We start from the raw sequence: 288,358 nt of genomic DNA, 5'->3' as shown, positions 1-288,358 counted from the left end.
CTTGCGCAAGCGGCAGAGGATAGAACCCATTGATTTCAATGGGTTTCCTCACATGCTGCGCAGATTCATGCGTGCGATAGCATATGATAGCACTCCCTTCATAGCGTATTATGTCAAGTTATCCTGAGTGTATCTATGCATACACTCGACTGCAGGAGCCCTTACACTCCGAAAAAAAAACGCAGCATGCTGTATCTTGGCACATATTACGCGTACATAAATGCCAAGATAGTGCATAGGGATTAATGGCACACATCTGCGCACTTACTGCTTGCCGGCACACAAGACTCTCGCGCGTGGCTCACTCATTCATGTGCACCGGGCCTTCGTCTACTTTTTGCATATCTTTTGAGAGAAGAAAACAGAATTTGTGCAGAATGGCAGAAAGGAAATACTGATATGGCTGGCAAAACAAATCAAATCGTATTTTCTTGTTTCACACGGTCTCACAACACGGCACTTCAATATGGTGCTCGTAGTTTTATAAAAGTTATTACAATAATAAGATGAAAAAGTTGCAAATGGTACCACGAACAAATGTTCTACTAAGGGCTCCTGTCTTCGGGTCTCCCTGCAGCGTTTTACCAATCTGTAAACACCAGCTCTGCCGGTAGAGATCGCGTATGGCTGCGAGTGCGCTGCTCATGCCTGCGTATCACATGGCCGAGGATATGCGCAGTGTCACTTTTTCTTTTAAATTCCCCACTCTATTTTAGAGCGGGGATGCATATGAAAATGCTGCTCATATACATTGTATTGTATTTTATACGCTGCCTATATCAATGTATAGGGCTGACGCTGCATGGCACGCATAGAAATAGAGCATGCTGCAATCTATTTATTGTGCATATTGATACGCAGTCTTTACACCCCTATGTGCATGGATCAATGAAAGTCCATTGACTTTCATTGAGTCCATTCAGTGCAAATCCCGCAGCAGTGCAATGCACGCATAATACGCGGTGAAAGCAAGGTCGTGGACACGAGCCCTGAAGCAAACATCTAGTGATCAACTTTAAAACTCTGTATGGAAATTCAAGTTTCATGTATCGACAGTATAATTAAAAAGTAACTAATATATGTTGCATATTAGATGAATTCACTTGCAGGCTGCACACTTGTACTTCTGCAGCCCTTTACTTCCTCATTGGTCACAGTGCATAGTCTTTGGTTGGGTCACACATTGCAATCAACCAATCTACAAATTAACACAAAAATCTATTCAAAATCTGTATGTATTACATGGGAATTTTGTTTCAGATTTTAGAGCAGACATAACCTCTGATTTCATGCAAAGCATTTGTGCAACAAATACAGCATGCTGCAAATATGACATTCTAGCACATCTAGAATCCACTGCAGATTATGTATGCTGTAAGCAAATTGGGTTTATTAAAAGAGTCTTCCGACTTCTGGCTATTCTCATGATAGGTCATCAATAGCAGATCATTGGGAGTCTTGCTTTCGGACGGATTACCAACAAATCTAGAGGTTTGACTGTATAAGGAATTAACTCTGCAGAACATTCTGCTTGCAGATATAGTCATCATTAGACTGAAATACAAAACTAAATCATACACAATATAATTTCTCTCACAGAACACACACGAATTACATATGTTGTATGCAATCTTTTTTTCTGTGGCATTTTTTTTGTACACATGTCTCAAGTAAGTTGCAGACACACTGGACTTACACTGAACTCTGTCATGAAAATGTTGCTTGCAATTTATGATCTGCAACCAAAAATCAAGCGGGTCTGTATTTTTTGCAGCTGGTGTGTTATGGTTGAATCAACTCAAAGTTGCCGTACAGCTTTAGACTAAAATGTACACCCTGGTTCAAGCTGTATGCAAATCACTATTCTCTAGCCTTTCTTTTAATCATGATTAGAGATGAGCGAGCACCAAAATGCTCAGGTGCTCATTGCTCGAGTCGAACTTTCCGCGATGCTCGAGAGTTCGTTTCGAGTAACGAACCCCATTGAAGTCAATGGGCGACTCGAGCATTTTTGTATATCACCCATGCTCCGCTAAGGTTTTCATTTGTAAAAATCTGGAAAACCCAAGAAAGTGATGGAAACGACACAAACGGATAGGGCAGGCGAGGGGCAACATCCTGGGCTGCATCTCAGGTTCCCAGGTCCCACTATTAAGCCACAATAGCGGCAACAGTGGGCACCTTCCCCCCTAACAATTTTTACTTCGGACAAACCCTCATTAGCAAGGCACACCTTAGCTAAGCACCACACTACCTCCAACCAAGCACAATCACTGCCTGCGGGTCACACCGCTGCCTCTTCTCCAGGGTTACATGCTGCCCAACCCCCCCCCCCCCCACACACGACCCTGCGTCCGCAGCGCACACAAAAGTGTCCCTGCGCAGCCTTCAGCTGCCCTCATGCCACATGATCACTTCATAGCCACACTAAGCTCCCGCCCCCTCTCCGCCCCTTGCCACTATTTGCAATAGGAGGGGGCGAAACTGGGGCAGAGCTAAGTCCCGAAGCTTAGCTCCGCCCCTCCAATTGCAAATAGTGGGGCGGGGCGGGGAAGGGGTGGGAGCTCAGTTCTTGCTCCTGCCTCTTCCATCCTTCCCCCCCTGAAGACAAGGACACTGGATATCAGCTCGGCGTGAATATCGAGCCGATATACAGTCGTCTGAATTCACCCTCATGTCTATTTATAAGTGCGTCTGCGATGAGGAGGAACCGGAGGCATACACTGCAGAGCGTTAGCAGGGCCAGGTAGCGACCCTCTTTAAAAGGAGCGGGGCGATAGCCCACAATGCAGTTGAGAATCAATGAGAAATTGACGTTCGATCTTCATTCCAATCCTGTGCCACCTCCGTCAAGAGCTACAAACGTGGGCATGAGTTACGTAGTGATGGGGAATCCATGTGCCCACTCAGTTTTCATTCTGTCTAGGTATCGGATAGCTCAATTGACACCACAAGGGGAAAGCCATCTGCACTCTGCCCCCTACCCAAGTCAGTCGGTGTCTTTGTGGCAGACAGGTGAAGCACCGCGATGGGAACCAAGTGTGCAACCACAGCAGGGGTGGGTCCCAGGAAGCCCCCGACGGTACATAAATAAATCTCATTGCAGTGCCCCTCATAGCTGAGGTAACGTGAGATGAAATACAGGTTAGCTTCGGCCCACACTGTATGCCCCAGTCATTATGGGTAATTTACATTGTCACAGGTAGGTAGAACTCCACTATGGGAAGTCTGTGTGCACCCACAGCATGGGTGGCTCCCTGGAACCCACCAACGGTACATAAAATTATCCCATTGCAGTGCCTCCCTTAAAGATGAGGTAACGCGATAAGAAATGCAGGTTGGCTTCCGCCCACACTGCATGCTCCAGTCAGTCTGGGTAATTAACATTGTCACAGGTCGGTACAACTCCGCTATGGGAAGTCTGTGTGCACCCACAGCAGGGGTGGGCCCCAGGAAGCCACCGACGGTACATAAAAATATCCCATTGCAGTGCCTCCCTTTAAGGTGAGGTAACGTGAGAAGAAATGCAGGTTGGCTTTGGCCCACACTGCATGCTCCAGTCAGTATGGGTAATTTACATTGTCACAGGTACGTAGAACTCTGCTATGGGAAGTCTGTGTGCACCCACAGTATGGGTGGCTCCCTGGAACCCACCGACAGGGTGGGTTGACTGAGTGACAGCATATTAGCCTGCCATGGACAAGTTTGTCCTCCACAGCATTGTCTGGCTGCCGGCATATTTGTAATGCTTATGGCGGTTGCGCCTGTCCTACTGCGATTTTGCCGATGGCGATTGCGCCTGCCTTGTGGCGATACTGCCTATGGCGACCGTGTCTGCTTTGAAGAGTAAGGGGTATTGGATTTTTGGCTTTTTCTGTGAATTATTCATAACATTGCAGTGCCCCGAATAGCTAAGGTAACGTGAGATAAAATGCATGTAGGCTTCGGCCCACACTGCAGGCCCTAGTCAGTCTGGGTTATTTTTTGGGGGGCCATGTACGTTGAACACCGCAATGGGAACACTTAGTGCACCCATAGTATGCACAGAACCCTGTAATACTCCTGTAGCAAAGGTATAAGCTGACCCCACTAACAGTTATGTTACAGAAGTCTAGGGAGACCCTAGTAACACTTCTGTAGTAACAGTATAGACGGACCCCAGTAACATTTCAGTAGCTGCAGTATAGGCAGAGCCCAGTATCAGTTACATTTCAGTAGTAACAGTATCGACAGACCCCTGTAACATTTCCTTAACAGCAGTTTAGGCAGAGCCCAGTATTAGTGGGATTTCAGTAGTAACAGTATAGACAGATAGACAACACCTATGTGGAAAAGCTAGTATTTTCTGAGACAAGAGAGGGGCATTTCATTGCAATGAAAAGGATACTCAAGGTACTGAAAGTCTGCACTCCTCATCTCAAGCTGAAATATGGAAAGGCTTCATTCATATGTTTTCTGTTGTCCATTTCAAAGTGTTAACAAATAGCAATCCAAGTTTCCGGCTACTACCACGCATCTTTCTTACCAAAGATGATCACAAGTAAAGGCCTCATCATCAGTCAGTCCAAAATCATTCAGGTAGTATGTGGTTCTCAACTGGCCTGCTTCCACCAAGGATTGGTGCCTGCTGCTATTATGTCCCTTGCCCTGCAGGGATGCTGTGTTCCATAGTCACCTGTATTCCGACCTCAGCTGTACGCTTATCTTTAGACTTAGCAGTACCAACAAGTTGGAAGCCACCATTGCTCTACCAGTCGGCTGAAAGCTTCAGCTTGGGATAACGGAATACTACCGCGGTTTTATTTAGTTGGTTTTCGAAATGTGGCCAGGATTAAGTGGACCGTGGCGGGGGGTGGGGGTGGGGCTTTCTTATTGTGTCGTTTTAGGTGAAATTCTTGGACCGCTGCCAGACGGACCACTACGAAAGCATTTGCCAAGAATGTTTTCATTGTTGGAAGAGGAGGAGGGGGATGTTTTTGAGGCAGTACGTGTCCTGTCCACGTGTCCGTGGTTATATGCACCTTCCCAGTAACTGCGTTGGTGGAAAAATTGTCGCGACTGTGGACCTAGTAGAGCAGTTTTATTTAGTTGGTTTTCGGAATGTGGCCAGGATTAAGTTGTGGAGTCTGGACCTAGTAGCGTGGTTTTATTTAATTGGTTTTCGGAATGTGGCTAGGATTAAGTTGTGGAGCATGGACCTAGTAGCGTGGTTTTATTTAGTTGGTTTTCGGAATGTGGCCAGGATGAAGTTGTGGAGTGTGGACCTAGTAGCGCGGTTTTATTTAGTTGGTTTTCGGAATGTGGCCATGATTAAGTGGGCCGTGGCGGGGAGGGTGGTAGGGGGCTTTTTTATTGTGTCGTTTTAGGTGAAATTCTTGGACGGCCGCCAGACGGACCACTGCGAAAGCATTTGCCAAGAATGTTTTCATTGTTGGAGGAGGAGGAGGGGGATGTTTTTGAGGCAGTACGTGTTCTGTCCACGTGTCCGTGGTTATATGCACCTTCCCAGTAACCGCGTTGGTGAAAAATTGTCGCAACTGTGGACCTAGTAGTACGGCCTCACTGCCATCATGTCTTTGGAAAGCCTCCGTTTCCACAAGCCTGTAACACTGCAGTAGCAGCAGTATAGGCAGAGCCCAGAATTAGTAACATTTCAGTGGTAAGAGTATAGACAGACCACAGTAACATTTCCGTAGCGGCAGTATAGGCAGAGCAGCATATTAACATTTTCGTAGCAGCAGTGTAGGGAGAGCACAGTATTTGTAACATTTCAGTAGTAGCAGTACAGACAGACCCCAGTAGCATTTCCGTAGCAGCGGTATAGGCAGAGCAGCACATTAACATTTCCGTTGCAGCAGTATAGGGAGAGCACAGTATTTGTAACATTTCAGTAGTAAGTAGCAGTATAGACAGACCCCAGTAACATTTCCGTAGCAGCAGTATAGGGAGAGCCCAGTATTAGTAATATTTCAGTAGTAGCAGTATAGACAGGCCCCAGTAACATTTCCGTAGCAGCAGTATAGACACAGCCCAGTATTAGTAACATTTCAGTAGTAGCAGTATAGACAGACCCCAGTAACATTTCCGTAGCAGCAGTATAGGGAGAGCCCAGTATTAGTAACATTTCAGTAGTAGCAGTATAGCCAGACCCCAGTAACATTTCTGTAGCAGCAGTATAGGGACAGCAAGGTATTTGTAACATTTCAGTAGTAGCAGTATAGACATACCCCAGTAACATTTCCGTAGCAGCAGTATGGGCAGAGCCCAGTATTAGTAACATTTCAGTAGTAGCAGTACAGACAGACCCCAGTAACATTTCCGTAGCAGCAGTATAGGGAGAGCACAGTATTTGTAACATTTCAGTAGTAGCAGTAAAGACAGGCCCAAGTAACATTTCCGTAGCAGCAGTATGGACAGAGCCCAGTATTTGTTACATTTCAGTAGTAGCAGTATAGACAGGCCCCAGTAACATTTCTGTAGCAGCAGTATGGGCAGAGCCCAGTATTAGTAACATTTCAGTAGTAGCAGTATAGACAGACCCCAGTAACATTTCCATAGCAGCAGTATAGGCGGAGGCCAGTTATAGTAACATTACAGTAGTAACAGTATACCCAAACCAAGGTAACATTTCAGGAGCAGAAGTATCGGCAGACCGAAGTTACATTTCTGTTGCAGAAGTATAGGCAGACCCCTCTAGCATTACTGTGGCAGAAGTATAGGTAGGCAGAACAGAGTTACATTTCTGTAGCAAAAGTGTAGGCCAACCGCAGACACATTGGTGTACCATGAGTGCACGCGAAGCCCATAAAAATTACTTGGATTACATTGTAGGCGAGGGCCCAAAAAATTGGTGTACCAACAATACAAATGTACCCCAGAAAAATTGCCCATGCCCAACCCAGAGGGCAGGTGAAACCCATTAATCGCTTAGCTTACTGTGGCTTAATTTGTAACTAGGCCTGGAGGCAGCCCAGTTAAAATAAAATTTGGTTCAGGTGGAAGTTTCAATGCTTTAATGAAAATTGAAACGTATAAATATTGTTTACAAAAGTTATATGAGCCTTTTGGGCCACCGAAAAATTGCCCATTCAAGGTGATTACGTGAGGTTTCAGGAGAAGGAGCAGGAGGAGGAGGACGAATATCATACACAGATTGACAAAGGTAAAGGTACCCATTTTTTTAGGTGATAGAAAACAATGCTTCCATCCGCGGGTGCAGCCTACGTATTGCTTAGGTATCGCTGCTGTCCGCTGGTGGAGAAGAGAGGTCTGGGGAAATCCAGGCTTTGTTCATCTTTATGAGTGTAAGCCTGTTGGCACTGTCAGTTGACAGGCGGGTACGCTTATCCGTGATGATTCCCCCAGTTGCACTAAACACCCTCTCTGACAAGACGCTAGCCGCAGGGCAAGCCAACACCTCCAGGGCATACATCTGGATTGCGAGGCATGGGTTGTTCCCGAAGAGGAAAGGGGTTCGAGAGTGATGCAATACCACAGGGCCCTGGTGGACAAACTGATGGTAAACTTCCCATCCGACAGCGCTAGTGGCAGAAGGCGCAGTTCCGAGGGGCAAGTAGCAGGGGAGGCACGGAGATCAGGCAGCATGTTCAGCGCAGGCAGGGGAACACTCTCCAAGGCCTTTGCCAGCTTTATGGCTCCCCAGCAAGACTGTGTCACCACTCCCCAGTCAAGGCTGAGTCGGAGAGAGCACTGTAAAAGGATGGTGAGGGAGTACATAGCCGATCGTACGACCATCCTCCGTGACGCCTCTGCTCCGTACAACTACTGGGTGTCAAAGCTGGACACGTGGCACGAACTCGCGCTGTATGCCCTGGAGGTGTTGGCTTGCCCTGCGGCTAGCGCCTTGTCAGAGAGGGTGTTTAGTGCAACTGGGGGAATCATCACGGATAAGCGTACCCGCCTGTCAACTGACAGTGCCAACAGGCTTACACTCATAAAGATGAACAAAGCCTGGATTTCCCCAGACTTCTCTTCTCCACCAGCGGACAGCGGCGGTACCTAAAGATTATTTTCGCTGCAACCGCGGATGCAAGCATTGTTCTCTATCACCTAAAAAAATGGGTACCTTTACCTTTGTCAATCTGTGTATGATATTCGTCCTCCTCCTCCTGCTCCTTCTTCTGAAACCTCACGTAATCACCCCGAACGGGCAATTTTTCGGTGGCCCAAAAGGCTCATATAACTTTTGTAAACAATATTAATACGTTTCAATTTTCATTAAAGCATTGAAACTTCCACCTGAACCAAATTTTATTTTAACTAGGCTGCCTCCAGGCCTAGTTACAAATTAAGCCACAGTAAGCTAAGCGATTAATGGGTTTCACCTGCCCTCTCGGTTGGGCATGGGCAATTTTTCTGGGGTACATTTGTATTGTTGGTACACCAATTTTTGGGCCCTCGCCTACAATGTAATCCAAGTAATTTTTATGGGCTTCGCGTGCACTCATGGTACACCAATGTGTCTGTGGTTGGCCTACACTTTTGCTACATAAATGTAACTCTGTTCTGCCTACCTATACTTCTGCCACAGTAATGCTAGAGGGGTCTGCCTATACTTCTGCAACAGAAATGTAACTTCAGTCTGCCGATACTTCTGCTCCTGAAATGTTAACTTGGTTTGTGTATACTGTTACTACTGTAATGTTACTATAACTGGCCTCCGCCTATACTGCTGCTATGGAAATGTTACTGGGGTCTGTCTATACTGCTACTACTGAAATGTTACTAATACTGGGCTCTGCCCATACTGCTACAGAAATGTTACTGGGGCCTGTCTATACTGCTACTACTGAAATGTTACTTGGGCCTGTCTTTACTGCTACTACTGAAATGTTACAAATACTGTGCTCTCGCTATACTGCTGCTACGGAAATGTTACTGGGGTTTGTCTGTACTGCTACTACTGAAATGTTACAAAAACTGTGCTCTCCCTATACTGCTGCTACGGAAATGTTACTGGGGCCTGTCTATACTGCTACTACTGAAATGTTACTAATACTGGGCTCTGCCCATACTGCTGCTACGGAAATGTTACTGGCGTATGTCTATACTGCTACTACTGAAATGTTACAAATACCTTGCTGTCCCTATACTGCTGCTACAGAAATGTTACTGGGGTCTGGCTATACTGCTACTACTGAAATGTTACTAATACTGGGCTCTCCCTATACTGCTGCTACGGAAATGTTACTGGGGTCTGTCTATACTGCTACTACTGAAATGTTACTAATACTGGGCTGTGTCTATACTGCTGCTACGGAAATGTTACTAGGGCCTGTCTATACTGCTACTACTGAAATATTACTAATACTGGGCTCTCCCTATACTGCTGCTACGGAAATGTTACATGGGGTCTGTCTATACTGCTACTTACTACTGAAATGTTACAAATACTGTGCTCTCCCTATACTGCTGCTACGGAAATGTTACTGGGGTCTTTCTATACTGCTACTACTGAAATGTTACTAATACTGTGATCTCCCTATACTGCTGCTACGGAAATGTTACTGGGGTCTATCTGTACTGCTACTACTGAAATGTTGCAAATACTGTGCTCTCCCTATACTGCTGCTGCGGAAATGTTACTGGGGTCTGTCTATACTGCTGCTACTGAAATGTTACTAATACGGGGCTCTGCCCTTACTGCTGCTACGGATATGCTACTGGGGTCTGTCTATACTGCTACTACTGAAATGTTACTAATACTGTGCTCTCCCTACACTGCTGCTACGAAAATGTTAATATGCTGCTCTGCCTATACTGCCGCTACGGAAATGTTACTGTGGTCTGTCTATACTCTTACCACTGAAATGTTACTAATTCTGGGCTCTGCCTATACTGCTGCTACTGCAGTGTTACAGGCTTGTGAAAACGGAGGCTTTCCAAAGACATGATGGCGGTGAGGTCGCGCTACTAGGTCCACAGTTGCGACAATTTTTCACCAACGCGGTTACTGGGAAGGTGCATATAACCACGGACACGTGGACAGGACACGTACTGCCTCAAAAACATCCCCCTCCTCCTCCTCCAACAATGAAAACATTCTTGGCAAATGCTTTCGCAGTGGTCCGTCTGGCGGCCGTCCAAGAATTTCACCTAAAACGACACAATAAAAAAGCCCCCTGCCACCCTCCCTGCCACGGCCCACTTAATCATGGCCACATTCCGAAAACCAACTAAATAAAACCGCGCTACTAGGTCCACACTCCACAACTTCATCCTGGCCACATTCCGAAAACCAACTAAATAAAACCACGCTACTAGGTCCATGCTCCACAACTTAATCCTGGCCACATTCTGAAAACCAATTAAATAAAACCATGCTACTAGGTCCACACTCCACAACTTAATCCTGGCCACATTCCGAAAACCAACTAAATAAAACCGCGCTACTAGGTCCACAGTCGCGACAATTTTTCCACCAACGCAGTTACTGGGAAGGTGCATATAACCACGGACACGTGGACAGGACACGTACTGCCTCAAAAACATCCCCCTCCTCCTCCTCCAACAATGAAAACATTCTTGGCAAATGCTTTCGCAGTGGTCCGTCTGGCGGCCGTCCAAGAATTTCACCTAAAACGACACAATAAAAAAGCCCCCTACCACCCTCCCTGCCACGGCCCACTTAATCATGGCCACATTCCGAAAACCAACTAAATAAAACCGCGCTACTAGGTCCACACTCCACAACTTCATCCTGGCCATATTCCGAAAACCAACTAAATAAAACCACGCTACTTGGTCCATGCTCCACAACTTAATCCTGGCCACATTCTGAAAACCAATTAAATAAAACCATGCTACTAGGTCCACACTCCACAACTTAATCCTGGCCACATTCCGAAAACCAACTAAATAAAACCGCGCTACTAGGTCCACAGTCGCGACAATTTTTCCACCAACGCAGTTACTGGGAAGGTGCATATAACCACGGACACGTGGACAGGACACGTACTGCCTCAAAAACATCCCCCTCCTCCTCTTCCAACAATGAAAACATTCTTGGCAAATGCTTTCGTAGTGGTCCGTCTGGCGGCGGTCCAAGAATTTCACCTAAAATGACACAATAAGAAAGCCCCACCCCCACCCCCCGCCACGGTCCACTTAATCCTGGCCACATTTCGAAAACCAACTAAATAAAACCACGGTACTAGTCAGTCATCCTTAGCTGAAGCTTTCAGCCGACTGGTAGAGCAATGGTGGCTTCCAACTTGTTGGTACTGCTAAGTCCAAAGATAAGCGTACAGCTGAGGTCGGAATACAGGTGACTATGGAACACAGCATCCCTGCAGGGCAAGGGACAGAGTAGCAGCAGGCACCATTCCTTGGTGGAAGCAGGCCAGCTGAGAACCACATACTACCTGAATGATTTTGGACTGACTGATGATGAGGCCTTTACTTGTGATCATCTTTGGTAATTCCTAAGAAAGATGCGTGGTAGTAGCCGGAAACTTGGATTGCTATTTGTTAACACTTTGAAATGGACAACAGAAAACATATGAATGAAGCCTTTCCATATTTCAGCTTGAGATGAGGAGGAGTGCAGACTTTCAGTACCTTGAGTATCCTTTTCATTGCAATGAAATGCCCCTCTCTTGTCTCAGAAAATACTAGCTTTTCCACATAGGTGTTGTCTATCTGTCTATACTGTTACTACTGAAATCCCACTAATACTGGGCTCTGCCTAAACTGCTGTTAAGGAAATGTTACAGGGGTCTGTCGATACTGTTACTACTGAAATGTAACTGATACTGGGCTCTGCCTATACTGCAGCTACTGAAATGTTACTGGGGTCCGTCTATACTGTTACTACAGAAGTGTTACTAGGGTCTCCCTAGACTTCTGTAACATAACTGTTAGTGGGGTCAGCTTATACCTTTGCTACAGGAGTATTACAGGGTTCTGTGCATACTATGGGTGCACTAAGTGTTCCCATTGCGGTGTTCAACGTACATGGCCCCCCAAAAAATAACCCAGACTGACTAGGGCCTGCAGTGTGGGCCGAAGCCTACCTGCATTTTATCTCACGTTACCTTAGCTATTCGAGGCACTGCAATGTTATGAATAATTCACAGAAAAAGCCAAAAATCCAATACCCCTTACTCTTCAAAGCAGACACGGTCGCCATAGGCAGTATCGCCACAAGGCAGGCGCAATCGCCATTGGCAAAATCGCAGTAGGACAGGCGCAACCGCCATAAGCATTACAAATATGCCGACACCCAGACAATGCTGTGGAGGACAAACTTGTCCATGGCAGGCTAATATGCTGTCACTCAGTCAACCCACCCTGTCGGTGGGTTCCAGGGAGCCACCCATACTGTGGGTGCACACAGACTTCCCATAGCAGAGTTCTACGTACCTGTGACAATGTAAATTACCCATACTGACTGGAGCATGCAGTGTGGGCCAAAGCCAACCTGCATTTCTTCTCACGTTACCTCACCTTAAAGGGAGGCACTGCAATGGGATATTTTTATGTACCGTCGGTGGCTTCCTGTGGCCCACCCCTGCTGTGGGTGCACACAGACTTCCCATAGCGGAGTTGTACCGACCTGTGACAATGTTAATTACCCAGACTGACTGGAGCATGCAGTGTGGGCCGAAGCCAACCTGCATTTCTTATCACGTTACCTCATCTTTAAGGGAGGCACTGCAATGGGATAATTTTATGTACCGTCGGTGGGTTCCAGGGAGCCACCCATGCTGTGGGTGCACACAGACTTCCCATAGTGGAGTTCTACCTACCTGTGACAATGTAAATTACCCATAATGACTGTAGCATACAGTGTGGGCCGAAGCCAACCTGTATTTCATCTCACGTTACCTCAGCTATGAGGGGCACTGCAATGAGATTTATTTATGTACCGTCGGGGGCTTCCTGGGACCCACCCCTGCTGTGGTTGCACACTTGGTTCCCATCGCGGTGCTTCACCTGTCTGCCACAAAGACACCGACTGACTTGGGTAGGGGGCAGAGTGCAGATGGCTTTCCCCTTGTGGTGTCAATTGAGCTATCCGATACCTAGACAGAATGAAAACTGAGTGGGCACATGGATTCCCCATCACTACGTAACTCATGCCCACGTTTGTAGCTCTTGACGGAGGTGGCACAGGATTGGAATGAAGATCGAACGTCAATTTCTCATTGATTCTCAACTGCATTGTGGGCTATCGCCCCGCTCCTTTTAAAGAGGGTCGCTACCTGGCCCTGCTAACGCTCTGCAGTGTGTGCCTCCGGTTCCTCCTCATTGCAGACGCACTTATAAATAGACATGAGGGTGAATTCAGACGACTGTATATCGGCTCGATATTCACGCCGAGCTGATATCCAGTGTCCTTGTCTTCAGGGGGGAAGGATGGAAGAGGCAGGAGCAGGAACTGAGCTCCCACCCCTTCCCCGCCCCACCCCACTATTTGCAATTGGAGGGGCGGAGCTAAGCTTCGGGACTTAGCTCTGCCCCAGTTTCGCCCCCTCCTATTGCAAATAGTGGCAAGGGGCGGAGAGGGGGCGGGAGCTCAGTGTGGCTATGAAGTGATCATGTGGCATGAGGGCAGCTGAAGGCTGCGCAGGGACACTTTTGTGTGCACTGCGGACGCAGGGTCGTGTGTGTGTGTGTGTGGGGGGGTTGGGCAGCATGTAACCCTGGAGAAGAGGCAGCGGTGTGACCCGCAGGCAGTGATTGTGCTTGGTTGGAGGTAGTGTGGTGCTTAGCTAAGGTGTGCCTTGCTAATGAGGGTTTGTCCGAAGTAAAAATTGTTAGGGGGGAAGGTGCCCACTGTTGCCGCTATTGTGGCTTAATAGTGGGACCTGGGAACCTGAGATGCAGCCCAGGATGTTGCCCCTCGCCTGCCCTATCCGTTTCTGTGTCGTTTCCATCACTTTCTTGGGTTTTCCAGATTTTCACAAATGAAAACCTTAGCGGAGCATGGGTGATATACAAAAATGCTCGAGTCGCCCATTGACTTCAATGGGGTTCGTTACTCAAAACGAACTCTCGAGCATCGCGGAAAGTTCGACTCGAGCAATGAGCACCTGAGCATTTTGGTGCTCGCTCATCTCTAATCATGATTAAAAGAAAGGCTAGAGAATAGGACTGGGGGCATCCTAAACCTAAATGTACGCTCACTTACCATATAATAAACATATCCTATAATAACACATACTTACAACTTCTTGCTGAAAACGTGGGTTGGCCACAGCTTTATTAACATTTTTAAACATTTGATAACCTTTAATTTAACCTAAATTCCTCAGTCTAAATTCCTAACGCTTTCCCATGCCGTAAACTGTTGAACTTTTTTAACGCCGTAACGGCCACAGGACGTTCGTAAGCCCCTTTTTTCCTAGGGCTTGCAAACCCTCCTCAAAGCCGTATCCCGCATGGGAAGCTCCCGGACAGCTGTGACAACTTCCGTAACAGTCCTTATACCACCTTGCATCCTTGCACCCTACCCCTTACCAGGGCGGGTGGGTGGGCGTCTGCTTAATCCTTAACGTTCTTCTTCTCTTCCTAGACTGCTTGTGGCATTTTTCCCACTCTTACTCCTTCTACTTCCTGTCCTAGCTCCTCCCCCCTTCACTAACTCTGCTCGCTCTTGAATAACCCCACACCTTCCTGCCCCCAGTCCCACGCCGCATCGTTACTCACTTTGCGGCATACAAGACTGGGGGCATCCTAAACCTAAATGTACGCTCACTTACCATATAATAAACATATCCTATAATAACACATACTTACAACTTCTTGCTGAAAACGTGGGTTGGCCACAGCTTTATTAACATTTTTAAACATATTTTATAACCTTTAATTTAACCTAAATTCCTCAGTCTAAATTCCTAACGCTTTCCCATGCCGTAAACTGTTGAACTTTTTTAACGCCGTAACGGCCACAGGACGTTCGTAAGCCCCTTTTTTCCTAGGGCTTGCAAACCCTCCTCAAAGCCGTATCCCGCATGGGAAGCTCCCGGCACGCGGCATGCGCCGTATTGCTAGCCAACGCCATCTCCACACCGTCTTCAAGTCCTGACAAAAAAAAAAAAAGTGTCCAAACCGACATCATTAAGGTGCACTCCATCATCCCCAAGTGCTCCTTTTTCCTGGTCCTCGAGTTCCCAATGGTGAACTGCCACTCCACCCAATGATTGCACGAATCTGGACATCCTCAGATTTATCAATCTTCTCACTCGTTCAATCGCATCCCCGTCTCTGGCACCCCTCCAGCATCTCCTGGCCACGATATCCGACCATACAAGCACACAATCCTGGAAACAGTCTCGAAACCTCATCATGTCTTGTTTCCTTAGCACTAGTAATTCGTTCATTTTAGTTCTTCCTAAGTCGTTCCCCCCGGCGTGAACGACCAGTATCACTCTCCGGGGGGTCCACCTGCTGATCTTTAGCACAAATTGTAAAATCCTAGGCCATTGAAGCCCCCGCACTCCAATCCAGTTTACGAGTGCTCCTCTCATACCCAGATTCCTTCCCATAGGTCGAGTGGCCGCTCTTCTCTCCGCCCAATAGATAAACGAGTGGCCGACGATCCAAACATGCCATGGCTCAGATGCTGAAACAAAATAACATAGCAAATACCCCCAAACTGTAATAAACACACCTTCGTAACACTAAGCTTTAACCCGTGCAAAAGCGACTTCTACCGTACAGTCCGGTCGTACGTATGACTTGTACGCTTGCGATTTCCATCGCCCCAGCCGCTTCAAGCCGTCTACCGACATACCATGTGCTTCCGCTGTCGTCGCAGCCCCAATCCTAAATGAATGTGTCCCGAATTCTGCCGGCTCCAAACCACACCTCTTCAGTGCCGAACGTAAAACCGCCGAAAATTGGAAACGTGTGGGCGGGGACCCCGATGCATGCACTAAAAATTGTCCGCTCTAGTGGCGCTGTTTTATGTACTCTCCAGTTACCTCCACCGGGCACCATTGTGCCCCTAATTGGTTAATGGTGAGCCAATCACCTCTCCCATAAACATCCGTCTTAAACTTTCTTATACCTATCCGTATGGCCGATCCCGTAGTAATAACGTCGTTTTCCCGTAAGCCACCCGACTTAACTCTACTTGCCAGGACCATCTCGCCGATCCGGGGGCCGCAAAAATGCCAACGAAAAAACCGTTCTGAACAATAGCGTTTCGAATTCATCCGCACATACCGGCTCCAAAACTGACAACAAACCCATCAGTGCTGTAAATGTAATTGGTCGTCGCGTATCCGTCTGGACCCTTTCTTTTTTCCAACCGCGAATTATCTGTTGGAACACGAATTCCAGACCGGCCGAGAGGCCCGACGCGGGACAGACCGGCCGAGAGGCCCGACGCGGGACAGACCGGCCGAGAGGCCCGACGCGGGACAGACCGGCCGAGAGGCCCGACGCGGGACAGACCGGCCGAGAGGCCCGACGCGGGACAGACCGGCCGAGAGGCCCGACGCGGGACAGACCGGCCGAGAGGCCCGACGCGGGACAGACCGGCCGAGAGGCCCGACGCGGGACAGACCGGCCGAGAGGCCCGACGTTGGACAGACCGGCCGAGAGGCCCGACGTCGGACAGACCGAAAGATAATTTACTATATTCACTTATCTTTCTTTTTCCCCAGATGCTGGACAGCCTGGTACCCAAGAAAGAGGCCTGGCCCCCACTCCACCCAAGAAAGAGGCCTGGCCCCCGCTCCACCCAAGAAAGAGGCCTGGCCCCCGCTCCACCCAAGACAGAGGCCTGGCCCCCGCTCCACCCAAGACAGAGGCCTGGCCCCCGCTCCACCCAAGACAGAGGCCTGGCCCCCGCTCCACCCAAGACAGAGGCCTGGCCCCCGCTCCACCCAAGACAGAGGCCTGGCCCCCGCTCCACCCAAGACAGAAAGACTATTTGTACCTACAAAGCCTGGCTGGCAGGCAGAGACAGTGTTGCCAAATAGAAAAGCAAGCAGTACCAAATTATTTGAAAGTGTGCCAAGTTTATGACTAACGTTAATGCAGCTGCTAAGTAAAGACATTGTTTTCTTCAATGTGTGCTGTTTTTGAATCCATTTCCACGTGAGGTACACATACTTTCAGTAGGAGCCGGTCATCTGGCCCTTACCTTGAGCTAGGAGCCCTCTAGACTTAGAGGCTACTTACATACGGGCGAGAAAAATGTCAGGCCAGGAAGCTCGGCCAGATGTTGCGCTTGTGAACATGTGATTTACACATGGATGTGAGGCAATTTTCAGGCAAAACTGCATGACATCTGTGAAATTCTGATCGTCTTGCTTGAGTTTCATGTGCGATAGAGAATTGAAAGTCTTTCTTATTGATTTCAAGGGGGAAACTGCATTGCACTCACATGTGAGAGCCATGCAATGCATTAAAGGTCCCTTTGCGATCAATGGGCTATGAAATCTGAGGAATACTCAAAGATAGGATATGCCCAACGGGGTTTATAGTCACACAAGATTTGTGCGACTCAACGCACAAATCGTGCATGAATTTCTTAGCTGTGTGAAACCGTCCAGAGCTAAAAACCACTGCCATGGCTGGTGGCCACCCATCCAGAGCATACAAATAGAGTCGAGAGCTTAGCACAGTGCTGTTTTCATAGCTTTCATTAAAGTGAAATAGCGTAACGCAGCGCCCTATGCCGCTTTCTTAACTCGTACGCTAATCTCTTTTCAACTGGAACAAAGTTTCTATGTTTTCACATCATCGCCGTGAAAAGCAGAGATGGGAATATTATTTTTTGGAAGCTGTCTGGAACTTTTACTGCTGATGGCCTATCCTCAGAATAGGTCTTCAATACTTCAGTGGTGGGGATCTGCTTTTTCGGATCCCTGCTGACAAGTTGGTTGTCGGGCCTCAGTTGAAGGGGTTAAGTCTACTGCAGATCTGCATCAAAATGTGAGTGTTGCAAAAGTTGTCACAAATTTTCTGCAATGTCAAGTCTGCATAATTCAGTTATGTGTGAATGTACCCCTAATGGTACGTTCACATTTAACTGATTTGCTGCAGATTTTTGTACACATGTTCAGTAGATTCCACGCTTTCAATTGATTTCCACCTGTAAAACCACAGCAGAAATCCGTAACTATTTTGCCATTGTTTTTGCAGCAGATCTACATGCAGGTTTAACCTAGTCAGTTGGCAAAACCTGCATGTAGAACTGCCCTGCAATACTGCACGGATTCCCATGAAGTACATGTCCCTTTTCCCCCGGGGTTGGCAGAGTTTTGTGTTGGTTTCTTTTAATTCTAGCTCACCATGCCCAAAAAAGTAAGATCAAACACTCCCTTCTCCACAGGGTCTGTGCTGACAGTCTGCATTCAGCCCGTTCACACGACGCGAGACTGCTGCAGCCAATCAGAGACCTCAGAGCTCGAACGCTGAGTTCTTAATTGGCTGCAGCTGCCTGTGACATCCCATACACAGGCCGACTGCAGCTTGTCAGCTCTATATTAGAGGGAAGACTGTAGGATGCGATGCTGGAGCTGCACGAACCTGGGAGAGAGGAGTATATGATACTTTTGTATGAATTATTTTTTGCATGGCGAGCAAGAATATAACAGGGAACCCGTGCTGTCCCCAACAAACCATAAACTAAGTTATGGCGCTGTTAGGGAATGTGACAAGGAGTCGGGTGATTTATTTTTTATACTCACCGGTTCCCACGGTCCACTGATGTCACCCAGTGAATTATTTTCAGAGTCCTGTGCTCTCCGACTTGTATGGGAGCGTGCATTCACGGGACTCTGAGAAGTCATTTCATGCCATGCTTAGTTTTCAGAGGGGGCATCATGGGAACGTGTATAAATACATCACCTGTTGTGTGTCATAACAGTGCCATAACCTAGTTTATGGTGCTGTGGGACCAAGACAAGTACCTTTTTAAAAAAAAGCCCCTGACAAGCCCTGCAAATATGTTATTGCGCAAAAGTAGAACAAAGAAAAGCCTTCTAGATTTGGCAGCACCGTAATAGTACTGAGCCATAGAATACAGTTACACATTATTGCCACATGGTACTGTAGGATTTAAAATGCAAAAGAGCGACAGTTATGGCTGGCTGAAAAAAGTGGCAAAATTGGCCTGGTCAGAAGTAGGAGGAAAGTGTTAATTGAGGAGTTTGGGCTCATTCTCACCAGCGGTTGTCTCATTTTTGGAGTACAACAAAATTCCAACTGAACTAAATGGATCTTTTCAGCAGAAGAATAAATAGATCGAAGGCAAATAAAGGCTTCCGTTCACTTATCTGCAGAGTGGCTCCAGGAAAAACTGCCCCCCCTATCCCCCTCAGTTTTTTAAAATCCCATTGAAAACAAAGCGGTGGGGGAGGGGTGTGGATCCATTTAATTCCATCTTAATTCAGTTACTCCGATCTAGTAACAGAACCACAGAAAGCCTGACAAACTCTAGCATCACTGAGCCTTTAAAGTGGTTGTCCAGTTGTAAATTATTCATGACTTGTCCTTAGGTTAGATCAACAGTAGATTGGTGGGGGTTCTGAATGACTGACTCTTGCAATCAGCTATTTGCCAAGCAGGCACACTTATCTACTGACCATATTTCTGTAGCAAGCAGAGCGCTCCATTTTCACTGTAGTGGTCTGGCTTGGTATTGCAAGTTCTTATTTATTTTAAGAGAACGGAGCTGTCTGCTTCCTGCATAAATTAGCTAAGCGAACAAGCACATCAGTCTAGTGAACAGATGATTGGAAGGAGTCCTGGGTGATAGGGTGACTCCTATTGACGATCTATGTGGAGGATAATCCATTGATAGTTTACAAGTGGCGAAACCCTTTAAATTTAACATAAAAACTATGTGGTAGAGTACTCATAACCTGCAGAATAATCTTAAAAATAAACACTAGAAAATTAAAAGAAAGATTGCAACTGCTGTTTTCACTACTAACTCATTCCAAGCAAAGCCATAAAGCCTCCACATCACACAGCAATGTCGCTAGGGTAAAGTTTTGGTTGGAGAATTTACTAATACTGTAATTTGTTACAAACCTTGGCACAAGATGCTCCACATTTATTAAGAGGCCCATTTATAGATATGCCACAACTTTGTGTGCCCATCCATTTCAGTTTTACACCATAAATTATGCCAATTACTGGCGTAAAATAAAATCAATTCACTGCGCCGCCACGGCCAGTTCTGCAGCATTTCCACTGTATGTAAACATGCCTTAAGTCAGCTTGCAGTATGCTGCCATCTGCAGAGTGGCTTCAGGAAAAACTGACCCCCCTGTCCCCCTCCTGCCTCATGGTGCCCTCGGTAGTAACCGTGACCCTGCCCAGTGATCTCCCCCAGTGGCCTCAGTAACAACAGCGACCCCTCCCCCAATGTCCTCAGTAACAACAGCGCCCCCCCCCCCAGTGGCCTCGGTAACAACAGCGACCCCTCCCCCTACCCAGGTGGCCTCGGTAACAACAGCGACCCCATCCCCCTCACCCCAGTGGCCTCGGTAACAACAGCGACCCCCCCCCCCTCACCCCAGTGGCCTCGGTAACAACAGCGACCTCCCCCCTCACCCCAGTGGCCTCGGTAACAACAGCGACCTCCCCCTCACCCCAGCGGCCTCGGTAACAACAGCGACCCCCCCTCACCCCAGTGGCCTCGGTAACAACAGCGACCCCCCCTCACCCCAGTGGCCTCGGTAACAACAGCGACCCCCCCTCACCCCAGTGGCCTCGGTAACAACAGCGACCCCCCCTCACCCCAGTGGCCTCGGTAACAACAGCGACCCCCCCTCACCCCAGTGGCCTCGGTAACAACAGCGACCCCCCCTCTCCCCAGTGGCCTCGGTAAAAACGGCGACCGCCCCTCCCCCCAGTGGCCTCGGTAACAACGGCGACTGACCCTCCCCCCAGTGGCCTCGGTAACAGCGACCCCCCCTCCCCCCAGTGGCCTCGGTAACAACAGCGACCCCCCACCTCCCCCAGTGGCCTCGGTAACAACAGCGACCCCCCACCTCCCCCAGTGGCCTCGGTAACAACAGCGACCCCCCACCTCCCCCAGTGGCCTCGGTAACAACAGCAACCCCCCACCTCCCCCAGTGGCCTCGGTAACAACAGCGACCCCCCACCTCCCCCAGTGGCCTCGGTAACAACAGCGACCCCCCACCTCCCCCAGTGGCCTCGGTAACAACAGCGACCCCCCAGCTCCCCCAGTGGCCTCGGTAACAACAGCGACCCCCCAGCTCCCCCAGTGGCCTCGGTAACAACAGCGACCCCCCAGCTCCCCCAGTGGCCTCGGTAACAACAGCGACCCCCCACCTCCCCCAGTGGCCTCGGTAACAACAGCGACCCCCCAGCTCCCCCAGTGGCCTCGGTAACAACAGCGACCCCCCACCTCCCCCAGTGGCCTCGGTAACAACAGCGACCCCCCACCTCCCCCAGTGGCCTCGGTAACAACAGCGACCCCCCACCTCCCCCAGTGGCCTCGGTAACAACAGCGACCCCCCCACCTCCCCCAGTGGCCTCGGTAACAACAGCGACCCCCCACCTCCCCCAGTGGCCTCGGTAACAACAGCGACCCCCCACCTCCCCCAGTGGCCTCGGTAACAACAGCGACCCCCCACCTCCCCCAGTGGCCTCGGTAACAACAGCGACCCCCCCTCCCCCAGTGGCCTCGGTAACAACAGCGACCCCCCCTCCCCCAGTGGCCTCGGTAACAACAGCGACCCCCCCTCCCCCAGTGGCCTCGGTAACAACAGCGACTCCCCCCTCCCCCAGTGGCCTCGGTAACTACAGCGACCCCCCACCTCCCCCAGTGGCCTCGGTAACAACAGCGACCCCCCCCTCCCCTAGTGGCCTCAGTAACAACAGCGACCCCCCCCCCCCAGTGGCCTCGGTAACAACAGTGACTCCTACCCTCCCCCAGTGGCCTCGGTAACAACAGCGACCCCCCCCCTCCCCCAGCGGCCTTAGTAACAACAGTGACCCCTACCCTCCCCCAGTGGTCTCGGTAACAACAGTGACCCCTACCCTCCCCCAGTAACAACAGTGACCCACAGTGGTCCCAGTAGTAATAGTGTCTCTTACAGCAGCCCCCCAGCTGGTAATCACTTTCATGGTGACCAAACATCGGTGCATTTGCCCCAAAAAGAGGGCTCCGATTGCCACCTCTGGCACACATACCATAGGTTCACCACCACAACAGTACATTATCTAGCTGTATGGAGGGAACATTTCTCACAGCAACCCAAATACCTCCTCAGTGCTAGCAGGGTCATACTGGCAGCACAGCCCCACCAGCAGTCTCTGCCTGTTCTTACCCCTCTTGTCTGCTCCCGTCTTACAGCCATCGCTTCCTAGTACTCCTATATAAAGAGTCAGCTCTTCTCACCTGGTCAATCAGAGCCGCAGGTGTAATTCCCCAAATGGCTCCAGGACCCTCTCCATGCTTGACTCGGCCAGAACACGTTTTTCTTCTATGTTCAAACACAATGGGATGATTGGTAGTGGCCCAGAACAATAGGGCCCTTCCATAATAGTGTGCATGCGTTTGTCTACTGTATTGTCAGTGCCTTCTGTGTTGCATGAATAATGTGTATTGCATAGCTTCAGCACTGTGAGGGCGCATTCAGACGACCATATATCGGCCGGGTATTCACGCCAGCCGATATACGGCGTCTCTCTCTGCAGGGGGAGGAGGCTGGAAGAGCCGGGAGCTGTGCTCTGAGCTCCCGCCCCCTCTCCGCCCCCTCTGCACTATTTGCAATGAGGAGGCGGGACAGGGGTGGAGCTAATTCTCAACACTTAGCCCCACCCCTGTCCTGCCTCTCCTCATTGAAAATAGTGCAGGGGGGTGGAGAGGAGGCAGAGAGGGGGCGGGAGGTCAGAGCACTGCTCCCCGCTCTTCCAGGGTCCTCTCCCTGCAGAGAGAGATGCCGTATATCGGCTGGGCGTGAATATCCAGCCGATATACGGTCGTCTGAATGCACCCTAAGAGTGGCTTCACACTGGCGAGGGAATCTACGATTTCCCTGCGCTGCAAGGCTGCAAGAAATCGCAAAATTATGAAGCCAATGGCTTCAAATGGCTCCATGCATATGTGCGATGTGTTAACACTTGCGATGCAGCGTTAAAATAAAATCGCAGCATCTCCATTCTTTTTGCGATCTCACCAATTCATTTCAATGGGGGCCGGCGACAGCAGCGCCAGCCTCATTGAAATGAATGGGAGATGCTAGCGGTCCTTTGGCACTGCTGTGACAGGCGAGGATTTTCATAGGGAGGGGGGGAGGGTTCACATATAAGTTCCCCCCTCCCGAAAATAATACATGACTGTTGAAAAAAAAACAAAAAAACGAATACATCACCATAGCATCTTCTTGCAGTTTCCTGCACTCTTCTTCTCCTTGTCTTCCGGCCAGGGATTTAAAAATCCACGCCCCCTGAAAGTGCTGCCTCTGATTGGCTGAGCGCTGTGACTAAACAGAGTCAGTGCACAGCTGTCATTCATTGACAGAGGACACTGAGCATCTCCCATTCATTTCAATGGGGCTGGCGCTGGCCCCATTAAAATGCATGGGAAAAGATTACTATCTCCTGGGGCGGCTGTCACAGCCACAGCAGGAGGTTCCTTCACCCCTGCTGGGATGAGAGGCTGTTTCCCTGTGGAAACGCCTCGCATCCAGGGCTTCAAGAAGAATTGCGAGAGCGATATCAGGGCGTCAATCACATCCCGATATCGCTCTCACCAGTGTGCAGGAGCCCTAAGAGTTAACTGTCTGGTATGTGAGCTGACTGTCTGGAAAATGTATCTGTTTGTTTGACATGTGACCTCGTGATATATATGTGGAAACAACGTGCATGAAAGGGAGTGGAGAGTTGAGCTCTGTTGAGTTCTATTCTGTTCTGGATCTGGATCTGCAAGAGGACCACATAGGCACCTTCAACCTGTGTGGCCCGTAATGGAAGAGGCTAAAGGAATCTACAGCCTGCTCTGGGCTTGCTGCACCCAGGAGATGTGAAAGTACTCATTTAATGCTAAGAGAGCGAGAGAATGAGGAGTTGCCATGCAGCGTGCCTTTTCATAAATGTGAGTGTTGACCAGTAAAGAGTTAGAGAAGAGAATAGTGTCACTGGGATCAGGACCTACAGATAACAGGAGTGTGGTTTCTCCTGACCTCCCGTGATTCCTCCCTGTCACACCATCTTGAGTTTTTGCACTGTTCTGCTGCTGGCATGTATTGATGGATTGTAACCAAGTTGTTTTCAAGTAAACGAGCTTTACCGACCGTTCCCAGTTTGGCTCAGAAAGTTAAATCCCTGTGTGTGGACTCTTTATTACCAACAACTGGATTCACTGCAGAGGATGGAACAATGGTGTCACGCGTGACACAAAGGACTAAGGTAATCCATCATTGAGTTCCCCTGTTTAATAGCCCGCCCGCAGCTCCTTGGACATGTCACTAGTTACCCTCCAGGTGGGAGGCGTAGAGCCACTTTGACAGGACCCAAGGGCCCAAACTCTACCCCGCTGTCTCCTAGGCTGGGGCTCGCTCCTCGGACGCTGCAGATTTATTAGTATCAGCAACTGTCACCAGTACTGTAACTGTACATCCTGTGGCATTAAGGGGTTAAGAGGTGTATGCTACTTACTACTAATAAGTGTATTGGGCTGCTCCTGTGCCAGAAGGGGAAATCTTTACCAGCTATGAGGCAGTTCTCTGGTGTAAATTATACTAATGTAGTGGGTTGCGACTTCTCTAAAAGTGTGGAGTGGTGTGCAAAAAACCCAAAAGTTACAAATCTTAGTGCAGGCTATATTTGTGAAAAAAACACTTGCTATTTATCTTTATTCACCACTTGTCCAAGTTAGGCCTCCTGCACATGTGCGAGTTTGACCCCGCATGCAAGATTCTCGCAATGGAGTTCAACGCAGTGCCCGGCCGGTGACCCCTGCGTACCTGTCCGGCATCTTGTGCATGCGCAGTAGGCGCTGACTCTCTGCAATAACGCGTATCCCACGATACTTCTGCAGTGTTCATTGCAGAAGTGCCGCGAGACAGATGGCTTCCTAGACTTCAATGGTAGTCGGCCGTGCGTATCCTGCAGAAAATCGCAGCACGTTGCAATTTCTCAACTGTGAGCAGAAAATCGCAATCGATTTCCACTTGTGGGCAGGAAAATGCCTTTTGCCATAGCATGCTATGGGCTGGATTTGCTAGATGGAGTGCCTCCATAAATAGCATCAGATAGAGTACCCCCCATAAATAGTGTCAGAATCCTCCTATAATGTAAACTGTCAGCAAGCATGTCCAGTGTCCGGCAAAGAATGACCTGCGAAAGAGCAACCCCATAACCAGTGCCTGACAGTGACCCAGTAAACAGTTGGAGCCCAACAGCAACCTGTTCACAATATCAGAATGCTGCACAGTGCCAGCCACGGAGTGCCCACATTAACAGTGCCATATAACAGACCTGGAGGCAGGTTCACATGGATGATATAGTGATAGAATATCTCATCATTGTCTGATTAGGGAGGGGTCTGCTGTTGGGACCCCCTACAACCCCCACACCTTGCTGTAAAGGAAGGGCAGCTGCATTCACCAGTATTATTGTGAGGAAAGAGCTAAAGGGGCAGTTGGGCCATTACCCGGGGGAGGTGGAAGACATCCATGGATATCACATAGTATTAGACATCACATAACATTCCATCAATGACATTATGTGTAGGGTAGGATTATCCCTTTAAATGCAGTTTATTAAGCAGACACCAGAGGGAGGCACTGAGCCAACATAGTTACTCCATACTCTACATGGCTGTGCCATCTATAGACATCAATGTCCTCCTCGTCTGCATTCTTGCACAGTCCAGCGGTGGCACATGTAGATGATAGTGAGCCTCATCCATATGTAAAGGGATGATTTAAGAGACCTTCCTTAACCCCTTAGTGACCAAGCCTGTTTGCGCCTTAATGACCAGGCCAAATTTTGCAAATCTGACATGTATCACTTTAACATGGAAAAACACCAGAAAGGTTTTGCATATCCAAGCGATTCTGACATTGTTTTTTCGCCACATGTTGTACTTCATTTAGGCGGAAAAACTAGACCGATAGAATTTGTGTTTATTTATTAAAAGCGCCAAAATTGGGAAAATTTTGAAAAAATTGTCATTTTTTCACATTTCCAACTGCAATATCTTAAATATGTGCAAACATAATATAGAAATTTTTGCTAAGATTTATATTTCCACCCGTTTACTTTATTTTGGGTGCACATTGGAAAAACTTTCGTTTTTTTTTACCCATTTAGGAGACGTACAAATTTAACATTACTTTTTAGCATTTTGAGAAACACTTTGTTTTCCTACACCAAGCCAAGATTGGAAAGGCTCGAGAGTGTCAAAATAATAGATACCCCCACAAATGATCCCATTTTAAAAACTACACACCTTAGTTTATTCACTGAGGGGTGTCATGAGTATTTTGACCCCACAGTTTTTTTTCAGGAATTAATTCAATTTAGAGGAGAAAAAGTAAAATTTCATATTTTTGCAAATCTATCATTTTAAAGACATATTTTTTTCCTATAGTTTACATGAAAATGAGGATTTACACCCCAAAATGGATACCCCTGTTTCTCCCGTGTTCAGTAATATAGCCATTGTGGCCCTAATATTATATCTGAGTCCACAACGGGGCCCAAAACGAAAGGAGTAGTCAGTGTCTTTCAGAACAGAAATTTTGTTTGAAGTCCTTTTAGACCCCATAGCACACATGTAGAGTTCTTGAGCGCCCAAAACCGTAGAAAACCCCCACAAATGACCCCATTTTGAAAACTAGACCCCTTAAGGAATTTATCTAGGGGTGTACTGCATATTTTGACCCCACAGTTATTGAATGAATTTAAGCCAAGCAAAAGGAAAAAATTAGAATTTTTGTTTTTTTGGCAATTCTGTCATTTTAAAAACAGCTTTTTTTGTACAGCACACATATGAAGGAAGACTTGCACCCCAAAATGGATACCCCTGTTTGTGCTGTTTTCAGTAATATACCCATTGTGGCCCTAATCTTATGTCCGCATGCACAACGGGGCCCAAAATGAAAGGAGTAATCGGTGGCTTTCAGAACATAGATTTTGCTTGAAGTCCTTTTAGGCCCCATTGCCCACTTGTAGAGTTGTTGAGCGCCCAAAACCATATAGAACCCCCACAAATGACCCCATTTTGAAAACTAGACTCCCTAACGAATTTATCTAGGGGTGTACTGTGTATTTTGACCCCACAGTTTTTGAATAAATTCAAGCAAAGCAAAAGGAAAACATTAGAATTTTTGTTTTTTTGGCAATTCTGTCATTTTAAAAACAGCTTTTTTTGTACAGCACACATATGAAGGAAGACTTGCCCCCTAAAATGGATACCCCTGTTTGTGCTGTTTTCAGTAATATACCCATTGTGGCCCTAATCTTATGTCCGCATGCACAACGGGGCCCAAAATGAAAGGAGTAATCGGTGGCTTTCAGAACATAGATTTTGCTTGAAGTCCTTTTAGGCCCCATTGCCCACTTGTAGAGTTGTTGAGCGCCCAAAACCATATAGAACCCCCACAAATGACCCCATTTTGAAAACTAGACTCCTTAACGAATTTATCTAGGGGTGTACTGTGTATTTTGACCCCACAGTTTTTGAATAAATTCAAGCAAAGCAAAAGGAAAAAATTACGATTTTTGTTTTTTTGGCAATTCTGTCATTTTAAAAACAGCTTTTTTTGTACAGCACACATATGAAGGAAGACTTGCACCCCAAAATGGATACCCCTGTTTGTGCTGTTTTCAGAAATATACCCATTGTGGCCCTAATCTTATGTCCGCATGCACAACGGGGCCCAAAATGAAAGGAGTAATTGGTGGCTTTCAGAACATAGATTTTGCTTGAAGTCCTATTAGGCCCCATTGCCCACTTGTAGAGTTCTTGAGCGCCCAAAACCATAGAGAACCCGCACAAATTACCCCATTTTGAAAACTAGACCCCTTAACGAATTTATCTAGAGGTGTACTGTGTATTTTAACCCTACAATTTTTGAATAGATCTAAGCAAAGCAGTAAGAAAAAAATTACAATTTTCCTTTTTTGGGCTATTGCGTCAATTTAAAAACAGGTTTTTTTGTACAGCACACATATAAATGACGACTTTTACCCCAAAACGGATACCCCTGTTTGTTCCGTGTTCAGAAACATAGCCATTGTGGCCCTAATAGACTTACAGGACACATGGCTAGGCCTACAATAAAAGGAATACCCGTTAGATTTCAGGGTACAACTGAATAAATTCCAGGCCCCATTGCCCACTTATAGAGCCATTGAGCGGCCAAAACAATAAAGAACCCCCACAAATGACCCCATTTTGAAAACTAGACCCCTTAACAAATTCATCTAGGGGTGTACTGCGTATTTTGACCCCACAGTATTTGAATGAATCTAAGCAAAGCAGAAGGAAAAAGTTACGATTTTCAATTTTTTTGGCAATTTTTTCTACTTAAAAACAGTTTTTTTGTACAGTATACACAGGAATGAAGACGTTCACCCCAAAATTGATACCCCCATTTGTCCCGTGTTCAGAAACATACCCATTGTGGCCCTCATCTACTTACAGGTCCCATGGCAAGGCCTATAAAGGAGGGAACACCCGTTGGATTTCAGGGCACAACTGAATAAATCCCAGGCCCTATTGCTTATTTGAATGGAATAAAAATTGACCCCCTAAAATTTCCCCCCGCGCCCACACACACTCCGCGCCCTTTTTGGCGTTCGCAAATCTTAGATAAAAGTAATAATGTGAATTGTGTGGTATTTCCGAAGACAGGGGTAATTACGGAGGCTGGTTGGAATGGGCCTATGGGGCAATAAAACCGGTATCCCCCCTCCTCTCATGCTTTTTGGGGGTCATTTCTTGACCTCAGTAGCGGGGATGGGGTGTAAAAAGTGGCGTTCCGTGAGTCTCCGTAAGCTTGATGAGGTGTGGCGGTCTCACATAGAAGGCACTCAACAAGCTGCTCCTGGAACTGCAGGAAGGCTAACGTTCTTGTAAAATACGTATCACAGGTAGCGGTCTGAATAACGCCGGGCTCACACAGCCGTGGGTGGAATCCGCTTGCGGAGGCCCGCAGCGGATCCCATCTGTGAGCCGGCTGTGATCCTGCATACGACCGCATAATGTACTGCGCATAACTGCCTACTCACACAGGCGGTCATGCGCAGTACTTTTTTTTTGTTTGCATTTCCCGCACCGTTGCTTAGCGATGACGCGGGTACCCGCAGCCCGTATACAACGTAGTTGCGTATGGGCTGCAGGTATATCCGCGACCATGGAGCACAATGGGCTCTATGCTGCGGATAGCCGCGGTAAAATAGAACCTGCTGCGTTCTCTTTTCTGCGAGTGGATTACACAATTCCGACCCGCTAATGTGAGCGGAATTGGGTAATCCAATGCGATTGATCTGCGTATTTCCACAGATCAGACGCATGCGGAATCCGTAATTCCTATCCGGTCATGTGAGACCGGCCAGAGGTAGATCGCTACCTTTTTATCATGTGACCGGGGACAGCTCAACGAGGCCACCCGTCACTGCTTCAGGCTCTCGGCGACCGTTGGTCGCTGGGAGCAAGGAGACTTTAAGTTTCCTGGGCTCCCCGACTCCTGCGCATGTGTCCGGTGTTTTGCCGGCGGTCGCATGCACAGAATCCGGGTAAGTTCACGGATGAGGATTGCATCGGGGTTCAAAAACAGAGGCCTCCGGTAAAAAGTTTCATCTCCTCTCACCGATCGCATCGGTGAGGGGAGATGAAACTTCAAATTTTTTTTTTAACTTTTATGTGATCGCCATTATCCATTGGATAACGGCGAACACATGATCAGGAACCGCTCACCGCGGCCCGCCGTGAAATCTCCGGGCCCCTGTCTCAGTTTTGTAGCCAGGAGCAGGGAGATTTTCAATTATCCTGGCAATCCACAGCTTTTGCGCATGCGTCCGTTATTTTGGCGACGGGCGTGTGCGCAGAAGCTGGGGTAAGGTCCGCGGATAAATCTGGGGGCCTTATGTGCGTACTTTGATCCTCCCTCACGGATATGATCCGTGAGGGGAGATGAAACGTACACTTTTTAAACTTTTTTAACTTTTTTTTTTACTTTTTCACACTTTTTTTTACTATACATGATCACTGTCATCCATTGGATGACAGTGATCATGTCTCCAATGACATCCCTCTGTTCCAGGCTACACATGGCAGCTTGGAGCAGAGAAATTTTAAATTTCCCGGGGCTCGAGCCCCTCTGTGCACGCGCCCGATGGCAATCATCGGGCGCGCATGCGCAGACGGGGATTCGGGCACCGGGGACGACTTAGGTGAGTATTTTCACCTCCCCTCATGGATCGGATCCATGAGGGGAGGTGAAACTAGCACTTTTTTTTAACTTTTCAAACTTTTTCGCGATCGTCGCTATCCGATGAATAGCCGTGATCGCGGGCCCGGGGACCGCTCACCGCAGTCCCCGGTAACACCTCCTGGTTCCCGACTACCTTCAGGAGCCGGGAGCCAGGAGGTTTTGAATTTGCCGGGGGCTCCCGGGCTTCTGCGCATGCGCGTGACGTAATCATCTGGCGCGCATGCGCAGAAGGCCGCCGGCGGGGACGGGAGGACCAGATCTCCGGGGGACACCGCCGACAAGACAGGTGAGAATTTTCAGCTCCCCTGATGGTTCCGATCCATCAGGGGAGCTGAATATCTAACTTTTGGGGCACTTTTATTTACTTTTTTGCGATCCGCGCTATCGCAATGCCGGGGGGGGGGGGGTTTGACCAGCCCGGGATGACAGCTCGATGCTGTTGGCTACCTGCGGGCACGACAGCATGGAGCTGTCACGTTCTCAGCCCACCGGGCTCTATTCTCTGCAGGACACATGTTTTTACGTCCTCAGAGAATAAAGCGCACTTGCTGAGGACGTAAAAACACTATGGCCCGGTCGTTAAGGGGATAAGACCCTTATCAAAACTTAAGGGGGTATCTTAAAGGTAATTTTTTGTTTTTACATTTTTGTTTTTTCCTCCCCATTTTCAAAAAATATATAATTTATTCATTTGTCCGTCAACATAGCCACCTGGGGGCGTGTTTTTTGTAGTTGTATTTTTCAATGGTATCATTTAATGCAGCATATACTGTACTGAAGAACCTTTAAAAATTACTACGTGGGCTGAAAAGGAAAATAAACCCTTAGGGCTCCTTTCCACTGGTGATAGCGATATTGCTGCGAGAAAATCGCAATGTTAAAATCGCATCACAACGCTGCAAAATTGCAAGCTTTTGCGTTGCGATGCGAGAATCTGTTTTGCCATTGCACTGTATGGGAGACAGAAAAATGCAAAACGCTGAAACAATCCTCCTGCTGCGATTATTAATCTTCGCATCGCAGCTTGCCCTTAAACATCACTAGTGGAAAGGCTGTCATAGAACAACATGTGTGGGACTTTCCTGCGAGAGCTCGCACTGTCGCATCGCACTGAAAGCGTGCGATTACCTCGCCAGTGGAAAGGAGCCCTTAGGGTTCCTACGCACTTGCGTTTTCATTAACGTTGCCATATCGCTGCGTTTTTTTAACGCGATTGTCAATGGGTCTTTCTAATGTTAAAAATGCATCGCCAGTTTGTGCGATTTTTGTGCGATGCGTTTTTAACATTAGAGAGTCCCATTGACAATTGTGTTAAAATATTGCAGCGGTAAGAGCCCTCAATTTTGCCATTTTTTGGGGGTCTTGTTTTTACAGTAAACACCTTGCAGCAGAAATGTTAACTTCTTAAAAAGAAATTGCTTGGTTTTTGAGATCCCTTAAGGCTCCTTCACGCTCTCGCCATCCATATGGAAACCCGTGGATGTCAGGTGTTTTCACATGGAAACAGTCTCGCATCACTGCGGGGATGAAGGAGTGCGCGGAGTTCTCCCATTGAAAGCGATGGGGGTTATTGCAAAAAAATATTTTTCCTGCTATTTTGTTTCCTGCATAGCATCACAATGCAGCGCCATGCAGGAAAACATTGAAACGTGAAAGAACTCATTCAAAAGAATGGGTTTCACAAATCTTGCACGATTTTCACGCCAGTCATCCCCGCCGTTCACCCAGCAACTATTACCATTTATCCACGCTTTCTGCTGGCGAGATTTGCGCACAGTTAAAAAATCTGCCTCTTTTCAGACCACTCTCCCATAGACTTCTAAGGTGTTTGCTGCATGTTTATGCACAGCTGTTTATGGGTACAAATCGCACCGCCATTGCCTGCTTATCCTGTCCCCCATTTCTGACACACCATACTTCTCACACCAATATCACCTATCAACTAGGTCAAAAATAGCAAAGGGCCTGATGGTCTAGGAACTTGACAGTCCAGCATGTAAGCGTCATCAATCGGTCTGCTCATGCAAAACTTACCAACATTCATACAGTTCGCCCGTGAGGTGCTAATGCACAGAATACTATCCGTAGAACTCAACACTCGACCTATGGAAGGTAGTGGAATTCAAGGAGTGGAGACCAAACTGCATTAGCATCACAAGGGGGCCAATTCTAATGGAGACAATGTCCTCCACCTGTTTCCCAAAACATTGAGGAGCCGCTCAAAGGAAAGGGGCAGTCGGGCCGGAGCCGCAGACGGTTGTCTCCATCCTGTATTTATTTTTGCTTCTCATCTGCACTGTCATTTTTTCACTATATATAAAAATGCAATTAACATACTAAAACACTACATCATCAATATAGGACCAATATCTCTATAAATAATGTTGGGCTTTGGTTTCCTTGCTTAAAACTAATTAACATGCATTCAATTCGCCCGCGAGGTGCTAATGCACAGAGTCCACTCCTGTTTGGAGAAATTGGTATCACTCTAGGTCTTTAAGGAGTGGAGTCCAAACTGCCTCAGCATCTCAAGGGCGCCCGTGCTGATGGTGTTACAAGCATGTCAATTTTCTAGACCATTAGACTGAGTTAAATGTATTTAACAACAAGTATGCAGTCTTTCAGTACATGCACACATGGTGTTAAAAAACAATGGCGCACCTCCAACCCCTTCCGCCGGCCATTCCATCTCCAGAATTGGTGTACTTCTCACACCAACATCACCTATCAACTAGGTAAAAAAAAACAAAGGGCTTGATGGTCTAGAAACTTGACAGTCCATCATGTAAGCGACATCAATCGGTCTATTCATGCAAAACTTACCAACATAAATACAGTTTGCCCGTGAGGTGGTAATGCACAGAATACTATCCGTAGAACTCAACACTCGACCTATGGAAGGTAGTGGAATTCAAGGAGTGGAGACCAAACTGCATTAGCATCACAAGGGGGCCAATTCTAATGGAGACAATGTCCTCCACCTGTTTCCCAAAACATTGAGGAGCCGCTCAAAGGAAAGGGGCAGTCGGGCCGGAGCCGCAGACGGTTGTCTCCATCCTGTATTTATTTTTACTTCTCATTTGCACTGTCATTTCCTCACTATATATAAAAATGCAATTAACATACTAAAACACTACATCATCAATACGGGACCAATATCTCTCTAAATAATGTTGGGCTTTGGTTTCCTTGCTTAAAACTTATTAACATGCATTCAATTCGCCCGTGAGGTGCTAATGCACAGAGTCCACTCCTGTTTGGAGAAATTGGTATCACTCTAGGTCTTTAAGGAGTGGAGTCCAAACTGCCTTAGCATCTCAAGGGCGCCCGTGCTGATGGTGTTACAAGCATGTCAATTTTCTAGACCATTAGACTGAGTTAAATGTATTTAACAACAAGTATGCAGTCTTTCAGTACATGCACACATGGTGTTAAAAAACAACGGCGCACCTCCAACCCCTTCCGCCGGCCATTCCATCTCCAGAATTGGTGTACTTCTCACACCAACATCACCTATCAACTAGGTAAAAAAAAACAAAGGGCTTGATGGTCTAGAAACTTGACAGTCCATCATGTAAGCGTCATCAATCGGTCTATTCCTGCAAAACTTACCAACATAAATACAGTTTGCCCGTGAGGTGGTAATGCACAGAATACTATCCGTAGAACTCAACACTCGACCTATGGAAGGTAGTGGAATTCAAGGAGTGGAGACCAAACTGCATTAGCATCACAAGGGGGCCAATTCTAATGGAGACAATGTCCTCCACCTGTTTCCCAAAACATTGAGGAGCCGCTCAAAGGAAAGGGGCAGTCGGGCCGGAGCCGCAGACGGTTGTCTCCATCCTGTATTTATTTTTGCTTCTCATCTGCACTGTCATTTTTTCACTATATATAAAAATGCAATTAACATACTAAAACACTACATCATCAATACGGGACCAATATCTCTCTAAATAATGTTGGGCTTTGGTTTCCTTGCTTAAAAGTTATTAACATGCATTCAATTCGCCCGTGAGGTGGTAATGCACAGAGTCCACTCCTGTTTGGAGAAATTGGTATCCCTCTAGGTCTTTAAGGAGTGGAGTCCAAACTGCCTCAGCATCACAAGGGCGCCCGTGCTGATGGTGTTACAAGCATGTCAATTTTCTAGACCATTAGACTGAGTTAAATGTATTTAACAACAAGTATGCAGTCTTTCAGTACATGCACACATGGTGTTAAAAAACATCGGCACACCTCCAACCCCTTCCGCCGGCCATTCCATCTCCAGAATTGGTGTACTTCTCACACCAACATCACCTATCAACTAGGTAAAAAAAAACAAAGGGCTTGATGGTCTAGAAACTTGACAGTCCATCATGTAAGCGTCATCAATCGGTCTATTCCTGCAAAACTTACCAACATAAATACAGTTTGCCCGTGAGGTGGTAATGCACAGAATACTATCCGTAGAACTCAACACTCGACCTATGGAAGGTAGTGGAATTCAAGGAGTGGAGACCAAACTGCATTAGCATCACAAGGGGGCCAATTCTAATGGAGACAATGTCCTCCACCTGTTTCCCAAAACATTGAGGAGCCGCTCAAAGGAAAGGGGCAGTCGGGCCGGAGCCGCAGACGGTTGTCTCCATCCTGTATTTATTTTTACTTCTCATTTGCACTGTCATTTCCTCACTATATATAAAAATGCAATTAACATACTAAAACACTACGTCATCAATATAGGACCATTATCTCTCTAAATAATGTTGGGCTTTGGTTTCCTTGCTTAAAACTTATTAACATGCATTCAATTCGCCCGTGAGGTGCTAATGCGCAGAGTCCACTCCTGTTTGGAGAAATTGGTATCCCTCTAGGTCTTTAAGGAGTGGAGTCCAAACTGCCTCAGCATCTCAAGGGCGCCCGTGCTGATGGTGTTACAAGCATGTCAATTTTCTAGACCATTAGACTGAGTTAAATGTATTTAACAACAAGTATGCAGTCTTTCAGCACATGCACACATGGTGTTAAAAAACAATGGCGCACCTCCAACCCCTTTCGCCGGCCATTCCATCTCCAGAATTGGTGTACTTCTCACACCAACATCACCTATCAACTAGGTCGAAAAAAACAAAGGGCCTGATGGTCTAGAAACTTGACAGTTCAGCATATAAGCGTCATCAATCGGTCTATTCATGCAAAACTTACCAACATAAATACAGTTCGCCCGTGAGGTGCTAATGCACAGAATACTATCCGTAGAACTCAACACTCGACCTATGGAAGGTAGTGGAATTCAAGGAGTGGAGACCAAACTGCATTAGCATCACAAGGGGGCCAATTCTAATGGAGACAATGTCCTTCACCTGTTTCCCAAAACAAAGGAAAGGGGCAGTCGGGCCGGAGCCGCAGACGGTTGTCTCCATCCTGTATTTATTTTTACTTCTCATCTGCACTGTCATTTTTTCACTATATATAAAAATGCAATTAACATACTAAAACACTACATCATCAATATAGGACCAATATCTCTCTAAATAATGTTGGGCTTTGTTTTCCTTGCTTAACCCCTTAACGACCAGCCCATAGTGTTTTTACGTCCTCCCGAAGTGGGCCTTATTCTCTGAGGACGTAAAAACATGCTTCCTGCAGAGAATAATGCCCCTCGGGCTGTGGACGTGACAGCTCCATGCTGTTGGTGTCCGCAGGTAGCTGACAGCATGGAGCTGTCATCCCGGGCTGTTCGGAGCCCCCCCCCCGGCATTGCGATCGGCGCTATGCAATGGATAGCGCCGATCGCAAAAAAGTAAATAAAAGTGCAATAAAAGTTAAAGATTCAGCTGCTCTGATGGATCGGATCCATCGGAGCAGCTGAAATTACTCACCGATGTCCGTCGCACGACTCCCAGCTGTCCCGATGCTCTGGGCGCCGTAGCCGTCCTTCTGCGCATGCGCGCCTGGCGGCATTACGTCAGCCGCATGCGCAGAAGGCCCGGCGGCGCGGGAGACTTAAAATCTCCTGGCTCCCGGCTCCTGTAGGTAGCCGGGAGGCAGGAGATGTCAGCGGGGACAGCGGTGAGCGGTCCCCGGTACCGCGATCGCCGTTATCCAATGGATAGCGGCGATCGCAAAAAAGTTTTAAAAAAGTGTAAAAAAAGAAAAGTTTCACCTCCCCTCATGGATCGGATCCATGAGGGGAGGTGAAAATACTCACCTCAGGTCCGCCGATGTCCTCCGGCCGGTGTCTGGACCCCCCGCTGGCTTCTGCGATGTGCCGATGCGGCGCGCATGCGCAGAAGCCGGCGAGCCCGGCAAATTCAAAATCTCCCTGCACCCGGCTGTCACAGATAGCCGAGTGCAGGGAGATATGACTGGGGACCGCTGTATGCGGTTTCCAGTCATATGATCACCGTTATCCATCAGATAACGGTGATCATATAAAGTTAAAAAGTAAAAAAAAAAAAAAAGTTAAAAGTAAAAAAAAGTTAAAAAAGTTAAAGTTTCATCTCCCCTTATGGATCGTATCCGTAAGGGGGGATGAAATTACGTACCCAAGGTCCCGGATTTGTTCCCTGGTGGGATGTTGATCCGCGGATGTTACCCCAGCTTCGGCGCATGCGCCCGTCAGCATGATGGCGGACGCATGCGCAAAAGTGAAAGATTGCCCAAGAAATATAAAATCTCCCTGCTGCTGGCTACAAAAGGTAGCCAAGAGCCTGGAGATGTCACGGGGAGCCGCGGTATGCGGTTACTGGTCACGTGATCGCCGTTATCCAATGCATAATGGCGATCACGTAAAAGTTCTTTAAAAAGTGGCAGTTTCATTTCCCCTCACCGATGCGATCGGTGGGGGGAGATGAAACATCTTCTCGGAGGCTTCCGCATTTGAATCCAGATGCGATTATCCTCCATGGACCCTTCCGGCTGCTGCGCATGCGCCCGCCGGCAAAATGCCGGACACATTCGCAGGAGCCGGGAAGCCCAGGAAATGTTAAATCTCCTTGCTCCCAGCGACCAACGGTTGCTGAGTGCTTGGAGCAGTGACCGGTGGCCTCGCTGAGCGGTCCCCGGTCACATGATAAAGTAGCGAACTAACATTAGGCCGGTCACGCGTGACCGGAGAGGAATTACAGGTTCTGCATGCGCTTGATCCGCGGTAATCCACGGATCAATCGCATGCATTGGATTACACAATTCCCCCCAATTAGCGGGTCGGAATTACGTAATCCACTCGCAGAAACAGAACACAGCATGCTATATTTTACCACGAATATCTGCGACCTAGAGCCCTTTGTGCTCTATGACCGCGGATATACTCGCACCCCATATGCAAACACATTGTGTACGGGCTGCGGGTACCCGAGTCATCTCTAAGCGACGGCGCGGGAAATGCAAACAAAAAACCGCCTGTGTGAGTAGGCAGTTATGTGCAGTACATTACGCAACCGTACGCAGGGTCACAGCCGGGCTCACAGCTGGAATCCGCTGCAGGCCTCGGCAAGCGGATTCCGCCTACGGCTACGTGAGCACGGCGTTATTCAGACCGCTACCTGTAATCCGTAATTTACAAGAAGCCCCGGGAACGCTCGCCTTCCTGCAGTTCCAGGAGCAGCTTGTTGAGCGCCTTCTCTGTGAGACCGCTGCACCGCAGCAAGATTACGAAGCCTCACAGCGCCACTTTCTACACCCCATCCCCGCTGCTGAGGTTACAAAATACCCCCCAAAATACATGAGAGGAGGGGGGGGATACCGGGTTTTCTTGCCCCATGTGCCCAGCCCAACCAGCCTCCGTAATTACCCCTGTCTTCGGACATAAAACGCATTTATATTATTACATTTATCTAATATTTAGGGAATGCCAAAAAATGGGGATGGCGGGGGGGGGATTATTTTTAGGAAGTCAATTTTTTTTTCCCTATAAGTGGGCAATGGGGCCTTGAATTTATTCAGTTCTGCCCTGAAATCCAGCGGGCATTCCCTCCATTATGAGCCTAGCCATGTGTCCTGTAAGTAGATTAGGGCCACAATGGGTATGTTTCTGAACAGGGGACAAACAGGGGTATCCATTTTGGGGTGAAAGTCTTCATTCCTATGTACACTGTACAAAAAAAACAGTTTTTAAATTGACAAAATTGCCAAACAAATGAAAATCGTAATTTTTTCCTTTTGCTTTGCTTAGATTCATTCAAATACTTTGGGGCCAAAATATGCAGTACACCCCTAGATGAATTTGTTAAGGGGTCTAGTTTTTAAAATGGGTCATTTGTGGGGGTTCTCTATCGTTTTGGACGCTCAATGGCTCTACATGTGGGCAATGGGGACTGGAATTTATTCTGTTGTACCCTGAAATCCAACGGGTGCTCCTTCCATTATAGGCCTAGCTATGTTTCCTTTAAGTAGATTAGGGCCACAATGGGTATGTTTCTGAACACGGGACAAATGGGGGTATCCATTTTGGGGCAAAAGTCTTCATTCCTATGTACACTTTCCAAAAAAAACAGTTTTTAAATTGACACAATTGCCAAAAAAATGAAAATCGTAATTTTTTCCTTCTGCTTGGCTTAGATTCATTCAAAAACTGTGAAGTCAAAAAAGTCATTATACCCCTAGATAAATTCGTTAGGGGGTCTACTTTTCAAAATGGGGTCACTTGTAGGGGTTCTCCATCGTTTTGGTCACTCAATGGCTCTACAAGTGGGCAATAGGGCCTAAATCTCCTTCAAGCAAAATTTCTGTTCCGAAAGCCACCGGTTGCTCCTTTCATTTTGGGCCCCATTGTGCATATAGACGTAATACTAGGGCCACAATGGGTATGTTTCTGTGCACAGGACAAACAGGGGTATCCATTTTGGGGTGCAAGTCTTCATTCATATATGTGTGGTACAAAAAAAACTGCTTTTGAAATGACAGAATTACCAAAAAATGAAAATCGTATTTTTTTTCCTTCGGCTTGGCTTAGATTCATTCAAAAACTGTGAAGTCAAAAAAGTCATCCTACCCCTAGATAAATTCGTTAAGGGGTCTACTTTTCAAAATGGGGTCACTTGTGGGCGTTCTCCATCGTTTTGGTCACTCAAGGGCTCTACAAGTGGGCAATGGGGACTAAATCTCCTTCAAGCAAAATTTCTGTTCCGAAAGCCACCGGTTGCTCCTTTCATTTTGGGCCCCATTGTGCATCCAGACATATGATTAGGGCCACAATGGGTATGTTTCTGAGCACGGGAGAAACAGGGGTATCCATTTTGGGGTGCAAGTCTTCATTCATATATGTGCTGTACAAAAAAACTGCTTTTAAAATGACAGAATTACCAAAAAAATGAAAATTGTAATTTTTTTCCTTCGGCTTGGCTTAGATTCATTCAAAAACTGTGAAGTCAAAAAAGTCATTATACCCCTAGATAAATTCGTTAAGGGGTCTACTTTTCAAAATGGGGTCACTTGTGGGGGTTCTCCATAGTTTTGGTCACTCAATGGCTCTACAAGTGGGCAATGGGGCCTAAATCTCCTTCAAGCAAAATTTCTGTTCCGAAAGCCACCGATTGCTCCTTTCATTTTGGGCCCCATTGTGCATCCAAACGTAAGATTAGGGCCACAATGGGTATGTTTCTGAGCACGGGACAAACAGGGGTATCCATTCTGGGGTGCAAATCCTAATTTTCATGTGTACTATAGAAAAAAGTCCTGTCTTTAAAATGACATATTTGCAAAAATATGAAATTTTTCTTTTTCTCTTCTAAATTGCATTGACTCCTGAAAAAAAACTGTGGGGTTAAAATACTCATGACACCCCTCAGTGAATACGTTAAAGGGTGTAGTTTTTAAAATGGGGTCACTTGTGGGGGTATCTATCATTTTGACTCCTATGAGCCTTTCCAATCTTGGATTGGTGTAGGAAAACAAAGTGTTCCTCAAAATGCTGAAAAGTAATGTTACATTTGTACGTCTCCTAAATGGTTAAAAAAAAACTAAAGTTTTTCCAATGTGCGCCCAAAATAAAGTAAACGGATGGAAATATAAATCTTAGCAAAAATTTCTATATTATGTTTGCACATATTTGAGATATTGCAGTTGGAAATGTGAAAAAATGACGATTTTTTCAAAATTTTCCCAATTTTGGCGCTTTTAATAAATAAACACAAATTCTATCGGTCTTTTTTTTCCACCTAAATGAAGTACAACATGTGGCGATAAAACAATGTCAGAATCGCTTGGATATGCAAAACCTTTCTGGTCTTTTTCCATGCTAAAGTGACACGTGTCAGATTTGCAAAATTTGGCCTGGTCATTAAGGCGTAAACAGGCTTGGTTACTAAGGGGTTAAAACTTATTAACATGCATTCAATTCGCCCATGAGGTGCTAATGCACAGAGTCCACTCCTGTTTGGAGAAATTGGTATCACTCTAGGTCTTTAAGGAGTGGAGTCCAAACTGCCTCAGCATCACAAGGGCGCCCGTGCTGATGGTGTTACAAGCATGTCAATTTTCTAGACCATTAGACTGAGTTAAATGTATTTAACAACAAGTATGCAGTCTTTCAGTACATGCACACATGGTGTTAAAAAACATCGGCACACCTCCAACCCCTTCCGCCGGCCATTCCATCTCCAGAATTGGTGTACTTCTCACACCAACATCACCTATCAACTAGGTCAAAAAAAACAAAGGGCTTGATGGTCTAGAAACTTGACAGTCCATCATGTAAGCGTCATCAATCGGTCTATTCATGCAAAACTTACCAACATAAATACAGTTTGCCCGTGAGGTGGTAATGCACAGAATACTATCCGTAGAACTCAACACTCGACCTATGGAAGGTAGTGGAATTCAAGGAGTGGAGACCAAACTGCATTAGCATCACAAGGGGGCCAATTCTAATGGAGACAATGTCCTCCACCTGTTTCCCAAAACATTGAGGAGCCGCTCAAAGGAAAGGGGCAGTCGGGCCGGAGCCGCAGACGGTTGTCTCCATCCTGTATTTATTTTTACTTCTCATTTGCACTGTCATTTCCTCACTATATATAAAAATGCAATTAACATACTAAAACACTACATCATCAATATAGGACCATTATCTCTCTAAATAATGTTGGGCTTTGGTTTCCTTGCTTAAAACTTATTAACATGCATTCAATTCGCCCGTGAGGTGCTAATGCGCAGAGTCCACTCCTGTTTGGAGAAATTGGTATCACTCTAGGTCTTTAAGGAGTGGAGTCCAAACTGCCTTAGCATCTCAAGGGCGCCCGTGCTGATGGTGTTACAAGCATGTCAATTTTCTAGACCATTAGACTGAGTTAAATGTATTTAACAACAAGTATGCAGTCTTTCAGTACATGCACACATGGTGTTAAAAAACATCGGCGCACCTCCAACCCCTTCCGCCGGCCATTCCATCTCCAGAATTGGTGTACTTCTCACACCAACATCACCTATCAACTAGGTCGAAAAAAACAAAGGGCCTGATGGTCTAGAAACTTGACAGATCAGCATATAAGCGTCATCAATCGGTCTATTTATGCAAAACTTACCAACATAAATACAGTTTGCCCGTGAGGTGGTAATGCACAGAATACTATCCGTAGAACTCAACACTCGACCTATGGAAGGTAGTGGAATTCAAGGAGTGGAGACCAAACTGCATTAGCATCACAAGGGGGCCAATTCTAATGGAGACAATGTCCTCCACCTGTTTCCCAAAACATTGAGGAGCCGCTCAAAGGAAAGGGACAGTCGGGCCGGAGCCGCAGACGGTTGTCTCCATCCTGTATTTATTTTTACTCTCATCATAATTTGATTATACGGTCTGCAAGTGTAATTGACAGCTTCATAAATTGTTGTAAATTTTCCTCCAAATATGGTCCCAAAGTCTGCGAATTTATGTCAGAAAACCATTTCACTTTTTTGACAAATTTACTGTATTTTTTTTCTCTATAAGATATTTCTATCAGGTATAAATGATCAGGTTAGAGATGCACAATTGTCTTCCTTGCACTGTTCCCTTCTTACTTAAAGATGTCTACTGGGCAAATAATATTTATGACCTTTCCTCAAATACTTGATCGAGTGAGGTCCGTCTTTCAGGACCCCAACCGATCAGCTGATTGTTTTCCCACTGACAGCATCGCAAATACACGGGTGTCGGAGCGGAAGCAACGGAAGTCTCTGCTACAATCTCTGTGAAGTGTCTGGCGCTTGTAACTGCAGACGTGGCTCCTATTTATTTCAGTGAGAGCTGCGCTTGCAGTTATAAGTGTCGGCCACTACACATAGGTCGGAGCAGAGGCTTCCTCTTGACTACTGTGTACTTGCAGCACCGTCAGCGGGCGCACTATTAGCTGATCAGTTGGGGTCCCAAATGATGGACCCCAGCCAATCAATAGCATTCTCCCTGGAAAACCCCTTTAATAGTATATAGCTCTTAGAGGAAATATCATATGATGATGGATTTAAATTAATAAACTAATGAACAGAGAGCATCAGCTTTGTAATTATTTAGCTAGGAATGGCCGTGGCATAGAGGGGACTCTTTGTATCAAATAGCTTAAGAAAATTACCGCCACATACAAGGGCGTAGCTAAAGGCTTATGGACCCGGGTGCAAAAGCTTATCTTGGGGCCCCCCAGCTTCTCTTAACCCCTTAATGCAGAGGCGTAACTTGAAGCTTCTTGGCCCCAATGCAAAACCTGTAAAAGGGCCCCAACTATACTTCTTTATTTATAGTACTGGGCTCGCTATATGGAGAAGAAAGGCGTTATGAACTGCCTAAATGTTTCTGGGCCCGGGTGTCACCGCATCCCCTGCATCCCCTATAGTTATGCCAGTGGTCACATAGAAACATGTCACAATTTCAGTGGATTCTCCAGTGGGCCCTAGCCTCAATCAGTATTGAAGACTAGTGGCTTTAATTTCCATTGGGCCTGTCTCCTCCCTAAATACTATGTGCTTTGTAGCCCTAGTACTGCTTCCTCTGGTGGTCTCTGTAGCATGTGTCCAGTGGGTTAGAGCTTGTTCACATGTCCCATTGGGCCCTGGTACAAAGTCCCCACACACACACACTTCTTCCCCCACATTGAACTTTTATTTACCACGAAATCGCGATTTTGCGCGATTGCGATTTTAACATTACAAGTCCCATAGACCCCTGCAGAAAAAAAATGCTGCGAATTTCGCAGTGAAAAAAACTGTAGTGGGTAGTCACCTTACCCTGGAAAACTGGGAGCATTTAATTGATAGATTCCCCCCATAGCTTTTAGCTCTAATGTAAAATAATATTTATATGTGGATCAAGAGATTATACATATGTAACCGTCTATCTTGCGCCAATCCTATTTTAAACAATATATTTTTCTGCATTGTACATCAAGACAGGTTCAACCATGAATTAAGTTATGTGATGATGTGATTGACATACGCAGGTCTCACAGCAGAAACTGTCAATTATAATTAGGGATGAGCGAGCATACTCGGAAAAGCACTACTCGCTCGAGTAATTTGCTTTATCCGAGTATCGCTGTGCTCGTCCCTGAAGATTCGGGTGCCGCTGCGGCTGACAGGTGAGTCGCAGCGGGGAGCAGGGGAGAGCGGGCGGGAGAGAGGGAGAGAAAGATCTTACCTCCGTTCCTCCCCACTCTCCCCTGCAGCTCCCCGCTCCGTGCCGGCACCTGAATCTTCAGGGACGAGCACAGCGATACTCGGATAAAGCAAATTACTCGAGCGAGTAGTGCTTTTCCGAGTACGCTCGCTCATCCCTAATTATAATACACAACAGCTCTAAATACACTACAACATTTTACTCTGACCGGATACTACTCTGCAACAATTGCAAAAACTAAGGATCATAACCTTAACTATAAAACAATAATCTATGAAGCAGAAAAGAGGGTGGGGGAGGGGTTCGTCATCTAAGCTAATTTTGAAGAGTTTTTAGTCTGGAGACTATTATTTATTAGTAACCGACGTGTTTCTAAAGACTGTTTGAGAGACCTCAAGTATCTGGAGGTACTATGTTAGAGGATGAGGGAGATTGGAGGAGTCTAAATGTTGTGGTATGTTCGTCTGGTTGTTTTTTAAATTCGATCCACGGTGACCAGGTGTTAAAGAATTTAGTTCTGTTACCGTTCCCCCAGCTCAGGCGCTCCTCGAAGCGAAAAATTTGATAGATTTTGTTTTCCCACTGGGCTAGAGAGGCCGGGGGGTTGGGGGGTAGTATATGTGAGAGGTTAAGCTCGTGGGTGGATCGATCCCTGCAGCCCCTAGTACGCAGGGTCACGGGTTTTTTACAGGCATACCACACCATGTGGCGATTGAATTGGTAAATAATTTAAAAGAATTCCATACTTATGCAGTACAGGTAAAGGAATTTATCATTTGGTGTGTAGATTTTTTATTAAAACATCATTTTTTTTCCTTTGACAATAATTTTTATTTGCAGATTTCGGGAGCTCCTATGGGCTCCAGGTTCTCCCCGACAATAGCAAATTTGGTAATGAGTTGATGGGAGAGTATGTTTAAATTTTCAGATAATAATCCTTTTTTTAGCCACATGGTGTGGTATGCTCGGTACATAGATGACATTGTCATCATCTGGGAGGATAACATGGGAGATAGTGCAGTCATAGTGGAGATGGAAAAGTTTATAGGATTCATTAATGACATCACGTAACGTTTTGTCATTAATGATTCACGTTAAATCTCCATTTCACTTACATGAAAAAAATCGAAGTACCATTTTGGTATTAACGGATAATAGTGAGACAGGTGAAATCATGACAAGTTTATACAGGAAACCAACATCTTGAAATACCATCTTGCACGCTACCAGTGAACACCCGGGGCACATGATTGAAGCAATTCCTATGAGGGAGTTTATAAGGGCCAAAAGAGCTTGCTCTAATCTACAGACATATGATGCAGTAAAAAATTAAACTTATCTGAGATTGCAGGAACGGGGCTATAAAAAAAATCTAGCCTTGACATGTAAAAAAGTTGACAAATATAAAAAAGAGGATCTTTTAAAGGATAAAAAACAAATGAGTGTGAGGAAGAACAAAAATAGTATATAGTTTTTTCAACGACATATAACAACAATTTTTTTGACATTAAAAAGCTTTTTTTTAGATTTTTACCAATCTTACGATAGGACAAAATCCTCAACAAAATAATAGATGAGGGTATTTTGTTTGTAGCAAAAAAGAATAAAAATCTAGGGGACTTTTTGTCTCCGAGTCTATACACTTCTAATAACAAACCGCATTGGATGACATATAAAGGTTTTTTCAAATGTGGGAGTTCTCACTGGAATGTTTGTCAGATCGCGTTGAAAAAAGATAGACTCAAAAATAGTGAAGGGAACAAAGATTATAGTATAAAAAGTTTTATTAACTGTAACTGAAAATGTTGTGTATGTAATTACATGCACTGCATGCAACCTTTACTATGTTGGATGCACCACAAGAAATGTTAAAATGCGTATTGCATAACATGTAAGGCAAATAAAAAGTTCTAATTCAGGTAGTTCAGGAGCAATCAGACATTTCGTGAAAGCACACTCCGGTAACATAATTAATTTTGTTTACAATAAATCATTGTGATGGTTTGGTTACATCACCCCCTAGAGGACATTTGTGGAAAAGTATGTCAGAAAGCTGTCATACTACACATTGGCCACTAGATGGAGAATTGCCCAAATTGACGATCTCCCTACCTAGAATATGAGCGTCTCCCACTTCTAGCGCTCCTCCTCCCGCGGATTGGAGTTGGTCCCTCTGCTTCTAGCTGTAGATCCGCTGCTGGATGATCGGCGTGTGGCTCTTCCTTTCAGGGTTGGACTAACTGTGCTCACAATTTGCACTTGTCATGATATAGAATCTAACTCTATTGTGAAATCACAACTGCAGGGGATTCCACAGTGGGCCCAGCCTCAATCACTGCACTGAGTTATATAGTAAGAGGAATGCTATGGATTTTTAGCATAGACAATCTACAGCGTTTCCAGTATTAGCCGTGCGGATGAGATTTTAAAAAACTAGTCCAAATGGTGGTAAAAAATTCCATCCAGCAGAAACGTCACGATGTCAGTGCTACATCTGCAGCATGTAGATTGTTTGCTGCAGATTTGACTTTTTCATCAGTGGTAAAGATGGTGGAAAATTGTAACTTTTTGGGGGGAGTATGGCGCTAAAATTTCTGATACAATTTTAATGCGAAAAAATGGGGAGCATTTATTCTCTCTGTAGTTTTTAGCAATAACATAAAATACAATAATTCTATAGAGATCGATATATACAGATAAACAGGCTATAGATACACAGCCGTCTATGTGTACCGTTCCTTCTGTACCAAGAACACAGTACAAAGCAGTCACAGTAAATAGCAGCTGACAATGGAATCCATAAAGGAATTGATGAATAATTGGCATTGGCTTTGTAATGATTTTCTTAGGAATGGCCGTTGGGGTGGGACATTTCTGTACAGAAAACCTCGCTAGAACAACTGTCACAGAAACGTGTAGCAAAAATCATTGTGATGGCGGGGTTACATCACCCCTTATGGGACATTTGTGGTAAAGCATGTCAGAAAGATGTCATACTACACATTGGCCACTAGATGGAACATTTCCCTAAATTGATGATCTCCCTACCTAGAATATGAGCTTCTCCCACTTCTAGCGCTCCTCCTCCCGCGGATCGGAGTTGGTCCCTCTGCTTTTAGTCGTATTTCTGCTGCTGGATGATCGGCTTCTGGCTCTTCCTTTCAGGGTTGGACTAACTGTGCTCGCAATTTGCACTTGTCATGATATAGAATCTAACTTTATTGTGATGTCACAACTCCAGAGGATTCCATAGTGGGCCCAGCCTCAATCACTGCACTAATTTATATAGTAAGAGGAATGCTTGTAAACAGAAAATCCCCAGCATTTATAGTGGAACCGTTTTTAACCCCATAGTGACCAAGTGTGTTTGAGCCCTAATGACCAGGCCAAATTTTGGAAATCTGACATGTGTCACTTTAACATAGAATCACTCCATAAAGGTTTTGCATATCCAAGTAATTCTTTTTGCCACATATTGTATTTCATTTAGGTGGTAAAAATAGACTGATAGAATTTGTGGATATTTAATAAAAGCGCCAAAATTGGGAACATTTTGAAAAAAATTTCATTTTCAACTGCTATACCTCAAATATGTGCAAACATACTATACACATTTTTGACAAGAAATATATTTCCATCTGTTTACTTTATTCTGAGGCAAATTGGAAAAACTCTTTTTTTTTAACCATTTAGGAGATGTACAAAATTATTAATTTAACATTGATTATTTTAATTTTGAGGAACATTTTGATTTCCTACACCAAGCCAAGATTGCAAAGGCTCATAGGTGTCAGAATGATAAATACCCCCACAAATAACCCCATTTAAAAAAATGCACATCTTAATGTATTCACTGAGGGGTGTCATGAGTATTTTGACCCCACAGTTTTTTTTCAGGAGTTAATGCAATTTAGAGGAGAAAAACATAAAATGTCATATTTTTGCAAATAGGCCATTTTAAAGACATTTCTATAGTGCACATGAAAATGATGATTTGCACCCCAAAATAGATACCCCTGTTTATCCTGTGTTCATAAACATGCCCATTGTGGCCCTAATCTTATGTCTGTATGCTCCACGGGGCCCAAACCGAAAGGAGCAGTCTGTGGCTTTCAGAACAGACATTTTGCTTGAAGGTGTTTTAGGCCCTACTGCCCACTTCTAGAGCCCTTGAGCGGCGCAGACCATAGAGAACCCCCACAAATGGCCCCATTTTGAGAACTAGACCCCTTAATGAATTCATCTAGGGATGTACTGCGTATTTTGACCCCACAGTTTTTGAATGAAGCTAAGCAAAGCCGAAAGAAGAGATTACGATTTTAATTTTTTGGCAATTGTGTCATTTTAAAAAACACAAAAAAATAAAGACTTTACCCCAAAATGGATACCCCTGTTTGTCCTTTGTTCAGGAACATACCCATTGTAACCCCAATCTGCTAACAGGACACATGGCTAGGCCTGCAACGGAGGGAACACCATTTGGCTTTCAGGGCACAACTGAATAAATTCCAGGCCGGATCACTGTTGTACTCTTGGAGTAATCTCATCAGAATGCCCACTGGGTGGGTAGCAAGAGTCCTGAATTTTCTCTATTTGTAGATTTGTGTAAATGTGGATTGCTGTAAAACCAGTCATTAGCAATGCGTTTGTAGCCTTTTCCAACATCATGAATCTCTGTGACGTATCTTATGAGGTCTTCTGAAAGGTTTTTGCATTGAGGTTCAGACTAACCCGCCTTCTGAGATAAACAGATTTGTCAGTAACTAAACTGTGTGTCCCTTTATTTAATGAACAGAGTACTGATTAAACATTTCCAATCTTCTCAATTGTAACACTTTTTGCTAATTACCTCTTGGATAAGTCATTAACGGAGTTTTCCCATGAAAGTAAGTTATCCCCTATCCACAGTATGGTGAATAGCTGATTTGTGAAGGTCCAACTACTGGGAGTCTTATTGATATCAAGAAAGGGTGTTTGGTATGTCCAGGATTGAATTGAGTGGTGGTCATACATGTGCGCTGCCACTCCATTCATTTCAGTGGGACTGCCAGCAATAGCCAAGTGCATGGATGGGATCGTGGCGGTCCAGCTGTTAGACCCTCACTGATCAGCAAGTTATCTCCTATCTTAAGTGTTAACACTGAGTTTCACTTAGGGCTAATGCCCTTGGCCGGATTTCCGCCGCATGAAATGTAGCGGAAATCCACAGCGTTTCACTGCAGCTATTAGGTTCTATTGCACCTAATAGCTCAATGTACATGTTGTGGAATTCCACAGTGGAATTCCGCAGCGTGAAATTACCCGCAGCATGTCCTATTTGCTGCAGGAATACGTTGCAGTCAATGGAAGCCGCCCGTCAAGCTATACTTTCACTGTAGCACAACGGAAGTATAGCGTGAATTTGCGGCCCGGCCACCGCCGGCCGCATCATATGATGGTGCCAGTGCGTCATATGAAGCTGCCAGCGCGTCATATGACACTGCCGGCACGTCGTGCGCTGTACTGTGTGTCATGCCGGAGCTACGCAGCGGATCCGGAGGTAAGTATGGGGTCTTTGGGGGGGGGGGGGGGGAGCGCCGTGACGGACTCTGCTGCGGTATTCCACTTGCGGAACCCATCACGGCCGTGGACATGAGCCCTTAATTTGTCTCCTTGCCTTGTGGATGTTTACTCACTGTTCTAACTAAAAGACATGAATGATACAATTGTTTGTGTGCTATTACCTTAGTTAAATTGTGTTTATTTATTATTGTGGCTTAGATAACAATCACACCGCATGTTACTAGTAAGGATGAATGCACACGGCCAGGTCGGATTCCGCAGCGTTATCTGACCTGGTGCCCGGTTGGTGACCCTTGTGGACCTGTCCGCAATGTTCTTTAAAGGGGTTCTGACACAAATAATTTTTTTATGCTTTAGCAGCCATTGTTCCCTGGTCTGCCTAATGGACACAGGGAACCCATGGTTTAATGGCTGCTAAAGCATAAAAATCTTATACTTACCTTTTCTTCTGTTGTTGTTGTCAGCAGCGGTGTCATCCTCTTCTTCCTGCACGAGCTGCGCCGCTCCGGGATCACGCGCATGCGCAGTGGAGAGGTGCCCTCTGACAGGAGTCAGGACGGGCCGCGCCTCCACTGCGCATGCGCAGGATCTCGGAGTTCAGCAGGACGGATGGGCCGCCCACAGCAAGCACTGCTTGTGACGTGCTTGCTGTGGGCGGCCCGTCCATTCACCTCGGAAGTGCCTGACGGATGGAGCAGAGCAGGAAGCGGTCTTTTTGACCGCTCCTGCTCTGCTTTTACAAGGCACAGAAGAAGATGCCGGCTGGAGGGGACATGCCTGGCAATCGGGCCAGGGCAGGCAAGGTGAGTACAATTTTTTTTTTTTTATGTCAGAACCCCTTTAAATGTAATGCGGATGTGCCCGCCGGAGCGCTCTCACACATGCACAGTACAGATGACACTGCGGCGGCGGCAATCCCGCCTCTCCTCATTGCAAATAGTGCAGGGGGCTGGAGAGGGGGTGGAGAGGAGGCAGAGAGGTGCCGGGAGCGCAGTGCACTGCTCCCGGCTCTTCCATCCTCCTCCCCCTACAGAGAGAAACGCCGTATATCGGCCGGCGTAAATACCCGGCCGATATACGGTCGTCTGAATGCACCCAAAGGCTGCTTTCACATCTACATTAGGGCTTCTGTGTTCATGCTTCATTGTAGGAGCAGGAAAGGGGAATCCCCTGGCCAAACAAATCCATCCTCTGACAGAACCAAATAGCATCGAAGGGACCCCCATTGACTATAATGGGGTCCGCTTCGTTTCCACTCAGCTGTCCGACATTTTACTGGTAGACAAGGCACAGCATGCAGCACTTTTCCTTTTGCTATTTTGTGCCGGGTGCTTTTTTCTGTATGCTTGCATGTATATTATATTTACTAGGCTAGATTTTGGTATGGGCTCCTTTGTAACATTCTTGTCTCTTGTAACTGACATTTGCAGTTATTTGCTTTGATCTTGGGAGGCAACTATTAATTTTGTAAATAAAGAATATTATGACCATGTGTGTTTGCTTTTCTTATCACTTTTTCATAATAAGCGCAGATTTAAAATATCACACTTCAGAAGTTATACAATCTTGTTACTTCTGCAACAGATTTTTTCTTACAGGTGATCAAAAACGTTATTTTGAAAAGCTATCACTTTACTGTGACAGATATGCAGAACAAATCCCAGTTACCTTTGTGTTAGGTAAGTGGTTGGCACTGCTGAAATGCCCCACAGCACCTTGAGGGTGTGGTGCATGCTGCATGTACCTGACATGTTTAGCAAGTCGTGCTGAAAAAGCACTGGTGTCGCCCTAAGTAAGCAATCCGATTTTAATTAACTACATTCTGTTACAATATTAAATCTGATTGGCTGCTTGAGAAGCAACATCACTGTTATTTGCACCAATAAACAATTACTATTGTATACCCCCACTGTTCCTGACACGCATTAACTGGGGGCACCAATTAAATGAATCCATTTGATTGTAAAGCCCCTTTAACATGGGACAACTGTTGGGCAAACGATGCCTGACACTCGCCGCCGCATGTATTTGCTCCCATGATGTTGCACAGGAGCGAGTATTGTTGGGTCGCAGCGGGGCGGCTGGAGGAGATTTCACTCCTTGCTCTCCCCCGCCCCTCTCCATTCACTTTAACAGCGGCCGTTCAGTACTGAACGGCTGCTATTTACACTGAACAATCATCGTTCAGAATTTTAAGCTGCATTAAATCCTGAACGATGATCGTTTAGTGTAAACAGCAGCCGTTGAGTACTGAACGGCCACTGTTAAAGTGAATGGAGAAGGGCGGGGGAAGGCGAGCAAACGATACTTGCTCCTGTGCAACAGCATGTGAACAAGTACATGCGGGGACGAGTGTCAGGCATTGTTTGCCCGAAAGTCGTTCTGTGTAAAAGGGGCTTACGTCACCACTTTATCATGAAAATCTAAACTTTAGAGAAATTAGTACATACAAAAAAAGTTTAAATGTTGAAAAAAACTTGCACACTGTTCCAGTGCCCCCTCTCTGCTGCTCCCTGATGTTCTTTGTTTTCTGGTGCTGTAGAGATAACACACCCAACTCTTAATATAGCCATTGATCAGCTACAGAGCTCATGTGTGCAGGCAGGCATGTTATCGCCATTTACCTACTCTCTATGATTACGCTAAGGCGATTGTAGGCTGCATCAGGGCTCCTGCACACTTGCGTTTTTCTTGTGCGTTATTGCTGCGTTTTTTTCACGCGATATCACTGCGTTTCTTCACACGATTGTCAATGGGACTTTCTAATGTTAAAAAAACATCGCACAAAAATTGCAAAGAACCAACTTGCGATGCATTTTTAACATTAGAAAGAACCATTAACAATTGTGTGAAAAAAACACGCAAGAAAAACGCAAGTGAACAGGAGCCCTTAGTCATGTGTGAAGTTGGGCAATTCATATCTGCAGTGGTAGGAACAAAGACTGGTAGGAAGCACCAAAGCAATGCTGGAACACTGGGTGAATGAATAGGTAATTATTTTCTTATTTAAGTACTTCCTGCAATTTTCTACATTTTTGGGGGTTTGGAAATCCCCTTTGGGCTGGAATCACACGGGCGTTTGCGTTTTTACATTTGCCTGCTGGTGACGTAAAAACGCGTGAACGGGCGCACAAATTTAATGTTTGTACACCCATTCAGACAGCCTGGGCCCAGCACATATATGCCGAGCCTGCAATGCCGTTGGGCGGGGGCAGACAGTTTAGCTCTGTTTTCCCACTTTCCTCCCCCTCGCTGGCTCTCTGCAAGTGGAGGAGGCGGACGGGGCAGGAGCTAGTGTGCTAAGCTCCTGTCCCCTCTCCGTCCCTTGTCAGCAACCAGCAATGGGAGGGGGTGGGATGGGGTGGAGATTAGCTCTGCCCTGCCCCTCCCATTGCAAACAGCTGGCAAGAGGTGGAGAGGATGAGAAAAGGGAGAGGGAGTTTAGCAGTCACACCTGTGTGATCTGATGCATTGGAATCCAATGCATCAGATGGTAGTGTATGTTGGCAGCCGATATACGCTCGTGTGAATAAGCCCTAAATGCGATATAACAATGTATTCAAGTTATCCTTATAAAGCACTTTTGAATAGGACTTTTCGAAGTTGAAAGCTCTACACTTTTAATTTTTCTCTGTGTGTGAACTGGCTGAACATGAAGTTTTTTATGTTTTAATATGTGCATTAGGTTGTTCCATACTATTTTAAGTCACGTGCGGTAGTGCATGAAACACCTTTTGTAAAACTACTAACCTTTGATATTAAACATCAATTTTGCAGGGATTTTCTACATACAAAATACAAAGTTCTCCAAATAGTTGGTAGTATAAGCAAATATAAGTATCCAAAACAGACTTAAAGAACATGTAATAGATGTGTAAACTGAAATAGGGAAGTGATGGACTCCTTACAAATAAACTGTAATTGTTGTTTCAGGTGTCTTTTCACAGTAAGCTGTCATGTGTGCGTTTACATGAAGAATAGCACTATTTATGGTCATTGTGACTTATATCCTGTATTTATTACCAGTTTTCCCCATCTGCAGGCTCCATCTCTAGTTTTCAGTTTTTCCTGAGCTCAGATAAGGGCTGGCAGAAAATCAGCTATGATGTCTTTCCCTACAAAGCTCTTCTCTATCTCCCTCATATGCACGTAAGCAACAACAGCATGGAGGACATTATACAGCATTAATGAGTAGTGTTGCTGTTATTATAGCTCTGGGATGAGATAGTAGAACACTTACTAGAAGCAAAAGTAGCATCTCTGTTTGAGTCTCTATCTCCCTCTAGATCAGAAGGGTATGTTTTGGCATCTCTGGGCTACATTGGAAGAAGAGTTGTCTTATGCATACATAAAGGACACAAACAGTAACAGAAACTGATAAGCAAAAAAAAGATCTGTGCATAATTTTCAGGATATCCGATACAACAGACAAGCACAAAGTCTTCACCTAATAGTCCTAATCCCCAGTCCTCAAAACAACCTCCATTGTCCTCCATACAATCCCCCATCATCCACCATAGTTCTCCTAACAACCCATATCATCCTCCACAGTCCTCTAGACAATCCCCATCATCCCCCACTGTGCCCTTAAACAAACCGCATCATCCTCCACATAACTGTCACTACCAGGCCATATGGACTCTAGACTGGAGTCAGTGCCTGCTTCTGCATGCAAGCCTGGACACAGAAACCTGTTCAGTCTCACATGCCGTTCATGGCCACGCTCCCATTTCTGACACCAGCGGAGGGACACACAGCATTGGCTGACAACAATAAAATCACTGTCTCTCATCCTCACCTTTAGGCCTCCTGCACACGGGCGGGTCGGACCTCACTTGCAGAGGTCGACCTGGTGCCTGGCCAGTGACCCCTTGGTACCTGCCCGCTGTCTTTTTTCTCTGCTGTGGATGTGCCGGATGGTTCTTCATGCGCAGTAGGCGCTGGCACTAGGCGATGATGCGAATCCCACGATACTTCTGCAGTGCTTCAATGGAAGCTGTCTGTGCATAGCCCACACAGAATCGCAACATGCCACGATTTCTACTCCGCAAGCAGAAAATAGCAATCGATTTCCACTTGTGGAGATGAAATCCCATTTTTCCATAGCATGCTATGGGGCGGTATTTGCTGCAGAGTCCACTGATTCTCCTCAGTATGTACTGGTAGATGTGAGGTAGATTCTCCTCAGTATATAAATGTAGAGGTGAGGTAGATTCTCCTCAGTATATACACGTAGAGGTGAGGTAGATTCTCCTCAGTATATACGCACAGAGGTGAGGTAGATTCTCCTCAGTATATATACAAAGAGGTGAGGTGATTCTCCTCAGTATATACACACATAGGTGAAGTAGATTCTCCTCAGTATATAGACATAGAGGTGAGCTAGATTCTTCTCAGTATATACACATAGAGCTGTGGTAGATTCTCCTCAGTATATACACGTAGAGGTGAGGTAGATTCTCCTCAGTATATACACATATAGGTGAGGTAGATTGTCCTCAGTATATACACACAGAGGTGAGGTAGATTCCCCTCACTATATACACGTGGAGGTGAGGTAGATTCTCCTCAGTATATACACAAAGAGGTGAGGTGATTCTCCTCAGTATATAGACATAGAGGTGAGGTAGATTTTCCTCAGTATGTACACGTAGAGGTGAGGTAGATTCTCCTCAGTATATACATGTAGAGGTGAGGTAGATTCTCCTCAGTATATACACGTAGAGGTGAGGTAGATTCTCCTCAGTATATACACGTAGAGGTGAGGTAGATTCTCCTCAGTATATACATGTAGAGGGGAGGTAGATTCTCCTCAGTATATACACGTAGAGGTGAGGTAGATTCTCCTCAGTATATACGCACAGAGGTGAGGTAGATTCTCCTCAGTATATACACAAAGAGGTGAAGTGATTCTCCTCAGTATATACACACATAGGTGAGGTAGATTCTCCTCAGTATATAGACATAGAGGCGAGGTAGATTCTTCTCAGTATATACACATAGAGGTGAGGTAGATTCTCCTCAGTATATACACACAGAGGTGAGGTAGATTCTTCTCAGTATATACACATAGAGGTGAGGTAGATTCTCCTCAGTATATACACGTGAAGGTGAGGTAGATTCTCCTCAAATCATTTCCCTAGGCTTTATGGTTTCTGTGTAATGAGCTATATGATGTATTGTGGATATTTTCACGCTTAGAATTGAATATTGAAGTTGTGACCTTTACTTTTCCTATTTAGGACCTAAAGAATAGTTCTGCAAAATTTCATGTTTGTACGACAGCGGGAAGTAAGGGCTCCCGCTCATGGCTGGATATTTGCTGTGGAATCCATGGTCATCGTTTGCGCCGCAGATCCGCAGCAAATGACGCCCATAGCATGCTATGAGAAATCGATTCTTCTTGCACACTTGTGGAAACCAATTGCGGTTTCCGCATGCGGAGGAAAATGAAAGCCGTCTGATTTGCGGTCCTTCCGCAATTACATTGCGGAAAGGTCACGGATTCTGCGTCTTCCCTAGGCGATGACACGGGAAAAGCAGGAGTTTAAAAAAAATCTTTACTGCACATGTCCGACGGCGAGCTGTGCTGACCATCCGCAGTACAGGTAAAAATGAAAGTAAGGAGGTATGCACGGATACCGCAGTTCCAAGAGCCGGATTCCGCTTCGGGATTCCAGATGCGGAGTCCGGCTCTGCCGCTTGCAGAAGCCCTTAGGCTGGGTTCACACAGGGCAGATTTGTCATGGAATTTCCCTGCAGCAAATCTGCCTGCGGGCGCTAATCCCGGGGTTAGCCAGCCATGTGGATGAGATTTGTCAAAAATCTCGTCCACACGGGGCGGACAATCCATTGCTGCAAAGTCGGTACTGCGGCACAGATTCCCGGGATGTAGCATATCCATTCTTTTTTTTTTTCCGTTGCGACCTCGCTCCTCTCTATGGGAGAGCCGGTCGTAGCGGAAAAGCATGCAGCGAAGTCGCTCCAAAGCCTGCGGCTAAGTGCTGTGGGTTTTAGAGCTGCGCTTATGCCGCGGAAATCTCGCAGTTTGTCGCTGCGGCAAAACCGCAAGATTTCCGCGGTGAAGCTGCCCCGTCGTAACCCAGCATTAGAGAGTCAGTCAGTCAGTGAGGGCTTTCATCTTTATGTATATATTTTATATATAGGAGGAGGATAGCAGGTCGCATATAGATTGCATTTACTATCAATAGTATTGAGGTCTAAGTGTAGAGTGGTTGTAATACCAGGTCCGGCCACTAGATGGGGACAGAGTGCTTACTATATTGCCGGCAGCTGAAGTTTTGCACTGATGCCGCAGCGCCCCGTTCACCGTCGTGGCGGTCCTGCTCACTGCACTCTCCGGTGCTCCACTCACCACCTCAGCACCCCCTGGCTGTCACCTCAGGGATCGGTGAGTACAGCTCGGCCCCCTCCTCTGGGAGGTCTCTCAGTGTAGTCGGGCATTCCGCTGGGGAAGGTGGAGGCTCTTGGCACGGGGACTCCGGTGCTCTGATCGCCGGGATAGGGGGCCAGAGACCCCCTCTACCTCCTGCTGAGCTCCGGGGCCTCCTGTACACTGGCCCCTGTATCACTGTAGTCGGTGGTGGCCTGTAAATGGAGGCCGCGGCTTCTAGCCTACACGATGATCCTGGTGACCTTGTATCCCCGGAGTGCTCCCCCCAGTGGGCTGCCTGGTGTGAGGGGCTATAGGGGGCCACGTATGGGAGATATACCCCTTATTATCCGTCCAAACCACGCCCCCCGCGGCTAAATATCGCCGTATATACGGACGTGTGAATAAGGCCTAAGGGTGCGGGCAGACGAGCGTAGGCGTATTTACGTTCGCACGAGCGCAACGTATAATCGCCCGAGCGATCGTTTTTCACCGATCACGACCAGAGCTAGAAAGCGTATTTTCGTTTGTTCCTACTTTGCAAACGGTCTTTTCGGCGATCGAATATGCGTCGGCGCGTATTTCGGTCGCATATGTTCCGTTTTTTTTCGAATTGCCGTTTTTACGCGCCGTAAAATCGCCCATATGAACGAATATATTCGAAACCATTGCCTCAGATGGTCACGTATATACGTTTGGTCGCAAAAACGCGCCGTTTATGCGCTCGTCTGCCCGCACCCTAAGGGTGCGTTCACGCGAACGTATATCAGCTCGGTTTTCACGCCGAGCCGATATACGTTGTTCTCGTGTGCGGGGGGGGGGGGGAGGATGGAAGAGCCACAAGCAGGATCTGAGCTCCCGCCCCCTCTCTGCCTCCTCTACGCCCCACTGTACTATTTGCAATGGGGAGAGGTGGGGCGGGGCTAATTCTCATCACTTAGCCCCACCCCCACCCCACCTCCTTTCATTGCAAATAGTGCAGAGGGGCGGAGATGAGGCAGAGAGGGGGCGGGAGCTTAGTTCCTGCTCCTGGCTCTTCCATCCCCCCCCCCCCCCCGCAGATGAGGACGACGTATATCGGCTCGGCGTGAAAACCGAGCCGATATACGTTCGTGGGAATGCACCCTTAATCTGATGGCCGGTAACTGATCTACGGAGGGGCTTATCAGTCATCTGGTCTCCTCTCTTCCTCTTGTATGGGATCATCGGCTCGCTCTGTTATTTATGGTATTTGGTGCTTTCTATACGGTCCTGTCCCCTATATGATGACATGATGTCATGTCTGTTATGGATCTCTTCTTCACTTATTACATGATTTACCAGAATGGCTCCTGTAAGTGGCTCCAGTTCCATCCCCTACAGTCCGTGTCCCCACATCGCTGGGCATGTATATGTGTCCGCGGTATATGGACATGTATTTGTGTCTTGTCACATCATTAACCCCTTAATGATACGGCCTTTTTTGGCGTTGAGGACCAAGCGATTTTTTGGTATTTTTCCATCTCCATTTTTCAAAAGCCATAACTTTTTTATTTTTCCGTGGACGCGGCCGTATAAGGGCTTGTTTTTTGCATGGTGATCTGTAGTTTTTAATCGGTGCCACTTTTGGGTACATAGACAATATCGTAAAATTTTATTTATTTATTTTTTTATGATAACAGGGAGAGAAAACGCATCAATTCTGCCATAGATTTCTTTTTCTTTTTTTTACAGCGTTAATCATGCAGCATAAATGACACACTAAATGTTTTCTGCGGGTCGGTACGGTAACAACGATACCAAAATTGTTATTTTTTTTAGGTTTTTACACTTTTTTGCAATAAAACCCTCTTTTTTTTGGAAATCTTTTTTTTTCTCTATAGCTGCATTCAAAGTCATGTAACTTTTTTATTTTTCTATGTACGGAGCTCTATGAGGGCTTATTTTTTGCGAGACGAGCTGTAGTTTTTATTGGTACCATTTTGGGGAATGTACGGCTTTTTTGATCACTTTTATTGCATTTTTTGTTAGGCAAAATGCTAAAAATTAGCATTTTGCCTCTTTTTTTAGCGTTTTTTTTTACGCTTTTTGTCGTACAAAATAAAAAGCATGTTCAACTTTTTGTACACGTCCTTACGGACGCGTCAATACCATTATGTGGGGTTTTAATTTTTTTTCCCTTTTTTATGCTAATATTAGTAAAAGCATAAAAAATAGGGTTTTTTTTATTTTTTACATTTTTCTTTTCTTTTACACTATTTGAGTCCCTCTGAGGGACTTGCAGCACTGTGCCTATGATCGCTGTCATAAGGCATGGCAGAGCTACTGCTCTGCCATGCCTTATCGCTTGTACAGCGATTATAGGCACAGGCAATACAGGACGCCAGTGTCTGGCGTCCTGTTGCCATGGTGACAGGCTGGGCTCTCGCGATGTTATCCATCTTCAACGTCCCCCTGGACCTTAGGTAGGGTTGCCACCCGGTGGGTAAACCTCTAGCCTGGCCGGTATTTTCTTTCTCAGGCCGGTGACAGTATTTTTTTTTACCAGCCCTATTACAGACCGGTATTTTCAGAGCCTGCACTACTCCCTAGCGTCGGTTAACTCTCCCCCAGCAGGAAAAACACAGACCTGCAGAGCCGACAGCTTCCAGGGCCTGCAAGGATGGCATGTCACGTGATACCCTGTGTGGGAGGAGTCAGGGATGACATGACCACAAGGGCTAAGTGAATGTAGGACTCTGCAGCTGCAGGTGTCAGGATGGATGTAGTGGAGCTGTGGGATTCTGGATGGATGGATTGAATGAGTGAGAGGAGTTGTCTCTGATGTGTGTAGGGCTCGGTATGGATGTAGCAGTGCTGTGTGTGATGTGTGGGGGTCAGTATGGATGTAGCAGTGGTGTGTGCGATGTGTGATGGTCAGGATGGATGTAGCAGAGCTGTGTGCGATGGTCAGGATGGATGTAGCAGAGCTGTGTGCGATGGTCAGGATGGATGTAGCAGAGCTGTGTGCGATGGTCAGGATGGATGTAGCAGAGCTGTGTGCGATGGTCAGGATGGATGTAGCAGAGCTGTGTGCGATGGTCAGGATGGATGTAGCAGAGCTGTGTGTGATGTGTGGTTGTCAGGATGGATGTAGCAGAGCTGTGTGTGATGTGTGGTTGTCAGGATGGATGTAGTAGAGCTGTGTGTGATGTGTGGTTGTCAGGATGGATGTAGTAGAGCTGTGTGTGATGTGTGATTGTCAGGATGGATGTAGTAGAGCTGTGTGTGATGTGTGATGGTCAGGATGGATGTAGCAGAGCTGTGTGTGATGTGTGATTGTCAGGATGGATGTAGTAGAGCTGTGTGTGATGTGTGATTGTCAGGATGGATGTCTGGCGGGCGCTGCAGTGACAGTATCTGGACGCGAGGAGGAGTGCGGAGGAGCAGTACATGCAGTACGAGGTATGCACCATGTACTGCATGTAATCTTGTATGTTTAGGTCGTATACTTTGTACCAGCTGTACATATAATTACATACAGGACATATCTACCTTACATCAGCATCACTATATACAGGGGAGGTATATGTCCTGTATATAGTCATATGGACCATGCTGGGGTAACCTGGGTATCTCATGTATATAGTTATATATGTGTAGATTGTATGCGATGCGAGTGTCTGCAGCGTGCACTCGCGATTAGATGATGTGTGAATCACACTAAACGTCATCTACTCGCGAGAACACGCTGGACGGGATCCCGCACAAATGCTGGACAAGATCCAGGAGATAAAGTAGCAAAAAAATGCAGCGATAAGCCGCGCCCCAAGTCACGCTCCCGACACACCCCTTTTTTTACCATGGCCGGTATTTTTTCATGACAAAGGTGGCAACCCTAACCTCAGGGCTTTTTTGTGGTCACTCACTCAGCATGGGGAAACCGCCTACACTGCATCCCCTCTGTACCGGCCGTCACCACGATGCCCCGGCGCTGCCAGTCTCTGCTCTGTGCAGCACCGCTGACATCCGTGATGCAGCAGCTCCTTTTACTTTTATATGCGCCTCCTCGGCACCTAGAAATTTCTCCCGAGCTCAGGAAACGGGCCGGGCCTAGCCGGCATTATTCCCCATCAGTGGGGCAGTCTCTCAGTGGTGACAGGGTAACTGGGGGGTGAGGGGGCAGCTGATTCGCTCGTAAAAACCGAAAGTCCCACAGTGTAAAAGGAGCAGCAGTAATGTATGTACAGAGTGACTCCACCAGAATAGTGAGTGCAGCTCTGGAGTATAATGCGGGTTGTAACTCAGGTTAAGTAATGTCAAGTTTGTGTGATCCAGTGGAATTTTGAACAATCGGTCCATGTAAAAGCATCCTTAGTAAATGTGGGCTATTATATACAGATACCAGTCATTGGGGAGTGGCGCTCCCTTCCAGGTTTTATCGGGTCACCATGGCTACTTTTTGCATCCCTGTGAACGACGCCTCTGTAGTCTGTGTTCTGTTTTATACAAGACCCCCTGTGTCTTCTGTACTCAGTTGCTCTTCCTGTCACAGTCCTCAGTCTCCTGTTGTGTAGACGTGAGGATACAGATAACATATCGCCCCCATCGGAGACTGAACCCCATAACACTTGTAACTGGAGATAGGAGCTGACAATATGACATCACTAGGTGGAGTTATATGTTCTCTGCCCTCTATATGGAGCCCCTATAGAGCCCCGCAGCAGCTGTCACCGTGTCTTTGGGAGATGATATAATAAAGTGTATGATGGATAAGTCTACTTCTGGTATATTACGCAGCAGCGATCACTCTCATCATGGTCGCTGTGTAAGAAGAAATCCAGACAAAAAACAAACACCACGATGTATATGTATAGAATTCTGTTTTATTAGAATAGCAATAGGCAACATTGTAATTAAATAGTACCGGCCCTTTAATAAATGACACAATGATCACAGTGACTCAGGTTAGGACTGGTGGAGACCGCAGAACTTGCTGCGGCCCGTCTGACCACTCCACCAATGTCCTAAGAGGAGAGCCGCCGGACCCAAAGATCCAGAGGAAGGAAAAAAAAAAATGCCTTCCTGACCCCAAATGTGGCGATTGGCCATCACCCTGGATCTAATCTGTCTGGCTGCATGCTAACAATCTAATAGCATATCAGACATTCTGCTACTAAGGGATATGAGAGGCCCATTCAAATTCTAGAGAACTGTAAAAAAGGCAAAAAAACAACAGACGCTGCGGCTGTTACCTGCGTGTTCACTGCGTTTATGCCAGAAGACAGCGTGTAGAAAAGGGGACGTCACTGGTTTTTGGGTTTGTTTTTTTGTGCGTGAGTGAAAAATACACAAATTACACACAGACCAAAATTGCATCCGCCCGTGTGAATGAGCCCCAAAGCTGAGGTCCCGCTGTGTAGACATCTGAGCTATGAAATGAAAAAAAGATCAGAAAAAACAGATGTAAAACATGTATTATGTAACATACGTGCGTTGTACAAGTCTGATCAGTGATTATGGCCATCATTGATCATATTATATATATATATTACATCACACTACATGAAAAATGCGCTGTGTGAGGCCAACCTAGCTAGGGTTTTTGGATCATTATACATATTATATACACATACATTATACACAAACATTTTTTTTTACTGTTGTAAGGGGTGATTTTGGCCCTTTAATTTAGTTCTTGTAAGACAAGACATAACACTTAACCTGAATAGTGCGGTGAAGTGGGCGGAGCCTGGAGTGGGCGGAGCTTCCAGTGGGAAAAGTGGCAGTTGGTCAGTCAGACGCCATCTTGAAGCCAGATGAGAACTGCTGGTGCTGCTGACAAGATGTTACTATAACTGGATTGGATTTTGCCAGGAACAGCTGGAGAAGCCAGAAGAGGAGAAATGGTGACAGTGGCAGACGGAGAAGAAAGAAGAGGCAACAGCAAGTCCTTCAGAGAGTCCAAGGAGATCTATCCTGTAGCAAAGACCAGGCAGACAAAGAGCACAGCGGAGACCCATCTAGGGGCCAAATACGTTGGAGGACAGACGGAACAGACATTAAGGACTGGATTATTACCTGATGGGACCAGTGAACCGCAGCTGTCCGCGGGGAAGCCGGTGCCGGCCGCAGCGTCAGCCTCAAGGAGCGCCAGCAAGGGGGTCACCTGGAGTCGTAAGCAACCAAGTCACACAAAGATTAGCAGTCATTTAAGGCAGTTTAACGGTGAGGATTTTGTCTTGGATTTTGGTGTGGACTTTCTGCAGATTTCACATTTTAGATTAAAAACCGTGAAATCTGCAGCATATGCTGATTCACCGTGCAGGAGTCCACACCGAAATCATTCTTGCCCGTGTGACGCACCCTTAGGCCTCCCTCACACAGGGCGTTTTATACAGCGTTTAGCGCTGCCTTTTCAGCCCAGCGCTAAACGCTGTACAACACTCCCATTCATTTCAGTGGGGCTGCTCACACAGGGCTGAAAACGCAGCGCCTTGCAACACTGCGCTTTGCCAGCGATGCAAGTTCTATTTTGGGGCGTTTTCAGCCCTGCGTCGCCCATGGAAATGAATGGGCAGCAGTTTTAGCACTGCTGAAAACGCGGCAACACTTGGTGCCGCGTTTTTGGCAGCGTTAACCGCTCGCCGATTTTCAGGGTGAGGGCTTGCAATAGAAGCCCTACCCCGAAAATCTGCCCCAGCTAGGTAGACAGAAAAAAAGAAAAGTTAATACTCACCTAGCGGCTGCAGTCCGGGTCGCGGCCGCTGGTCTCTGCCGCTGATCCGGGCTTCTCCAACACTCCCAAGTCTATTGCTGGAGGGCAGGTTTGAGAACCCCGCCTCCGGCAATAGAGTGCTGTGATTGGGCATCGAGCGTGCCGATAACCAATCACAGCCCTTCATTGACTGTCTCAGCCAATCAGCGCCGGCAAGCTCAAACCTGCCCTCCAGCAATAGACTTGGAAGTGCTGAGGAAGCCCGGATCAGCGGCAAAGACCAGCGGCCGCGACCCGGACTGCAGCGGCTAGTTGAGTATTACTTTTTTTTTCTTTTCAGCATTCTTGGCTGCGTTTTCAGCCAAGTTTTCATGATAAAGTATTCCAGCGCTGCTGAAACGGGGCGGAATCTGCAGTAACGCAGCGTTGAAAAACGCTGCGTTTCTGCAAACGCCTTGTGTGAGGGAGGCCTAATGCTGTAGGAGGAGTCTGACGATATTCTACACATGTAATATATTTGTGTGATTATAGAGAAACAATAATCTATGTATATACACGCATACATCATATATTCTATATAAATAAAATACACACACATACTGAATAGCCAGTGAGATATGAAAGAATAGAGGGAAAAGGGGTTTTCTGGTTTGGTACATTTTTTTGAAAACGAATAGATCAGTGGGGTCCTACTGCTGGGACCCCTCATTGATCGCCACAATAAGGGTCCTGAGGTTTACCAAATAAAGTAGAGGCTCAAACAAGTTACAATGGCCACTGTAGCCGTCGTACTGCAATAAATGGAGCAGCAGCAGCGTGCGTGTACGGCCACCGCTCTATTCATTCTGCAAGCTTCAGGACTAACATTCTGGTGACTGGGGGGATGCCGGCCGTCGGATTCCCACCGATCAGTTATCTCCTATCCAGAGGACAGAAAGAAAACATGAAAACATCACCTAACCAGAAAACCCTTTACTACAGAAATATGACATTGTTGTACTTTCCTGTAATGGGCCGACACACAGGAGACGATTTCCTATGGAGATATTTGGCCTATATGGTATTCATTAAGGCCTCATGTCCACGGGGAAAATCTGGCCTGCTACGGATTCTCCATGGAGAATCTGCAGCGGGTCCCTCCTGCCCCGCGGACGTGAGCGCTGAAAATAGGAATTTAAAAGAATTTACTCATCCGTAGCGGGCGGGGAAAGTCTTCTCTTCCTCACGGCCGGATCTTCTTTTTCAGCCGGCGGATGAACTCGTCACGCCGGTGGCACGTCGCCGACGTGCCGCGCGCATGCGCCGGGCACATCCGCCGAGCCGAAGCGAGAAAGATCCGGCCGTGAGGAAGAGAAGACCTTCCCCGCCGGCTCCGGATGAGTAAATTCTTTTAAATTCCTATTTTAGGTCTCCCGCGGATCTGGACGGCTTCCATAGGCTTCAATAGAAGCCCGCGGGAGACCCGCACGAAAATGGAGCATGGTCCAGATTTTTTCATGCTCCATTTTTTTTAAAATCACTTTTATTGACCATCCGCGGGTATTTATCTACCCCGCGGGTGGTCAATGCATCCCTATGGGGTGCGGATCCGCGGGCAGGAGAAGAGTCAAAATCTGCTGCGGATTTTAATTCTACTTTTGCCCGTGGACATGAGCCCTGAGGGTCCTTATCTATTGCATGCTTATGTAAAGAAACGGTTCTATAAGGGGCCGTCAGTCCACAAAAGACTATTTGTAGGTGTAAGTAGTTCCTGTTATTCTCCAATGACTGAAGCGCTTGTAGTGATGAAATACGGGGTCATTGGGACTTTTTCATAGGATATTGGTAAAAATCGCATCTCTGGAAATTACAAAACTAAAATGCTGGTTATTTCATTAACCCCTTCATAACAGAGGTTGTACATGTATGGGAGCAGAGACCGCATCAAGCACAGAGGGTGCAGAATGTGTTAAATAGCAGACATCCCTCTTCATGTTCTGGGATCAGATGCCAGCTGCTTAACATATTTCACACTCAATGCTGAATGTGGCATCTAAGCAGCTAGAGGGAATCCCTCCATCCCTTCCCGCATCACGACTAAAAGGTGCCCATGGGTTACTATGGCAACCCAAGGACTCGTTAATGCTCCTGGGACTAGTGGGTATTATAATAAGGCCTTTTAAGTCTCAACAGGGATAAGGTACAATTTTGTCAGCAATCGCATGTTCAAGGCCCCTAATGGGACTAAAAAAGTTTAATAGCGTTTTTTAAGTAAAATATATTGAAAAAGTTAAAAACTTTATCTGAACCTAAATAATTATAATTGCTGTAACACAGAGAGGATCAGAGAATACTTTAAATCAGTGTTGCAGGTTGATCATATATTGTACACACCTACATTGTATTTCAATGGAAAAAGTCTAAAGTAGAAAACGGCAACAAATAAGGCAAGCTGCCAAAATGAATATTTCTATCTTGTCTAGAGTTCATGGCACTGTATGTATAAAGAGCGCTTTACGCACTCGTCCCTTGTATACAGTATGCAGAATAATGTGCCCTGATACAACAAACCTGTCAATTCACCCAAATTCAGGGCTACAAACCATCCATAAACTAACGAACAGTTCGCAAAAAATGTGACAACAAGGTTCCGCAAGGTTGTGTTTTGCATGATGAGCTGATAGCATTTTGGGATACATACAGCTTCTTTGATCACTCATTGCGTTTGTGGGAGGCAAAAAGAAAATGAGCATTTTGCCTCCATTTATTTACGTTTGTGTTGTGTATAATTTATTGTAGAATTATGGATATGATACGAAATGTAACATTTTTAAAACATTTTAATTTTATACAAAAGGGGGAGAGAGTGCAAAACAAAGGTTCTTTTTTGAAATTTTTGTTTTATGTTTACATGTCTATTGCTAACATCCAACTCCCGCTGCAAGATTGCACAGGCTCAACTTCTTATCACGCGTCATCTACATTATGTAAATTTATGTCCAGATGCATTAGGCACTACGCTGTCATGACTTAGACTTATGTCATATAGCGTTAAGGAGTTACAGTCTGATAGAAGACCCACCCCCAGGACACTATATAAACACAAATTAGAGAATTATACCATTACCCCACTATCTGGACAGGATGGTAGACTGGGTAATGCCTAGTAATGGTATAGGACTGTGTAGAGATATATATTGGTATACTGTGAATATTGTGAAGTGTATGTATTTGCCAGCGGAAAAAACAGTTAAGACTTCTTTCCCGGTCACTTGCTCTATATCCTAGCACCCGTTCATTTCTAGGATGAGAGGCCCGACGCGGGACAGACCGGCCGAGAGGCCCGACGCGGGACAGACCGGCCGAGAGGCCCGACGCGGGACAGACCGGCCGAGAGGCCCGACGCGGGACAGACCGGCCGAGAGGCCCGACGCGGGACAGACCGGCCGAGAGGCCCGACGCGGGACAGACCGGCCGAGAGGCCCGACGCGGGACAGACCGGCCGAGAGGCCCGACGCGGGACAGACCGGCCGAGAGGCCCGACGCGGGACAGACCGGCCGAGAGGCCCGACGCGGGACAGACCGGCCGAGAGGCCCGACGCGGGACAGACCGGCCGAGAGGCCCGACGCGGGACAGACCGGCCGAGAGGCCCGACGCGGGACAGACCGGCCGAGAGGCCCGACGCGGGACAGACCGGCCGAGAGGCCCGACGCGGGACAGACCGGCCGAGAGGCCCGACGCGGGACAGACCGGCCGAGAGGCCCGACGCGGGACAGACCGGCCGAGAGGCCCGACGCGGGACAGACCGGCCGAGAGGCCCGACGCGGGACAGACCGGCCGAGAGGCCCGACGCGGGACAGACCGGCCGAGAGGCCCGACGCGGGACAGACCGGCCGAGAGGCCCGACGCGGGACAGACCGGCCGAGAGGCCCGACGCGGGACAGACCGGCCGAGAGGCCCGACGCGGGACAGACCGGCCGAGAGGCCCGACGCGGGACAGACCGGCCGAGAGGCCCGACGCGGGACAGACCGGCCGAGAGGCCCGACGCGGGACAGACCGGCCGAGAGGCCCGACGCGGGACAGACCGGCCGAGAGGCCCGACGCGGGACAGACCGGCCGAGAGGCCCGACGCGGGACAGACCGGCCGAGAGGCCCGACGCGGGACAGACCGGCCGAGAGGCCCGACGCGGGACAGACCGGCCGAGAGGCCCGACGCGGGACAGACCGGCCGAGAGGCCCGACGCGGGACAGACCGGCCGAGAGGCCCGACGCGGGACAGACCGGCCGAGAGGCCCGACGCGGGACAGACCGGCCGAGAGGCCCGACGCGGGACAGACCGGCCGAGAGGCCCGACGCGGGACAGACCGGCCGAGAGGCCCGACGCGGGACAGACCGGCCGAGAGGCCCGACGCGGGACAGACCGGCCGAGAGGCCCGACGCGGGACAGACCGGCCGAGAGGCCCGACGCGGGACAGACCGGCCGAGAGGCCCGACGCGGGACAGACCGGCCGAGAGGCCCGACGCGGGACAGACCGGCCGAGAGGCCCGACGCGGGACAGACCGGCCGAGAGGCCCGACGCGGGACAGACCGGCCGAGAGGCCCGACGCGGGACAGACCGGCCGAGAGGCCCGACGCGGGACAGACCGGCCGAGAGGCCCGACGCGGGACAGACCGGCCGAGAGGCCCGACGCGGGACAGACCGGCCGAGAGGCCCGACGCGGGACAGACCGGCCGAGAGGCCCGACGCGGGACAGACCGGCCGAGAGGCCCGACGCGGGACAGACCGGCCGAGAGGCCCGACGCGGGACAGACCGGCCGAGAGGCCCGACGCGGGACAGACCGGCCGAGAGGCCCGACGCGGGACAGACCGGCCGAGAGGCCCGACGCGGGACAGACCGGCCGAGAGGCCCGACGCGGGACAGACCGGCCGAGAGGCCCGACGCGGGACAGACCGGCCGAGAGGCCCGACGCGGGACAGACCGGCCGAGAGGCCCGACGCGGGACAGACCGGCCGAGAGGCCCGACGCGGGACAGACCGGCCGAGAGGCCCGACGCGGGACAGACCGGCCGAGAGGCCCGACGCGGGACAGACCGGCCGAGAGGCCCGACGCGGGACAGACCGGCCGAGAGGCCCGACGCGGGACAGACCGGCCGAGAGGCCCGACGCGGGACAGACCGGCCGAGAGGCCCGACGCGGGACAGACCGGCCGAGAGGCCCGACGCGGGACAGACCGGCCGAGAGGCCCGACGCGGGACAGACCGGCCGAGAGGCCCGACGCGGGACAGACCGGCCGAGAGGCCCGACGCGGGACAGACCGGCCGAGAGGCCCGACGCGGGACAGACCGGCCGAGAGGCCCGACGCGGGACAGACCGGCCGAGAGGCCCGACGCGGGACAGACCGGCCGAGAGGCCCGACGCGGGACAGACCGGCCGAGAGGCCCGACGCGGGACAGACCGGCCGAGAGGCCCGACGCGGGACAGACCGGCCGAGAGGCCCGACGCGGGACAGACCGGCCGAGAGGCCCGACGCGGGACAGACCGGCCGAGAGGCCCGACGCGGGACAGACCGGCCGAGAGGCCCGACGCGGGACAGACCGGCCGAGAGGCCCGACGCGGGACAGACCGGCCGAGAGGCCCGACGCGGGACAGACCGGCCGAGAGGCCCGACGCGGGACAGACCGGCCGAGAGGCCCGACGCGGGACAGACCGGCCGAGAGGCCCGACGCGGGACAGACCGGCCGAGAGGCCCGACGCGGGACAGACCGGCCGAGAGGCCCGACGCGGGACAGACCGGCCGAGAGGCCCGACGCGGGACAGACCGGCCGAGAGGCCCGACGCGGGACAGACCGGCCGAGAGGCCCGACGCGGGACAGACCGGCCGAGAGGCCCGACGCGGGACAGACCGGCCGAGAGGCCATATTCACTTATGTTATCTATCTTTTTCCCCAGATGCTGGACAGCCTGGTACCCAAGACCGAGGCCTGGCCGCCGCTCCACCCAAGACCGAGGCCTGGCCGCCGCTCCACCCAAGACCGAGGCCTGGCCGCCGCTCCACCCAAGACCGAGGCCTGGCCGCCGCTCCACCCAAGACCGAGGCCTGGCCGCCGCTCCACCCAAGACCGAGGCCTGGCCGCCGCTCCACCCAAGACAGAAAGACTATTTGTACCTACAAAGCCTGGCTGGCAGGCAGAGACAGTGTTGCCAAATAGAAAAGCAAGCAGTAGCAAATTATTTGAAAGTGTGCCAAGTTTATGACTAACGTTAATGCAGCTGCTAAGTAAAGACATTGTTTTCTTCAATGTGTGCTGTTTTTGAATCCATTTCCACGTGAAGTACACATACTTTCAGTAGGAGCCGGTCATCTGGCCCTTACCTTGAGCTAGGAGCCCTCTAGACTTAGAGGCTACTTACGTACGGGCGAGAAAAATGTCAGGCCAGGAAGCTCGGCCAGATGTTGCGCTTGTGAACATGTGATTTACACATGGATGTGAGGCGATTTTCAGGCAAAACTGCATGACATCTGTGAAATTCTGATAGTCTTGCTTGAGTTTCATGTGCGATAGAGAATTGAAAGTTTCTTATTGATTTCAAGGGGGAAACTGCATTGCACTCACATGTGACAGCCATGCAATGCATTAAAGGTCCCTTTGCGATCAATGGGCTATGAAATCTGAGGAATGCTCAAAGATAGGATATGCCCAACGGGGTTTATAGTCACACAAGATTTGTGCGACTCGCAATGCACAAATCTTGCATGAATTTCTTAGCTGTGTGAAACCGTCCAGAGCTAAAAACCACTGCCATGGCTGAGTCGAGAGCTTAGCACAGTGCTGTTTTCATAGCTTTCATTAAAGTGAAATAGTGTAACGCAGCGCCCTATGCTGCTTTCTTAACTCGTACGCTAATCTCTTTTCAACTGGAACAAAGTTTCCATGTTTTCACATCATTGCCGTGAAAAGCAGAGATGGGAATATTATTTTTTGGAAGCTGTCTGGAACTTTTACTGCTGATGGCCTATCCTCAGAATAGGTCTTCAATACTTCAGTGGTGGGGATCTGCTTTTTGGGATCCCTGCTGACTAGTTGGTTGTCGGGCCTCAGTTGAAGGGGTTAAGTCTACTGCAGATCTGCATCAAAATGTGAGTGTTGCAAAAGTTGTCACAAATTTTCTTCAATGTAAAGTCTGCATAATTCAGTTATGTGTGATTGTCCCCCTAATGGTACGTTCACATATGACTGATTTGCTGCAGATTTTTGTACAGGTGTTCAGTAGATTCCACCCTTTCAATTGATTTCCACCTGTAAAACCACAGCAGAAATCCGTAACTATTTTGCCATTGTTTTTGCAGCAGATCTACATGCAGGTTTAACCTAGTCAGTTGGCAAAACCTGCATGTAGAACTGCCCTGCAATACTGCACGGATTCCCATGAAGTACATGTCCCTTTTCCCCCGGGGTTGGCAGAGTTTTGTGTTGGTTTCTTTTAATTCTAGCTCACCATGCCCAAAAAAGTAAGATCAAACACTCCCTTCTCCACAGGGTCTGTGCTGACAGTCTGCATTCAGCCCATTCACACGACGCGAGACTGCTGCAGCCAATCAGAGACCTCAGAGCTCGAACGCCGAGTTCTGATTGGCTGCAGCTGCCTGTGACGTTCCATACACAGGCCGACTGCAGCTTGTCAGCTCTATATTAGAGGGAAGACTGTAGGATGCGATGCTGGAGCTGCACGAACCCGGGAGAGAGGAGTATATGGTACTTTTGTATGAAATATTTTTTGCACGGCGAGCAAGAATATAAAAGGGAACCCGTGCTGTCCCCAACAAACCATAAACTAAGTTATGGCGCTGTTAGGGAATGTGACAAGGAGTCGGGTGATTTATTTTTTATACTCACCGGTTCCCACGGTCCACTGATGTCACCCAGTGAATTATTTTCAGAGTCCCGTGCTCTCCGACTTGTATGGGAGCGTGCATGCACGTGACTCTGAGAAGAGTCATTCCATGCCATGCTTAGTTTTCAGAGGGGGCATCATGGGAACGTGTATAAATACATCACCTGTTGTGTGTCCTCACAGTGCCATAACCTAGTTTATGGTGCTGTGGGACCAAGACAAGTACCTTTTTAAAAAAAAGACCCTGACAAGCCCTGCAAATATGTTATTGCGCAAAAGTAGAACCAAGAAAAGCCTTCTATATTTGGCAGCACCGTAATAGTACTGAGCCATAGAATACAGTTACACATTATTGCCACATGGTACTGTAGGATTTAAAACGCAAAAGAGCGACAGTTATGGCTGGCTGAAAAAAGTGGCAAAATTGGCCTGGTCAGAAGTAGGAGGAAAGTGTTAATTGAGGAGTTTGGGCTCATTCACACCAGCGGTTGTCTCATTTTTGGAGTACAACAAAATTCCAACTGAACTAAATGGATCTTTTCAGCAGAAGAATAAATAGATCGAAGGCAAAGAAAGGCTTCCATTCACTTATCTGCAGAGTGGCTCCAGGAAAAACTGCCCCCCCTATCCCCCTCACAGTTTTGTAAAATCCCATTGAAAACAAAGCAGTGGGGGAGGGGTGTGGATCCATTTAATTCCATCTTAATTCCGTTACTCCGATCTAGTAACAGAACCACAGAAAGCCTGACAAACTCTAGCATCACTGAGCCTTAAGGGCACGGTCACACGAGCGTAGGCATATTTACGTTCACACGTGCGCAGCGTTTAATCGCCGGAAAGAACGTTTTTCAGCGATCATGACCAGAGCTAGAAAGCGTATTATCATTTGTTCCTACTTTGCAAACTATCTTTTCGGCCATCGAATATGCGTTGGCGCGTATTTTGGTCACGTATGTTCCGTCTTTTTTTCGGGTTGCCGTTTTTACGCGCCGTAAAGTCGCCCGTGCGAACGAATACATTGGAAACCAACGCCTCAGATGGTCACGTTTATACGATTGGGCGCAAAAACGCGCCGTTTATGCGCTCGTGTGAACGCACCCTTAAAGTGGTTGTCCAGTTGTAAATTATTCATGACTTGTCCTTAGGTTAGAACAACAGTAGATTGGTGGGGGTTCTGAATGACTGACTCTTGCAATCAGCTATTTGCCAAGCAGGCACACTTATCTACTGACCATATTTCTGTAGCAAGCAGAGCGCTCCATTTTCACTGTAGTGGTCTGGCTTGGTATTGCAAGTTCTTATTTATTTTAAGAGAACGGAGCTGTCTGCTTCCTGCAGAAATTAGCTAAGCGAACAAGCACATCAGTCCAGTGAACAGATGATTGGAAGGAGTCCTGGGTGATAGGGTGACTCCTATTGACGATCTATGTGGAGGATAATCCATTGATAGTTTACAAGTGGCGAAACCCTTTAAATTTAACATAAAAACTATGTGGTAGAGTACTCATAACCTGCAGAATAATCTTAAAAATAAACACTAGAAAATTAAAAGAAAGATTGCAACTGCTGTTTTCACTACTAACTCATTCCAAGCAAAGCCATAAAGCCTCCACATCACACAGCAATGTCGCTAGGGTAAAGTTTTGGTTGGAGAATTTACTAATAGTGTAATTTGTTACAAACCTTGGCACAAGATACTCCACATTTATTAAGAGGCCCATTTATAGATATGCCACAACTTTGTGTGCCCATCCATTTCAGTTTTACACCATAAATTATGCCAATTACTGGCGTAAAATAAAATCAATTCACTGCGCCGCCACGGCCAGTTCTGCAGCATTTCCACTGTATGTAAACATACCTTAAGTCAGCTTGCAGTATGCTGCCATCTGCAGAGTGGCTTCAGGAAAAACTGACCCCCCTGTCCCCCTCCTGCCTCATGGTGCCCTCGGTAGTAACCGTGACCCTGCCCAGTGATCTCCCCCAGTGGCCTCAGTAACAACAGCGACCCCTCCCCCAGTGGCCTCGGTAACAACAGCGACCCCCGCCCCCTCCCCCCAGTGGCCTCGGTAACAGCGACCCCCGCCCCCTCCCCCCAGTGGCCTCGGTAACAACAGCGACCCCCCCCCAGTGGCCTCGGTAACAACAGCGACCCCCCCCCCAGTGGCCTCGGTAACAACAGCGACCCCCCCCCCAGTGGCCTCGGTAACAACAGCGACCCCCCCCCCAGTGGCCTCGGTAACAACAGCGACCCCCCCCCAGTGGCCTCGGTAACAACAGCGACCCCCCCCCAGTGGCCTCGGTAACAACAGCGACCCCCCCCCAGTGGCCTCGGTAACAACAGCGACCCCCCCCCCAGTGGCCTCGGTAACAACAGCGACCCCTCCCCCTACCCCAGTGGCCTCGGTAACAGCGACCCCCCACTCCCTCCAGTGGCCTCGGTAACAACAGCGACCCCCGCCCTCCCCCCAGTGGCCTCGGTAACAACAGCGACCCCCGCCCTCCCCCCAGTGGCCTCGGTAACAGCGACCCCCGCCCTCCCCCCAGTGGCCTCGGTAACAACAGCGACTCCCGCCCTCCCCCCAGTGGCCTCGGTAACAACAGCGACCCCCCCCCTCCCCCCAGTGGCCTCGGTAACAACAGCGACCCCCCCCCCCTCCCCCCAGTGGCCTCGGTAACAACAGCGACCCCCCCCCCTCCCCCCAGTGGCCTCGGTAACAACAGCGACCCCCCCCCTCCCCCTAGTGGCCTCGGTAACAACAGCGAGCCCGCCCCCTCCCCCCAGTGGCCTCGGTAACAACAGCGACCCCTCCCCCCAGTGGCCTCGGTAACAACAGCGACCCCCCCCCCCTTCCCCCAGTGGCCTCGGTAACAACAGCGACCCCCCCCCTCCCCCAGTGGCCTCGGTAACAACAGCGACCCCCCCCCCCTCCCCCAGTGGCCTCGGTAACAACAGCGACCCCCCCCCTCCCCCAGTGGCCTCGGTAACAACAGCGACCCCCCCCCTCCCCCAGTGGCCTCGGTAACAACAGCGACCCCCGCCTCCCCCAGTGGCCTCGGTAACAACAGCGACCCCCCCCTCCCCCAGTGGCCTCGGTAACAACAGCGACTCCTACCCTCCCCCAGTGGCCTCGGTAACAACAGCGACTCCCCCCCCTCCCCCAGTGGCCTCGGTAACAACAGCGACTCCCCCCCCTCCCCCAGTGGCCTCGGTAACAGCGACCCCCCCCAGTGGCCTCGGTAACAACAGCGACTCCCCCCCCTCCCCCAGTGGCCTCGGTAACAGCGACCCCCCCCAGTGGCCTCGGTAACAGCAGCGACCCCCCCCCCCCTTCCCCCAGTGGCCTCGGTAACAACAGCGACCCCCCCCCCCTCCCCCAGTGGCCTCGGTAACAACAGCGACCCCCCCCCCCTCCCCCAGTGGCCTCGGTAACAACAGCGACCCCCCCCCCTCCCCCCAGTGGCCTCGGTAACAGCGACCCCCCCCTCCCCCCCAGTGGCCTCGGTAACAACAGCGACCCCCGCCCTCCCCCCAGTGGCCTCGGTAACAACAGCGACCCCCGCCCTCCCCCCAGTGGCCTCGGTAACAACAGCGACCCCCCCCTCCCCCCAGTGGCCTCGGTAACAACAGCGACCCCCCCCCTCCCCCCAGTGGCCTCTGTAACAACAGCGACCCCCCCCTCCCCCCAGTGGCCTCGGTAACAACAGCGACCCCCCCCTCCCCCCAGTGGCCTCGGTAACAACAGCGACCCCCCCCCTCCCCCCAGTGGCCTCGGTAACAACAGCGACCCCCCCCCTCCCCCTAGTGGCCTCGGTAACAACAGCGAGCCCCCCCCCCTCCCCCCAGTGGCCTCGGTAACAACAGCGAGCCCCCCCCCTCCCCCCAGTGGCCTCGGTAACAACAGCGAGCCCCCCCCCTCCCCCCAGTGGCCTCGGTAACAACAGCGACCCCCCCCCTTCCCCCAGTGGCCTCGGTAACAACAGCGACCCCCCCCCTCCCCCAGTGGCCTCGGTAACAACAGTGACACCCCCCCTCCCCCAGTGGCCTCGGTAACAGTAACCCCCCAACCTCCCCTAGTGGCCTCAGTAACAACAGTGACCCACCTCCAACCAACAGTGGCCTCAGTAATGACCCACACCAGCACAGCGGTCCTAGTAGTAATACTGTCTCTTACAGCAGCCCCCCAGCTAGTAATCACTTTCATGGTGACCAAACATCGGTGCATTTGCCCCAAAAAGAGGGCTCCGAGTGCCACCTCTGGCACACATACCATAGGTTCACCACTACAACAGTACATTATCTAGCTGTATGGAGGGAACATTTCTCACAGCAACCCAAATACCTCCTCAGTGCTAGCAGGGTCATACTGGCAGCACAGCCCCACCAGCAGTCTATGCCCTGGTCTTACCCCTCTTGTCTGCTCCAGTCTTACAGCCATCACTCCCTAGTACTCCTATATAAAGAGTCAGCTCTTCTCACCTGGTCAATCAGAGCCGCAGGTGTAATTCCCCAAATGGCTCCAGGACCCTCTCCATGCTTGACTCGGCCAGAACACGTTTTTCTTCTATGTTCAAACACAATGGGATGATTGGTAGTGGCCCAGAACAATAGGGCCCTTCCATTATAGTGTGCATGCATTTGTCTACTGTATTGTCAGTGTCTTCTGTGTTGCACTAATAATGTGTTTTGCATAGCTTCAGCACTGTGAGGGCGCATTCAGACGACCGTATATCGGCCGGGTATTCACGCCGGCCGATATACGGCGCCTCTCTGCAGGGGGAGGAGGCTGGAAGAGTCGGGAGCTGTGCTCTGAGCTCCCGCCCCCTCTGCACTATTTGCAATGAGAGGAGGCGGGACAGGGGTGGAGCTAATTCTCAACACTTAGCCCCACCCCTGTCCTGCCTCTCCTCATTAAAAATAGTGCAGGGGGGTGGAGAGGAGGCAGAGAGGGCGCGGGAGGTCAGAGCACTGCTCCCCGCTCTTCCAGGGTCCTCTCCCTGCAGAGAGAGAGATGCCGTATATCGGCTGGGCGTGAATACCCATTTATAGATATGCCACAACTTTGTGTGCCCATCCATTTCAGTTTTACACCATAAATTATGCCAATTACTGGCGTAAAATAAAATCAATTCACTGCGCCGCCACAGCCAGTTCTGCAGCATTTCCACTGTATGTAAACATACCTTAAGTCAGCTTGCAGAATGCTGCCATCTGCAGAGTGGCTTCAGGAAAAACTGACCCCCCTGTACCCCTCCTGCCTCATGGTGCCCTCGGTAGTAACCGTGACCCTGCCCAGTGATCTCCCCCAGTGGCCTCAGTAACAACAGCGACCCCTCCCCCAGTGGCCTCGGTAACAACAGCGACCCCCGCCCCTCCCCCCAGTGGCCTCGGTAACAACAGCGACCCCCGCCCCCTCCCCCCAGTGGCTTCGGTAACAACAGCGACCCCCGCCCCCTCCCCCCAGTGGCTTCGGTAACAGCGACCCCCGCCCCCTCCCCCCAGTGGCTTCGGTAACAACAGCGACCCCCGCCCCCTCCCCCCAGTGGCTTCGGTAACAGCAGCGACCCCCGCCCCCTCCCCCCAGTGGCTTCGGTAACAACAGCGACCCCCGCCCCCTCCCCCCAGTGGCTTCGGTAACAACAGCGACCCCCGCCCCCTCCCCCCAGTGGCTTCGGTAACAGCGCCCCCCGCCCCCCAGTGGCTTCGGTAACAGCGCCCCCCGCCCCCCAGTGGCTTCGGTAACAACAGCGGCCCCCTCCCCCCAGTGGCTTCGGTAACAACAGTGGCCCCCTCCCCCCAGTGGCTTCGGTAACAACAGCGACCCCCTCCCCCCAGTGGCTTCGGTAACAGCGACCCCCGCCCCCTCCCCCCAGTGGCTTCGGTAACAACAGCGACCCCCGCCCCCTCCCCCCAGTGGCCTCGGTAACAACAGCGACCCCCGCCCCCTCCCCCCAGTGGCCTCGGTAACAACAGCGACCCCCGCCCCCTCCCCCCAGTGGCCTCGGTAACAACAGCGACCCCCGCCCCCTCCCCCCAGTGGCCTCGGTAACAACAGCGACCCCCGCCCCCTCCCCCCAGTGGCCTCGGTAACAACAGCGACCCCCGCCCCCTCCCCCCAGTGGCCTCGGTAACAACAGCGACCCCCGCCCCCTCCCCCCAGTGGCCTCGGTAACAACAGCGACCCCCGCCCCCTCCCCCCAGTGGCCTCGGTAACAACAGCGACCCCCGCCCCCTCCCCCCAGTGGCCTCGGTAACAACAGCGACCCCCGCCCCCTCCCCCCAGTGGCCTCGGTAACAACAGCGACCCCCGCCCCCTCCCCCCAGTGGCCTCGGTAACAACAGCGACCCCCGCCCCCTCCCCCCAGTGGCCTCGGTAACAACAGCGACCCCCGCCCCCTCCCCCCAGTGGCCTCGGTAACAACAGCGACCCCCGCCCCCTCCCCCCAGTGGCCTCGGTAACAACAGCGACCCCCGCCCCCTCCCCCCAGTGGCCTCGGTAACAACAGCGACCCCCGCCCCCTCCCCCCAGTGGCCTCGGTAACAACAGCGACCCCCGCCCCCTCCCCCCAGTGGCCTCGGTAACAACAGCGACCCCCGCCCCCTCCCCCCAGTGGCCTCGGTAACAACAGCGACCCCCGCCCCCTCCCCCCAGTGGCCTCGGTAACAACAGCGACCCCCGCCCCCTCCCCCCAGTGGCCTCGGTAACAGCGACCCCCGCCCCCTCCCCCCAGTGGCCTCGGTAACAACAGCGACCCCCGCCCCCTCCCCCCAGTGGCCTCGGTAGCAACAGCGACCCCCGCCCCCTCCCCCCAGTGGCCTCGGTAGCAACAGCGACCCCCGCCCCCTCCCCCCAGTGGCCTCGGTAACAACAGCGACCCCCGCCCCCTCCCCCCAGTGGCCTCGGTAACAGCAGCGACCCCCGCCCCCTCCCCCCAGTGGCCTCGGTAACAGCGACCCCCGCCCCCTCCCCCCAGTGGCCTCGGTAACAACAGCGACCCCCGCCCCCTCCCCCCAGTGGCCTCGGTAACAACAGCGACTCCCCCCCCCCTCCCCCAGTGGCCTCGGTAACAACAGTGACACCCCCCCCTCTCCCAGTGGCCTCAGTAACAACAGTGACACACCCCCCCCCCTCCCCCAGTGGCCTCGGTAACAACAGTGACCCCCCCCCTCCCCCAGTGGCCTCGGTAACAACAGTGACCCCCCCACCTCCCCCAGTGGCCTCAGTAACAGTGACCCACCTCCAACCAACAGTGGCCTCAGTAATGACACACACCAGCACAGCGGTCCTAGTAGTCATACTGTCTCTTACAGCAGCCCCCCAGCTAGTAATCACTTTCATGGTGACCAAACATCGGTGCATTTGCCCCAAAAAGAGGGCTCCGAGTGCCACCTCTGGCACACATACCATAGGTTCACCACCACAACAGTACATTATCTAGCTGTATGGAGGGAACATTTCTCACAGCAACCCAAATACCTCCTCAGTGCTAGCAGGGTCATACTGGCAGCACAGCCCCACCAGCAGTCTATGCCCTGGTCTTACCCCTCTTGTCTGCTCCAGTCTTACAGCCATCACTCCCTAGTACTCCTATATAAAGAGTCAGCTCTTCTCACCTGGTCAATCAGAGCCGCAGGTGTAATTCCCCAAATGGCTCCAGGACCCTCTCCATGCTTGACTCGGCCAGAACACGTTTTTCTTCTATGTTCAAACACAATGGGATGATTGGTAGTGGCCCAGAACAATAGGGCCCTTCCATTATAGTGTGCATGCATTTGTCTACTGCATTGTCAGTGTCTTCTGTGTTGCACTAATAATGTGTATTGCATAGCTTCAGCACCGTGAGGGCGCATTCAGACGACCGTATATCGGCCGGGTATTCACGCCGGCCGATATACGGCGCCTCTCTGCAGGGGGAGGAGGCTGGAAGAGTCGGGAGCTGTGCTCTGAGCTCCCGCCCCCTCTGCACTATTTGCAATGAGAGGAGGCGGGACAGGGGTGGAGCTAATTCTCAACACTTAGCCCCACCCCTGTCCTGCCTCTCCTCATTAAAAATAGTGCAGGGGGGTGGAGAGGAGGCAGAGAGGGCGCGGGAGGTCAGAGCACTGCTCCCCGCTCTTCCAGGGTCCTCCCCCTGCAGAGAGAGAGATGCCGTATATCGGCTGGACGTGAATACCCATTTATAGATATGCCACAACTTTGTGTGCCCATCCATTTCAGTTTTACACCATAAATTATGCCAATTACTGGCGTAAAATAAAATCAATTCACTGCGCCGCCACGGCCAGTTCTGCAGCATTTCCACTGTATGTAAACATACCTTAAGTCAGCTTGCAGTATGCTGCCATCTGCAGAGTGGCTTCAGGAAAAACTGACCCCCCTGTCCCCCTCCTGCGCCCCCTCCCCCCAGTGGCCTCGGTAACAACAGCGACCCCCGCCCCCTCCCCCCAGTGGCCTCGGTAACAACAGCGACCCCCGCCCCCTCCCCCCAGTGGCCTCGGTAACAACAGCGACCCCCGCCCCCTCCCCCCAGTGGCCTCGGTAACAACAGCGACCCCCGCCCCCTCCCCCCAGTGGCCTCGGTAACAACAGCGACCCCCGCCCCCTCCCCTCAGTGGCCTCGGTAACAACAGCGACCCCCGCCCCCTCCCCCCAGTGGCCTCGGTAACAGCGACCCCCGCCCCCTCCCCCCAGTGGCCTCGGTAACAACAGCGACCCCCGCCCCCTCCCCCCAGTGGCCTCGGTAACAACAGCGACCCCCGCCCCCTCCCCCCAGTGGCCTCGGTAACAACAGCGACCCCCGCCCCCTCCCCCCAGTGGCCTCGGTAACAACAGTGACCCCCGCCCCCTCCCCCCAGTGGCCTCGGTAACAGCGACCCCCGCCCCCTCCCCCCAGTGGCCTCGGTAACAACAGCGACCCCCGCCCCCTCCCCCCAGTGGCCTCGGTAACAACAGCGACCCCCGCCCCCTCCCCCCAGTGGCCTCGGTAACAGCGACCCCCCCCTCCCACCAGTGGCCTCGGTAACAACAGCGACCCCCGCCCCCTCCCCCCAGTGGCCTCGGTAACAACAGCGACCCCCGCCCCCTCCCCCCAGTGGCCTCGGTAACAACAGCGACCCCCCCCTCCCACCAGTGGCCTCGGTAACAACAGCGAGCCCCCCCCTCCCCCAGTGGCCTCGGTAACAACAGCGACCCCCCCTCCCACCAGTGGCCTCAGTAACAACAGCGACCCCCCCCAGTGGCCTCGGTAACAACAGTGACCCCCCCCCTGCCCCCAGTGGCCTCGGTAGCAACAGCGACCCCCCCCTCCCCCAGTGGCCTCGGTAACAGCGACCCCCCCCCCTTCCCCCAGTGGCCTCGGTAACAACAGCGAGCCCCCCTCCCCCAGTGGCCTCGGTAACAACAGCGACCCCCCCCCCTCCCCAGTGGCCTCGGTAACAACAGCGACCCCCCCCCTTCCCAGTGGCCTCGGTAACAACAGCGACCCCCCCCCTCCCCAGTGGCCTCGGTAACAACAGCGACTCCCCCCCCCCCTCCCCAGTGGCCTAGGTAACAACAGCGACTCCCCCCCCCCCTCCCCAGTGGCCTCGGTAACAACAGCGACTCCCCCCCTCCCCCAGTGGCCTCGGTAACAACAGCGACTCCCCCCCCTCCCCCAGTGGCCTCGGTAACAACAGCGACCCCCCCCCCTCCCCCAGTGGCCTCGGTAACAACAGTGACACCCCCCCCCTCTCCCAGTGGCCTAAGTAACAACAGTGACACCCCCCCCCCCTCCCCCAGTGGCCTCGGTAACAACAGTGACCCCCCCCCCTCCCCCAGTGGCCTCGGTAACAGTGACCCCCCCACCTCCCCCAGTGGCCTCAGTAACAGTGACCCACCTCCAACCAACAGTGGCCTCAGTAATGACCCACACCAGCACAGCGGTCCTAGTAGTAATACTGTCTCTTACAGCAGCCCCCCAGCTAGTAATCACTTTCATGGTGACCAAACATCGGTGCATTTGCCCCAAAAAGAGGGCTCCGAGTGCCACCTCTGGCACACATACCATAGGTTCACCACCACAACAGTACATTATCTAGCTGTATGGAGGGTACATTTCTCACAGCAACCCAAATACCTCCTCAGTGCTAGCAGGGTCATACTGGCAGCACAGCCCCACCAGCAGTCTATGCCCTGGTCTTACCCCTCTTGTCTGCTCCAGTCTTACAGCCATCACTCCCTAGTACTCCTATATAAAGAGTCAGCTCTTCTCACCTGGTCAATCAGAGCCGCAGGTGTAATTCTCCAAATGGCTCCAGGACCCTCTCCATGCTTGACTCGGCCAGAACACATTTTTCTTCTATGTTCAAACACAATGGGATGATTGGTAGTGGCCCAGAACAATAGGGCCCTTCCATTATAGTGTGCATGCATTCGTCTACTGTATTGTCAGTGTCTTCTGTGTTGCACTAATAATGTGTATTGCATAGCTTCAGCACTGTGAGGGCGCATTCAGACGACCGTATATCGGCCGGGTATTCACGCCGGCCGATATACGGCGCCTCTCTGCAGGGGGAGGAGGCTGGAAGAGTCAGGAGCTGTGCTCTGAGCTCCCGCCCCCTCTGCACTATTTGCAATGAGAGGAGGCGGGACAGGGGTGGAGCTAATTCTCAACACTTAGCCCCACCCCTGTCCTGCCTCTCCTCATTAAAAATAGTGCAGGGGGGTGGAGAGGAGGCAGAGAGGGCGCGGGAGGTCAGAGCACTGCTCCCCGCTCTTCCAGGGTCCTCCCCCTGCAGAGAGAGAGATGCTGTATATCGGCTGGGCGTGAATACCCATTTATAGATATGCCACAACTTTGTGTGCCCATCCATTTCAGTTTTACACCATAAATTATGCCAATTACTGGCATAAAATAAAATCAATTCACTGCGCCGCCACGGCCAGTTCTGCAGCATTTCCACTGTATGTAAACATACCTTAAGTCAGCTTGCAGTATGCTGCCATCTGCAGAGTGGCTTCAGGAAAAACTGACCCCCCTGTCCCCCTCCTGCCTCATGGTGCCCTCGGTAGTAACCGTGACCCTGCCCAGTGATCTCCCCCAGTGGCCTCGGTAACAACAGCGACCCCCGCCCCCTCCCCCCAGCGGCTTCGGTAACAACAGCGACCCCCGCCCCCTCCCCCCAGCGGCTTCGGTAACAACAGCGACCCCCGCCCCCTCCCCCCAGCGGCTTCGGTAACAACAGCGACCCCCGCCCCCTCCCCCCAGCGGCTTCGGTAACAACAGCGACCCCCGCCCCCTCCCCCCAGCGGCTTCGGTAACAACAGCGACCCCCGCCCCCTCCCCCCAGCGGCTTCGGTAACAACAGCGACCCCCGCCCCCTCCCCCCAGCGGCTTCGGTAACAACAGCGACCCCCGCCCCCTCCCCCCAGTGGCTTCGGTAACAACAGCGCCCCCCGCCCCCTCCCCCCAGTGGCTTCGGTAACAACAGCGCCCCCCGCCCCCTCCCCCCAGTGGCCTCGGTAACAACAGCGCCCCCCGCCCCCTCCCCCCAGTGGCCTCGGTAACAACAGCGCCCCCCGCCCCCTCCCCCCAGTGGCCTCGGTAACAACAGCGCCCCCCGCCCCCTCCCCCCAGTGGCCTCGGTAACAACAGCGCCCCCCGCCCCCTCCCCCCAGTGGCCTCGGTAACAGCGCCCCCCGCCCCCTCCCCCCAGTGGCCTCGGTAACAACAGCGCCCCCCGCCCCCTCCCCCCAGTGGCCTCGGTAACAGCGACCCCCGCCCCCTCCCCCCAGTGGCCTCGGTAACAACAGCGACCCCCGCCCCCTCCCCCCAGTGGCCTCGGTAACAGCGACCCCCGCCCCCTCCCCCCAGTGGCCTCGGTAACAGCGACCCCCGCCCCCTCCCCCCAGTGGCCTCGGTAACAGCGACCCCCGCCCCCTCCCCCCAGTGGCCTCGGTAACAGCGACCCCCGCCCCCTCCCCCCAGTGGCCTCGGTAACAGCGACCCCCTCCCCCCAGTGGCCTCGGTAACAGCAGCGACCCCCGCCCCCTCCCCCCAGTGGCCTCGGTAACAGCAGCGACCCCCGCCCCCTCCCCCCAGTGGCCTCGGTAACAGCAGCGACCCCCGCCCCCTCCCCCCAGTGGCCTCGGTAACAGCAGCGACCCCCGCCCCCTCCCCCCAGTGGCCTCGGTAACAACAGCGACCCCCTCCCCCCAGTGGCCTCGGTAACAGCAGCGACCCCCGCCCCCTCCCCCCAGTGGCCTCGGTAACAGCAGCGACCCCCGCCCCCTCCCCCCAGTGGCCTCGGTAACAGCAGCGACCCCCGCCCCCTCCCCCCAGTGGCCTCGGTAACAGCAGCGACCCCCGCCCCCTCCCCCCAGTGGCCTCGGTAACAGCAGCGACCCCCGCCCCCTCCCCCCAGTGGCCTCGGTAACAGCAGCGACCCCCGCCCCCTCCCCCCAGTGGCCTCGGTAACAGCAGCGACCCCCGCCCCCTCCCCCCAGTGGCCTCGGTAACAGCAGCGACCCCCGCCCCCTCCCCCCAGTGGCCTCGGTAACAGCAGCGACCCCCGCCCCCTCCCCCCAGTGGCCTCGGTAACAACAGCGACCCCCGCCCCCTCCCCCCAGTGGCCTCGGTAACAACAGCGACCGCCGCCCCCTCCCCCCAGTGGCCTCGGTAACAACAGCGACCGCCGCCCCCTCCCCCCAGTGGCCTCGGTAACAACAGCGACTCCCCCCCCTCCCCCCAGTGGCCTCGGTAACAACAGCGACTCCCCCCCCTCCCCCAGTGGCCTCGGTAACAGCGACTTCCCCCCTCCCCCAGTGGCCTCGGTAACAACAGCGACTCCCCCCCCTCCCCCTCTGGCCTCGGTAACAACAGCGACTCCCCCCCTCCCCCTCTGGCCTCGGTAACAACAGCGACTCCCCCCCTCCCCCAGTGGCCTCGGTAACAACAGCGACTCCCCCCCTCCCCCAGTGGCCTCGGTAACAACAGCGACTCCCCCCCTCCCCCAGTGGCCTCGGTAACAACAGCGACTCCCCCCCTCCCCCAGTGGCCTCGGTAACAACAGCGACTCCCCCCCCCTCCCCCAGTGGCCTCGGTAACAACAGCGACTCCCCCCCCCTCCCCCAGTGGCCTCGGTAACAACAGCGACTCCCCCCCCTCCCCCAGTGGCCTCGGTAACAACAGCGACTCCCCCCCCTCCCCCAGTGGCCTCGGTAACAACAGCGACTCCCCCCCCTCCCCCAGTGGCCTCGGTAACAACAGCGACTCCCCCCCCTCCCCCAGTGGCCTCGGTAACAACAGCGAACCCCCACCTCCCCCAGTGGCCTCAGTAACAGTGACCCACCTCCAACCAACTGTGGCCTCAGTAATGACCCACACCAGCACAGTGGTCCCAGTTGTAATACTGTCTCTTACAGCAGCCCCCCAGCTAGTAATCACTTTCATGGTGACCAAACATCGGTGCATTTACCCCAAAAAGAGGGCTCCGAGTGCCACCTCTGGCACACATACCATAGGTTCACCACCACAACAGTACATTATCTAGCTGTATGGAGGGAACATTTCTCACAGCAACCCAAATACCTCCTCAGTGCTAGCAGGGTCATACTGGCAGCACAGCCCCACCAGCAGTCTATGCCCTGGTCTTACCCCTCTTGTCTGCTCCAGTCTTACAGCCATCACTCCCTAGTACTCCTATATAAAGAGTCAGCTCTTCTCACCTGGTCAATCAGAGCCGCAGGTGTAATTCCCCAAATGGCTGCAGGACCCTCTCCATGCTTGACTCGGCCAGAACACGTTTTTCTTCTATGTTCAAACACAATGGGATGATTGGTAGTGGCCCAGAACAATAGGGCCCTTCCATAATAGTGTGCATGCATTTCTCTACTGTATTGTCAGTGTCTTCTGTGTTGCACTAATAATGTGTTTTGCATAGCTTCAGCACTGTGAGGGCGCATTCAGACGACCGTATATCGGCCGGGTATTCACGCCGGCCGATATACGGCGCCTCTCTCTGCAGGGGGAGGAGGCTGGAAGAGCCGGGAGCTGTGCTCTGAGCTCCCGCCCCCTCTGCACTATTTGCAATGAGAGGAGGCGGGACAGGGGTGGAGCTAATTCTCAACACTTAGCCCCACCCCTGTCCTGCCTCTCCTCATTGAAAATAGTGCAGGGGGGTGGAGAGGAGGCAGAGAGGGCGCGGGAGGTCAGAGCACTGTTTCCGCTCTTCCAGGGTCCTCCCCCTGCAGAGAGAGAGATGCCATATATCGGCTGGGCGTGAATACCCAGCCGATATACGGTCGTCTGAATGCACCCTAAGAGTGGCTTCACACTGGCGAGGGAATCTACGATTTCCCTGCGCTGCTAGGCTGCAAGAAATTGCAAAATTATGAAGCCAATGGCTTCAAATGGCTCCATGCATATGTGCGATGTGTTAACACTTGCGATGCAGCGTTAAAATAAAATCGCAGCATCTCCATTCTTTTTGCGATCTCACCAATTCATTTCAATAGGGGCCGGCGACAGCAGCGCCAGCCTCATTGAAATGAATGGGAGATGCTAGCGGTCCTTTGGCACTGCTGTGACAGGTGAGGATTTTCATGGGGAGGGGGCGAGGGTTCACATATAAGTTCCCCCCTCCCGAAAATAATACATGACTGTTGAAAAAAAAAAAAAAAATGAATACATCACCTGGGAAGCGCCATTATTTCCATAGCATCTTCTTGCAGTTTCCGGCACTCTTCTTCTCCTTGTCTTCCGGCCAGGGATTTAAAAATCCACGCCCCCTGAAAGCGCTGCCTCTGACTGGCTGAGCGCTGTGACTAAATAGAGTCAGTGCACAGCTGTCATTCATTGACAGAGGACACTGAGCATCTCCCATTCATTTCAATGGGGCTGGCGCTGGCCCCATTAAAATGCATGGGAAAAGATTGCTATCTCCTGGGGCGGCTGTCACAGCCACAGCAGGAGGTTCCTTCACCCCTGCTGGGATGAGAGGCTGTTTCCCTGTGGAAACGCCTCGCATCCAGGGCTTCTAGAAGAATTGCGAGTGCGATATCATGGCGTCAATCACATCCCGATATCGCTCTCACCAGTGTGCAGGAGCCCTAAGAGTTAACTGTCTGGTATGTGAGCTGACTGTCTGGAAAATGTATCTGTTTGTTTGACATGTGACCTCGTGATATATATGTGGAAGCAACGTGCATGAAAGGGAGTGGAGAGTTGAGCTCTGTTGAGTTCTATTCTGTTCTGGAGATCTGGATCTGCAAGAGGACCACATAGGCACCTTCAACCTGTGTGGCCCGTAATGGAAGAGGCTAAAGGAATCTAGAGCCTGCTCTGGGCTTGCTGCACCCAGGAGATGTGAAAGTACTCATTTAATGCTAAGAGAGCGAGAGAATGAGGAGTTGCCATGCAGCGTGCCTTTTCATAAATGTGAGTGTTGACCAGTAAAGAGTTAGAGAAGAGAATAGTGTCACTGGGATCAGGACCTACAGATAACAGGAGTGTGGTTTCTCCTGACCTCCCGTGATTCCTCCCTGTCACACCATCTTGAGTTTTTGCACTGTTCTGCTGCTGGCATGTATTGATGGATTGTAACCAAGTTGTTTTCAAGTAAACGAGCTTTACCGACCGTTCCCAGTTTGGCTCAGAAAGTTAAATACCTGTGTGTGGACTCTTTATTACCAACAACTGGATTCACCGCAGAGGATGGAACAATGGCGTCACGCGTGACACAAAGGACTAAGGTAATCCATTATTGAGTTCCCCTGTTTAATAGCCTGCCCGCAGCTCCTTGGACATGTCACTAGTTACCCTCCAGGTGGGAGGCGTAGAGCCACTTTGACAGGACCCAAGGGCCCAAACTCTACCCCGCTGTCTCCTAGGCTGGGGCTCGCTCCTCGGACGCTGATTTATTAGGATCAGTAACTGTAACCAGTACTGTAACTGTACATCCTGTGGCATTAAGGGGTTAAGAGGTGTATGCTACTTACTACAAGTGTATTGGGCTGCTCCTGTGCCAGAAGGGGAAATCTTTACCAGCTATGAGGCAGTTCTCTGGTGTAAATTTTACTAATGTAGTGGGTGCCGACTTCTCTAAAAGTGTGGAGTGGTGTGCAAAAAACCCAAAAGTTACAAATCTTAGTGCAGGCTATATTTGTGAAAAAAACACTTGCTATTTATCTTTATTCACCACTTGTCCGAGTTAGGCCTCCTGCACATGTGCGAGTTTGACCCCGCATGCGAGATTCTCGCAGCGGAGTTCAACGCAGTGCCCGGCCGGTGACGGATGCGTACCTGTCCGGCATCTTGTGCATGCGCAGTAGGCGCTGACTCTCTGCAATGACGCGTATCCCACCATACTTCTGCAGTGTTCATTGCAGAAGTGCCGCGAGACAGATGGCTTCCATTGACTTCAATGGTAGTCGGCCGTGCGTATCCTGCAGAAAATCGCAACACGTTGCAATTTCTCACCTGTGAGCAGAAAATCGCAATCGATTTCCACTTGTGGGCAGGAAAACGCCTTTTGCCATAGCATGCTATGGGCTGGATTTGCTAGATGGAGTGCCTCCATAAATAGCAGCAGATAGAGTACCCCCCATAAATAGTGTCAGAATCCTCCTATAATGTAAACTGTCAGCAAGCATGTCCAGTGTCCGGCAAAGAATGACCTGCGAAAGAGCAACCCCATAACCAGTGCCTGACAGTGACCCAGTAAACAGTTGGAGCCCAACAGCAACCTGTTCACAATATCAGAATGCTGCACAGTGCCAGCCACGGAGTGCCCACATTAACAGTGCCATATAACAGACCTGGAGGCAGGTTCACATGGATGGTATAGTGATAGAATATCTCATCATTGTCTGATTAGGGAGGGGTCTGCTGTTGGGACCCCCTACAATCCCCACACCTTGCTGTAAAGGAAGGGCAGCTGCATTCACCAGTATTATTGTGAGGAAAGAGCTAAAGGGGCAGTTGGGCCATTACCCGGGGGAGGTGGAAGACATCCATGGATATCACATAGTATTAGACATCACATAACATTCCATCAATGACATTATGTGTAGGGTAGGATTATCAATTTAAATGCAGTTTAATAAGCAGACACCAGAGGGAGGCACTGAGCCAACATAGTTACTCCATACTCTACATGGCTGTGCCATCTATAGACATCAATGTCCTCCTCGTCTGCATTCTTGCACAGTCCAGCGGTGGCACATGTAGATGATAGTGAGCCTCATCCATATGTAAAGGGATGATTTAAGAGACCTTCCTTAACCCCTTAGTGACCAAGCCTGTTTGCGCCTTAATGACCAGGCCAAATTTTGCAAATCTGACATGTATCACTTTAACATGGAAAAACACCAGAAAGGTTTTGCATATCCAAGCGATTCTGACATTGTTTTTTTGCCACATGTTGTACTTCATTTAGGCGGAAAAAATAGACCGATAGAATTTGTGTTTATTTATTAAAAGCGCCAAAATTGGGCAAAAATTTTGAACAAATCATCATTTTTTCACATTTCCAACTGCAATATCTTAAATATGTGCAAACATAATATAGAAATTTTTGCTAAGATTTATATTTCCACCTGTTTACTTTATTTTGGGCGCACATTGGAAAAACTTTCGTTTTTTTTTAACCATTTAGGAGACGTACAAATTTAACATTACTTTTTAGCATTTTGAGAAACACTTTGTTTTCCTACACCAAGCCAAGATTGGAAAGGCTCGAGAGTGTCAAAATAATAGATACCCCCACAAATGACCCCATTTTAAAAACTACACACCTTAGTTTATTCACTGAGGGGTGTCATGAGTATTTTTACCCCACAGTTTTTTTTCTGGAATTAATTCAATTTAGAGGAGAAAAAGTAAAATTTCATATTTTTGCAAATCTATCATTTTAAAGACATATTTTTTTCCTATAGTTTACATGAAAATGAGGATTTACTCCCCAAAATGGATACCTCTGTTTCTTCCGTGTTCAGTAATATAGCCATTGTGGCCCTAATATTATATCTGAGTCCACAACGGGGCCCAAAACGAAAGGAGTAGTCTGTGTCTTTCAGAACAGAAATTTTGCTTGAAGTCCTTTTAGACCCCATAGCACACATGTAGAGGTCTTGAGCGCCTAAAACCATAGAAAACCCCCACAAATGACCCCATTTTGAAAACTAGACTCCGTAAGGAATTTATCTAGGGGTGTACTGCATATTTTGACCCCACAGTTATTGAATGAATTCAAGCCAAGCAAAAGGAAAAAATTAGAATTTTTGTGTTTTTGGCAATTCTGTCATTTTAAAAACAGCTTTTTTTGTACAGCACACATATGAAGGAAGACTTGCACCCCAAAATGGATACCCCTGTTTGTGCTGTTTTCAGAAATATACCCATTGTGGCCCTAATCTTATGTCCGCATGCACAACGTGGCCCAAAATGAAAGGAGTAATCGGTGGCTTTCAGAACATAGATTTTGCTTGAAGTCCTTTTAGGCCCCATTGCCCACTTGTAGAGTTCTTGAGCGCCCAAAACCATAGAGAACCCCCACAAATTACCCCATTTTCAAAACTAGACCCCTTAACGAATTTATCTAGAGGTGTACTGTGTATTTTAACCCTACAATTTTTGAATAGATCTAAGCAAAGCAGTAAGAAAAAAATTACGATTTTCATTTTTTGGGCTATTGCATCAATTTAAAAACAGTTTTTTTTGTACAGTACACATATAAATGACGACTTTTACCCCAAAACGGATACCCCTATTTGTCCCGTGTTCAGAAACATACCCATTGTGGCCCTAATAGACTTACAGGACACATGGCTAGGCCTACAATAAAAGGAATACCTGTTAGATTTCAAGGTACAACTGAATAAATTCCAGGCCCCATTGCCCACTTATAGAGCCATTGAGCGGCCAAAACGATAAAGAACCCCCACAAATGACCCCATTTTGAAAACTAGACTCCTTAACAAATTCATCTAGGGGTGTAATACGTATTTTGACCCCACAGTATTTGAATAAATCTAAGCAAAGCAGAAGGAAAAAATTACGATTTTAATTTTTTTGGCAATTTTTTCTACTTAAAAACAGTTTTTTTGTACAGTGTACACGGGAATGAAGACATTCACCCCAAAATGGATACCCCCGTTTGTCCCGTGTTCAGAAACATACCCATTGTGGCCCTCATCTACTTACAGGTCCCATGGCAAGGCCTATAAAGGAGGGAACACCCGTTGGATTTCAGGGCACAACTGAATAAATCCCAGGCCCCATTGCTTATTTGAACGGAATAAAAATTGACTCCCTAAAATTCCCCCTCCCCCTGCCCCCACACCTACTCCGCGCCCTTTTTGGCGTTGGCAAATCTTAGATAAAAGTAATAATGTGAACTGTGTGGTATTTCCGAAGACAGGGGTAATTACGGAGGCTGGTTGGAATGGGCCTATGGGGCAATAAAACCGGTATCCCCCCTCCTCTCATGCTTTTTGGGGGTCATTTCTTGACCTCAGTAGCGGGGATGGGGTGTAAAAAGTGGCGTTCCGTGAGTCTCCGTAAGCTTGGTGAGGTGCGGCGGTCTCACATAGAAGGCACTCAACAAGCTGCTCCTGGAACTGCAGGAAGGCGAACGTTCCCGGGGCTTCTTGTAAAATACATATCACAGGTAGCGGTCTGAATAACGCCGGGCTCACACCGCCGTGGGTGGAATCCGCTTGCGGAGGCCCGCAGCAGATCCCATCTGTGAGCCGGCTGTGACCCTGCGTACGACCGCATAATGTACTGCGCATAACTGCCTACTCACACAGGCGGTCATGCGCAGTACTTTTTTTTTGTTTGCATTTCCCGCACCGTCGCTTAGCGATGACGCGGGTACCCGCAGCCCGTATACAACGTAGTTGCGTATGGGCTGCGGGTATATCCGCGACCATGGAGCACAATGGGCTCTATGCTGCGGATAGCCGCGGTAAAATAGAACCTGCTGCGTTCTCTTTTCTGCGAGTGGATTACACAATTCCGACCCGCTAATGTGAGCGGAATTGGGTAATCCAATGCGATTGATCTGCATATTACCGCGGATCAGACGCATGCGGAATCCGTAATTCCTATCCGGTCATGTGAGACCGGCCAAAGGTAGATCGCTACCTTTTTATCACGTGACCGGGGACAGCTCAACGAGGCCACTCGTCACTGCTTCAGGCTCTCGGCGACCGTTGGTCGCTGGGAGCAAGGAGACTTTAAGTTTCCTGGGCTCCCCGACTCCTGCGCATGTGTCCGGTGTTTTGCCGGCGGTCGCATGCGCAGAATCCGGGTAAGTTCACAGATGAGGATTGCATCGGGGTTCAAATACGGAGGCCTCCGGTAAAAAGTTTCATCTCCTCTCACCGATCGCATCGGTGAGGGGAGATGAAACTTCAAATTTTTTTTAAAACTTTTACGTGATCGCCATTATCCATTGGATAACGGCGAACACGTGATCAGGAACCGCTCACTGCGGCCCGCCGTGAAATCTCCGGGCTCTTGGCTCAGTTTTGTAGCCAGGTGCAGGGAGATTTTCAATTATCCTGGCAATCCACAGCTTTTGCGCATGCGTCCGCCATTTTGGCGATGGGCATGTGCGCAGAAGCTGGGTTAAGGTCCGCGGATAAATCTGGGGGGCTTATGTGCGTACTTTCATCCTCCCTCACGGATATGATCCGTGAGGGGAGATGAAACGTACACTTTTTAAACTTTTTAAAAACTTTTTAAACTTTTTTTTTAACTTTTTCACACTTTTTTTTTACTATACATGATCACTGTCATGTGAAATGTTAAATTTCCCGGGGCTCGAGCCCCTCTGTGCACGCGCCCGATGTCAATCATCGGGCACGCATGCGCAGACGGGGATTCGGGCACCCGGGACATCGGGGACGACTTAGGTGAGTATGAGGGGAGGTGAAACTAGCACTTTTTTTTTACTTTTCAAACTTTTTCGCGATCGTCGCTATCTGATGGATAGCGGCGATCGCGGGCCCGGGGACCGCTCACCGCGGTCCCCGGTAACACCTCCTGGTTCCCGGCTACCTTCAAGAACCGGGAGCCAGGAGGTTTTGAATTTGCCGGGGGCTCACAGGCTTCTGCGCATGCGCGTGACGTAATCATCTGGCGCGCATGCGCAGAAGGCCGCCGGCGGGTCCGGGAGGACCAGATCTCCGGGGGACACCGCCGACAAGACAGGTGAGAATTTTCAGCTCCCCTGATGGTTCCGATCCATCAGGGGAGCTGAATATCTAACTTTTGGGGCACTTTTATTTACTTTTTTGCGATCCGCGCTATTTATTGGATAGCGCCGATCGCAATGCCGGGGGGGGGGGTCCCCGCAGCCCGGGATGACAGCTCCATGCTGTCGGCTACCTGCGGGCACCGACAGCATGGAGCTGTCACGTTCTCAGCCCACGGGGCTCTATTCTCTGCAGGACGCATATTTTTACGTCCTCAGAGAATAAAGCCCACTTGCTGAGGACGTAAAAACACTATGGCCCCGTCGTTAAGGGGTTAAGGGGGTATCTTAAAGGTAATTTTTTGTTTTTACATTTTTGTTTTTTCCTCCCCATTTTCAAAAAATATATAATTTATTCATTTGTCCGTCAACATAGCCACCTGGGGGCGTGTTTTTTGTAGTTGTATTTTTCAATGGTATCATTTAATGCAGCATATAATGTACTGAAGAACCTTTAAAAATTACTACGTGGGCTGAAAAGGAAAATAAACCCTTAGGGCTCCTTTCCACTGGCGATAGCGATATCGCTGCGAGAAAATCGCAATGTTTAAAATCGCATCACAACGCTGCAAAATTGCAAGCTTTTGCGTTGCGATGCGAGAATCTGTTTTGCCATTGCACTGTATGGGAGACAGAAAAATGCAAACCGCTGAAACAATCCTCCTGCTGCGATTATTAATCTTCGCATCGCAGCTTGCCCTTAAACATCACTAGTGGAAAGGCTGTCATAGAACAACATGTGTGGGACTTTCCTGCGAGAGCTCGCACTGTCGCATCGCACTGAAAGCGTGCGATTACCTCGCCAGTGGAAAGGAGCCCTTAGGGTTCCTACGCACTTGCGTTTTCATTAACGTTGCCATATCGCTGCGTTTTTTTAACGCGATTGTCTTTCTAATTTTAAAAATGCATCGCCAGTTTGTGCGATTTTTGTGTGATGCGTTTTTAACATTAGAAAGTCCCATTGACAATTGTGTTAAAATATTGCAGCGGTAAGAGCCCTCAATTTTGCAATTTTTTGGGGGGTCTTGTTTTTACAGTAAACACCTTGCAGCAGAAATGTTAACTTCTTAAAAAGAAATTGCTTGGTTTTTGAGATCCCTTAAGGCTCCTTCACGCTCTCGCCATCCATATGGAAACCCGTGGATGTCAGGTGTTTTCACATGGAAACAGTCTCGCATCACTGCGGGGATAAAGGAGTGCGCGGAGTTCTCCCATTGAAAGCGATGGGGGTTATCGCAAAAAAAATATTTTTCCTGCTATTTTGTTTCCTGCATAGCATCACAATGCAGCGCCATGCAGGAAAACATTGAAACGTGAAAGAACTCATTCAAAAGAATGGGTTTCACAAATCTTGTACGATTTTCACGCCAGTCATCCCCGCCGTTCACCCAGCGACTATTACCATTTTCCCACGCTTTCCGTCGGCGAGATTTGCGTACAGTTCGAAAATCTGCCTCTTTTCAGACCACTCTCCCATAGACTTCTAAGGTGTTTGCTGCATGTTTATGCACAGCTGTTTATGGGTACAAATTGCACCGCCATTGCCTGCTTATCCTGTCCCCCATTTCTGATATTTCCCCACCTCACTATTTTCCAAGATGGCCGCCGTATCCCTGCTGCCATGCAGCTTGACACTACATTTATCACAATTCCTGTGAATCGGGCTGGTGGTAATGAGATGGTGCAGCGGTGACAGACGGAGGCATCCTTACAAAAATATGCTTTTACTGAGCATAACTTGATTAAACATGGTTTCTCTCCATCGGAGGGCTTTACTACCTTAACGTTACGTGATAAACTTGTGGCATAAACGCTCTTAAAGTGACAGTACTCTACATATGTTCTGGGACTCATAATACCCTGCACATCAAACAGTGTTCCTCGCCGACTTGTACATGTCCCACGACTTGTCCCTCGCCGACTCTTATCATCTCTCGGCAGCAGCGAGGCACACGACTACGCAACTATCAGCCTCTTCTGATCTGCGGCGTTACTGCTACATGCATCATCATACTTTATGGCCGTAGGCCCCGAGCTCAGAAGCCCTGTAGGGAGCAGCGTCCTTACATGAAACTACACATGACATATATAGTGGCCCAGAACAATGGGGCCCCTCCATAACTGTATGCATGCATCTGTCTATGTATAGTCAGTGTCTTCTGTGTTGCATGAATGATGTGTATTGCAAAGCTGCAGCACTAAGAGGGTTAAAGGGGTTGTCCCGAGGCAGCAAGTGGGTCTATACACTTCTGTATGGCCATAATAATGCACTTTGTAATATACATTGTGCATTAATTATGAGCCATACAGAAGTTATAAAAAGTTTTTTACTTACCTGCTCCGTTGCTAGCGTCCTCGTCTCCATGGTGCCGACTAATTTTTGGCCTCCGATGGCCAAATTAGCCGCGCTTGCGCAGTCCGGGTCTTCAGCAGTCTTCTATGGAGCCGCTCGTGCCAGAGAGCGGCTCCGTGTAGCTCCGCCCCGTCACGTGCCGATTCCAGCCAATCAGGAGGCTGGAATCGGCAGTGGACCGCACAGAAGAGCTGCGGTCCACGAAGACAGAGGATCCCGGCGGCCATCTTCAGCAGGTGAGTATGAAGACGCCGGACCGCCGGGATTCAGGTAAGCGCTGTGCGGGTGGTTTTTTTAACCCCTGCATCGGGGTTGTCTCGCGCCGAACGGGGGGGGGGTTTAAAAAAAAAAAAACCCGTTTCGGCGCGGGACATCTCCTTTAACTGTCTGGTATGTGAGCTGACTGTCTGGAAAATGTATATGTTTGTCATGTGACCTGGTAATATATATGTGGATGCAAGGTGCATGAGTGGAGCTCCATTCTGGGCTTGCAAGAGAGAGGTGTTCTGTTCTGGAGAGTGCAGGAGGAACACCTAGGCACCTTCAGCCTGTGTGGCCCAGAATGGAAGAGGCTGAAAGGAATCTACAGCCTACCCTGGGCCTGCCGTACCCAGGAGATGTGAAAGTACCCCTTCTATGCTATAAGAGTGAGAGAATGAGGAATCGCCATGCAGCGTATCTTTTTCCTCAGATGTGAGTGTTGACCGGTAGAGAGAATAGTATCACTGGGATCAGGACCCACAGATAACAGGACTGTGGTTTGTCCTGTTCACCCGTGAATCTGCCGAGACCAGGACCCACAGATAACAAGGACTGTGGTTTCTCCTGTTCACTCGAGAATCCTCCCTGTCACAGCACTTTGAAGTTTGCACTGTGTTTTCCTGCTGGCATGTATTTTCAAGTTGTTTTAAGTAAACAAGTCTCACTGACCGTTCCTGGTTTGACTCAAAAAGTTAACTCCCTGTGTGTGAACTCTTTATTACCAACAACTGGATTCACCGCAGAGGATAGAACGGTGGCATCACACGCGGCAAAAAGGACTAAGGTAATCCATCATTGAGTTCCCCTGTTTAATAACCTGCCCTTGGTCCCTTGGACATGTAACTGGTTACCCTCCTGGTGAGAGGCGGTAGAGCCACCATGACAAGGCTCAAACTCTACCCCGCTGTCTCCTAGGCTGGGCCCTGTTCTTCGGACACTGCACATAGACATCATTTACTTATCAAGAGGTCGTCACATCATTAATGGCGGTTCAATCCCCGCGTCACAACCTACTGAAAAACGATACAGCAACTGTATATCATGTGCCTCACTGCGCCATTCCATGTACTACGTCACAGACTCATCATATGGATTACACGTCATAACACTTTACATAATCTCATATCACACTTTACATTCCCAAAATCTAGCATATTAACCCTTTACACAAGGCCTTGTTTCAACCTCTACCTATGGTGCCATAACTCACAGGCCCCATGAGTCCATCACCCACACCCTGGCCAGGGATTTTACTTAAATGTGTCCCAGAGAAAGAGTTCACACGTAAAAAAAAATCCCAGTGGCATGTATCGGTTCTTTCTCTGCTTTGTCGATCTCTTCAGGCCTGCTGTCGCTGTGTCAGGCAATTGTGGGGAGGGAGACTCCCTCTCTTCCCATGCACTGCGGGGCACTTCACCCCTGGAGTCTGACTGCTTCTCCATCAAAGGTCCCTAAACCCTCAGGCCCCAGCTTAAGGCTTCCACCTTACACCCTCAGGCTCTGGCTTCAGACTTTCACCCTAAACCCTTGGGTCCCGGTTTCAGGCCTTTGTCCTACACCCTCAGACACTAGGTTCAGACTTCTGAACTACACTTAAGGCCTGGCTTTAGACTTCTGCCTTACACTCTCAGGCCCTGGCTTCAGACTTTCACCCTACATCCTCTGACCCCAGCTTCAGGCCTTGGTCCTATGCCAGGATGTGGCAACTGGAATGTCAATGTTTCTTACAGTTGCTATTCCCTTCATATTTCTACATTTGGTTATTGTGTTATCATAACTTGAGAATAATTATGGAGTTGGTGGAGTAGGTTCAGCAAAGTCAACACTTGGATTGTTCTTCTTCTAAGCTTGGTCACTGCTAAATCTGGAAAAATAATAGAAAGGGTGGAAGGAGACTTTATGTTCCCTTGTGTATCTTGAGCCCTGGTCTGCTCATTTTACCTACAATTAAAGTTCCTGGGACATTTACATGTTCCACAATCAATATTGTATACCTGATTCAGTGCACTAAATGTCCTATTGGGGATCTTTACGTTGCAGAAACAGGATGCATATTTAAAGCAAAGATGAGGCTGCATTGCCATACAATTCAAGATAAAAATACTCATTTACCTGTGGTTAAAGATTGTTGTAGCCAAGAACACAATGCAGAACATATACCAGTTGTTATATTAAAAGGCAACTCTAAATCCAAAAAAGACATGAGGGTCTGGGAATACAAATATATGACAATGTTTTATATACTGAACACATGACTGAATTTGTCCCAAAGGATTGTGGCATGTTACAACATCTGAGGAATCTGCTCCAGAGATAGTGGGGTCTTCAGGTCTCTGAACTAACATTAATTTATTGGCGGTATGTTGGGGAGAATGTGGATCCACTGCGACAAACACTAGTTTGTCTATGTGACAGCGTTTAGGTGTAGTCAGCAGACTCCAGGATCAAGGCAGGCAGCATATATTTCAACACATGGACAGTCCAGAGGTACAGAGTAGATAAAGCATGATATAAACAGGGCAGGTGGGAGACAGGAGAATGGTCAAAAAGCAAGCCAAGTTCAGGAGTGGAGAATAGTAGAGTAGTCAGGATTAGCCTGACCTAGGAAGCTAGAACAAACAAGCGCCTGTAGATGGATCTAGAAGACTAAAGCATAAGGTGCATTCACACAGGCAAGTTTCACGTGCAAATTTCATCCAATAGCGATATAGACGAAACTCGTACATGAAAATAACACATTGATTTCAATGTGTTTGTTCACATGAGCAATTTTTCTCTTGCAACGGTGCTGTAAGACTTAGAATCACTGAATGTCCTATTTTTGGGTGAGTCGTTCGAAGGAATCACCCATTATTTCCTATGGGATCTTTAAAAAAAAATCGCATTGCACTCGCCTGCCGTGTTGTTTGAATGCAAGTGTGATTTTTACCACTGAAACTATTGAAAACCACAAGTACATTGGTGCTCACACCCAGAATCGCAAGTTTAAGAAGGCAATATTGGTCCGAGTTCCTTGGACCGATATCACGCTTGCCCATGTGAATGCACCTTCTGTCACCTTCCTGCTGCAAATCATAACAGTGCCAGAGGGTGTGCGGACTCTAATTATTTCTACCGCCGAGGATTTGACAGTGTGAAAGGAATGGTGGCATCACGCGTGACAACTTCAAGTCCACTACACTTATTCAGGTAACCACCACCTGGCGTTGCCTGGAAGAGGCCTAGCGGTGCCTTGGCCGAGGTCCCATGTGTCCCTCCAGGGAGGAGTCTGGTAGAGTCACTGTGACAAGTGCTACCTCTACCCCACCAGCTCCTCAGTGTAGCTGTATCACACTTGTAGCTGTATCCAGAGTACCTAAAACCTGGGCACCTTCCGAAGGGTAAGGTGCTTGATAAAGACAGTTGTGGTCAGGGATAGGAAAGGGACGGATTTGCAGGATGTGCACTGGCCATTAAAGACTTCGGACATATGTGTGCCCCCTCCGGGCAGCCGTGAGAGACTGCATGAAGGCCAGAGCACAGCAACAGCCATAGACAGGTAGGACAAGATGACATTCGTAAATCGTAGCACAATACAACTCTTGCACTCTAATCTGTAAACTAATTAAGGATATACTCTCCAAGATCATTCTATGGTTGTTTTTTTTTTAATGCTCATGTATTGCACCATGCCTCTGCTGTTTTATATATATGTGTTTCTTCAGATACTCAGTTATATCATTCTTGACAAAGGGACCTACAGTGGATATAAAAAGTCTAAACACCCCTGGATTTTTGTCATGTTAAAAAAAAACAACAAAGATGAATTATTTCAGATTTATTTCCACCTTCAGTGTGACCCATTATCTGTACAATTTCATTGAAAAACAAACTAAAACTGAAACTATTTAGGGTGGAAACATAAAAATAACAAAACTAAAATAACGTGGTTGCATAAGTGTGGACACCCTCTTATATTTGGGCAGATTGTTGTGTTCAGGTTGGCTAACGGTACCAAACTTCTTGTTAAAAGAGGAGAGGTGTATCCTGGATTCTCTCACAAAGAAACTCAAAGACCAGGTGGATCTCACTTTGAGGCTCAAGAAGGAACCCAATTTTAACTCTGGGAAGGCAAATCTATGAAATAATTTGACTAGACACCAGATTAGTATTAAAGAGCACAAACATAGTTTGTTTCTGAGAGATCAGCAGGACTTCAAAGAATGCAAAGTGGGTATTAATGTATCTTGAGACCACCGGAAGTACTGGTGAAGTCAAGATACAGGGTGTTTGACAGGGGGTTGATGCCTCCTGTTTGTGATTGGCTGCATGCTCTCATTTTCCTAGAGGTCCTGTAGCCGGGCGTGTTGCAGCAGCACTGAATGTGATTGGCCCCACTCCATGTTCGAGGTGCCACGGTGTGTCAACAGGCTCCGTGTTGGACGTCCCCAGTTATCTCTCCGTGCTGCAGCCCATGTCTGCCCTTCCTCGGGCTCACAGTTGCTGTAGGTGCCACCGGCCTCGCAGCACTGGTAAAGTGCATGCGCACCACTCCCTTTTCCCGCTGCATTGCTGACTCTCCTTGACAGCTCTCTTCTCACACCTCTCTTCACTTTCCGTAGTGTAGGTAGGTGAGAGCCAGCAGTCCCTAGATGTGGTCGGTGGCTGTGGATTTAGGTGAGAGCCAGTGCTCGGCACATGTCAGCACTGTAGTGCCACATGTGAGCGGTGCTGAGCAGCCGTAGGTGCGCTGTGTGAAGAGCGGAGCAGTTGTCTGGCAGCAGTGCCAGGGTCTATGTTCCCCGACAAAACTGTGCATTGCTTTTTGCTTGCCCTGGATGGTTAGGGTTAGGGATTGGTGTTCCGGTGAGGTTTACTTTATTAGCTGTACATGCTTCCATGTAATCTCCGTAACATAGAACCATTGATAGCTAATAAAGTAAGCCTCACCTGAACACCAATCACGGCGTGGGTTTTGAAGCGGCTTCGCTGCCTGTATTCCACTGCGGATATTCCTCCCCATAGAGACGAGAGGCCACCATGGAAACAGCAATACAATTGACATGCCACGGCTTTGATTTCCGTGCAACATGTCAATTTCAGCGTGGTTTGACGCAGCGTGGACAAGATTTTTGAAAATCTCGTCCACTTTGCTGCTTTATCCCAGGATAAAAATTGCAGGTGGAATTTCCGTGTAGAATCCAGCCTAAAGATCACATGAATGGTTTAATTCAAGCTGCTTGAAATAGCTCATGCACGCGATCCGTGGTGCGAGCTGTGTGCTTTACAGCTCCCATAGGAGCCTATGGAAAGCTTGCAGCAAAGATAGGACAGGTTCTATCTTTGTGCACACCCAGGAGCTAGGTGCAGGCATAGCACTCGCATGTTTTATCTTTGAGACATGCCAGTGCTTTGTGCGGCTGCAATTCCTGCATCTGAATGTTTCCTATAGAAGCGCTTTCTGTGCACTCCTAACCAGCGCGTCCACAGCACTCGTGTGAAAGAGCCCTAAGACAGCCCTACAGGGTCATTATAACACATCATGCTTTATCCATCAGTCCCCTTTATTCTCCTGCTTGGGTCCCTCCAATCAGGGACCAACATCCTCATTTTTAGGTCAACGGCGACAATAACTCTAATGTGAGCTATGGAACAAGGGAGATCCCCAAAGTTAGCCAAATATATCCACAGTGACATGAACTTATCTACCTCGGTAGAGGTCTTTCTTAGGTACAAATAATCCAATTTGATTCGTTCAATGGATCAAAGATCTTAATTTTTTTGTACATAAGCTTAAATAGGCCAAGGTATTTCATGGTAAAAACGGGATGTAGTGTTGAGCTGGGTATAGAACTAACTGATTTACACGGGGTGACGACCCTATATTCTCTCCTTGAACAGGATGGACCTTCGAGAGAAGCCCCTTTCACAAATGTATGTCGTTGTTATGAATATAGTGACAAGTCAGTGACCTTAACCAACTTTTCTGTCCCCGGAGCCTCTTGAAAATTCTCTAAAGGTGAGATACAAGCCCATTTTGGTGTACACTTTGCAAATCATGACAAGTCCATTCCAAGACTGCTATCATCTGTCTTGCATAGCAACCATTTCCTATTTATGGTGGAGTGTTTCACTAGCTCAGGGGGCCACAATGGGAAGCTTTGCCTTCATGTATGTAAATTTGCTCCTGGCTTCAAGAAAGAGAACACTTGTTTTTGTTGATGAATATTGCCAAATATACAGACCGTATTTTATTGTGGGCAAGATTCATTGACAATATTGTCATTTTGCACCAGGGTAATACACCCCTTTTCCATGAGTTTGTAACTAGCCTAGACACGAGCTCTACTTGTTTAAAATTCATGTATAAAATATAGACACACATGTTGCTTTTTTTAATATTTCAATACAGAAAGATCCTGATTAGAAATGAGCGAACCTACTAGTTTCGAGTAATTACTCGATTGAGCACCGCGATTTTCGAGTACTTCCGTACTCGGGTGAAAAGATTCAGGGGGCGCCGGGGGGCGGGGGGAGGCGTGGCAGAGCGGGGGGTAGCAGCGGGGAACAGGGGGGAGCCCTCTCTCTCCCCCTCTCCCCCCCCCCCCCCACTCCCCACTGCAACCCCCCACTCACCCACGGCGCCCCCCGAATCTTTTCACCCGAGTACGGAAGTACTCGAAAATCGCGGGGCTCGGGCGAAAAAGGGGCGTGGCCGAGTAGGTTCGCTCATCTCTAATCCTGATGGCAACATTTAAATACAAGTCTTTCAGAAGGCCATTGCAACAAACAGCCTCTTCTCAGGTGGGATAGCTGCCACTCTAGACCTCTACATTGAGGTATAACAAAGGAGCATTAAGGAGGAACAGTTCTTCTGTGAGGTCCTTTAAGAAACAAGCTTTGGATCTGCAGCAGAGGCTCTTGAAGCCTGCGTACCCTCGACACATGCTAAATGACGTCTGTGAATATGCGTTACCAACAGGAGTGTTCATCTATCTAGTCTGATATGTATGTACAATTGATCCATTAGTCATTTCATTCCACCAGAACCCATTGGCATGTGGTTAGACAGATAGCCAGTAGGTTGTTATCACTCTTACACCAGTGTAACTCGTTGTTCTGTTGATATGTGTAAGGGTGCTTTCACACTGGCGAGAAAATCTGACGATTTTCTACCGCTGCAAAAGTGAGTGAAAACGCATAATTATGAAACTAATGAATTTCAATGGTTTCATTCTCTTTTACGATGTTTTCACTCCTGCGATGTGGCGAGTAAAAAAATCGCAGCATGTCCTATGTTTCTGCAATATTGCCCATTGTTTCCAATGGGGCTGTCGGCAGCAGCGCTGGCCCCATTGAAAGCAATAGGGAAGATCGCGGGGGGGTCCCCTCATCACTGAACACTGACAGCAGCGACAAGGTGTTCAGTGATAAGGGGACTCCCCATGGAGATGAAGGAGTCCCCTGCCGCTGCTGTCACAGCAGTGGAAGGAGATCGCAATGTTTTCACTATGTTTTCAATGGGGACGGCCAAATAAAACAATGTACAGCCCCTTGATGAAGAAATCCCCTGCTGCAGCTGTGACAGCTGCAGCAGGGGATTGCAGTCTTCTCCCATTGCTTTTAATGAGGTTGGTGCTGCTGCCCCATTCAAAGCAATGGGAAGAAGGGAACCTCCGCAGTGATGTGTGGCTGTTTCCACATGAAAACACCTCAATCTAGAGCTTTTTAGAAGGTTTGCGAGAGCGATATCGGGCCGTGAATCACAGTCCAATATCACTCTTGCCAGTGTGCAGGAGCCCTTGATCATACATCTTTTGTGAGTATGGCCATGAAATAAACTGACACCATCTGTAACTTAATCAATGTAAATCTGTATCCAGGGATACCTGTTCTTGTCCTTTGAAAGTGTAACTGTGCTTTCAAAAAGTTTTGATATATCATAGGGACATGTCAAAAGTTTTGATGAGGGGTTTTAAGGTTCTGAGACCCCCATTGATCGCTAGAATGAAGCAGCTGAAGTGTTCGTCCAAGTGCTGTCACTGCTTGCTAGCTGAAAACAGGCTCAATAGAAAGTCAATAGTTTTTGAAAGCACACACTTACACTAACTATATAGGGGAAACCCAGAGGGAATTTAGGCACAGGGATCGCATAAGGCACATCCTGAACAAAAAGAAAACATAAGCGGCCCGTCCCCACATGGTGGACACTGGGACTGAACCACACTGCAGAAGCAGGCAAGGTGGATTTTATATACCCTTCTTTATTTAAATCTAGTAATTTTAGGGGTGTACTGACACCCCTCTATTGTGTGCGCTATGGCCTTTATCTATTCTTGGTTATTTTACTCCTCTGTCCTACTCTCCCACTGGGCTTATTTTAATGAATTTCTACACTAGTGGCCAATATGGCAGCTGTGATTGGCTGAGCAGTGTTGGTTCAGCAAGCGTTGCATTGATTGGCTGAGAGCAACGTTCGCTGGCCAACCAGAGCAATTGCTTCCTGGAGGCAAATTTATGAACGCTGCAACCAGGAAGTGATGTTCTTTGGGCGGCCGAGAAGTGCAGGAAGCCCGGCGGAGCTACGGAAATTCATAGACCAGCAGGAGGGCCCCGGACCATTAGTATTGCTAAGACATCCCCCAAAAATAAGACCCTGCGCCTTTTTTGGGGCAAAATTTAATAAAAGACAGGGCCTTATTTTCGGGAAAACACGGTATAGCTACATTTCGCAGACACTGTGCTTTTACAAATTCTATGCGTATAAAGGAATTTGATAAGTGTATAAAATGTTACAGCTGCCATTACTATGGAATGTCTAGAAACCAATCCAATAAGACAATCTACAGTAAATTGCCATTACCCCAAAATGTAAATGGGCATTAGTTTTTTTTATTCCAAGGCAATAATTGACTAATTTGAAGATTAATTTATAGTATGACATCATAATCGCAAAAATGTCACTAAAAATACAAGCATATTCTGACTTTATTACACAAAACAACATTTTCATGAAATTTGTTAAAGGGAACCTGTCATGTCCTCCACAACACCATAAACTAAGTTCTGGTGCTGTTAGGGGATGTGACAGTGAGCTGTGTGAGGTATTTTTTATACTCACCCATTGCCAAGATCCAACGGTGTCCCCCTCTGAAGCTGGCACGTGGCACGAAATTCTGACTCTTTCCATAGTCCCATGTGCAGGCTCTCTTATACAGGTCTATGGGAGAGTGCATATGTAATACCTCCCCCCGCACCCTGCCACGTTCCCTAACAGCACTATAACTCAGTGTATGGTGCTGTGTGGACCTGAAAGGTTCCCTTTAAACAAGGCATTCAGTTGACCGATGCTGCTCACATAGTACAGAGGTTGTCTTCTTGCATACATGTTCATTCCCTTTCCAAAATGCAAAATGCAAGATTGAATATTCATTTAATTCACCTCTATAAGACCCTAATAAAAAATAGGGAATTTATTATCATGTATTCTCGTTTAGATCCATGTTCCAAAAATGGCAGACCACAGAAACTGATGACACTTCTTTGGATCCTATTGTGCTGTCATTATGTTAGCAAGCTCAACTTTGCTTTCTGAAAAAAAACATAGAAAAACAACAAATTAGATATTAAGTATACAGACTACAATATACTGTTTGTGACATCTTCCTTAACCCCTTAACGACCAGCCCATAGTGTTTTTACGTGCTCCTGAAGTAGGGTTTATTCTCTGAGGACGCAAAAACATGTGTCCTGCAGAGAATAAAGCCCCTTGGGCTCTGGACGTGACAGCTCCATGCTGTCGGTGCCCGCAGGTAGCCGACAGCATGGAGCTGTCATCCCGGGCTGCAGGGACCCCACCCCAATGGATAGCGCCGATCGCATAAAAGTTTTTAAAAGTACCAAAAAAGTTAAATATTCAGCTGCCCTGGTGGAGTGGATCCATCAGGGCAGCTGAAATTACTTACCCGGGTCCGCCGCACTGCTCCCGGCTCTCCTGATCCTCCGGGCCCCGAAGGCGGCATTCTGCGCATGCGCGCCAGGCGGCATTACGTCAGCCGCATGCGCAGAAGGCCTGGCGGCCCGGGAAATTTAAAATCTCCTGGCTTCCGGCTCCTGTAGGTAGCCGGGAGGCAGGAGATGTCAGCGGGGACCTCGGTGAGCGGTCCCCGGCACCGCGATCGCTGTTATCCAATGGATAACAGCGATCGCGGAAAAGTGAAGAAAAGAGTAAAAAAAAGAAAAACTTCACCTCAAAATCTCCCTGCACCCAGCTGTCGCGAATAGCCGAGTGCAGGGAGATATGACTGGGGACCGCTGTGTGCGGTTTCCAGTCATATGATCACTGTTATCCATTGGATAACGGTGATCATATAAAGTTAAAAAGTAAAAAAAAAAAAAAAGGTAAAAGTTAAAAAAAGTTTAAAAAGTTAAAGTTTCATCTTTCCTTACGGATCGTATCCATAATGGAGGATGAAATTAGGTACCTAAGGTCCCGGATTTGTTCCCTGGTGGGATGTTGATCCATGGACCTTACCCCAGCTTCTGCGCATGCGCCCGTCAGCATGATGGCAGGCGCATGCGCAAAAGTGAAAGATTGCCCAAAAAATTTAAAATCTCCCTGCTGTTGGCTACCAAAGGTAGCCAAGAGCCTGGAGATGTCACGGGGAGCCGCGGTATGCGGTTACTGGTCACATGATCGCTGTATCCAATGCATAATGGCGATCACGTAAAAGTTCTTTAAAAAGGGGCAGTTTCATCTCCCCTCACCGATGCGATCTGTGAGAGGAGATGAAACATCTTCTCGGAGGCTTCCGCATTTGAATCCAGATGCGATTATCCTCCATGGACCCTTCCGGCTGCTGCGCATGCGCCCGCCGGCAAAATGCCGGACACATTCGCAGGAGCCGGGGAGCCCAGGAAATTTTAAATCTCCTTGCTCCCAGTGACCAACGGTCGCTGAGTGCTTGGAGCAGTGGCCGGAGACCTCGTTGAGTGGTCCCCGGTCACGTGATAAATTAGCGATATAACATTAGGCCGGTCACACATGACCGGAGAGGAATTACGGGTTCTGCATGCGCTGGATCAGCGGTAATCCACGGATCAATCGCATGCATTGGATTACACAATTCCCCCCAATTAGCGGGTCAGAATTACGGAATCCACTCGCAGAAACAGAACACGGCATGCTATATTTTACCGCGGATATCCGCGACCTAGAACCCATTGTGCTCTATGACTGCGGATATACTCGCAGCCCATATGCAAATACATTGTGTACGGGCTGCGGGTACCCGGGTCATCTCTAAGCGACGGCGCGGGAAATATTAACAGAAAATGGTGTACTGCGCATGACCGCCTGTGTGAGTAGGCAGTTATGCGCAGTACATTACGTGGCTGTACGCAGGGTCACAGCCGGGCTCACAGCTGGAATCCGCTGCTGGCCTCCGTAAGCGGATTCTTCATACGGCCGTGAGAGCCTGGCGTTATTTAGATCGCTACCTGTAATACGTAATTTACAAGAAGCCCCGGGAACGTTCGCCTTCATGCAGTTCCAGGAGCAGCTTGTTGAGTGCCTTCTGTGTGAGACCGCTGCACCGCAGCAAGATTACAAAGCCTCACAGCGCCACTTTTTACACCTCATCCCCGCCGCTGAGGTCATGAAATACCCCCAAAAAAGCGAGAGAGATGGGGGATACCCGATTTTCTTGCCCCATGTGCCCATCCCAACCAGCCTCCGTAATTACCCCTGTCTTCGGACATAAAACGCAGTTTATATTACTACTTTTATCTAATATTTAGGGAATGCCAAAAAATGGGGATGGCGGGGGTGGGGGGGCATAAGGGTATTTTTAGGAAGTCAATTTTTATTCCGCACAAGTGGGCAATGGGGCCTGGAATTTATTCAGTTGTACCCTGAAATCCAGCGGGCATTCCCTCCATTATGGGCCTAGCCATGTGTCCTATAAGTAGATTAGGGCCACAATGCGTATGTTTCTGAACACGGGATAAATGGGGGAACCATTTTGGGGTGAATGTCTTCATTTCTATGTACACTGTACAAAAAAAACTGTTTTTAAATTGACAAAATTGCCAAAAAAATGAAAATCGTAATTTTTTCCTTCTGCTTTGCTTAGATTCATTCAAATACTGTGGGGTCAAAATACGCAGTACACCCCTAGATGAATTTGTTAAGGGGTCTAGTTTTCAAAATGGGGTCATTTGTGGGGGTTCTCTATCGTTTTGGCCGCTCAATGGCTCTACAAGTGGGCAATGGGGCCTGGAATTTATTCCGTTGCACCCTGAAATCCAACGGGTGCTCCTTCCATTATAGGCCTAGCCATGTGTCCTTTAAGTAGATTAGGGCCACAATGGGTATGTTTCTGAACACGGGACAAACGGGGGTATCTATTTTGGGGTGAACGTCTTCATTCCTTTGTACACCGTACAAAAAAAACTGTTTTTAAATTGACACAATTGCCAAAGAAATGAAAATCATAATTTTTTCCTTCTGCTTGGCTTAGATTCATTCAAAAACTATGAAGTCAAAAAAGTCATCGTACCCCTAGATAAATTCGTTAAGGGGTCTACTTTTCAAAATGGGGTCACTTGTGGGGGTTCTCTATCGTTTTGGTCACTCTAGGGCTCTACAAGTGGGCAACGGGGACTAAATCTCCTTCAAGCAAAATTTCTGTTCCGAAAGCCACCGGTTGCTCCTTTCATTTTGGGCCCCATTGTGCATACAGACGAAATACTAGGGCCACAATGGGTATGTTTCTGAGCACGGGACAAACGGGGGTATCCATTCTGGGGTGAAAGTCTTCATTCATTTATGTGCTGTACAAAAAAACTGCTTTAAAAATGACAATTACCAAAAAAATGAAAATCGTACTTTTTTTCCTTCTGCTTGACTTAGATTTATTCAAAAACTGTGAAGTCAAAAAAGTCATCGTACTCCTAGATAAATTCGTTAAGGGGCCTACTTTTCAAAATGGGGTCACTTGTGGGGGTTCTCCATCGTTTTGGTCACTCAAAGGCTCTACAAGTGTGCAATAGGGCCTAAATCTCCTTCAAGCAAAATTTCTGTTCCGAAAGCCACCAATTGCTCCTTTCATTTTGGGCCCCATTGTGCTTACAGACGTAATACTAGGGCCACAATGGGTATGTTTCTGAGCACGGGACAAACAGGGGTATCTATTCTGGGGTGCAAATCCTCATTTTCATGTGTATTATAGAAAAAAGTCCTGTCTTTAAAATGACATATTTGCAAAAATATGAAATGTTAGTTTTTCTCTTCTAAATTGCATTGACTCCTGAAAAAAAACTGTGGGGTTAAAATACTAACGACACCCCTCAGTGAATACGTTAAGGGGTGTAGTTTTTAAAATGGGGTCACTTGTGGGGGTATCTATCATTTTGACTCCTATGAGCCTTTCCAATCTTGGCTTGGTGTAGGAAAATAAAGTGTTCCTCAAAATGCTGAAAAGTAATCTTAAATTTGTACGTCTCCTAAATGGTTAAAAAAAAAAAAAGTTTTTCCAATGTGCACCCAAAATAAAGTAAACGGATGGAAATATATATCTTGGCAAAAATTTCTATATTATGTTTGCACATATTTGAGATATTGCAGTTGGAAATGTGAAAAAAATGACGATTTTTTCAATATTTTCCCAATTTTGGCGCTTTTAATAAATAAACACAAATTCTATCGGTCTTTTTTTTCCGCCTAAATGAAGTACAACATGTGGTGAAAAAACAATGTCAGAATCGCTTGGATATGCAAAACCTTTCTGGTGTTTTTCCATGTTAAAGTGACACATGTCAGATTTGCAAAATTTGGCCTGGTCATTAAGGTGCAAACAGGCTTGGTCACTAAGGGGTTAAGGCCAGGCTCATACGACTGTGTTGGTACAGCGTGTTCCACGTGCAAATTTTGCGCACGCAATATGCAGTACCAAGCTCCCATAGGCGGCCATGTTGCCGCTCACAAGAATTGCAACGAAATATGCACAGAAGAAAAGTCACAGCATGTTCTATCTTGGCGCTTATTACACATGTATATAGACCAAGATAGAGCATGGTGATGGGCGGCATGCAGCAAGTACGTAATGTCTTGCGTATATGCTGCATGCCTCTCGCGGGCAGCACATTGCGAATTACGGTCGTGTTATCCCAGCCTGGGGTTACTTTCACATGAGCATGAACCTTACATGAGATTTGTGCGCTGCAGGACACACAAAACTCGCATGAATATGAATTTGCTTCTTTTGAATGGAGTCATACACATGAGTGACGTTTTCCCTTAGGCTGCATTCAGACAACCAGCCTCCTCCCCCTGCAGAGAGAGAAGCCGTATATCGGCTGGGCGTAAAAACCCAGCCGATATACGGTCATGTGAATGCACCCCCACAGTGATGCTGCGAGGGAAAGAAATTGCTGCATGTCTTATTTTTTTGCGTCCCTTGGAACACATCATCCATTTATTTCAATGGGACCTTAAATACATTGCATGGCTCTCGCATGCTGTGTGATATGCATGCAAGCTCGATACGAGGTTTCCTATTGAAATCAATGGGAAACACTTCCAATCCTCTATCACGCGTGCAACGCGCACAAGAGGATCGGAATTTCACAGAAGCCAGGCATTTTTGTCTGAAAAACTCCCTGCATCCGCAGGTAAAAGGCACATTGATCAGCGTTCGTCCGTGTGAAACCAGCCTCAATAAGAGCTTTATCGCAGCCTTTACGGAAATGCAAAATAAGTAACAAAAATTGAACAAAAAGTAATTTGTCTTTGATGATTTAAAGGAATTCTTCAGAATTATAAAACATCTAACAGTTCATCTGCTACTTTTTTTTGAATAGCAGCGCCACACCTGCCTGCAGGTTGTGTCTGGTATTGCAGATCGATCCTGCTGAAGTGAATAAGCTCAGCTGCAATACCACACACAGCCCGTGAACTTATGTAACACAGTTCTGGAAGGCAGTAGCCATGTTTTTCTAATCCTGTATAACCCTTTTAATGGTAAGTAAAGAGCACCTGTCATTGTTTCCAGAGCTGCAATCAATACATAGATCAATGCATGGCTCTCTGGGTTGAGCTCATACAATCCCCATTAACTGACAGCCGAATATATTTGCAGTGGATTCTAGAGCTGCTGCAGAATTTAAAGCCTATCTGGTGGAAAATACGAAACATTTGCAGAGCAGATTTCATTCATCGGAATGCAACAACTGAAACACGCATCTTAGGTTCATTTCACACTAGCGAGTGCGATATCAGGCCGTGAAACTCGAACCAATATCACGTTAGGGAACATGCGATTTCCCCACGGATACAAAGCAGCTTTGTATCAGAAATGCCTCCCATCACTTCAGGGAAGTAGCGATCGGCAAGTGTTTCCCATTGTTTTCAATTGGAAACCTTCCATTCTGCTTGTGTATTTCCTTCCCCATTGAAAACAATGCACTAGGCATTCCAAGAGAACGCCCGGTCTTAGGACATGCCGCTCGTGTATATGACCCCATTAAAAGGAATAGAGCTCATTCCCATGTGAGATTTGTGCGTTTCTCAGCTGTGTGAAAGCGGCCTAAAGTTGCGATAAAAATCTGCATGAAACATACAGAAATTTCAGCAAGGACTTATAGTCCAGACGTGTAAAAATGTATGCTATGTGGGAACGGCCTTATAGTATAGTTAGGGCTCATTCACGTCTGAATTAAGGGGTTCTGTTCTCCTGTTCTGTTATGGGAGCAGGAAAACGTCACCCGCTGACTGACAGAACCGAACGGTGCCAAACAGACCCCATTGACTCTAATGGAGTCCAATTGGATTTTGGCATTTTTATCTTGTATTTAATGGAAATCAGCGACAAAGATTTCGGACTGTAACTCCAAAGCTGACGTGGACAGATCCTTATCAGAGCTGTATGATCATCACAAAAGCTTCAAAAGGGCTCTGATGAGCAGCCGAAGCCTTGCGGTAAAACTATAGATTAATAAAAATTGCACAAGCGTGTTTGCTGCGGGCGCTATGTAGATATCACAGGGCACCTACGCTGTTTGCATAGTAGTCAGTTATCATACAATAAGTTATGCCGATATTGTAAGGCACGTTAAACAGATGCCGCAGCCCAGCATTCGTTTGGTGCCTGTTACTTCTGTATCATTGGGGACATTCATACAGGACAGAATATTCCGCAACAGCATTGAGGAATATTCAGCACCAAACTCCGCACTGCTAACAAACGGAATCCTTCCAGCAATTCCCCATCAAAATCCACAGTTAGCCATGCAGATTTTGGTGCAGAGTTCAGGGACGGCGTATTCTACATCGCTGTTGCGGAATATTCCGTCCCATGTGAAGGGTTCCTTGAAGATATTGGAGTGCTGCTTCTATTTCTTTAGTTTGACACAGCTTCTGTTGTTGGTGGGTTTCAGCTGTGAGAAACAGTCGACACCCGAATTGTATGCGGCAGGATTGGTTCTCAATCCCCCTCCATGCAAATGCCAATCACATAGGATGGAACTGTACATGTTGTGTTGTTAAGGGGTTAAATATACTGTGCCCCAAATATTGCACCAAGAGCTTTCCTGGTATCATTTGTGGGCTTTATGTCTAAGCTGTAGCCTTTTAATCTAGTCAAGGCAACCGTTCACACCAAGACCTTACTGTGCAGTAGGCAGCAATGATGCCACTATCCACGTCATCTGACCAGGCTGCCAGATACCGAATACCAGGAAACTCTGACAGCACAACGACCTCGGAGGGGAGCCCTCTATCTTCGGAGATCAGCTGGCAATATGTAGCTGATTTAGAGTCAAAATCTGTGACAATGTTGCAAATTTTGAGTCTCTTTCGCATGTGGAAATGCTGCGGAATTTTCAACACGTTTTAAGGGGTCAATATGATTTCAACTAACTTCTGATAAGACACAGAGAAGTGCACGGCTGTATGCAGATGGCCGTATGCATGCATGTGCCTGAAAAAGGCGGGTGCAAGTCATATTAGACAGCACAGAGACACCCATTTGAGTGCTGTTCAACATATATGGAACTCACCCACAGCCATGTGCTATTCTCATCTGAGAAAACAGTTGAGAATAGGATATGCAACGATTTCTGCCAGTTCGATTCTGTCGGAATACACAAACACATGGCATGTGCATACACCTCTCTGAATCCATGTTAGCTTACAGGTTCTCCTTGATTTTGCACAGGAGTGATAATCGTTCTATGAAGGGAGGCACAGTGGACCGAGGATTCTCCATTCACAGTAAACAGGCAGTCGCTCCAAGATTGAGCGACTCCTGTTTACATGGTCTGACAGTCACGGTTTTTAGAAGAGCTCCAACAATAAGCGATTTCTCGCTCAGTGTCCTGTTGGCTGCTTGTACATGCAACGACCACTGACGAATTATTGCTGAAAACAGTGAACTCGGACAATAATCGCCCCGTGTGAAGGTACCTTTACCAACCCGGGCACTAACTTGTTCAGCACTGATTACTTATTCTTTATTTATGCCTTAATTAAGCTCACCAGTAAACATTCTGCAGAAAAATCTATACTTACAATTCCAGACTCATGTTTGGGTTTCACTATAATTGACGTCTTTTCTTTCTTCTTTTTATACACATCTTCTGCTTGTTTCAACCTGCAAAAGGTGCTAAAATTAATCCTGCAATTGTGTCATATTTTTCACCATTTAAACACAATTAGGCTGCATTCACACAGGGCGGATTTGCCGCGGTTTTGCCGCAGCAGATCCGCCCGCGGCAAAACCGCCCGCGGCCGCTAATCTCGGGATTAGCCAGCCATGTGGACGAGATTTCTCAGAAACCTTGTCCACACAGGACGGCTAATCCACTGCGGTAAATCCGGCTGAAACCGCGGCTGCGGCCGCCTCAGCCGCGGTTTCCAAAGAAGCAGCATGTCTGTTTATCTTTTCTTTTTTGTTTATTTATGTCACGGCCGCGCTCTCCTCTATGGGAGCGCCGGCCGCAACGGAAAAGCAAGCGGCCAGGCCGCTTCAAAGCCGCCGCGGCGGTTCTCCCGTCGGAAATCTCGCGGTTTTTGCTGCGGCCAAACTGCGAGATTTCCGACGGGAATACGCCCTGTGTGAACCCAGCCTTAAACTTAGGGTTCATTCACATAAGCGTAGGCGGTTTTACGTTTGCCCGCCGGCACTGTAGAACTGTGTGAATAGGCATTTTTCCAAGATCCCGGCCTGCGTTCTCTTCCCCATCCACAGGTAGCGGCTTGTGGCCGAGACTCCGCCCAGCCATGACCGCTAATGGAAGTATAATCTTGCTGATACGGTCATAAAGATCATGCGGCTATTGGCAGCTGTGGCTGAGCAGAGTCTCAGCCGCAAGTCAATACCTGTACGTGGGAGTGCAGCCTACTGCAGCCACAATGATACCATGTATAGAATTATTTCTCAGCACATAACAGCTCTCAGGGCTCTTATGATTTCTATGCACACCTCCACTGTCTTCCTAAGGCCCGTTTCACATCCTTCGGCTAGGGGTTCCATCACAGATCTGGATCAAAATACCAGATCTGCATGCAGTACTTTTTCTTCCATCCAGCTGTGCAGAAAGTGAACAGACCCCATTGTAGTCAACGGGGTTTGTCCGGGCCTATTCAGTTCCAGAGACGGAGCCATTCGGCCATGGGGATTCCCCTAATGGAGCAGGAAAGAGGAACCCCGAGCGCAGATGTGAAACCATCCTAAAGTAGTTTAGCAAAACATTATCACATCTATTCTATCTATAAACAAAATACATATACATATTTATTAAAACGGAGTCAAAAAAAGATTAGTACCAGAAATAGTAAATCATTCATGAAGCACTGGTAAGTGACTTACTTTTCTTGCAAAATCAGCCTGTTCTCCTTTTTCCAGCAATCTTTAAAATCAGTACTAAATTCATGCCAAATAGTAAAGAAAGAGCCTGGCGAGACCTCCTTTTCACCTATTTTTGGTTTTACATAAAAATAGGCTGCAGTTTCAAGAAATCTGTAAACCAAGAGTATATAAAACATGAGCAAGAGTAAAGACATGAGGAAAGAATTGCAGTGTCAGCTGATTCCATAAGACCGAAACAGTCATTTAACTCTGAAGTTATATTGTGGCTTTAACTAAATGAAACCAACCACCCAAAATTGCATTGAAAAGTGTCTTCTAGGAGTGGTCCTCTCAAAGAAAGTACGCATAATATATGATGGAATTGAATATTTGTCAGAAAAAATCTAATCTAGAGAAACCGATGGACTTTTGGAGAGATGCTGTATGTATTATACATGCCAAAATGTCAACTTCTACTGCTCTAGGCAGCGAACATAAAACATGAAAACCAAGTACCTAATATTGCGCTGGTCTTGCTCTTGCCACCAAAACAGCTGTAACCTATCGAGGTGTCTGTGGTATCTGGCACAAGATAATGGCTGCTAACTGCAGATTTTCATGTGGAATTGCCAGCAGCATTCTACTATTTTCAATTTTGCACCAAAATCTGCATGTTAGCAGTGTGGATTTGGGGTCTGAATATTCCGCAGGAGGGCATATTCCACAATGCTGTTGCAGAATATTCCTTCCTGTCTGAGAGGTCCCTTGGCCACTCTCACACAGGAAATTTTTCCAGCGTTTAACGCCGTGTTTTCAGCGCAGTGTTAAACGCTGTCAATCACTACCATTGATTTCAATGGGGCGTCTCAGACATGGGCTAAAATGCAGCGTTTTTAACGCTGTGTTTTTCGAGTGCTGTCTGAGCTATTTTCATTTTAAAACACGATGCTTTGCCCTTAGAAATGAATAGCGCGCGTTTTCAGCAAAGGTAGAATGTGGTTACCGCATGTTTGACTGCGTTTCTTCAGTTCTGGCATTATCAGCTTGCTTGGCTGCATTTATAACTGTGATGAAAATGCAGTCGAACGCTATCAAAAACGCTATAAAAATGCTATCAAAAACAGCTGAAAATGCAGTAAACGCAGCATTAAAAAAACACAGCGTTTTTACAAGCGCATGTTGGAGAGAGGCCTGTAAGTTGCGAGGTGGTGCCTCCATAGATCGGACTAGTTCTTCAAGCACATCTCACACATGCTCGATCTGACTGGGAATTTGCAGGTCAAGTCAATACCTTGAACTTTGTCATGTTGCTATGACCATTCCTGAACACTTTTTGCAGTGTGCGAGGGTGTATTATTCTGCTTATAGCTGTCACTGCCGTGATCATTTCTAGCTTCGGGTGATATGCTGTGGGGTCTTTCTTTAATATAACTTATATGTGAGTGTTTTGGCAAAGGATCATTAGCACTAGAAGTGTGCATCAGGAGCTCCATGAAATGGGTTTCCTTGGTCAAGCAGCTGCATACAAGTCTGAAATCACCATGTGCAATGTCCAGCATTGGCTGTTGTGGTAAAACATGCTGACACTGGACCCTGGAGCCGGGATAATGTGCGCAATTGAGTGAAGAATCAGGTTTCATAATCTGTCAGTCTGATGGGTGAGTCTGGGTTTCGTGGATACCCAGAGAACTCTACCTACTGGAATGCATGGTAGCTGCTGTACTGGTCGCGGAGATGGCATGGCATGGGTATGAGTTCTACAGTTTGGGCTAGGTATTTTATTTCCAGTGAAAAGGCAATGTTAATGGTACAACATACAAAGACATTTTAGATAATTGTACGCTTCCATCTATGTGGAAACTGAGGAAGAACCCAATGCCGGTGTGATGGTCTGTGGGGGTCATCGCATAAAACAGTAGGTTACCCACGGTAGTCGTACAAGGGACAAAGACAGCTCAGTTATATATTCAGGACCTCCTGCAGCCACATGTGTTCCTCTCATGGCGGCTTCCAACAAGCATCTTCCAGCAGGATAATACTGGGCCACATACAACAAAGATGTCACAGGAATGCCTCCACAACATTGTCACACTTCCTTGGACTGCCCGGTCACCAGATTTATCACCAGTAGAACATGTATTGGCCCACCTTGTATGCCAACATTGACAGTCTACGAGTTTGCACGATCTAGATGTGGAGCGATATGACGCAGGATACCATACAAAACCTGTTTGCCTCCATGCTGCCCGTATTATATCTTGCTTCCAAGTCAGAAGTGACCCAACAGGGTACTAGAGCCTCCCTTCAAGTGTTCAGTTATCCGCAATAAATTACCATTTAGCTCTGACATTGTAATCACTTACTTATATCAATGTTACAATCACACGTATATGAGGTTTGATTTTATTCTAACAATTCCTAGGTGTGTGATTTTATTTTATTTGCAGTGAGTGTAAGTAGAATTAAACTGATAAATGATAAATGTTGAAGGTCAACAACAGCTAGAAGAAAACTTCAGATTCAGAGATACAATAAGTATGTTTGAGTTGGAGGGCCACAGTCTTTTTCCTGTAAGAGGCTGTCTTCCCTGGCATATGACCTTCTGTGAAACGTAGATTTTTTTTGTAAATAAAACGGATGAAAACGTAGCATTTCACGGATCCCTTGACTATAATGTTTTAAATGTAGTCAAACTATGCAGATGATATGAAATGATACGAGATCAGTAATACAACAGAGGACAATGTACTGCTGCAAATGGACCGAGATAAGCGGGGGGCTTGGATATAAAAATGGCAAACAAAGTTCAATATTAATAAATGTAAGGTTGTTCACATGGGCACCAATATACACAAAATGGGGTATGACTAGGGCACTGCCACTGACCAAGTCTGGTGGGCGGGCAAGCAATAGTAGTGGTCATCATTACTCCAGGTTAAGTTAACTATGCTTTATAAATAAGAATTGATTTTTTTTATTTAGCTAGAAGGCACAGCCAGAGGCACGTTGTATTCAGGAGCACTACATGTAACATTGCTATTTTCAGGATCACAGTGTGGAATTTTGTGGAAAAAGTGAGAAGCAAAGACATCTAGGTGGGAAATTCTACTGAAAAGAGTTGTGGCTGGTAGAAGTCATCATGACGGTCTGGGCCAGATGAAGGAGAAAAGTAAGAAAATCTCAACAGTCAGAGATAATATCACCTGTGATTACTGAATGTAAGGCCTCCTTCCCACGAGCGTGACGGGGTCCGCCGCGTAATATTACGCAGTGAAGCCCGTCACGGTGCCCCCCAGAGCCCCTATACTTACCTGCGGGAGATAGCGTGAAATCGCTTCCCCGCCCACCGCCGCCGCGTCACCGCCCGTCACCGCCCACCACCGCCGCGTCACCTGCCGTGTCACGTGCACGGCCGGCCGTGTCACGTGACGCGGCCGGCCGCGTCATATGGCGTCATATGACGCGCGGCGGTGGGCGGGAAAGCGTTTTTTCACGCTATCTCCCGCTGGTTACAGCGGGAGATAGCGTGAACGGACGGCTTCCATTGACTGCAATGGAAGCCGTCAGTGCGTACAGCCCATCCTCACCCGCAGAAAATAGAGCATGCTGCGGGTGAGGACAGGAGAAATCGCGGTGCGTAATTCCGCGGTGGAATTACGCATCGTGAGCATTGTGCTATTAGGTTCAATAGAACCTAATAGCTGCGGGCAACGCAGCGGATTTTCGCCGCGAATTACGCGGCGGAAATCCGTTCGTGGGAAGGAGGCCTAAATGTTTGTTCTGCATCTCAATTTGTCTGATCAGTAGTTTACTCACTCTTGCCCAAAGCTGGGTCGGATTCCAACTGCGAAATCTCACAGCGGAATCAGACCCAGCGGCCTGGCAGTGACCCCCAGAGACCCATAATCACCTGTCTGGATACGCCGCAAGTGTCTCGGCTAGTGAGCCAGCGTGAATGCGCAGTGCAGGGAATGACGTGTGGGCGATGACGCGGATCTGCGGCGACTCGCCACGGGACGGACGGCTTCCATTGACTGCAATGGAAGCGTCTGTGCGATTTTCTGCAAAAAATAGAGCATGCTGTGATTCTTCCCCACGAGTGGAAAATCGCAGTGGATTTCTGCTCATGGGCAGGGAAGAATCTTTTAACATGGCTTGTCTATGGACGGACATTGCTGCGGAATTCGCTGCGGGTGTCTGGCTGCAAATTCCGCAGCGATAATCTGTCCATGGGCATTGGCCCTTACTCTATACTGCGTGATGATAGGTGGTAGTAATCCTGTTTGTGAAACAACTCCTAGCAAATCCTTACATTTATAAAAATTATATTGAGACGTAGTTTCACATACTATAAAGTAATGTGGCAGTGGGTTAACCTGACTTTGTAAGTGCTCTCTGTAATGAACGTGGTTCTGCTGCTGCATTTATGTACTGAGCTTAGTCCTGATGCCATATTTATGTTATGAGCTTTGTTCTCAATCTATATTTATGCACCAAGCTTGTTTCTGGTGCCATACTTATGTGCTGAGGTTGGTTCTTGTTCCATGTTTATGTTATGAACCTGGGTCTGGTGCCATATTTATGTGATGAGCTTGATTCTGGTGCTGTCTTTATGTACTGAGCCTGATTCTGATCCTGTCTTTATCTAATGAACTTGGCTCTAGTTTCAGATTTATTTTATGACTTTCTGGCACTGTGTTTATATTATGGAAGGTGGAGGTGAAGAAGGTGGAGATTGGCCGCTACTCATGGGTAAGTGCTGTTTCCTTGACCCCAGGATACATTTTAGCATCCAGCACCTAGACACAGATATCATACATGTTAGACACACACCACACACATCAGACAAGCACAGCACATACAATGGACATACATTGGGCACAACAAAGAATTCACACACAGATGCCACATAGACAGTTTATATAGGATGTCACTGATATACTGCAAAAATATCACTACAGTATAAACATATAATAAAACCATTTTATTACACTACTCTGAATACTAACTACATCCTTGTACCTCTAGTAAACAGAATTCCTCAAATTCAAATCCTGCCCTGCTGCTTAAGATCTTCCCACTGCCAATTCCAAACTACTCCCCCATCAAAACAGAGTGATACACTAGTCTGTGCCCTGCTGTACTCCCCCCCCCCCCCTTCCTTAGCCCACAGCTGCATAGGCTGTATGTCTACCCATGAAGCACAAATAACTGTGAAATGTGACAGTGTATAAAATGTGTCCCAAAGTACACTTACACTCATTTACATGACAATGCAGTGTGATGGGTCTGTGTCACACATGGTAAAACACATGAAATGCTAACAGCACAGCACATCACAAACACCTATAAACATACATAGTTGAGTAGACATACCTTGAGTGAACTTCAGTCAATATTCTTTCCGTTTTTTCGTGTTCAATTTTGGCTGCAAAAATAGATTTAACATGTAAACTGCATTATATCTTATCACATACTTAATTATATCTTATCACATACTTAATACTAGATAAACTAAAGCTCACAGTTAAAGGCAACTCATCAGGAGATTACTTTGGACAGCATGAAAAACTAATAGGTTCACTCATTACAAACAACTATGTATAATGAAAGAAGTTTGGTACTGTGTTAGCCAGTAGAGCAAAATGTGATTGTTCCCAGTAAGAGAAGCCACGTAATCTTGTAGATATCTTTTAATGGCTAACAAAAATACATGATCTTATAGTAAGCTTTCAAACCTCTCAGGATTCTTCTTCAGGCATAAGGCCTGAGAAAGAATCCTGAGAGGTTCAAAAGTTAGCAATAACATCATGTATTTTTGTCAGCTATTAACCCTTTTTAATCCACTGTCTGACGTCTGAAGACACTCTGATTGAAGGCTGTACAGCTCCAATGTCGGAAAATGTCCGGCAGGGTATTCTTACTGTATATTACTGGCCGCTCTGTTGTCGGGCGTCTCTCCAGCATGTCCCACACCGCAGTACTGGCTCTAGGCAGCAGATGGCGCCATTGTATAACGGCAGAAAGAGAAAAACCCCTAGGAAACCTGGAATCCAATATTGGATTGCAAAAGGTTAAAAGGTATCATATCTACAAGATTAGGGTGAATGCAGACGGCCGGGTCGGATCCCGCTGCAAGAATTCACACGGTCAAATCGTCGCTGTCTGCATAGGTTTGCATATACCAATGCAATCCCATGGCAGCATGCACGAGTGGAAATTCTGCATGAAATCTCGCCGCGAAATTTCAACCCGTGTGCATTCGCCCATACTTGGTTTTTCTTGCTGGGAACAATCACAAACAGCTATGTTTTAGTCTAAAACACTGCAGCACTTCAGAGAAAACATCCAGAAACAGGGAGAAGAGTTGACTTTTCCCAACCTGGCTTGGCTAGACTGAGAAGTCTCTCCCTGCATGTTTACAGGAAGCGACCCATCAAGCAAGCCGAACTGGGCTGGCAAATGTAGCATGCCTTTATTAATGTTATTGTCCATTTTAAAGTTTGTAAATTCAAACATTTTGAGCTAAATAATTTAAGCCACAACTAGGGGGAGCTAAATGGATATGCCAGATATGGATTTATACATATCTGTAAGCATTTAGCTCCCTTCAGCTGCTGCAGTTAAGTGCTATAAAGCATTAGACTGTGTCATTATTTATTTAAAGCGGTTGCCTGAGTTAAGGGAAACCCCTATCATGGGGTCATCCATGATATACAGTAACAAATGAGCAGTTATTCACCTCTCCCTGCTCCCCTATTCGTCCTCAGCCGCTAGCTCCAGTTTCCATTGCCTGTTTACGGATAGCTATAATGCCCCATAAACCTGCTGTAGCAGCAGCTATGATTGCTGAGCACTGTTATAGGCTACTGCAACTTATTTGTAGATGGGCTTAACATGCAGAGTTACATCACAGTTGCATCTGAGCTGGCGGCAGACAACATATGGGGGGGAGTGGGGAGAGGTTACTGCTCATTTGTTATTTTATATCATGGGGGACCTGGTGACAGGTCCCCCTTTAACAAAAGCTAAGCCAAATTGCAGAAGTAATGTGTAGAAAAATGAAGTACATCCCACGAACTGATAGCCTGTAGAACCACCTTTAGCAGTAATAACTTGAAGTAATTGTTTTCTATATAACTTTATTAGCCTCATATTGTTCTGAAGGAATTTTGGCCCATTTTTATTTCCAACTTTGTTTCAGTTCATTGAGGTTGGAAGCATTAATTTATTCACAGCTCTCTTAGGCCCCCTGTCCACAGGCGTTATTTCGCCGGCGAATCATGCCGGCTGAAGCTTTCCATAGCGTTTCTATGGAAAGCACCGGCCCCTTGTCCATGAGCAGAGAATCATTGCGGTTCTGTGTTGACGCCCGGCAATTCGCAGCATGCTGCAAATTTTCCCGATTCTCCGCGGTCAGCCTATCTATCAAATTAGGCTGACTGGCGGATATTCGTCTGCTGCTCCCGGGCGGCGGCTCCTGTGGCGGAGATTCGCCGCGGGACTTCGCAACGCCCGTGGACAGGGGGCCTTAAAGGGGTTGTCCCGCGGCAGCAAGTGGGTCTATACACTTCTGTATGGCCATAATAATGCACTTTGTAATATACATTGTGCATTAATTATGAGCCATACAGAAGTTATAAAAAGTTTTATACTTACCTGCTCCGTTGCTGGCGTCCTCGTCTCCATGGTGCCGACTAATTTTCGCCCTCCGATGGCCAAATTAGCCGGGTCTTCTGCAGTCTTCTATGGAGCCGCTCGTGCAGAATGCAGGCTCCGTGTAGCTCCGCCCCGTCACGTGCCAATTCCAGCCAATCAGGAGGCTGGAATCGGCAATGGACCGCACAGAAGAGCTGCGGTCCACGGAGACAGAGGATCCCGGCGGCCATCTTCAGCGGTAAGTATTGAAGTCACCGGAGCGCGGGGATTAAGGTAAGCGCTCCGGTAAGCTTTCTTTACCTCCCTGCATCGGGGTTGTCTCGCGCCGACCGGGGGGGGGGGGTTGAAAAAAAAAAAAACCCGTTTCGGCGCGGGACAACCCCTTTAAGGTCCTGCCACAGGTCATGTAGTTTTATATTTATATATCTTCATGAGAAAAACTAAGTACACCCTCTTTGAATCATATGCTTTTATGTACCCCATCTGGCAGAATACAAAAATCATGTACTTATAAGGTCTTAAAATTCATTAAATACAACCTAAGATGAACACCACATGACAAATTACACAGTGTTATTAACTGTTTAACAAAAACTAGGCCAAAATGCAGAAGCAGTGTGTGAAAAATTGAGTACACCCCATCAATCAATAGCTTGTAGAACCACCCTTAGCAGCAATAACTTGAAATAATAGTTTTCCTTATGACTTTATCAGGTTCATATTGTTCTGGAGGAATTTTGGCCCACTCTTATTTACAACTTTGCTTCAGTTCATAGAAATTTGTTGGCATTCGTTTATTTAAAGCTCTCCTAAGGTCCCGCCACAGCATTTCAGCTGAGTTGAGATCTGGACTTTGCAACACCTTGATTCTTTTCTTTTTCAGCCATTTGGTGTTTGTAGGATCATTGTCTTGTTGCATGACCCAGTTTCGGCAAAGATTTAGCTTTTAGATAAATTATCCCACATTTGACCATTTGACTCTAGAATACTTTGGTATACAGAGCAGGTCATGGTCAACTCAACGACTGCAAAGTGTCCAAATCCTGTGGCTGTAAAATAAGCCCAAATCATCATGCCTCCTTCACCATGCTTGAAAGTTGAGGGGTTTGTGATATGTTGTGTTTTGTTTTCACCAAATGTGGCACTGGGTATTATCGCCAAACGTCTCCACTTGGGCACCTTGGTCTCATCAGTCCAAAGGACATTGTTCCAGGAGTTTGTAGTTTGTTTAGATGCAACTTTGTAAACTTTAGTCGTCTTGTCATGTTCTTTTTAGAAAAAAGAGGATTTCTCTTGGCAACCCTTCCAAAAGAGCCATACTTGTTCAGTCTTTTTTTGATTGTACTGTCATGAACTTGAACATTTAACATGCTAACTGAGGTCTTTAGAGTCTGAGTACTGTACAGTTTCACCTTGGGGTAAATCTGCTGGAATGTTCACTCCTGGAAAGATGGTTAGCTCTCTTGAATGTTGTGAATAATTTTTTCTCACTGTAGAATGATGTAGACTGTTTGGACATAGCCTTATAACCCTTCAAAGATTTATATGTGCAATGACGATCACTTCTCTAACATTATTGCTGCAGTCTTTCCTTCTTGAAATTGTGTTAAAACTTGGCTGAATGCTCCAGACCAGCAAACTGGCAAAACATATGCTTTTAACCCCTTTCCGCTCCAGGATGTACGTTTACGTCCTGGAGTGTCGGGGTATAAATAAAGAGAGGCTGCGAGGCGACCTCTCTTCATACAGCGTGGGCGTCAGCTGTTTATTACAGCTGACATCCGCGGACAATAGCTGCAATCGGTGGGGTGGTTTGATAGACTGCCTGTCAAATCACAGTATGACGTAATGCTATAGCATTATGTCATACAGCAGGAGCGATCAAAGCATCGCATGTTGTAGTCCCCCAGGGCGGCTTAAAAGAAAATTATGATCAATAAAGTTTTATTAAGTGTAAAAAAAAAAAGTAATGAAAGTTTAAACCACCCGCCTTTTGCCATATCTATAATTTAAAAATCTAAATCATAAAACAAAAAGACATATTTAGTATCGCCGCATCCGTAAAAGTCCAATATATCAAAGTAGTGCATTATTTACTCCGCACGGTGAACGTCGTCCGAAAAAAAAAAGAACGCCAGAAATGCACTTTTTGAGTTACCCTGTCTTCCAGAAAAAACGCAATAAAAAGCAATCAAAAAGTCGTATGTATTCCGAATTGATACTTACGTAAACTACAGGACATGCTGCAAAAAATGAGCCCTCACACAACTACGTCGATGGAAGAATAAAAAAGTTATTGCGTGCAGAATATGGTGGCAGAAAATTAAATGTCTTTAAAAAAAAAAAGAGTAGTACAGTGAAAAAAAACTATACATTTGGTATCATAACAAACTTACTGACCCAGAAAATAAAGTTATCATGTCATTTTTGTAGCAGTTTGTGCACCGTAGAAACAAGACGCACTGAAAGATGGCGAAATGTTGTTTTTTTTATTTTACTCCACTTAAATTTTTTAAAAAGTTTTTTTAGTACATTATATGGTACATTAAATAGCACCATTGAAAAATACAACTCGTCCTCATACAGCGACGTCGATGGATAAATAAAGGAGCTACGATTTTTTTAAAGGGGGGGAGAAAAAAACGACAATGAAAAAAAAAAGCGGCTGCGTCATTACGGGGTCAAAGAGATGGTCACATTTACTGTTGGTCATTTAATCAAGGGCATCTGATTTGCAGCACCTGGCTGCTTATTACCCTCTTATTTCTTAAGGAAGCAGTAAGGGTGTCCTTAATTTCTCACACATGGGTTCTGCATTTTGGCCTAATTTTTGTTAAAAAAAGACATGGTGCAATTTGTAATGTGTTGTTGTTCATCTGAAGTTATATTTACCTAATTTTAAGACCTTCTAAGGACTAGATGTTTTTTTTTTTAATTATATCCTGATACGTAAAATCATAGATTGCAAAGAGGGTACACCTAGTTTTTCTTTTAACTGTAAATACGGTATGAGAATCAAGTTCTGTAAATAAATACAGCTCCAAAACCAAAAGTAAATAAATGTGATACCAGAACTAATTACAGTTCATAAATACTGTATCTGAATCAAACTCAGTACATACATAAGCCTCCTGTCCACGGGGGATATTTCACTGCGTTACCCATGGCGATAATACGCATGCGAGTAACGCAATGAACGATTTCTATAGGATAACTATGGAAAGTGGAGCCTGATGTACACGAGCAGAAAATCGTGGTAACATAATGCTCCCCTATCGCAACGCTAGTGGACAGCCGGCCCAACAGAGAGCCAAGTTTATCATATAAGTATTGTAGCGAACCAAGCTCATAACATAAATACAGTACGAGAAGCTCATACTGTAAATACAACACCAGAAAACAACTCAATATATACGAGTTGATACCATCCTAGAATCAAGCTTGTAACATACATATGGCACCAGAACTAAGCCAGATAGCCCCGCTACAGTTAGTGGGGTCTGTCAGACACCATTCATGTCAGTTAAAGGGGTTGTCCCGCGCCAAAACGGGTTTGTTTTTTTTTCAATAGCCCCCCCCCGTTCGGCGCGAGACAAACCCGATGCAGGGATAAAAAAAAAAAAACGGGTAGTACTTACCCGAATCCCCGCGCTCCGGTGACTTCTTACTTACCTTGTGAAGATGGCCGCCGGGATCTTCACCCTCGGTGGACCGCAGGTCTTCTGTGCGTTCCATTGCCGATTCCAGCCTCCTGATTGGCTGGAATCGGCACACGTGACGGGGCGGAGCTACGAGGAGCAGCTCTCCAGCACGAGCGCCCCATTCAACACAGAGAAGACCGGACTGCGCAAGCGCGTCTAATCGGGAGATTAGACGCTGAAAATTAGATGGCACCATGGAGATGAGGACGCCAGCAACGGAGCAGGTAAGTGAATAACTTCTGTATGGCTCATAATTAATGCACGATGTATATTACAAAGTGCATTAATATGGCCATACAGAAGTGTATACCCCCACTTGCTTTCGCGGGACAACCCCTTTAAGCACTGGATCTGGCACTTCTCTTATTTTTGTTGTTCGGCTTCTATGACTGGACCAAGCAACATAAACAGTGCCAATATGAACAGAGCCTTTGACACACACAGGCACGTATTTGCATGAAAATATAGATATAACAAATTTATGGGGGTCTAAAGATGGAGATACAAAGCAATATTTTTTAAAATACATTTTTTTTTAAGTAGTATAACATAGAAAAAGCTATATATTTATATAAATACGACTGTACTCATGCTGAGCCACAGAATAAAGTAACATTTCCTTTTTACTGCACTGTGAACACTGTAAAAACAAAACCTCACCAAAACTAGTGAAATTGCATTTTTTTCCATTTACATACATGTGGTATGTTGGTAGCATTTTTTTTCATTTTTTTAAATAAAAAATGGGTAAGGGGTATTTTGAACTCTTATTTTTTGCATAAACTATTATTAATTTAATTTTTATAGTTTGATTATTTAACTTTTAATATTTTTTAAAATCTTTTTCAAAATTGTATTTACTCTATTTAAACATTTTTATTAGACCCCATAGAGGAGTTAAACTTGTTATCACTTGCACAATATACTGCATTAATTCAGTAGTGCAGTATATTTTTTTTTAACTGTCACAGGCAGAGCTTCATAGATGCAATGCATGCAATACACAGTAGTCCTGGGAGTCTTCACTAGGCTCTGGTCTGCCATGTGAACCCAGATGGGAGGTAGATGGGAGCAGAAGGGGTTCCCCCTCCAGTCTATACCACTCCAGGCCTTGCAGGTCTCTGCCTCCTTTTAACCCTTTGCAATCCAATTTTGGATTCAGGGTTTTCTAGGGGGCATTCTCTGTCTGCCATTTTACAATGGCGCCATCTGCTGGCTAGAGCCAGTACTGCGGTATGGGACATACTGGAGAGGCCCCTGACAACAGAGCGGCCAGTAATATACAGTAAGAATACCCTGCCGGATGTCTTCCGACATCGGAGCTGTACAGCCTTCAATCCGAATGTCTTTAGACGTCAGACAATGGATTGGAAAGGGTTAAAAGGCTGATCATGTGCTTTTCTAACCTTGTGACCACTGCAGCCAACCAATAGTCTCAGCGGCATTTCTGACTCATTACCTGTTTATCACTATATGGTTCATTCTGTGTAATCTCCTCTATGCTTTATGCTACTTTATTCTATTATCTGTAGAATGGACTGATCATTTTACATTATTTTAAAACATTTTGATTACAATCCTTTCAATAAAAATATCTTACCTTTGCTTAGGAATTCTTCTATATTGTCTTTGAAAGGTTGTAAATGATCTTCTAAGCACTTCTGATATACTTTTGATGCTTCTGTTTCACATGCTGAAAAGAACAAAATTCACATCTTCCATATGAAATATCTTGAGTTATGTATTTAACCTCATGCAAAATATATCAGAGGTCAAGAGTTTGTTTTCTTTATCAAGCAATTATAGATTGTAAACGAAGAACAATACCAATGACTGGGCCCACTTCTTCCTTAACGAAGCATCGGTGATACCAAAAATGACCCAAAGCCCCTCCTGCACTGGGTGGGCTGGGTCACACAAATAAAAATAAATGCATATAAAATGTTGCTCTTATCAGTCTGGCTGAATTCAGCTTAAAAAACCACAGGAATTTAGGGTTTTTAAAATATAGGTTGTGACATAGAAACTTAAAAAAAAAATCAACAGAAATTCTATAAAAAATATGGTTAACATAAAAACATATCATTTTCTGATTATACATTCCAATTCATGACAAGTAGTCAGCTAGAGCCAGCTAATACTTTGTGCAGAACAACACATAAGCATAAATCCTGGTAGGAAAAGTTAACTGAAGTGTTTAATAGTTTTGGTTTTTATTATACTGTACATTTCAGCTGGGCAACAATAAAACAATTGGTGAAATGGGAATAGCCCTGTAGTCACCCATAGCTCACACAGATACTACGGTAGGTAAACGCAATTTACTAGCATCTTGTACTAACTAGATATTCCACTCTGATTAAAACCAGCTGTAAAGTGCCTTTTACATGGGACGACTGTTGGGTGCCGTCCCAGTGAGGATCGATCTTGTATATTTTTTACATAGGAGGATCATCACTCAGTGAATGGAGGTGTCACGGGTCGGAAATCATTCCGGCCAGCCTTCATTCTCAGTAAACAGGCAGTCGTTAGAAGAACGATTACATGTTTAAAGTGAATGATGCAGCGGCACACCAACAATGATTTTATGGTCTGCATGAAAGATGCGATCAGGAAATTATTGCTGATGTATTCATACTGCACAGTGATTGCGCAAACCGTTCGCTCTAAGGCTGGGTTCACACGGGGCGGATTTGCCGCGGAAATTCCGTGCGGAATTTCACCGTGGCAAATCCGCCTGCGGACGCTAATTCCGGGATTAGCCAGCCATGTGGACGAGATTTCTGAGAAATCTCGTCCACACAGGATGGCAAATCCGCTGCGGCTAAGCTGGCAGAAACCGCTGCTGCGGCGCGGATTTGCCGGCCGCAGCATGTTCATTTTTTTTCCCCGCTGCGGCCGCGCTCTCCTCTATGGGAGCGCCAGCCGCAGCAGAAGAGCGAGCAGTCAGGCCGTTTCAAAGCCGCCGGTGGGTTTTGCAGCGGTGGTTCTCCCGGCGGAAATCTTGCGGTTTTTCGCTGCGGCCAAACCGCGGGATTTCCGCCGAGAATCCGCCCTGTGAGAACCCAGCCTAACAAGTGATTTGCACAGTAATTGTTCTGTGTAAACGTGTCTTATACCTCTCCTACATGTTTCACAGATAAACAACATCTTCAGGGGTATGTGAATAGTGGAAAGGGTTTTCTTAGCATTCTGGAATTTAAAACCTCTCCTCCTCTTAGATAAGTGACGCTGAATTAAGATGCAGGAAATGTAATAAGAGACACAATTCCCCCATAGTACTTTGGGTCTATACAATAACTTTGGCTGCACTTAGTACATTAAGTTTTCACCTGAATCTGGGAATAAAGAAAAATGCCAGTCCCAGATGTGGCACTACAGTTAATTGTAGCAGATGGGAATAACCTTTTATATACTGTATCATTAGCTCTCAGATCTTCGAGTGCTCTTGTTCATCCTTATTGAAATTTGAGTAGACTGGATCCTTACAAGAGCTTATTTGTTTAACATTTCTTTGGTGAACTTTTCTCAAACATTCTTAATCTGACATTTCAATGTTAAAGTTGTAAATTGCATTCCTCTCCTCAGTAGAGTTTTGGAGATTTAGCCCCTTTTAAAATTATGATTTAAGGGTTGTATTTTATTATGTGGAATTTAATGGAAAGCACAAAGGGTTTTTTTTTAATACCTTTAGTAATTTATTGTGGTTATACATTTATTCTACTACTCAATTGTGAGTTGTTTGGCCCTATAGTAGCTGCTTTGCCCGCTACCCTGGTTGTTATTCCCATGCTTATGATATCTTAATGAAGCATAGATAGATAATATAACGTACCGTATATACTCTAATATAGGCCGACTTTTTCAGCACATTTTTTCTGCTGAAAAAGCACCCCTCGGCCTATACTCAAGTGAGCTAGGTAAAAAAAACAAAAAACGCTATACTCACCTCGCAGCCGGCAGCTGCGATGGTCTCCCCAGTGGTGCGGCAAGCTGCTCTATAATTCTCCCCGCTGTCAGCTCTCTCTGGTAAACGAGGCTTTAAATTTAACCGCCATCATCAAGTAGGTGCTGTGATTTGATCGAGTCCCTGCCAATCACAGCTGGCGCTCGATCATCCACAGTCATTCAGTGAACGACATCAAGGCCGGCGCTCGATTCAATCACAGCGGGGGAAAATTTAAAGCCCTATTTAGCAGAGAGCTGACAGCGGGGAGAATTACAGAGCAGCTTGCTGCACCACTAGGGAGACCATCGTGCAGGGGACACAGACGCCGACTGTAAAGTGAGTATTGTGTTTTGGGTTTTTTACCTAGTCTATCTAGGCTTATACTCAAGGCACCTAATTTTCCCAGTTTTTTGTGGTAAAATAAGTTGCCTTGGCTTATACACGGGTCAGCCAATACTCGAGTATATACAGCACTTTTTTTGTCCTTTAGTAATTTATTGTGATTATACATTTAATCTACTACTCCATTCTGAGTTGTTTGGCCCTATAGTAGCTGCTTTGCCTGCTACCCTGGTTGTTATACCTATGCTTTTGATATCTTAAAGGGGTTGTCCCGCGAAAGCAAGTGGGGGTATACACTTCTGTATGGCCATATTAATGCACTTTGTAATATACATCGTGCATTAAATATGAGCCAAACAGAAGTTATTCACTTACCCACTCCGTTGCTGGCGTCCTCGTTTCCATGGTGCCGTCTAATTTCAGCGTCTAATCTCCCGATTAGACGCGCTTGCGCAGTCCGGTCTTCTCCCTTCTGAATTGGGCCGCTCGTGCTGGAGAGCTGCTCCTCGTAGCTCCGCCCCGTCACATGTGCCGATTCCAGCCAATCAGGAGGCTGGAATCGGCAATGGAACGCACAGAGCCCACGGTGCACCATGGGAGAAGACCTGCGGTCCACCGTGGGTGAAGATCCCGACGGCCATCTTAGCAAGGTAAGTAAGAAGTCGCCGCAGCGCGGGGATTCGGGTAAGTACTATCCAGTTTTTTTTTTTTTACCCCTGCATCAGGTTTGTCTCGCGCTGAACGGGGGGGGCTATTGAAAAAAAAAAAAACCCGTTTCGGCGCGGGACAACCCCTTTAATGAGGCTTAGATAGATAATATAACAAAAGATAATATAACATACCAAGCACATCTTTCTTTAGCTTGCGAAGATCCTTCACAAAGTCTTCAAACTTCATTTGGGAGGCTTGAAATAGATCCTGAGGCTCTGGCAATATGAAGGGGTTTTCTTCTTTGACAGCATTCTGAAAGTTAATAAAATAGATTACCTTTCAGAGTCAACTAAATATTTTGTAAATATCCATACATTATTTATTTACCACTGATACAACTGCAAGACATTGGAATTACCTAGATTTTAGGATTTTTATTTAAAAAAACCATTAATTCCAGAGCGCTGTACATATGAATGATTTCTGCACTAATCACTAATAACATTAGGTCTGATTATTATTATTATCCAAGTCACAGTTTTAGAAGAACACAGTCTAACTAAACTAATAACACAAACAACTGTACCATACATATCGCCTCTTCGGTTCCTGATTGATGATGCTGGACTATGTTCTAGAGAAGGACAATTATCATGAAGTTCAGGGATGACGCAACCCATGGTCATGTTTACTGATTGACAGGCCATCCTTGGATGCCAAGGGAAGAGTCGCACAAAATACACGACATGAATTCATGAATGGGTGAGTGAGTGCTGCCTCTGATTGACTTAGCGCAGGGACCAATCAGGGGCAGCTCTCAGCTGTCATTCAATAGCTGAAAGCTGCCCCTGATTGGTCCTTGCGCTGAGGGCTGTGACCAATCAGAGGCAGCCCATTCAGCAGGCGGGGATTTTAAATCCCCGGCTGCTGAATACTACACAGAGCAGTTCAGGAGAACTGCCGGCCGGCGGCTGCTGAACTCCGACTGCAGGGACAAGGTGAGTATATTTTTTTTTTTTTACACATTTTAGGATGATTTTCAGAGAAGGGCTTATATTTTTAAGCCCTTCCCGAAAATTCATCCCGCGCTCGCCGGCAGCCCATTGCTTTCAATGGAGCCGGCTGTATTACCGGCTCCATTGAATTCAACGGGCGAACATCGTTCCTCTCTGCCACAGCTGTTACAGCTGTGGCAGAGGAGAATGATCTTTGTAGTATATGTTCTCAATGGGGTCAGTGCTGCTGCTGCCGGCCCCATTGAGCGCATATCTAGAACACAAGGAATTGCAGATCGCAGATGGGCGCGATCTGCGATTCCTCGTGTCCTATAATTTATTGGACATCCGCATAAAAAGCGGCCATGAGACCGATCCCATTGTGAAGCAATGGTTCTATTTATGCGCAGATCGCATGCGCATGCGCAAATCGCACGAAAAAACGCCCGTCTGACCGAGGCCTAAGCAGGTAGAGTTTATGGATATTAAAAAGAAGAGTGAGCAATATTCTATAGTATATTTGGTCATGCTGAGGGTAGTGGTGCTGTGAACAACTTCTTTCTTCAACACTCTGAGAGATGCACTGTGGTTGGTTTGACTGCTATGAGAATCAGCTATGCAGACCATGATAGAAAATTGAATGGCAAAGACTCTCTCTAGTAAGTGAAGGGGAGAGATCTCCCTCTATGACAAAGAAATGAAGTTGTTTTTTCTAGAATTTTACAAACACTGCACACCCTGAGCTGCAAGTATGACTACTTACTATATAGCAAGACGCTGTGGTTGAAAAGACTTCCTATGCCATCTTGCTGCTATCCACGGTGCGAACTCCCCACCCTGCCACCCCGACCCATATCAAAGGTCTCTTTTGCACTAATGAAGGGCAGGAACCCCAAAATAGCTGTTAGGGTGTCTTTTCCTTATGGAGAACACTCTAGATTTGGTAACATCCATAGATTACTGCAAGGCATGTTAACAGGTTGGCCATTGGATTATAGGCTAGCTACATATGAATAGGCGACGCTATAGAGGCACTTTTCCATCTTTCATTTGCATAGACTACTGAACAACCAAGTGGCCGATGGCTAATCAATATTCTTATGCCTCCTCTAATTATCATTCCCCATTTTGTATAGATCTATTACTGTGTTATTCCCTAACTCTGCCTCTATTTAATTTGTCTCAATTGAGGAACAACACCTAATATTGGTACCTCAAGTTAAAAAAAAAATGTCATTTTGAGTTTGGAAGATCCATGTCCTGGCTGCTTGTGTGACCTGTGGAATGCATCCTGGGTGATCCCAAGCTAATTCCCTCACACAATGTTTAACGCAACACTGATAACTTGCTTCCGCAAGTTAACTAATCTTGACACAACAAAAGTAATTGAAAAGGTAATAAAAATGCAAGAAAAAGTTCCGTGCTACAGCTTATTTAATGTGCTACATGTCACATTAAATTTTGCTATATTTGTAGTATGGGTATTGTGATAAGAGAGTATCGGATGTCACTACTAGATGTCCCTATTTTCCTATTTTGGAGACAGTACTGGAGTCGGCCAGTAGAGGGCTCAGTAACAGTGTTTCGGCAGAAAAAGGGTGTCTCTCTCATAATTAAGTTGCACCTGGCTTGGTTTTCTGTAAGGGAGTTGATTCCTTCAAAATGTAGCTAGACGGTCCTGCATAGGAGAGTGAAACCCAGAGACGGGAACACTGTGGTTCGTAAGTGGACTATGTTATGAGGTTGATGATGTGATGCTAAGGCATTAGGCTGACTTAGATAGTGACGTATAATGAATAGTCAGTGGTCAGACAGCAGGGTTTTGTTTTATATGTACCAGTGTAATGTACAGTTTGGAGCACTGTGAAACAGGTAATGAGTGCAATAGAACTGTCATATGGCAGAGAGTTCAAGAAGTCCCGTGTCTTAATGAGAGTGGCGCCAACCATCTTGGGTAAAGAAGATGGCGATCCTACATGGTGACTAATCCCCAAGTGTCACAGTATGTTTACTTGTAATGCAAATGCTACAAATTTTCCACAGCATTCATAATCCAAGCCATGTTAAGACATCTTATCCACATGGTGCAGAATACACGGTGGAATTCACATATACTGTGGATTTTAAATCTGCTGCATGTCAATTGTTTGCTGTGGATTTGACCCTTTCAGTATAAAGGGTGAAATCTGTACCAAAATCTGCTGAAGATCTGGGTGCAAATTCTACCCGCTTGCACATACTTTAAAATGAAAGCAAAAATCAGATTAGTTGCTGTGTCAACATCCACTTAGTAACTTAGTATAATGCAAGAAGCAGGGCTGCAGAAGATATGGCACTTGGCTTAGGAAGCTCTGATTATCATAGTCTGGTGTTTAATATGTGCAGGAAATATGCATGTTATATGCATATTTGCTGCATACTGCGTATTACACGCTTATAAAAAAAATATGTACACCATACATAGAAAAATGTGATTGCTCTCCGTAAGAGAAACCAAATAATCTTGTAGATAAGATATCTATTAATGGCTAACAAAAATACATGATGTTGTAGTGAGCTTTTGAACCTACTTAGGGTTCTTCCTCAGGCATAATAGAATAGATACGAAGAGGCATGCATATATATATATATGATATGGTGTGATTAATTTGCACTTTAAACAATACCAGACCAGGATGAGTAGAGGACATCTTAAAAGGGCATTTTTAAATCAGGGTTACTGTGCCACATCAATTGATGACCGAATCACCAGAGCCAATAAGATACCTAAAAATCAACTGCTCCAATACACAGAGAAGGAAGAAAATGCTTGTGTATCTCTAATAGTGACATACAATTCACAGCTAGAGGTAATAAGGAAAACTGCAAGGAAACTCCATCACACTCTACACAAGGATGACCGTCTGAAAACCGTATTCTCGGACCCTTCCCTCCTATGTTATAGGCAACCTCATAATTTGAGGAACTTTATAATCAGGAGTGCATTGCCCTCGGACACACAAAAAGGAACTTATCCCTGCAAGGTAAGGAGCTGTAAGCTCTGCTCACATGTATGGACTGCCGACAGAATACAACTCCCCAACACACAGCTGGACTATAAGATCCCAGGGACATTCACATGTTCCACGCCCAATGTTGTGAACCTGATCATGTGCAGTAAATGTCCTGTTGGGAGGCTTTATGTTGGAGACAACATAGAACATATGAATGTTACTATATTAACTCGTTAAGGACATGGCCTATTTTGGGTTTAAGGACGCGACAATTTTTGACGGATTTTCATCTCCATTTTTCAAAAGCCATAACTTTTTTATTTTACTGTCGACACGGCCATATGAAGGCTTGTTTTTTTGTGTGGCCAACTGTAGTTTTTATTGGTGCCCTTTTTGGGTACATAAACTATATAGTAAAACTTTAAAAAAAAATTATACTAGCAAGGAGAGAGAACGCATCAATTCTGCCATGGATTTTTATCTTTTTTTTACAACATTAATCATGCAGCATAAGGCCTCGGTCAGACGGGCGTTTTTACGCGCGATTTGCGCATGCGCATGCATCCGGCGATTTTATAAAACCATTGCTTTGCAATGGTATTGGACACATGAGCGCTTTTTATGCGCTCGTCCGATAAATTATAGAACAGAAATCGCAGATCGCACCTATCTGCGATTCCTGTTCTCTTCTCTATATGCGCTCAATGGGGCCGGCGGCAGCAGCGCCGACCCCATTGAGAACATATAGTAGACAAATCATTCTCCTCTGCCACAGCTGTAACAGCTGTGGCAGAGAAGAATGATGTTTGCCCATTGAATTCAATGGGCTGCGGGCGATCTCACGATGAATTTTCGGGAAGGGCTTAAAAATATAAGCCTGAACTGCTCTGAGTAGTATTCAGCAGCCGCGGATTTAAAATCCCCGCCTGCTGAATGAGCTGCCTCTGATTGGTCACAGCCTCACCAATCAGAGGCAGCTCTCACTTACCCATTCATGAATTCATGAATGGGTGAGTGAATGCTGCCTCTAAATGGCTCAGCACAGGGACCAATCAGGGGCAGCTCTCAACTGAATGACAATGAGGGCTTCTTTTTTGCGAGATGAGCTGTAGTTTTTATTGGTACCATTTTATGGTATATACACCTAATTGTTCACTTTTATTGCGTTTATTGGGAGGCAAAATGCTAAAAATTTGCATTTTGCGTCGGTTTAGCTTATTGTATGCGTCATTACGGATACGATGATACCAAACGTGGGGTTTTAATTTAAAAAATGTGATGCTAATATGAGAGAAAGCAAGAGAAAAAAAGGGTTTTTTTTACATTTTTCTTTTTTTGTACATTATTTTTATCTTTCTTAAACTTTTGATATCCTTGTAAGGGACTTGCACCATACCAGCTCTGATCGCTATGATAAGGCATTGTAGAACGTCTGCCTTATCTGCCTTATTGCTTGTTACAGCGATCATAGGCAATGGCAATACAGGACGCCGGTATCTGGCATCCTGTTGCAATGGTAACCCGTCAGGCTCTCCGCAATTATATTGCGAGAGGCCGATGACATCACAGAGGGAGCACGCTCCCTCTGTGAACCCTTCTCATGCCGCAATCTACATAGATTGCGGCAGGGAAGGGGTTAACAGTGGGTGCCGCTGCTCCGAAGCACTCCCACTCAGTGACAGCCGGCTCCTGCTGCCAGAAAGCCCAAGATCTCTTATGATCTTGCACCATCCCCAGGGTGTAACTGTACGCCCTGTTGCACTAAGTACGCCGCTGCCAGGACATACAGTTACGCCCTGTGGCGGGAAGGGGTTAAAAGGCAATTTCAAATCCCAAAGTCACAGAAGGAACCTGGAGTACAAGTTTCTAATCATCTTTGACACTCTCAACACAGGCCTAAATATTTCAGGAGGGTTTATGTGTGACTGGTAAGTATGAGAAATCTGTAGCAGAGATAACACTCTGGGCTGGTGACCCCCTAACACCAATTCAGAGACTATAAAACATCCCTTATCAGTGGACTTATTAAGTATTTACTCCTCTTCATCCTGTTCTGGTGTTGTTTTAAGTGTAAATTAATCATTTTCATATATATATATATATATATATATATATATATATATATATACCTCTTCGGATCATTTCCATTTAAGCCTGATGAAAAACACTGCATTGGTTTGAAAGCTCGCTATTACATCATGTATTTTTGTTAGCAATTAAAATGTATCATATCTACAAGATTACTTGGTTTCTCTTGCTGAGAACAATCACATTTTGCTCTGCTGGCTAACACAGTACCAAACTTTGTTCATTATACACAGCAAACATACATACACCCATGTAAATGAGCCCTTCCTGCCCCCTTTAACAGTGAATTTTAGCACTGATGATAACATTATACAAGTAAATAGTTTCAGTGAAGTATAGGGAATTGTTGTAATAACTCAAAAATAATCATTAAAAAGGTACCTTGATATGAGGCATGTTATCACCCAAATTATTGCTGGAAACAACAAATTCGGGTAAAACCATCCCGTAAACAAGCAGCTGCCGGAAGGCACTGAGCTAGAAATTTCTCATTTGTCGAGTCATTTGGTTTTTAGCTGAACCAGAAGCCAAGTGACTGAGCCCCCAGTCTATAAGAGACTGCATGTTTACTGTAAATAGAGGCAGGCAATCCATGACAATACCAACCCACTCTGCCTTTGCACTTAAGTAAAAGCACAGCAGCGATAGTCACTGGGGCGGTTGTTGGGCACTAATGCGCCCGACAGTCACCATGCTTTCAGGGACTTTTAGCCACTAAGTCCTATTATTTTAGCCCAGGAATATATCTTTTATGTTGACTCAACACATGTAAAGTTATGTTCTGTAAACATGTTGCTAAAGTCCCTTTTACACAGTAGGACTATCGTGCAAATTGCTCGTTATATCGAGCGCCGTGTATGATAATCGTGCTGTGTGAACGCATGCAGTGAAAAACCGATCATCGATAAATCACTGATTGGATCTTTCATGCAGACCTAAAAATCATTGTTGGTTTGCGTGAAAGATCCGATCATTCTGTGTGAACAAGCCGCCGTTCATCTATGAACAACGGCCTGTTTACTGTGAATGGAGACGGATGGGCTGGAACGATTTTAAGCCCGTTCTGCCTGCATTCAGTGAGCAATGATCGTTCCTGTTAAAAAGCACAGGAACAATCTTCACTGGGACACATCCTGGTACTGCAGTGCTTGACAGTCATCCTGTGTAAAAGGGGCTGAACCCGCAACCATATTTTGTCCTATTCAATTAGTCATTAGCTATTCCATTCTGCTTTGCAGAGACAGGGGAAAACTATACTGATAGTAGAATTTTCAACAAAAGAGAACCGGAATATCCCTTTAATCACTGAATTAAATATATCAAAAGTAGTAAATTAGCAAACTTACGTGATCAAAATGACGAATATAGTATGAAACAATGTATGAAAGCAAATTCCTGCTATTATCCTAAGACAAAAAGAAAAAAATATTATTTCAGTGACTGCATTGGAAAAGTTAATGTAAAGAGCCCTAAAACATTCTTAACTCAAACATTTAAACAGTTAACACAATAAGATTATTTAGAATGAAATCTCAGCATTCTGCTGCGTTTTTTACAACTTCTTGTGGTTGCAATTAGAGATGAGCGAGTATACTCGCTAAGGCACATTACTCGAGCGAGTAGTGCCTTAGCCGAGTATCTCCCCGCTCGTCTCTAAAGATTCGGGGGCCGGCGCGGGTGACAGGTGAGTTGCGTGGGGGAGAGAGGGAGAGAGAGAGCTCCCCTTTGTTCCTCCCCGCTCTCCCCCGCCGCTCCCCACCCCCACCCCCGCCGGCCCCCGAATCTTTAGAAACGAGCGGGGAGATACTTGGCTAAGGCACTACTCACTCGAGTAATGTGCCTTAGCGAGTATACTCGCTCATCTCTAGTTGCAATATATGTCACTTAAAAGTCCATAGTGAGATATGGTAAAATCTACAAATCGACACATTCTCTAGTTGTAGTGTTTTTTGAACCCCATAGGCTTTTCTGTACGAGTGGCAGAAAAAAATACATGTTTATTATAGTTCAAAATTAAAAAAAAACTCCACCAAAATCACTTGTGGAAAATGCATGACAGTTTTCAAACATGTAGAAAAAATAATGGGGCAGATGTACAAATGTGATTTTTGCATAAAGTCATGAAATGGGACAACATTTGTTTCATAATGTTACATTTTGCGTTTGACCTATTTCTAAAGCAAATGCACCAAAAAGAATAATCTATTGTGCTTCACTCAACAAAGCAGTGTGGCTTAAATGCAACAACATGCGCAAAATTTTGCTCAAGCTCAAGTCAACCGAAAGGTGTTTTAAACAGCAGTGACTAAAGATGCATGAAATGTATTATTCAGCATTAGCCACTGTTGTAAGTGATTTGGATCAGATGTTTCTCTGGAGCCTGGCTGTCAATCATCAAAGCCCCCCTGCTGTTGACCCCACAGGCACAGTACAGTATAGTTATTTATTGGTATGATATGTGGTTAATTAAAACTGTTTGTAAAGATGCTTCCTTTATCATTTAAGATCTATTGGAACAATGAAAAACTCACTCTACAGTACATATAGTTAACTCTTTCACTGGCAAAGATGTATTTAATACGTATGTCATGACTTTAACCTCATTAAGGGGTTTTCTGAATAAAAAACAAATGGTTGCAGTGGAGTGATGAGCAAAGTTAAAATATAAAACAAACTTACTCCCCTCCCGCTATTGCATTGCTTCCCCGCTGCCGATCACTGCTGTTCCCATCATCTGTTTACTTTGGGATGCATAGGTCCCATATGTTGTTTACCCACATGACCGATGCAACCAGGGATGTCACCGATGATGTGTCGCAAACCTGCCAGGGGCCTCAATACTAGAGGCACATGTGATAGGTTTTCAGGACATCACAGAACACAGATTTGTCGCAGAACGCATTTACATGCGTTCTGCGAATCGTTGTGTCCTATAATTTTCGCCGCATGCGTTTGTGCGCATGAAAAATTCGCACATGTGACCGCTCCCATTGCAAAGCATTGCGTCTACATAGATGCGGATCGCAAACGCAACAGTCAGATGCGCGTACAAACGCCCATGTGACTGAGCCCTAACTCTATTCCTGATTTACCACTTTTAAAAAATAAAAAAAAACTTTTTTTCTAAAATAAAACATATTGTCACCATATTATGAGACTTGTTTTCTTGAGGGTTTGTTTTCTTGCAGGGCAAGCTTTAGTTTACATGAGCACTATGACTGGGTACATACTTTTTTTTATTACTTTTTATTTACTTTTTCTTTGGTGAGCAGGTGGCCACAAAAAAAAAAACATTGGGATTGTTTAATTTTTGCTTAAGAGTGCTCAATGTTTAGGATAAAAAATGAAATGTTTTAATAGTTTTTACAATTATTTCTACAATTGTGGCACTACCAATTATGTTTTACCTTTTTCTTTGGGTGAAAAATGGGAAAAGTTTTTTTGAACTATTCTATGAAATATTTCTAATTTAAGAATTTTAAAAAAGTAAAACTTTTTGGGGTTTTTTTGTCCCTCTACGGGACTTATGATCATTTCGTTGCTTGTACAGTATATTATCGAAGGAAAGAAGTATAAGTAGAGGATAAACATGAGCCGATGTGTGTTAAAAAGTTCTGTTTCATATAGATTGACTTATGAGTTAAGATGGACAATACAGTTTGCAATATATCAAATTTGGAGCCTTTTTAAAGACGTGTGTATGTGGGGACATTTCAAACTCCATCATTGCATTTATAAATTATACTCACATTGCTTTTTACATCTTTTAGTTTTGGTAAAATGTCTAATGCAAACCCGTCAGCTTGTCCTCTTGTCCTGTTTCCTCCATTCATATAATTGCCAATTGCTAGAATCAAACCCAAAATACACAGGACTGCGGGATCTTCTTTTAAAACCTGCAAGTGGAAAGTTAGATAAACTGTCACATCTAAAATCTGAGATCAGACAAACAGCAAGCAAACTCTTTCAATTTTGTATACATGCCTATTTGAGTGTAACCTAAGGGTGCATTCACACGAGCATGTGCGAACATAGGTGCACACAAAACCGCGCACCCATGTACGTGCACAAACACGCGTGAATGCAGGTCTGTGCAGATTGCCTTTAACGGGGCCGCGGCTGCTGCCGGCAGCCCCATTGAAAGCAATGGGCTGACGGCTACCCCTGCAGTGATTTTTGGGGAAAGGCTTAAAATATAAGCCCTTCCCGGAAAATCATCCCTGGTTTGTGTAAAAGAAAAAAAAAAAATATATATATATATATACACTCAGTTCTCCGTCACTGCCGTGTAAATATTCCCCATGGGAAGTCTCCTCGTCACTGAACACTGTGACAACAGTGTGACAAGTATGACAGCACAGTGACAAGGGGACTGCCCACGGGGAGTAAAGAATCCCCTGCCACAGCTGTGACAGCTGTGGCAGAAGATCACGAAGCTCTCCCATTGATTTTAAATCCTGGCTTGCTGAAAGAGATTCAGAGCAGTGCAGGGAGAAGATGCGGCTGGATGCACCTGAGCCCCAGCAGGTGTGGAGAGGTAAGTATATATTTCTTTATTTTTAACACATTCTAGAAATGATTTTAATGGAAGGGCTTATATTTAAAGCCCTTCCCCAAAAATCCCTGCAGACTTGCCGGAAACCCATTGCTTTCAATGGGGCTGCAGAAGCGTCATCCCATTGAAAGCAATGGGAGAATATTGCGATCCTCTGCCACAGCTGTCACATCTGTGACAGCTGCGGCAGGGGAATTCTTCAGCCCCACAGGGAGTTCCCTTGTCACTAAACACTGTGACAGTGCTGTCACAGTGTTCAGTGGCAAGGGGACTCCCAGGGGGATGAGGAAATCCTCTGCCACAGCTGTCACAGCTGTGGCAGGGGATTCTTTACTCCCCGCAGGGAGTCGCCTTGTCACTGAACACTGTGACAACACTGTCACAGTGTTCAGTGACAAGGGGACTCCCTGCTGGGGAATATTGATACGCACCACAGACCTATGGTGCACACATGTCCTATGTTCTGCAGGTATGTGCGTTTGCACGCCTGTAAAACACAGACATGTAAACACACCATAGGGAACCAATGGTTCAAATAGATGCGCAGTTTTGTGCGCACCTATGTATGCACACGTTTGTCTGAAAGCACCCTAAGGGTGAGTTGACACACAGCAGAATAGCTGTGGAATTTCAGCTGCAGAAAGTGAGCCGAAATTCCGCAGCAATCTACAGTACAATGTAAATGAATAGGGTTTTAACAAACTCCATTGATTTAGGGCTTAACAAATCAAACGCATGCACAAATACGCTCGCTGCTACAGAGCGTGTTTGCGCATGAACAAGTCAAAAGTCTTAATTTTTTTGCACTTCAAACTCTGCGCAATTGTGCACGCAAAACGAAAAAGCGGAAAGATAGGACCTATCCTTTTTGCATGTAGGAATTGCGTGCAAGAAATATGCTCATGAGAATGAATCCACTGAAATCAATGATTTTGCTTTGTGACATTTAATGTGTGATTTTTATGCGTCCAAAAAGCTCTGCAAACACATTCGTCTGTTTAAGCGTAAGACAGTCATGTTGCAGATTCTCAAATCCGCAGCATGCTTTATGTGTTGCAGAAATGTTGTGGATTTTCACAAGCCGAATTAATGCATTACAATGCACGGCGTGAATTAGTGGTAATATTGGACTTTGTATAGTGTTTGCTTTCCAGTAACAGTTTGGTAATAGTCACTATGAAGTAGTAAAATGTGGTTATGGTGTGGCAGTATTATTTGGGTCTTGTACGGAGGTAATATTGGTCTCTGCAAAGTGCTTTCAATAATATGTAGATATCTGACCACTATATGTTCACTGTATGGTGGTATGATTGGTTATACCGATACTTGTATAGTGGTATCGTACATTTGTCTCTGACATAGTGATAAGGTGTTTTATGTTCCACTATTTTCGTTCTCGTGCTCTTGATATGGTTTAGGCATTTGAAGTGGTTGGCCATCTTATCATTATTTTCTCAGATGTTCTAGAAACAGCACTATGAGCTACTTACTAATACATTGAGCACGCTTGTGAAAATCATAAAGGGGAGAAACCCATTTAGGAGTTTTGTAAAGGGCGTGATCAAGTAAAGCAAAATTTGCTGCAGCAAGCACAAAGCACTGCTATTTTTCAACAGAGGAGCCAATTTTTTATGTGGGATGGTGGATTTTGTCTGCCAGGGCTGCTTTTCAGTTCCAGTCAAGCTGTCTGTCTAGCAATAGGGTTTATTACTTTGTTTTGTATTAATATATATGCTTGATGAATGGTTAAGACATGATGCAAGCAGCCCTAAGGGTGTATTCACATGGCAAGGTCATAGATTGTTTTTTGCCATGTTTTTTATGGATCTGGTATATATGCAGGTTGTGCAAATTGCGTGTGTACAAATGTAGTGCATGTATTCAGGGGGAGCGTATAAGCATGAAGCACTTGTAGCTGTGTAGAGGGTTCTCCAATCTAAACAACAGTATTATTTTTGTTCTGTATGAAAAGGTTCCTTCATAACACAATGTTGGCAAGGTAATTTGGGTGTGATAGGCAAACAAATATCCATTCAACATCTATTACACTGAACTTTTTGAAAACTTGGCATTCGGCACTAAGGACATTTATCCCGCCCCTAAAATTGACAGCTGCCATGTGACCAAACATGTTATGCAAAAAAACTAATATGAAAGTGCTAAAAAAGCCTTTTTTTTTTAAATGCCATGGATTCTCACCAAAGTCAATGTAACAAAAATAATTACAATATGACTTACCTTACAAATTTTCTGCAGTAGTTCCAGCTTCCGTTCGATAGCACCAATGTTCTCTGAAATAGTTGTCTGCAGCAAAATGCAAAACACTCGTTCTGAAAAGTTTGGTATTGTTGTAAGCTCGTAAAGGAATCTGTATAGACAAAATTGAATCAGCAACATCACTTTTTGAGTTATATTAATATCGGCTCATATTATGTGGCTTTCATATCTGTGATAGGGCTACTTTCAGAGTTTCTGTCTCTCTGCTCCATTTTTGGAGGACAGAAACGGAAATAAAAGAAAAAAATGATCAATTTTTTCCTCCTTTGACTTAAACGGAGTTTTAAAAAATGGAAAGCAAATAGAAAGGCTTCTATTTAGAGATGAGCGAGCATACTCGGTAAGGCGATATACTCGAGAGAGCATCACCTTTTTCGAGTACCTGCTGGCTCGTCCCTGAAGATTCGGGGGTGCCGCGGGGGTCGGGAGCGGCGCGGGGCAGCGAGAGATCCCTCTCCCTTTCCCTCCCGATCCCCCCGCAACCCCCGGGCCCACCCCCCCCCGAATGTTCAGGGACGAGCCAGTAGGTAATCGAAAAAGGCGATGCTCTCTCAAGTAAATCGCCTTACCGAGTATGCTCGCTCATCTCTACTTCCGTTTGCTTCCATTCCGTTAGCAGTAGAGATGAGCGAGCGTACTCGGAAAAGCACTACTCGCTCGAGTAATTTGCTTTATCCGAGTATCGCTGTGCTCGTCCCTGAAGATTCGGGTGCCGGCACGGAGCGGGGAGCTGCAGGGGAGAGTGGGGAGGAACGGAGGGGAGATCTTTCTCTCCCTCTCTCCCGCCCGCTCTCCCCTGCTCCCCGCTGCGACTCACCTGTCAGCCGCAGCGGCACCCGAATCTTCAGGGACGAGCACTGCGATACTCGGATAAAGCAAATTACTCGAGCGAGTAGTGCTTTTCCGAGTACGCTCGCTCATCTCTAGTTAGCAGCAATAAAGTGGCAGCATCAGTGGTGTAATAAGCAAAAAAGAGGTTTATTGCTCCATAAAAATGGCGATGTTTCGGCTAGGTGAGTCTTTATCAAGCCTGCTTCTATTCCATCAGATTTTTTTTTTCTTTTGGATGGAACTTTAACGCTGCAGACTACACTATTTTCACATTTAAATAAAACAGAAGCCTAATGGAATAGAAGCAAACTAAAGCCATTCTGTTTCCTTTCCGTCTTTTTGAAGCCCCATTGAAATCAATGGGGGAAAAACCGGATCTGTTTTATTTAAATTTCTCTCCTCCAAAAACGGAGCAGAGAGACAGAAACCCTGAATGGACGCAGGCGTGAAAGCAGTCTTACAGATTATTTTTTTCTAAATCCAAAGCATGTTTGTGAAGCCACCTGATCTCTCTGCAAGACCAAAGTAAGGCTCTCCATTTTACACCGTATACAGAGGGTGCATGCCTATCTAACTACGCGCAATAAACGTTATCATAGACCAATTACTGCTAAATACTCCTTTTTTTGCTAATATGTGGAAAAATGTGTTGACATTTTTCAGGTCTTAAATGCTTTGAACTACATTTATGACGCCTTTTAAACAGTTTTGACACTTCTCCAAGTCTGAAAAAGGGGTGTGGCTTTGCTAGGAAGAAGACATCGATTCACAGGAAGAAGACAGTCTAAATACAACAACATGCATCAAAAACGGTAACATTTTGGAGCTAAATCTGGAATAAACTAAGCCAACTAATAGGTGGTATAAGGCAAGAGTAGACAATCTAAAGATACGCCAGACTTATCATGCTGAATAAGTCACTGTGACAAAACTAACGCATTTAAGACTTTCTAGTCTACGTTTGTACTGTCTATTAGATAGTATTAGTAAATCTGCCCTGTAGTTTGTAATGCATTTTATAGGTCACTGTTGAATTTCAGCTAATATCTGGCTGTATAATTTTGGGGGAAATAAAAGATGTTGGAAAACCCCCTGGGGAGATACTGCAATTTTAGGATACCACAACATATCTAAAAGAAAAATATTATAAGTTCAGATCCAGTTAACTGCTTTACAATAAATATATGCCATTTGCTAAATCAAGTTAAAAAATTGGGTACATGTAGTTCCTTAAAAGAGTATTCCCATTTAAAAAGGGATGGCATATTGACATTTCTCTGTGATACTCTAAGATATGCTATCACTATATGATTGTGGGTTTCAGAGGTCTGATCCCCGCTGTCAGTCCTGAGAAGGAAATGGCCCCAGCACTGATGTAGTACGCGCTAACGCTCCCTCACCAGCTGTCACGCCACTGCTGGGGTGGGGAGAGCCTTGCTTGCTTGTATGCATTTAGAGCAGTCCATTATTTTATGGGGAGGGGGGGGGGCTATTAGAAGTTTATGAATGTTATAGAAAGTCAAAGATGACCTTGTACATTAATATATGACAGGATTCTCTTTAATGTTCATTGAAGGGGCAAATCATATGAATTTCTACTATAATCATATGTTTTAATAATATAATTTCTGCTATAGTTGAATGGTTAGGCTAGATTCATGCAAGCGTATTTGAGCACGCAATACTCAAGAGAATAGAACCCATTGATTTCAATAGGTTTGTTCACATGCATGTATTTTTTTTTTCAGAAAAAATGCTCTAACGGAACAGAAGACCACATAAGTCAATGAGGTTGCCCAATTGCGCACAAATACACTAGGTGATACGTGAAACACTGTATAACTGCACAGAAAAAAGAACACTGTATAATCCCGCAAAAAACAGTCTGCTAAAAAAATGTCACAATGTGGCGTCACCCTAGGAGTCAGTTATGACTCGGTGCTTGCACCAGCAGACTTTACCTTTACCTTACCTACTTGTCATTTCAATCTTTATAATATTACTCTTGATGTGAACAGTTCAGAGCGAAATCCTACTGTTTGTTAGAATTTTGTGAAAGAAAATAATCAATCTTGCACTCATCTTCCACACAGGTTGCAAATTGAGCATATATTGTAGCCCATTGCAGTCCATACAACCCCCGATTCTTGAGGCCCAAACTCCTGGAATGTGGGTCCAGAAGTTCCCCAAATGCGCTTACGTACTGCCCTCCAGAGTTAATACTATCAAAGACTATGAGATTCAGAGTAACTAGGACTAAGCTTATTAAAGTTTTAAGCTTTCATACAAAAAAAGGCAGCAACTACAAAGAAAGACAAAAAGAAAACATAATAAAATGATATACAAATAAATACAAAACAGTTACAGAAATAAAATAGAGAAAGACAGAGACCTACAACTTACAGGGCATTCTAAAGTCTTTCTTAACGAGGGTGGATGGAAATATGGAGCACATTACAGCTGCAGAGCTGCACTCTTCAAAATGTGACCCAGTCCCAGCATTCAGCATATCTTTATACTTTCCAACCTGATTTCCAGGTGTATAGCTGCCCCTTAGTCCATTAAGCAAATTCCCTTGCTTAGGACTGGGCAGCCAGATAACAAGAAGCAAACCCAATGAGTATTTCACAGTCCATCTCCTTGTAGTTCTCTCCCCCCCCCCCCCCCAGCTAGTGATGGGTGTTTCTTGATTTGGATGGTCCAGTTTGCACCTTGCTTCCACTTGAAACCAAATTAGCCCGATTACCCTCTAAACAGGCTTCTACTTTTGTCATGATGAAGTTGCGTTATTTGAATTAAATCAATTTGATCATTTTGTATCTATTGACTACAGGGTGAATGCTGCTCACTTCACCATGAAAAAACCCATGTTCTACCCTGTGCAAGCCAGATGCTTAGCTCCTGATAGATTCCAGGAATTAGTGGAACGTGATCTTGTCAGTCTACATTCACAGAGAACAGAACAATTTACTAAATATAATTTGAGAAATTTGGAAAGAAAAGCATTGAATGATTTAATCAGTGCTTGTGACATTACTATTCATTAAGCTGATAAGGATAGGCAGCGGGGGCTGTTGTGGTTCTAGACACGACAGCATACAAAAGTGAAAATGAAAAAATGTTGTCAGGTACTAGCGTATAACTTTAACCCCTTAACTACATGGCCTATTTTGGAACACAACGATTTTTGACGGATTTTCATCTCCATTTTTCAAAAGCCATAACTTTTTTATTTTTTCATTGACGCGGCCGCATAAGGGCTTGTTTTTCGTGTGGCAAACTGTAGTTTGCATCACTTCATTATGTCAGGAATAGGGTCAACTAATGAAAAGTATTGGGAATTAATAGACAGCTTTTTACAACCGTTAATATATTAAGGATTATTTCAGGATACAAAGTTGGTGTTAACAGCACTGTATGATGTAAAGTCAGAAATTCACTTACTCCGATAGATGGGTGCCTGTGCTTTTCTGCACTTCCCCTGAAACTCCCTAAATCCAGGTCAGCCAAAAATAAAGTATGTTCCTACAGTGTAAAAAGGATATGACTGAGCTAGAGAGATTTCAAAGGCAGGCAGCTGGAGTATTAAATGAGATAGGTTGTCTCTTTTGCTCTAAAAGACTAGAAAGAGTGGGCTTGTTCATCTTGGAAAAAAAGATGTCTTAGAGGTGATCCTAATAACATGTGTATTAAGTTTATTAAATTATTAATTAAAAAAAGTTTTAAGTTTAAGAATTCTATAAATGAACAGGAAAGATTCTTTAACCCCTTCCCTCCCCATAAAAGGGTTTTTATTGCAGAAAAGTGAAAAACCTAAAAAAAAAAAAAAGAATTTTGGTATCGTTGTAATTGTACCAGCCCACAGAAAAAATGGATCATTTATGTTGCATTATTAACGCTGTAAAAAAAAAAAATCTATGGCAGAATTGATGCGTTTTCTCTCCCTGTTATCATAAAAAAAAAAGAAGAAAGTTTTACAATATAGTCTATGTATCCAAAAATGGCACCATCAAAAACAACAGTTCGCCACGCAAAAAACAAGCCCTTATACGGCCGCGTCGACACAAAAGTAAAAAAGTTATGGCTTTTGAAAAATGGAGATGAAAATCCGCCAAAAATCATTGCGTCCTTAAGCCCAAAATAGGCCATGTCCTTAAGGGGTAAAGATGGAGGAAAGGCATATTAATGGCTGATGCAATGACATTTAAAAAAGGCCTATATGCTTGTATAATAACAAATTACATTATATGACATTAATTGATATAAATAAAAGCGTACATGTACTATAGTTGATCTCTGAAAGGTTGAACTTGATGGGCATGTGTCTTATTTCAACCTAAGTAACTACATAGCACAAGTGGCTGGTCCCTTGGACAAAGTTATCCTCAAGGTATGCACTCAATGACAGCATCAGGTGACAAAATCATTCCCTTCCTCTACTTTACACTTCTTCTTGCTCTGCAAATGTTAGTGTTAGAGCTGAAGCATACAGATGCCCATGGTTCTACTAAATAACATTTAGGTAACCATGATGATCTCCCAATATTGAGTGGCTCACAGGAATGCCAACACTGAAAATGATGTAGATAAGAGCTGCCTTTAATAACCCGGATCACCCCTTTAACTAACTTTGAACTGGCACAAAGAACACATAGCTTAAAGGGTTGAGTTCTTTTTAATAAGTGCTCCCCATGCCTTACCATAGTAAAAAAAAATCATACAAAAAAAATATATATTCACTTCTCTCAGGTCCCCACATGTCCAGCGCAACAGCTGCAGACCTCCCACAAAGGGTTTGCTTTACTACTTTGGAGCACAAAGGTAGGCAGTGTTTCCACATGGAGAACTATGGATGTGTAACAATGCTGGGTAAATGCTAAACTGCAAAACTTGGCTTTACCTTAAAGGGGTTGTCCCGCGCCGAAACGGGTTTTTTTTTTTTTTTTTGCATAGGCCCCCCATTCAGCGCAGGACAAACCCAAGGGATGTGTTGAAATTGAAAAAAAAATTTTTACTTGCCCAAATCCCCTCTCTGCAACTTCTTCCTTCTTTTCCTCCAAGATGGCCACCGGGATCTTCACCCACGATACACCACGGGTCTTCTCCCATGGTGCACCGTGGGCTCTGTGCGGTCCATTGCCGATTCCAGCCTCCTGATTGGCTGGAATCGGCACATGGGACAGGGCGGAGCCAGAACGCCGCTTGTGCCCGGACCGACCAGAAGGGAGAAGACCGTTCTGCGCAATCGCGTCTAATCGGGCGATTAGACGCTAAAATTAGACGGCACCATGGAGACGGGGACCCCAGCGCAGGGAAGGTGAGTATATAACTTCTGTATGGCACATATTTCATGCACGATGTATATTACAAAGTGCATTAATATGGCCATACAGAAATTTATAACCCCACTTGCTTTCGCGGGACAACCCCTTTAAGCAGTTGCCTTTCCTGGCTACTTACAGTGTCTCTCAGTACTCAGATTTCCAATTCTGCTCTATTGTGAGACCTGGGGGTATAATAACTGAATGTTTGCAAGGATAATAGTTATAAAGATCATATCACCACAGTAAGACACACTTATACAAAACTAGGGACTGACTCACTGTTAGATGAAAGAGGCATAAGATGATAGTAATCGGATGATGAGGATTACAGTTTAGATAGAGCAGATGGCATGAAACAGAAATACCCAGAGAATACTATACCTGATGGTAACTCTCCCTACATCTGACCCTCACACCAGATACCACTGTCCCTCAGTAACCCTTAGTTTTCCTTAACTATCCTTGAGAGAAAAGCCAAATAAACAAGGTGAATAATAAACCAAGGTTATGCAGATACAAATAAGAAATGCAGAGAAAAAAGGCTGAACTAGCTAACTATAGCAACAAGACCACACTCACGAGGACAAACTAGAGTAGAACAAGACAAACTAGAGAAGAACTGAAACGAGGAATACTGAGTTTACATGCACTTTGATAAACTATACCAGCACCTCACTGCAGAAGCCAAAAATATTTAAAGAAATGCTAACCCATAGGACATTCCTCTCCACAGCGACGCAAGGCTCAGTGGTATGACCAGTCCTGCCCCAACAGTAGGAAGGCTGCTGGAGTCACGAGAAGGCAAAAATGCCAGGTCAACAAACTCTACAGACACAAGTTATGGCTGAAAGAAGTCATCATGACAATCTCCGCCAGATGGAGAAGAACAGGAAATAGAACATCTACAATCAGCCTATAATTACTTGTCAGTCACTGTATTTAACTGTATTCACTGCAAAGTGGCTGTGCAGAACTGATATAAACCACAACATGGTCATTGCATGGTGGAAATACTGATCATTGTACAGTATATTTTTCTGTGATATATGGTGGTAATATTTGGTCACTATGCGTTGGTCATATGTGGTTATAGTGTGGTGGTTAAATTTGGCCTTCTTACAGTGTTATTACTAGTTATATAGTCTTGGTGGACTATAAAAGATCGCGTTGTTCCATCTTCCCATTTGCATAAATTCCCAGAGGAGCATGCATGGCATTATAACACACCTTCTTGGTGCTTTCCCTAAGAAACCACTATACCTTTCCCGACCCACATCATAGGCTGCTCACCCAGCCAAGCCAGCAACGCACACTGATGAGGGGCAAAACCCCCAAAACAGTCATGGTTTATCTTTAACTTCCAGTAGAGTACTCTGGTTTTGGCTTATATTCTCATTGTTACATGGAAGGTTAAAAGGTCTGACATTGACTTGCAGGAATGCTGCCTTCTAATAGGTGGCGCGGAAAGGGATATTTGCATAAATTTCCCAGAGGATCATGCATTACTTTTTAAGTATCCTCACACCTTCTGGGTGCTCTCCATAAGAAAAAACTATACTGTTACAGACCCATGTCATAGGCATCTCATCCAGCCAAGCTAGCAACCTATTGCATACTGATGAGGGGCAAGAAACCCAAAACAGCTCTCTCTGCATGGTTAATTTTTTTCCTTCTATAGAAAACTCTGGTTTTGGCTTTTATTCTCAGTCATTGTTACAAGCCTTGACAAAAGGTCTGACATTAACTTGCAGGAATGCTGCCTTCTAATAGGTGGCGCTGTAGAAGCATTGTTCCATCATCCCATTTGTACAGTAACGGCATGATGGTAATATTTGCTGCTTATATAACCGTATTATTTGATAAAAGGATTACTACATTATTTAGAGATAATGTATCATGCATTAATGAATTAATGTATGATAGATTAAAGGGGTTGTCCCGCGGCAGCAAGTGGGTCTATACACTTCTGTATGGCCATATTAATGCACTTTGTAATATACATTGTGCATTAATTATGAGCCATACAGAAGTTATAAAAAGTTTTTTACTTACCTGCTCCGTTGCTGGCGTCCTCGTCTCCATGGTGCCGACTAATTTTCGCCCTCCGATGGCCAAATTAGCCGCGCTTGCGCAGTCCTGGTCTTCTGCTCTCTTCAATGGAGCCGCTTGTGCAGAATGCAGGCTCCGTGTAGCTCCGCCCCGTCACGTGCCGATTCCAGCCAATCAGGAGGCTGGAATCGGCAATGGACCGCACAGAAGAGCTGCGGTCCACGGAGGAAGAGGATTCCGGCGGCCATCTTCACAGGTAAGTATAGAAGTCACCGGAGCGCGGGGATTAAGGTAAGCGCTCCGGTAAGCTTTCTGTACGTCCCTGCATCGGGGTTGTCTCGCGCCGAACGGGGGGGGGGGTTGAAAAAAAAAAAAAACCGTTTCGGCGCGGGACAACCCCTTTAAGCCCCACTGTGCTGATTTTATTATAAAGTATATTCAGGAACAGTTTAGTGTTATGATAGTGTATATAGGCTTGCAATATGTTATAAAATGTTATTTTATTTTTAGATTAGCTTTTTTTCAGGGGCAACAAAAAGGCCCTAAAAATGCCCCAGCACATTACACTATAAGGTAAAATGAACTGTCACCACGTATCCTAAAGCCAGGAAGGCAGTATTCAATTGATGAAAGCATACACTTGTTTTCAATGACCAATTACTGAGCAATGCCTGCCCAAAACGCGATTGAGCAGATTGCATTTTCTCAGATGGTTGTTGCTTGATACTATATGTACTGTATATGGTTCGACCAACCAATTATGACCTATCCTTTAGTGTTACTTCCGCATTCCGCCCAGCGATCATGTGACCGCCAGCACCATCCTGATCTTGGCTATCAGTCACAGTCAGGAGGGTGTAGAGAGAGAATGCAGAAGTATTACTTCCGCATTACCCCGGCGATCATGTGACCGCCAGCACACTCCTGATCTCGGCTGTCAAAGGTTAGGAGGGTGAAGGGAGAATGGCATTCAAATAAATTGGAGCTGGGGAAAATGGAGGGGGGGGGGGGAAATGGATTGGAAAGGGTTAAAACAAGCTCTAGTAGGAATGTGCCACATGGTGTCCATCTTAGCCCTCAATCACACTTACCAGCATTATTGCAATTTTGTGAAACTATTGGCATTGTTATTTGCGAATGAAGACTAAGCCTTTTATATGGGCCTGAATTTGGCCACAACACGCTGCTAAATCTGCTGCTGTGAAATACACACGAAAACCCACATATCTAAATGCAGATTTTGATGTTGAAATTCCAGTAAAATTATACCATTTTTAATTCTGCATCAAAATCCACAAGAAGGCATATTAATTTTGGTGTGGAATTTTCCAAGTATCGCAGCCAAAGTTTGCCTGCCTGAAAGATCCCCAAGGTGGTCACTATGTGGAACAATTCTACTGTTCAACATACCAGACTGGACTAGCGCTCAGGAACATGCTAAAAAGACAACTTATTGCTTTAAAACTAATGGGGGGAAAAAGAGTATGCTTATGTCACCAGGTTCTGAATTTCAATTTTTACATCCATTGCACCTATTAGGAAATGGCTAGTACTGCAATTTTTTACATAGTAAAGTGGATCCAAAGGTTAACATTCACAAGTTAAAGCGGTTTTCCTACAGCAAACAGTAATGGTGTTGCCTACAGTGATGCCTCGAATGCCTAGCCCATTTACTTTTTTCATTTAGAAGTGCCACTCCTACCAAGGTGCTGGGCAGGTATTGCATCACAGTGAATGCATTTGTGTTACAATTCTAGCACAGCATTAGTTCAGGAATAATGTTATTTCGCAAAAAGGTGAAATAGAGTAGCAGTTACTTACTGCTCAGGTTTGTCAAGGGGTTTTGATGGATCCTTATTTTTTGAAGTCTTGAAATATTTTTCAATTTTCTCTTGTTCTTCTGAGACAGCTCTCTTTAAATGTAAGAGAAAACATAAAACAATTTTTTAAAAACACAATTACAAAATATTTATTTTAGAATATATTTTCGTTCCTGAAAGGGTCATCATATCACCAACAATCCTTCCAGGTTGAAATCAACACAGCACACCGTTTGACTTGGAAGTGGGGCCTGTCCACTCTGCTTCACACAGAAGGGTCTATAGGATGTTCATATGCCAGAATAGGGCACATAGACATGGATATTTTTATTAGTCAACACTTTTAAATATAAAATTTGCACTGAACTACAACTTCCAAGCTGATTTTTTTTTTTACTTAAAACATGGTTATTACCATATTAAATATTAGTTTTACAAATTATTACCTTATAAACTATTAAGTGTAAAGAGAGTATTCATAAATAATCATATTAAAATGTATACTGGATTTCTCAATGCATGGTCCATTGTAGTATTGGCCGAAACTGACACCAAGATGGAAACCTAGACAAACGCAGGCATTTTTTTAAAAATTGCAATAAAAATTATTCAACACCTATTGACTATTAGATCTGGGAAATCTATAAACTTTCAACTGTTTGCAAAAAAGCAATCAAACAAACAATTTATGTAGCTCAACACAACTAATATTACAAGTGGTTTCCTCATGGACAATAGCTTCCAGTTCACTAATATTATTGTGTCGGCATGCTGCAACTGCCTTCTTCAATTCTCACCAAATATATTCTATGGGGTTAAAGTAAAGCGACTGATCTCCACTCCAGAAGCTTCTAGGAATTCTTCTGAAACCAAGCTTTGGTGGACTTTTAAGGTATGCTTAGGATCATTGTCCTGTTGGGAGGCCCAATGGTGCCCAAGCTTCCGTATCCTTACAGAAGACATGACCGCTTCTTCTAAGATTTTCTGATACTTGATTGAATCCATCTTGTCCTCCACAGGCTGCAAATTTCCAGTGCTAGAAGAAGCAAAGTAGCCTCAGAGCATCACTAAGACACCATCATGTTTCTCTGTAGGTAGGATGTCTTTTTCAGCGTATTTTTAATTTTGCTTGCTCTAGACATACCACTAACCCGAAAGCCTGAATTCAGTGCCTTTTCTCCTGGTCCTCCCAAATTTATATGGCAAGTGGTTCAATTATTAAAGCAAATAATACAGGGAAAACTGAGCGGAAAAAAGCTTTTCTAATCTCTCATAAACTACCCTTAGCTTGCATAACTCAAGAGAAGAACTACAAACTGTTTTATAGGAGGTATAGTTGCTCAGATTTTCTACAAAAAAATATATCCATTAGTTCCAGACACCTGTTGGAGGTGTGAAACTGACCAGGGAACGTGTGGTGGGACAGTTCTAGACTTAGACCCTTCTGGGATATGGCTTTTCAAATCTATGGCATGGTTACTGAATGTACAGCTACTCTTCAAATTGCATTACTTTCCATTGTTCTAGGGTACTCTTTCCACAGTCAAAAAAGGTCTTCTTCACCATTTTCTGACTGCTACAAGGACAGTTATTCCAAAGCATTGGAGAGCCCAATCCTGCTGCCAGTGGTACAATGGGTTCAGGAAGTAAATCATATTATGAGAATACAGGAGCTGGTGGTGGAGGAGTCGGCTGATCCCAGTAAATCAGTTCAGTGCAAGACGGTGAACAGGTGATCAGCAGGGTCCTAAGAAGCAGATTTCTGCTGATCTACTATTGAAGACCTATCTTAAGGAAAAAATAGGACATCAATAATTTTCAAAAGCACAATCTCTGCATACTATGTATGTATTTATCACAAGCATAATATATGGTGCTAAATGCCCATTGATTTCTATTGGGCCACTCACCTCTGTATTTTTTTCACACGTGTGAAAAAAACACAACATGTCTTATTTTGGTGCGTATTATGTGCATAAATAGCACCAATATATATCATACACAGCAAATATGTATGTATATGTGTATTTCCTATGTACTGCATATTTTACGTGTATGAAAATTTTCCATGTAATACGCGGGACGCATTCGCCTGTGTGAGTGCGCCCTAAGTTTTATTACAAATCAACCATTGCCATTCTTTTTGACCTTCTTGAATATAAATAGCTGAAATTATTCTGGATAATTGCTTGTTATTTGCCTTGTGCTCCAAGCATCTCTCCATTTCCCCCCCATCAACCGAACAGCTATGTTTCCCTCTGAAATGACACCTCTCAGCCTTCCCGACTAAAAATTTCTTGTGTTATATTAAGGGCATCAACCCAAGTATTTTTAGTTTTCTCTTTGGGACTTTTAATGTATACCTTTTCTTGCTTTTTCAATTTATCTATTAATACATTCTCCCTATTCCTGCCATTCTTATTTCTTTATTCAAAACCCCTGTTAAAAAAGCTTTTTCAGTGTCCCAAACTATTGTGAGTGGAACAGACCACCCAGTGCTAATTTTCAAATATCCTTTCATTTTGTATATCTTGTCATACAACCAGAATGGGCTTAGTTTTCAACTTCTTTTAACCATACTATCTCTTAATCCTACCTCTAGACACAAATAAGAGTAATCAGGAACTCCACATGGCTCATAATAAATACTGCATACTTAGCGTAACCAAGTGATAAATTCTTACCAATATCTACCTAAGGGTGCATTCACACGAACGTATATCGGCTCGGTTTTCACGCCGAGCCGATATACGTTGTCCTCGTGTGCAGGGGGGGAGGCTGGAAGAGCCCAGGAGCAGGAACTGAGCTCCCGCCCCCTCTCTGCCTCCTCTCCACCCCTCTGCACTATTTGCAATGGGGAGAGGTGGGACGGGGGTGGGGCTAATTCACGGCACTTAGCCCCACCCCCGTCTCGCCTCCTCTCATTGCAAATAGTGCAGAGGGGCGGAGAGGGGGTGGGGAGGAGGCAGAGAGGGGGCGGAAGCTCAGTTCCTGCTCCTGGCTCTTCCATCTTCCCCCCCCCTGCACACGAGGACAACGTATATCGGCTTGGCGTGAAAACCAAGCCGATATACGTTCGTGTGAATGCACCCTTAGAAAGAGAAAGTGAGTTCTAGACATACAAGAGAATGTATACATATTCTTATCTTTCCTTGGAGAGATATTAAGTTTATCCAATATCATTTTTCTAAAAGTGATTAAACCAACATCACTTGCCCTTCCTTGTAAAACATATCTAAACCCTTATCAATTATCATATTGAGATCCCCAACCAAGAAAAGGACCAGATATCTCTGACCCTCTATTTCTTAAATGTACATGTGGTATACATTTTAGCAGCAGGAGGTATATAAATCGAGGCAATAATACAGCATACTAAGTTAATATTACAATAAAGGGACACGTGGCAATAATTTTGAATCTATTTATCTAAAACTTCACAATTAAAGTTCTTATTCATTTAAAATAGAGATCCCACAGGAGTGAGTTGAACTAACTAAATAATAATCATCTCTAACCCAATTACCCTGAACCCTCCCCACTAAATGAGAAATAAAATGAATCTCTTGCAAACAGACAATCAAGGATGCCTCCTTACTCATATCCAGTACAATCTTCCTACTAACAGGATTGTCCAGACCATGCACTTTCCAAGTAAATACTTTAAACTTTGGAATCATTACCTAAGAAAAGGTTTTAAAAAAAGAGAAACCAACATAACCTCCCAAGAAGCAAACAAACCAAACCAAGACTGACCCCTGAACCACATCTTTAATCTTACACCAATACATTACATCACTAATACCGCCACTGTCATAGTCCCTCCCATCCTGCCCCTACTGCTCATTTTTCATCAACTGTTTTCTTTCCTCATTTTGGCAGGATACAACACAGGATGCTGTATTTTATTCAACCAAAGTCTCTTTTTCTCTGCCACAAACTAAGTTTTTTTTCAGATCGTCTTTCGATAAATCAGGATGTATGGATATATTTTATAATCCTTATATTTTAAGCCGTCCATTGATCTTGCCCTCCTAAGTTTCATTTCTTTACCATCAAAAGCCAAAAGCTTTACAATGGTCTTTCAGGTCTTCTAGACCCTTTAGCCTTAACTTGGACCCTTTTCAACCAAGTAGTAGTAGTAAAACATTTAGTCCAAAATGTATCCAGTAACCAGTTGGTTCTAAATTCCTCAGTATTAGACCCCTCTGCTCTTTCTGAGAAGCCTAGTAGTCTGAGGTTGTTTCTCCTTGCTTCATCCTCTATTACCTCTATAGGAGCATGGAGAGATGTCTTCTCATTAACCAAATTACTTAGGCTCTTTCCTTGTATACCATTAGCAGTTTCCAACAGAATTATTCTATGTCTGTTCACAGAAAAAAATACATTCATATATTTTACCCTTATCAGCCTTCATAATAGCCACTTCTTTCAAACTGCATAACTAGCTGCATGTATTACTGGACAACTAAATTTAATTTACAAAGGCCTCCATTAAAGTGGCCTTGTCCTCTGAAACTATGCCACATGAATTTAAATCTACAGTTTGCTCCCCTTGTTGAGAGGATACTACTTTGTCCACAGTCCCCTCCTTATTTAAAAGGGTTGTCTCGCGCCGAAACAGGTTTTTTTTTTTGCATAGGCCCCCCGTTCAGCGCAGGACAAACCCAAGGGATGTGTTGAAATAAAAAATAATATTTTACTTACCCGAATCCCCTCTCTGCAAGTTCTTTCTTCTTTTCCTCCAAGATGGCCGCCGGGATCTTCACCCACGATGCACCGCGGGTCTTCTCCCATGGTGCACCGTGGGCTCTGTGCGGTCCATTGCCGATTCCAGCCTCCTGATTGGCTGGAATCGGCACACGTGACGGGGCGGAGCTACGCAATGACGCGTAGAAGGGGGCAGAGCCAGAACGCCGCTCGTGCCCGGACCGACCAGAAGGGAGAAGACCCGTCTAATCGGGCGATTAGATGCTGAAATTAGACGCAGCCATGGAGACGGGGACGCCAGCAACGGAGTGGGTAAGTGAATAACTTCTGTATGGCTCATATTTAATGCACGATGTATATTACAAAGTGCATTAATATGGCCATACAGAAGTGCTTAACCCCACTTGCTATCGCGGGACAACCTCTTTAATAATACGTCCCTTAACATCTACTGGTTTGCTTGCAAATTTCTACAGTTTTTGAGCATCATTCTTGCAATGTTATCCAGCTTTTTACCAGGACCAGAGTTAAGGGTTAGGGGTGGTTTCAGACAGTCGTATGTGCAACTATGCTCACCACTACAGAGCATAGTTGTGCATGAATGTTCTTTTCCCTTCTCAGGCTTTTCAAATGCCACGCCATAGCACAGGAGTTTGAAAAAAAATTACAGGTTTTTGTGCCCTATCTTTCCAATACGTAGTTAATATAGAGCTCCTTTTTGTGCCACTGTCTCTTTGGACCCTAGTCATTATATATTACTTAACTGGGCTAATATAGATAGGTTTTAAGTTGTACAATTCATATAGTAATCTGCTAAGTAAATATAAAGAAATCTGATGCAAGAAATTGGAGTATAGATAAACCTCCAGGTACAAAATTTAATAACTTTGTATATTTCTCAAATGATATTTAAATAAGCCTCAACTGGCACAGTTTATAAAGTCATCCATCAATAATAACATTTAATGTAGACAATCCATTGAAATACTGGCAGTAAAATAATCAAAAAAGTTACAGAAAAAATACAGTTCCAGAAGATCACAGTGCATAAGGTCACCTCAGACCAAGTAACTCAAGTTTTCATCTGCTCTTGGCAGCAATATCTGCATATCCCACTGCAGCACAGGAATCCTAAAGAATTCACCTTCAAAATAGATGCTACTTTGCTGAAAATGGAAGGAGAGCTGATCAAAGGGTTAATAATAAATAGACTGGAGAAGGACTAGTGAGGAATTGATATAGCAGAGCCACATTGAACCCAGCTAGCTTAATTCTTGGAACAGAAAAAAAAGCAAAGGGCAGAGAGGCCGGGAAAAAACATATGTACATTACAAAAGCCAAAGCAATAATTCAAATGATGATGGCGTTATTTTCCCAAGGGCAGGTCAACTACAAAGGGCTGTGATAGCAGCATATAAACCACAGCATATTCTCCTAGAAGGTGAGAGCTCACAATAAGTAACCAGTTGTCGAACCATAGGTTTCTAATATGTGAAACGGAGACCACTTTGGTCTCCGTTTTACAAGGTTTCCCTCCCTTTTTATCTTTTTAGATAGGTAGAAAAGCAGAGTCAACATATCACACCCTGAGAGCTCTTCTGAGAGGAACATACTTCTGGAAAAGTAACAGACCCTGGTTTTCTTATAGGGGGCTAAAGCTCAATTCTCTTAGGATTCAAAATTCTGGCGATTACAGCTCTTACCAGTGTCCTAGTAGCTAGAGATGCCTTGATGAAGTGTTTTAAGATGGGCATTTAAAGTATCAGACCAACAAGTAGGAATATTTATCCCAAGTGAGATTTACTATTGGTCCTTAAAAAGTTTGAGGAGAGTCCTTTAGAACCTGTAAGGTTTGGTAACAGAATACAGTAATTGTCTAGTTGGGTAGACAGGCATTCAGAAGCCACAAAATAAAAGTTACAATCCACAGAGCGGGATTTTGGTGAAACTGACCTCAGTCAGTTTCATTTTCAGGTCGAGAGAACATTAATAAACCCAAATCAAGCGAAGAAAAGGTATTCCTCTCCAGATCTAACTGTTGTAGTGCTCACATAATGCCATCAACAAAACACAAACAGCGCAGTCTATACAACCTGATATGCATGTAGGTCACAGGCTCATGATACCTACTCCTCTTTCCAGTTTGAATGAGCACAGTCTAAATGAACCGCAGACTTGTGGAGTGAGGCCCACCCTTCTCTCCTAACATCAACATCCAGCCCCTTATACCAGGCTTTAAAGGGGTTTCCGGAACATTGAAAAAAGTTAAAAGCTTAAAATGAAGAACAATTGAATACTCACCTATCCCAGCTGCTACTCTCCCAGAGCTGCTCCCGCCACATGGAGCCCGGATGAAGCAGCGGGCGGTCCGGTGTCATTCTTGTACACGTGACTGCTCCACCACTCACAGACTTCAGCAGTCTGTCGTCTATGGTTCCTGGACAGGTAAGTATTCCATTTTTCTTAATTTTAATCCCTTTTTTTTTTTTAAATGTATGTACCGGAAAACCCCTTTATAGAAATTTAATTGCAAAGAAGTGACTGTTTCTGCAAGAGAAACTCACTGGTTGCTTTAGATTGCCGAAGCAAAGAATCTTGGAAAATATAAACTATTCACAACTTTGCCACATGGTAAATGACTTTTATGTTTAGGGCTGATTCAAAAAGAACTAGTCATATAGATCAATTGCACTTACCTTGCTGTGTTGTGTGAGGCAATACTGCTGATGCAGAATAGAAGTTTGCCATGGCTGCAGCCCTCCCCACTCTTCCCGGAGAAGTCCCAGGGGAGATAAGGATATGTATAGTGGATATAGCTAGATATGACAATGGTGCAGTCTGCAAAGACACAACAGCCAAGGTTGGCTTAATAAAAACTATATTTCTAACACTCTTAAAACAATCTTAAGATTCCATAGTAAAATTATCATTGTCTAATGAGAATACTGGGGCCACCTTCTGATGTCATTGAACTGAGGAAGAGCCGAGTGCTGGCTTCAAGAGTGTTATAAATAAAATTTACATTAAGCCAACCTCGGCTGCTGTGTCTCCGCAGACCAAACCATTGTCACATACGGATACATCCACTGTGTATATCCTTTTTAATATAGATCATCTCAGCCAAGTGCATTATTGAAATTCAGGTTGGGGATTTTCTGCAGTGGAAAAACACCCACAGCTAATTCACACCATTAGTTGTGGACATTGATGTGGATCCCAAAAAAGATTTCACTCCATCAGCTTAATGGATGAAATCTGCAGCAGTTCCGCAGCAACTTCCACACCAAATGATGCAGATTTGTTGTAGACTTTTCCACTGTGACATGTGCAAACAGACCCTTACAGTTGGCACAATCCATACAGAAGTAGCTGTTCAGTTCTAGTTTTTTTATGTACTTAACCTCACTGCGATTGAACAGTTTTGCTAGGCAATTGTTGATGAATTGCAATTTGAGCATTTGCAGTGCTGATAGAGACCTATTCATACAAACTGTACACTGACAAAGTTGTTTCTACTAAATACTGACTTCATGAAAATGCATTACCTATAGCACAGATATATATGTTTATAACCAGTGGCGGGTATCATATCTTGCCTGCTGCCAGGGACCAAGCCCACCCAAAGCACCCTTATAACAAACGCCTTATGGATACAGACAGCCAATAATAGCAGCAGAAAAAATTCTTTAAAATAAGTAATCTGTGCTTTCAATTTCTTGTGGGAAAATATCCTAATATATGTGTCAGGGATCAAACCTGGGACCTGCTGTGCTCCAAACAGTTTCTCTCCCAGTGAGCTATTTAGCTTGATTGACAAGCTCCTCTGTTGATCCCAGCATTGTCCTGGCTCCTGATCTAGTGCCTACCTCTCTGTCCTGGTCCCGCTCTGCTGCTAATTAGCACTTTCTGTATAGGCCTGGCCCTTGCACCCACTCCTTGCTTGATTATTCTGCTCCACAGCATTAATCAGCTCCACTTCTGCCTGCTCCTCTGAAATTTTGACAAGACCTCCTGATACCGACTTCTGGTTTTGCATTCGACTACGTTACCCGCCTCATCTTTCTGTACTGCATATCGAGACCACCCGTTGCTGACTTCTGGCTTTCCATTGGACTATGTTACCTGCCTCATCCTTCTGTACTGCATATTGAGACCACCCGTTGCTGACTTCTGTATTTCCATCGGACTATGTTACCCACCTCATCCTTCTGTACTGCATACCAAGACCACCCGTTGCTGACTTCTGGCTTTCCATGTGACTACATTACCCGCCTCATCCTTCTGTACTGCATACCGAGACCACCGTTGCTGACTACAGGCTTTTCATCTCACTATGTTACCTGCCTCATCCTTTTGTACTGCATATCAAGACCACCCATTGCTGACTTCTGGCTTTCCATCTGGCTATGTTACCAGCCTCATCCTTCTGTACTGCATACCAAGACAACCCGTTGCTTACTTCTGGATTTCCATCCGATTATGTTACCCGCGTCATTCTTCTGTACTACATACTGAGACCACCCGTTGCTGACTCCTGGCACGTCCCTGATTATCTTTCCAGACCTGCATTGTTATTACACTTGTGGCTCCTACCCAGCGCCGCTAAGACGCTACAATATGTTTTTATTGTTATTGAGCTTCTACTTATTCAAAAGGCGGGATGCAGTCCACTCATCAACAGCATTTGCGCCATTCAGTCCCTGCAGAGTCTCTTCTTACTCCCTGGCCTTCTCTAGCTTTTCCCCCTTCCATCTGAGTATTCTCTCTTCACATTATGGTGTCAGCGCAAGGCAGGTATATGATGTGCCTGCAGAGATGAAAGACAGCCACTCACTTCTGACCTGCTGCATTAACCCTGAAGAGAAGCACAGCCTGTCCCCGTGACCAGCCCTGGTATCTAAGGACAGGTGATCCCCACAGCAACCTTGTGTATTTATTATTTTCTAGATTAAGCTGGGGTTGGTTGTACCACAGTCTTCCAGCATGTAATTGGTAGAGTGTGGCCAGGGCCTATAATCTACTTAATCTGAAAATGGTTCCAACCCCTACCCAGAGCATAGAAGCAGAAATACAGGCAAGGGACAGTAAGAATGAACAAAAAGCCACTCAATACTAAACACTGGAGTGGAAGTTAGAAACCAACAGCATGAGGGACAGGGAATTAAACCAATAACAAGCAGGTATTAACCTTGGTTTGTCATATCATTTAGAAGTTGAATAATAAACTTTTGCATGTGATGCTTTTTAAGGGCTCAGTCACACGGGCGCATCAGGGCGCCGGTGCGCCCATCTTCCTGCAGGATAAGACGGCTGCACTGCAGGTGCGGAGAAAGAACACATGACCGGCTCCATTGCCGGTCATGTGTTCTTTCTTCTGGCGCTGTCAAGAGTCGCCCGCACCTGCACTGCGGCCGTCTCCTTCATGCAGGAAGACGGGCACATTGGCGCCCGGATGCGCCCGTGTGACTAAGCCCTTATACTTATTTTATCAAAATTGAACATACATTTAAAGTTAATAATAGCAACTTAGATTTTAACTTTTCAAACTCTACTTACATTTTCATATAAAGCTTGAAGAGTTTCTAAATCAACCACCGAATAGTCCATTTTCAAAACCGCTAGATCAAATAAAAAATAAATATCATTGTTTCTGCATTACAAAGGTTTACAACATAATTTTCAAGTACGAAGATTTCCACATTTAAGCTTGGCCTACATGGCGACTTTGGCCACGACAAAAGTCATGCAACCTCCAACTCTCAGAGAAGTCAATGTGGATTTTGGGATTTTTTGAAATCTGCAAGTTGCTGTCATGGCAGCTTGCAACTCACACTGCAATCTCGTTAATTTTAATGAGAGTGTGAGGATGCAGGGCTGCACAGCAATCTTTGGTTGTTGAGTTTTTGTCGCTGCCAAAGTCACCTAGCCTAGCCTTCGAGTTTTAGCAGTTTTTTAAAACTCTATGAAAAATTTACAAACAAGAAAAAAAAACAATACGAAGTAACAATAGTCAGAAAGCAAAGCCTTGGTCAGTTTTGGTAGTTTTAAATTGGTCTCCATATACAGTTAAAAGAAAAAGTAAGTGAACCCTTTGGAATTGCCAGGACTTCTGTATTATTGATAAAATGTTATTTGATTATTATCAAGTCACAATTAAACTAATAACATACGAAACGCTATACTATTCATACATTTTATTGAGCATATAATGTAAACATCCATAGTGTGGGGAGATAAAGTAAGTGAACCTTTGAATGAAATACTCTGTAGATTTCCTTTGGCAGTACTATAGTTGCAAATACAATTTGTACAACACTGAAAAGGAATTTTTGATCATTGTTCCCTGCAAATGTGTTTCAGTTGATCAATATTTGAGTTGCCACAACAAATTGATTTGGTTAAACAGTTTAGGGTACATCCTATAAATACCTGAGACAGGAATACCCTTATACGGTCAGGACTCTGACTTGGCCATTCCAAAACACAAATCTACTTCAGGTCCCAGACTGCTGCCCTTACATCCTCCTGTAAAATGTTATGATACACTGTAGGCCACGTTCTCACATAGCGGAATCACTGCAGGCATTCAGCAACGGAATACATACAGCAGTTCTGCAAGAATTCCAAGGTGCACTTAAATGGTGCAGATTTGGCTGCATTTTTACTTGCAGAACAGCTGCAGAATTGAACCCTTGTATTTAAAGGGTTGTATTCTGCAGTGCGATATCGCACCATAAATACAGATGAGTTAAGGCCTATTTAGACACAACGATTATCGCTCAAAATTTGTTCAAAAGCCATCTTTTGAGCGATAATTGTGTCTAAATGCGCAGCCATCGTGCACTTTTCGTGCACTTTTCACTAATCACTGACCACTGACTTTTAACTTGCTAAAAGTCAGCGATCAGCCTTATCAGGGCCACGCGCTGAGTTCTCAGTGGGGTACCACTGATGCTATTGTTTCAGCTGGTATCCCGTTTGGAGAACAAATCACAGGTAGGGCTTTTACCCACCAGCGTTTTTCTAACGCTGCAATATCGCTGCACTTTTTTTCTGCAAATGTCAATGGGACTTTCTAATGTTAAAAATCACTCCTGCGATTTTTGTGTGATGTGATTTTAACATTAAAAAGTCCCATTGACATTTTCAGAAAAAAAGCGAAGCGATATAGCAGAGTTAAAAAAAAACGCTAGTGCGTAAAAGCCCGTATGCAGAAGACAAGCGCTCCACCTTCTCTTCTGCATACCCCGCTCAGAGCGCTCCGAGAAGACAACATCTGTATGCAGAAGGTAAGTGGCCCCGTTTGTCTTCTGTATACCCCACTCGGAGCGCTCAGCACTCCGAGAAGACAACAGCTGTATACAGAAGATTGCAGTCCCACTTGTCTTCTGTATACAGCATGAGCTTCATTTACACACTAATAATCTGTTAAGTAGCTAATTAACTACTTAACAGCTTATGCAAAGTGAACACTCAAAACTGTAGCTCAAACTGCCAGTTGAGTAAATTCTGAGTGATCATCTTGCTGTGTAAATGCACACAACGATTATCACTCAAAAGATGTCTTTTGAGCAACTTTTGAGTGAGAATCGTTGTGTCTAAATGGGCCTTTACTCTTTAAATTGACGGCTAGCACAAAGTGATATCATGGTGAGCGGTGCTGTCAGGGTAGTTTATTTTTACTTTAAATTACTTTACAATGGGTTTTATTGTGTTAAAAGAACAATAGCTTTTTAATGGGTTAAGGTTAGATGGGTTAAGTAAAATTTGTCCAATTTGTAGACATGATGGGCATTTAGAATCCGCAGCGGTTTTCGAAAACAAAATATCTGTAAAGTGTAAAATATCTGTGCCATGTGACGGAGATTTTTTTAAATCCCCTCCACGTGGCTTATACTGCAAACACTGCGGAATCCTATCAACTCCATTGGCAAAGATTCTGCAGCGTTTCCACTATGTGAGAAGGCAGATTTTGAATCAGGGCTGGCCTTAGCCATGTGTGACCTGTACATTTGCAAAGAGCACCGACCACCAGCTGCCGGAGGCGGCGGCAATGCGACAATAAGGTGACTCCTCTCTCCTTCTACAAGCAGCTCTTACCCTTTCACTCTCTCTCCTCTCGGCAATCCGCACACAGCAGATTTGGTTATCAGCGGAGTTCCTTCCTTAGGGCTCTCCTTGTCTCAGTATAGAAGCTGAGAGAGCCTTAGGGAAGAGCAGCTGATGTCAGCAGTTGAGTAGTGTTGTGTGTGTGCCAAAAGGAGAGAGCGCGGACCAAAGGGTAAGAGCCGACCCCCATGGGAAGGGATGGGATGGGAGAACACATATATACAGTATATATATATATGCAGATAAGCAGCAGAAGGCCTGCCTCCAAACCCGCACCATTTGGTGTGGATTTTGAAGCGGGTTATATCCCGTATCTCTGTGCAGAATGCACCCCCTCATTGAGAAGAAAAACTGATCATAGAATCCAGATGTGGTCTTAATAGAGCTCTATACAGCGGGGTCACAATGTCCCTGTTTTTACTGGTTATACCTTATGCTATATAGCTGAGCATTCTACTTGCTTTCTTTGCACTGTGGACTCATTTTGAAGTTGTCAGAAAACAGAACCCCTGAATTCTTCTCTTCTAAAGTCCTGGATAACACTGAACAGCTTATACGATACTCGGCCCAAGGATTCCATTTCCCCAAGTGTATTGTTTTATATTTGGAAACATTAAATTATTCCATTGTTTTGACCAATTATCCAGTAAAGCTAAATCACTTTCACGTTCAAGAAACTACCAGGAGTATTACGAATAGCACTTTAAACAAGTTTCAAAGGGATATTGTATGAAAACAAATATACTGCTCCTTCAAACATCTCCATCAAAAGCACTACCACAAACAAGGAAGAGAAAACAAGATAATTGCATACAAATGAATTGACTATGTAGAAATTTGGTGGGGTTTTTTTTTGTTTTTTTAAATACGAACATTTGTGATCCTGGTCTATTCAACATTAAAAAGGACAGACATTCAAAGGGATAGACAGTCTGTAAACCCAAAAGCATTCACTGCTTTTAAGACAAAACTATTCAGAATTTCCTTTGAAATACATTCAATCATGGTTACTAATTTTGTACTTTGTCTGCAAACATTATGTTTGATTGAGCCCAATCTTATACTAGAATTTGACTATGCTTTTCACACTTAGAAATAAGGTTACAGAAGTGTATTAAATATTGCAGAACAATTGGCCTGGACTTAATGGTGCTTTAAAAATACATTTAACAATATACATTTACTTACCATGTTGAATATCTTTCATGTCCAAGTGAAGGCTGGACATTAATATTCCTACTGCCTGTGATCTTTTATTGCTCAGTAGCTTGACAACCTGTCGGGAATAAACATGGTAAACTACAATTCACTTAATAGGGAAAAGAAAACACATATAATGCAAAATGCAGAATGTAAGTTAGGTATATATCAGCAATACAAAAAGAAGGCAAAACTCAAAACTGTGTGGGCTGGGTTTATCCTTTAGGAGACAGCCAATTGGGATACCAAGTATAGGGCCGAGTTTGCATATTAAAGGGGATTTGGGGGTTTCTAATAATGACGACCTTTCCTTAAGATAAGTAAGTCATCAATATCTGATTATGGGGAGTCTGCCGCTTAAGATCCATCCTGATCACAGGTTTGAAGAAGCCATAAAGCTCGTGTGAACGCCACAGCCAAATGAAACTACGTTCTTGTGTGCAAATTAGCTAAACAGTATGAACAGAGGCGTAACTCGAAGCTTCTGGGTCCCAATGCAAAAGCTATAACAGGGCCCCCAGCTATAATGCTTTATTCATAGTACTGGGCTACCTATATGGAGAAGAGAGGACTTATGGGCCCCCTAAGGCACCTGGGCCTGGGTGCAACTGCATCCCCTATAGTAATGCCTCTGAGTGTGGAGGTTTCCTCACTCCTCATTGAAAAATGATTGAATGGACAAATAAACAGTGTCACAGAAAGTTATCTTTAGATGGTAAGAGTCAAGCTAAACTTTGCTGCATCCGTACACTGTATAAAGTACAACGAAAAAATTGTGTGATACCATGTTAGTTAGAAGAAATCTATTTGATTTTAACTATTTTTCGTGTCAAAAAAGATATTATAGAAGTGATATCTTTATTAGCTAACCAGAAAAATGATATTGGCAAACTTTTCGAGCACATAAGCCCTTTCATCAGGCAGGTTAACAAATTAATGACTGAGATAAGAGGACAACTTTCAAGAGATGTTACATCAAGACATTATACACGGGCTGATACACCATTAAGATAAGCCAAAGTAATGCATATATATATAGTTTATTCATTGATTTTCAGAGGGAAGTAGCTATAAATAATAAACAAAAAATAAAGAGTAAAAGTATGGCCGGTTACACATCTGTGTTGGATCCTCCAATTGGAAGTTCCGCCACAGATTTGGCATGCAGGGCTTTTTCTTCTGTCTAAAAGCTGAGCAGCTGAGCAGAAACGGAATAGACCCAATTATAGTCAATGGAACGAAGCAGGAAAGCAGAACCTGAGGCGCAGGTGTGAAAACACCCATAGGGATACAGGATAAGGCTAGGGTTTAACTTTTGAACAATTGATTCAAAATAGAAAAAAAATCTACTTTTCTGTAAAATGCAAACAATTGTTCAATAAATTAAGGTATTTCTCCAAATTTCCTTCCCAAACACTTTTGTATCTTTCAAAAGCATTAATTGTGCTTATCTCTTATAACCACTCTAAGGCCTGTCTGTTTCCCTCCAACATCTGGGGATTAGCGATTTAACAGCCTTAGGGTGCGTTCACACGAACGTATATCGGCTCGGTTTTCACGCGGAGCCGATATACGTTGTCCTCATGTGCAGGGGGGAGGCTGGAAGAGCCCAGGAGCAGAAACTGAGCTCCCGCCCCCTCTCTGCCTCCTCTCTGCACTATTTGCAATGAGAGGAGGCGGGATGGGGGTGGGGCTAAGTTCCGGAAATTAGCCCCGCCCCCATTCCGCCTCTCCCCATTGCAAATAGTGCAGAGGGGTAGAGAGGGGGCGGGAGCTGAGTTTCTGCTCCTGGGCTCTTCCAGCCTCCCCCCCCTGCACATGAGGACAACGTATATCGGCTCGGCGTGAAAACCGAGCCGATATACGTTCGTGTGAACGCACCCTTAAAAAGAAAAGGGATCACTGAGGAATTTTTCATTAGTGTACTGTATGCATTAAGTTGAAATTTAATAATATAAATTCTGACTTGAAAATTATTTTATCACCTACAAACGAGCTAATGATCTCCTAGTTATTTGTCCAAAATGTACTTATATTAGGGCAGGTATATCAAATATATAAATATGTGCCTATATCCTTACAGTAACTCTAGCTTTGAGGGGATTAATTTTGAGCTATACTGTGTAACAAGTCCAGTGTTTTATATAATCTATAAGTCAGTTTAAATGTAATTCTTGTAAATGCAGGGACATTAAAAGGGGGTGGGAGCTGCTAAGAATTTCATTGATATCATCTAAACTCCATTTAGTTTCCAGTTTGTGTTCCCATTTCCCAATATAAGAATGGATATCAGTAGTGGAAAGTAGTAGTTTTACGTATCATGAAATGATACTTTTAGGTGGGTATTCTTGACAAAGATATTTGTGTATAACGCTCTTCTTATTAGTATCTAAAATCAGGTGAAAATACTAAGAGGAAAACTTTAAACTGAGTATTGATTTTTATTAATTATAATTAGATGCTTGCCCCGGCGGGGGGCAGGGGGCGGCAGGGGAAAGCGGGGGGGGGGGAGATCTCTCTCTCCCCCCGTTCCCCCCTGCTCACTCCCACAACTCACCCCCGCCGGCCCCTGAATCTTTTCTGGCAAACGGCATGTACTCGAAAATGGCGATACTCGCTCGGGTAATTTGCCTTAACAAGTACGCTCGCTCATCTCTAATTATAATGTTCTTGAAAAGATTAAAAACCTCTTGTCATGAGTTTACCATCTTTGATTAAAACGTGGACTGGAATCTGGGTCATGAATTTATATTTTTTATTTAACTTGTCTTAATAGTTACATTTGTTAATGGATTATGAATTTCACTGTATTTAAATCTGTTAAGCGGGGTGGGACAAAAAAGTTATTAATAATCTTCTCTAAGGCCGACAATTCTAAATCTAAACAGAGCTTCTGAGATTTAGAACAAGTCAGTTCCATTATTTGATTAACACGAATAGCATTTCTGTATAGCTCAAAGTCTGGTAATCCTATGCTACCTAATGGTGTGTTTAGACGGGACGATTAAGGTTTGTTTGACCAAAAGAGAACGATAATTATTGAGTTTGTCTGAACGACAAATCAGAAACATGAGGTTCTCATTCGTTGTTCAGTTTCAGCCAGCATACAAATCAGCGATGGCTCGTGCACTTATCGGGTAGTTTAAACACTGATCATTCAGTGTGTCACATAGGAGTGTGAAACACTAAACGATAAGTGAACGAGAACTGTATGATTCTCAACGAGAATCGTGCAGTCAAAACAAACTGCCCAAATGTGAGATTCTCGTTCTGTCTAAAAAAGCCATAAGGCCTTAGTCCTTAACGGGCTGGGTATGAAGAACAGAGCGATCCAGCTCTGTTCTCCATACCTTGCACTGAGCGTTTGGCTGCATTACCCCGCTTGTCTTCTGCATCCTCCGCTCTGAGCGCTTGGCTGTATATAACAGCCGGCGCTCGGAGCAGGGAAACAGCTGGATGCAGAAAACAAGCGGGAACACCCCGCTTGTCTTCTGCATCCTCCGCTGGCAGTGCAAGGTGATCGCTCATCTTGAGCGATCATCTTGCGCTGTAAATGACACAAGGATGATCGCTCAAAATTCGCTTGTGTCTAAATGAGCCTTTAATTCTATGTTCCTTGCCTTACCATATGAACTTTGCTATAGAGTGCTTCACTTTATTAAAAAATATTTGGGGTATCTTAATCGGAAGGGCTTGTAATAAATACAGTACTTTGGGAAGAATTATCATTCTGGTTAAATTTTTTCTTCCAAAATATGAAATTTCCAATGACCGTGACAATAATAAATCTGTTGCTATTTCTCTAGTAAAAGCTAAAATTCAAGTCATAAAGATCTGAAAAGTCATTTCAAATTTTAGTGCACAAAAATGTAATTCATTTATTCGTGGTTTTGAATGGAGAAATGTTTGTTTCATCTTGTCACACAGCGAGGGGGAGGCTTAGATTGCGAAGTGACTGGTACCCAACTTTCTGACACTCTGTACGTCAACCGGACAAGCAACCATCACCTTGGGCCACAATTCTACAGCAATCTGCTTAGCCCTGTGTTCAATATCACTAAGATTGCAAACATGAAGTTGTTAGACTACAGACTGATTTGTACCCAGCTTACCTGGGCTTCTGCACACATGCAAAGCAAAAGCTCAAATCAGGGCCTGATCATTCTAGCACACTCCAGAGCTCTACAATGCCCATACAAATACCTGCTGCCACCACCAATGTTCACGGCATTGGATCCAAATGCAAATTACACACAGGTATGTCCTTAGAGACATGGTTTCGTGTTAACATGGATGAGGTTCACTAATTAATTATAAGTTTAATTCTAAAAAATAGCAGTGCCTATTTACAGAAAAATACAAAAAGGATGTTACAATGTAATAGGCCAGAGGCATACATAGGATATCACAGGCAGTTATTAAAATAAAAAGGATTAAAGTAAGAGTGTTACTATTCTTTGTTTGGTGACTCACAGAATTTCAGGGCAGTCTGACGCATAGTGCACTCCAAGGGGCTGACACCAAGCACAGGTTCCTGTGTGATTTTCAAACCCTCCCATTTAGCTCCTTCCAGGCCCCTTTGGGGTCAGGCTTACATTAAAGTGTAGGGACATTAAAATCCATATTTCTTAGTGGAACCCACAATGAAAATATGATGACAAAGTTTCCTCTCATGATTTTACGTATGTTTTGAGCCCACAAACGACTATGTTCACATACATCTTTTCCAAGACATGCGGTTCTGGAGTCTCTGAGTGTCTCACAAGGATGGCAATCCCAGCATCTTATTCATGGTGATGTGACATTTCGCAAAATATCCTTGTCGGTGGGCTCTGATGTAGAGATCAGTCATAATTTCCAAATTACGTTTTCCCCTTTGTTTGAAAGAGAGTCTCTTTGTTTGAATTTTAGCTCCAAGAGTTAACAGGTCTAGCTGTAACCAGCTTGAAGAATTGGAAGGACAACTTACTGGCTTGTGAAGGGCCTATTCCTGTCCTTATCTCCTGATGTAAACATATCCTAGCTCTGGTTTAGCAGGGGTTGTGGTACATCACAGACCCCTCTGGGGGATGTGACAGTCTTTCTGAAGCCTGCTTCAGAGATCCCTTTCAGCACCCAGGTTTTTTAGATACTGAAAAGTATTTCCACCTACAAACTACACAGCGGTGCTGCAAAATCACGTGGGACTAAGGCCATACCTCACACCTAGTAAGGGGAAATTCAAGGGGGAGGATGTCAGCTCAACTTTCTTAGTGTCCTGAATAGAAGGTGATTAACCCCTTAACGACCAGCCCATAGTGTTTTTACGTCCTCCCAAAGTGGGCTTTATTCTCTGAGGACATAAAAACATGCGTCCTGCAGAGAATAAAGCCCCTCGAGCTCTGGACGTGACAGCTCCATGCTGTCGGTGCTCGCAGGTAGCCGACCGCATGGAGCTGTCATCCCGGGCTGCTGTGACCCCCCCCCCCCCCCGGCATTGCGATCGGTGCTATCCAATGGATAGCGCCGATCGCAAAAAAGTAAACAAAAGTGCCCAAAAAGTTAAAGATTCAGCTGCGCTGATGGATCGGATCCATCAGGGTAGCTAAAATTACTCACCCGGGTCCGGCACGCTGCTCCCCGCTCTCCCGCTGCTCCGGGCCCCGAAGCCGGTCTTCTGCACATGCGCGCCAGACGGCATTACGTCAGCCGCATGCACAGAAGGCCCGGCGGCGCGGGAGGTTTAAAACCAAGCTACCTACAGGAGCCGGGAGCCAGGAGATGTCAGCGGGGACCGCGGTGAGCGGTCCCTGGTACCGCGGTCGCTGTTATTCAATGGATAACGACGATCGCGGAAAAATGCAAAAAGGTTTTTAAAAAGTAAAGTTTCACCTCCCCGCTGGGATCCGCTGCGGGCCTCCACAAGCGGATTCCGCCTACGGCCGTGTGAGCCTGGCGTTATTCTGACCGCTACCTGTAATACGTATTTTACAAGAAGCCCTGGGAACACTTGCCTTCATGCAGTTCCAGGAGCAGCTTGTTGAGCGCCTTCTGTGTGAGACCGCCGCACCTCCGCAAGCTTACGGAGACTCACGGAGCGCCACTTTTTACACCCCATACCCACCACTGAGGTCAAGAAATACCCCCCAAAAAGCATGAGAGGAGGGAGGATACCTGGTTTTATTGCCCCATGTACCCATCCCAACCAGCCTCCGTAATTACCCCTGTCTTCGGAAATACCACACAGTTCACATTATTACTTTTATCTAAGATTTGCGAACGCCGAAAAGGGTGCAGGGGGGGGGGATATTTTTAGGGAGTCAATTTTTATTCCGTACAAATAAGCAATGGGGCCTGGAATGTATTCAGTTGTGCCCTGAAATCCAACGGGTGTCCCCTCCTTTATAGTCTTTGCCATGGGTCCTGTAAGTAGATGAGGGCCACAATGGGTATGTTTCTGAACTTGGGACAAACGGGGGTATCCATTTGGGGGTGAACGTCTTCATTCCTATGTACACTGTACAAAAAAACTTTTTTAAATTTAAAAAATTGCCAAAAAAATTGAAAATCGTTACTTTTTCCTTCTGCTTTGCTTAGATTCATTCAAATACTGTGGGGTCAAAATGCGCAGTACAACCCTAAATTAATTTGTTAAGGGGTCTAGTTTTCAAAATGGGGTCATTTGAGGGGGTTCTTTATAGTTTTGGCCGCTCAATGGCTCTATAAGTGGGCAATGGGGCCTGAAATTTATTCAGTTGTACCCTGAAATCCAATCGGTATTCCTTTCATTGTAGGCCTAGCCATGTGTCCTGTAAGTCTATTAGGGCCACAATGGGTATGTCTCTGAACACGGCACAAACAGGGGTATCCATTTTGGAGTGAAAGTCTTCATTTATATGTGTGCTGTACAAAAAAAAACTGTTTTTAAATTGACAAAATTGCCAAAAAAATGAAAATCGTAATTTTTTCCTACTGCTTTGCTTAGATCTATTCAAAAATTGTAGGGTTAAAATACACAGTACACCCCTAGATAAATTCGTTAAGGGGTCTAGTTTTCAAAATGGGGTTATTTGAGGGGGTTATCTATGGTTTTGGCCGCTCAAGAACTCTACAAGTGAGCAATGGCGCCTAAAAGGACTTCAAGCAAAATTTATGTTCTGAAAGCCACCGATTACTCCTTTCATTTTGGGCCCCGTTGTGCATGCAGACATAATATTAGGGCCACAATGGGTATATTTCTGAAAACAATACAAATAGGGGTATCCATTTTGGGGTGCAAGTCTTCCTTTATATGTGTGCTGTACAAAAAAAGCTGTTTTTAAAATGACAGAATTGCCAAAAAAACAAAAATCCTAATTTTTTCCTTTTGCTTTGCTTGAATTTATTCAAAGATTGTGGGATCAAAATACGCAGTACACCCCTAGATAAATTCGTTAAGGAGTCTAGTTTTCAAAATGGGGTCATTTGTGGGGGTTCTATATGGTTTTGGGCACTCAAGAACTCTACAAGTGGGCAATGGGGCCTAAAAGGACTTCAAGCAAAATTTATGTTCTGAAAGCCACTGACTACTCCTTTCATTTTGGGCCCCGTTGTGCATCCAGACATAAGATTAGGGCCACAATGGGTATAACTCTGAACACAGGACGAACAGGGGTATCCATTTTGGGGTGCAAGTCTTCATTGATATGTGTGCTGTACAAAAAAAAGCTGTTTTTAAAATGACAGAATTGCCAAAAAAACGAAAATCACAATTTTTTCCTTTTGCTTGGCTTGAATTCATTCAAAAACTGTGGGGTCAAAATATGCAGTACACCCCTAGATAAATTCGTTAAGGGGACTAGTTTTCAAAATGGGGTCATTTGTGGGGGTTTTCTATGGTTTTGGGCGCTCAAGAACTCTACATGTGTGCTATGGGGCCCAAAAGGACTGTTAAATTTCTGTTTTGAAAGACACTGACTACTCCTTTCATTTTGGGCCCCGTTGTGGACTCAGATATAACATTAGGGCCACAATGGGTATATTTCTGGACACGGGAGAAACAGGGGTATCCATTTTGGGGTGTAAATCCTCATTTTCATGTAAACTATAGGAAAAAAATATGTCTTTAAAATGACAGATTTGCAAAAATATGAAATTTTACTTTTTCTCCTCTAAATTGAATTAATTCCTGAAAAAAAACTGTGGGGTCAAAATACTCATGACACCCCTCAGTGAATACACTAAGGGGTGTAGTTTTTAAAATGGGATCATTTGTGGGGGTATCTATTATTCTGACACTCATGAGCCTTTCCAATCTTGGCTTGGTGTAGGAAAACAAAGTGTTCCTCAAAATGCTAAAAAGTAATGTTAAATTTGTACGTCTCCTAAATGGTTAAAAAAAAACCGAAAGTTTCTCCAATGTGCGCCCAAAATAAAGTAAATGGGTGGAAATATAAATCTTAGCAAAAATTTCGATATTATGTTTGCACATATTTAAGACTAGCTGATATACCCGGCTTTGCCCGAGTTAATTTGGTACTGGTGTTTATAATAATAATAATAATAATAATCTTTATTTGTATAGCGCCAACTTATTCAGCAGCGCTTTCAGGCATGGATAAATGCAAAACAATACAACAATTACAATATAAGGTACATTGGGTTAGACACAAATGGGTTGAGGGTGGTACAGGAGGTGCAGGGGTTGGGGAACACAGGCAATAGGAAATTTTATGTACAGATCATTTATCAGAAGGCAAACAAAGTGGAGCACCATAGGGAGGGGCGAGGGACTAGGTCAGGAGATTTGGTATGCTTCCCTGATGAGGTGCATTTTTAAGGCACGTCTGAAATATCGTGCATCGGGAATTGTCCGGATGCCTTGGGGTAGAGCATTCCAGAGGATGGGTGCTGCTCTAGTGAAGTCCTGTAGGCGATCATGAGAGGTTCGTATTACAGGGGTGTTTAGTCTGAGGGTGTTAGCCGATCGGAGTGAGCGTGCTGGGTGGTGTACTGACAGTAGGGAGGCGATGTATGGTGGCGCAGCGTAGAGGAGTTTAAATTTAGTTCTGCAGTGGATGGGCAGCCAATGCAGCGACTGGCATAATGCAGAGGCGTCTGAATAACGACTGGATAGAAAAATGAGTCTAGCTGCTGCATTTAGTATGGATTGGAGCGGAGCGAGTCTAGTGCGGGGGAGGCCAATGAGTAGCGAGTTGCAGTAGTCAAGCCGGGAGTGGATGAGCGCAACCACGAGCTTATCTGGTGTTCACACGGAAAAGCTTATGAAGTCATGGATACTGAGGAAAAAAAATATGTTCACCATTTTGCATAGTTTTCTGCGTTACCCAGGAAACACCACGGGGAGGTAACCATGCGACATTTCCTTTATATAAAATGACATCAGGAAGTGAGAAAACTAGATTACGTACATAAAATTTGGACACTAATTCTTTTGTGCTTAGAATTGAATAATGGAGTTGGGACCCATTAGCTTTTCCTATTTATGACATATTCAATGCTCGTGCCAAATTTCACGTTTCTATGACACCGGAAAGTGAGAAAATTACATTCCGCGCGTAAAATTTGGATGCTAATTCTTTTGCACATAGAATTGAATAATCAAGTTGGGACCTATGAACTTTTCCTATTTATGACATAATCAATGCTCGTGCCAAATTTCACGTTTCTATGACACCGGAAAGTGAAAAAATTACATTCCGTACGTAAAATTTGGACGCTAATTCTTTTGCGCATAGAATTGAATAATGGAGTTGGGACCCATTAGCTTTTCCTATTTATGACATAATCAATGCTCGTGCCAAATTTCCTGTTTCTATCACACCGGAAAGTGAAAAAATTACCTTCCGCACGTAAAATTTTGACGCCAATTCTTTTGCGCTAGAATTGAATAATCGAGTTGGGACCCATTAGGTTTTCCTATGTATGACATAATCAATGCTTGTGCCAAATTTCCTGTTTCTATGACACCGGAAAGTGAAAAAATTACATTCCGTACGTAAAATTTGGACGCTAATTCTTTTGCGCATAGAATTGAATAATCGAGTTGGGACCCATTAGCTTTTCCTATTTATGACATAATCAATGCTCGTGCCAAATTTCCCGTTTCTATGACACCGGAAAGTGAAAAAATTAGATTCCGTACGTAAAATTTTGACGCCAATTCTTTTGCGCATAGAATTGAATAATGGAGTTGGGACCCATTAGCTTTTCTTATTTATGACATAATCAATGCTCGTGCCAAATTTCCTGTTTCTATGACACCGGAAAGGGAAGAAATTACATTCCGTACGTAAAATTTGGACGCTAATTCTTTTGCGCATAGAATTGAATAATTGAGTTGGGACCCATTAGCTTTTCCTATTTATGACATAATCAATGCTCGTGCCAAATTACCCGTTTCTATGACACCGGAAAGTGAAAAAATTACATTCCTCACGTAAAATTTTGACGCCAATTCTTTTGCGCATAGAATTGAATAATCGAGTTGGGACCCATTAGCTTTTCCTATTTATGACATAATCAATGCTCGTGCCAAATTTCCCGTTTCTATGACACCGGAAAGTGAAAAAATTACATTCCGTACGTAAAATTTTGACGCTAATTCTTTTGCGCATAGAATTGAATAATGGAGTTGGGACCCATTAGCTTTTCTTATTTATGACATAATCAATGCTCGTGCCAAATTTCCTGTTTCTATGACACCAGAAAGGGAAGAAATTACATTCCGTACGTAAAATTTGGACGCTAATTATTTTGCGCATAGAATTGAATAATCGAGTTGGGGCCCATTAGCTTTTCCTATTTATGACATATCCAATGCCCGTGCCAAATTTTAAGTTTCTAAGGCATTGGGAAGTGACAGATTTAGATTATGTACGTAAAATTTCGATGCCAATTCTTTTGCGCTAGAATTGAATAATCGAGTTGGGACCCAATTACTTTTCCTATTTTGGAGATAATCTATGCTTGTTTCATGTTTCTACGATATCGGGAAGTTGGAGAACTTTTGGCGAGTCAGTCAGTGAGTGAGTGAGTCAGTCAGTGAGTCAGTCAGTCAGTGAGTCAGTCAGTCAGCCAGTCAGTGAGGGCTTTCAGCTTTATATATATAGATATTGCAGTTGGAAATGTGAAAAAATGACGATTTTTTCAAAATTTTCCCAAATTTGGCGCTTTTAATAAATAAATACAAATTCTATCGGTCTATTTTTTCCGCCTAAATAAAGTACAACATGTGGAGAAAAACCAATGTCAGAATCGCTTGGATATGCAAAACCTTTCTGGTGTTTTTCCATGTTAAAGTGACACATGTCAGATTTGCAAAATTTGGCCTGGTCATTAAGGCGCAAACAGGCTTGGAACTAAGGGGTTAATAATGGACAGCTGGGGGGACACTTTATCAATCTCTTTATATTACACTTCCAACCAAGTCTTATTATGCAAATTAACATTAAGGAGCTCCAATTTTGAGAAATTCAGTTTAAAGTTTGATGTGACTCAATATAATTCAATTTCTTGAAACAGTACTTGTGAGCTGCCAGGACCTTGAAGGTGTTTTCTGGGCAAAAACAATTGATGACTAGAGATGAGCGAACGTACTCGTCCGAGCTTGATATTCGTGCGAATATTAGGGTGTTCGGGATGCTCGTTACTCGTAACGAACACCACGCGGTGTTCTGGTTAATTTCAGTTTCCTCTCTGAGACGTTAGCGCGCTTTTCTGGCCAATTGAAAGACAGGGAAGGCATTACAACTTCCCCCTGTGACGTTCAAGCCCTATACCACCCCCCTGCAGTGAGTGGCTGGGAAGATCAGATGTCACCCGAGTATAAAAGTCGGCCCCTCCCGCGGCTCGCCACACATGCCTTGTGAGTTAGCTGAGGGAAAGTACTATCGTGCTGGTGCTGCTGTAGGGAGAGCGTTAGGAGTCAGTGTAGGCTTCAAAAACCCCAAAGGTCCTTCTTAGGGCCACATCTACCTGTGTGCAGGCTGCTGCTAGCAGTGTTTTTTTTTTTTTTTTTCTCAAAATCGGCAGTGCAGAGCATTGCACCCAGCATTAGGGACAGAAGTGGTACATATGCAGGGAGAGTGTTAGGAGTGAGTGTAGCCTTCAAGAACCTCAACGGTCCTTTCTAGGGCCAAATTTAACTGTGTGCAGTACTGTGCTGGCTGCTGTTAGCAGTGTTGCATTTTTTTTTTTTTTCTAAAAATCGTCTGTGCAGAGCATTGCACCCTCCATTGATACTACAGGGACAGAATTGTGTAGGCAGGGCCACAACACAGTTATTGTTCATTGAATATACGCAGTGGGGCCTTCCCTTTGCAAAAAAGCGAAAAAATTATATTTGGCCTGCCTGTGTCAGTCCTAAGGTCTCCGTGTACGTGTGTGCTGCGTGGAGAACATACAAAAATCAGACGCAACCAGCTACGGTTTACTGCAGGCTTGCGCCATTGTCTTTCCTGACTGGCAAATACCTGCTCTACTAGAGTTAATAACTCTGCTACACTAAAGTTGTGTGACACTTTTTCAGGGCCACACCACAGTTCTAAAAGTTATTGTTCATTGAATATACGCAGTGGGGCCTTCCCTTTGCAAAAAAGCGAAAAAATTATATTTGGCCTGCCTGTGTCAGTCCTAAGGTCTCCGTGTACGTGTGTGCTGCGTGGAGAACGTACAAAAATCAGACGCAACCAGCTACGGTTTACTGCAGGCTCGCGCCATTGTCTTTCCTGACTGGCAAATACCTGCTCTGCTAGAGTTAATAACTCTGCTACACTAAAGTTGTGTGACACTTTTTCAGGGCCACACCACAGTTCTAAAAGTTATTGTTCATTGAATATACGCAGTGGGGCCTTCCCTTTGCAAAAAAGCGAAAAAATTATATTTGGCCTGCCTGTGTCAGTCCTAAGGTCTCCGTGTACGTGTGTGCTGCGTGGAGAACGTACAAAAATCAGACGCAACCAGCTACGGTTTACTGCAGGCTTGAGCCATTGTCTTTCCTGACTGGCAAATACCTGCTCTGCTAGAGTTAATAACTCTGCTACACTAAAGTTGTGTGACACTTTTTCAGGGCCACACCACAGTTCTAAAAGTTATTGTTCATTGAATATACGCAGTGGGGCCTTCCCTTTGCAAAAAAGCGAAAAAATTATATTTGGCCTGCAGGCTTGCGCCAATTTATTTCCTGCCTGGGAAATCAAATCACTGGTAATACAGCATGCTGAGGGGTAGGGGTAGGCCTAGAGGACGTGGACGCGGCCGAGGACGCGGAGGGCCAAGTGAGGGTGTGGGCACAGGCCGAGCTCCTGATCCAGGTGTGTCGCAGCCGACTGCTGCGCGATTAGGAGAGAGGCACGTTTCTGGCGTCCCCACATTCATCGCCCAATTAATGGGTCCACGCGGGAGACGTTTATTACAAAATGAGCAGTGTGAGCAGGTCCTGTCCTGGATGGCAGAAAGTGCTTCGAGCAACCTATCGTCCAGCCACAGTTCTGCGCCGTCCACTGCTGCAAATCCGAATCCTCTGTCTGCTGCTCCTCCTTCCTCCCAGCCTCCTCACTCCACTACAATGACACATGCTCAGGATCGGGAACACTCCCAGGAACTGTTCTCGGGCCCCTGCTCAGATTGGGCAGCAGTGGTTCCTCTCCCACCAGAGGAGTTTATCGTCACTGATGCCCAACCATTGGAAAGTTCCCGGGGTCCGGGGGATGAGGCTGGGGACTTCCGCCAACTGTCTCAAGAACTTTCTGTGGGTGAGGAGGACGATGACGATGAGACACAGTTGTCTTGCAGTGAGGTAGTAGTAAGGGCAGTAAGTCCAAGGGAGCAGCGCACAGAGGATTCGGAGGAAGAGCAGCAGGACGATGAGGTGACTGACCCCACCTGGTGTGCAACGCCTACACAGGACAGGTCTTCAGAGGGGGAGGCACGGGCAGCAGCAGGGCAGGTTGCAAGAGGCAGTGCGGTGGCCAGGGGTAGAGGCAGGGCCAGACCGAATAATCCACCAAGTGTTTCCCAAAGCGCCCCCTCGTGCCATGCCACCCTGCAGAGGCTGAGGTGCTCTAAGGTCTGGCAGTTTTTCACAGAGACGCCTGACGACCGACGAACAGTGGTGTGCAACCTTTGTCGCGCCAAGATCAGCCGGGGAGCCACCACCAACAGCCTGACCACCACCAGCATGCGCAGACATATGATGGCCAAGCACCCCACTAGGTGGGACGAAGGCCGTTCACCGCCTCCGGTTTGCACCGCTGCCTCTCCCCCTGTGCCCCAACCTGCCACTGAGATTCAACCCCCCTCTCAGGACACAGGCACGACCGTCTCATGGCCTGCACCCACACCCTCACCTCCGCTGTCCTCGGCCCCATCCAGCAATGTCTCGCACCGCACAGTCCAGCCGTCGCTAGCGCAACTGTTGGAGTGCAAGCGCAAGTACGCCGCCACACACCCGCACGCTCAATCGTTAACCGTCCACATAGCCAAATTTATCAGCCTTGAGATGCTGCCGTATAGGGTTGTGGAAACGGAGTCCTTCAAAGCTATGATGGCGGCGGCGGCCCCGCGCTACTCAGTTCCCAGTCGCCACTACTTTTCCCGATGTGCCGTCCCAGCCCTGCACGACCACGTCTCCCGCAACATTGTACGCGCCCTCACCAATGCGGTTACTGCCAAGGTCCACTTAACTACGGACACGTGGACAAGCACAGGCGGGCAGGGCCACTACATCTCCCTGACGGCACATTGGGTGAATTTAGTGGAGGCTGGGACAGAGTCAGAGCCTGGGACCGCTCACGTCCTACCCACCCCCAGAATTGCGGGCCCCAGCTCGGTGGTGGTATCTGCGGCGGTGTATGCTTCTTCCACTAAAGCACCCTCCTCCTCCTCCTCAACCTCTGTCTCGCAATCTAGATGTGTCAGCAGCAGCAGGACGTCGCCAGCAGTCGGTGTCGCGCGGCGTGGCAGCACAGCGGTGGGCAAGCGTCAGCAGGCCGTGCTGAAACTACTCAGCTTAGGAGATAGGAGGCACACGGCCCACGAACTGCTGCAGGGTCTGACAGAGCAGACCGACCGTTGGCTTGCGCCGCTGAGCCTCCAACCGGGCATGGTCGTGTGTGACAACGGCCGTAACCTGGTGGCGGCTCTGCAGCTCGACAGCCTCACGCACGTGCCATGCCTGGCCCACGTCTTTAATTTGGTGGTTCAGCGCTTTCTGAAAAGCTACCCACGCTTGTCAGACCTGCTCGTAAAGGTGCGCCGGCTCTGCGCACATTTCCGCAAGTCCCACACGGACGCTGCCACCCTGCGCACCCTGCAACATCGCTTTAATCTGCCAGTGCACCGACTGCTGTGCGACGTGCCCACACGGTGGAACTCTACGCTCCACATGTTGGCTAGGCTCTATGAGCAGCGTAGAGCTATAGTGGAATACCAACTCCAACATGGGCGGCGCAGTGGGAGTCAGCCTCCTCAATTCTTTTCAGAAGAGTGGGCCTGGTTGGCAGACATCTGCCAGGTCCTTCGAAACTTTGAGCAGTCTACCCAGGTGGTGAGCGGGGATGCTGCAATCATTAGCGTCACCATTCCTCTGCTATGCATCTTGAGAAGTTCCCTGCAAACCATAAAGGCAGCCGCTTTGCGCTCGGAAACCGAGCCGGGGGAAGACAGTATGTCGCTCTATAGTCAGAGCACCCTCCTGTCTATATCTCAGCGCATTCAGGAGGAGGAACAGGAGCATGAGGAGGATGAGGAGGAGGGGGAAGAGACAGCTTGGCCCACTGCTGATGGTACCCATGCTGCTTGCCTGTCATCATTTCAGCGTGTATGGCCTGAGGAGGAGGAGGAGGAGGAGGAGGATCCTGAAAGTGATCTTCCTAGTGAAGACAGCCATGTGTTGCGTACAGGTACCCTGGCACACATGGCTGACTTCATGTTAGGATGCCTTTCTTGTGACCCTCGCATTCAACGCATTCTGGCCACTACGGATTACTGGGTGTACACACTGCCTGACCCACGCTATAAGGAGAACCTTCCCACTCTCATTCCCGAAGAGGAAAGGGGTTCGAGAGTGTTGCTATACCACAGGACCCTGGCGGACAAGCTGATGGTAAAATTCCCATCCGATAGCGGTAGTGGCAGAAGGCGCAGTTCCGAGGGCCAGGTAGCAGGGGAGGTGCGTAGTTCGAGCAGCATGTACAGCCCAGGCAGTGCAACAGTCTTTAAGGGCCTGGCCAGCTTTATGGCTCCCCAGCAAGACTGTGTCACCGCTCCCCAGTCAAGGCTGAGTCGGCGGAAGCACTGTAAAAGGATGGTGAGGGAGTACGTAGCCGATCACACGACCGTCCTCGGTGACGCCTCTGCCCCCTACAACTACTGGGTGTCGAAGCTGGACACGTGGCCTGAACTAGCGCTGTATGCCCTGGAGGTGCTTGCTTGTCCTGCGGCTAGCGTCTTGTCGGAAAGGGTGTTTAGTGCGGCTGGGGGAATCATTACAGATAAGCGTACCCGCCTGTCAACCGACAGTGCCGACAGGCTAACACTCATCAAGATGAACAAAGCCTGGATTTCCCCAGACTTCTCTTCTCCACCAGCGGACAGCAGCGATACGTAAGCAATACGTAGGCTGCACCCGCGGATGGAAGCTACGTTCTCTCTCACCATCCAAAACGGGGACATTTCTGCTTCATCAATCTGTGTCTAATATTCCTCCTCCTCCTCCTCATGCTCCTCCTCCTGAAACCTCACGTAATCACGCTGAACGGGCAATTTTTCTTAGGGCCACAAGGCTCACTCATAATTTTTCTAAACAATTTTTATATGTTTCAATGCTCTTAAAAGCGTTGAAACTTTAACTTGAACCAATTTTTCGTTAAACTGGGCTGCCTCCAGGCCTAGTTACCACTTAAGCCACATTAACCAAAGCGATTAATGGGTTTCACCTGCCCTCTTGGTTGGCCATGGCCAATTTTTTTCAGGTACATTAGTACTGTTGATACAGCAATTTTTGTGGGCCCTCGCCTACAGTGTAATCAAATGAATTTTTAGCCCACCTGCATTACAGCTGACGTTACATCCGCTGTGTTGGGCAATGCAATGTGATATTTCTGTGTACCGCCGGTGGCTTCCTGGCACCCACCCATGCTGTGGGTCCACAGGGAATTATAAATGCATCTGTTTCCACTTCTAAAGAACCCCAGTCTGACTGGGGCATGCAGTGTGGGCCGAAGCCCACCTGCATTAAGCACGACATTACTACCTCAGCTGTGTTGGGCAATGCAATGGGATATTTTTATGTACCGCCGGTGGGTTCCAGGGAGCCACCCATGCTGTAGGTGCACACGGAGTTTAACCTACAGGTGTCCACTTGTAAAGAACCCCAGTCAGACTGGGGCATGCAGTGTGGGCCGAAGCCCACCTGCATTAAGCACAACATTACTACCTCAGCTGTGTTGGGCAATGCAATGGGATATTTCTATGTACCGCCGGTGGCTTCCTGGCACCCACCCATGCTGTGGGTCCACAGGGAATTATAAATGCATCTGTTTCCACTTGTAAAGAACCCCAGTCTGACTGGGGCATGCAGTGTGGGCCGAAGCCCACCTGCATTAAGCACGACATTACTACCTCAGCTGTGTTGGGCAATGCAATGTGATATTTCTATGTACCGCCGGTGGCTTCCTGGCACCCACCCATGCTGTGGGTCCACAGGGAATTATAAATGCATCTGTTTCCACTTCTAAAGAACCCCAGTCTGACTGGGGCATGCAGTGTGGGCCGAAGCCCACCTGCATTAAGCACGACATTACTACCTCAGCTGTGTTGGGCAATGCAATGGGATATTTCTATGTACCGCCGGTGGCTTCCTGGCACCCACCCATGCTGTGGGTCCACAGGGAGTTGTAACTGCATCTGTCCACTTGTAAAGAACCCCAGTCTAACTGGGGCATGCAGTGTGGGCCGAAGCCCACCTGCATTAAGCACGACATTGCTACCTCAGCTGTGTTGGGCAATGCAATGGGATATTTTTATGTACCGCCGGTGGGTTCCAGGGAGCCACCCATGCTGTAGGTGCACACGGAGTTTAACCTACATGTGTCCACTTGTAAAGAACCCCAGTCTGACTGGGGCATGCAGTGTGGGCCGAAGCCCACCTGCATTAAGCACGACATTACTACCTCAGCTGTGCTGGGCAATGCAATGGGATATTTTTATGTACCGCCGGTGGGTTCCAGGGAGCCACCCATGCTGTCGGTCCACAGGGAATTCACAATAGGGAGTTGTACCTGCCTGTGTCTATGAATTAAAAACCGCGGTCTGACTGGGGCATGCAGACACCTTGACAGAATGAATAGTGTGTGGCACATAGGTTCCCCATTGCTATGCCCACGTGTGCAGCTCCTGATGGCGGTGGCACAGGATTCTATTTCTCATTGCTTCTGTACAGCATTGTGGGCTATCGCCCCGCCCCTTTTAAAGAGGGTCGCTGCCTAGCCGTGCCAACCCTCTGCAGTGTGTGCCTGCGGTTCCTCGTCATGGCAGACGCACTTCTAAATAGACATGAGGGTGGTGTGGCATGAGGGCAGCTGAAGGCTGCGCAGGGACACTTTGGTGTGCGCTGTGGGGGGAGGGGGGGCGGTTGGGCAGCATGTAACCCAGGAGAAGTGGCAGCGGAGTGTCATGCAGGCAGTGATTGTGCTTTGTTGGAGGTAGTGTGGTGCTTAGCAAAGGTATGCCATGCTAATGAGGGCTTTTCAGAAGTAAAAGTTTTTGGGAGGGGGGGGGCCCACTCTTGCCGCTATTGTGGCTTAATAGTGGGACCTGTGAACTTGAGATGCAGCCCAACATGTAGCCCCTCGCCTGCCCTATCCGTTGCTGTGTCGTTCCCATCACTTTCTTGAATTGCCCAGATTTTCACACAAGGAAACCTTAGCGAGCATCGGCGAAATACAAAAATGCTCGGGTCGCCCATTGACTTCAATGGGGTTCGTTACTCGAAACGAACCATCGAGCATCGCGAAAAGTTCGTCCCGAATAACGAGCACCCGAGCATTTTGGTGCTCGCTCATCTCTATTGATGACCTATCATCAGATAGGTCATCAATAGTTAATTGCGGGGACCCACCACACAGCATGCCCGGTAAGCACCTGGCCTGGGCTTGCATCTAAGATGCTGGGCTTGCATCTTAGGAGACAAGAGAGGGAGAGGCTTAGCTGACTTCAATGCCATTGAAATTAATGAATAATCGCTATAATAGTTATAATTGTTTAAATGTGTATTTATTTCAATGTATTGAGGTTACTATGAGACAATGAAAGATTACTGTGAGTCATTAAAAAGTTATTAAGAAGCTGTACAGAGCGGAGTTAACTGGCTTAATAAGGATGTAAAATGTAATGGGTTATGTGATTAATCAAAGCACTAATGACCACTTGTCCGCAAGTGAGTTACATGCTGTGCCCCTGAGCACCAGACGGTGACATCATCACAGTTCCTTTATCCAGTGAGTGAGTTACATGTTCGTCCCTGATGACATGACCGTGATGTCATCACAGGTCCTTCATAACAGCTACGATTTTACCTCAGCGATCAGTTGAGTCACAGGAGTTTTCTATGGCATTTACAGACATTGTCGAGCAGGCGCCACTCAAGTATCTCAGCAGTCCCATGAAACTGAATGGAGCTCTAGTAATACCTTAAATCGACAACTTCTGGCTACATGCAAAATGTATAATGTATTCATGATGTAAGATGGTCTTTGTTATGATTAGGGTCAATGCCCTGTCCAGTGAGGGGGGAAATTAATAGCAATATTTGCAGATGATACAAAACCATGTAAAGTAATTAACACGAGAGGACAGAATGGGATACAAATGGATCTGGATAAGGTCAGGCTGTAAGCATAAAATGCTGCGTGTGTCGCACAGCATTTTACCACTGTCGAGCTGCCGGTGACCCAGCCTATTGCCGCATATGGCACATCATTGTACAGCGCATGAAAACATATCTCACTCGTGCTGTCATGTGTATTCCATTTGCTTTTCTGTTTAGATTTCACCACGCCATCACAAAGCGATGTCGTGTATACATGCAGCCCATGCACAATTACATTGCATATGGGCACACATATATACACGTCAATAGAGAAAAATGGTCTCTCATGCACATATATACATGGCAAAATAGAACATGCTGCATTCTTTTTTGGGCTTGCGTTTAAGGCAATTCTGATATGCAAATGTAATCAGAACTGCGTAAGGTAATGTAATTGACTACCTGCAAATTACAACGTATCACACGAGCAAACAGCACATACGTATTATGCAGTAATCATGAGCTTGTGTGAGCTCAGCCTTAGTTGGGGACTTGGGATGAAAAGTGCCAAACGAAGTTTAACACTGATAAAGGTAGGGTTCTGCACATGGGCAGAGGAAATAAATGTCACCATTACAGACTAAATCGAAAACAACTGTGAAAGACTGACATGGAAATGGACTTGGGGATTTTAGTTAACTTTAAGATTAACTGAAGACACCAGTGTCAGGCAGCTGCAACCAAAACAAATAGGAGGTACATCAAAAGAGGTATAGGGCCACATGACGAGAACATTGTTTTTCCTCTTTAAAAATCACTAGTCAGACTCTGCATGGAATATTGTGTACAGTTTTGGGCACCGGTACTCAAGAAGGACATATCAGAGCTTGAGCGGATTCAAAGGTGGGCAACTAAATTAATAAATTGAATGGGCGCACTACAATACCCAGAGAGATTATCAATATTGGGGTTATTTACCTTAGAAAAATATGGCTTAGGGGCGTCCTAATAACTATGGTAGACATGGGCAAGCAAAAGTACTGTGGGGAGTGTACATTTCACCCAAATGCTTAGGCTGGGTGAGATTAAACTCCAGTACAGGTCTTCCTTCTGGGTCCCAGTGAGCTCAGCTGGGTTCACTGAGGTAATCACTGGAACATAAAAGGCTGCAAGTTCAGGCAGTCAGAGCCAGAGCCTGGAGGGAGCACATCTACCCTGGACTTCTGCAGTTTGCTGACCATTGCTGCACGATAGTAATAAATGAGAGAACTACTGTTTAGTTAGGGCCTTGACGGGCAAGCATTTGTTTTGTTTATTGCACAAAGTGTATGAGCTGCCAATCAGCTGCCATTGCTTTCCATGGGGTTCCATGTTATCGCTGAATATTCAAGAAAATAAAGTTATTTAGACTTTTACACTGAGTGAGCCGCTGTGTCATTGTTGACTCCCATCCCCACATGCAGACATTGCCACACTATATATAAATATATCAGGAATCAATACAGAGATCTCTCCCATGATCTATTTATACCCAGGACTGTGACTGTAACAAGGGCGCACCCTCTACATCTAGAGGAAAGAAGGTTTCTAGACCAACATAGAAGGGGGTTCTTTACTGTAAGAGCAGTGAGATTATGGAACTCTCTGCCTGAGAACATGGGGATGGTGAACTCAATAAAAGAGTCAAAGAGGGGCCTGGACGCCTTTCTTAAGAATTATAATATTTTATGTTATAATTGCTAATAACTTCAGAAGAATCTCTTGATGATCACACACAAAGTAGTGTCAGGGTAAATAGATTCAATGGCCGTCTCAACCCTAAAACTAACAAGGCCAAAGGAGACAAAGAGACCATGGATAGTGACATCTTACACACCCAATAGTAAGATGTCGCTTAACACTGTTTGACTGGGCCCTAAAACAGAGCTGTACCTTCCACAGCAGATACAAACAGAAGAATGGTACAAAACACCTACATTTGATGGTATAAATTGATTCAGGAGCATTGCAAGATGATTTTCCTGAATTGTATATCCATTAATTAAGACATTGATAACAGCATGGGTGTTATATTATGTCTTAAAACACAGCATTAAATGGTCCAAGAGTGTGTCTGATATGGCAATCTTATGGAACAAAGAAGTCTTTTCCAATGGACAACCATAAGACCTTTATCCTCATTCACTGGAGGATAAGGATCATTAGGCTTACCCTTATTCATTAGAGCCTATGCAGCTGATAGAATTATTGCACAAGGACAGAGGCATTTGTTAAGAATAATAAGATGGGAAAACAATGTTGAAATATATTTACTTTTATACTAAATTTTTTTCCTAATTCTATCAAATGCTTGTAACTGTGTTTTACTTTATATAAACATAGAAATCATACAAGAAGAGGAATTGCAAATCAGTGTTAGTACTGCCAGATTAGAAAACAACATTTTGTGAGTACCCCACATGTTGCCATGGTATAGATCCAAAGGTAGGTATCCAACAAGGAGTATCAGTAGACAAATCAGAGCAAAAACAAGCGAAATGGTGCAAGCTATACGCAACTTATGATGACTTTCCTTCATGCTTTTCACTTTTGATCTTAGCAACCATAGGTGGATGGTTTAGTGAAATCATGCACGTAGGTTTGTAAATTTTGATGTATGTGTTCTTGGTCTACTGTTTGTTTAAGGTAACCCTTACCTGTATCCCTAGGAGGATATGGTGCCTAGGCCCAGTGTAGTGTCAGCAGCCACACAACTGGGTCTATCTGTGTGTAATGGCTTGGGAACCCCACAGCACATCTGGCATCCCACTTGGAGGCATCAAGCAGGAAAAGCAGTGTTCCCCAGGTGCTGCCACCTCAATTAGCCCCCAGCCAAACCACTATGTGGCAGATGTGGATGCGCATCTGCCTGCATGACAGATACACACAAGTGTTCAGCAAAATGAATAAAATATAACAAGAGGAGGGCAGATGATGAAGTATATATGAAGTGGCTATAATTGTCTAAATGTGTATTGATTTCACTGTATTGAGGCTACTATGAGACAATAAAAGACTATTATGAGTCATTAAGAAGTTGTACAGAGCGGACTTAAGTGGCTTGATAAGAATGTAGAATGTAATGGGTCATGTGATTAATAAGACCTTAAATGGATAACTTCTGGCTACAGACAAAATGTGTAATGTATTTATAATGTAAGCTGGTCTTTGTTATGAGCGGGGGGAAACACCCTGTCCACTCATAGTAACATAGAGTGTAAGGCTGAAAAAAAGACATATGTCCATCTAGTTCAGCCTATTAACCCCCAATGTTGATCCAGAGTAATGCAAAAACCCCAAGATGTAGAAGCCAATTTTCCTCATTATAGGGGGGGAAAATGATTCTGTACTCCAATCTGGCAATCAAAATAATCTCTGGATCAACAGCCCTTCTGAAGTAATTAGTGACTATAACATGTAATATTGTTACACTTAAGTAAGGCATCCAGGCCCCTCAAGCTCTTTTAGTGAGTTCGCCATCACTACATCTTCAGGCAGAGTGTTTTATAGTCTCACTGCTTTTACAGTAAAGAACCCCCTTCTATGTTGGTGTAGAAACCTTCTTTCCTCTAGACGTAGAGGGCGCACCCCTGTTACAGTCACAGTCCTGGGTATGATAGATGGTGGGAGAGATCTCTGTATTGTCCCCTGATATATTTATACATAGCTATTAAGTCGCCCCTCACCCACGAAATGGAATAGAACCACGATGCAGGAAACAAATCGAGGCATGTTCTATTCTTCTCCATGCTCTCACATCGCAGCGCCCATTGATTTCAATGCAATGCCAGGTATCCCACTGAAAACAGCCGTGATTCACGGCCCATTATTGCGCCTGCCCGTGTGAAGTTAGCCTTAATTAAAATCCCTAAGTCCTCTCACATGTCAGCTTTGCCCAGTAGTTTCACATTTAGCGTGTAATGGTGACACGTATTTCCCCTATCCATGTGTATAACCTTACATTTATCAGTGTTAAAACCTATTTGCCACTTTTCTAACCAAGACCCCAACCTACCCAGATCTATTTGCAACTATATTATTAACTATATTGTTTTGATTACTTTACATAGTTTTGTATCATCTGCAAATATTGCTATTTTACACTCCTTCTACTGGGTCGTTAATAATTAATAGGGCCCAATACTGCCCCCTGCGGTACCCCATTAGTAACGGTGATGTGACCCAATCAGAGTATGTACCATTAATAACCACCCTCTGCTTTCTATCACTGATCCAGTTACTTACCCACATATATACAAGATATACAAGATCCAGTGACTCTCCATGGTCCAGTCTAGAACTAACCTCTTCATAGAAGCTAATCAAATTAATATGACAGGAGTGATCCCCTCATAAACCCATGCTGACATGGAATTATACAGCTAATTTCCGTGAGGTACTACAGGATTGCATCTCCTGGAAACTCCTCAAACATTTTACTGACAATAGAAGTTAGACTTAATGGTCTTTACTTTCCAGGTTCACTTTTTGACTCATTTTTAAATATCGGCACCACATTTGCTATGTGCCAATCCAGTGGGGGGACCCCATAACTATAGAGTCCTTAAATATAAGCAATAATTGTTAGTCTATCATATTACTTAATTCTGTTAGAACCCAAACATGTTTTCCATCGGGGTCCCAGCGATTTGTTTATTTTTATTTTTTACAGTGGCTCTGAACTTCCTCCTTGGTTAGACTGAAGAGTTTATTTCATAACTCTGATTTCAGCTGACATTTCTTTTTCCTGAGTGAATACACTAGCGAAAAAACTATTTAACAGATTTGCTTTCTCCTCATCACCCTCTATAATTTTTCCTGCATTATATTTTAAAGGGCCACCACTTTCAGTAATAATCTTTTTTCTATTTATATAGTTGAAGAACAATTTTGGGTTAGTTTTACTCTCTCTGGCAAGAAGTCTCTCTGTCTCCATCCTTGCTGATTTTATCTGCTTTTTACATCATTTATTTATTTTGCCGTATAGGTTTTTAGCGATTCTTCGCTGGTTTCTTGTTTTAGTAGTTTAAATGCTTTCTTTTTGCTGTTTATTACTCCCTTTACATCTTAATTGAGCCACATGTTTTTTCCTATTCCTAACCCTTTTATAGCCTACCGCCTGTCACCTCAAAGCACATACAACAATGTACAGCATGCGTCTCTTTCCCTGTCACATACTTGGCTCCCACAGGTCGCTGCCCATGTCAACAGCTCTACCACACAGCTGCTAATTGTTTTATTCGCCAGAATAAGTGCTAGGAACACCCATACCCTGCTGACCAGTTTTCTACACTTTAGCCACCTAGAGGCACAAACATGTAAAAAGTTAAACCAGCTAATATGCATATTTAATTCAGGGTGACCTATATTTATGCATCTATAAGGACCTTTGAGAGAAAGTCACATGTCCTGCTAGATCTAGCTTGTGAGCTGCTAGGACCTTAAAGTCACATTGATTGGCTGAGAGACTGGTTGGTGTATATATACTGACATGGACACCAGGGAGAGAACAAGAAACACAGAACCGAAAGGCATTGTAAAGTTCTGCACAGCAGATGTCATGCAGATACAAGTGAGACAATATGTGTGGATTGAAAGTGCTCCTGTGCATTATAAGTGAGAGGACGCAGTGTGGAAAGGTAAGAAGAACTCCCACGATCCATGAAAGCTGAGAGAGAAAACACTGGTACACTGTGAAGAAAAACAGAATGGGCTTCCACCGTCGTGAGTCGAGAAAGAAGTGAAGTTGTTCATGTTATATAAGACTCGTTGGGAGTCTGTAACTGCAGGAGAATATAAAAGCCTCCAGAGACTGTCCAACTGTCTCCAGCATACCTGTATTGGTTTTGCCAGTGAATGTGCTACAAGGCCTACATAAGGGGAACGCAATGCTAAAACGCCTGTGAACAGGCAGCCAGCAGATACTCTTCCTTTGACAAGTTTCTCTGCTGTGACACACCAGATTTTTGTATTGTGTATTATTAAAGTTAAAATTTAAATAAACACAGATTTGAAAAAAAAAGTTACTTAAAGGGGTTGTCTCGCGAAATCAAGTGGGTCTATACACTTCTGTATGGTCATATTAATGCACTTTGTAATATACATCGTGCATTAAATATGAGCCATACAGAAGTTATTCACTTACCTGCTCCGTTGCTGGCGTCCCCGTCGCCATGGTGCCGTCTAACTTCGGGGTCTTCTTGCTTTTTTAGACACGCTTGCGCAGATGGATCTTCTCCCTTCGGCTGGTCTCGGAAGCATCAGCGTTTTGGCTCCGCCCCCTTGTACGCGTCATCGCGTAGCTCTGCCCCCGTCACGTGCCGATTCCAGCCAATCAGGAGGCTGGAACCGGCCACGTCATGGGGCGGAGCTACGCGATGACGCGTACAAGGGGGCGGAGCCAAAACGCTGATGCTTCCGAGACCAGCCGAAGGGAGAAGATCCATCTGCGCAAGCGCGTCTAAAAAAGCAAGAAGACCCCGAAGTCAGACGGCACCATGGCGACGGGGACGCCAGCAACGGAGAAGGTAAGTGAATAACTTCTGTATGGCTCATATTTAATGCACGATGTATATTACAAAGTGCATTAATATGGCCATACAGAAGTGTATAACCCCACTTGATTTCGCGAGACAACCCCTTTAACCCCTTGAATGGCAGGTTTCCTACCACCCTGTCGTGCCCACCAGGGCAGGTTTTTTAAAATGGTCTAATCATTGAATTTCAACTAGTTTTGCAGTTGCGTCTCAAGAGCCATAACTTTTTCATTTTTCCATTGACATGGCCATATGAGGGCTTGTTTTTTGCGGGACAAGTTGTGATTTTTTAAACAGGGGGGAGGAAAAAAAGAAATGGGGAAAAAAGAAAAAAAGGGGCCATGTCATTAAGGGGTTAAATAATGTATTAACTTCCTTCTCTGGGTCATTACGACGCACACGGATACCACATGTGTGATTGTATTTTTGATTTTTTACAAAGTAAAGGGAGACAAGTGTTTTTTTTATTTTTTTAATAATTTTTTAACTTTTTTTTTTTTTCATTTTTTAAAAATTTTTTTTTTTTTTTGTCCCTTTAGGGGACTTCCACAGGGACCCATCAGGACCCCTGATCACATTCCGGGGGTCCGATGGTGACAGCCCTTTACATGCTGCAGTGACAGCCCTTTACATGCTGCAGTCACATAGACTGCAGCATGTAAAGGGTTAACACAGCAGAGATCGGAGGTTTTCTCTGATCTCTGCTGTAAGAGCTGGTACCTAGCTGTCCTCTGACAGCTAACAACCAGCTCTCCCTGCCACAGAGACCGTCGGCTGGCTTCTGACAAGCCGATGGTCTCTATGGCAACTTGTAAACAAAGCAGGACATTGCCGACATGTCTGCAATACCTTCTGCTGGTTTTTCAAAGCCCTTGCACTGCTCTGTGTGGGTCTGTGCAGGCAGAGCACACTGTCACAGCTTGTGGCATTGTGCTCTGCAGCTCCCATAGTGATACATAGCCCGGAAATCTTCCGGGCTATGTTGCTATGGGCAGTGGAGCTCGTCCCGGAAATTTTCCGGGCGTGCCACTCAAGGGGTTAAGCTTTAATGGGTTATCCAACCTTGTAAAATTGAAGGGCTATCCTTCAGAAACCCCCAAGCTGCCATGACGACTGGACCTCTGAACACTGATTAGAGCATCTAAAGGGTTAACAGCCGTGATCACTAAGGGGGACCATAACAATTATGTAACAAAAATAAGTAAATACAGAAGAAGTTTTTATAATTAGTGCCCTTGAAAATTTGGAATTTTGTGTGATGTAACAGTGTAACTTAATATGCATTTGTGTGGCAACTGTTTTAAATGAAAACATTAGTACTTTAAGTTATGTATATTTCTAATTGGTTGCGAACAAAAAAAACAAACAAGTTCTAAACAATCAATCAATTTCAGTTAAAAATTATAGATTTTATTGACCTCAATTAATGCAATAGCATACACGTGGTTTCACTACGAATCATCCAGAACTGCAAACGGAATGATTTAGGCTGCATTCAGACGAACGTATATCGGCTCGGTTTTCACGCCGAGCTGATATACGTTGTCCTCGTGTGCAGGGGGGGGGAGGATGGAAGAGCCAGGAGCAGGAAGTGAGCTCCCGCCCCCTCTCTGCCTCCTCTCCGCCCCTCTGCACTATTTGCAATGGGGAAGGGCGGGCCAGGGGCGGAGCTAAGTTCCACGAATTAGCCCTGCCCGCGCCCCGCCTCTCCCTATTGCAAATAGTGCAGAGGGGTGGAGAGGAGGCAGAGAGGGGGCGGGAGCTCAGTTCCTGCTCCTGGCTCTTCCATCCTCCCCCCCCTGCACACGAGGACAACGTATATCGGCTCGGCGTGAAAACCGAGCCGATATACGTTCGTGGGAATGCACCCTTACAGTTATATATTTTCGAAAGAGATAATCACAAAATGCCCCTAGTTCTGATTACTAATTAAGCATATGTGTCATACGTGTGATGAATGTGCAATTTTCAGATCAGCAGTTTATCACAAAATACAGCTTAATCAAAGTATTCTCAATAACATAATAAAGGATATAAAGACTTACTTGTTTGGACTTTGTCTTGGTTATAGTGTCAGAAATAGGTTTCTTTTTTTCTTTTACTGCAGTTTTGGAAAATAGACTTTCAAGCTCATCAACATCAACTTTTGGCTCACTAACTACATCCCAAACGAGAGGGCTGCTGATATCTCTAAGATGACACATAAAAAAACTTTTAAGATCAGACAATATTTCAAATAAGAGAATATCTAAAAAAATTCTTTTTATGTACAATGAATAGTAAATCACAGTATATATCTTGTACCAGGGGCGTAACTATAGAGGGTGCAGGGGATGCGGTTGCACCTAGGCCCAGGAGCCTTAGGGGGCCCATAAGGCCTCTCTTCTCCATATAGGGAGCGCAGTACTATGAATAAAGCAGTATAGTTGGGGGCCCTGTTACAGGTTTTGCATTGGAGCCCAGAAGCTTTAAGTTATGCCTCTGTGTAGCATGGTTTAGGTATTGGTACGGGTACAGATACAGATAGAGGGGGGGGGGGCAGCTCACCTTTTGCATCAGGGCCCCTGAGCCTTTAGTTACTCCCCTGTCTTGTACTGTATTTAATGTTGTAATGTAAGCATAATGTTGACAACTACTGTCACCCATTAAAATCCAAGATTCATCACAGAACAGAGAATGCCTGTCATTGTGTTAAACGTGGCTGTTTCTAAAAAAAAGTTAAGAGATATATACATAATATTCAGTAATTGTTAAGAAAAGCTATTTAGTACGTGTCATTTATTTAGTGAAATGCAAAGAAGCCAAGCTGTCTATTAGGTGACATTACATGTTGGAGGACTAGGGGTGTCCTATCTCATCAAAATATCCCGTCCACAGGATAGGGAATAACGTGCTGATTGGTGGGGTTCAAGTTCAAGCATTTTCTTCGAGACTCCAATTGAAGTGAGTGAAGCAGAGGTGAGCATGTGCAGCTACCACTGCCAGAATTGCAGGATGCACCAGGAGTGAAATCTATGGATCATTGACAATTACAGGAGTTACTTGCTGAGATGGAAATACCATTTAAAGAGGATCTTGTACACAGCTATACAGCCAGCCTTGCTGACATAAGAACGACACCCATCCCACTTTTCCAAGAAAATTAAAGGATATTATGGAAGGCCTGTGTCCTCACATAAAAGGAGAAAAAAAAATTTGGGTTCTATAAAAGGTGAAAGTTTGCTCTAAGCGCCAAGGTCCAAAATAAATCTAGTCATCAAAGAGTTAATTACAGTGTAATTAAACTTTTATTTGTTTTTCTATAAAACAACAGTACAAGTGAACATGGTATCTTACCCCAGAGAGACTCGCCAAATTTATACCATCTTATCTTAATATTTGTTTTCCTAATTGCCGAAATGTCGGTTAATTAGCGCATATCCTCTGCTTCTGCACTGTAGTCCGATCACATTGGATGAGAACTGAACATCTTTTAAACTCTAAACTTAGCACCAATATTGAGCTATCTCCGTGGTCCACACTTCTGAATGCTGAAACAGTAGGATTGCCAACAGGTTCTTATGTACTATTCACTGGCAAATAGAGCATTATTGTTAGCTGGAAAGTCCCAACCATTCAATTTCCCAGGGCCCTAGGTAAGATCAATGAGATTCAGTGTTTTGAAGCCCCGCACAGAAATAGAGCATGGCGCGATTTATTTGCTGCGCATGATTTCATGGGGACAAATCGCGTCCGTCTGCCTAGGATTGCGTTTCCCGCACACGCAATCCGCGCCTCAAGGGAAAATGACATCCGCAGGTATTTAACTACCTGCGGGTGTCCAATGCATCCCTATGGGGCGCGGATCACACGTGCGGGACACCCGCTGCGGATCTGTCCCCGTGGACATGAGGCCTAATGACGCGCCCCCTTTTTTTCCATTTTCGTTTTTTCCTCCCTCTTCAGAAAAATCATAACTCCTTTAATTATCTATCGACGTCACTGTATGATGGCTTGTTTTTTGCGGGATGAGTTGTAGTTTTCAATGGTGCTGTTTAAAGTACCATATAATGTACTGAAAAACTTTTTAAAAATTCTAAGTGGAGTAAAATAAAAAAAAACAAAACAGTTTTCACTGTAAAGGATCCACAGGTCGTTAAGCTTTGCGCCTCCCTATGTCTGATACAGTCAAGTCTGAGAGAAAAATAATAATGCAGCCTGAAAAGAAACAAGGTCTTAAAACAGCAAAGTAGAGACAAAGTCCTGCAAGGTATCAGGCAGGAGTCAGAGTCCTGGTTTGGATGGACAGGAAGGGTCAGAATTATTGGGATTTCTGTGTGAGAGCCTTCTAGGGTAGGGAAAGACTCTAGGGTCGCATGGTGTCTAATGGAAAAAGCTGGATGTCCAGTAGGAGCCATATTACTAGTCCCCAACACACCCACACTAGGCAAAACTGGCCAGAAGACTGTCTTACCAGGTTAGTGCCCTGATGCTGTCCTACATGGTGTAAGGCAAAAGAGGAGGCAGTCAGCATCACAGGCCCATTGCCTAAAGATGACTCTTGGGTGGCAGAAGAAAGGTTATATGTTTATTACAGTTGTTATACAAAAAAAGGTTTCCCCACCAGCACTCACTGATACCTAGCACAGGTGAGATAAAAATCAAATGCAGGAGTCACAGTGTACAGGAATCTGAACCTTTATTCCCTTCGGCCCACTGGTGTAACTATAGGGGATGCAGGGGATATGGTTGCACCTAGGCCCAGGAGCCTAAGGGGGCCCATAAGGCCTCACTTCTCCATATAGGGAGCCCAGTACTATGAATAAAGCATTATAGTTGGGGGCCCTGTTACAGGTTTTGCATTGGGGCCCAGGAGCTTCACGTTTACACCTCTGCTTAGGCCCAATGTCCATAGGCAGATTTTATTTCTAAAATCCACGCGTGGCCCCCGCACGGGAGATCCGTGCGTCTTGCTGCCCATAGGGATGAATTAGCATCCGTAGATCAGCTAAAAGCATGAGAATGGGATTTCTTCCCAGCGCGCGGGTCGCACGCACAAGAAGAAATCGCAGCATGCTCCATTTTTCTGCGAATCTGCCACACGGGCGGCTCCCGTGGCTTCCATTGAAGCCTATGGAAGCCCTCCGTATCCACGGGACAGCCACAGCTGCTTTTGTGCTGTGCCGTGGATACGTAGGAGTGCAGGAGATTTCTTTAAAAAAGCAGTGCATGGCGCATGCGCATGGCACGCTCCTGGCGTGCTGAGCACATCTGCCAGCCAGAAGAAAGAAGATCCGGCCTGCACAGAGGAGAGCCCAGCAGTGAATATCAAAAAAAGAATTGCTATGGCAGCATACTAAAGGTGCAACATAGATCTTCAAAAAAAGCTTTATTTCTCCATAAAAGCAAACTTTTCGACCAACGAACTGGTCTTTCTCAAGCTTGCACCTTTTGTATGCTGCCACAACAATTATTTTTTTGATATTACAGTTGTTATGACGCAGTAAAGCACTTTGCGTATAACAAGAGTAAAGATACAGTGCTAAAGCCACAGACAGCAATATACTAAACAATGGTTCCGCACATTTACTCAAGGTGTTCCAATGTTAGGTCCCGAGAAGTGTGGGCTGAATTATTAAACCAAAGTAAAGGCCCATTTACACCAGCCAATGATCGCTAAAAAAAAATCGCTAATCGGCGATCATTTTAGCCATAATCGTTGCGTCTAAATTTGTGCCCATTGTGCACTATTCGAGCACTGCTAGCTGATCATTAAATTCAGTCCAACCTAAAAATCTTTGTTCAGCCTTATCAGCAGTTCTCCAGCTGCTGATAGCATTGTTTCCCGTGGAGAACAAAGGATCTGAGCGTAGATTTGTTCTAGCCTCGGGCTATTAACTGCATTCAGCTAAGGCTTCATTTGCACACTTAATTGGTACTTAATAGTAGTAGCTACTTAATATTTTATGTAAAATGATCGCTCAAAGCTGTGACTCAAATTGTCGTTTGAGTGATCTTTGAGTGATCATCTGCTGGTGTAAATGGGCCTTAAGTCGTGAGAAGCATACATTTAGTGATGGCTTCCATGCATTTATCATGTGCTGAATGTGCATAATTAACCAGCTGCCACATGATATTGGCTGATGCAGGCTGGATGCAGAATTCCAGCAGCTGCCTGTCTGAGTGAGAATACCTGAAATTACAGTTAGAGCCATAAATGTATATCAATCAGAAATATTGAAACGAGAGTTGCTAAATTCTAGGCAGAACAGGCACATATCAAAAAAGATGACACTTGCATTTTTGCTGCCACTCTAGAGAATGCTGTACCTTGTAAATAACATTTTGGATGATGTAACGTTTAAGTATGCAAACCCTCCTATCGAGTGCTACGTAAAATAGCACATTAAGTACATATTATTGATTTTTCAGTAAAAATCATTTATTGCTACAATTAACTGCCCCATGCCATCACAACATTCACCTGTTACACATACAACAGTTTTACCCAAAACACTCTACAGCCATCTGCCGCTTCCTTGCAAAATTGTGCGGCCATTTTAAAAACCACACCATTTTGGGCTAATACATCATCCCTGGCAGTTTTCAACTGCCCCCAATGCCTTCATCCTCCTGAGGATGCTTTTACACATCTGAGTAAATCATGCGAGATTTGCGGGTTGCGAGACGTACAAATCTCATACAAGTATGAACCCTATTCTTTTGAAGTGCAGGAAAAAATCATGGCATGTTCTAACTTTTTGCCTTCCTCAGGACGATCACTCATTGTATTCAAAGGGACTTTTATGCGATGCTCAGTGTTTTTGCCTGAAAAATGCCTTGTATTTGTGGGTACATTTCACGTTCACGTGCATGATATTGTTGCCGAGTTTCATCGCCCAATATCATGCTTGTCTGTGTGTAGGTAGCCTTAGAGTGAAACCTCTTCAAAAAACTACCTCTTGGAGAAGACCATTCCTTATACATACCAGATTTTCTTCATTCTCATCACATACTATTTTTCTGGCCTCTGCTTTGAGAAGACCAACCATCTATAAGACCATTTTTCAATCCAATTTTGGGCAATCTTTTCAAAAAGGTTTCACTGTACATTTACATTTAGAAAACATGAAAAATGCTGCACAAATAGTTTGGCTCAGGAGGATGCCCCAGTTGCTACCCTAACTTGATAAGCCATACATAATCAAGATGGGAATACCCCTTTTATGCTGTTCATGCAGTAAAGAACATAACACTGGGACCAGCTTTCCATACTATCTCTCCATTACTGCGGTGTTCTTCTTTTTATTTGGGGGTATGAAAACGTATTATGACAGAGGATAATAGAGAAGAACAAAAGCAGCTAAGAAGCTAAACCATTCTCCATGCTAATAAGGGAGATGGAATTCCTCCAAGCCAAAGTCAAACTCTTTATACAGGTCCTGTAATAATGACTGGGAATTAAAAGCAAAGCCAAACTCCATGTACAGACAGCCATTTCAGGGTATTTGCCCTTCATCAGTGTCCAGTAGGAGTCTGGCTTTGCTAGTGAGAGGCCTGGGAGGGGAGTCAGAAATGCTATCTTTTTTCCTTAGGGAGAGCACCTAGACAGTGAGTGAGGAGACTCAAAAGGCCATTCAGACTCCATGGAGTCTGGCTTTGCTTTTAATTCCCAGTCATTGTTACAAGGCTTGTATAAAGAGTCTGACTTTGGCTTGAAGGAATGCTGCCTTCCAATAGGTGGCACTGTGGAGGTATTATTCCATCTCCCTTATTTGCACATAACCCAGAGGAGCATAATTGGCTTTTTGAGTCTCCTCACTCATCATCTAGGTGCTCTCCCTCAGGAGAAAAGATAGCGTTTCTATTCTCCATGCTAGAAATGGCATAAAGTATTATTGCAGGGAAAAAAAACATAGTTAAAAAACACTACTGAATCTTTCCATATATGCAGGGTTGACAACCATCGTTTTGGCAGCTAGAGGAGCTTGTGCAGATTAACTTTATTGTGTATTCTGAGCTATAGACTTATATAACTTACATTCTTTATCATTCATTATGGCTTTCCATTGCATAAATGTTGACTGTGCATTTTTGTTCAGAAAGAAAAAGAAAAAGTTTGGCAATCGCACACATGTCAAAGACTGTTATTGTCCTTAGTGATAACCTTGCTAAAATGATTGCTCCTTTCTAGTTACAATATTGATCTGTAATAATACAAGATGGTTGATATACTGTACAATATAAAAAAAACTTTATATTACATTGGCTTTGGAATCAGTTTTATCTTCTAATAATGTGTATACTGGAAAGTACTAGCATTAGAGATGAGCAAGTGTACTCGGTAAGGACAGGTACTTGAGCCAGTATCATCATTACCGAGTACCTGCCCGCTCGCCCGCAAAGACTCGGGTGCCGGCGGGGGCGGGCAGCGGCGGGAGAAGTGCGGGGGGGGGAATGGGAGGGAGATCTCTCTCTCCCCCCTGCTCCCTCCTGCTCACTCCCGCAACACAGCGCTCACCCACGCCGGCACCAGAATCTTTGCGGGCAAGCAGGCAGGTACTCGGTAAGGACAATACTCGCTTGAGTATCTGTCCTTACCGAGTACGCTCGCTCATCTCTAACTAGCATTTATAAGCAGATATGGATGCATTCATTCATTCATTCAGAGTATTACCTTTTCCCATGTATTTCAATTCTTGTCCAGTAAAGAGGTTTCATAGGCCTTGTAGGTTCAATTGCAGCTTTTCTATTTTCTTTGCCATGGCTTAATCCTATTGAAAATAATCCGGTAGGCAGAGGAGGTGGTAGATGTGCTTGTTGATGAGCAAAAGGATTAATTGAAGACGCTGGTGGTGGTAAAATTGGTGGTGGTGGTGGTGGAGGAGGTGGAGGTGGCATGGGTGAAAGAGACTGAATTGCTGCAGTACCTGGTAGTGGAGGTGGTGGTGGTGGAGGAGGAGGGGGAATTTGAATGGTTCCTGGTAAAGGTGGTGCTGGTGGTGGAGGGGGTGGAGGAGGCGGTGGAATGACTGTGGTATATGGAAAAGGTGGTGCAGGAGGAATTCCACTGATGCTAGGTAGTGGAGGTGGCAAAGGGACAGGAGGAAAACCTGGCAATGATGGTAGAGGAGGTGGTGGAGGAGGAAATCCAGAAGTACCTGGAAGTGGTGGCGGAGGAGGAACTGAAGTAACAGCTGATAGTGGAGGCAGAGGGGGTGGTGGTGGTGGAGGAGGAACTGAACTAACAGCTAATAGTGGAGGGAGAGGGGGTGGTGGAGGAGGAGGAGGAACTGAACTAACAGCTGATAGTGGAGGGAGAGGGGGTGGTGGTGGTGGTGGTGGAGGTATTGCAATATCAACTGGTAGTGGAGGTGGCGGTGGAGCTGCAATTGTACTTGCGCCTGAGGGTAAAATATAGGGTGGCAACGGAGGAGCTGCAGTCATAGAGTGCACTGAAAGTGGCAGAGAATTAAATGCTGTCATACTGTCTATATGGGCTGGTACTGAAGGTGGAAAAATTGCTGTACAACATGGCAATGGTGGAGGCGAAGGAATTGAAGCATGAGGTAATGCTGTTGACAGAGGTACTGAGGAATTACATGGTTGTGTAAGTTGTAGTTGAGATGAATGATGAATTATAGTGGTATATGGTAATGGTGGAGCTGGTGGAATTTCTTCAGAAGCTGAAACTAAAGTTGATCTCTCAGGCGGAACAATGTGTGTTAAGGAGTTTAAAGTTTGTTTTTCATTAGGGTAAGTCTGATGTGTTGTGTTTGTACAACATGAGGATTGCAATGCTCTAGTAATTGTGGCATGAGATGGGCGTTCAGTCAGATGATTCTCAATGCATAGATTTGAGTGAAATGGGGAAGACAGTGGGCACACAATGTCCATACTAGTATGAGGTACAATAGTGGGTGAATCAGTACTAAGACAATGAGAGAAAGATGAAACCTTATCTTCAGGCAAGCTATCGTGTTTTTCAAGATATCCTGCACAGTTTAAAGCAGTACTAGGTGATACCAAATGGTTAACTTGCCCAGAAGTTATTTCTTTGCCTGATGGAGGATTTAAACATTCGGGAGCTTCATTAACAGACTGTTGAGAGTTTGACTTCTGCAGCAAGTATGCAGAACAATCATCACGTTGTGATAAAAGTTGCTTTCCAGATGAATTCTGAAATGTTTCTGTATGGAACAAAGGCACTTCTTGTAGTACATACTCTGCTACTGGCGATGTTTGCACGGATTTGCCTTGTACATGATTCTTTAGTGACAGGTTTGGAGTGCAGTCATTTGTTGCAAATGGTTCCGAAAAAATAATACTTTGATCTTCCGGTTCTTTAATTGCAGAATCACTTGGTTGAGTATATTGCCTTTCATGTTCTGCAAGTTTAGCCTTCAGATCTTGTATTGTTTGTTCTAGTTGCTGTATAATATTTATGTGATCTTCTTTCATGTCTTTATCCTGTTTAAAAACATTGGATTACATTTTAACACTAAAGACTTTCATTTTTTATTAAAAATAAATCGATAAATACAATCCAATGATAAATAAGTTTGAAATGGCAATTAAACAATTGATTCAACCATACAAAAAACTCAATTTCCATGCTGTGGTAACTGCATGTGCCTGATGCCGACCCATGGCAGACAACTAAGCCAAAAGGCCCATTTACACGTAGATTTATCACTCAAAATCCGTTCAAACGACCGAAAATGAGTGATGTAAACATGAGCATCATGCGTTTTCATTTGAACGATGATTTTAAGGTGAACATAAAATTCATCGTTCAGCTACTGACAGGTAAAGCAAACATATTTATCTGTCAGAAGACCACAGGCTGTTATCTCCACGGGAGTTGGCAGATAACATAATAATCTGCCAGCAGCCTTGAGCAGAATTATGCAGCGGTGTGCACAGCTGGGTGTGTGATTAATTACATACTGGGCTCTGCAAACAGCTCTTGGCAGCCCTTTTACATGCTACTGAAGATGATAAAGTGTTAATGGCCATTAACACTTTATGCAAATAGATTGCAAAAATCTTTAAATCTTCCAGTCATTTGAAAGATTATCTTTGCATGTAAATGGGCTTTAAAGCAACATTCTGGCTAAAACAAATTAGTATCATAACTTGAGGGTATATAAAACATAGTAGTTCATTGTTGCTTCATGGCTTTGTTCACCTGGATACCTTTGGAGGAGCCTGTAAGACTTTGCAGATATCAACATGTGGATCAAACTGGTACTTCAAGTTGGAATTTATTATGACCAAACTTGCATAAAAGCTGCAGAAAGATTACTCATAGTAATCTCATTAGGAAACTAAACATAGAAACAAGGGATCACAATCTGGGATTAGTTGGGGAGAAGATGAGAAGCAATGTCAGGAAATATTACTTTACTGAAAGAATAGTAGATACTTGTAACAAATGTCCTGCAGATATTTTGTAAAAATCAACAATAAGTGAATTTAAGCATATCTGGAAAAAGTATACATCTTTTTTAAGTGCATATTCACATCTTGTAAATTCTGGTATAACAGTACAAGCCATGTGGATGTGATTTTAACAAATCTCATCCAATTGGTGTAGAAAAAATCAATGCGGAATCCATTGTGGAACTGGCATGTGGTGCGGACATCAAATCCATAACATGTCAATTTATGCTGATTTTTAAGGTGGACTTCAACTTTCCAAACGAGGAGGGGAAATCCATGTTAAAACCACGTGAACATCTGTATCAAAATCCAAATGTTACATGCAGATTTTTTAATGGATTTTAGGGAGCAGATTTAGACGTGTATTTGCACCAAAATCCACAATAGCCCTTCACAGTTTAGACATAGTTTAAAATGACTTCTTTTATTGAATAACTTTTATTAAAAAAACATAGAACACAAAAATAGGGCACTACAGATAACCCTCTAGGTTGTCGATATCTTAACCTTAGCCAGGAGGAAAACGACTATAGCCACTCGCTTAGTTTTTCATGCCCTTCTAATGTCTAAGACAGGGCCATGTATTTCAATGATAATGCGGTAGCTGTCGTTTATTTTGTAAAACTTGGATTGGGGTGGGAGCAAGTTTATTTTTGATTACGCATATCTTCCCAAAAAGGTTTTTATTCCTATGGTCAAGGTTTGATCAAGACTTAGATTCAGTGCAAGTATCACTACAAGTAGTCTTGTATCTTTTCCAGTATAGGAAGATGGAAGATCTGCGAATCACCAAGACGTATGTCTGTGAACTTGATGATAAACATATAACTCTTGTTTCAGATAGAGATCAAGTTCATAAAGGCCCCTCACCTATCCTTATCGTTACATATCTAACATTATAATCTCCAATATTTTATATTTTTCGTATCTGTTTCAATCTCATTAAATCTCGACGCGTTTCGCCGCTTATTTTAGCGGGTCATCAGGAGATTTACTTTCATGTAGGTTATTATAGCTCTGGTTTTATGCAGATGACTATTCCAGAGTCTAGTTAGCTCTATTTAGAGATGATAATGATAACTCTTACAGAGACAGAGTATTCAGTGCAGATGGTACTTTCTAGATATAGAGTTTGCGAATTCATATAGAGAAACAACTATAATATCAAAGTGGTTTGTGTATAGTTGTAATCAATATGAGATCCTGTCTCCTTTTTCCAAAAGAGGCAGTCTTATGATAAGCAATGTGCTGCTATAAATGATATAGATCTCATATAGTCAGGTCTGCACAGTTATAGGAGGACAGCCTTGAATATAGACAGTCACTCCAGATAGTGCCAAACTCTATTATCATGAGTGGTATGAGATCTATCTCTTTTCCTTAGGAGCAATATTGTGATGGTCAATCATTTGCTCCATGTGGTGTAGATCTCATATAGTCAGGTCTGCATAACTAGCAGAGAACAGCCTTAAATGTAGGCTATCACTCTATAGGATGCAGAACTGAGATCTCAATAAATATTTCTTTCTTATAGAGAAGGCAGTCTGCGGTGAGCAGACAGCGTCTCTACAAGATGTAGATCTCAGTATTTTAGACAATCTGCAATCAACCGCAACCAAAAAGAAAATAAAGGGAATATCAGATAAAAATATTCCCCAGTTGTGGTTGAAGCAGCCTGACTTGTCTAACTTCTTTTAGAAGCACTGCCTATTGCTGATAGAGATATTACTAGTCTATGGTAAGAGTGGTAGCGCCTCTGGCCTGGATGGTAGGTCAGGGCTATCTGAGTGCTGTGGGATTATCTTCCCTTATAAAGCAAGCTTTCTCCTCCCAGAGGGAGTGTATCCAGATTTTCTGACAAATGAAATTGTTTAGGGGGCGGACCCCTTTTTTTTTTTTTTTTTTTATCATATACATATATATGTACATGGGAGGAAGAGGAAACTTACCATCAAAATACTGTTTCCCTGATAAATGGTTAGATATGCCATTTGTGACTGAGTATAACTAGTCAAGATATGGCTAATTATATGAAATATCCAATCTAGATTGTCACTTATGCCTTCTATTAACATGTAAGAGGAGAATTCAATCGACTTACATTCAACTGGATTACTGGAGAATTTAATCCATATTTCGGTGGTCTATTATCAGCCTGTGCAGTAATGTCATTATCCAGAATTGACCTCTCCTGGCTGCTGTGTTAGATGAGATGGAACAGCGTCACCATGGCGACGATGCTGGGGCGACGCTGGTCTCAACCGATGCGCTCATTGTTGACATGTCACCGTGTTACTGGTCACCATGGTGATGACGCCGAGGCGTCGCCGGCTCTACGCCGGAGCCCTCCGGCGCCGCTCCGTATTGAAACGTCATCACGTTCACGGACTCATGCTATCGTCACTACGCTACTGGTCACCATGGTGACGATGCCGAGGCGTCGCTGACTCTTCGCAGGAGCGCTCCAGCGCCGCCCCGTTTTAGAGACGTCATCACGCTAACGGCCTCACGCTAACGGTCACCATGGTGATGACGCCGAGGCGTCCCAGGCTCCTTGCTGATGCGCCTCAGCGCCGCAATATTATCAAGTGATAACGATGTACTGTCGTGATGCGGAGCGATCATGCTAATGAGCATATCGCCCCGCAGCGCTATAGTGACCTGCTACTGTGAAGTTCTTTCACAAGGGCTTGCTTGCCTTGTTTATACAGCGGAACGTTCCTTAATGGGACTATGTCATCACGCTGCTTATGCACGTAGTGCAGCCGGCGCCCCCTCCGCACCCAATCAGCACACGGCTATAACAACAACGCCCAAAATAGGAGGACTCTATACGGAGTTGGATACAAATACATGTCGTTACTATGAGCCGATCCTTAGATCAGTAATCAGTAAGAAGAATCTGTGAATGGGCAGAATAAGCCCCCAATCCTTATATTGAGCAATACTGACCAGTTATTGACCTCATCTTGTAAATAAAGTTCGTTTCCCTGTTGACAAAAAAAAAAAAAAAAAAGTCAGGCTGCTTCAACCACAACTGGGGAATATTTTTATCTGATATTCCCTTTATTTTCTTTTTGGTTGCGGTTGATTGCAGATTGTCTAAAATACTGAGATCTACATCTTGTAGAGACGCTGTCTGCTCACCGCAGACTGCCTTCTCTATAAGAAAGAAATATTTATTGAGATCTCAGTTCTGCATCCTATAGAGTGATAGCCTACATTTAAGGCTGTTCTCTGCTAGTTATGCAGACCTGACTATATGAGATCTACACCACATGGAGCAAATGATTGACCATCACAATATTGCTCCTAAGGAAAAGAGATAGATCTCATACCACTCATGATAATAGAGTTTGGCACTACCTGGAGTGACTGTCTATATTCAAGGCTGTCCTCCTATAACTGTGCAGACCTGACTATATGAGATCTATATCATTTATAGCAGCACATTGCTTATCATAAGACTGCCTCTTTTGGAAAAAGGAGACAGGATCTCATATTGATTACAACTATACACAAACCACTTTGATATTATAGTTGTTTCTCTATATGAATTCGCAAACTCTATATCTAGAAAGTACTATCTGCACTGAATACTCTGTCTCTGTAAGAGTTATCATTATCATCTCTAAATAGAGCTAACTAGACTCTGGAATAGTCATCTGCATAAAACCAGAGCTATAATAACCTACATGAAAGTAAATCTCCTGATGACCCGCTAAAATAAGCGGCGAAACGCGTCGAGATTTAATGAGATTGAAACAGATACGAAAAATATAAAATATTGGAGATTATAATGTTAGATATGTAACGATAAGGATAGGTGAGGGGCCTTTATGAACTTGATCTCTATCTGAAACAAGAGTTATATGTTTATCATCAAGTTCACAGACATACGTCTTGGTGATTCGCAGATCTTCCATCTTCCTATACTGGAAAAGATACAAGACTACTTGTAGTGATACTTGCACTGAATCTAAGTCTTGATCAAACCTTGACCATAGGAATAAAAACCTTTTTGGGAAGATATGCGTAATCAAAAATAAACTTGCTCCCACCCCAATCCAAGTTTTACAAAATAAACGAAAGCTACCGCATTATCATTGAAATACATGGCCCTGTCTTAGACATTAGAAGGGCATGAAAAACTAAGCGAGTGGCTATAGTCGTTTTCCTCCTGGCTAAGGTTAAGATATCGACAACCTAGAGGGTTATCTGTAGTGCCCTATTTTTGTGTTCTATGTTTTTTTAATAAAAGTTATTCAATAAAAGAAGTCAGTTTAAACTATGTCTAAACTGTGAAGGGCTTAAATTTGAGAAATTAGACTTTTTTCTGCCCCTGTGAGTATAAAAAAAGCCACAATAGCGTTTCACTGCAGAAAATCTGCAACGTGTGAACATAGCCTGAAAAAGATAAAAATAAAATGATCTAGTTTTTCTATATTTCTGTTACTATCATTAATGCATGCCTTAGGTCAGATGACACCCTGTGCAAAATTTTCTTTTGTCACCTCCCCATCATAGTAAAAAAAAAAAAGTAAAAACACTGAGTCAAGTGTGACTCTAAGGCCTCGGTCAGACGGGCGTTTTTTCGTGCGATTTGCGCATGCGCATGCGATCTGTGCATATATAGAACCATTGCTTCGCAATGGCATCGGACACATGGGCGCTTTTTATGCGGATGTCCGATAAATTATAAGACACGAGGAATCGCAGATCGCGCCTATCTGCGATCTGTGATTCCTTGTGTTCTATTATATGCGCTCAATGGGGCCGGCAGCAGCAGCGCCGACCCCATTGAGAACATATACTACAGAAATCATTCTCCTCTGCCACAGCTGTAACAGCTGTGGCAGAGAAGAATGATGTTCGCCCATTGAATTCAATGGAGCCGGCAATACAGCCGGCTCCATTGAAAGCAATGGGCTGGCGGTGAGCGCGGGATGAATTTTTGGGAAGGGCTTAAAAATATAAGCCCTTCCCTGAAAATCATCCAAAAATGTGTAAAAATAAAAAAATATATATTTACTCACCATGTCCCTGCAGCCGGAGTTCAGCCGCGGCCGGCCGGCAGTTCTCCTGAACTGCTCTGTCTAGTATTCAGCAGGCGGGGATTTAAAATCCCCGCCTGCTGAATGCGCTGCCTCTGATTGGTCACATCCCTCACCAATCAGAGGCAGCTCTCACTCACCCATTCACGAATTCATGAATGGGTGAGTGCTGCCTCTGATTGGCTCAGCGCAGGGACCAATCAGGGGCAGCTCTCAGCTGTCATTCAATTTGCAGTGAATTCTCTGAAAATCTGCAACAGCAAAAAACACATCAAAATGGTGTGGAAATGCTGCAGATTTGCTAAAGATTTCACCCTTTGCATAGCGAAAAGGTGGAAGCAGGAATAAACATATACAGCCATCAATTGACATGCTGCAGATTTACAATTTGCACCTCATGTCCTTTTCTGCACGTCAGTAAATGCTGCTGATTTCTGCACAGAAAATCCACAGCAAATTTTCCTTGTGTTGGTTTCCCACGCAATATAGTGAGTTGCCTGTGTTTCCTAGACCTACGTTAGTTCACATATTTTAAAAACTGCATCTATGTAAGATTTCTTCAAAGCACTTCATATCCTTTTCTTCATGGTATTACAGGTATATTCACTCTAGTGTTGTAAAGTACAAACCCAATTCCCAAAAAGTTGGGACACTGTAGAGAAATGTAAAGAGAAATAGAATGCAATCATTTGGAAATTTCATATGACCATATTTTATTCCCAACACAACAGGAAACACATATCAAAAGGTGAAAGTGAGTTTTTCCTTAAAAAAATATTGACTATTTAATATTTTGACTGTTAAAATTGATGGCATCAACACATCTCAAAAAGTTAGGCCAGTTGGGCCAGTGCCATGTCTTCTTGCAACAGTCTGTAAACGCCTGGAAAGTGAGGAGATGAATTGCTGGAGTTTTGGGAGAGGAATGTTATCCAATACTTGTTTGATGTAGGATTCTGTTTGCTCAACAGTCTCGGGTCGCCTTTGCCAGATTTTTCATTTTATAATGTGCCAAATGTTTTCTATTGGTGAAAGGTTTGGACTGCAGGTGGCCAATTCAGCACCTGGACTCTTCTGCAAAGCCCTACTGTTGTGAAGGATGCAGAATGTGGTTTAGCATTGTCTTGCCAAAATATGCACGGATTTCCTTAAAAGAGATGTTTTCTGGGTGGGAGGATCTATTGTTCTAAAACCTGCTTAGAGTTGATAGTGCCTTTTAAGATGTGTAAGTTGCTTATGTCATAGGCATTATATCTTCACACTATGCAACCCCATAGCATCAGAGATGCTGGCTTTTGAGCTATGCGGTGATAACAAGCTGGATGGTCACTCTCCTCTTGAGTCCACAGGGCACGGTGTCCATGGTTTCCAAAAAGAATTTCAAATTTTTATTTATCTGAATACAGAACAGTTTTCTATTTTGTCTCAGTTCATTCTAAATGAACTTTGGGCAAAAAAAGGTGCCGACATTTCTGGATTGTGCTGATATATGGCTTCTTCTTTGCATGGCTCAGCTTTAACTTGCATTTGTGTTCACAGACAATGAATTCTGGAAGTGTTTCTGAGCCCATGCAGTGATCTGTATTACAGAATTATGCTTGAGGGACTGTAGATCTCCAACACTGACAATCAGCCTTGTCCCTTGTGTACATGAATATCTCCAGATTCTCTGAATCTTTTTGCAATATTATCTAGTGTAGATGGTGAAATGTTCAAAGTCTTTGCAATTTTGCATTGAGGAGCATTTTTCTGAAATTATTTCAAAATTTTTAGATGCAGTTTTTACAGACTGGTGAATCATCTCTGCTGAAAATTGACCCACCAACTGTTTTTTCATTAGCACAACTTACTTTTCCAGGTTCTGTTACCCTTGTGCCAACTTTTGTGAGATGTGTTGCTGCCCTCAACTTCTAAATGAGTTAATTTTTTTCAAAATAAAATTGAAAAATGTTTCACTTTCAGCCTCTGATATGTGTTTTATGTTCTATTGTGAATAAAATATGGTCATATGGGATTTCCAAATCATTACATTCTTTTTTTCTTAACATTTATTTACATTTTACACAACGTCCTACCTTTTTGAAATTAATGTTGTAATATAAATCAGTCTAATATCCGCAAGCCCGGGATAAATGGAGACTGAATAGACAGAATTAATGCACGCTAATTGCCGCTACGGCAGCATTTTGGGGGATCTTCCCCCTTCATTTCGAAACATCCTTGCTGCTGCGGTTGGCATGCTTCCATGCTATGTCTCCAGCCTCCATTTATCCCTGGATATTGGACTGATTTTTATTACTTTACAACACTTCCGTAAAGATACGTTTAATACCATGAAGAAAATTACATAAAGTGCTTTGAATAAATCTTATGTGTATACATTTTTTGGAATATGTGAACATATACTAAGGTCCCATCCATTACTTCAACATAGTCGTATGTCATGGAAAAATAGAAAAGGCACAGAGGCCTCATAAATAAGATGCAACATGGCACACAGCCCGGTCACTATATATTTCAGTGTACTCACACAAACACACACACATGTCCACTTACACACACCTTAACAGATATTCATACACTGCCCCGCCTCAATCATACACATTACACAATCCAATCCCCCCTTCTATTTTGTCTTCACTCACCATCAAAGACAGCATATTAGGGACTGGGAGCTGATGAAAAGCAGAGCTGCTCCTCTGATTGGTGGAGTAGCAAACTGGCTACTGCTTCAACCAATCAGAGAAGTGCACGCCTATTATTCCTCCCTCTCAGGCTGCATCGAGAGCGGACCTTACAGCAAGCAAGCCCCCTATGGGCACTAACGTTACATTGTGTAGATGCCTCATGTGTACACTGCTATTGCTGCTTCTATTCCCTGTGATGCTGTATGTACAAGTGCAGTACGATGCCCTCTTCGTCCAAAAGGGTGATGCGCCCTGTGCATTTGAACAGGTCTCACAATCCTAATGCTGGTCCTAACAATATATCTAAATGCCTTAAATGATGTTTTGAAATACTTCGGTTACAAAAACAGGCTATGAGCATTTAGTCTAAGGCTGACTGTACACGGGCATGGTGTCATTGCGAGATCCGCGGCGATAACTATGGAAAGTGCAGCCTACTGCACACGAGCGGAAAATCATAGCGATTTTCCACTGGCATGATTAAAATCATGGCATGTCGTGATTCTCCCCGGCGAGCCTATCATTAATATAGACTAATCGCAGAGACCTTTTAGTGCTCCCCCACTGCAGATTAGCTGTGTATTTGCCGCTAATTTTCTGCTGTGGAAAGCCTGCAGTGAATACACACCAATTAATAGGAAGTCGCCTTTTTGGAAGAGAGAGCCTACAATAAAACTAACAAAAATGGATTCATTTTTTCTCAATTAATTTCAATGGTATTTCAAAGAAACGGAACGGCTTCCATTTGCTTCCATTCCATCACAGTTTCATTTTTTGGGATGGAGAAATAGTGCAGTCAAATACAGAAACCTGATGGAATGTAATCAAACGGAAGCCTTTCCGTTTTTTGAGAAACACGGTTTAAATTAATGGGGGAAAAACAGATTAGTTTTTTTCAGTTTTATTTGTTTCTCTCCTCTACAAATGGAGCAGAGAGACAGAAACTCTGAGCCCTAACGCAGGTGCGAAAGCAGCCTGAGGCTGGTTTTAAATGGCTGTATACGCAACTATGCTTGCTGTTACAGAGCGTAGTTGCGCATGAACGCCTTTTTTCACTTCTCTGGCCGTACAAACTACGCGCCATAGTGCAGGAGTTTAAAAGAAAAAAGCGGGAGGATAGGTCCTGCCCTATCTTATCCAACGTTTAAGCGATCACCTTGCACTGTAGCACTCAACGATTATCACTTAAAAGATTTTTGGAGCGATAATCGTTGTGTCTAAGCAGGCTTAACTGTTTGTGAACTGAGAGATTATAAAGGCACATAACTTTTCATACAATGAATAAGCTTTAGAAGGGAACCTGTCAGCAGATTCATGCTGCCCTAACCACAAGCTGCAAGAAATAGCGATATTTTACTTTGAGATGAAACATTCCTGCGTCAGGCTTAAGCCTCATATTCATGGGCAAAATTGAATTGTGGAATCTGTGCGGATGATCCAAACTGCAATATGCCCATAGACATGCATTGGGCACCCGCAGGTAAGTAAATACCTGCAGTGTATAGTTGAATAAAGTTATTTCATATATCCTTAATTTTGTCAGGATAAAGCTAATAGAAACTGTTAGGTTGGGGTCACACGGGGTGTATTCCCGCCGGAAATCCCGCGGTTTGGCCGCAGCTAAAACCGTGAGATTTCCGCCGGGAGAAACCGCAGCGGAAAAACCCGCGGCGACTTTGAAGCGGCCTGGCCACTCGCTCTTCCGCTGCGGCCGGCGCTCCCATAGAGGAGAGCGCGGCTGCAGCAGAAAGAAAAGATAAATAGACATGCTGCATCTTCTGAAGCCGCGGCAGCGGTCGTAGCAGCCGCGGTTCCAGCCTGACTTACCGCAGCGGATTGGCCGTCCCGTGTGGACGAGATTTCTGAGAAATCTCGTCCACATGGCTGGCTAATCCCGAGATTAGCGGCCACAGGCGGATTTGCCGCGGCAAAATTCCGCGCAGAATTTCCGCGGCAAATCCGCCCTGTGTGAACCTCGCCTAATTGACCTGAGCTTGTAAACATGTTTAGTTATGCACAGATGTGTAGATTGTTATCCTGTAAACCCATGGAGCTTTGTAATTAACTCTTGGATGCCTGAAGGATTGGCCACCTCCTAGGTGTGTAGGAATCAAAGCCTGTAACCTGTGAGTAGAGGACGCTCTCTCACACTGTAGCTCCCAAAGAGCTCTATGTCTTCGGCTGTCGCTTCTCCAGTGAAAACTCAGACAGATGATGGTTCAAGACTCTGAGGTGATAAACTCTGTCCACCGGTGGGTATTTTTCCAGCTGAACAGATGTAGTTTATGTGTTGTAAGTATAATCATGTGTATATTATTGTGTTCATGTATATCCCTTGGTGATATCAGTATTTAACCTTTTCCTAAAAAATAGTGTAAAAGTATGCAATATCACCTATTTGTTCTTCTTTAAAGCCGTATCGGAACTTGTTGCCCTTCAAGTTGGCAATACACTGCAGATGTAATTTTTTTCCCGGCGTGTGGATTGCACGCACAGGACAACACCCACAGCATGCGCCATTTTCTGCGGTTTTCCCACACGGACGGCTTCCACAGTCAATGGAAGCCAACCGATCCACGGGACAGACGCAGCTGACAGTGCGCCCGTGCCATAGATCTGCGGAAAAGCAGGACTTTAAAAAAAAAAAAGAAGAAGATCCGACCGCGACGGAGGAGACCTGCAGCGCTTCCAGCCAGGTAAGCTAAATGTCTATTTTGTCCTCATGACCGCGGGCACGGCTGGAATCAGCTGTAGGATTCTGAACTGGGAAACCGTGTGTGCCCGTGGACATGAGGCCTTAGTAAAATCTCCCCCAGAGCACGGTGTACTGAATAGAGTTGCATGCCTCTTTATGTATTAAGTGCAATTCCGTGCGCCTTCACAGAAATGTACGTCGGGTTCTGACCAGGCAATTCAGAGGCGCAGCTAAAGGCACAGAGACCTGGATGCAAAAGTTCACCTTGGAGGCTCCTCCACAACTTTCATTGTCTTTCTCGCCTAATTTACTCTAGTTTCTGACGTAATTGTGCATAAACCTGCGCCCCCTCCTGACCAACCCCACCCACTATTCAAAAAGGTGTCAAGGCCAGTGTAGAAGGATGAAAAGTTGCAAAATTTTTGAACAAGTAGCCTTTGTGCATAATTTTGTGACTTTTCTACACCAGAAAACTGGCATAAAGCCTTTATAAATGTGCTCCCATCAGAAGTGTTTATTGAGTGTCTCCCTTCCAAATTCTTTCTGCCTGCATCAGCTCGCCTGATAGGTCTCTCGCTATATGCAAATAGAGAGAGACTTGTTAATCAAACTAAGCCTGGAGTGGAGAATCTGGAATGGATCAGCCCAGCAGACACTTTCTGCATGTCAATCTGCTGATATGTCTACTTTGCTTACATAAACCAGATCGAAACCAAAAATGTCTGTTTCCTGATAATTCCAAAATATTCACAAAAAAAAGATCGTCAATATAAAGTTTTCTCAAATTATGAACCAAATAATTACATGAAAATTATTCATTCCTGGAGGACCACTCTGAAATTGATCAAAATATAAAAGTTTAATCACCTGAGTATGTTTCATTGCTTTTTCCTGGAATCCAAATTCCACTGAAGTCTTTTCTGAAATAAAATTAACAACTATAAAACAAATATGCATTCCAGTTCTTCAGCAGTAAACCACAGACGACACTGACTTATCAAAGTCCCCAAGTGTTACAATATGTGATTGGTTACAGTAAGAGAAACCACGTAATCTTGTAGAGATACCTTTTAATGGTTAACAAAAATACATGATGTTATAGTGAACTTTCAAACCTACTCAGGGTTCTTCCTCAGGCATTGAGAAATAGATCCGAACAGGCATGCATATACGTATATACACACATACATATGACAAGGCAGAGACATGATGTGAATAATTTGCACCTAAAATAATAGCACAACATGATGACTAGAGAAATAAATACTTTAATAGTCCACTGATAAAGATGTGAATGTTTTATGATCTCTGAATTAGTGTTAGGGGTCACCGGGCCAGTGTGTTATCTCTGCTATAGATTTCTCAGATGTTCCAGTCAGGCATGAATCCTCTTAAAGAATTTAACCCTCTGTTGAAAGTGTCAAAAGTTGTTATAAATTTGTACTCCCAAATTCTTATATGGCTTTGTGACTTCAAATTGCCTTTTAATATGGTGACTTTCATGTGTTCTATGTAGTGTCCGTGACTATAAAAGTGCTCAGCCACAGGTAATTCTGTCTTTTTTTTTCTTTAATCGTGTGACGATGAGATCTCATCCTCGCCACACGATTAAAGAACTCTGTGTTGTGCCAAACTTTTCCAAATGCAGTGCTCACTGTATTAACAGTAGGATTCCCCCATATTGCCTCAAATCAGGTATAGTATATCACACCGCAGTGAATACATTTTGACAGGATTTGTGTCTAATAGACTGAAGTCACACACCTGCAGTAACTAATATACTATGCATTTGAATGGATGAATCCACATGTAACACATGGAAACATATTCTGATACTTTTTAATCAGTCGATCGTTGACTTCCATTTTAAAACGCATACTCTAGCAAAGGGTTTCTATGACATTTATGGCTTTAGATTGGCTTGTTGGGTATACTTTTGATAGTTTTAGGGCATTTTCACAAAGTGCGTATTTGGTCAGTACTGAGCATCCGTATGTTCAAGCCAAAACCTGGAAAGCTTTTAAAAAGAGTAGTGATTCCATTATACTTTTTCTGTGTTTAGATTCCACTCCTAGTTTTGGCTTAAAATTCTGGATGCCATATTGTCATGCTTCTTCCACAACACCTCAATGATTAGATTTGCTTATTGGACTAACCAGTCTATTACAGACCAAATACCAGCTGACGGCTTTTTTCTTAAACAGGTCTTATATAAAGGTGGTTTCACACCCGTGCCTGCGGTTCTGCTTTCCTGCTTAATTTGGGAAAGCAGGAAAAAGGAACCCCTGCGGCCAAACGGCTTCGTCTCAGGACGGAATCGGACAGACTTCATTAACTATAATGGGGTCTACCTAGCAGCCCAGCTTTTAGATGGAAGTGCATGCAGCACTTTTTCTTCTGATCTCTGACAGAACTGTATAGATAACCTTTTCATTGTACGAAGAGGTGACAAAAACACTTTGAGAATTCATTGGCATCTAAATCATAATAGATGGGGCATTTTTTAATCATAAGCATATTTTCTTCAAATACCACAGATATTGAATTCTTGGATCTCACTATTGCAAAAATTCTTCAACAGAAACTGTAACACAAAGTCAGCGTTGTCACCCCCCAAATCCACATGCAGACCTTGCAGAGGACTCAAAGCTGCAGACTGCGCGCATGCACTCCCATAGACATCAATGGTAGTGCTTGCACACAGCTTGAAGCTTTGAGTCCATGGTCCGCGCCAACTTTTGGCATCGGGAGGCAAGTAAGTATAAAACATACCTCCTGGGAACCTGCTCTATGAGCACCATAACTTAGTTTATGGTGCTCATACCCAGTGACAGGTTCCCTTTAAAGAGTGCTCGATTGATCTAACATTGCTAGAACATACAATCACGTTTTGATTGCTGGAACTTCCACGACTCCATGCGGGCTGTAGCACTACTTTATGGGCTGCGTCTCCTACTGTAGGTTTTCCATGCACAGCACTGGTTCTGGCCACTTGGTTGTGCAGGGATTTACATCCCAATCCATACACACAGATAAAACCCTTTTCATCTAACACCATAGTGAACAGCCTTACCTTTTTGACACCTCTTGACCACTGTATGGGGTTTCTGGGACTTTACTACTGATTTCTTATCCTCAGGATACATAATCAAGAGTTGATCGGCAGGGGTCAAGGACCCCCGGTGATGAGCTGCTAGTAGGCCAGTAGTCAGTGGGGATAGAGTCAGAAGCTGACAGCTCCATCCACATTGCAGGCACTGCTCTCATTTAACGCTTTCCAATCCAATTTGTATCCTGGTTTTCCTAGGGGGTTTACTCTTTTCCTGCCATTATACAACGGTGCTATCTGCTGGCTAAAGCCAGTACTGCATGAGGTGACACATTGAATAGGCTCCGACAGCAGAGAAGCTGGCAATATACAGTAAGTGAACCCTGACGGACGTCTTCCAACATCAGAGCATTAAATCATAATGTCTTTAGACATCAGACAGTGTATTGGAAAGGGTTAAATGGCACATGAAGATAAGTCAATAGTAAAATCCTGGAAAACCACTTTCCCCTTTAAGCTCGCAACTACCATACACAGCAAAGTTCAAGGAGTTGTCTAGGAAATGAACAAAAATGTCAGCTGTCTGCAGACTGAGAAACCTGTCCTAGCAGGTAATAGGATGGGTTGATGAGACCCAAGAAGAGGGGGAGGCAGAGCCGGGGAAAGAGACTAGCACTGCACTGTTCCTCACTGTCAGGGACAGAACTTTCCAAACTAGGGGCCGCACAGAGCCATGTGGATCAATAGATGCTCTGCTGGGTTGAAGAGGCCTAACGCACAATGGCCACTTTGGATGATTTCCCTGCAGAATGCCATTCCCTACACACTTCTGTACGGCTACTGTGCTGCTAGCTATATGCCATAACTTGTGAAAAAAACTTTACTTGCAAATTATGTTTGTTCTGTCAGGGAAGAAAATACCCTTTTTCAAGAGCAACAAGGAAATTAATGTTTTATTCCAAAAACTGTACGAGATATTGTAACAATAGGCATGCACTATCTACTAAAAGTGGTAGTAATGAAAAAAAACAATACAGTAATAAATGTTAAAAAAAGCATTAGCGAATCTAAAATGACTATCATTATTATTATAGCCATACTGTAATGACATAAACATACTTGTATTGTCCTGGAGGCAGAACTGTCCATAGTGTTTCATTAGGTAAGGGCAGGCCAAATGACTATGTATGTCTGATAGAAGTTGACATTGATAGGCATTTGCCTTCTTCTTTCCAACTAAACTGTATTATGTTGTAGAATAGACAAAGTCTTACCAGGCTTTTCATGTAATGAGTCGGATGATGGTGACCATATCGCTTGAATTCTTTGAGGAAAGCATTCTTCTAGTGAGTTCATTGAATGAGTAGGTTGATTAACTGCAGCCCATGTCGGAAACTGACTTTGCTGTTGAAAGAAGAAATCAAGAGATATATTGATACTACATTTAAATTTTGTATTATCTATTAAAATGTAACATTACACTAGTCTATCTTTGTCACCGAGTGTATCACATTTGTTTTTCTTAAAATACAAGTATATTTAACCTAATAATTGCATACTCCTTCATTCATCATTTATTGAGTGTTACTATTTTGAAGACAATTTAATTAAAGTGAACTAGCCCATCAGATAACTGGAGAAACCCCCTGTAGTCCTCAACATCACAGCTGTTGTTATAAATTTGTTGTAGGTCCAGGAAGCTTCCTCTAGAGCACGTGTCAAACTCAAGGTCCACTACGTCATTTTATGTGGCCTATGACAAGGTCTGGATGCAGAAGGACTGTCTCTCCACTTTCCCCGTAGGACACAGCCAGCACTTGGCAGGGAGCGGGTGCCATCTTGGAATCTGAGCTCTGGCGTATACCTCCACACTGCTCTCGTCAGCAACTGACAAGTGGTGTACAGCTCTGACAGGCCTACCCTAGCTACCTTTAAAAAAAGTAGGAAGCTCCATGCTCAAGACGTGGAAGGAGAGAAGCATTATCATAGTCCATAGAGCTCCATGGCCATGTTAAGAAGTAGTTATATTTAAGGCTCATGTACACTGGCCTATTCAGTTTCAAAGACCAAACCTGCGTATATTCACTGCATATTTAGACCTCTTTATGTTTTTTTGCTCACGCCTTCACTGCATTTTTAAGTGCACCAAAAAAATGTAAGAAGGTCCTATAGATTTCACCTGCCTTCATGCAGTGAATACGTATATGCAGTAAATATGTATATTGAGCATTCACTGAGTATTTATCCCTTTGACTTTAAGGGCTTATTCAAATGACAGTATTTGCGCATGTTAAGTTGCACATACAGCAGAACCTCAACTAACGTCATTAATCCGCCTGGAAGCAATGGGCTTTAGTAGAAATCAATGTTAGTTGAGGACATTATTTCCATAGAAATTATTGTAAATCCAATTAATTGGTTCTAGACATTCCAAAAACGACACCAAACCCCATTTAATAGAGAATAACTCTGGTCTTTAATACCAAAAACAATACTGAATGAATATAAAACACAACTGTAAAGAATAAATTAACATTGCAGGGACAGCATTATAACAGTACGTATCACTGTGTTATCTGTGGTTTGACATAGGACTGCAGGGACATCATTATAGCAGTACGTATCACTGTGTTATCTGTGCTTTGACATAGGACTTCAGTATTTATTTGCAAACGTTTCTTTACTGTACTGTACTCATCTGTATAGTACTTACATTTTGCAGTACAGTGGGGATTCAGGAGGCAGGCAGCGTTCAGCCGGCACTTTGGGGATTCAGCTGCTGTACTGTGTCAGGAGGCAGGCAGACACAGCAACGTTCAGCCGGCACTATGGAGAGGGGAGGGGGAGGAGTAGGCACGCGCTGATGCAGGAGAAGCAGGAAGTGACCAGCATCAGCTGTGCGCTGGCTCACTGAGCGGCGCTCAGGGTCATGGATCGGTCTGCGCCCTTATCTGAGGAATGCAACTTTATTTGAGGGACCGCCGCTGCCCTGACACATCGACTTTAGTAGAAAACAGTGTTACTTAGGAGCAATGCTACTCAAGGGTTTACTGTACAACGCGACTATGTGATGCATTGGATTAAGCGCTGCGACATAAGTTGGCGCTATACAAATAAAGATTATTATTATTGATTTCAATTGCTTCATTCAGACAAATGTGTTTTTTCCACACAGAATATTCTCGCAAGAATAAATAGGACCTGCTCTATCTTGGCCTATCTTTCGCCATGTTACGCAGCAAGCTCCTATATACTTCTATTGCAGCAGAAAAAAAGGGAGGAGAGAGAGTTACCTTGCGTACAATGCTGGGAAAAGAAGACATCTTGCCCTAAGTAGCCATTTAATTGCCATTCCAAGGGTTTATCCAGATCGTTGCTTGCCATCGCTGCAGCCCCTCGCCCCGTATGAATGACTTTTAAAACACCAATTATGATTGGGACTCGAGCTTGTCAAAAATTCATTCATGCAAATATACGTTGTGTACGGGCGAACACATATATATATACACTCGTGCGAAGGAGCCCTAATGGGTAATTTCGGTCTGTACAGACAAAAAGGCCTCATATAACAAAGAAGCTTGCAGACATGTTGGCCACATTCAAGCTTTCTGGGGTTCCGATGGGTGAGAGAGGGAGCCCCCCTCCCTCTGTCAGCTTTTTACATGCCACGGTTGCATTGAACGTGGCATGTAAAGGGTTAAACTGCAAGGTTTGGCAAATTTTCTGGTCCCCACTGTTAGGCTGGGTTCACACGGGACTGATGTGCTGCGGAAATTAGTCAGCCATGTGGACGAGATGTTGCAAACATCTTGTAAACACAGGGTGGCCAATCCGTTGAGGCAAAGCCAGGCAGAAACGGCGATGCGGCACGCAATTGACAGTCGAAGCATGTTAAAGGGGTTGTCCTGCGAAAGCAAGTGGGGTTCAGCACTTCTGTATGGCCATATTAATGCACTTTGTAATGTACATTGTGCATTAATTATGAGCCATACAGAAGTTATTCACTTACCTGTTCCGTTGCTAGCGTCCTCGTCTCCATGGAGCCGTGTAATTTCAGCGTCTAATCGCCCGATTAGACGCGCTTGCGCAGTCCGGTCTTCTCCGTGTTGAATGGGGCCGCTCGTGCCAGAGAGCTGCTCCTCGTAGCTCCGCCCTGTCACGTGTGCCGATTCCAGCCAATCAGGAGGCTGGAATCGGCAATGGAACGCACAGAGCCCACGGTGCACCATGGGAGAAGACCTGCGGTCCACCATGGGTGAAGATCCCGGCGGCCATCTTACTAAGGTAAGTAAGAAGTCGCCGCAGCGCGGGGATTCGGGTAAGTACTATCCGTTTTTTTTTTTAACTCATGCATCGGGTTTGTCTCGCGCCGAACGGGGGGCCTATTGAATAAAAAAAAAAAACGTTTCGGCGCGGGACAACCCCTTTAATTCTTTTTTTTTTCCATTGCGGCCTCACTTCACTCTATGGGGAGAGAAAGCCGCAACGGAATGTCGGCAGCCGAACCACTCCAAAACCCACGGCGAAATGCTGTGGGTTTTAAAGCTGCGGCTCTCCTGTGGAAATCTCGCAGCTTTTCGGTGCAGCCAAGCAGCGAGATTTCCACTTGATTTCCATCCCGTGGAAACCTAGCCTTAGAGCAAGTGCTGAGCTATCAACCGACAGCTGAGCACCAGCTCCCCTTGGCACGGGAGACCTGTGGTAGGCTTCTGATGCATTACCGTTAAAAGGCACATGCATCCGAATAAGGCCCCTTAACAGCTGCTGTAAAAGGCATATGGGCAGTTCTTAAGGGGTTAAAGAGAATCTGTCACCATCTCTTTGCAGCCCTCTCTGAGAGCAGCATAAGGTAGTAACAGGTTTGCTGGTTACAGTGATATGCCTGCTGAAAGTGTCTGTGCAGTAGTTTGGGAGAAACTTACATTTTTAAAGTAGCAGCCAGATACAGAGGAGGAGTTCTTGACATTCCTGAGCTGCAGCTAGCCTTAGCAACATCGTCTCTAGCCACTGATTAACAGCTATCTCTCTATGCACAGTAATAGGCGGACAGCAATCAGTGACTGGAGGGTAGAGTGGTTGAGGCTAGCTGCAACTGATGAATAACAAGGACTACTTCCTGTAGTCCTCTATGTCTGGTTGCTACTAATAAAATGCAAGTTTCTCCCAAATACTGCACAGATACATACAGCAAACATATTACTGTAATCAGTGTGCCTGTCACTGCCTCATGTTTTTTCTGAGAGAAAGCTGTAAAAAGATGGTGACAGAGAAGGAGTAGGGATATCACAGCTATAAAAGCAAACAAATAGCTAGTGTGGGAACATGATAGTGTGTGCTGTAATCTAAAGTGTGCTGTGTCTTAGGCCGGCTGCACACAACCGGGTTTGAATTGCAGAATCCACAATAGTCTCCCGTGTGGATGATCTGTGGCACTCCGCACCAATTCAAACCAATAGAGCATCCATATGTCCACTCACACGCAGCATGCTCTATTTTTGCGTGGAGTCCACGTGGATGCTTTCTATTGAAGTCAATGGAAACCATTCGACCCGTGGCCCTTCCACAATTGACATTGTGGAAAGGTCACAGATTCCGCGTCATCGCCTAAACACTGTGCATGCCCAACGGCGAGCCGTGTGCACCATCTGCAGCGCAGAAGAGAAGATGAAATGACAGGTACACGCAGACATCAGCTGGACACAGGGTTGGATTCCACTGGAGGCCCCCTCATGAGGAATCCGACCCGGTCGTGTGCAGCCAGCCTTAAGTGTGTGAATTAGTGTCAGTGGACATTGCTGAATGCACCACTGCGTTTTGTGAGACAAAGAAGAGAGTAGCAAGTGTGTATATAAAAACCTCAACACACCAATATCAATGTAGCCATAGGAAGATTACTATAACAAACTTTACTAAACACATAGGAATATATAGACACAAATTTAAGCCCTTATTCAGACGGGCGTATATCGTTCGGGTTTTCACGCCCGGCCAATATAAGCTGCCCCTTTCTGCAAGAGCAGGAGACGGGACGGGATGGGAGCAGTGCACTGAGCTCTCCCACCCTAGCCACTGTTTGCAATCGGAGGGGCGTGACAAGGGCGGAGCTAAGTTCTGGCACTGAAGACAGCTGTGTTCATGTCTGGAGACCTAGGGTTGAGTGTCTCAATTTAGCTTTTTCTGTGGAGTGACATGCTGTCTCCACTGCTGATATGATGGTCTGGGGGCCATCACATATGTCAGTCGGACACCCCTAGTAGTGGTATGAGAGATGAGGAAAGCTCAGCGATATGTTCAGGACATCCTGCAGCCACATGTGTTCCTCTCATGGCAGGGCTCTCAAGTGGCATTTACCAACAGAATAACACTTAGCCGCACCCAGGAAGGGGGTCACAGGAATGTCTCCACAACATTGTCACAGTTCCATGGCCTGCTCGATGGCCAGATTCATCGCCAATAGAAATGTATGGGACCATCTGGCATGCCAACGTGGATATTCTACGAGTCTGCACAATTTAGGGGTGGCCCAATTGGGTACTAAAGCCTCCCTTCAACTGTACAGTTTTCCACAATAAATTATCCTTTTGTACTGATATTGTAATCGCTTACATCAATATTACAATCACATAAATGAAGTTTCATTCTATCCACAGACCTCCTTCTAGGTGCTTGATTGAGAACGGTCCTTCTTAGGGCTACCTCTGACCGTCTGCATTTTACAGGGTGTCTGGTGAAAGTTGTAGCCTTCCGTATAATTTTATTTCTGGCTGCAGTTTCCGTTACAATACCGCTCTCAGCGACAAACTGCACACCAATAATTCCATAATTTTTTACACCAGTCTGTGTCTGCAGTGAACTTAACGCACAGCGTACGGCCCCAGCCACTGATAAAGGGAAAGTCATATACACACTATATAGCCTGTATTCTTTTTCAAAAAGAAAAAAAAAAAGCTCCATCGTTGGGCTACCGCTGACCATCTGAAGTTTACAGGGTGTCTGGTGGGAGTTGTAGTGCATCACTGTTGCACAGCTAGGCCTGTTTGCAGCCTTCCGTATAATTTTTTTCTGGCTGGAGTTTGCGTTACAATACCGCTCTCAGCGTCAAACTGTATGCCAATAATTCCATAATTTTTTACACCGGTCTGTGTTTGCAGTGAACTTAACGCACTATATATGTCCTCGACCCCATCCAGCAATGTCTCTCAGTGCAGCGTCCAGCTGTCCTTAGCGCAAGCATTGGAGCGAAAGCACAAATACGCCGCCACGCACCCGCATGCTCAAGCTTTAAACGTGTACATAGCCAAATTAATTAGCCTGGAGATGCTGCCGTACAGGGTTGTGGAAACGGAGGCTTTCAAAAACATGATGGCGGCGGCGGTCCCACGCTACTCGGTCCCCAGTCGCTACTATTTTTCCTGGTGTGCTGTCCCAGCCCTACACCAGCACATCTCCCGCAACATCAATCGTGCCCTCACCAACGCAGTTACTTAGAAGGTCCATTTAACCACGAACACGTGGACAAGTACTGGCGGGCAGGGCCACTATATCTCCCTGACAGCACATTGGGTGAATTTGGTGGAGGCTGGGACCGATTCAGAGCCTGGGACCGCACATGTCCTACCCACACCCAGAAACTGCTGTAAGTGCATGGCTTTCTGGCTTTTGGTTTTCAATTCCTGGTCATTGGAATAAAAACTTGAATAAAGAGTCTGACATTGAGTTGCAGAAATGCTGCCTTCCAATAGGTGGTGCTGCAGAGGTATTGTTCCATCTTCCTTATTTTTAGTACTGAATGTAATGACAGAAGGGGAGGCTGAAGGAGATGTGAAAGGAGCACTTTATTGCAGGGGGAAGGAGGGGGGAGGAGGAGAAGATGACAGCTTGTGTTACAGCCTTTCTTTTACCCACCATTTCTCTACTCAACAGATTCTATTTCTGGATCTTTGCATCTACTTTGACTGCAATAGACAGCTCCAGACTAGGACACATTTCAAAGACGTGGATGTCAATAGTTATCTGGATTACACCAGTGCAATTTATTTTCCTTGACTCTATAATATTCAGTCTGGACAGTTAGAGTGAATTTGTAAAAACTGTTTGTATTATGTCCATTATTTCATTTCAATTTAGAACTAGAGATATAAACTCATCAAGAATGTTTTAAAAAAGGAATTTGCATATTATTCAGAGTGACTCTTTATTAAAATATATACTTCCTTCTGTTCCCAAAAAAACCTATAAAAGATCCCTAACCCTGCAGAATCTGCTAGCTCCTGGGTGTTTACAGGCAAAAACAAAGACATTCTTTAACATTTTTCCCTCTTTGGTAGGTTTATTCATCAATGGTGACCTGGGATGGGAATACTCATATCAATACATTTTTGAACTGTGGTTCAGAGTAAGTGCTTGCAATCTACAGTATGTGGGTCGTACAATCCAATCCTTACATAATAGAATAAACACAGATCAAATATCGCTAACAGTTTTCACTACATAGTGTGTCTAGACATTCTCCCATAGTTCACAACTCCGACCCAAGATTTTGTGGAAAGCTCTCCACATTGTGAATCTCGTCTGCTTTGTATACTCTGCTCTCTCGGACATTAATGCTAAAGACTGTTGCTATTTTAGACATGTTGAGGTTCCTGGACTGCGGCAGAGCATTCCTTGTTAATAGAACTGCTTGTGATATATTTTTACCATAATCTCACAGGTTGCATGTAAGGAGCAGTCTACAGTTGCATTAAAATCTGTATGTGTTATCTATACTCAGAAAACGGTTTATTACTGTGGTTTTATGTGCTGCTGTTATTGCACTGTATTACAATAAAGGCACTTTGGGTTCTTCAATGGTTCATTATTCGGCTGCGTCTAACCAAAACCAAGAAGGCTCTAAGGAATGTACGGCCTCAGTTGACATAATTGGTATAGAAATACAAAGTGATTGGTCCATTATATCATGATAACGCATGGACATACATGAAGTACATTCCTCTATTGGACCAGTGGCAGACACTATTTAAGGGACAGTCCTCCCTGCCGAAGGTGGTTGGGTGTATTATCTTTGTACCCCCCAGCAAAGGTTTAGGGCTGCTGGCTACCAAAACCACAGCAGGAGGGAGATCTTTCATTACATACACAGATACATCTGGCTTTCTTCTCCCATCTGACGCTGTGCATGCTGCCATATGGTGTGATCTCACCCCTTCTCTGGCTTCAACACTCAGAGTATAGCAAACGCTGCCGGGGGAGGTGTGAGATCTGCCTAAGGCAGCATGCAGCATTAGATGGGAGAGGGAAGCCCAATGTGAGTTTGCATGTAATGAAAAGTCTCCCACCTGCTGCTATTTAAGGAGGTAAAGGAAGGGGGTGACCATTATTTATTAAAGCCATTGAGTCACCATGACTGCGTGGGGACTCATGGGTGGGGACGTCATAATTTGTTTTGTTACAGATGGGGGGTCACAATTACCTAATGGGGCCAAAGATGGGGAGGGTCACCATTGTTTAGTGTGGTCACAAGTGGGGGTGTCATGATAACTTAGTGCAGCTACTGATGGGGGATCAACATTACTTAGTGGGGTTACACACAGGGGGGGGTCATCATTACTTTGTGGAGCCATAGATAGAGGATCACCATTACTTTGTGGGGCCACAGATGGAGGATCACCATTACTTTGTGGGGCCACAGATGGAGGATCACCATTACTTTGTGGGGCCACATATGGAGGACCACCATTACTTTGTGGGGCCAAAGATAGAGGATCACCCTTACTCTGTGGGGCCACAGATGGGGGATCACCATTACTTTGTGGGCCACAGATGGAGGATCACCGTTACTTTGTGAGGCCACAGATGGGGGATCACCGTTACTTTGTGGGCCACAGATGGAGGATCACCATTACTTTGTGAGGCCACAGATGGGGGATCACTGTTACTTTGTGGGGCCACAGATGGAGGATCACCATTATTTTGTGGGGCCACATATGGAGGACCACCATTACTTTGTGGGGCCAAAGATAGAGGATCACCCTTACTCTGTGGGGCCACAGATGGGGGGATCACCATTACTTTGTGGGCCACAGATGGAGGATCACCATTACTTTGTGGGACCACAGATGGAGGATCACCATTACTTTGTGTGGCCACAGATGGAGGATCACCATTACTTTGTGAGGCCACAGATGGAGGATCACCATTACTTTAAGGGGCCACAGATAGAAGATCAGCATTACTTTGTGGGGCCACAGATGGGGGATCACCATTACTTTGTGGGGCCACAGATGGGGGATCACCATTACTTTGTTGCGCTACAAATGGGGGTTCACCATTACTTTGTGGGGCTACAGATGGAGGATGGCCATTACTTTGTGGGGCCACAGATGGAGGATCACCATTACTTTGAGGGGCCACAGATGGAAGATCACCATTACTTTGTGGGGCCACAGATGGCGGATCCCTATTACTTTGTGGGGCCACAGTTGGGGGATCACCATTACTTTGTTGGGCTGCAAATGGGGAATCACCGTTACTTTGTGGGGCCACAGATGGAGGATCGCCATTACTTTGTGGGCTACAGGTAGGGTTGTCATAGAACCATAGAATGGTAGAGTTAGAAGGGACCTCCAGGGTCATCTGGTCCAACCCCCTGCTCAATGCAGGAGTCACTAAATCATCCCAGACAGATATTTGTCCAGCCTTTGTTTGAACACTTCCATTGAAAGAGAACTCACCACCTCCTGTGGCAACCTGTTCCACACATTGGTCACCCTCACTGTCCGAAAGTTTTTTCTAATATCTAATTTGTGTCTCCTTTCTTTCAGTTTCATCCCATTGCTTCTAGACTTTCCTTGTGCAAATGAGAATAGGGCTGATCCCTCTACACTGTGACAGCCCTTCAGATATTTGTGGACAGCTATTAAGTCTCCTCTCAGCCTTCTTTTTGGCAAGCTAAACATTCCTAGATCCTTTAAACATTCCTCATAGGACATGATTTGCAGACCGCTCACCATCTTGGTAACTCTTCTCTGAACCTGCTCCAGTTTCTCTATGTCTTTTTTAAAGTGGGGTGCCTAGATCTGGACACAGTATTCCAGATGAGATCTGACAAAGGAAGAGTAGAGGGGGATAATTACCTCATGTGAGCCAGACTCTATGCTTCTCTTAATACATCCCAAAATTGAGTTTGACTTTTTGGCTGCTGCATCACATTGTTGACTCATGTTCAGTCTATGATCTATTAGTATACCCAAGTCTTTTTCACCATTTCTTATCGTGGGTACAGATGGGGGATTCACTATTACTTATGTGGCCACAGATGGGGGATCACCATTACTGTCTGTTCTGAAAGCCACCGGCCGCTCCTTTCGGTATGGGCTCCGTTGTACAGCCAGACATAAGATTAGGGCCACATTGGGTATATTTCTGAATACAGGACAAACAGAGGTATCCATTTTGGGGTGCAAGTTCTAATTCATATGTGTGCTGTGCAAAAAAAATGTTTTTAAAATGACACAATTGCCGGGAGCGTGGCTAGCCAGCGACGAGAACGGACGCCATCTCAGGAGCTCCAGGCTGGAGGAGACTTATGGCAGCAATCGCGCTTTCCTGAGAACTCCCCTGGGGCCGAGAACAGCACCGCTGACACCACCGGAGCAGGAGCTTTAAAACGAGACCTTCCACGGATCTCTGTCCGGTACCGCGGTTTCGGGGCCTACCTTGCCGGGCGCATCCCCGGGCTAAATTGGAAGTGAGGGCCAGCCGAGGAGGTAGTGGAGCAGGATGGGAGAGGATGGCAGGCCCGTGAGTGTGAGACTTAGTGCAGCTTCCCCGGGTGCCTGCGCTGGGTGGCTGCAGTGGGGTGGCTGTGAGCCGCGGACCTTGGCGCCTTGCAGAGCCGTGGGAACCCCCCAGAAACTGACCCCAGGGACCCCCCCCCAAATGGGGCAGCACTGACTGACGGCCCGTGCAGCCACCAGGACACCTTATGGCCTACATCAGCCGCATACACGGAGGGCTCTCAGCGGGCCCCCCGGATCTTAGCGGCGGTTCCATAGCCTGAGTAAGACCCAGAAGCCTGCATCCTGGGACACCGCAGCCTACCCGCCCGCCATTTTAAATCGCGGCCTACAGCTCGAGGTGAGACCGTGAGCTAAAGTTCTGGGAAGAGCGGTGATTAATCCATGACACTGAACAGAGGATCATTACAGCCCACCACCCAACAATATCAGGTACAGCGGGCCGCATAAGGGAAGGAGAAACAGAGGTAGCAACCAACGTAGCTGCTATAAAACCCACTGTAAGTGGAAAGGACTGTCTAAAAACCATCTGTAGTTTCAGGACTGTTGTGTAGCTACTTCACACCACCCAGACCCTCCTTCCGTTGGTGTTAACCCTCTGAGAACTGAGGCTGAAAAGGGCAGGAAGGGGACAATTACCGATTTCTGCGCACTAAGAGAACAGATACGTCTCTGACTAAAGCATACTGAAAATCATGACCCTATATCTCAGAGATACCCCGCTACCTGAAAACCAGAAAAGATCTTGTGCAAGTCACCACTCGCAATGAATCTCTGCAACCGGCCCTACATCAAAGTTTGCACTTAAGAGCACTAGCGATGCCACGCCGGAGCACCTACTACTGGTTGCCTCCCCCCCCCACCTAGGGAAAGGTTCATACGCAGTTATTGGAATGACTACGGTCTGCCCATGAGCTGCGCTCTGACCCCATCCCAGTCATTAGAATAGAAGTGCCACCCATCACCGAACTAGACGGATATACTATACTGAGTATCTAATATGTCCAGGAGGATCAGCAGACAGAACAAGGAACAACCAATGGCCCCTCAGTGTACATTACTGGAGCTGTTCTCAGGCAACCAATTCTCCCCACTAGCTCAAATGGAACCACCCCACAACTCTGATACCAGGGAGCCCCCATTACCGGTCAGAACACTGGTTCATCTATAATTCCTCAAAATTCCGACCTTTCCTCATCGGAGTCTATGCTCCTTACCCACATCAAGAAACTGTTTCGAGATGAACTTCAGACTGCAATACACAATATCTCCAAACAGATCAACGATTTAGGCCAACGTACTAACGATCTTGAAACAATACTGACGACATTATTGATGCGCTAGACTATTAGAGAGCAAGATGGGACGACTATGCCGAAAGGGTGGAAGCCTTCAGGCTAAAAAGTGAAAAACTTGAAAATCGGAGCAGGAGAGACAATATTCGTATCTGAGGTTTCCCTGAATCTATCACCAACCTGAAGGAGGCCGCTACAAATTTATTCTCTGCCCTCCTCCCCAAGTGGCTCATGAATCTTTCCGCGTGGACAGAATACATCGTGCCCTCTCAAGACCGACTAACACTGATCTCCCAAGAGACACAGCATTAAAGCTGCACTATTACGAGATGATCCTGCAGGATCAACTTCTATCGGCTGCCCGTAACCTAGATTCATTGCCGGGGGTCCTCCCCTCTGTCCAAATATTTGCTGATATTGCACCATCCACCCTGGCTAAATGGCGAGCCCTGAGACCCGTTACCCTGGCCTTGCAACAGGCAAACATTAGATATCGCTGGAATTTCCCATTTTCTCTACTGGTCCGCATCAACCAAAGATCGTTCTCTGTTAAGACACTGGAGAAAGGAAAACGTATGTTGGAGGAAGAACGCATTCCTTTTGAAGCTGAAACTGGCAGGTCCCCCAGGCCGCAACGACCGGCTCGCTCCTGGACAACAGTGGGAAATCCTCGCCGCAGGGCTGGAACAGCTGAAAGTCGAGACCCGGCCACCTGAGACAGCTATGTATCACCCGATTTATCCTGTATTGCATTTTTTGTGGGCCTGAAGTCTTCTGGGTGACCCCTTGAGGGGCCTGGGACAGTTCACGGCCCTTTCTCCTGTTCTTCAGTCCACATTGGACATTAAACACTGGAAGGAGAACTCTTTTGAGACCAGTATGAGCGGTCTTATTCAAGCATGCTCACTGGCATTATTCAAAACATCATGTGACGATCTGCACCTTGACCTTCATAGATCGCTACGTGAAATTTCGCATTTACTGGTATTTGTCTGGGTGAGGCCCTGAAGCATACAATTTACACAATGTTGGCCTCCACTGGTGGTGTATAAACACGACACCACCACAAGCGCTACATGGGTCTCATACGGACAAATGCAGAATTACATAGATATAGTGTCCTCCGGAATTTTGGGTTTAAACCAGTTTAGTTACCTAAAATGCTATGTTTAGTCGCTTCTGTCATTATTATGCTATATTTATGTACTGGGACGGGGCGGAGAAACTTGATGTCCACTCCCTTCCAGACTATTTTCCTAGGGGGATACTCAGTTTGGGATTTCTTGGGTTTTGGAACTCAACATTGTTTGACATTTTTATAACTTTCTCATTTTCTTATGTTTTATTCTATGTTGAAATTTGCCTCCACACGCTGTTTGCCTAATGCTCCATATCATAAGAGTCCTTAGTCGCTACGACAAAATTCTAGGGTTACTCGGCCTCCTCTCTCCTCCTCACAATGGTCACCATAATCTCACACAACGTTAAAGGATTTAACTCCCCACTTAAGAGAAAGAAAGCTTTTACTCAATACCTTAAAATTAGGCCCGATGTCATCTGTCTTCAAGAAACCCACTTCTCATCCTCCTCTGCTCCCAGACATCTGCACCCCCAATACGAATGGACATACTCATCGGTAGCAGCCAAAAAACACCAAGGTGTCTCGGTCCCCCTACATAACTCTTTCCCCCTCGCGATCGACAACATCGAAATAGACCCCTCAGGTAGATTTATTATTATACAGGGTACGTTACGAGATCAAAAAATGGTCCTGGTGAACTCCTATGCCCCAGCTAACAACCCCTACAAGCTATTCACCCAGATCTCCAGAAAACTTAAAACATTGCCTAAAACCTCCATCTACTGGATGGGAGACTTCAATATGGTCCTCTCTCCTGTCCTGGACCACTCCTCTCATTGCCTAGATAAAATTAGCCCTAATCAAAGGGCCTCGATATCCGCTACGTTAAAAGATCTAGCATTAGCAGATAGTTGGAGAGAGGTCCATGGCTCGAGTAGGGGTTATACCTTTTTTCAGCCCCTCATAAATCTTATTCACGTATTGACTGGGCACTGGTCTCAACTCATCTACTCCCCACCCTTGCTCAGTCAAGACACATTCCTTGCGCATGGTCAGACCATGATATCGACTTAACACATCTTGTAAGCTTCTCCCCCAGCCTACCTCTAGGAGATGGAGACTCAATGAGTCTCTACTGAAGGACCCCATAACCTATGCCCAGATATCGGATAAACTGGCGGAATTTCTGTCAACAAATGACAATGAGACCACACAGCCTGATTGGATCTGGCTGGAGCACAAAGCCTTTATGAGAGGCCAAATTTCCCAGATAGCCTCCATCAAAAAGAGGGAGAAAACGCAGGCATTACAGGCCTTGGAGAGGCGCCTCGCTTTGCTGGAAATAGCCAATCAGCAACGTTCTAGTATAGCCCTGACTAAAAATATACAGGACACAAAGCTTCACATCAATCTTCTATACACAACCCAGGCAGAGAGGGCCCTCCAGTGGACACAGTCCGTCTACTTCAAACTAGCCAACAAACCTGATAAATTACTGGCAGCCCACGTAAGAACGAAGGAAAGGATTAATTCAGTCCACTCTATCAGAGCAGAAAATGGGTCATGCACCTCGAACCCAGACAAAATAGCCCACACTTTTCTCGACTTTTATAACAAGTTATATAGATACAAACCTCAGAAGTCCCCCTCTGCCCCTCAGGATTTTCTGAAGAACATAACTCTCCCGCAACTTTCAGATCACCAAAACGACCGTTTTGGCCAACACATTTCAGTGGAGGAGGTGGAAGAGACCATCAAGCTCCTAAAGCCGGGTAAAGCCCCAGGCCCTGACGGTCTGACGGCACTGTACTATAAAAAATTTATCACCTCCCTTTCTCATCCCTTAACACATTTTTTGTTTTTTTTTTTGTGCAAAAAAACTAATTTATTTGGCCCACATTGTCATTATATTACTCTGTTAAGTGCATTAGCTAGCAGTAGAGATACACCCAAATCATGGTTTCGTAATTAGAGATGAGCGAACGTACTCGTTACGAGTACATACGCACCCGAGCACCGCCATTCTCGAGTACAGCAGTACTCGCGCGTAAAGATTCAGGGGGCGCCGTGGCGGCACGGGGGGTAGCAGTGGGGAGTGGGGGGGAGAGGGAGAGAGAGAGGGCTCCCCCCTGTTCCCCGCTGCTTCCCCCCGCACCGCCGCGCCTCTCCCCGCCCCACGGCGCCCCCCGAATCTTTACGCGCGAGTACTGAAGTACTCGAAAATGGCGGTACTCGGGTGCGTAAGTACTCATTACGAGTATGTTCGCTCATCTCTATTCGTAATATATGTTAAAATGCTACATACAACCTCTCTTGTCCTAGATTTTCAATACAAGTTATAAAAGACTAAAAGTGCAGATCCAACTTCGGAACCATTATTATACTTGTTATAGAATTGGGAGAGATTCCGGTTGTAGGGAAGAACAGCAGCTTTCAATGTGTCACAGGTAGAATAAATGAGGGCAACCTGTGTTCTATCAGTAAAGCTAGCAGAGGAGGATGTTTTAATGGCCATCAACTCATTTTGAAAACTACCTTCTCCTGCAGGACCTACCCAGCAGGACAGATATGAGATTGTATTTCTTTCTGGCAGTCATCACATATTCACGCTGTTCTTATTTATAAAGAAAGCAATTCAGGTTTTATGGATATATATTAGGGAAAAGCAATTGCTTAATGTACAGATATGTACTTCCTTAACTTACCTAAATCCAACACAGCTGCAGTTGTGTATCAGTTTCTGATCTGGAGGAAAAATAGATTTAAATACGCCATGATGTCACCTATTTCGCCGCTGCTACCGGTTATCCCTAATTAGGCATTTCCTCTAAGTTTAAAAGAGGAAAGCTACCAGTAGTGGCGAACTAGGCGCATTACGCTCACTTATCATTTTATGCCATGTGGCAAACTTCTCTCCTCGCAACAGCTGATCGAAAAAAATATTCAGTTCCAGAACGCCTATGGTTTGAAATGAGGCAAATATACAGCTTCCTACGCTCCCTGCTAAGCACCGTTGGCCTGTCACCCCTAAGCCCTTCAAAAGAGCTTGCATTTGGTCTCCACTCCAATCAGGCATAATATCTTCACTTTATGCCAGCATGAACAAACCCCTCTCAGAAACTAAACTCCCCTTCATGCAACGCTGGGAGCTGGACCTCGGCATCCCCCTCTCCTTACCTCGTTGACAACATTGTTGTACCTTTATTTCAAAGGGCAGTCACCAAGTAACTCTTGCTGAATCTTCAGAAAAAATCCTACATAGGTCCTACCTAGTCCCCGCAACGATCCACAAATACTCCCCATCCACTTCCCCAAACTGTTTTAGGGGCTGCAACAGCCTGGTCTCGATAGCCCACACATGGGTGACCTGCCCTTTGGTAGCTGCGCTTTGGAGAAGGGCAACCAGTCTCATCTCTGGGGTGCTGGGTATGGCATTCCCTCTCTCCCCATCTGTCTGCCTCCTGGCCAACAAGCCTTTGGGTTTCAACAATCAATAACGTAAGCTTTCGCAACAGATATGTATGGCGACTAAAATCTATATCGCATTGCAGTGGCTGTCACCCATTCTCTCTCTAGAACCAATCATCGCAAGAGTATCAAGAATGATGCTTTACGAAACATTGTCGGCCATGAGGGAAGACAGTATAGACCTGTTCCTTAAGACTTGGAGACCCTGGGCAGAGTTCCTGGACATACCAGGCTTACCTAGGCCCCTTAGTTTATGAGCTGTCGATCTGACAGCGGGATCGGCTCGTCCTGACACTTCAAGGAAAGAGGAAAAGCAAGTGTCCCGAATACATACTGAAATGTATAGGAGGGTTGTGAGCGGGAGAAGTCAGGGGATACAGAAGCAATTGATGATAGGGATGATAGGGACATAACATACCACATGTAGGTAAAAACGGGGAAGGAGGAGGAGAAGAGGAGGACTGCGAGTAAATAGGCTAACCCGTTAGACTCCATCAAACAATGTGGACTCTTAATCATGTACCTATGTTTCTTATTTTCTATATGTCTATTGATCTTCAGATGGCCCCTGCGTGGGGTATTCATTAAAGCAGTATCTTTTGTTACATTGATAAATTTCAATAAAATATTTTGAGACGAAAATGACACAATTGCCAAAAAAGTGAAAATCGTATTTCTTTTCCTTCTGCTTTGCATAGATTTATTCAAAAACTGTGCCATCAAAATACGCAGTACACCCCTAGATGAATTTGTTAAGGGGTCTAGTTTTCAAAGTGAGGTCATTTGTAGGGGTTCTCTGTCGTTTTGGCCGCTCAAAGGTTCTACAAGTGTGCAATGGGCCTAAAACACCTTCAAGCAAAATGTCTGTTCTGAAAGCCACTGGCTGCTCTTTTCGGTTTTGGCCCTGCTGTGAATACAGACAGAAGATGAGGGCCACAATGGGTATATTTCTGAACACAGGACAAACAGGGGTATCCATTTTGGGGTGTAAATCCTCATTTTTATGTGCACTATAGAAAAAAATATGTCTTTAGAATTTTAGTTTTTCTCCTCTAAATTACATTAATTCCTGAAACTGTGGGATCAAAATACTCATGACCCCCTGCAGTGAATATATTAAGTAGTGTATTTTTTTAAATGGGCTAATTTGTGGGGGTATCTATCATTTTGATACCTATGAGCCTTTGCAATCTTGGCTTGGTGTAGGAAAACAAAATGTTCCATGGTGTAGGAAAACAAAATGTTAGTAATTAATGTTGAATTTGTACGTCTCCTAAATGATTCAAAAAACCTAAAGTTTTTTAAATGTGCATCCAGAATAAAGTAAACAAATGGAAATATATATCTTATCAAAATTTTGTACAGTATGTTTGCACATATTTGAGATATTGCAGTTGAAAATGTGAAAAAATAACAATTTTTTCCAAATTTTCCCAATTTTGGCACTTTTAATGAATAAACACTATTTTTACCACCTAAATGAAGTACAATATGTGTCAGAATTACTTGGATATGCAAAACCTTTACAGAGTTATTCTATGTTAAAGTGACACGTTAGATTTCCAAAATTTGGCTTAGTCATTAAGGTGCAAGGTTCTCCCTTCTGGACATAGAAGATCTTTGGAGCTCAGCCAGAGTGACCATTGGGTTCTTAAGGCCCATTTAGATGGGACAAGTGTCAGGCAAACGATGTCCGACACTCGTCCCCGCCCACACTCGCTCTTGTGCTGCTGCACGGGAGCTAGTATCGCTGGCTCACAGTGGGGAGGCTGCAAAAAGTTTCTCTCCTCGCGCTCCCCTCCCCCTTTCCATTGACTTAACATAGCGGCCATTCAATACTAAACGGCTGCTATTTACACTGAGCGATCAGCTCATCGTCCATCGTTTATGCTGCATAAATGGTGTACTATGAGCTGAATGATGATTGTTCAGTGTAAATAGCAGCCGTTCAGTACTGAACAGCTGCTATGTTAAGTCAATGGAGAGGGGCGGGGAGAGCGAGGAGAGAAATCTCCAGCCTCCCCACTGTGAGCCAACGATACTAGCTCCCATGCAGCAGCACAAGAGCGAGTATGTGCGGGGACAAGTGTCAGGCATCGTTTGCCCGACATTCGTCCCATCTAAATGGGCTTATAGTCACATCTCTTTCCAAAGCCCTTCTCCCTAATTACTTGGTTTGGTGGTTCATTCTGTTCTAGGAAGAGTCTGGTTGTTCAAAATTTTTTTGGTTCTTTGCTCAATATGGCTTGGTTTTGGCTATGATATGCATCATGAGCTGTGAGACCTTATATAGACAGGGTACATCTTTTAAAATGATGTCCAACCAACTGAATTTACCACAGACTAACTCCAGTCAAGGTGTTGAAACATCTAGAAGATGATCAAAAGAAATGCAAGGCCTGCCAGAGCTAAATTTCAAGTGTCATACCAAATGGTTTGAATACCTGTGTCAATGCAATTTTTTCAGATTTCTAGCTGTACATACATATAATTATATATATATATATATATATATATATATATATATATATATATATATATATATAATTTTTTTTTCGGGCAGGGGCAAATTTTGACTTTCAATGTGAGGCCTTATGGGTTTCGCTTTTACTTTCATCCCACTCACTTCATAGATCCATATCATGCTGTGAGCTCAGATCACTAAACCTGTGGGACACTCGTCTGTAAATAGACAAAGAATATAGTTCTCGGTTCTGCCGCTTAGCAACACTTTCAACTTTCTCGATTTGTCTAACCTTAAGACTTTTCCTTGCTCAATGTTTAGGACTGCCTATCCACAATCTCAATCTACACAAACTCAAACTCCTTTTCATACAAATGAAACGGCAACCAAAGTTCCTTTGTAGAGATTGTAGGTATTATTGTACCTTGTCACCACCAGAAGTTAGGGGTGGTGACAAGCAGCTGTCAAAGAATTTAGTAAGGCCCCCAGCTTCTGGTTGGTTGGGGGACATTACTAAAATGAGAGAGGCAGAAGGACAGCGGTGATGTAGGTGTGAGGATATATATATATATTGCCAAATGTTTTTTTATGCTTTATACCTATATTCAAGTTATATTCAATTCCAAATGAGAGAAAAAACTTATATGTCGCCTTACATCAGATATTCCAAGAGGCCTTGCCAGGCGAAGACAAAAACGTATCTTGAACAAAATGTATCTTAAACACAGCAAAGAAGAACCAGACATGAAGGACGCGTGTACTTGGCCGTTTTCCCAGAAACAAGATATCAAGATGTTCAACCATGTACATAATTTTCACTGTCAGGCCGGAAATCCGGACTGCCCATATATGGTTATAAGCCCATCACCCCTTGATGGGGATGGGACAAAGGGTATAAGATCTCATGTAATCTGTAATAAAGCACGTCGGCAAAGCGCAGCGATGTCCCGTGTGAGGAATGATACCAGACCTCTGTGTGGTGTTTTTTTCTTTACCGCCGGCAACGGGGCAAGTGGGGTGGGCCTGATTGGTGCTGTACTTAGAATATATTACCCTGACATAGGGAGAGGGCACGTAGACACAGCCAGGATCGCCAGGGGACCCCAGGAACTGCCGTCCTGCGGCAGCATAAAGAGAGGGGTGATGCTGGGAGCACCGGCACACACAGAAGTGCCAGAGCCATAGGCGGCACAGTACTTCAAGTGCCATGCTGACACGGCAGGACGACCGCGGCAACAGTCTGAGTGGTGGGTGAGGCAGAAGCGGAGGCTGAGGCACTCCAATACCGGACCCCATAACTGAGTGCCCGGGTCAATTGCCCGCGGCTACGGAGACGACAGGCAGCACCGCGCCTGCAAATTAATGCCCGGACGGAGCAGTCAAGGAGCGGAGGGACAGCTGCAGCATCTGTACAGCTTTTTGCCGGCCCAGGAGGGTTAGGGTAAGGGGTTAGTTTTCCTATCAGACTTACATTATTAGGTGTAAAGTAGAGATGAGCGAGCACGCTCGGGTAAGCCAGTTACTTGAGGGAGCCTCGCTCTTCTCGAGTAACTGCATTCTTCTCTCAATCTCTCCTCTGCTGCCCCCCGCAAACCCCACTCCCCCGCCGCCCTTCCCCAAGCATGCTCGGACAAGAATGCAGTTACTCGAGAAGAGCGAGGCTCGCTCAAGTAACTGGCTTATCCGAGCGTGCTCATTCATCTCTAGTGTAAAGGTTTCTGCATTTACCCCTTATAGGACAACTAACTCCTTACCCTAACCCTCCTGGGCTGGCCAAAAGCTGTACAGACGCTGCAGCTAGGACCTTCAAGGACCTTAGAAAAGTCACCCAATAAGGAGCTAGGGGCGTGACAAGCCCTGTCAAACCCCTAGCTTCCTGGTGGTGACAAGATACAATAATACTGAGATTGTAAACCACAGCAGAAAAGTAGCTATAGACATTGATAAATACAATTGTGCTCATAGGTTTACCCCAGAATTTGTAAGATGCATATCATTTTTAAGAACACAATACTTACCAGACATAACAAGTCTGTTATTTTTAAAGTGTTGCATATTAAAGGCAGTTGTACCAGAATAACAAACTAGAAACTGGTGTAAGTTATAGCGGAAATCTATGACAGATGTTACCTGCCATAGATCTCAGGAGAAGGTATACAGGCAAACCAAGATGCAACAAATATATTAAGAGGCTTGTGCTGTGTTCAAACACATACTGATACAGTAAATTCTCAATTAATGCAAAACTTCCATTACTTACATGTACGTTGGAGGGGATCTGCTCTGTGCTTTTGGTACATTGCTCCCGAAAGCAGTCACTAAAAGGAAGAAGCAGGCTCATAGAAACTATTTCAGAGCACAGTTTTTCTGCATCCACAGCTGCATTTCTTTGCTGACTAAACAATTTTTCCAGTAAAGTTTGTCCTGTATTAAATATATAAACATGCATCTAAATTAGTAAATTAATTAAAAAACAGCCAAACATTATTTCTGAGCAGTCAAAGCAGATAAATACCAAATAGCTTCTCTGGTTTGCCCATTTTAGTACTTTGGTATGTGCTTACTTCCATTTGAAAGAAATGAGTTTTGTCTTTGGAGGGCCTTTCTCCTTACTAACTGAACTAAGCAGACAGTTTGGTTGCTACTGTGGGTTTGGTTTTAAATATATTGAGAAGAAACAATGGGGTAGATTTATTATTGTTGTTGTGACACCATTCTGATATAAGTTGCACCATCATTTTGGCACAAATAATTTTAGACTAATATATTAATAGTAAAAGTGTGAAGCTGAAGGGCGCTGGAGAGCAACCCAAAAATGGGTTGAAAAGGGCCTTGGAACACATCCTTATAGGGCAAATCCAGAAGAAGAGCTCACAGTAGATGAACTGTGGACTGGTTGGAGACCGGCAGGTGATCTGTCCCAAGTGGTGTAGCCTCCAGAACTGTTGTTTGTGTTGTGTGGGAAACAGGTGAACTGTCGACCCGTTGGAGATGAGTAGGTGATCTGTCCCAAGAGGACTGGCATCCAGAAAGGGACTTGACTGAGTTAAGTGAGAGACAGAGAGAATCCCTTACATCTCATCAAAAGAACAAACTCTCATAACAATTTGACCTGACTATAGGGCTATTCCCTGGGAACTAGAGCGATCAATCTCTGATCATCTCTCCCTCTGTTGTTTGACTGCCTTATGCAATGCTGGTCTAGATCTACATCTTGGTACACTGAATGACATGTCCTGAAGTGGCTGCATGCTTGTCTCCCATGAAGAATTATAATTTAGGAAATGCCTTCCTTTTGTGGTTAGACTTTTATGATATGAGGGCAAATTCCTTTTGAAATTCTCTCTTTGCTGTTTATCATTTACTTTTTTTGGACAATTTGTAGAAACCAAAAGTAGGGATACATAATGGTAGTATTGGCTTCCCTAACAGCCAATAGCCATATAAGAGTATTGCTGTGAACGAAACTGAGATGGGAAGGAATGAATCCTTCTTCATTATAGCTGGGTTTGGAAAACAGTCACAGCAAATTAAGGTCTGGCTGATCACCAGATCAATGTGGTAGATGTCCTAAACCCTTCACCCATCCCACAGAAGGAGATTTAAGGTATGTCATATGAGTCATCAAGTATTTCTTAAGATTGATGTACTGTAAACTGACTAGGGGAACCTTTGCACTCATTTGCTAGATGTGGTTCTACATACTGCATTACTTGTGTGGTAACTGTCTACAGAAGCATAGAGAAACTCTACCATAGGAAGCCATTAGACAATTCTCAAAGCATCTCTTCCAAAGAAACACTTGCATACTGGGTGAACTAGATAGACGTGAGAATTATATATAGCAGCAGGTAAAGATTGAATGCAGTTCCCTCCTAGAAAGGCTGGGGAGTTAAATTGACAAACATGATTAAAAGAAACCTGTCACACACTTTTTGGGCCACCAACTGAATATACTGGCAGGTGTTCGATCATATGAAGAACATATTGTCCCCTTTATTGTGTTTCCACTCTCCAGATATAGGCCGTTATATGTGCCATGTGCAATATACAGATTAGAGGTGCACTGACGGATGGGCGGTCCAGCTCTGCCTCCGATCTGGCTCTCTCCCTTCCCACTGATGTAAAAATCCCATCCATTCAGTGCTTTATGACATCTCCAGCTCCACCTCAATCCTGCCTTTGCTGTGGAGCGGCACACTGCATCCACTGCTGGTGTGATGGTCTGGGGGGGCCATCGCATATGACAGTTGGTCACCCCTTGTAGTGGTATGAAGGACAATGATAGCTCAGCAATATGTTCAGGACATCCTGCAGCCACATGTGTTCCTCTCATGGCGGCTTCCAAGAGGCATTTTCCAGCAGGATAATGCTCGGCCGCACACAAAAGGGAGTCACAGAAGCCTCCACAATATTGCCACACTTCCGTGGCTTGCCTGGTTGCTAGATTTATCACCAACAGAACATGTATGGGACCATCTGAGATGCCAACTTCGACAATCTATGAGTTTGCACGATCTAGAGGCTCAGTTACAGCAAATGTGGAGCAATATTCCGCAGGATACCATACAGACCCTGTGTGCTTCCATACCGCCTGTGTCAGATCTTGCATCCAAGCTAGAGGCAGCCCAACAGGGTACTAGAGCCTCTATGCCTGCCTGTATCATATCTTGTATCCAAGATAGAGGGGGCCAAACAGGGTACTAGAGCCTCCATGCCTGCCTGTATCACATCTTGTATACAAGCTAAAGGCAGTATAACAGGGTACTAGAGCCTCTATGCCCGTCTGTGTCACATCTTGCATCCAACCTAGAGGCGGCCCAACAGGGTACTAGAACCTCCCTTCAAGTATTCAGCAATAAATTATCCTTTTGCTCTGATATTGCTTGACAATGAGGATAGATTAGATAGATAGATAGATAGATAGATAGATAGATAGATAGATAGATAGATAGATAGATAGATAGATAGATAGTATTAACAGCTATGTATATTTCTTTAATATGTAGAAAGAGACATAAAAATGGAAAAAGGGTTTGTCCAGCATAGGTCATTATCTGTTGACTGGCGAGGGTCTGCCCCTTTTAACTATGGCTAATTTGTGGTTTACCAGCTGCAGACAGCTAAGCACCCTCAAAAATGTTAAACTCTATCCACTGGATAGGGGGTTAATTTTATGATTAGTGAAGGTCTAAACGCTAGAATGTTAACCAATTTCCACCCAATTTGGAGTCTTGTTATTCCCCAAGTAAATTGAGCAGAGATCGCACTAGCGCTTTTCCGCTCCAGTCACTTCACTGAAATCTTCTAAAGCACTTAATCTCGGGCACTTTTAGTGAACTGGATGCAGTGTCAGCGTGCCTGCACGACCTCCGTGCCCGCCATTCACTAATAGCCTGTCTGGAACCCAAATATCAGGATTGTTGTGTGTCCCAGTGGCAGCCAACATACAAAAAGTGATCCCCTGTCCTGTGTATAGAGGTTTAAGCGGCAGTCTGAGACACATATTTGCTATAAATACAGTTTCCCCCGGTAAAAATATAACAAAGAGCTGGTACTTACAGAAAAGCTTTATCTCGGACAACTTGTACCAACCCATTTAAATCATCTACTGTACTATTTGATAACATATTACTATGTTCTGTCTTGCAGATGTATAGACTCTTGGCGCAAATAACATCGAAATACACTTGCAACTCTACCAATATGGAACGCTTTCCACACAAGAAGTGAAAACTCAAATTCTGTTCTATTTCATAATGAAGAAATTGAAGATAGAATTGGGAAAATTGATTGGTGTCAATGTGACAGTGGTGTAGCAATGCCCACTAACATCGAATCCATTTAGTACAGCGCATAGAAAACGCTGATCCATATGAATGACTTACACTGCCTAACAGAGTTTTTCTATATGTTTTGTCAGCGTGAAGAGACTGTTCGTATTGTTCAAATAGCTCAGCCCGCCAGCCATAAAATTTAAGAACCATTAAGTGAGTATATTATCGCGTAATGACATTTTCTGGCCAATATTGTAGTGAGCATAGGGGCGCGGGGGGGAGAGAGTGAGATCTCCCCCCGTTCCTCCCCGCTCTCCCCTGCCGCCCCCCTCCCCTCCGCCGGCCCCAAATCTTTTGGGATGAGCGGGCATGTACTCGAAAATGGCAGTACTCGCGAGTACGCTCGCTTATCTCTATTTACGATCACATTCTGACAATTAATCAATACTATAAATTAAAGGGATCATTGAAAGACTTAAAATGCTTCATAAACATTCTGTGTTTCCTGGTTACTGATGACCAGGACATGCGACTTCTACAGCTAAGCAATGGCTATACAAGGCCAGTTCTGTGGCCAGTGATTGGCTGCAGCGACCATGAAAGACATATTGCTTGTAAGACCATTTTAGGTTGTGTGAAAACCCATCAAAATCAATTGGAACAGATTTTCTCCTGATAAATATATTCTCTTTTAAAGTTTGCTTAATATCCTTGTACATATGTTTGTCAACAGAAATTAGCTTAATTAGCTATTGGAACAATATCAGTACAAAAATAGATATTGCTAAGATACTGTTATCGCTGTTGCTGCTAGCATTGTCGAGAAATCGCTGTTTTTCTGCTACACAGGCCATATGCAAATCAGCTCAAGAACTTCTGATGGCCGTTATTTATGGCTCAGAGTTATCTTCAGCTTTTGCTCTTTCTCCTTCTCAGGCTTCTGTCCCACGAGCGTATATTGGCCATTGTTTTCACAGTTGGTCGATATACAGTACCATATGGGGCGTAAAACCTCGTGAACGGGCGCACAATCTAACATTTGTGCGCCCATTCACACGGCATGGGCCCCGACACATATACTTCGATGCCGTTGCCTCTTTCCCCTCCCTCCCCCTCGCAGGCTCACCTCTGCTTTCCTCCCTGCTAGCTCTTTGCAATTGTGATCTGATGCATTGAAATCCAGTGTATCAGATCACAGCGTATATCGGTCGTGGGAAAGAAGCCTTAGCCACAAGTTGGCCAATGCTGTAAAGATCCCTTCTGCTTGTGACTGTACCAAGGTAAAAGTAAACTGAACCAATAATAATGGCCAGTGCATGGGGTGGAAGAATGACGATTTCCCCACCAAGTTGGCACCAGCTGCGCAGATAAAAGTATCTTTCCCCTGGCTGCTTAGGTGCAGATGTAATACTGCTAATAGCCCTATTTTTTAATGATAGACTTCCTTTAATAGCTGTGGAATTCTAACACAGCAGGCAAACATAGCGATAACCTAATAAGTCTTTAATTTATAATCATCTTTGCCATAGGGAATACACTAATTAGTAAACTTCATTACAATGATTTTGTTCTGTGTGGGTTCCACATGTAACAATTACAGCCCCAGGTCAATACAACATAAAACAATGGGCAAATAGATTTTTTGTCAAACGACTCCACAGTTCATTTCATATGGCAAGAAATACCTCAAATACCGTGTACAAGGATTTATAGCATATAATCTATACCATGTTTAAGAAAAACCCATACGTATATACATGCCCCCAAATTAAAGGGGTTCTGACATGAATAATGTTTTTATGCGTTAGCAGCCATTGTTCCCTGGTCTGCCTAATGGACACAGGGAACCCATGATTTAATGGCTGTTAAAGCATAAAAACATGATACTTACCTTGTCTCCTGTTGTTGTTGACATCGGGGGGGGAGGGGGGGTCATCTCCCGGCAGGCGCTGTTCTTCCTCTTCTTCCTCCACAAGCCGCACCGCTCCGGGATCGCGCACATGCGCAGTGGAGAGGTGCCCTCTGACAGGAGTCAGGATGGGCCGAGTCTCCACTGCGCACGCGCAGAATCTTGGAGTTCAGCCAGGACGGACGGGCCGCCCACAGCAAGCACTGCTTGTGACATGCTTGCTGTGGGCGGCCCGTCCGTTCACCTCGGAAGTGGCTGACGGACGGAGCAGAGCAGGAAGCGGTCATTTTGACCGCTCCTGCTCTGCTTTAAAGGCACAGAAGAAGATGCCGGCTGGAGGGGACATGCCTGGCGATCGGTCCTGGCCAGGCAAGGTGAGTACAATTTTTTTTGTGTCAGAACCCCTTTAAGTTTCTAAGATGTTTTGCTGGAAGGATTAATTCAAAATTATCTTATTTAAAACCTGAGATGTATTCTGAGAAGCATAAAGTAAATGTGCTGAAAGGCTAGGAGGAATATTGCAATTTTTTTTTACCTCCACATCTCCTCATCCCTGCGTCAAGATGATGCGCCTCACTGGTATGTGGCTTCTTTTTTTAAAGGAAGTGCAAGCGCACGCACACAACGTGTTTGTTAAGGCCTTTACCACTCTTGTACTTTCACATAGTAGTGATAGATCGCACAGTGAATGGAGGCAGAGTGAGACGGAGATTGCACCGGCTGCTCTCCTCCATTCACAGTAAGCAGGCTCTCATCTATAGATAAATGACTTCCCGTTTACACAGGAAGTTGCAGCAGAAGAGCAACTATGACTTAATCAAAGATTTAATCAATGACTTATCGCTGATTGTTCTTTCACTGCATGCATTTACAATCAAATGAGTAGTTTACACAATAATTGTGCCTTGTAAAAGGCTGTTAGGCATATGATCAAACATTGCCTGAGGAAATAAGAGATATGCATAGACCATGCACCAACTGTCAGCAGGGACAGTGCTAGAATGGGTGCCAAGATTAGTTTTACAACCACTAGTGGAAACTGCATCAAATGTGTTATGAGCAGCAAAAGTTAGTTTTTGGGGCATGTAGGGCATGACAGCTTCTCTAAACAGGTATACTCATTCGTAGTCTTCCATTTAACATCTTAACTTTTGTTTTACAGTCAAAAGACTGCCTACAGAACATTCACAGCATGGATTTATGGATATTTAGGTGCAGACGTCCGATTTCCTCATGTGTCGTCAAGATGGTCCATTATGCTTTCCCAGATGAAGAAAATGAATACATGGGTTGATATTTATGTCGGCAGCCCTGCAGAGTTCATGGCTTTTGAATAATCCCATTATGTGTTCCGAATTATTTTTTGGAATTGTAAGTTCGCTATTATTTTACTTTAATATGTAAAAGTTGTTACACCGTAACGACTAGAACGATTACTTACAAAAATGATCAAGACACACAATATTTTCACTGATATTTTATTATACTTGTTCACTGCATGTGGTGCAATTACAGCACACCAATAAAGAGTTATATGTTGTGCGGTAACTTTACTATATTATGTGACAAAAGCATTTGCAAAACTGATATACACACCACTATTGCAGATAGAGAAATGAAAGGATTGTTACAGAGATGACATTACTGAACAGAAACCTGCAGCTGTTAAGCAAATGATATCTAAGGCAATTAATATGTACAATTGTTTATTGTTACAATGTTGCCATATTTGCAATATAACATTACATTAGAAAATATATGGCCTCCACCAATTTGTCTTATTTAATACCAGTCACACACTTTATTAAGAAAAAAATATTTTTTTTTTCAATTCCATATAAAGCATTTAAACAATAACACAACATTGTCTTGATGTCTTATGTTTCTTGGGTCATCTTGATTCTGAGTGAAAGGAAAAGAAATCCAAATAGTTTATTGAAAGCTTTATAAACGAACAAACAAAACTTTTAAATATTGCATTAGAAAATAGCCTGTGACTAAACTTCCTGCTTTATACAGAAAGAACAGAAGACGGTAAAAATAGACCATTACATAACAATATCCACCTAGCTTCTGTATTTACCTTGTAGATCCGCCCAATAATCACAAATAGGAACCTGCTTCCGGAAGGATTTTAACAGTCATGCATTCTGCCAAGAAAAGCCCTAACGTAAAATAGTTAAAATCTGAGAAAAATTGCAATAATGTGCACTTTAAAAAGAAAGTTGTTTACTAATACTTACAATTAGTACTGCCGGGATGAAGACACTTCAGAATGATGAAGTTGTTGGTCTCTTAAAATTGGCCCGCACATTCTGATGCTGAGAAAATAAAGTATTAAAGACTAATTAAGCGGTACTCAAACTGTAAAATTATAGAACCCTAAATTACCTGTATTTGAAAATTACTATATCTTCCATTAAAAATCTCTGTGTTATAGAGAGGGTTAGGCTAGTTTCACAGCTGCATTGGAGCATATGACTCAAAATACCCCTGCAAGCAGAGCTTTTTCTTCCATCCAAAAGCCAGGCAGCTGGGCCAAAACTGAAAGGACCCCCATTACAGTCAATGGGGCCCGCTCAGCACCGGTCGGTTCCGTCCTAAAACGGAGCTGTTTGGCCATGTGGATTCCTCTTTCCTGCTCCCCAAACAGAGTGGGAAAGTGGAATCCCCAATTTAGCTGTGAAACCATCTTTACTGAAACTTAATTAACTGTCCGACTAAAAGAAAAAGAAACATTTGTATATTACTTACCTTTTTTTGTATATTTCAGGCTTTTCTGAATTGGTAGCACTGATATCATTCCTTTTTCTTGAGATCTACTGAGAAATTATAGAATTAGTGAAAGGAATAGTAAAATAATTTAAGAATTGGATTCTACTTAACGATAAATGTTTGTTCACTTTTGGAAAATCTATTATGTTAGAAATGCCAAACTGCCAAATTATGAGAATTTCTTCAACATAAACCCAGTGAAAATATATCTTCATTTATAATTATATCAATTATGTAACTTTTACTACCAGTCATAGTTATTCCACTTAAATATTTTTTATTTGTTCATTCGAATTAAAACAATGACTATTCAGCAAGTCATGAACAGACTAGGGCAATTACTGGTGTTGAGCGATTACTGAGATAATTGGGTTGGGAGTGGCGTTTGCACTGATGTTTTGCAGTGGTGGGGTCCCCGGCTCAAATCCTCATCAAGGTCAGATTTTAACCTAGAACTGCAGCACTGCAAGGCAGCAGTGCTAAGCCAACACTCCTGTCCTTTCTGCTCAAAGCAGAGAGTCAATAGTTGGGCAATTGTTGCTAAAAACGTGATTGGGATGGGATGATTTAGACCCAATGATTTAGACACTAATGATAACATGAATAAGTATTTCTGACAATGTATACCACCAGTTGGGCAATTTACACTTATGGCAAAAATTATTCAACATGCTTCTTGAAATACAGGGTGGAGCGCGGTAATTTGCTAATTTGGGAGTGAAATAAAAAAATAATGAACTTGTAAAAACTTTATTTTATATTTTATTTACATTGAACAGTACTGGAATTTACAAATTATTTGGTTTTAAATATTGTATCTGGCAAATGTTGACCTTCGCTACGAACATCGAACGAGTTAGAGCAGCAGTATTGCAATCTCCGAAACGATCTGCTCGGAAGCAAGCACTTGCTCTTGGCATTTCAAGACGTTCTCTCCACCGGATTCTTCATAGTGAACTGAATTTTCACCCGTATAAAATGTGCGTGGTCCAACAATTGTCAGCACGGGATTATGTTACACGACGAACATCTGTATTGCAACCGTCCCAACACCCTGGAAGACTTAAGGAACAATATTGACGCTGAGATTGCCAGAATACCAGTCGACATACTTGAAAGAGTGCATGAGAACTTCAGAAAACGTATGCAGCAGTGTGTGGATAGCGAAGGTCAACATTTGTCAGATACGATATTTAAAACCAAATAAATTGTAAATTCCACTACTGTTCAATGTAAATAAAATATAAAATAACGTTTTTACAAGTTCCTTTTTTTTTTTTTCACTCCCAAATTAGCAAATTACTGCGCTCCACCCTGTAGTTCCAATTACTTGCCTTTTACAGTGTTTTTAATAGCCCAAAAATTGATTTTCTAATCCAATTTTGAAGCAGTTATTTTGACTAATTTCCAAAATTGTTTTCAATGTCATTTATCACAATTAAAATTTTGGTTCAAAAGTATTAGGACTTGATGAATACACCCACAAAACCATTGGTATTACATTTAAAATTGTCTTATGTCTCCTTTTTATCCAAAAGTGAACTAATATATGGTTAACAATAACAAATATGGGTGTGTACAACTGCAATTGCAAAGTGTGATGTGAGAACTAACAGTACATCAAACTTTACAATCACAAATTTTAAAAAAACATTTGCATAATAACTTACATTTTCAAAAGGCTGAAAACATAAAAAATGCATGATGTATTGAAATCAACAACAATTTTAATTGAATTGAGGTATCATAATCTGTACACAGCACATTATTAGTTTTAAAACCAAACCATACATTCACTTAGGTTCTGTCATTACTTATTACTGATGATAAAAACTCACAACTGAATAATAAGTTGTGAAATCACTTTCTAATAATCTGCATTCTGACATGCACTGTACCTCAAATAATAAGGTAGATTTTTAACAGGGCACTCTGAAAACCATGCAGAATTTAATAGACTCATCAGAAAAGGAAGTTTGTCAGCAAATGTAAGCCCGACAAATTAAACTTTTGATGGCATCATAGCTGAGACACTCAGTCCGAGTATGTAAACCATTAGAAATGCATTGGAGCTGCACAGTACATGCATGACTATCACTCCATTGAATCTCTTCATCGCTCTGGAGAAGTGGAGGGAAGTATAGGAAGAAATAGGGACAAGAGACCCAACATTCTCAGGATTGGTGGTTGTCTTTGCAGACCCCTACCGATCATAAAGTTATCCTCTACCCTTTAGATAGGAGACAACTGAAAGAGTAACTAAACTTTTCAGAAACTTTTGACATGTCAGAGAATCATGTCAAAAGTTTTGATCAGTAGGGGTCCTGCTGATGAGATCCCCACTGATCGCTGGGATGAAGGAGCTTTAGTGCTCACACGAGTGCTCTGCCCCTTTGGCTGTCTTTGCCGCTTTTCAGCTCCTCCTGGCAGCTAAAGACAGCCTGCATAGAGGTCTGTTACACTTCTACAGACCTCTATGTGACCCATCTTCAGCTGAGCACTGAGGCCCCTTAATCCCAGTGATTAGCAGGGACCATCACTAAGCAAAACTTTTGATATGTTGTTACTCTTTCAGTTATCCCCTATTCCAAGGGTAGAGGATGACTTTATGATCAGTAGGGGTTTCACTGCAAAGACAACCAGCTATCCCGACAATGGGGATCCCATCTCCTTGTTACTCAAGCTCACTCCCCTCCATTCCTCCAGAGTGATGAAGAGATTCAATGGAGTGCAGCTCAAAGCATTTTCAATGCAAATGCCTTAGTTAGCTGAGTGCTTGAACTCAGCTATGTCAAAAGTTTATCAAAAGTATAATTACTCTTTAAAAGGAAGTCTGTCAGGTCGAACATGCTCTCCAAACCACAGGCATCATGTTATAGAGCAGGAAGAGCTGAGCAGACTGATATATAGTTTTAAGGGAAGAGATTCAGTAGAATTTGTACTTTATCCATTTAAACCTCTGCTCATTTTGTGCTAAACAGTCCAATGGGCGGCCCTATCAGTGATTGACCGCTATCTGTGAATAACTATACATACAGGGGTCAAAAATAACAGTTTGGACTTTGATTCCGATAGAGTCTGGGACGGAGGGACTCTGGGACACTGCACCACATTTGATCTGCATCAGGGAGTGCTACCAAACGCAGTTTAAGCTCTTGTACATACAGGGGTAGCTGTCAATCACTGATAGGACCGCCCATTGGACTGTTCAGCTCAGAATGAGCAGATATATAAATGATTAAAATACATATTGTACTGAATCTTTTCCCATAAAACTATATATCAATTCGCTCAGCTCTTCCTGCTCTATAACATGATGCCTGCGATTAAGACAGCATGTTCGAGCTGACAGATTCCCTTTTAGTTTTCAGCATAGCCCCTTTAACAGAAGCATCTAAAGTCTATAATTATGTTTGGGAGAGAACATAGTTGAAACTTACAATGATGACACGCTCGAATGTAAACCTGCAATAAAAAAAGTAAATTTTGTTAACTGCTATGTACCTAAAGAAACAAACTATTTTTATTAAAACGTAAATAGCAATCATTACCTCTGTTAGCGGTGATCTTACAGAGAGGTTTTGAAGATAGGAGACAATTGGACATTACGAACTCTGATTCCTAGAAAAGCAATGCGTTCTTATTTGTGAGGGGAAAAAATCAATCTGCTTACCTATCTATCTTTCTCTTTAGTTATGTAATCATCTATCTAATGCTGTTTTACATGGAGAGATTTATCACTCTTATGACAGAGTTCACTTGTTTGCTGTTTATACAGGCAGATAAATCATTTGCTCATAAATTGTACAGTCATTCACATTCACTCTACCAGTGAATGTCTAAACGATCGCTGACATCGTGCGAATAATTATTTTTATGGCTGCATAAGATGAATGAAAAACAAATTCTTGTTCGTCATTCAACTGGTAGCCATGTTTACACTGAACAATTATCGTTCACATTTGCGCGATCCAATGATTTTTTTGAACAATAATCGTTCCGTGTAAAAGGGCCCTAACACTCCTTATATCTATATTGCCTATCTATATACAAATCTTTTAACTCCCATCTATTTATCTGTCCCCTATCTATCTTTCTATTTCCCCTCTATCTCCCCATATCATATCTCTGATATTTATCTATCTCCTATCTACTGGTCTCCTACTTATTTCCTACATATCTATATCTATCTATCATTCAAAGATTCAAAGAAGCTTTATTGGCAGGAGTAAAAAGACATCAGATTAGAAAATTGAGATAGGGGGATGGAGGTGGTGGATTGGGGCTGGGGATTTAGGGGGTTGGGGCACTTCAGGGGTGAGGGTATAGAGGTCCATGGTATATCATGTAGGGGTATAAAAGTCCATGGTATATCACGCTTCTCTCAGTCTACGGAAGGCACTGACATATTGTACTGCCCTGGCTGCTATGTCATCCTCTTCACCCAGTAGGATGTTTCTCTTCCTTCTCAAAAGAGATAAAGTCCAGGCAAAGATCAAAGAGCCTTCTGAAGTGAATATCCTCATGGATGAGTCTCTGAGGCATCGCAGTAGGAAGTGGGCCTCATCCTCCTTGGCCTCCTGGTTCCACTTTTTGGCACAGTCTGCTCTCCCTGGGATTGTAGTTATGCCTGTGCCGCCCTGAATCGATGTCTAGGCTGTGGACGCTCAGTTTGTAACAGCTCAGGATCTGTCACTCTCTGTGGTCTGGTAGGATTTCAAGATATGGGGCCAGTTTGTAGTCCCTCTGTATATTGTCAGCTTCCAGGGTGCTCTTATGGCATTCCTCCAGTCACTGATATATTGCTCTCAGCTCTCATTTATCATTTTCTTGATTTGGGGTTTTGTAAGGCACTGTTGGGTGGTAATTTGGTCTGGCTGAGTTGGTTTGGGTGTCTGGTTGGTTGGAGGCCCTTTGGTATAACATGGCTTTGTGATGGTAGGAGCTTGGACTGCTACATTGTAGGTGGGCCTGCAATGATAGCACCCTCTTCTGGATTGTAAAGTGTAGAGGGAATCTGCCCAGGTGAACTCTACATGTGATGTTTGAGGTGCTTGCAGAATTTTATATGGAATACTTTAGTTGGGCTGGCATCCCACTTCGACCGGTCTGGGTATGTGCATGGACCCTAGGCTTCAATGCCATACAGGAGGATTGAGGCAATAACGCTATCAAAGATTTTGATCCAGACTGTCACTAGTAGTTTCAGATGGTAGAGTCGTCTTCTGATGGTTCTGTATGCTATGTCTTTTAGAGTCTCTATGGCTGATTTGAGACTCCCTGTCTGGTTGATTTCTAAGCCCAGGTAGGTATATTTCTCTGTTGCTGTAAGCAGACAGTCATTCAGCATGAAGGTAAGTTGCCTGGCTGAATTTGTGTTTCTTCTCTGGATCACCATGATGTGGGTCTTCTTTGGGTTGATGGGCAGGTTGCAGGTTGTTCTGGAGTCCTTTCTGGGTTGGAAATGATAGCAGGTAGTTATCTGCATACAGCAAGAATTTCACCTCTGTGTCATGAAGGGTGAGACCGGGTGCTGAGGAGGACTCAAGGGCTGTGGTCAACTCATTGATGTAGATGTTGAAGAGCGTGGGCTCAGGCTACAGCCCTATCTGACTTCTTAGCTTTGCTGCAAATAAGCAGTTCTCCTCCCATTCACCTTCATGCTGCACCTGTTCTCAGTGTAGGAGCTCCTAATGTTTTCCCTCCTATTCCGCCCTGCAGTAGTTTCAGGAATAGGCCTCAATGCCATACAGTCAATAGCCTTTTAAAAATCCACAAAGCAGGCATAGATCTTTCCATGATTTGTGTTATGGACATGACTCATGATGAGGCTGTGCAGGGTGTAGATGTGGTCCATGGTACGATGCTTTGTCTTTTGTTGAGAATGTTCTGCTAGGTAAGAAAGCTGAGAATCCTCTTGTTCAGGATGTTGTTGAACAGTTTCCCCAAGTTACTGCTGACACATATCCCTCAGTACCTGTCCCCACTCTTGTGTATGGGGATTATGAGGCTTTGGTTCCTGGTTTTGGGGAAGGAACCAGCATGATGTTAAATAATTTGGCTATTGCAGTCTTCTAGTGGGTTATATTTGATCCTATCTAGGCCACCAGCTTTTTTGCATCTTATGGACGGGATTCTCTCTGTTATTTCTTGCAGTGTTATTGGTGTATCCAGCGGGTTTTGAAAGTCTTTGAGTACTTCCTCCATAGTTTTTAGTTTCACTTTTATTTCTTCCTGTTTCGGACTTTGCTCTTCCTCTGGGATATTCTTATAGAGGATCTTGTAGTATTGGAGCCAGATGTTGCCATTTTTGTATGTGGAGGTTGTTTTTCTTACTGTTTTTGCCCATGTGCTTCCACGGTTCCCAGAAGGAGTTGTCTTGGAGAGCATGTTGGAGTTGGTTGAGTTTTAAAGAGATGTAGTTTTACTTTGAGGATTAGTTTGTACTGCCGTTGTATGGTGCTATACACTTTCTTTAGACTGGTGTTGTTTGGGTCTCTGTGCTTCTTGTTAGAGGCTGTTCTCAGGGCTTCCTATACAGTTTTGCAATTTTTTATCAAATCACCCATTGGGAGGACTTTCTTTGGCCCTTTCTGGTTATGTTCTTTGAGGTTGGGCATTTCTGCCATGGTATAGAATATTTTATTGCGGTCTTCTACAGCTTGGTTTACCTTATACATGGTGTAGAAGGTGCATCTCCCCGATTTCTGCTCTGTTGGAGATCTATATTTTGTAGCTGACAGTGTTGGTTGTGGTCTGACAGATGTCTTTGTGGGTTGACTATGAAGGCGGCCACGTTTGTAAGGTCCATGTCCGTAACAGCATAGTCTATCACACTGCTGCCTACAAGGAAGATCACTGTATGCCTTCCTAGAGAGAGTCTCTCTTTGTGCAGCCATTGAGTATTTCAAGATGGAGGCTTCAGCATAGGTTCAGCAGCAGTTTTTTTCCACTCTTGTGGACTGCAGTCATAGCTGTTTCTCTCGGTGTGTACTGGGCTATCTCTGCTCTGAATATGTAGATGTTTCTGTCGGAGGTCATGTAGTCTTTTTCTATCCCTGTTCTTGCATTGAGGCCTCCATAGATGAGGACTTTGTCCAGGGTTTGTTAATGGTGGCTTCCCTCTGCAAGATCTCCATGATATGCTCATGAGCTGCTCTCTGTACCAGACTTATATTCCTCTTATATTCCTCTTGAGCACCGGTCCTTCTTTGTGTTTTTATGTTTCAGGCAGGGACAGAGATTTTCCTGTACCCAGTCGGGCACCAGGAATTCATCCTCTGCCTTGGTCCATGCTTTCAGGAGGATCTGTATGTTCATATTTTATAGTCTTTGGCTGAAGTCTGGATCATTTGTTTTACATCTGAAGGCTGAAGTGTTTCAGGTCTTGGATGTTCCAGCTGCTGATAATAAAGGAAGTCATTGTGGGTCCATATACCTTGTAAAGAGATTATTTATCAGTCTCTAACTCTCTCATACTTATTTATCTCCTGTCTATCGATTTATTCTCATATTGATGAATTTATTTATGTAAGACAATGTTTCTATCTCCTTCTCTCCAATCTATCTCCTATCTTTATCTCCAATCTATGTATCTCCTAGGTATCTATCTCCCTATCCAATATATATTTTTTCTCCTATCTATTTCCTATCTACCTATCAATCTATGTATTTTTTTATCTATCTGATATCTATCTATTTATGGGCCCTTTTACACAGAAGGACCTGTGAGATGCTGTTTTCCCAGCAACGATCGTTCCTGTGCTTGTACGACCATCTCTCAGTGAATGTAGGCGGTTTGGGCTGGGGATCATTCTGGCCCACTCGCCTCCATTTACAGCAAACAGGCAGTCATTCATAGATGTTACACGGGCTGATTGTCGTTCAATTTTCATTCATACAGAGACTAAATATCCCACAATAAGCAAACAAATTTATTTGTCGTTCAGTCGGGGCATGTGTTTACACTGAATTATAATTGTTCAAATTCTCACTGGATTGCGGGATTCTGAACGATTATCGGCCCATGTAAAAGGCCCTATCTATCTATATATTTATTTATCTCATATCTCTGTATTTGAAGATCTATGTAACAGCAAAAATGTGAGAGTTTGGCAGGCAGTGCACGAGGGGCCTTCTGACACATTATTCATATGCTGGCTGAGTCTTCTCAGTTGCTTCCTCCGCTCCTGCTGCTGCTCCAGTCTGGGTCTTTAGCTTCTGTCTCAAGACGGGATGCCGCACTGACAACAGCTCATGTGCGTGATATCAGTCCGGTCAGGAAAGAGTCACAGCGCATGCTCCTACTTACTCAGTGCGGCGCAAGTATGGTGACGGTAGACACATGATGTCTCCAACGGACGAAACTGGAGACATCATGAAGCACTTAATCGCCGCAGTTTTACAGCAATGGGCAGGGAGAAAGTCGGACCACAGGCAGAGCTTGACCGCCAAGTGGATGGTGCACCTCTAGTTTGCATATAACACGCAGCACAAATAACGGGCTATATCTGGAGAGTGGAGACATAGTGAAACACAATAAAGGTAACAATATGTTCTTCATATTATTGGACATCTTCCAGTATATTCAGTTTGTAGCTCAAAAAACATGTGACAGATTTCCTTTAAAGGGGTTTTCCAAGACTTTTCTATTGATGACCTATCCTCAGGAGACAGGTGGGGGTCAAACACTTGGGCTCCTTGGCTATTAACTCTTCACTGAGCCCACTGTCAATGCAGACAAAGCCAAAAGCAGACAACTCTGTCCACATTGCAGCAGCCCAGGTTGATATTGCAGGCACAGCTCCTGTGGAATTCCCATTGAAAAAGGGACTGATACTGAAGACTACTGTGTATGTGCCCGCTTCTGGATTAGGGGTTTTAAACTGAACATCTAATGTGGTTGGACAAATGTTTATGTCATATGATAGTGATGCATATTCTATATCACTATTATAACTTGCTTGCTTAATCAGATAATAGATCAATTTGGAGCAACTGTTTCAGGTTGTTTTATCCACAACACTTGTGTGCAGAAGTGCTAAAAGATAAAGCAAATGTTTTGCAAAACTGGTGAAAGTAAAGTTCTAGAAGACTATTCCAGGGAATGGACTTTGTAAATACCGTGGTACATAAGTGTGTAGGTTGTTTGCGTATAACAACCAAGTAAAGAAAAAATGCAGACAAAGGTCATGTTTTCTTTTGAAGACAGAAGAAAATGCTGGATGTTGAAGTGCCATGTGATCGATTAGCTATATTGTGTAATTCATTGAGAATTGAATGACATATCAACGGTCAGTGGAAACCCAAATCGTCAACCAACTGAGGGTTGGATTCCAAATCACCCAGAAAATCAATTTCATCTTGGCAACTCAAAGTGTGACTGTGTAGTGACTATGGTCCTCATATGCCTTTATGTACTCCTGACATCTTGGTATGCGCCTGCTGAGACAGGGGATGGCGTCCAGCAGGATGTCCTCCAGCCCTGGATCAGGGCATCAGGGAGCTCATGGACAGTTTGTGAAGCTACCCAAGGACCTATGATGCACTGTGCCCCAGAGTTTCTCAATTGGATTTAGGTCTGGGGAATTTGAGGGCCAGTCAGTGGCACCAGTACTTTTGTTATCCAAGAACTGCCTACACACTCTGGTTACATGACATTGGGCATTGTCCTTCACCAGGATATCCACTGCATCCTGTACCTAACAGCAGTCAGGGTACAGATGGCTATCATGTTGACTTTTGTATGACTTTTCAAGGATACGCCTTCCCTGACCATAACTGACTGACCACACAACTAATCATAGTTCACTATGGCATCTCCAGGTTTATTTTTGTGTTTATCATGTACTCAAGGGGAAGGGATCTCAACTATCATATATTTATCACCTATTCTGTGGAGAGGTGATACAGTTTGTGGTGTGTGATAAAGCCCTTTAAATGATCACTAATTTTCAAGAAACGTTGCATAAAGAAACATAATAGGGAAATATTAAAAACTTTGTAATATACAGGTAAATAAGATTTTTTTTCTCCAATAAAAGATATCAGGCTCCTTTCCTACCGCTTCCACCCTTGACTGCTCACTCACTCTGAATTTCCTGCTAAATAAGTCTTCAGATACAAGAAGGAATCACTGAAAATCAGTTTCCATGCCACCCATAGAAGTTTATGAGTGATAGACAAAGAAGCAGAGAGGCTCACACAGAGATGGCGCAGTAGCTAATTATAAGTATTACTGTCTCACAGCTTCTAGATGGAAAAATACCTCTACAGCACCATCTATTGTATGGCAGCATTCCTTTACTTCAAAGTAACCTTATAACAAGTCCTCAATAATTGGAAATATTAAACCAAGCCAGAAGCCATGCATAGACAGACTGTTTCGGGGTGCTTGCCCTTCATCAGTGTGCAGTAGGTTTCTGGCTTAGGCCGCCTGCAGATGGACAGAAATTCCGCGACGGGATTTCCCACAGAATTTCGGCCTGTGGAAACTGCCATAGGATTGCGTTAGAAAACGCAATCCCATGCAGACGGCCGCGATTTGTCCGCATGAAATCTCATGCGGAAAACAAATCGCGGCATGGTCTATTTCTGTGCAGGGCTTGCAGAGCCCCGCACAAAAATGTCACTCCCCGGCCGACGGCTCCGCTCTGCGCATGTGCCGGCTGGGTGGCAGCTGGCACATCACAGATCCAGAGCCGCAGGGGGAGGTGATTGCCGCGCTGGTCTCTGCAGGGGCTCGGGTTGGGTCCCGCTGTGAGAATTCTCGAAGCGGGATCCAACCCGGACATCTGCAAGCGGCCTTAGTCTGTGAGGGGCCTATGACGTGGGTCAGAGTGGATCAGGGGATGTTATAGTTTCAAGGGTGCTCTCCTTGGGGAGAGACTATACCATCCACTGCTCTACTCACCACCTAGGTGTCCCCACATACTTTTTGGGTGCTCTCCTTAAGGAGACACGACACCGCTTCTGACCCACAGCTTCTAGATTCACATCTACACTCCTCAAAACTGCTGTATGATGTTTTCCATACTGTTGCTGCTTCTCTGTATGTGTGACACAGTAGTAACAGAGCAGAATCTTCTCTACTTCATGTGCAGTGTATGAGAGACATCCTATAGTAGTAGCCCAGGGAAAACTGACAATTAGAGATGGAGTCTGCAAAGGGGAAAACTGCTAAAAGAAGTACAAAGATACAAAGCTGCATAATATCCAGAAACAGATTCTTTGATACACATGACAACTTATTCTGAAAGGTTATCCGAAACAACAGGTATGCATTAAATGCTATGAATACTTTTGAATTTTTTTTTAAATTGCACTACAGATATTTTATGTTAAAAAACCTGTCTCAACTGTTTTTTGCACTCTGTTCCGTCCCATTCAGTGTGAAATATTTTTTGGGGGGAGCTCACTTATGGCTCATTCTGCAGTTGAACAATTGCTCTATAAGTGGACCCTGGGCATCGCTAGCACATTAATGGAATGGGGTATGCAGTTAGCAGACCCCCAGTGTGCTGCCATCAGTATCTCAGTTGCCTATCAAGGTGTACCTTCATGCAGCTGGGACAGGGTGGATTATGCTGCAAGACTTAAGGCCCATTTACACGCAAAAATGTTTGCTCAAAATTTGTTCAAAAGATAGGGAGACTGACAGTTTTAGCAATTGTTTTGCATAAGCTGCTAATGGGCACTAACACCCATTAGCAGCTTATTACCTTCATTTGTAAATGAGCTTCCAGGAGCTGTAGCTAGAGAATAGCAGGTGGTCTGTTCTCTGCATACAGCTCCCTTGTTCTGCTGCAGGGCTGCAACCTGAATACAACGTAGTCAGTGCTCCCGTGGAGAGCACAGCGTGCAGTCCCTGCTATCAGCTCTCCAATCAAATGATGGATTTTATGCTCACCTAAAAAATCATCGTTTGGCCCGAAAAATAAATGATGCTAGCATTTACACACAACAATTATCGCGCAAAAGACATCGTTTGAGGGAGTTTTTAACGATAATTGTTGTGTGTAAATGGGCATTTACAGTGGATGCAAAAATGAAAGTAAGATAAATAATGAGGTAGCCAGTAAATTGACTGATTACTGTAAATTGTAAATGTCTCAAGTGCATTCAGATACAGAGGAAATTGAAGAATATCTTGAATTGTTTTCGTCCAATGAGGGGTTAAGCAAGTAACTTGGCAGATGGAATGGAATGTACGTGTTTACTTCACACATAGTGACATTCTTAAAGAATTGATAATTAAAAAGAACTCAATGAATTTTTATCTAATTGACGTGTTTTTCTTCCCCCGGTATTTTCACAGTTTTCAATGTGAAGATGTGTAATATGCATGTACTGTGTGAATGTTATATTGTATGTCCGCAGCACAAATGATAAATGCGAAGAATGCATGGAATGTGTAGAGTGTAGGCATAGCGAGCTGATATAATGTGAAAGGGCGAATCGTATCTTTAGACAGTTTCAAATATGTGTATTCATATGGGAGGATGGAACAATATCTCTGCAGTGCCACCTATTGGAAGGCAGCATTTCTGCAAGTCAATGTTAGACTCTTTAGACAAGTCTTCTAACAATGACTGGGAGTTGTAAGCCAAAGCCAAAAACCCTACATAGGCAGCTGTGTCAGGGTGATTGCCCCTCATCAGTGTGCAGTAGGTTTCTGGCTTGGCTACTGAGAAGCTTATAAATGTGGATCAGGAAGGGTATCCTTTCTCATTAAGGAGAGCACCTAGAAGGTGTGAAGAGACTTATAAGGCCATCCATGCTCTTCTGGGAAATATGTGAATGGGAAAATGGAACAGTACCTCTGCAGCACCACCTATTGCAAGTCAATGTTAGCCATTTTAGTCAAGTCTTGTAAAAATGACTGGGAATTGAAAGCCAAAGGCAGAATCCATTCACAGACAGCTGTTTGGGGGTGTTTGCCCCTCATCAGTGAGTAGTAGATTTCTGGCTTGGCTAGTGAGAGGCCTATGGATGTTTAGTCAGGAAGGCACATCTATAGGCCTCATGTCCACAGGCGGATTGGAATCTGCATGTGGAAGCCTGCCGCGGATGGACTGCAGAAAGTATTTTAATTATTTTAAATTGCTTTGCGGATTGTCCGTAACCCATAAACATCTATGGGGCCCGTTCGCGATCGATCCGTGGTGAAATGGAGCATGCTGCGATTTTATTTCTGCACCCAAAGATCCGCAAACCAAATCCGCATGCTTTAATTCACCTGCAGATGCCCATGTTTCTATGGGCAGCTTGATTTGCGGATCTCCCGCACGGGTGACCCTCCTGAGGATTCCGCAAATCAGATCCGCCTGTGGACATGAGGCCGAAGGGTATCATTTCTCTTTAAGGAGAGCACCTAGAATTGTAACTAGAGATGAGCGAACGTACTCGGATAAGCACTACTCGTCCGAGTAATGTGCTTTATCCGAGTATCTCGCCGCTCGTCCTGAAAGATTCGGGGCGCTCCGCTGCTGACAGGTGAGTCGCAGCGGGGAGCGGGGCAGAGCGGGTGGGAGAGAAGGAGAGAAAGATCTCCCCTCCGTTCCTCCCCGCTCTCCCCTGCAGCTCCCCGCTCCGCAGCGCGTCCCGAATCTTTCAGGACGAGCGGGGAGGTACTCGGATAAAGCACATTACTCGGACGAGTAGTGCTTATCCGAGTACGTTCGCTCATCTCTAATTGTAACATATCCTTGTAAAATTGGGCAAAACTAAAAGAGAAAATAAATGAGCTCATTTGTTATATTATTGTGTACACATTTTGACTTAGGACTCATGTCCATGGGTGGGTTTGAATTGCGGAATCCGCGTGGGGTACTCGCACGGATGATCCGCAGTTCAAGCCGCCCATAGGAAGACATGGGTGTCTGCAGCTTAATTAAAGCATGCAGATTTGTTTTGCGGACCTTCTGGTCTGAAAAACAAATCGCATCATGCTCTATTTTGCTGCAGATTCTGCAAGGGCGGCTTCCATTGAAGTCAATGCAGATGTGCCGCGGATCCTGTGGAAAAGCAGGAGATTTAAAAAATAAAAAAAAATATATATATCTTTTATGTTTTAATGCTGTATTCATTTTACAGCACTTCTCAAAATAGGAAAAAATGCAACTAACCAACTATTTATTTCTTTTTATAACCGATAGTATATGCTCTTAGTGGCAGTATAGTAGTGCTACGTAGTTCCAAATGTGGTTATGCGTTTTTAGAAACTATGCTGCAGCACTGATGATTCAGACTACAATCACTCAAATTTAGATAATGTTTTATTTGGTTAGAAATAAAAAAGTGCATTATTTTTTAATTTCTCTAAATTGCCAGCAGGCAAAAAGGGCCAATTTAAGCTACATTCACTAAAGCCAGTGACACACCACTGTATTACATTTGCCTTTCTGCATCCGTAATACAGACGTATGCTTGATCGGACCATGGGTGTCCTGACCTGAATATCATAGATTCCTATAATGCTCAAGCAGGGTCACACGCACCTATTATGCCAAAACACCATTGAAATATGGCAGTGTGACATTGGACGAAGGGGGTAAGATTCTAATATTGACCCCAGAAGGCAGATTTTCAACAAATTTATTCACAGTTGCAGCACAAGTCAGGTATCCTTTGTAGTGAGAGTATTGCAGGAATTAGCCATGCTGGGTCTCAAATAAGCTTGATGGAGACCTGAACATGCCGTTTGATCCTAGAATTGACACCTCTTCTGGTACAGCAAATCATTTATATCTTACTCAGCAATCCACTTGGTAGAAACATAAGTAATAGAGATGAGCGAGCATACTCGCTAAGGGCAATTACTCGATCGAGCATTGCCCTTAGAGAGTACCTGCCTGCTCGGAAGGAAAGGTTTGGCTGCCGGCGGCGGGCGGGGGAGAGCGGGGAGGAACGGAGGGGAGATCTCTCTCTCCCTCCCCCCCCCTCCCTGCTCCCCCCTGCTCACTGCCGCAACTCACCTCTCACCCGTGCCGGCAGCCAAACCTTTTCTTCTGAGTGGGCAGGTACTCGCTAAGGACAATGCTCGAATTGTCCTTAGCGAGTATACTCGCTCATCTCTTATAAGTAATTAAGCTTCATTTAGTAAACTTATGGAAAGTACAGCACTACACCAGGGACAAAAATACTTTAGTCAACATTCAGTCATACAAAATTCCTAGTCAGATTTATTTTCTTTTAATTTCCCATGTCCAATTTGACCTCAATCTTCGCTTCTCAATTGATGAAATTTTATGCTCAGATCATGGTTCAATTTTAGGAACAATCAAGACCACCCCAGAACATAAAAAAGTTTTCTTATGATATATTACTGATAACGTCAAGTGAATGGCATTGGCATTCCAGGAAGCTGAACAGTGTACAGCACACACCATCACCAGACACTGAAAGTATCTTCAGATGGGCCAATAGCTGCCCAAATAAACACTTAAATGAGCGATTAGCGATTACGGACGACTGTCGGCCTGTGCACAGATGGTACCAGACAGGGCACTGAGAGAGAAGACACTCAGTTGTCACCAGTCAATCCATTTCAGTGAGCTGAAACTAAATGACTAATGAGCGTTTTCTCACTCAGTGTAAACAGGATTTTATGCTTAATCTTTGTTGGTGGAAGAAATCTCCGACCGCCTCGCCTACATTATCTGACAGACTGACCCTCCTGTGTAAAAGCACAGGAGCAATAGTTTCTTGGACAGCTGTCCTATTTTAGGCTGGGGTCACACAGGACAGAATTCCAGCAGAATTCTCACGGAATGGCCGCCCCGAAAAACCGCGAGAATTACACTGGAAAAGATTTTTGCGAAATCTCGTCCACCTTGCTGTCTAATCCCGGGATTAGGAGCCGCGAGCGGAATTGCCGTGCAGACATTCCGCGCGACAATTCCGTCACATGTGAACCCAGCTTTAAGTTACCCTAATGAAGCCGATCAAGCAATCATCTGATTGACAGGGGTGCAGCATGTCAGGCCCCCTTTGATCTGCTATTGATGACCTATTCTGAGTAAGAAAAACCCTTTTAAACAAAAGAAACTGTAGAAAAGCAATGTCCTGTAAATGGTAAAATAAACACATAGAGTTGTAATCAAAATTATTCAACCTCGCTTGTAAGGCTGGGTTCACACGGAGCGGATTTGCTGCTGAAATTACGTGCGAAATTGCACCGCGACAAATCCGCATGCAGCCGCTAATCCCGGGATTAGCCAGCCATGTGGACAAGATTTCTCTGAAATCTCGTCCACACGGGACGGCAAATCTGCTGCGGCTAAGCCGGCAGAAGCCGCTGCTGCAGCGTGGATTTGCCGGCCGCAGCATGTTTGGTTTTTTTTCCCGCTGGGAATGAAGACCTTCAGCATTTTAGAATGCATTTTGCTATGCAAACAGAAACCTCAGTGCCTGCTGCCACCAGATCTTGTTGCAGGTCTTTTGTAGTCAGTCAAGGGTTTTTAACCACCTGCCTCGTCAGGAATCTCGTGGCAGACAGTGATGGTTTCCTCTTTCTGCCACATCCAGGTAGTGCAGCCACAGTGTATCTCTAGGAACATTCGTGCCTTTCTATCTTTTGTATTCGTTTCCTTGATTGTGCAAGATAATGATTTCTTCCGTTAAGTTTTTGGACCACTCTCTTGACATTTTTCCAACATGCAATCAAAGTGACAGTCAAGAGAGCCCTAGCCAGTCCATGTATTTGATATGTTTTATCTCAAGAACAACTGATGCAACTAATCATTGGTTGCATCAGGTATGCTTGAGACAATACCTGATTTGCAAATGTTTGCTCTTATAACGGATTCTATTCAGGTAGTTGAATAATTCTAAAATGCAGTAGTCATTAAAAGTGGTGTTTTGTGTTAAATTAGGAGAAACCACTTGTTATATTAGTTATGTTGAATTATTCAATTTGTTCATGTTTTATTGATTTTTCTTTCCCTGTAAACAGCTGAAAGCTTGTCAATTTGGCAAATAAAGCAATGGTTGTTGAATAATTTTGATTACAACTGTATATGGTCCTCAGTGTTCCTGGGTAGAACTGATATCTATCACTATATGTTCACTTTACGGTGTTAATATTGGTCTTTATGTATTTTTTGATTCAGTAACAGTATAAGAATATTATTGAGTCAGTGGTAGAGATGAGTGAGCATACTCGCTAAGGACAATCACTCGATCGAGCATTGCCCTTAGCGAGTACCTGCCCGCTCGGAAGAAAAGGTTCGTCTGCCAGCGCGGGTGAGAGGTGAGTTGCGGCAGTGAGCAGAGGGGAGTGGGGGGGGGGGAGAGGGAGAGAGAGATCTCCCCTCCGTTCCTCCCTGCTCTCCCCCACCGCTCCCTGCCCGCTGCCGGCAGCCGAATCTTTTCTTCCGAGCAGGCAGGTACTCGCTAAGGGCAATGCTCGATCGAGTAATTGCCCTTAGCGAGTATGCTCGCTCATCTCTAGTCAGTAGGGAGGGATAATAGTTAAAGTTATGATATGGCATTATCAGAGGTCCCAATAACATTTATATAGGCAAATTTATGCTTTAAAAACAGCCACAGATGTAGTTATATGCATGAAACTAAACGCAGCAAAGGTGCAACTACCAGCATAGCAGCTATGGGGCCCATGTCCCAAGGGGGCCCAAGCTGCCGAGCCCCACTGAGCATACGATTACTAAATGGGGGAAGCTTATCAAAAGGAAAAAAAACAATGCACTTATCTCTTTTGCTCTCCGTGTTGCTCTGGCCTTGTCCTTCCTTCTTCTGTTAAGCATGGTCAAGAGTATGGACCAGAGTGGTGCAGGGAGCAAAGAGTTGAGGTTTTTTTACAGGATAAAAGGGGCATTTTTACTAATGAAACATAAACAGTATTACTACTGATGGCGCAATAAAGCACATTGATACTGAAGGGGGGAATAAGGGGACATTATTACTGTCTGGTAAAAGAATAGGGGGCATTATTACTGATGGGGACATGCAAGAACATTATTACTGTGTGGGGGCAGAAAAGGGGGCATTACTACCAATGTGGGATAAGGAGGGATTATTACCATGTGGGGGTAGGAAAGGGGGCATTATGACTGATGGTAATATAAGGGGCATTATTACTGTGTGGAGGCAGTAAAGGAGGTGCATTTTCATAATTCAGGTTGCAAAATAAAAGCGGTCATCAAATTGGTTACGATGTGCAACCAACTGTGGCAACTTCTTTTCTCTGCTTTTGTTTTAGGCTACAGTCACCTTTCTGACTTCACATATTATTTCGATAGGTTGCTTAATCTTACATCCTTATTTTCAGTGTGTAATGTAAAACAGGCTTAGAATTTACCTAAATTCCATATTTATGCAAGGAAGTATTACGGTGGATTCACAGAAGCATTTAATCTCCATTTTGGCTTTCCGTCTCTCTATTGAAATCAATGGTGGCAAAAATAGATCTATTTAATCTCCATTTTAATTCCATCTCTCCGCTCCAAAAATGGAATAGAGACAGAAAGCCAGAACAGAGATTAAATGCTACCGGTATTGTGAATTCACCCTTAGAGGTTACAGTAATGTTTCCTTTTATACGTAGAGGGTTTTTAACACCATGTATGTCCATGTATTGTTAATTCAAATTACTGAAAATTGTGTACTCGTCCCTGGCTAAAAACACTGTGGAGTATTTTTACTCTTCTTGTAAATTTGATGTGACCTATGGGTGGTATTACTTTGGCACTGGATAGCTGCATCATTGATGATATTGGTCTTGGTATAGTGGTTTTTATTCAGTAACATTGTGGTAATATTATACAGTGACTATGTAATGGTCTGGCATAATTTGGACCTTGTATAGTGGTATCATTGTTAATACTGGTGCTCTGGATTGTATGTTTTGCTCTGTAACAACATAAAGGTAATATTTAATCCCTGTATGGCGATATTTGTTCCTGGGTTTGTGGTATTATTTGCTAACCATATATGTATAATGTATATAAATCATTTTGTAGAGGGGAGGGGGACATATGCCTTAGGGCTTGTGCCTCTTAACCTTAAAGATCCTAGTAATGTCACTGTAAGTGCTATACATCATTGCAGAAGATCTCTTTACACTACCTTCTGAACTGGCTTAATGACTGCAATGTTCAGCATTTGAGGTCCCACTTTTATTTTTCTTTAGGGTCGCACTTTGTCTAAAACTGACCCTAACTGCACTTCCTGGTCCATGTGACTCAGAGAGGCTGCACTCTGCTCAGCACACTGCTCACTTTAAGCACATTAAGAATGAGAAGTACATAGTAAAGGGTGTTTTAGTTTGAATATATGCGTATATTTTTTTATTGTCCAGAAAACCATTTAAACCCTTCAAAGAAGCATCTGCAATATAAGAACTACATCAAGCTCCCCAAAGCTCAGCTTTCTAGCATGGGATTCAGTTTACTACAGGTAAAATACAGAAGTGACTACTGACAAGGTGATAGTACAAGTTAGGCTGCTTTCACTTTTACATTGGGGGTTCCGTTTTCCTGCTCCGTTTGGGGAGCAGGAAAAGAGAATCCCCTGACTGAATGGAATCCGTCTTATGACGGAACCGAACAGCGCCAAATGGACCCCATTGACTATAATGTCAATGTCTGGCATTGTACCGGACGAAAAAACACTGCATGTTGCACTTTTTACTCCAGTATTTTGTGCACATCTGCGATAGAACCTCTGAACGTGTGTCCCAGAGCAGATGTGAAAGCAGCTTTAGTTTGCAGAAAAATATTATACTTATTAACAACAGTTAAATTTTGTTTTTAAATGTAAAGCATAGACATATACAGATAGGAAACTCTCTCACCTTGAACGTTGGATAAACTGAAAGAAGATGCTGGAACACTTGAAAACTTCCTTGGGACAGCACTTTCATCTGCTATGTCTGGGATGCTTCTTTTTCTTATGCTTTTCTTCTGGACTTTAATCAATTCATTTGTCCAGTCTGCAGATCGGCTTGAGTTCCCTTGTAATCCATTACCCCTGTGCTTTCTAAACCCTGCAGCATCATTAGCAAAGAAATGTCCCCTGAATGAACCATTCCAAAAGGTTTGTTCCCTTTTAGCTGTAGGTGGCTGCGCATTCTCAGGTGAGTTCCTGGAGGCGGTGGGGCTCTCCGGGGTATCTGCTCCTGGAAGATCTTCTGCATAGACGGTGTCATTTGTTTTTAAGAATAAATCGCCTTTCTCTACTTTTATTCCTGTGTTATTCCCCACGTTCCTCTCACTTGATTCTACCCCTATATCTGAATCCTCCCTGCACTTGACATGCAAAGAAGTCAACTCCTCAGATTCATATACTTGGGAAGAAGAGCCATCAGGGCCACTTGTTACAATGCAAGTAGTGTCAGCTTCAGAAGCCTGATGACCTCCTTCAGATATGCTTGTTTCTCTTTCTACTTGTGTTGCCTTAATACTCACAATCTCTTCCTTTTCATATGTCTGAACCGAAGACACAACTCCTTCCTTACTGGATGGCAGCTGATCTCCTGCATCCCAAAATACTGTCTGAGAACTTGTCAGGGGTCCTTGAAGAACTTTTGACAGGTAATCACTTCCCCCCTCCTGAGTTCCATCTTGAGAGAACTGCATTTTAATGGCCATCTGGATATCAAAGAGCAGGTCATCCTGTTCGGTGGCTGAATGGAAGCTGTAGATGTCTGTGTCGGAGCCTGAGCTGGTCTTTTGTCCTTCCTGGATCTCATGGCTGGCAGCTGCTTCGAGGGATCTGTTGATGTGAGTGTGCTCAGCATCAGTATCAGAGAGGCCTCCTTCATCCGCGGAGATGCTTATTTCTGGTGTCTTGGTAGCAGCTGAATGGGTGCTGCCTATCTCATCTGTTTGCAGGTGCTGCCCTCCCAAGACGTCGTCATTAGATCCGCACGTCGTGCCATCTTTAGACCTGGACAGATTCCTTCTAATTCTTAAATTGGAGAAGACAGAAGATCTGGACTCAGATTTGCCTCTTTTCTTGCCCTGCAGCTCACTGTGTTTCCCATGGCTTTTCCTGCCTCCCTTCCTGACGTTCTCTCCATCCTCAGGCCTACAGTCTGCTCTATCGCGTACATCAGCAGTTCTTTTAAGCTTACCATCCTGATTCCCCATCTTCTCAAGCACTGATTTTCTCTAACAAAGGAGACATTTTCCAGCTTGCAGGAACGATGCTGGAAAGAAATGAATGCACTTGATACTGCCGAGAGCAGCAGATGCTTTGTGTGCAGTGATGTCCTCCGTCTGCCGCCTTTGTGCACAATGAGCTGCTCTGCAGAGACATGCTCAGTACACAGCTGTACACGGCTGACAACTCCCACCCTGCTCAGTACACAGCTGTACACGGCTGACAACTCCCCCTTTGCTCAGTACACAGTGCTACAAGGCTGACAACTCCCACCCTGATCAGCACACAGCTGACAAATCCCCACTACTCAGTACACAGCTATACACGGCTGACAACCCCCCACCCCTCCCCCCTGCTCAGTACACAGCTGTACACTGCTGACAACTCCCCCCTCTGCTCAGTACACAGCTGCACATGGCTGACAACTCCCCCTCTGCTCAGTACACAGCTGCACATGGCTGACAAATCCCCACTGCTCAGTACACAGCTGTACACGGCTGACAACTCCCCCTCTGCTCAGTACACAGCTGCACATGGCTTACAACTCCCCCCTGCTCAGTACACTGCTGACAACTCCCCCCCCCCCCCTGCTCAGTACATGGCTGACAACTCCCCCCTTGCTCAGTACACAGTTGTACACAGCTGACAACTCCCAACCTGCGCAGTACACAGCTGCACATGGCTGACAACTCCCCCCCTTCTCAGTACACAGCTGCACATGGCTGACAACTCCCCCCTTCTCAGTACACAGCTGCACACAGCTGACAACTCCCCCCTGCTCAGTACACGGCTCACAACTCACCCCCCCTGCACAATTCATTTGCTGACAACTCCCCCCCTACTCACTATACAGCTGTACACGGCTGACAACTCCCCCCCTGCTCAGCACACCGCTGACAACTCCCCCCCCTGCACAATACATTTGCTGACAACTCCCCCCTGCTCACTATACAGCTGTACACGGCTGACAACTCCCACTCTGCTCAATACACAGCTGTATGCGACTGACAACTCGCACCCTGCTCAGTACACAGCTGTACATGGCTGACAAGTCCCCATCTGCTCAGTACACAATTGTACACGGCTGACAACTCCCACCCTGATCAGTACACAGCTATACACGGCTGACAACTCTCCTCCGCTCAATACACGGATGACAAACATTCCAGCTGCTTAGCACACGGCTGACCCCCCCCCCCCCCTTGCTCAATGCACAGCTGTACACAGGTGACAACTCCCTCCTCTGCTCAGTACACAGCTGTACACCGCTGACAACTCCCACCCTGCTCAGTACACAGCTGTACATGGCTGACAACTCCCACCCTGCTCAGTACACGGCTGACAACTCCCCCCTCTGCTCAGTACACAGTTATACACGGCTGACAACTCCCACCCTGCTCAGTACACAGCTGTACACGGCTGACAAATCCCCACTGCTCAGTACAGAGCTGTACATGGCTGACAACTCCCACCCTGCTCAGTACACAGCTGGACATGGCTGACAACTGCCCCTCACCCAGTAAATGGCTGACAACTCCCACTCTGCTCAGTATATAGCTGCACCTGGCTGACAACCCCCACCCTGCTCAGTACACAGCTGTACATGGCTGACAACTCCCCCTCACCCTGTAAATGGCTGACAACTCCCCACCTGCTCAGTACACGGCTAACAGCTCCCCCTCTGCTCAGTACATAGCTGACAACTCTCCCCCTGCTCAGAACACAGCTGTACATGGCTGACAACTCCCTTCCCCCCGCTCAGTACACAGCTGACAACTCCCCCCCCCTGCTTAGTACATGGCTGACAACTCCCCCCCTGCTCAGTTTACGGCTGACAATTCCCCGCTGCTCAGTACATAGTTGTACATGGCTGACAACTCCCCCCGCTCAGTACATGGCAGACAACTCCCCATCCTGCTCAGTAGACAGCTGTGCATGGCTGACAACTCCCAACCTGCTCAGTACACAGCTGTACACAGCTGACAACTCCCACCCTGCTAATTACACAGCTGACAACTCACCCCCTGCTCATTACATGCCTGACAACTCCCCCTGCTCAGTACACAGCTGACAACTCCCAACCTGCTTAGTACACAGCTGCACATGGCTGACAACTCCCCCTCTGCTCAGTACACAGCTGCACACGGCTGACAACTCGCCTCCTGCTCAGTACACAGCTGACAACTCCCCCTCTGCACAGTACATGGCTGACAACTCCCCCTGCTTACTACACAAATGTACGCGGCTGACAACTTCCACTCTGCTTAATACACAGCTGTATACGACTGACACCTCCCCCCCTGCTCAGTACACAGCTGTACATGGCTTTGTCAGTTGTCCTCTCCCTCTGCTCAGTACATGGCTGACAACTTCCACCCTGCTTAGTACACAGCTGTACACTGCTGACAACTTCCACTATACTCAGTACACAATTGTACACGGCTGACAACTCTCCCTCTGCTCAGTACACAGTTGTACATGGCTGACAACTCCCACCCTGATCAGTACACAGCTGCACGCGGCTAACAACTCCCCCCCATGCTCAGTACACGCCTGACAACTCCCCCCCTGCTCAGTACTCAGTTGTACACAGCTGACAACTCCCAACCTGCTCAGTACACAGCTGCACATGGCTGACAACTCTCCCTCTGCTCAGTACACAGCTGCACACGGCTGACAACTCACCCCCTGCTCAGCACACCGCTGACAACTCCCCCCCTGCACAATACATTTGCTGACAACTCCCCCCTGCTCACTATACAGCTGTACACGGCTGACAACTCCCACTCTGCTCAATACACAGCTGTATACGACTGACAACTCCCACCCTGCTCAGTACACAGCTGTACACGGCTGACAACTCGCCATCTGCTCAGTACACAATTGTACACGGCTGACAACTCCCACCCTGATCAATACACAGCTGTAGACGGCTCACAACTCTCCTCCGCTCAATACACGGATGACAAACATTCCAGCTGCTCAGCACACGGCTGACAAGTCCCCCACCCCCCACTCAATACACAGTTGTACACAGGTGACAACTCCCCCCTCTGCTCAGTACACAGCTGTACACGGCTGACAAATCCCCACTTCTCAGTTCACAGCTGTACATGGCTGACAACTCCCACCCTGCTCAGTACACAGCTGTACACAGCTGAAACTCCCACCCTGCTCAGTACACAGCTGTACACGGCTGACAACTCTCCCTGTGCTCAGTACACAGCTGTACACGGCTGACAACTCCCCCCTCTGCTCAGTACACAGTTGTACATGGCTGACAACTCTCCATCTGCTCAATACATGGTTGACAACTCCCACCTGCTTAGTACACAGCTGTACACGGCTGACAACTTCCACTATACTCAGTACACAGTTGTACATGGCTGACAACTTCAACCCTGATCAGTACACAGCTATACGCGGCTGACAATTCCCCCTATGCTCAGTACTTGCCTGACAACTCTCCCCCTGCTCAGTACATGGCTGACAACTCCACCCCCCTGCACAGTACATGGCTGGCAACTCCCCCCCCCCCCCACCTGCTCACTACACAGCTGTACACGCCTGACAACTCCCACTCTGCTCCATACACAGCTGTATACGGCTGACAACTCCCAACCTACTCAATACATAGCTCTACACAGCTGACAACTCCCTCCTGCTCAGTACACGACTGACAAGTCCCCCCCCCCCCTGCTCAATACACAGCTGTACACGGCTGACAACTCCCAACCTACTCAGTACACAGCTCTACACAGCTGACAACTTCCCCTCTGCTCAGAACACAGCTGTACACGGCTGACAACTCTCCCTCTGCTCAGTACATGGCTGACAACTCCCACCTGCTTAGTACACAGCTGACAACTCCCTCCTGCTCAGTACACAGCTGAGAACTCTCCCACTACTCAGTACACGCCTGTCAACTCCCCCCCTCCTGCTCAGTACACAGTTGTACACAGCTGACAATTCCCACCCTGCTCAGTACACAGCTGTACAAAGCTGACAACTTCCCCTCTGCTCAGTACACAGCTGTACACGGCGGGCAACTCTCCCTCTGCTCAGTACATGGCTGAGAACTCCCACCCTGCTCAGTACAGAGCTGTACACGGCTGACAACTCCCACCCTGCTCAGTACACAGTTGTACACTACTGACAACTCTCCCTCTGCTCAGTACACAGTTGTACATGGCTGACAAATCCCACCCTGATCAGTACACAGCTGTACACGGCTGACAACTCCCTCCCATGCTCAGTACACGCCTGACAACTCCCCCCTGCTCAGTACATGCCTGACAACTCCCCCCCTGCTCAGTACACAGTTGTACACGGCTGACAACTCTCATCAGGCTCAGTATACGACTGACAACTCGCACCCTGCTCAGTACACAGCTGACTACTTCCCGCTTCCTGCTCAGTACACGTCTGACAACTCCCCTCCCTGCTCAGAACACAGCTGTACACGGCTGACAATTCCCCCTGTGGTCAGTACACAGATGTACACGGCTGACAACTCTCATCAGGCTCAGTATACGACTGACAACTCGCACCCTGCTCAGTACACAGCTGACTACTTCCCGCTTCCTGCTCAGTACACGTCTGACAACTCCCCTCCCTGCTCAGAACACAGCTGTACACGGCTGACAATTCCCCCTGTGGTCAGTACACAGATGTACACGGCTGACAACTCCCCTCTTGCTCAGTACATTGACTGACAACTCCCACCCTGCTCACTACACGGCTGTCGACTCCCGCTCCCGCTCAGTACATAGTTGTACACGGCTGACAACTCTCCCTCTGCTCAGTACACAGTTGTACACGGCTGACAACTCCCACCCTGCTCAGCACATGGTAGTACACGGCTGACAAATCGCCCCTGCTTAGTACGCAGCTGTACATGGCTAACAACTCCCCCTGTGCTCAGTATATGGCTGACAACTCCTCTCCCTGCTGAGTACACAGCGGTACACGGCTGACAACTCCCACCCTGCTCGGTACACGGCTGACAACTCTCATCATGCTCAGTACATGACTGACAACTCGCACCCTGCTCAGTACACAGCTGACAACTCCCCCCTTCCTGCTCAGTACACGGCTGACAACTCCCACCCTGCTCAGTACATGGCTGCACATGGCTGACAACACTTGCCTTGCTTAGTGCATGACTGGGTTTTGCTGACAACTCCCACATAAAGCTCCTCCTAATCAAACTGCTCCATGAAGCAATAAACAGTCCAGCTCTTTTGTAGATACAAGATTATCGTTCACCAGTCAGTATTGTACCTACTGTGGTGCAGCGATAAGGCAGCTCAATTTCATTGAAACAATTCCCTGTTTTATGTCATATGGTCACCATTAGTGAACACAGTAGGGACACAAGTTTTTTATGGCAGCTATTCCATCCTTTAACAGAGTCTATTATACCCCATGGGAGACAGATGCCACTGTATAGCTGGGTCACTAAATGTATGCCTCGGGGAGCTCCTCTGATGTCACTGCTTATATATGGACAGTTGTCAGAGGACTGGTATACTGTATATGGCTCCTCGGTCCTACTTGACTCTAAAGGCCCTTTTATACACAATGATTATTGCTTAAAATTCTCTCAAAAGCCATCTTTTGAGCAATAATCGTTGTGTGTAAATGTGTGCCCATCGTGCACTTACCGTGCACTTTTTGTCCATCGCTGACTTCAGGTCCACATGAAATCCTCGTCTCTCAGGACAATGAGATAAGTCGGAATGCACGCTGTGTTCTCTGCGGGCAGTGATGATAACAGATGATAACATTCTTTAACAGCTGTCTCGCTGGAGAACAATAGTGATGTATTTAGAGAAAACACCTTCTGCTGTTCTCTAAATACATGCAATGAAGTACTAGAGGGCTGCGTAGTGGCCCAGTACATGCTATCCTGGCCCTGTCCATAATGTCATACATGTCATGTCTTGTGTTGGTGCGCTGTGCAAAAGTGTCTTGTCATTCTGTTATGTATATTGCACAGCTGTAGCTAGTGAGAAGTTAAAGGAGATGTCTCGAGGAAGCAGTTAATTTTTTTTTTTGCCCAGTCCCCCCCATTAAACATACATTACTAAGCCCCCCTGTAAATGACATTCCTAGCTGGTTCGTACTTACCGTTCCAGCGTTTCAGCAACTTATAAAAGTTTCCTCAAGATGGCCGCCGGCTCTTTCCCCGTCGCTCGCTGCAGCCCGACGTGCGCGCTCCCGAGACACCGCCAGCTGTGTCTCCATGGCAACCGGACGCCCCGCAGCCGCCGACCAGACGCCCACCGCCAGGCAGCAGGTAACCGGCGCTAGCCCCCGGCTCCCCAGCGCTAGACCCTCAGCCCAGGTGAAGGCCCCGGAGCCCAGCGCTAGGTTCCGGAGCCCAGCGCTAGTTCCCCCGGCCTAGTGGCAGCCCCCCCCCGGCCTAGCGACAGCCCCCCCATCGCAGCGGCAGCCCCCCCCGGCCTAGCGACAGCCCCCCCATCGCAGCGGCAGCCCCCCCCCCCCCGGCCTAGCGACAGCCCCCCCATCGCAGCGGCAGCCCCCCCCCGGCGCAGCGACAGCCCCCCCATCGCAGCGGCAGCCCCCCCCGGCGCAGCGACAGCCCCCCCGGCGCAGCCCGGCGCAGCGGCAGCCCCCCCGACCCATCACTTACCTGGGAGGCTTCTCGGGGCTGCTGGGCTGGGCTGGGCTTCTCCGCTGGGCAGCTCCAGTTTCTGCACCTTCCTCTAACAGAGGATGGTGCAGAATGGCCGCTCCAGCGCGCTCCCGAGCAGTGACAGCTCGTCTGCGCATGCGCAGAAGAGCTGTAGCGGGGAGCACACTGAAGCGGCTCGTGCTGAATGGAGAAGACCGGACTGCGCAAGCGCGTCTAAAAAAGCAAGCTGCCAGCGAATTTAGACGGAACCATGGAGACGAGGACGCTAGCAACGGAACAGGTAAGTGAATAACTTCTGTATGGCTCATATTTAATGCACGATGTACATTACAAAGTGCATTAATATGGCCATACGGAAGTGTATAACCCCACTTGGTTTCGCGAGACCACCCCTTTAAGTGCTTGCATGAGCCTGGCAGATGCTTGCAATGTATCAATTTGTCTTGTCACGTGGTATGAGTGAGAATATAAATAGGAGTGTGCGAGAGTGGGAAAAGGTCTTCTTTTCTTCTGTGTTCCTGAGAGAGTGCCAGCCACATGGGGGTACCTTCAACTGCCAGGTGGTGAAGAATGGAGGAGGAAGAGTGGTTCCTGACTACCTGTGTGATAGCAACCATGGCAGAGTGAGTCCCTTGAGAGAGAGAGCATGAGCAAGAGAAGGTGCATACAGCCAGGCCTAGTGCAGAGGTACTCAGTGATTATTTTTCCTACGCAGCTGTCCTGAAGTCTGTGATCACTGCGTGGAGGTACACCCATTTGTTTTCACATCTGGCCATCCTGAAGTCTAGGATCACCGAGTGGAGGTAGTCTCAAGTCTGCTTCTTTACCTGCACTGCTAATTTGTGTAAATTGTACCATCTTATGGAACTTTTGTTCAGTAAAGTTTTGCCAGGCTCTGAACTTTCCCAGGGACCTGTGGTACGTTACTTTTGTCTGCGGCTCCATTATTTACCGCCGAGAATCATACCGGTGGTGTCACCTGTGACATCTGCTATCCATATCCTCCAGGTTATTGGGCATCCCTATCCTGAGGGTGTCTGGAAGAGGCCCAGCGCTGCTCTGGCCGAGGCTACATGTTTCCCTCTGGGAGGGAGCCTGGTAAGTGCTACCGTGACAAGTGACCACTCAGTATTAGTGTATCTTGACGCCACCAGGAAGTCCTGGTGGTGTCAAGATTGACAGGGGTGGGGTTACACCCCCTGTGCCTGATTGGCTGCAGAGCCGGTGGGGCTTCAGGTCCTGGAAGGCCACTAACCTTTTTAGGCAAAGGCATACAGCGGTGGCGGCTTGCGCCCCACAAGGAGGAAGCAGAGTTATTGAAGAAGCGCAGGGCGCCGGACGGAACCTGCACTGCTACGTGGTGTGAAGTGCACTGATAAGCGGTGTGCAGCCTCTTTATCCCCAGCGACCGACAACCGATGCCCTTCCCCCTGAATGGCCATAGCTTTGGTAGTTATGAACGGGGCAGCGCCGCCGGCACCAACGTCGCAGCACATAGCTAGCGGCCATGACCGACCCTCCACATGCAGCGTGGGAGAACTGGTCACGCAGCACTGATTCAGCATCGGCCCGCACACACCTCAAAGCAGAGAGGCAGCCGCCGGAACACAGACTGCACATAGAACGGCATTGGGGACCGGTGGTGAGCTATGACTGAGGCGGAGGACTACCTCACAGCACAGAGCCCTGCAGGCTTCGGGTGACGATAACTTTGCTTCTTAGGGTTAGATTATAAAATGTAAATGCTGCCATGTTAGAGGGCAAGCATGGCAACATTTACAGATACTAATATTCGCTCCTAGGACCTTCCAGCCTTGACCCTATTGGGAGCTAGGGGTGTGAGAGGGGCGTTCCTCCTGTCAAACCCCTAGCTCTCGGTGGCGTCAAGATACACTAATACCTGACCACTCTACCCTCCCAGCTACTCAAAATGTGCCTTGTGTCTGGCGTTACCCTACGGGACGCTGCAGCTGATTAGCTCATTAGTACCTATGCAAAATGATTGCTCAAAATTGTCAGTTTCTGACGAATTTAAAGCAATCATATGTGTGTATAAATGCACCTTTAGAGATAGAGTGCTCACTGCGTCCTATGGTGATACTGTAGGGTGGGGAAAGGGTTAAGTTCAGAGAGCAGTACAAGGGGAGGGTCATAGCAAGGCTCAGAGAAGCACAGAGCTCCACAGGCTGCACATGTGACTGCAGGGATTGACTGGAGAGTATATAAGTACTGGGCTATTCCACCAGGAGGTGAACGGAAGAACCTGTTTTGTATTGTATACCATAGCTCACTCTGTGCCTATATAGTAAGACACTTTTACTGTTTTCAACCAGAGATGTATGTAAGAAGTCCTCCTGCGGTATACCTCTGATGGATGTCCACAGCTTGCGGTTAATAGACTAAGGCTGCATTCACATGGCGTTTTTTATATAATTTGTGGGATTACATCTCAGGGTTCTATCACAAGTTCTGAAAACGGCATTGAATAGAACCATTCACTGTCATCAGGGCCAAATTAAGGCGGTTTACAGTATGGAGTAGTTCAGTTATTATGTGCCCTCGCCCAGTTATTCGGTCATGCCTTTTTTGTGTAAAAAGCTTTGCAAAATGAAAAGATGAAAACAATGCAGTTACTTTTTTAGGCCATGCACCTTTTACCATGTCACTTTGCATCCCCCCATAGTTATAGTGCCCATAACTGACCCCTCACAGTACTATTATATCTCAAAAATAATGCAAAGATACCAGCTCTACATAGTGATAACACTGCAGTTACCCCCAATGATCACAGGTGACGTGTCTGATTGTTGTTTTCCCCTCTTTGAGCCCAGACTCCTATAATGACTTCTCCCAACCACAGCTTGTCTCTGCAGAATTTGGCACACACCTTTGCCTCCTTGCACCCTCCCTAGGTTTTTCTCACCTCTACACAAACCATAGTAATTAGGCACCAAGCAGTGCCTTCCACACGTTAAAAGTGCCCTGTTTTATGCCCCATCAGTAATAAAAAAAAGTGCCTTTTGTACTCCCATGAGCAATAATGCCCCCTTAGTACTACAATAATTATCAATGCCTTTTCTGCCCTTATAAGTAATAATGCCCCCTTTCTGCCCGATGTAGGCAGAGATGGTTTCACCCTGTCACAGGTTACATGTTGATCTATACTAAACCCTAAAAATAGTAATAAAGATAGAGATAACCTCCCTGAAAGGAGGAAGCCCCTCCAGATAGCTGCCCTATAGATCCCTGCCCTGTTTTATGCCCCATCAGTAATAAAAAGTGCCTTTTGTACCCCCATGAGCAATAATGCCCCCTTTCTACTCCAATAATTATCAATGCCTTTCTGCCCTTATAAGTAATAATGCCCCCTTTCTGCCCCCAAAATGAAAAATACCCCTTTCTGCTCTCAGGGATAATAATGACCCTGTATTGCCCTTATAGGTAATAATGCCCCCTTCTGCCCACATAAACTACCATATCCCTTATGGCGCTAGTGAAAACAATTACATACGTGTTTAGCTCTGCCAAGCTGCTTCAGAGTGCTGCTTGCTTCCAGGATGTGTGTAGGTGTTAGACATGTGACAGAGTCTGAGGCCAGGATTGGCCAGCACCGGTCACGTGTCCGTACACATACCCAGAAGCGGTCCGGAGCAGCTTGGGAGAGCAAAACAGATGAGCATGTAGTTTTAGCATGTAGTGGTGAGCATGTAGTGACGAAAGGGGCATAACTGCTTCTCCAACGGTTTGGTCGAGTTGGTGAAAACCACTGTTCGGGACTTCCCTCACCGCACTGGAAAGCGGGCTGCTGGGTTCCCCTGAATGGCGGATATCTTTGGGCCTAGAACCAGTGCTCTGGCCCTGCCTATCATTAGTCATCTGGACAGTACTTTGGTGTTTGTTTGACTAGGATTCCATTTGTTTAATGTGAATCTTCAGTGTAGAATAGTGTAGTCAACTAAGTTGACTACGGAGGAAAATTGGACTGTGTGCATTATCCATACAGCTTAGACAGCACATGGAAGATCATTTGTGTGCCGTAAAATGTGAGTTGCACCCCATGATCTCAAATGCAACTTGCAATACAGCCCTGTGAATCCGGCCTAAGGGCGCCCACCCACTGGCGTTTGCGATTTTCGTGCGTGAAAAACGCAGCATTTTCCGCTCGTTTTTCGCGGCTGTTTTGCGCCTTTTCCGTTAATTTCCATTGACATTCATGGGTGCATTAAGAGAAAAATAAGGACACATATGCAACTGACAGTTCAAAATTGCAACGGACTGAAAAAAAAAACGCAAGTGGACAGGAACACATTCAAAACTAATTGCTCTTGAGAAAAAACGCAAAACGCAAAGGAAAAAAAATCGCCAGTGGGTGGGAGCCCTTACTGTTAAAATGGTAGACAGTGAAATTCAGTCTGATGTAGGCAGAGATGGTTTCACCCTGTCACAGGTTACATGTTGGTCTATACTAAACCCTAAAAATAGTAAGAAAGATAGAGATAACCTCCCTGAAAGGAGGAAGCCCCTCCAGATAGCTGCCCTATATATCCAAAACCAACCTCTATACGTCCTGTATGCATTTCCTCTGTGTTATTTTGATTTTTCAGAAGATGAAACTGCAGCAGAAAATATAAAGCTGTAAGGGTATGTTCACTTGCTGCAGATTTTCTGTAGCAGAAAATCTGCAAAAGTTTCCTCATTGAATCCTCAGCAGCAACTCTGCGGTCAATCTGCAACAGATGTTGGTGTGCAAACATTGCGGATTTCCATTGCTCCCGCTGTATCCCTCTCTTGCTTTGGCCTACGCCACACCTGTGTTTGTTTTGTCCATGTATAGTCTGTTAAAAAAATAGACACGGACTGCATGGAAAAAGCTTATCACATGCAATATTCTGATCTGATTTATGGATGAGACTCGACCATTCAGATAAATGGGAATAGGAAAAAAGCGGCGGCACTCAGATACCATCCATGTGCTGCTCGTTCTCTTCTTAAACAGATGCAGAAAAAAAGAACTGAGCTTCCTTTGAGCTTACTACTACTTCTTATACCCCTAGATGTAAACACTAAAGGCTGTAGTTTCCAAAATGGCATCACTTTTTGGAGGGTTCCACTGTACTGGGTAACTCACAGGCTCTGCAAATACGACATGACGTTCTAAAGTTACTACAGCAAAACCTACGCTCCTTTCCTTCTGAGCCCTGCTATGCGTCCAAACAGCAGATTATGTCCACATTCAGGACATTTCCATACTCAAAAAGAATTCAGTAGCAAATTTTGTGGTGCTTTTTTTTTTACATATGGCCCATCTTGAAAATAGCAAAATTGGGGCTAAAAAGATATATTTTTTGATAAACATTGCAATTTATCATTTTTATGGCCCCAGTGTTAAAAACTAGCACCAAACACCTGTGGTTCAAAACGCTTACTATACCCCTTGATCGATTTCATGAGGGCTCTAGTTTCAAAAATAGATGTAACTTTTGAGGTGGTCAGCTATACTGGGTATTTCTGGGGCTCAGCAAATGCAACATGGCATCAAAGAATTATTACAGCAAAATTTGCGCTCCAGAAGCACAATAACACTCCTCCCTTTCTGAGCCCTCCCATATGTCCTAACAGCAGTTTCCATCCACATATGGCACATTTCCAAACTGTGGGGTGCTTTTTCTCCTATTGTCCCTTGCAAATGTTAAAGGTTGCGGCCAAACCTACATTTATTTTCGGAGCTTATTCAGATGACCGTATATTGGCCGGGTTTTCATGCCCGGCAGATATACGGTGTCCCTCTCTGCAGGGGAAGGTGGCCGAAAGAGTCAGGAGCAGTGCAGTGAGTTCCCGTCCCCTCTCCGCAACTCGCCACTATTTGCAATGGGAGGGAGCGGAGCTAAGTTCCAAAACCCGGCCGATATATACGGTCGTCTGAATAAGCACTTAAATTGTAATTATTCATTTTCAAAGCCCAATTCACCTGTGGAGTCAAAATACTCAATATACCCCTTTATGAATTCCTTGACAGTTGTAGTTTCCAAAATGCGTTCTTTTGTGTGTGTTTTTTTTCTTATATCTTGGAACCTCAAGGCCTCCTCATATCTGAGGTGATACCTGAAAAATGTTCTGATAAAAACAAGGCCCCAAAATCCACAAGGTGCTCCTTAATTTCTGAGGCCTGTGTATTAATTTATGGTGTGCACCAGGGCCATATATAGGCTATTTCTAAAAACTGCAGATAATAAATATGTAGAAAAATGTTGTAAAATCAAACACATGCAAGAAAAATGAAATTTTCAAATGTATCCTCCATTTTGCTTTAATCTCTGTGAAACACCGAAAGATTTAGCAAACCTTCTAAATGCAGTTTTAAAAACTTTTAAGGAGTGTAGTTTTTAAAATAGGCTGATTTTTGAGAATTCAAAGTCACTTCAGAACTAAATTGGTCCCTTAAAAAATACGTCTTGGGCAGTTTGGACACAACTTTTTGTGGCTCTGACATCAGCATTGACCCCACCCATTAGAGATGGAATCACACATCGGGGGTGACCTGAGAGACCCCACAGCACATTGACTGCCCTGCAACCCGGCTGGTCACATTTGGAGCTCCCTGAGCACTTTCCAGGAGCCGCAATCTCTGAGGCCTAGCCACGACCGGTGGCTGCAGGACCAGCGTAGTGTGATGCGGGCTGTGAGAACTGGTCCTCCTGGCTGTAGGTCTGTGCTATGTCTGAAGCTCCGGGGGACTCTGGAGCTGGCTGTCCTGAAATGGAAGTAACCCACGCGTTCACTGCTCACCCATCTGCGGCCTCAGGACCACGCATTTCTTATGCAGACTGCTTGTATCCAGGTGGACCCTCCTGTCTATAGGGCGGCACTGGCTTGTTCCCGCAACTAGGCTTTACCTGGAACATGTGTGAAACTGGGGGTTTGGACTAGGGTGATGCACTTGCTCCTCCTCCTTGCTGATATTAACACAGATGCACCCTGATAGAGGTTCACTGGAGAGTTTCACGGCCGTGGCCTCTTCACCTGAGAGGAAGTGGCAGCAGAGTGTCATGCAGGCAGTGATTGTGCTTTGTTGGAGGTAGTGTGGTGCCCAACCCCCCCCTCCCCCCCTCGCACGACGCAGTGTCCACAGCGCACACCAAATTGTCCCTGCGCAGCCTTCAGCTGCCCTTATGCCACGCCACACTCATGTCTATTTATAAGTGCGTCTGCCATGAGGAGGAACCGCAGGCACACGCTGCAGAGGGTTGGCACGGCTAGGCAGCGACCCTCTTTAAAAGGGCGGGGCGATAGCCCACAATGCTGTACAGAAGCAATGAGAAATATAATCCTGTGCCACCGCCATCAGGAGCTGCACACGTGGGCATAGCAATGGGGAACCTATGTGCCACACACTATTCATTCTGTTAAGGTGTCTGCATGCCCCAGTCAGACCGTGTTTTTTTATAAATAGTCACAGGCAGTTACAACTGGGAAGCCCCAACTCCGCAATGGGAATTCCGTGTGCACCCACAGCATGGGTGGCTCCCTAGAACCCACCCGCTGTACATAAATGTATCCCATTGCAGTGCCCTGGACAGCAGAGCTAACGTCAGATTAAATGCAGGTGGGCTTCGGCCCAAACTGCATGCCCCAGTCAGACTGGGGTTCTTTAGAAGTGGACACATGTAGTTACAACTCCGTGTGGACCGACAGCATGGGTGGCTCCCTGGAACCCACCGGCGGTACATAAATATATCCCATTGCAGTGCCCAGCACAGCTGATGTAACGTCAGCTGTAATGCAGGTGGGCAAAAAATTAATTGGATTACACTGTAGGCGAGGGCCCCAAAAAATTGGTGTACCAACAGTACTAATGTACGTCAGAAAAATTGCCCATGCCCAACCAAGAGGGCAGGTGAAACCCATTAATCGCTTTGGTTAATGTGGCTTAATTTGTAACTAGGCCTGGAGGCAGCCCAGTTAAAATAAAAATTGGTTCAGGTGCAAGTTTCAACGCTTTAATGAGCATTGAAACGTATAAAAATTGTTTACAAAAATTATATGACTGAGCCTTGTGGGCCTAAGAAAAATTGCCCGTTCGGCGTGATTACGTGAGGTTTCAGGAGGAGGAGCAGGAGGAGGAGGATGAATATTATACACAGATTGATGAAGCTAAAAGGTCCACGTTTTTGATGGTGATAGAGAACAATGCTTCCATCCGCGGGTGCAGCCTACGTATTGTTTAGGTATCGCTGCTGTCCGCTGGTGGAGAAGAGAAGTCTGGGGAAATCCAATCTTGATGAGTGTAAGCCTGTCGGCACTGTCGGTTGACAGGCAGGTACGCTTATCCGTGATGATTCCCCCAGCCGCACTAAACACCCTCTCTGACAAGACGCTAGCCGCAGGACAAGCAAGCACCTCCAGGGCATACAGCGCGAGTTCAGGCCACGTGTCCAGCTTCGACACCCAGTAGTTGTAGGGGGCAGAGGCGTCACGGAGGACAGTCGTGCGATCGGCTACGTACTCCCTCACCATCCTTTTACAGTGCTCCCGCCGACTCAGCCTTGACTGGGGAGCGGTGACACAGTCTTGCTGGGGAGCCAGAAAGCTGTCAAAGGCCTTAGAGAGTGTTCCCCTGCCTGTGCTGTACATGCTGCCTGATCTCTGCGCCTCCCCTGCTACCTGGCCCTCGGAACTGCGCCTTCTGCCACTAGCGCTGTCGGATGGCAATTTTACCATCAGTTTGTCCGCCAGGGTCCTGTGGTATAGCATCACTCTCGAACCCCTTTTCTCTTCGGGTATGAGAGTGGAAAGGTTCTCCTTATACCGTGGGTCGAGCAGTGTGTACACCCAGTAATCCGTAGTGGCCAGAATGCGTGTAACGCAAGGGTCACGAGAAAGGCATCCTAACATGAAGTCAGCCATGTGTGCCAGGGTACCTATACGCAACACATGGCTGTCCTCACTAGGAAGATCACTTTCAGGCTCCCCCCCCCCCAGGCCATACACGCTGAAAGGATGACAGGCAAGCAGCATGGGTACCCTCAGCAGTGGGCCAAGCTGTCTCTTCCCCCTCCTCCTCATCCTCCTCATGCTCCTCCTCCTCCTCCTGAACGCGCTGAGATATAGACAGGAGGGTGCTCTGACTATCCAGCGACATACTGTCTTCCCCCGCCTCCGTTTCCGAGCGCAAAGCGTCTGCCTTTATGCTTTGCAGGGAACTTCTCAAGAGGCATAGCAGAGGAATGGTGACGCTAATGATTGCAACATCGCCGCTCACCATCTGGGTAGACTCCTCAAAGTTTCCAAGGACCTGGCAGATGTCTGCCAACCAGGCCCACTCTTCTGTAAAGAATTGAGGAGGCTGACTCCCACTGCGCCGCCCATGTTGGAGTTGGTATTCCACTATAGCTCTACGCTGCTCATAGAGCCTGGCCAACATGTGGAGCGTAGAGTTCCACCGTGTGGGCACGTCGCACAGCAGTCGGTGCACTGGCAGATGAAACCGATGTTGCAGGGTGCGCAGGGTGGCAGCGTCCGTGTGGGACTTGCGGAAATGTGCGCAGAGCGGGCGCACCTTTCCGTGCAGGTCTGACAAGCGTGGGTAGCTTTTCAGAAAGCGCTGAACCACCAAATTAAAGACGTGGGCCAGGCATGGCACGTGCGTGAGGCTGCCGAGCTGCAGAGCCGCCACCAGGTTACGGCCGTTGTCACACACGACCATGCCCAGTTGGAGGCTCAGCGGCGCAAGCCAGCGGTCGGTCTGCTCTGTCAGACCCTGCAGCAGTTCGTGGGCTGTGGGCCTCTTCTCTCCTAAGCTGAGTAGTTTCAGCACGGCCTGCTGACGCTTGCCCACCGCTGTGCTGCCACGCCGCGCGACACCGACTGCTGCCGACGTGCTGCTGCTGACACATCTTGATTGCGAGACAGAGGTTGCGGAGGAGGAGGGTGGTTTAGTGGAGGAAGCATACACCGCCGCAGATACCACCACCGAGCTGGGGCCCGCAATTCTGGGGGTGGGTAGGACGTGAGCGGTCCCAGGCTCTGACTCTGTCCCAGCCTCCACTAAATTCACCCAATGTGCCGTCAGGGAGATATAGTCGCCCTGCCCGCCTGTGCTTGTCCACGTGTCTGTTGTTAAGTTGACCTTGGCAGTAACCGCGTTGGTGAGGGCGCGTACAATGTTGCGGGAGACGTGGTCGTGCAGGGCTGGGACGGCACATCGGGAAAAGCAGTGGCGACTGGGAACTGAGTAGCGCGGGGCCGCCGCCGCCATCATACTTTTGAAAGCCTCCGTTTCCACAACCCTATACGGCAGCATCTCCAGGCTGATAAATTTGGCTATGTGCACGTTTAACGCTTAAGCATGCGGGTGCGTGGCGGCGTACTTGCGCTTGCACTCCAACACTTGCGCTAGCGACGGCTGGACAGTGCGCTGACAGACATTGGTGGATGGGGCCGAGGACAGCGGAGGTGAGGGTGTGGGTGCAGGCCAGGAGACGGTAGTGCCTGTGTCCTAAGAGGGGGGTTGGATCTCAGTGGCAGGTTGGGGCACAGGGGGAGAGGCAGCGGTGCAAACCGGAGGCGATGAACGGCCTTCGTCCCACCTTGTGGGGTGCTTGGCCATCATATGTCTGCGCATGCTGGTGGTGGTGAGGCTGGTGGTGTGGCTCCCCGGCTGATCTTGGCACGACAAAGGTTGCACACCACTGTTTGTCGGTCGTCTGCACTCTCAGTGAAAAACTGCCAGACCTTTGAGCACCTCAGCCTCTGCAGGGTGGCATGGCGCGAGGGAGCGCTTTGGGAAACAGTTGGTGGATTATTCGGTCTGGCCCTGCCTCTACCCCTGGAGACCGCACTGCCTCTTGCAACCTGCCCTGCTGCTGCCCTTGCCTCCCCCTCTGAAGACCTGTCCTCAGTAGGCGTAGCAAACCAGGTGGGGTCAGTCACCTCACCGTCCTGCTGCTCTTCCTCCGAATCCTCTGTGCGCTCCTCCCTCGGACTTACTGCCCTTACTACTACCTCACTGATAGACAACTGTGTCTCATCGTCATCGTCCTCCTCACCCACTGAAAGGTCTTGAGCAGTTGCCGGAAGTCCCCAGCCTCATCCCCCGGACCCCGGGAACTTTCCAAAGGTGGGGCATCGGTCACGACAAACTCCTCCAGTGGGAGAGGATTCGGAACCCCTGCTGCCCATTCTGGGCAGGGGCCCGAGAACAGTTCCTGGGAGTCTGCCTGCTCCTCAGAATGTGTCATTGTAATGGAGTGAGGAGGCTGGGAGGAAGGAGGAGCAGCAGCCAGAGGATTCAGAGTTGCAGCAGTGGACGGCCCAGA

General features: G+C 45.6%; 1 protein-coding gene and 1 long non-coding RNA gene across 2 annotated transcripts; both read right to left on the bottom strand.

Annotated features, from left to right (window-relative positions):
* Nucleotides 1-104,291: 104,291 nt before the first annotated feature.
* Nucleotides 104,292-270,491, bottom strand: FMN2 (formin 2). The gene is made up of 18 exons (XM_066605407.1): nucleotides 269,073-270,491; nucleotides 241,059-241,222; nucleotides 219,970-220,099; nucleotides 216,514-216,566; nucleotides 202,443-204,235; nucleotides 195,832-195,976; nucleotides 167,411-167,498; nucleotides 163,670-163,731; nucleotides 153,405-153,496; nucleotides 143,341-143,470; nucleotides 140,297-140,443; nucleotides 137,894-137,953; nucleotides 130,663-130,783; nucleotides 127,130-127,222; nucleotides 119,546-119,597; nucleotides 114,191-114,340; nucleotides 112,891-112,972; nucleotides 104,292-104,912 (listed from the first exon to the last, which is right to left on the bottom strand). The coding sequence occupies exons 1-18, from the start codon at nucleotides 270,367-270,369 to the stop codon at nucleotides 104,886-104,888; spliced, it is 4,686 nt and encodes a 1,561-aa protein (XP_066461504.1). The 5' UTR covers nucleotides 270,370-270,491; the 3' UTR covers nucleotides 104,292-104,885.
* LOC136629284 (uncharacterized) lies at nucleotides 248,574-249,299 on the bottom strand. The gene is made up of 3 exons (XR_010792938.1): nucleotides 249,239-249,299; nucleotides 248,728-248,805; nucleotides 248,574-248,649 (listed from the first exon to the last, which is right to left on the bottom strand). It is a non-coding gene; the product is annotated as an uncharacterized lncRNA (long non-coding RNA).
* Nucleotides 270,492-288,358: the final 17,867 nt, after the last annotated feature.

This window comes from Eleutherodactylus coqui, chromosome 1 (genome assembly GCF_035609145.1).
Source record: "Eleutherodactylus coqui strain aEleCoq1 chromosome 1, aEleCoq1.hap1, whole genome shotgun sequence".
Lineage (NCBI taxonomy): Eukaryota > Metazoa > Chordata > Amphibia > Anura > Eleutherodactylidae > Eleutherodactylus > Eleutherodactylus coqui.
The sequence above is the reverse complement of the archived record's forward strand: the minus strand, read 5'-3'. Positions and strand labels throughout refer to the sequence as shown.

Excerpts from the sequence above, each read along its gene's own strand:
- FMN2 (XM_066605407.1), bottom strand. The coding sequence starts at position 270,369 with ATGGGGAATCAGGATGGTAAGCTTAAAAGAACTGCTGATGTACGCGAT. Across the intron at positions 216,567-219,969 it reads CTCATTACATGAAAAGCCTG|AAAAGACTTCAGTGGAATTT; the intron begins GTAAGACTTTGT and ends ATTTTATTTCAG. Across the intron at positions 119,598-127,129 it reads AGAAGAATTCCTAAGCAAAG|CCAAAATTGAACACGAAAAA; the intron begins GTAAGATATTTT and ends CTATTTTTGCAG.